The sequence below is a fragment of the Canis lupus genome, chromosome 30 (assembly GCF_011100685.1).
Source record: "Canis lupus familiaris isolate Mischka breed German Shepherd chromosome 30, alternate assembly UU_Cfam_GSD_1.0, whole genome shotgun sequence".
In the NCBI taxonomy this organism is placed as follows: domain Eukaryota; kingdom Metazoa; phylum Chordata; class Mammalia; order Carnivora; family Canidae; genus Canis; species Canis lupus.
Window position 1 is genome coordinate 34,935,240 of NC_049251.1, and position 253,947 is coordinate 35,189,186.

General features: G+C 39.8%; 3 protein-coding genes, 1 long non-coding RNA gene and 1 other non-coding gene across 12 annotated transcripts; 2 read left to right on the forward strand and 3 right to left on the reverse strand.

Moving 5' to 3' along the window:
• Window positions 1-24,151: 24,151 nt before the first annotated feature.
• Window positions 24,152-45,562, reverse strand: LARP6 (La ribonucleoprotein 6, translational regulator). The gene is made up of 3 exons (XM_038580853.1): window positions 45,357-45,562; window positions 30,203-30,413; window positions 24,152-25,676 (listed from the first exon to the last, which is right to left on the reverse strand). Exons 1-3 carry the CDS (start codon window positions 45,545-45,547, stop codon window positions 24,609-24,611), a joined length of 1,470 nt encoding a protein of 489 aa, XP_038436781.1. The 5' UTR covers window positions 45,548-45,562; the 3' UTR covers window positions 24,152-24,608.
• A 233-nt stretch (window positions 45,563-45,795) lies between these two features.
• Window positions 45,796-48,304, forward strand: LOC106558031. Its single transcript, XR_005381840.1, has 2 exons — window positions 45,796-45,943; window positions 47,738-48,304. It is a non-coding gene; the product is annotated as an uncharacterized LOC106558031 (long non-coding RNA).
• Window positions 48,305-73,418: 25,114 nt separating this feature from the next.
• On the reverse strand, window positions 73,419-83,199 carry THAP10 (THAP domain containing 10). Of its 2 annotated transcripts, none has more exons than XM_038580862.1 (3): window positions 82,755-83,199; window positions 74,674-74,816; window positions 73,419-74,578 (listed from the first exon to the last, which is right to left on the reverse strand). In XM_038580862.1, exons 1-3 carry the CDS (start codon window positions 83,166-83,168, stop codon window positions 74,362-74,364), a joined length of 774 nt encoding a protein of 257 aa, XP_038436790.1. In that variant the 5' UTR covers window positions 83,169-83,199; the 3' UTR covers window positions 73,419-74,361. The 2 variants fall into 2 exon arrangements, with proteins under 2 accessions (XP_038436790.1, XP_038436789.1); XM_038580861.1 differs by having other exon boundaries at window positions 73,419-74,558; window positions 74,668-74,816.
• A 186-nt stretch (window positions 83,200-83,385) lies between these two features.
• On the forward strand, window positions 83,386-242,348 carry LRRC49 (leucine rich repeat containing 49). 7 transcript variants are annotated; one of them, XM_038580856.1, is made up of 17 exons: window positions 83,386-83,788; window positions 84,556-84,612; window positions 87,273-87,360; window positions 91,795-91,992; window positions 92,335-92,437; window positions 96,694-96,897; window positions 104,815-104,881; window positions 113,436-113,579; window positions 138,334-138,395; window positions 184,683-184,830; window positions 195,704-195,787; window positions 200,522-200,685; window positions 215,186-215,423; window positions 223,702-223,887; window positions 227,272-227,381; window positions 232,773-232,926; window positions 237,970-238,196. In XM_038580856.1, the coding sequence occupies exons 1-17, from the start codon at window positions 83,741-83,743 to the stop codon at window positions 237,973-237,975; spliced, it is 2,061 nt and encodes a 686-aa protein (XP_038436784.1). In that variant the 5' UTR covers window positions 83,386-83,740; the 3' UTR covers window positions 237,976-238,196. The 7 variants fall into 7 exon arrangements, with proteins under 7 accessions (XP_038436784.1, XP_038436782.1, XP_038436783.1 ...); XM_038580854.1 differs by lacking the exon at window positions 237,970-238,196 and adding an exon at window positions 241,973-242,348 and having other exon boundaries at window positions 83,388-83,788; XM_038580855.1 differs by lacking the exons at window positions 91,795-91,992; window positions 237,970-238,196 and adding an exon at window positions 241,973-242,348 and having other exon boundaries at window positions 83,389-83,788.
• An 8,424-nt stretch (window positions 242,349-250,772) lies between these two features.
• LOC119866989 lies at window positions 250,773-250,927 on the reverse strand. The gene has a single exon (XR_005381934.1). It is a non-coding gene; the product is annotated as a small nucleolar RNA SNORA62/SNORA6 family (small nucleolar RNA).
• Window positions 250,928-253,947: the final 3,020 nt, after the last annotated feature.

The window sequence follows — 253,947 nt, forward strand, 5'->3', positions numbered from 1 at the left end:
ACTGTTTGTTTTCACAAGTGGAGTTGTCTCTTTGCCATCACCACTGGAGAGGCTGCTTAGGCCGTAAGTATTTGGCCTCTGAACTTTGCTCAGACTGGAGCAGCTGTGGGTGGCAGGAATGTGGGGAGGGAGGAAATATCAGAGTCAGCGAGCATGAGCCTCAGTCTCAGAGTTGGCCAGGTTTCTAGGGGGGAAAACAACCTCAAGTGGCTCTTTGTGGTCATGAAGAATACACTTATGTGATTGTCTTAAATGTTTCAGAGTCTGGGGAAAAAAAAAGCTGTAAGGGGCATATCACAATGGACAACAATAGAGCTACTCATTTAACCTAGGCTGCACAGATCCACATGAAACGGAGAATAGAAGAAGTTATCTAAATAATTCAATGCCCCTCTTCCGTCGAGCACACACTACAAACACGCACGCCCGCACACACATGGATTGTTGCACCCGCAGTGATTCAGATCATGGTTTTAATTCTTCCCTCTTTGCTTCTAGCCACAGCCTTTCCAGTCTTCAAAGTGCTTCCCAATCCTTTTGTCATTTTACCACAGTGCCAAACACTGTTGCTGGCTCATAGTAGGCACTCAGGAAGTTTCTGGTCAATGAAATGCCACCTAATCTGGAGTAGACTGTTAACAGAAATGGCCCCTCATGAATCATGCCTCCCTGAATCCAGGTCTTCATGGAGCCCTCTCCGCACTGACTCTGGGCTTCCTTTGCCTGCCTGGTGAGACCTTAGTAAATGTGATACAAACAGAACTTGTAAAGCACATTGGAGCATGCACACCATATGAGGAACCCTGGGCCAGTCTGCTGGGGCCACATGGCCCAGTCAACAGGCAGCTCCAACTATGAGTCACGTGAGCAAGGCTGTTTTCGACCCTCCAGTCCCCATCGAGCTACCTGCTGACTGCAGCCAGGTGAAGTCAGAACTGCCCAGTTGGGCTCAATTCAAGTGCTGGCCCAGAGAATCATGAGAACATATATTGTATTTGCAAGCCACTGAATTTTGGGTTGGTGTGTCATACAGTCATAGATAATTGAGATACTACTTCTTGAAAAAGTGCATAGACACCTTTGGAGCAGAAATGATAAACATGCTGCATCTCATCTAACAAATTTAATGGATTTGTCCTGTCTTCCTGGAAGGCCAAATTCTACCTCCATTTTGCTAGAAAAGAAAGCCATGATTCATTAGTAATGTGCGCAAAGAACGTGGGTGGGAGTAGTGGCGATATGTATGCCTTATATTTGCCATCTTTGTTCCATTTTATATAAATCAGGGGTCAATAAACAAGGAAAGAAGAAATATCAAGGTTAAATGTCAAGAGGGCCAATTGGTAAGGGGATTTTCCAATGATTTAACTCTCATTTCCTAAGCATGGTGATGGTGAAGATAGGACTCCTTGAGTGAACTCAACCAGACATTATGTCACTGGAGAACACAATTCTGTGACTGCAGAAACCAACAATTTGGGACTCAAGTTGGCTTCCCAGGTTTGCCTGGGACAGCGTACAAGTGACTTTACTCTGATTACAGATCTGGTCATCAGCCTCATAGGCACAGAAACTCAGTGTTGTTGGTGCATCCGGAGCTGATAGGGCTCTTGGGAACAATCTTATGAAAAAAATCACATTCATGAGATATTGTTAGCAAAATAAAATCCAAGGACTTTCCAAGGATACAACAATTCTTATCAGTTCCCCAGACTAAATTAGTCATCAGAAAAGCTCCACCCCACAAAGAGGATGGAATGAAAAGAAAGGAAGTGTCAAGGCTCAGAGGAATATTTCACACAAGTTAGGAAAATATCTGTCTGATGACAGTGCCCTCCTTCTAGTAGTGGGAAGCCCTGAACCTCAGGCCCAATGTCTCTCTCCCTTGAAAACAACTGGACACTGACCAATTGTAGATTTTATCTTCTGACGTCTCTACAGATCCCATTCCTTCTGGGGAGATACACTTCCTTGACACATTAACATCATTGATTAAGCCATTGCTATTTTTTGGTTCAGAAGCACCTTCCGGGGATCCCACCTTCCTTACAGTTTGCCTACCCATGTTCCTGACTGCCCATTACCACCTTGATTTACAAGGCATCTTTCCCCTTCAAAGATTTCTACATAATACATTGATTTTGTCCATCCACCCACCCATCCATCCATGCATCATTTGATCTATTTATCCTATAAATCATATGCACTCAGTTGGTGCCAGGGGACACACACACAAAAATAAAGCACAGACTCTGCCTTTAAGGAGGCACCTCGAAGGTGAGAAAGGAGACAGGAGTCTAGGTGAAGATCAGTCCTAGACAAGTCCAGGGAAGAAGTGAGGATACTCTAAGAGCAGAGGTGATTGGAAAGAAGGAGCAGATTTCAGAGAAAAGGAGTGTTACAGAGAGAAAAGGGACTGTGACTGGTGAGCGGGCATCAAGAGAGAAGGAAGAGACCAGAATAATAAAAATGATTGTTAACCACTAAGTATTTATTAGTGTCATCATTATTATCATCAATAACTGCCATTTATCAAGTACTTCCACCATGCCAAGTGCTACTCTATATATATATACTCTTATATGCACAAATTCATGTAATTCTCACAACCAAGTGAGGTAGGTACCATCATTGTGTCCATATTTCAGATGAGGAAGTGGAGGCACAGAGAGATCAGTAACTTGTCCAAGGTAACACAGCTAGCTCGGCAGGGACAGGATGGCCCTCAGGCATCCAGGTTGGTGTCCCAGTGGACACCTCCCACAAATGCAGCAACTAGAGGAGGAAGAGCCACAGAACAGTTTTGGAAACGTGTGACTTGGGATGCTCATCCCAACGGAGAGCTCCAGCAGGGAGTTTTAGGTAAGGGATGGAGGCCAATGAGAGCATCTGTGCTGGAAACATCGACTTAGACTCCATCCGTGTTTGTGTGCCATGGTGGGAGCCACAGGTCTGGTATGGCCTGCCAGGGCCATGGTCAGGACCTGGATGAAGATCCAAGGCCCCTCATTAACGGGCACTTGGAGGAAGAAGAGCTCGGTAGGGAGGTGGAAATGAATGATTACAAAGTTAGGATATGAACCAGGAATAGGAAGTGTCAGAGCAAGTGAGCCAGTCTAAAGTTTCAAAAAAGGAAGCTACATTCCAGTGACTCAAACGCCACCAAAGACAGGAGACAAATCCGGTCTGAAAAGCAACCACTCAGTTAGACATTCAGGCAGTTTGATGAGTGACCTTGACAAGCACAGTTTTAGAGGCATAAACACCAGCTCCCAGAGCACGCGGATCAGTGGTTCTCAAACTCTGGTGCAAAGAATCTCCTGGCAGTCGATTAAAATTCAGATTCCTGGGACAACCTCTAGAGATTTGAATTCATTTGAATTCATAAGGCTTGAGTCAGGGTCCAGGAACCTAAATGTTTATTTTATTTTATTTTTATTTATTTATTTTTAAAGATTTTATTTACTTACTCATGAGAAGCACACAGAGAGAGAGAGAGAGAGAGAGAGAAAATACATAGGCAGAGGGAGAAGCAGGGACCCCGCGAGGAGCCTGATGCAGGACTCGATCCCAGGACTCTGGGATCACAACCTGAGCCGAAGGCAGACACTCAACCACTGAGTCACTCAGGTGTCCCAGGAACCTAAATTTTTAAAAAGGCACTTTTCCCCCACCCCAAAGTGATTCTGATGCGGTTGTTTCCAAAACTCTATTTTTTTTTACAAGATTTTATTTACTTATTCATGAGAGACACAGAGAGAGGGGCAAGAGACACAGGCAGAGGGAGAAGCATGCTCCATGCAGGGAGCCTGACATGGGACCTGAACCCAGTACCCCAGGATCACACTGTGGGCCAAAGGCAGGCGCTAAACCGCTGAGCCACCCAGGGATCCCCTCAAAACTCTATTTTGATAAGCACTTCCTGAAGACATAAGCATTCCTTCTCCACTTGCCCCAGGTTCTGGCTTCCTGCGAAATGATCCACAAGCTCCCTGTGGCAGGTCAACACTGAGTGGCCAACCTTTTCGGATCGTGCCTTCCCACAGAGGCCTTGCTTCCCGGGCCCTAGTGGTGGAGTGATTCTCAACGGGACAGTTAGCCAAGCGTTCGTACGTCCCGCAGACACACATGCACACACTGTGCATATGCAGGATAGGAGAGAAGCCCATTCACCCCAGACATGAGCACTTGGAAGCAAACAGATATAAAGACGAGTGACTGATCCAATGAGAAAGAAGAGGAGACTGGAAAGGAAAGAAGACTTTCCTTTCCAGAAAAAATAGGGAGCTTGGCTGTGGCTGGAAGGGAGGAGGTGGGGAGGTGGGAGGGAGAAGCAGATGGAATAAGAGGGAAGGAGGTTTTGAAAAGCTGCTTCGGGCTCCCCTTTGAAGGGTCTTGGATGTGGTCTAAGGAATTCAGACTTGACCTTGGAGGAAGTGGGGAGCCTCTAAGTGGGGAGTCTCTAAGCAGAGACCGTATCTTCTGTTTTAGGGAGCTAACAACAACATGGGGGGGGGTGGATAGCTAGCAGATCCCTTCCCTTCTGCCCACAATGACAGCAAAAGAGAAATTTCTAGTACAGCCGGAATCCTGAATTCACACAGTCCTCGCAGGCACAGCTTCTGAGGCTGTTTCTTCTTTGCTGTGGGACCTGAAGACGCTCCTTTGGGAAATAAACCACAGGGAACGAGGAGGGAGAGAAAGCAGGCAGGGTGGGGGGGGGGGCCAGGCCCCGGCTCCAGTTCCTCAAATGGAAACAAGAAGGGGTAAAGTCTTCCTGTCTAAACATGGATTTAAAATAATCACAATAAAATGAAGTTTGGTTTTGCAGGGTGGGCTAGGGGAGGAGAACCAAAAGGGACCAAAGAACAACAAAGTAGAAAAAACAAGCAGAGGAGGAAAGAATATGAAAACAGGAAGTCAGGCAGCCGTTCCCCATGAGGTCCCTGGCAAAGGCCCCAGGGGCCGAATCTCTGCAGGTCGTGGGTCTGGGGAAGGGAAAAAGCCCTGTACAGGCCTTTTCTCATGGCCTTGGGCACTAGAACAGGCCAGAACATGGGGTCAGTGCCAGATGCACCCGGAAAATTTCAAAAAGTGCTTCTGTACAGGATGGGGGCAGGGTAGCCTCAAGGCTGCCTAGCTGAGCTCGGGGACAGGTGCGGGGGGCGGGGGGTGTAAATTGGGAGGCATCCTCTACATTGAAGTCAGAAACTGAGTCCTGGGTGTGGGCCTGTGTGACTTTGGGCAAGGCCATGTGCCTCTCTGGGCCTGCTTCCTCATCTGGGATCTAGCCTGGTTGGCCGGGCCTCCGGGCCTGGGCGGACAAGGGCACATTGAAATCCAGCTGTGCACTCTGGTGTGAGCTGTGACCAGGAAGAAGGAGTGTTTTCTTTTTCTAATTTACACCCAAACATGCTTCTGCCAGCCAACCCCAGAACCCACAGGGCTGTGACCACTTAGGTGCCTTTCTCTCACATCTGGGGGCCTCCTGGGCTAATGCGGGTCGTGAAGCAGGGGATGTGGGTACACTGGACTCGGTGGGGAAAGTCTACTGAGCCCTCACTTCCCTGCCGGCCGGGGAGTGTTGCGTGTCATGCTCAGGAGCTTGGACTTAAAACAAATAAATAAGTAAAAAATAAAAAAAAAAAAAATAGGGAGCTTGGACTTGAGCGTGCAGGAAATGGAAAGCCAGACTTGCTAGAGCCCACTTCGCCCTCCCCACACTCTTCTCCTGGTCCTGCTCAATGGGGAGCCCCTGCTGCCATGCCACCCACCTCCCAACACAGCAGGGGCTCTCGGCCACCCTGGGGGCGAACACCGGACTTGGGCATGACCCTTTCTGTCCCCATCCTGATAGCAGCTGAAACAGCTCCGGGATCCGCGTCCAGCCTGACCTGGACTCACTGAGGTTGGCCGCAGAGCTGCCCAGAGGGCCCAGGCACACAACCCAGAAGGATGGGGCTTTAGTTAGTGCCCCTCGGGGTGGATTTTGACCAGCGAGAGACCCGAGACACAGGGAGGAAGCGACAGAGACTTCCTCACTCTTCTCCCCAACAGGTGTGGCGGTTCTATGGCCTCCCCAGAGATGTCCAGCATGGCCACGCCATCCTTCTTAACCCACCCCAATGGTCTCAGAATAGACCATTTTGTGTTTGTTTGCTTATTCTCTGCTTTACCCCCTTTCTCTCCATGTCTCTGCCCTGGGATTACCTCCTCCTCCCCATAAAGCTTTAGCACAGCAGCTTCGCCTCTTGTTTTTATGAAAAAATGGGCTAGAGCCAAGGGCTCCTGGTGGCCGACAGTGGCCATCCTCCTGACGCTGGCCACACTAGCATGTGACTTTTCTCGCTTCTGAGTGTGTCGGAACAAAGCTGTGCTTGTTGCACACACTTGGGCCGCAGAATCAAGAGGGCATGGGGTCCACCAGACGGGGCCTTAAATCCTGGCTCTGTCGCACACCAGCTACGAGCATAAACTGCGATGACAGATGGCCTGACGTGGCCAAGTCTCAGTTTCCCCTTCTGCAAAGAAGATAGAGATACCTGACCTCACTTCGTGGAGCCGGTGCCGCTTAAATGACGACACGGTGTTTGCAGAAGAGTCGGCGGACGGCTGGACGCAGGGATGGGCTCAGACAATGCTGTTTTTGTGTAACGACGGGGAGAACTGAAGAGGAGGCATCCGGGAGGCCTCGGAGTCAGTCCTGCGACAGCACCTGCAGATGGGGACAGACGCGGCCTGCGGCAGGGCTGAGCCGTGGGGGCCACAGCCCCCCTGGGAGCCTGCCCGGCCCGACCTGGGTAGTGGGGATTGTCTGGCCGCGCAGCCAGGTTCCCCCCGCCCCCCGATCGTCCCCGGGCTGCACCTGCCCGTGGGTCACCGCTGGGCCCGGGCGCCCCCACCTCCAGGCTGCCCCTGCCCCCGGCTCACCCTCAGCAAGGACAGGCTCTTTGCGGTCCTCGTCCCGCGTGTCCACCCGGCCTTGGTCTTGGAGCCCGGAGGCGGGTCCAGCGGGAGGCCAGCGCCGGGGACAGGGGCAGCCTCGGTGTCGCGGGGCCCTGATGCCTGCTCCAGGGGTACGTGGGGGGCTTTGGGACGGTGCCACACGGCTCGGCGCGGCCCGTGCTGGGGCCCTGCTCCCCTTCCGCGGGTGACGGACCATGAAGGGCCTCTCCACCGCCCCCCGGCACCCCCAGCCTGGACGCCTGGCCCACATCAGAAGCCCAGCCCCTTGGCTTGAGGAAACTGAGGCAAGCTTGAGGACGTGCTACTCTGGGGCACCCACGGGCTTCCGGGAGGGGTTTGTTTCGCTTTTTGATGACAGAGGAGCATGCACGTGGGAAAAGCCCGAAGGAGCAACGGAAGCTGGTGGAGCGCCCAGCCTGGCCTCCCTTCCCCAGTGCCCGGGGCACACAGACGTCACCCAGCGCCTGGCCTCCCAGGAGAGAGGGGCCGTGGGCCTCGCTTTTTTTTTTTTTTTTAAACTCCCTTTAACAATCTGTTGATCCACCTCTATAAAAGGATAAAGGGCCGGGCGGCCCCGGGTGGCCCAGCAGTTGAGCGCCTGCCTTCAGCCCAGGGCGTGACCCTGGAGACCCGGGATCGAGTCCCGCGTTGGGCTCCCTGCATGGAGCCTGCTTCTCCCTTGGCCTGTGTCTCTGCCTCTGTCTCTCTCATGAAGAAATAAATAAAATCTTAAAAAAGGATAAAGAGCTGAAGCCAGAGGAACAGCCCCCCATCTGTGCTCCATCTCATGCCCCCAGGCTCAGGGATTCAGGGCTTTCATCTTGGCCTTTTTGTTGGGGGGGGTGCCCTCGGCCCTATTGTGGCATTTGTAATGTCGCCATCTGCTGGTGGCAGGGGGTCCCCGCCTACTCAGGCTCTGGTGCCGCGGTCCTGATTTCCTCAAGTTCTGTATTTAGTGGGAGAATCCACTCTGTGCCGCGCCCTGTGTCATCTCTTCACATTAAAAATCAGTGCTGGGAACCTGCCCAGGGATTGGGGGTAACCGCCATTCCACCACCTCCCCTAGTGGCCGCACCCTAGCACCTGCCACCCGGGACCCCCTTTACTTGAGGTCTCACCCAGAATCTGGGAGGCTGAAAGGAGTCTGTGAAAACAAGGTGCAGAATTCATTTCAGATGCAACAAAATGGGACCTTTTCCCCGTAGTCAGGCCTCATCCCCTCATCCCCACTCGCCGGTCGGTGGTCCTCAGCCCCGGCTGCCGGAGAGAATCACCTGCAGGCTTTTATTGTTTTTTTTTTTAAGATTTTATTTATTTCTTCATGAGAGAGAGAGAGAGAGAGAGGCAGAGACACAGGCAGAGGGATAAGCAGGCCCCATGCAGGGAGCCCGACATGGGACTCAATCCCGGGTCTCCAGAATCAGGCCCTGGGCCAAAGGCAAGTGCTAAACCACTGAGCCACCCGGGGGATCCCCCAGACATCACCTTTTTTATTGCTGTTCTAACCGGGAGAATTATCCCTGCACATACACATGGCACTCCCCACTCCACACACTCAGAGCTCAAGAGCAGCCTGGCCCCATCAGCTAAGAATTTCATCCGTCTCTCGTAGTACAAGGAAAAGCTGCTATCAAAAGGTGTATGGCCCATGGGCCCCTTTTTGTATTCTTGGCCAGACTAAGGGAGCGCTATTTGAAAGTAGAATGTTGGGGTGCCTGGGGGGGCTCAGCGGTTTAGTGCCACCTTCAGCCCAGGGCGTGATCCCCGAGTCCTGGAATCGAGTCCCACATCGGGCTCCCTGCATGGAGCCTGCTTCTCCCTCTGCCTGTGTCTCTGCCTCTCTCTCTCTGTGTCCTGAACATATAAATAAAATCTAAAAAAAAAAAAAAATGAAAGTAGAATGGTTGGGGAAGAGTTGAACATAGAAGCATATTCTGGTCACCAAAAGAATGTAAAGTAAAACCCCAAGGGGAAGTCTTGCAAAGGATGGGAAGTTGGGGAGGGAAAGTCTGTTTTGTTTTTTTTCCATAAGGGTCTAAAATTAGTCTGTGCTCTCTGGGAATTGTCATCGCAAGGGGCATGTGTGCACTGTTAGCACATGGATATTTGGAAGCATAAACAGGCCCATTTTCAATCCACATTGATGGGACACTTTTAAGAGGGCCAGATATACGGGGTTCCTCAGTTTACCTGACTCTGAGGGACTTGGAGAGCCCAAGGTCATCTTGGACTCTTGTACGGAGCCATTCTGGACAGAGTAACCAAGACTTAGTTAAATGAACTGGGAAAAAGGGTGAGGCTGGGAGATCGCTGCATGACAGGCCAGTCTCTAAAGATGGGAGGTGGGGCTTCCCGGGCATAAGAGGGATTGCACAGCCCAGAGTGGGGAGGTCCGAGGAGGAAGGCTGTCTCTCCAGAAGGAAGGCACAGAATAAGGTCACAGCAACAAGATTGGGTTCCAGAGAGCACCCACCTGAAGAGTTTCCTCCTGCGAAATGTTTCACTTCTTAGATGCTTGTCCAAGAAAAATGGGATTGGTGGCTGTTTAAAATCCTCCCTCTTCTACATTGTCACTTTAGCTTTTCCGATCTTTGGGAAAGTCTAATACACTTCTTCACGTTTGCGGGCTCATGTTGTGAAGAGAGGGAGAGGCCCGTGAGTCTGTCTTCCCCCTCCCGTAGGCCATGATTCAGGGGGGAGCAGGATGCTGGGGTGGCCTAGCCCCGTGCTGACCTGAGTTGGGCCCACACAGAACCCAGAGCCACCAGGAAGGGAAGAGGCCTCAGAGGGCCAGGGGTTGGGGAAACTCAGACGTGGGAGAAGGGAGATAATCCTCATTTCTCTCCCAGATATGGAGTGGGGGACGGGGGAGCATGACCTTTAATATAGAAGGGAAGCCATCACTTAGGTCACAGCCTAAAATTCCCCCATTGACTGAGGGAGAGGGGGGAAAGGAGCTCGCCTGAGTGGGCTGATCGAGGGAGGCAACTGTAGCTGAATTAGTTTGGGGTGGCACCAGGATATTCAAGCAGAGACTTGATATAAGTCTCCTGGTATAAGTTTTTGGAGACAAAGTCCTAGCCCTTTATTTTCCACACGAAGAAACCAAGACTCTGCAGGGGCCAGGGTCACTGGTGTCCTCACGGCTGCAGGACTATCTGGCCTAAGATCTGTGCCTTGATCTCACCTCTCCTGACTCCCAATTCAGCTCTTGTCTTGGTTCCCCGGTGTCATCGTGATCCCAGGAATTTCAACACTGACCGCGGTGAACACATGAAAGACAACGCGTGGGATGACCTGGGGAGCTCCACCAACCAAGACTCTTTCATTGGGGTTTCTGGTGCTGATTAAAGGTGAGTTTCATCTTCCATTCTTCAGAAATCTATTTTTGTTTTGTTTTTAGAGTAGCCTAACGACCAGTGTTTGTGTGGGCAGAGTTAAATATGAGTCAGGACTTCTCCCCTTTGCTTTTGGTGCAGTCTGAGACTTCAGGACGGCCCGGGCAAAGCGTATCAAATGGTTTCCATTTAAAAGGGAACTTGAAATTGAGCCACGGAGCTTGGCTGCAGTCCTCACGCTGTGATCCCAGTGGAGGCAGGCCTGACCCTTTGGTGGGGGAGACATTTGCCCCTGCCCAAGGTGACCAGGGTTGAGAAGAGGAGAAAAAAGCAGGAGAGAGGTGCAGAAACATCCAGGAAACAAATGAAATGTCCCCTTTGAATGAGAATTGGCTAGCCAGGGACCACGAAAAGGAGGGAGTCAAGGATTCTTAGAGCTCGGTCTCAAATCTCTCTCCCTCTCCCTGTCCCTCTACTACAGGCTGATGTCTGCATGGCCATGTTGTCAGCCTGGACTTGGGGGGTTTAGGTTGGTGGTTTTGCCGCCAGCCAGGGGGTCCAGCAAACAGACGCCACTGTTGGCACTTGAGAATCACCTCTTTTCTGGATTAAATGAGAAGCCACCTAAAGCGGTGACTCACGAGCCCTCCAACAGCCTTGACCACACTCATTTTCCAGAGCTTTCTGAGGTCAGAGGTGCCAGCCCTTCCCAGGGAGGGTAAGCCTCTCCTGTCCATGAGCAGCTGGGATAGCAGAGCACCTAGGTCTGGGGAGGTGCTCGAACTTGCCTAGTCCTCCTGAGTGGTGTGTTTATAGCAACAGGGCCCAAGCCGTGAGCTGGGAGAGGCTGGCAACGAAGCTTCTGTGGTCTGGGTCAGGTCACCCTGGACCTGGGACCCTCTGAAGGCCTGGAGACACCACGTTTGCTTGTTCGGGGCACAGAAGGCCAAGAAAACACATTGGAAGAAGCCCTGCCCCCGCGTCACCAGAGTTAGCCAGACAGGGAAATGCTGTCCAAACACAAGACAAAACAGCATTTTTTTTAAAAGACTTAATTTATTTGAGAGAGAGAGAGAGAGAGAGCACAAGTGAGGGCGGGGGGGAGTGGGATGGGAGGAGGAATGGGCCAGGGGAGAGGCAGCAGCAGACTCCCCCCTGAGTGGAGAGCCAGAGGTGGGGCTCGATCCCAGGACCCTGGAGCTCATGACCTGAGCCAAAGGCAGATGCTTAACTGACTGAGGCACCCAGGCGCCCGAAGCAGAGCAGCGTTCTAACAGCAAGCTCCCTTCTTCCCTTCCCAGGCCTTAGTCCCAGTCAAATGTTCCAATTACTAGGCCCTCTCCTCTCAAGGTAGGATTACTTTTCTTTCTAATTAAGCATTTTGAAAAACGAAAAAGCCCTTTTCCATAGCTCACTATCATGCACCCATTCTCCACATAGCAGCAAGGAAGAGCTTTAGGAAGCGGGACTCGATTCCAAGGGCTTCTGTGGCTCTGCCTGGGCTTGTGCGTCTGTCTCAGGTCGCTGATCACACTCTCCCCGGATCTTTGATCTCCGGCCACAATGGCCTTTGTTTCATTCCCCAAGCACTTCAGGCTTGTGCAGGAGGAGGAGTCAGCCACAACACACCTGAAACCACCCATCGGTCATTCTTACTGCTTTAAAAATTTAGCACACTAAGGGCACCCGGGTGGCTCAGTGGTTGAGCATCTGTCTTCAGCTCAGGGCGTGGTCCCGGGGTCCCAGGATCGAGTCCCACATCGGGCTGCCTGCATGGAGCCTGCTTCTCCCTCTGTCTGTGTCTCTGCCTGTCTCTGTGTTTCTCATGAATAAATAAATGAATTTTTTAAAAAAATTTACATACAACAGACTGTGCTTCTGTTGTACAGTTCTATGACTTTCACACATGTATAGATTCTTGGAATCACCACCACAAACAGGACACAAAACAATTCCAACACCCAAAAGAATTCCCTCATGCTACCCCTTTGTACTCAGTTCCTGCCCCCACCCCCTGGCAAACGCTGATCTATCTGGTCCTATAGCTCAGCCTGGTGCAGACCATCACATGAAGGCAATCATCCAACATGTAGTCTTCGGAGACTGGCTTCTTTCACTTGGCACAATGCATGAGATTTCTCCACACTGCTGTGTGTAGCATTAGGTTGTTCCTAATTTTTGCTGAGTGTATTTCCATTGTATGGGTGTATCATGGGAGTTTTTTGGGAGTTATTTTTTCCCATTTACTCAATGAAGAATACTTGAGTAGGTTCTAGTTGGGGGCGATTGTGAATAATGCTGCTGCTACACATTAGTGCACAGGTTGTGTGTATGTTTTCACTCCTCTGTAGTAAATACCTACAGATGAGATTGCTGGGTCAAACGGTTAAGTATATGTTTAACTCCATCAAGAAATGTCCAACTGTTCTCCAGAGCGTCTGTCCTACACTATACTGTTCTCCACCAACCATGCCTGAGAGTCTAGTTGCTCCACATCCTTGTCATCATTTCGTATTATCAGGGTTTTTGTCTTAGGCTTTCCAATATACATAATGATCACATAATGGCATCTCACTGTGGTTTTTAATTTGCATTTCCCTAAGAGCTGGTGATATGAAAGACTATTCATATGTTTATTTGCCATCCACATATTTTCTTTGCTGAGGTGCATGTTCGAATCATTTGGCCACTTAAAAAATTGGGGTTGTTCACTTTCTTATTGTTGAGGTTTCAGAGTTCTTTATATATTGTGGATACAAGTCCTCTGTAGGATATGTGATTTGCAGGTATTTCCTCTCACTCTGTGGCTTATCTTTTCATTCTCTCGACAGCGTCTTCCACAGAGCAAAGGTTTTTAATTCAGTGAGTTCCAATTTATAAGTTCTTTAGAGGATCTTGCTTTGTGATCCAAGAGCACAAAGATTTTCTTATTTTTTTTTAAATCTAAGACTGTTACAGTTTTTTAAAATTTGACATTTAGTTCCGTTATCCGCTTTCAGTTATTTCTTGTAAATGATGGGAGGTATAAGTTTTCCATGCGAATATCCAATTGTTTCCAGCTCCATCTGCTGAAAAGATAATTGAATTGCTTTCATACTTCTGTCAAAACTTCGAACAGACAGTTCACAAAAGAAAATATATGGATGACAAGCATGTGAAAAGATCTTCCACATTAGGAAAAGGATCTTCAGTGTTAGGAAAATGCAAATTAAAACCACAGTGAATAGAAAAAAAAAATAAAATAAAATAAAACCACAGTGAAAAAAAATAAGTAAAAAATAAAAAAAATTAAAAATTAAAAATAAAATTAAAACCACAATGAATTATCACCACACACCTTTTAGACCGGGTAAAATGAAGTGTTGAGGACAGTCCCGGTGGCTCAGAGATTTAGCGCCGCCTTCCACCCAGGGTGAGATCCTGGAGACCCGGGATCGAGTCCCACGTCGGGCTCCCTGCATGGAGCCTGCTTCTCCCTCTGCCTGTGTCTCTGCCTCTCTCTCTTTCTCTCTCTGTGTGTGTGTCTCTCATCAATCAATAAATAAAATCTTAAATAAATAAATAAATAAATAAATAAATAAATAAATAAAATGAAGTGTTGGCAAGAAGGTGACAGAGCTGGAATTCTCATACACTGCAGGTGGGAAGATAAAAGAGTACAGCCACTTTGGAAAACAGTTTACCAGTTTCTTTAAAAGTTAAACACATACTTACTATTATAATCAAACCATCCTACTCCTAGGTATTTACCCAAGAGAAATGAAAGCATATCCATACAAAGACTTGCTTGCGAGCGTTCCTAGCAGCTTTATGTGTAATAGTCAAAGCAAAATACACCCTGAATGTCCATCCACAAGGAGTGAGTAAGCCAAGTGTGGTACATGAATACAATAGGACCCTGCACGGCAATAGAAAAGAATGAACAATGGGTGGCTCTCAAAATAATTAGGTAGAGTTCAAGACGCAAGGTAAAAAGCACATTCTGTATGATTCCGTTGATATACAATGTCAGCAAATGTAAAGTAACAAAGAGGAGGAAGCAGATTAGTGATGATCAGGATATAAGGGAGAGAGGAGCTGGAAGGAAGGTTTACTGAAAGACACACGGAAACTTCTGGAGATAATGGATATGTTCGTTATCTTGATTGAGGTAATGTTTTCACAGATGCATATGTCAAAATTTATCAAATTGCACCCTTTGAACCATTTGTAACTTGTTATAAGTCACTTATAACTCAATGGAACTCTTTAACTGTATTTTATGAATATATCTTGGAGTCTCCATTTTGTTCTGTTCATCTATTTTTCAGTCCATACTATACTATTTTGATCACTGTCATGTTTCTTATATATTCAACTCACGTAGTGTGAGTCTTCTAACCTGTTCTTTTATTTTCAAAATTATTTCGTGTACTCTAACTCCATTACTTTTACATATAAATCCTATAATCAGCTTCTCTGAAAAAAAAATCAGCTTCTCTGTATCTACAGTAGGTGAGTTTGACATTTTAACTATAGTGATCTTTTCTTTTCTTTTTTTTTTAGAGAGGAAGAGGGCTAGTGTTAGCAGCAGGGCAGGGAGGGGCAGAGAGAGGGGGAGAGAGAGAATCTTAAGCAGGATCCACGCCCACTGTGGAGCCTGATGCAGGGCTCGATGTCACGACCCTGAGATCATGACCTGAACCAAAATCAAGAGTCAGACACTGGGTAGCCCAGGTGGCTCAGTGGTTTAGTGCCACCTTTGGTCCAGGGTCTGATCCTGGAGACCTGGGATCGAGTCCCATGTTGGGCTCCCTGCATGGAGCCTGCTTCTCCCTCTGCCTGTGTCTCTGCCTCTCTCTCTGTCTCTGTGTCTCTCATGAATAAATAAATAGAATCTTAAAAAAAAAAGTCAGACACTGACTGAGCCACTCAGGGTGTAATATAGTGAATCTTCTAACACATAAACAGAAGCTATCTCCCCATTTGTTTATTTATTTATTTATTTAAAAAGATTGCATTTATTTATTCATTATTCATTATTCATGAGAGACACAGAGAGAGGCAGAGACAGAGGCAGAGGGAAAAGCAGGCTCCCTGCAGGGAACCCAATATGGGACTCGATCCCAGGACTTCGGGATCATGCACTGAGCCAAAGGCAGCCGCTCAACCGCCAAGCCACCCAGGTGCCCCTCTCCCCATTTATTTAAATCTTTGGTTCTTTCATCTGTGTTTTATGGTTTTTACCATATAGATCCTGTACATGTTTTGTTACAGTTATAGCTGAGTATATCATATTCTTTTTGGAGCTATTCTAGATGGTAATGTTTTGGCATTTTTGAAAGCATTTTGAATGTTTTGAACTTTAATTTCTAATTGTTCATTTGTGAGTATAGAAAAGCATTGATTTTTGTATGTTGACCTAATCCATGACCTTGCTAAACACACTTAGTTCTTCTAGAACTAGATTCCTTGGGATTTTTTATTTAGACAATAATACCATCTGTGATGGGGGACAGTTTTATTTCTTCCATTCCATCTGAATGCTTTTTTTTTTTTTTTTTGTCTTGTCTTCTTACACTTGCTAGGATTTCCAGTACGATATGGAACAGTTATGGTCAGAGCTGACATCCTCTAATGATCATTCTTTTTTTTAAAAGATTTTTATTTATTTATTTATTCCTGAGAGACACAGAGAGAGAGAGAGAGAGAGAGAGGCAGAGACACAGGCAGAGGGAGAAGCAGGCTCCATGCAGGGAGCCCGACATGGGACTCTATCCCGGGTCTCCAGGGTCGCACCCTGGGCTGAAGGTGGTGCTAAACCGCTGAGCCACCCGGGCTGGCCCAATTATTCTTAAAGAAAAAAAAAAAAGATTGATTTATTAGAGAAAGAGTGCATGCATGTGAGAAGGGAGAGTGGCAGAGGGAGAGGGAGAGAATCTCAAGCAGGCTCCCTGCTGAGCATGGAGCCTGACACAGCTCAACCTCACGACCCTGAGATCATGACCCGAGCAGAAATCAAGAGTGAGACGCTTAACCAACTGAGTTATCCAGGTGCCTACAATAATCGCTGTTAATGTAACAAAGACAGCCAGAAAGCAAGTCTCTCTTAATATGATGCAAAAGGGATACACAGTCAGCTATGGAGTATTCTTGACAAAACTTGAACCCAAGACTGGTCAAGCCTCTAGCCAGAGCCAACACTAGGGGATGCCAAAGAACTCGGTGATCAAGATCAATAACATTAACGCAGTATTTTCAAAAATCAAAATCAAAATTAATGCAGAAAAGTTCATGATGAACAAAATATCAGAATTTTAAATACAGACAGAATCAGTATTACTGATTATTACTGGTTTTTCCTTTGCCTCAGTTTTCATTATGGCTCAACTCTATTACTGATCTCGATCCTGTCCTAGAGTCAAGATCCAATGATCATTTTTACTGAAAACATAGTGATAGAAGAAACACTGAGCAAATCCAGTATGTGGTAAACTAAGGTCGATGACCAGTTTCTTCAATAAATAAATTGCAAGGGAAAAAAACAAAGTTGGAGTCCCAGAGTGGTAGTTACACAGATGTGTTTACTTTATGGTGCTTCAGCGAGTCATCCTTATGGTATGTGTACTTTTCAACAGTATGTTATATTGTAATAAAATAAATAAAATGTTATTTAAAAGATGGAAGAAGCACCTAAATCCAAGTAGTTACTAAGTGCAGGTGACTGACTAGGTTATGGATATTTATAAAATTTTATTTTTAATGTTGTTTCAGAATGTCTGGTAATTATTTTATAATTTATAATTTTATAATTGTGTTATATAATTTGTGTAACTATAATTACTATAAAAGGTCTATGTCGTATTGTTACATAATTTACAATTTTATAATCTACACAATATAATGGTGAGTTATAAATTTATTTAAGCAAAAGGTTTAGAAAACCTTATCTGGCCCTTAATTATTAGAGATGGATACTGAAGTATGCTGGGGTGAACTGAAGGAAGACTGGAATTCATCTTTAAATATTTCAGCAATTAAAACCTGAAAACTAGAAAAAGGTAAAAAAGAAGAAGGGGGTGGGAGGAGGAGAAAGGAAGGAAGAAACAGGCCAAATGAAGTAGATGAGGGGAAAAAATGGTAATTTTTGGATCTGAGGAACATATTGGAGTTCCTTATACTCTCTACTTTTATGTTTGCTTGAAGGTTTTTCATTAGAACATTAAAAATAAATAAGAGAAGCTTTCGCACTCACCTGCTGTCATTTCCTATTGCACTATCTTATTTTATTTTTTCTAAACTATTTATTACCTGAAATTATCTTGCGTATTGGTATATTGCCTGCCTCCTCCAGAAGAATAGAAACACCACAAAAGTAGGGTGCATCTGAGTCTTGCACTCCTTTATTCCCAGCAACTGAAACAGTTTAAAATGATGAACTTTATCAGCACCCCATATCAAATATGATTTTTCAAACAGGTGAAGTGTTGTAATTGAGGGTATTTTATTTTTGGTATTATTTCAAGAATAAGATCTCACTACAGTCTTGCTTCTTCTGTCAGAGAGCATCAGCTCTTCACACAGGTGTCCCAGCTCATTTCTCTTTGGAGGGTTGGCCAGATTTTGAAGGATGCAGAACCAAAATCCCCTTAGGAGCTCTTTACAGTCATTTCCTGGCCCCCAAATCAGTTATTTCCAAACTGTAATGGCTACAAACCCCAGCACTTTATTTGACCTGCTGATGAATTCCCCTGTGAAGTTAATTTCAAAGAACTTTGAAAGACTCCATCTTCCTTAAATTATCTTATTTTTTTGTTTTTTAAAATATTTTATTTATTTATTTATTTATTTATTTATTTATTTATCTATTTATTTATTTTAGAGAGAGAGAAAGAGAGGGAGAAGGAGAGAGAGAATCTTAAACACAGAGCCTAGCACAGAGCCGGACTCTGGGGCTGGATCTCTGGACCCTGAGATCATAACCTGAGTCGAAAGCAAGAGTCGGCCACCTAACCGATTGTGCCACCCAGGTGCCCCTTCCTTAAAGTATTTTAAGACTATACTAGACAAAGAACAGATGATGCTGCAATCACCAGCTCTTGGTCAGTTCTCAATGTCAAAGTCATCTTCTCCATCTCATGAAGAGACCGTGCAAGTCAGAACAAGCAAGTTTCTCTTCCAAAATGTACCTCATTTAAAGTACACAGTTGAATTTTCTTATATTTTTTTGTGTTTAAGGACAGAACAAATCTGCTCGTCTCTCTCTTCATTTTCTTCTCTTGGCTGTGGGCTTGTGGACTTGTGGTATTAGAAGCATTATTTTCAGGTAAAGAAAATATTTATTAATGTTCATAATGGTTGATATATGTTCTTTTCTGAAGTCTGTCCAATGGCCCCTTGAGAGGACTTACAAGAGACTCAAGTGCATTTGTATAATTGAACTCATCTGGGCACTTGTTCACTGGGTTGGCCCTTCAGAGTGTAATCCAGGTGTTTTGGGATGGGACCAGCACCCTTATTTTACCCACAAGAGGGCAGCTTTGGTCCTGACTTCCAAAGATCCCCACTGGTTCTTAGCCTCCATCTCTAAACTCCTCCCCATTTTTCCTAGGAATTCATTCTCCTTTTTAGATTCCTTAGGGGTTCAGAGCTCGAGTCCCCATCCCTGACTTAATCAGTGTGCTTTTCCATCCTTTACGTTGAAATATACAGATACTCCAAAGGCCAGAGTGTTTCAGGACGAGTGGGATTGCCAAAGAGAGCTGAACTGTGGAGCCCTTGGAATCCATTTGGCCTATAAGAGGATTTGCTTGGATGTTTGGAAACACTATAAATTTATTATCACTTTCAGGCTGGGGGAAATCAGTTTTTATTCAGTATCCTTTCAACAACTATTTCCTGAGCTCCAGCCACAGGCCAGACACTATAAGATGATTTGAGATACACGCTTCCTACCTCACAGTTCATAATCCAGCAAAGAAACCGTGGATAGACGGTTTAAGTATTAAGTATAATGCAAAAATATTAGTGCTCTTGTAAGTTTTGCCCATGCTTCTTGGTTAGGATGCATTAACTGTCAAGAGTTTTAGTGGCAGTTTTTTTTTTTTTTTTTTGAGGCAATTTCTTTATTCTAGGATGGCGTGAGGTGATTTCCATATCTTCTCCCTTTCCAATCCTTCCAAGAGCACTAGTGTTGTAGGTATTATGATCTCCATCTTATAGGTAAGGGAACTGAAGCTTAAAGAGGTGAGATAGGCCTCATAGTTTGGCAAGTGGCAAGGCTGGGTCTTAAACTAGGGTCTTCCTTGTTGCCCAATCATGGGAACGTGAGCTGGACTCTACGCAGGTGCCAGGCTCTGAGGGTTATGTCTCACTGTGGACACCAGAGGGCGATGGGAGAGAGCAAAGCAGCAGAAGGAATTTGCCTCTACGGTCACCTCTGAACAGTCACAGCAAATTGAACTTCTCAAACTCATCTTTGTTTCTTTTTTGTTTTGCATTGTTTTTGTTTGTTTGTTTGTTTGGGTTTTTTTAGAGAGAGAGAGAGAGAGAGAGCGCACATGCACGTGCACGCGCACCTGGGGAGGGGCAGAGGCAGAAGGAGAATCCCAAGCAGGCTTCATGCCCAGCATGGAGCCCATCACAGGGCTCAATCTCATGACCCTGAGATCAGGACCTGAGTTGAAATCAAAAGTCAGACACTTAACTGAGCCAGCCAGGCACCCCTCAAACTCACCTTGGAAGATGCATTAACCGTAAGCGCAGTGCTGAGAAGGCAGGTCCGAACTTACCGCATGTTCCACTTACAGACAAGAGCGAGGATCACTTAAGAGTCATCTTTTGCTTAAAGCACGTCAGCTCATGGCTTCTTTTACCCATAGTATGGAATGTTTGTGGAATTTAATGGGATGTTTGTGTATAGTCACAAGACACATGTCTCGCTTGCTTCCGCTCATCCCATAGCTGATTCCAAATCAGGGGTGTTGTGCAAACAGCTGCTCAACCAGAAATTGCTCTAAGTGCAAGCAGCTCAGCTCAGTTCACCCATGGGCTGGATACACACTCCAGGCACATGCCCCACCACCCCATTTATTCCAACACCCAGAGTAACGTGTGGCTGGCACGACCACTGCTCCGTGCGCAGCATCCCAAAGGACAGATCCACCAACATGCCCATCATCCTGAGCGCTGCTCATGAGGCCGAGGTACTCAGGCTGTAGCCCACAGGGGTACTTTTCCATGGAGGGAATGAGCACTCACCAGGACAGAAGTCAGTGTCGGGAATAAGAAGTTGCCATTCTCTGTTTCCCTCCTGTCCTCCCATGAGCCAGGTCATTAGCTTGTTGGTAGCTTTTCCATCCTGTTTACAGCTCACAAGGAGTAGAACATGCAGCTGAAAACTACTGGAAAAAGCGAGTTCATTTTAAGGAAAGTATTTAAAAATAATGGATGACCAACGTGTCTTCAAAGAGCACTTTTTCATATGTTTCAGTCCCGTGTGGCTGAAACCAGAGCCCTTTTCAACCCAGCCACACCCTGGAGTGATGCAATAGTAAACGAATGAGAGAGCCACAGGCAAGGACACCTCTCTGGATGTGCAGCTGGCCTGCCAGCTCGGGGGTTACCCTCCAGGCCCATAGGCAGTGAGTCAACTGACTAACGTCCCGAGAGCCTTCGCCCCAAGATGCACAGCATCTTTGCCCCAAGATGCACAGCATGGCAAGGGGATGGGAGGCAGTCTGGCCCTTACTCAGTGTTTGGGGAAAAGGCAGCCAGTAATTCTTTATTATTATTATTATTTTTAACTGGGAAGGGATGTGAATAGGACTCTAGTTCAGAAAAATGGGTTTGGTGGCATCCTGGGGATAGGTTAAAGAAGAGGATTGGAGACAGGGAGACCTTGAGAGGAGGCGGATGAATGTAAATAAGCACCTGGGGACAGAGCATGCACGTAAGAAACATTTCAGGGCTGGAACTGACGGCTCTGAGTCACTGACTGAATGTGTTCAGTGGGGGTGGAGCAGGTATAAAGACGACAGCCTCACATTCTCTGAGCGTGCACCACGTGCAAGCATTTGACAGGTATTGGCTCATTTTGACAAATCACATGAGGTGGGAATGATTATCATCCACCTTTTGTGGGAAAAGAAACTGATGCTCAGACAGGCTAAGTCATTTGTCAAAGGTCACTAGGATTTGAACCCAGGCTGTTGAACTCCAAAATCTGCCTTCTTCACATATGCCACAAGTCTCTTCCCCAGTCTGGGGAACATGAAAGACGGTGACGTCCCTGGCTGAGATGGGAAGTCAGGGGGAGCAGATCTGCCTGCGGTGGGGGGTGGCGGGACGACAGACGAGGTGGTGTTTGGACACATGTAGGGCGTGGGTGTTCCGCCGGCACCTCAATGGGAGACGTCCAGCAGGCTTTGGGTCCCAGTGCGGACAAGGAGCTGGTTTTCATTAAAAATAACGAAACATCTGTAAAAATACTGTTGGCTGGGTTTCCCAGTCGAGCTATTCAAGAGAGGCCTGCTGTGCTAACAAACAGGAAGCCCGTGCCCCAGCTGAAGGTTTGACCCAAGACCTAGAGAGGTCAGGTTCATCAGCAGGTACTCAGGGGCTCCAGACCACTGTGAGTGGGGAAGGGTGACGTGTGCCTGCTGGCCTACCAAAGAGAGCAAGCCTCCGCCCGGAAAAAGGAGGAGAGGACGGATGTCTCTAAGCCTTACTGTTTACTCCATGTCCCCTCCTCATTCCAACGGACCAGGGTTTCCCAATGCTGCTTGCCCATTAGAATCACCCAGGGAGTTTCAAAACTGCTCCTCCCCAGGCCTCACCCCAGACCCAGTGAAACCAGACTGTCTTAGCGTGGACACAGGCAGCTTTGGAAAGCTCTCTAGGTCGTTCTAATGTGAGGCCAGGCCTAAGCACCAGCGCATCGGAAGAAGAGGTTGGACTTTGGGGATGACCAGAGAGCAGGGTGATTAATGACTTACACCTACAAGTACTTTTTGGTGCAGAAAGCACTTTTGCATACAGGCCTTATGTGAGGAGCAGCTACCGTCATCCACTGGGTGGATGGGGAAACCACAAATCAAAAAGATAATGGCTTGCTCGAGGTCAAATCATTATTTACCAGGAAAGCCAGGCCTACAACCCAGATCTGCTGACCACTAATTCAGGGTTCTTTCCTAAGGCCTACACAGGGTAATATTGCAGATGGAAGGCCAACTTCTTCTGTATTCACAGAAAAAGATGAGGGTGTTGGCATTTTTTAAAAGCAGTTATGGGGATCCCTGGGTGGCACAGCGGTTAAGCTCCTGCCTTTGGCCCAGGGCGCGATCCTGGAGACCCGGGATCGAATCCCAAATCGGGCTCCCGGTGCATGGAGCCTGCTTCTCCCTCTGCCTGTGTCTCTGCCTCTCTCTCTCTCTTTCTCTCTCTCTCTCTGTGACTATCATAAATAAATAAATAAATAAATAAATAAATAAATAAATAAATAAATAAATAAACAAACAGTTATGATCCATAGGAGTGAATCTAAAAATAGAGCTGCAGCTTGCATGCCGGAGCATGGAGGGATGGAACAGCCCGAAGGTAGCCAGGCCAGGAAGAGGGGGTGAGGCCCAGATGGCCCCGTGGCCCACGGGCAGGGGAACAGCTACGGGGAAGGATTGGCAAGGGTGAGTGGGAGCAGCGAGGGAGCAAGCACCAGGAGAGGCCTGGAGCTGGGCTGTGGCACTGCCCCGGGGGGAGGAGGCCTGGTGGCCCCGGGGCCCAGTGCAGGCTTTGGGGCCAATGGCTATCAGTGGTGGAAACGGCAGATCCAAATCATTCCTGGTGGCATTCACCAGTTAATAGAAATTCGGGGACTTACAGGGCGCTACCTTACTAACCAGATAGTGATCAGCTGCTGATTTTTCTAGAACTGCATCATTAAACATACACTCTCGTTTTTCCATTCTCGCAATGGCTTGAGGTATCACCCTACCTCAGCAGCTTCATGTGTAAAACTGGTATACTGTCTTACAGAGACACCGATAGAACAAATGGAAGAATGTGTCTAGCAAAATGCCTAGCACATAGGAGGTGCTGAATAAATATTAGCACCTTCTGTGGCTGTTTCTTTTTTGACTGTGGCTGGTGAGGTTCAGAGATGCTGCGTACCATCTGGTGGTTCAGAGTATGGGCTCCGGAGCCAGACTGCTAGGTTCAAGCCAGCTCCACTAATCTAACCGTTAGGCCCCGGACAGGCGAGTTAACCCACATAAAGTCTGTTTCTTCTGGTGTAAAATGGAGATAATATCTGGACCTTCCTGGGGCGGGGGAGGGAATTAAATGAGATAATGCACGGAGAACTCTAAGCATCGTCCCTGGCAGCTGATCGCTGTTCAGTAATGGTTAAGGAGACTGAATGGGATTGAGAATTCAATCAATTCAGTTATATGGGATGGAGACTGAATGTTGAATGAGAATTCAGCAGGACTTGTCTCAAATCCCCCAAACGGCGAGTGGGTGAGCCCGCACTGGATGCAGGCCCTTGCTCTTTGCACGACACCAGGGCAGCTTCCAGGGACAAGGGACATTAACCAAGGAAAAGGAGCCGGTCTGGGGACCACATCCGGAGAGCTTGGTCTCTACCAAGCAGCCTGGGCCCGGGTAGGATTCCTTGTGATGAGCCACATGGTCCTTTGACATCTGCACATGCTCTGCTGGCCTCTCAGGCTGCCGGAGCCCCCAGGGGAGCCCCAGGGCTGCCCGGGGCACGTTCAAGAGCTGTGTCTCTCTTCGGCCCCCCGCACCTCCCGACATACCACCCACAGCCTTCTCAGGCAGACACTGACTTTTGTCATGCACCACCCAGGACCTCAGAGCCAGCACTCCCAGGAGGGTGTTTTATTATTTATTCACTGGGCAGGGAATATACACTGGGTCCCAGAGGCCACCACGCTACCGGCTTACCAAGTTGCCATTACACGACACAACTCCGGGGGCTCTCAGGAAGCCCCTGGGGGCCCCGCCAAGGACAGCTCAGGGACCTCCGGGAGGAACTGGGCCCTGAAGAAGAGACCGGCGGCCTGCCCAGCCGTGGGGAACCTCTGTCCCACGGCCCTGCAGAGCCGGAACCTTCCAGACACAGCGGGCATCATCAAAATAATGGTCATGCTGGTTGTTCTAGATGTTCTCAAAACCACAGCGTACCAGACAACTTAGATACGTTACAAATATATAAATTAAGAGGTCTACATGTATACAAAATCTTTCGATGGGGACTTAATTGCATTCTATGCCATGCCAGGAGCTGGTATTAAAAATAGAAGGTATTTATATACAGGCCCTGCCTCTCTCGTGTCCACCATGGAAGCCTCTGGTGTTGTCAGGGCCTCTGGGCAGTCTCAGCACCCCCACAGGTAACCCATCTGCACTCTGCATCTTCCGGGGCAGCAGGGGGCTCACACCAGGGCTCTTCTCCTGTGTCCCCATCTCAGCCAGGCGGCGCCTCCGAACCCACGGGCTGCCGGAGGGGGTGATGCTACTGTCAGAGGAATAATCCATGCACTTGCGGACGATCTCGGGACTGGTGCTACAGTTCAGCCTCCCCTCCTCGGCCAGTGGGGATTTTCTGGAAACGCCTTTGCGTTGAGCCAAGGGGCTGCTCCAGGGACTGGAGCACGGGGAGGCGTTGGGGCTCAGAAAGAGATTCTGGTGGCCAGAAGGGCTGAGCTTGTTGGTGATCACATGCCGGCGGCCAGCCATGGGGGACGTGGGGTTGCTCTCGGGGTCGGAGGAGCTGTTGGCGGAAGACTCGTCACCCATGTACTGCAGCTCCTCAACTCTCTTATTGAGGGACTTGTTCAGGTGGATGCTTGCAGTGGGCTCCTCATCCTGGTTCTTGTCTTTGAGAGGTTTCTTTTTGGGTGGCTTCATGCCAATCAGGACAGCTTTCATGTTCTCCCTGCCCTGAGATTCTGTGCTCATAAACTCATGGGCTTTTATGGCCGCCTCCACCTCCTCAAACTCCACGATGGCACATTCCTGAGTCCCCACCTGGCTGTACCGGCTGCTGATCCTCCGGATATCAGGGGGCAGCTCCCTCCCGGGCTTGAGGATCCGTACTGACGAGATGACCCCAAAGGTCCTGAAGAGCTTGAGCAGGTGTTCCATTACCTTCTCCTGCACCCTTCCGTTCTTCGGAGGGGTGGCCAGGGCCCACAGCTTGGGGGACAGGTGGAGATCGTAGACCAGGAGCATCTTGCTCGGGAGGTTCTCGTTGGGGAAGAGCGGGACGGGGGTGGTCCGCCTCACCTTCCGGTGGTCTTCATTCAACTCGAGGGTCACCGAGTACTTCAAGGCATGCGCCGTGGTTCTCCAGTCCCGGGTAAGGTGTTTCACCTGAAGAAGACAGAGCACATCTGGAATGGTACCTATCGTCCTCACCCATCCTGCATCCTCTACAATCCCCCCCGCTCCTTTCCTCACCCCTCTGGAACATGCATAGCTAGAAGCACCGGCATTCGAAAGTCTAGTGAGTCAACGAACACGCTTCTGGCAATGTCAAGCAGTGCAGCGCAGTATAGACCAGCGCCGTCCGACAGAACTTTCTGCGGTGGTGGAGATTGGCTAGTCCACCCAAGTTAACAGTTAAAGCTGCAGGTCCTGCAACGAGGCTGTTAGATACGCGAGTGTAAGGCCCACCTCTGGCTGGCGGTTAAGACCTGACGTTTTTCAGCCTCCCACTGCCTCAACGCTCTCCTCAGCTGTCAAATGGAGACGCCAAGTGTGTCCACCTCACAGAGTCACCATGAGGATCAAATGAATAAATCAATAGATACAGATCGACCTCTGGACACACGTTATACAGACAGATGCAAAACTCGGTGTCTAGCTCATAGCGGGTACTGAGTATCATGTGCTACCATCCTGATGGGATTCAGAGATTGTAACACCCACATGCCTCTCTGAAGTCATGTTTCTCTGTTTACGCCATCTGATACACAGACAGTTCCAAAAGTTCTTTCATATTCCACTGCGGTATGTCCTGAAAACGATGTGGACTGTTTCGACTTGGAATAAAACCCAACTAGGGCCCCACGAAGAATGATGAAACAGTCCCTCCCTTCCTCGTCCTCCCAGAGTGGAAATTATGCATATCGACGTGCAGTATATGAAGGCTATATTTATATCGTAAAACAGTAATTTTCAAGAGGCCCACTTCCGCTGGAGGGAATGCCAGGGAAAATGAGTCATCCCATCCCACAGGAACAGTGGAGGTGGGTGGGGTGGGTAACCTGAGCCAGGAATGGCAAGATCACCCTGAGTGCTCTGAGGCCAGGCCAGTGCAGTCGCCGCAGAGGAGCCCTGAGACCAAACAGGAACTTCCCCAAACTCAAGAACAGAAGCTCGCTAACAGGGCGGCATGGGGGGAACCTGCAGAGCTACTGGTACCGGGCTCTAGCCTGTGGGCTGTGGGTGAAAAGGCCCAGATGTGGGCTTGGGTATGGGAACCACAAGTCACCTGCACAATCAATGGGCTGATCTCTGTGACACACACCAAGGACAGAGGGTCAGCAGAGGTCCCGGCAAAGGGCAGCTTTCAGGTGAACAGAGTCGATCAGGGATCCAGAAAGGGTGAAGATGAGGACCAAAGGTCACTGCCAGGTTGTAAGGAAGTCAGGCAGTAGCTCTCTGAGGGTGAAACAAGGGGGAACCTTCTCTAAAACTAGGCAAGAAGGGAGCAGTCAGGAGAGGAAGAAAAGCCACTGCCTAAGCCTGAAGCCTGAGCAAGGAATGCTCAGGGGAAGGCCGGCGCTGCCTTACTCCAAGGGCCAGAGAAGCTGACCGGAGACCACATCCAGTGGAGAGGGAAGTGAGCTCTGGCAAGGACCCAGCACCCCTCCAGAGCCAAAGTCTGCTGGGCCACGTCGGTTATGGCCTGAGCATCCTCAGCCTGCGTCCGCGAGCCTGTAGGAATGTCCAGGCACCATCTCGGACCAGGAGCCAGGGAGGCGCTGTCCTTGTGCGATTTACTAGAAGAACCTTGTAAGATTTTCAGAAACTGTCATTTCCCTGCTTGTCCTATGTGTCTCCTATTATGATTAGCAGGAAAAGTCCTTAGAATGAAAAGGGCCTTTGTTCTCATTTTGGAGGTGTTGGGGAGTCCATGTCTACTCTGGCCAGTTTTCAACAGAGCAGAGCCCTCCCAAGTACAGCCACAGTGGCAGCTTCAAAAGGAAGGAAAGGGCAGCCCGGGTGGCTCAGCGGCTTAGCGCCGCCTTCAGCCCAGGGCGTGATCCTGGAGACCCGGGATCGAGTCCCACGTCCGGCTCCCTGCAGGGAGCCTGCTTCTCCCTCTGTCTGTGTCCCTGCCTCTCTCTGTGTCTCTCATGAATAAATAAATAAAACCTTAAAAAAAAAAAACAAAAAAGGAAGGAAAGTCAGGCTGGCTCTAAGGGTCCCTGGGGAGGAATAAAGGAATGTGCACTGGCTGCTTTGTTTTGGAGTCTCACAAATACTTTTGTGTAAGGGTTGGCTCACTGTTCTCGGACACATGTGATACCCTGATGTATCATCTCGATGGGACTTGGGGATTTTAACGTTCAAATACTTCCCTGAAGTTGCGTTTCGGCATGTACCCACTTGATACATGCAAGGTTCCGGGAGATCTTTCATATTTCAATGAAGAAGCTCCTGAAACTGGTGGGGATGGTTTCAGCTTGGAATAAAACCCAACTTGGGGCCTTGTGGAGAATGATGAGACAGTCCCTCCCTATAATATACATACATTGGTCTTTATCCCCTTCTTGGCACTCAGCTGTTGGAATCCTGTCAATTCTTGGTGACAAGAACACTAGGAGTATCTTTTGTTCTTATGAAGCAATTGTTTGGGGGAGAGGGGGTCCAGTCCTGGATGGTTCTTGGTTGAGGGTCAGTCACCAAAAAGACCAAACCATGATTAGAAGCTTGGAATTTCCAGGTGAAGGGAGAGGGACAGGAAATTAATAGCTGACCATGCCTGCATGAGGAGGCCTCTGTAAAAACCCCAATACTGTGGGGCTCAGGGCACTTCCAGGTTGGTGAATACATCCAGATACTGTGAAGGTGACACACCCCAACTCCCCAGGGACAGCAGCTTCTGCACTCACGACCTTGCTCTGCACATCTCTTCAGCTGGCTGTCCATCTGTATCCTTTATCATATCTTTTATTAAACTGGTAAATCGAAGCAAGTGTTTCCCTGAGTTCTGTGAGCTGTGCTAGCAAATAATCAAATCCAAGGGGGAGGAGGTCATGGGAAGCTGTGATTTGCAGCCAAGCTGAACGGAAGCTCTGGGTGACCTGGGGGCCTGCCATTGCCTCCCAGAGTGAGGGCAGTCTTGTGGGATTAACCCTTAAACTGTAGGATGTGATGCTATCTCCGAGGAGATACAGAACTGCTCGGCGGGGAACCCCGTCCCCCAACATATACACCTAGGGTCAGCGTTAGGAGTGTGGTAGTGGCGGGAGAGCAAAGGAGACACACAGGAGGAAGTGGAGGCTGCTTCTTTACAACATCAAGTGCCCCTTCCCTCCTCCCATACCCTGAAAACTCCTATGCATCCGCCAAGACCCGATTTCAACGTCACCACTTCTAGGAAGACTTCACAATCACCCAGGCAGGGTTACTCACTCTGATGAACACTACTTGTACCCCTGTTCCTTTACTGCCTGTGATCACGGTGCAATCCTTCGCAGACCTCCCTCCTTCACTGGGCTTTGCAAGCGCAGGGGAAATGCCTGCATTCGGGTCGTACATCCTGTGCCTGCCACAGCGCGCAGGGTGCCCAATGGACATGTTTGGTGAGTGGAGACAGGACAGAGGACAAGAGGGCAGACTATATCAGGAGGTGAGGCAGAGAACAGCTTCAGGGACAAGGGCTCCCCGCCAGGGCTCTCCGGCGAGGCGCACAGGCAGCCTGGCTGGGCCCCAGCTCTGACTTAGCCCGTTATGCAACAGGCCATGCGGTGCTTTGCTACTCTAGTAAATACGCGGCCCCCACGGAAGGCACAGGGTTCTTACTCCAGCTAGGCTGTCCACACTTGGAGACACAGGGAACTCACACCACAGTCCAGCTGCCTACAGAGCAGCAATCATCAGATGCCCCACATCCCCATAGAGGTGAGGATGCTGGTGTCACATGGCAAAGGCTGCTGGAGTCTTAAAGAAGCCTCATTCCCCAGAGTTCTGGGTGCTCCTCCTTCTTATTTATCCAACTGGACAAGTGAAAAGCCTGAGTTTCACACGCTTCTAGGCCTACAAGGTGTCTCTCAAGGCCACTGGGTCCCTGTGTCCTGGCACAACATCCTCCTGGCTGCCCACTTGCCTGGCAAGACTGCCTGAACTTTACTCAGAACGAGCACTTTCGTTTCATAAACTGCCGCTCGCTGACATTTGTCCCAACACCCAGGCCTCTCTCTCCCCCTCCTTTTTAAAGATTTTATTTATTCATGAGAGACACAGAGAGAGAGGCAGAGACACAGGCAGAGGGAGAAGCAGGCTCCCTGCAGGGGAGCCCAATGTGGGACTCGATCCCGGGACCCCAGGGTCATGACCTGAACCAAAAGCAGAGGAAGAAGCAGGCTCCATGCGGGGAACCCGGTGTAGGACTCAATCCCAGGACCCCAGGATCACGATCTGAGCCAGAGGCAGACGCTCAACCACCGGGCCACCCAGGCGTCCCCCCAGGTCCCTTTCAACACTGTGGGGAGTTAAAGCGATCCTAAATCCCTGTTCTTGATCATTTTTCTCTATTTCATGCCCCGGGGGCCGGGGTGGGGTGGGAAAGGAATCGCTAGTCACCAAGGGTCAAGGGAGTAAAAGGTATTTAGGACTGCAGCCCAACACCCCTGACATCGAGTCCACCTGCGAGACGGAAGCCTTACCTTTTTGAAGGACGTGAGGAGCTTGACGCTCACGTAGCCCAGCTTGTTCCTCCTCACGTGCTTCAGTAGGAAGGCGTCCTTCTCCAGGTTTTCATCAGAAAAATAGAATTCGATCTGATCCACCAGCTTCCTGATTAACTCTTGGTCCGGGGGCTTCCACTCCTGCTCGCCATCGTCACGCTCGTTCTCGCCCCCGCTTGTCGTGGCACCCCTGGGAGCAGAAGGAGAGGCCGAGGGGTTACGGGATGAATCGTTGTCCCCCAACCCACCCCCCAGTTTCATATGCTGAAGTCCCAAAGCCCGGTATGTCAGAATGTGACCTCACTTGGAAGTAGGGCCTTGCAGACGTACTGAGTTTAAGATGAGGTCACACCACAGGGGGTGGCCCCTAATCCAACATGACTGGCGTCTTATAAAAAGGGAAAATTGGGGGCCATGAGCACATGGGAAGATGGAGGTAGAGGCCGGGGCGATGCAGCAGAAGCCCAGGAACATAGAAGGTTGCCAGCAAACCACCAGAAGCCAGGGGAGTGGCCTGGAACCAACCCATCCCGAGACCCTTGAAGGGGAGAGCTCCTCAGACCCCTTGATTTCTCACTTCTGGCCTCCAGAACCAGGAGGCAAAAAATTCTGCTGTGCTAAGCCACCCAGTGGGTGGTGCTTTGTTTCCTTAGCCCTAGGAAACCACACTGGGTCACACTTGAGCTTGGTTCCTCTGTGGCGGTGATCACCTGGCCACTCGGGGCTGGCTTTTGTCCAATCGGCTAAGAAATCGAGGGAATATAAGGGAAGGGAGAAGAACTGGGTAGGAAATATCAGAAAGGGAGACAGAACATGAAGACTCCTAACTCTGGGAAATGAACTAGGGGTGGTGGAAGGGGAGGAGGGTGGGGGGTGGGGGTGAATGGGTGACGGGCACTGAGGGGGACACTTGACAGGATGAGCACTGGGTGTTATTCTGTATGTTGGCAAATTGAACACCAATAAAAAATAAATTTATTATTAAAAAAATAAAATAAAATAAAAAGAAATCAAGCTTTTGTTTTTGACATGGACAGAGGGTCATTAAAATAACAACATCTTCTACTTACATTTACGTGCTGTTGTGCCATCGACAGGATGCTTTTCACATTCCCTTCTCATTCTTCCCTCCCCAGTCCACCCCCTAAATCCTGATTTCTAGAAGATAATTTAGCAGAGTAACTAAGAGTCCCAATCCTCGAGTTAGACCATGTAGGTTCGAGTCCTGCCATCACCATTTATTAGCTGAGTCAACTCAGGCGAGGACCTCCCCTGCCGCACCTCAGTCCCATTATCTGTACATTGGGAATCACAATAGTCATTGTCCCAACAGGACCGGCAGAAGATTAGTTAGACTAATACATAGAAATGCCCACATGAGCACCCGGCACACTCTCAGAACCCAGAGGTGACAGGTACATTCATTTGCCCCTCGGACCTAGGGTTGAAACTCAAATTTTCTGTCTCCAAAGCCAACACACATAATACTTTCCACGCTTTGTTGGGTTCCTGCCATGGAATCCGGAAACAATCTCATTCACCAGGGCCCTTCCAAATGAAACCCACACCCACCAGCAGCTCCAGTTGGACAGACTTTCTCCTCCTCTCCCCGAGAATATTAGGGTATGAGAACAAGCCGAAGAAATCCTGAGCAAAGCTTCTTTAGGGAGGCAAATCTTTCACTAAGGAATGACAAAAACTTCAAAGCCATAAACATTTAGGGGGTTTGTGATGATCTTGCATCACAGTTGACACCACTAATGAGAAGCTCCCAAAGTGAGCTCTCTCTGGCATATTTAATCAGCAAATAAAATTATGTGTTATACAATATCATATATATCTTATTTAATAAAAAAGATTGGTTAAAAATTACATCCAGAAATAAACATCACTGCTTTCCTATTTGGCAGTGAATTCTAATAACATGACTCTCAGACCCAGAGTCTCCATTAACGAGTTCTGAGTAGAGAGAGCATCTCCTGGGATGGATGCAAACATCCAGTCTACCTAAAGCATTCAGCGTGCTTCTCCTCTGTTGGGAGGACCTGCCCGGCTCCCCAGAGGGCTCAGAGAGTTCACGACAGCATATTTACACTAGCCAAGAGGTAGAGGTGTCTACTGATGGATGGACGGATGTGCAAAATGTGGTCTATCAATGCACAGGAGGGAATATTATTCAGCTTTGAAAAGGAAATTCTGTCTCATGTTGCACCATGGACGGACCTTGAGGACGTTGTGCTAAGTGAAATACCCAGTTCCCAAAAGACAAATATTGCTGATGCCACTCATTTCAAGTACCTAGAATTGTCCAATTCATAGAGACAGAAAATAGAATGGCAGTTACCAAGGGCTGGGGAGTTAATATTTAATGGGTATGGAGTTTCAGGTGAAAAAGACAAAAAAGTTCTAGAGGTGGAAGGTGGTGATGGTTGCACAACAATGTGAACGTACTTAACGCCACAGAACTGCACGCTTAATAATGGTTAAGACGGTGAGTTCTATGTTATGTGTATTTTGCCACAATTTAAAAAAATGTATAAAGGAGGGCTTCGGCACAAAAAAAAGTATGCATGTGAATACTATGTTTCCTCTATAAAGAAGCAAGCAGGGACACCTGCATCTGCTCAGGGTGTGATCCCGGGGTCCCGGGATCGAGTCCTGCAACGGGCTCCCGACAGGGAGCCTGCTTCTCCCTCTGCCTGTGTCTCTGCCTCTCTCTCTGTGTCTCTCATGAATAAATAAATAAAATCTTTAAACAAATAAGTAAATAAATAAATAAGCAAGCAGTTAACATTTCCCTTGGATTGGGATTAAGCTCTTAAGTAAAATAATCAACCAATACACAAAAAGGGGGGAGGGGGCTCAGAGTGTAAAAGTCAACTATCACTATGATAGTTCAAAGCTGGAAAAGGTACATACATGTATGTCCTTCAACTCAAGCAAAATTTTCACTGACTCTTAACCCCCCACAACAACAAAAAACAACTGTGGAAGAGTCGAGATGAGACTAAAAATGGAAATAAATCTGACTCCCAATTTTTCAAATTTGGAAATTATAATTAGCATAAAAAGTAGGCGTCAGTTGATTTTAAAATGAAGAGTTATTTGCCTGCAGATAGTCTGGAAATGGTTTTTGAAATACCACACCGGCGTCTGAAGACAAATGTGTACTGAAGAAAAAAAAATGGTCTGAGAGACTAACTTTAGAAGTATGTTTTTTAAAAAAAAAAGTCTTTTAAAAGTGAGATGACAGGGGGCACCTGGGTGGCTCAGTGGTTGAGCATCTGCTTTTGGCTCAGGTGGTGATCCCGTGGTCCTGGGATCGAGTTCTGCATTGGGATCCGTGCAGGGAGCCTGCTTCTGTCTCTGCGTCTTTCATGAATAAATAAATAAAATATTATTTTTTAAAACGTGGGATGGCAAACTAAGGGAATATATTAAGGCAGCCCATGAGCTAAAACAGGTCAAAGGCAACTTAGACATTAGACAAAGCTGAATAGTTTAGAAGTTTCTAGAAGCAAGCTATGGTAGACATTAGATTCATCCAATATCTAATAGCAAACTCTTTCTCACTTGCTTTCCTTTGTTAGGGAGGCTATTAAAAAAAAAAAAAAAAAAAACAACCTACTTTCTCAGCCTCTGTTACAGGTAGTAGCCATTTGTCATGGGAAGGCCAATAAAACACACCTGAAAATCTCTTGGCCCTGCCTCTTCCCTTTTTATCCGTTTTGAGTGTAGATGTGATGGTTGGAGCTGTAGGAGCTATTTTACTACTACAAGAAAAAGGCCAAGTGAATTCGCCGGCCTGATTTATCGACATTAATGGCTCTTATATTATTGAGTTGTTGAACCAATCCCTCCCTCTGCTAACCTACCCGCAGATTTCTCATTACATGAGGGAGATAAAATCCATTTGTTTAATTCACTTGTTAGCTGGGTTTTCTATTACTTACAGATAAATAGTAGGATGGTCATACTGCATTGAGAAAAGTAGTCCTTAAATTATGCCAAAGGAAGGGTCAGTAGAGCCATCAATGGAATGAAAAAGGAGAAGTAAGATGGACAAAACGGATTTTCACTTTATTAGAGAAAGTTTATCCCCTAACTAGTAGTTAAAATAGGCTGAATGTACCATAGACAGTAATTACAAATGCATTGGGAAGTCTGAGCCCCACCGACGAGGATGAGAATAGCTGGAGTCAGAGTGAAGTGTGGGATAATGCCCAGTGAAGAGTTTTGAGGGGACTCAGGTATTAGCAAAATGGTCTAACTTACTACAAACAGCAAGTAAATCAGAGGTGACCAGGCCATCAAAGGGACCCCCAGCCTAGTAAGTCCTACTCCCCAACTAAAATATGCTAACACAAAGAGTAAACTCATAAACAAAACATAATTGAAGGATGGGGACATAATTTCTCAATTTCTCCAGTGCCCCTTCTAGAGCCTTCTGATCTTCCCAAGGTGTGCCATGGGAAGCCTTTCCTCCCTGCAGGTGACTCTCTCAAACTTGATTGAGAAAACGAATCAGACCTGCCCAGAGCTCCCCTGTGCACCCCGCCGCCCCCCGTCCCCGCAAACTCATTCTGTTTGTCTGGGCATCTGCCAAAGCATCCATTTGCCGCATCCAGATGCCTTTTCTCCACCTTGGTCCTCTTGCCCCCACTGCAGGATGGGACTCAGCTGACCACCTTCTTTTCAGTACTCCTCTCCCCGGGCTTCTGTGACTTGCTTTCTGATTCTTCTCCCTATTTAACTGCCCTTCCAGACTATTCATTCTGCTCCCGTTTCTCCAAGGATCTATCCTTGACTCTTTATCCCCTGGTGGTCTCTACACTTCAGCCCCTGGAGAGCTCACCCATTTCAGATCTGCCTCCTCCCACCCCTCCATCCTTCTCTCGCCCTCAATTCCTAATGCCAGCCTGATGCCTGGAGAGCCTGTGAATACTTAGAATCCAATACGTCCAGCGTTGAGCTGCCACCTTCTGCAGAGCTCGACCTCGGGGAAGTACTGACGTCTAGACCTGACGAGGGACATTCCATCTGGGAAGCTCATCTTTCATGCAGTTTCATGGTAAACAATCCACATTGGGGGTTGGGAGAGGGGGGATGACTCTGTGTCAGTTATTTGCACTCACTTAGTAGACAGACAGGTAGCCAGGGATTCCAGAACAGGTGGGCAGCCCTGGGGAGGTGATAAAAACTCCTACACAAGTACAGGGGTGAACCTCTTGCACCCTAGGACTCCCTCTCTGCATGGGTGCTGTCAGCGGCAACTTGCATCTCCAAAGGGGACCTCAAAAGAGAGGCAAGGCCTGTTTGCATATCTGGGGGGCATGCTGCCTTGTTTCCCGGTTCATGCAACAGCCTTTGAATGAAAAAGACCCCGTATATCCTTTACGAACATCGAAGAAGTTTATATCCCTTAAATATGAACGTTGGTAATGTTTTGCAATTACAACTGTCCTGTAAAGACCATATATCTTCCCTCCCAAACTGCCCCATTAACTACTTTCCCCCATTCACTCTTCTCTGCATTTAGGCTCAAAATCCAAGATGCATCTTTTAGCCTTCTCTTTTGCCCCCACACTGAGCCAATTATAAAGTGTTGATATTATTCTGCAGTGTCTCACATCTGTTCTCTTTTCCATTCCAACTGTCCTCCTTACTTCTCCCCTGGACACTATTAATAGCTCATCAAAAATGAATCTTCAATAATAAAGCAATACATACACGTAGCAAAAAATAAAACAAAATAGTACATAACTTATAAGGAAGCAACGATTCCCCACTTCACCTCTCCTCCCTAGAGGCAACCTCTATTCAACTGTTTCTTTCTTAGAAGAGCTGCCCTGTGGTTCTATTTCTCACTTGCCAATTTTCGACATTCTCTATTCATGTCCTATTATATAACTTGAGGGTTTGGGGTCACTCATCTCCCAAAGCTTCTTCTTTTAATATTTAAATTTTTATATTATTTTTGAGCTTTTTATTAGCCTTCTAATTGTGTTGTAAAATAATACACTTAATAGGGCACCTGGGTAGCTCAGCTGGTTGAGTGTCTGCCTTCAGCTCAGATTGTGATCTTGGAGTCCTGAGATTGAGCCCTGGGTTGGGCTCCCTGCTCAGCGGCAGGGAGGGGGGTCTACTTCTCCCTTTCCCTTTGCCTTCCACCCCCCCCAAAATAAATATACAATCTTTAAAAATAAAAAATAAAATAATACACTTAAAATTCTGTTTCTTACTCCATCAACATTAAATGTATTTCTCACTTCCTCATTACACACGATGTATCTGTTATGACCCCATCTTCTTCTTTGCCTCTCCTTCCACTTCCAACCTTTCAAATTCTATCAGATGTACCTTTATTTTATTTTGTATGGTTCATTATGTTTACATTCTATTCTGTAACACATTCCATGTTTTGTCTATAGATTCTAAAGGTTGAAAGTCAATTGCTGTACTTATTTTTATGACTATACATATATTGCTCTGCAGGACAAAGGCATTTGCTAAGATTATATTTCTTTCTAAAGTCCTATTACTTGACTGACCACTTGGATTGATCCTCTATGGCTCCTATCCTTTCTTTCATGTGGTCTGTCTTTGTCTTTGTCTTTAATTTAAAGGGCAACAGATGTTCTGACATTACCTTTCAATCTTCCTTGATGAATTTTTTAATTTCAGGAATTATATAATCTCTAAGAACTCTTTTATGTCTTTAGATTGCTCCTTTTTAAAAGCATCCTGTTCTTGTTTTGCAGATGCAATATCTTAAATTCTCTCTCAGGTACTAACCAGAGTATATATATTTTTGTAGTCTCTTTGTTTCCAACATGTCACCTCTATATCTTCTGGGGTCAGTTTTTCATTTAATTTCATGTAACAGGTTTTCTTCATGTGACTGGTAATCAAATCATCCTTTCTCTATTAAATTTTTTAAGTTTTTTTAAGATTTAATTTATTAATTTGAGAGACAGTGTATCAGGGAGACAGAGCAAGCATAAATGAGGGAGCAGAAGAAGAGGGAGAAGCAGGCTCCCCATTGATTAGGGAGCCCAAAGTGCGGCTTGACCCCAGGACCCTGGGATCATGACCTGAGTGAAAGGCAGATGCTTAACCTACTGAGCCACCCAGGTGCCCCAATTAAACAATTTTTAAACAAACTTATATTGGAATAATTCCAGATTTACAGAAAAAATTGTGAAAATAGTACAAAGAGTTTCCATATAGCCCACATCAGGCTTCTTCTATTATTAATATTTTGCATTAGCACAGTACATTTAATGCACACGAACCACAATAATGTAAAAATAAATGTTTATTTTGTGTATACAGTTCTTAGACCCTGTAAACATTCCACATTATCTATTCCATTTAAAAACTGCTTTTAAAAAGCTGTCTAACCCATTGTGATTTTCTGAAAAGCCTGCTGCTAAAATCCTTGATTTTAATGATAAATACGGGCTGGGCAACAAACAATTCTATTTCTCCAAGTCAATACATTATTAGCTGAAGTCCATACTTTATTCAATTTCCTTAGTTTTTACCTAATGGTCTTTTTCTCTTGCAGGATCCCATCCAGGATACTATATATTACATTTGGTCACCACATCTCCCCGGGCTCCTCTTTGGACAGTTTCTCAGGCTTTCTTTGTTTTTAATGACCTTGACTGTGTTGAGGAGTACTGGTCAGATATACTGTAGACTGCCCTTTCCTTTGAGATTTATCTGATTTTTTTTTTATGATTAGATGGTATATATGGGTTTAAGGGAAGAGGAACACAGAGGTAAATTTCCATTCTCATCACATCATATCAGGGGGTCAATCAACATACCAGATCATTGTGGATTGTTGACCTGGCTGAAGTCATGTTATCTGGTGTCTCCACTGCGAAGTTACTATTTCCCCTCACTTTCTACATCATGCACTTCGGAAGGGAGTCACTGTATGCAGTCCACACTTCGGAAGTGGGGAGTTGTGCTCCATGACCATTTATTTTGAAAAATGAAGGTCTGGGTTGCTTTTTCATGGTGGGTTACGTAGGTTCCCTCCATAGTCCTATACTGTGACTGATTTTCTTCCTAGATGGTTCTATAGACGTGGGTGGGGGCATGCCAGCTGGCAGGCTTCACTGTAGGGCAGACAGGCAGGAAATTATTAAATATGAGCTTTATATGGAGAAGAACTTACTCTGGAGGTACCAGCTCTACCTTAGCAGCCCTAGCTCACCTGTTAGCTCATTCAATTCCTTTAGAAAATAATCTTATTTCTTCTTTTTCTCCTTGAAAAGTAAATAGTAGGTTGGTTGCTACTTTTCATGGTCAGGAGGAGAGGTAAGGCAATTGTTCTAAAGGCAGGCAGAATTTAAATTGCCTCTCAGATATCAGTATCCCTTTTAATTCCTGCATCCTTCACACATTTCCAGAATCTTTCCAGGGTTCTGTTTTCCGGCCTCCTCCCACCTCCCCCTACTCCACTCCTGTTGTATTTTGAGTTAAGCCTCTTCCACTCTGTGCCTTATTACATGTTTTAAAGAACAGATATGTCACTGCTCTACTTTAATACTAATACTAATGTTCTCTAGTCTGTTAAATAAAATCCTAAGTCGTTAGCTCTTTATTCAGATTCATTTCGAATATGGCTATCACCAGCTTCTACACATATTTCTGTCTATTTCCTTTCAGATCCGCTGTTCTAAAATAAAAGCAAATAAAAGACTAACAGGTCCCTATAAGTGTCACAAGGTTTCTGGACTCTATCCCTTTGATGCTGTTCCATCACCTTGAACATCCTGCCTCTATCTCTCAGGTCCAAATCCTAACCACACGTCAAGCTCCATCTCAACTGCAACTTCTCCTAGCACTTGCCTGTACTTGTATCAGAGCTACTCTGTGCATTATCTTATTAGTGCCCTGAGCCCTAAGCCTGAAGGATAGGATTCACATTGGTTTCTTTCATTCTGGCACCAACCCAGAGCCTTGCATATAGTAGGAATTTACAAAGCATCACCAATGTAAAGTGAATAGCTTCTGTAAGGGCAAATCACACCTATCAGGATTCTTGGAGACAGGAAGTATGGTTACTGGTAAATATGTCATTAGTGGCCTTTCAAGAGGACTTTGAAAAAATAATGTACATTTATGTTTACATTATTGTAAATTGGGGGTACTGATGTGTTCATTTAATAGCTGTAAACCTGCTAGAAATGAAAAACAAAGGGTAGAAATAAGAAGGCACATTTCAAAACACATGATTGGGCGGGCTCCAGAGATCAGTGTTGAAATATTTATCGTATTTTAACTAACCTAGAGAAATAAGTACAGCATAAAATCTCCATAGTTGCCTTTCTCATAAAAATCTCAAGATAGGGGCACCTGGGTGGCTCAGCGGTTGAGCATCTGCCTTCGGCTCAGGTCATGATCCCGGAATCCTGGGATCAAGTCCCATATCGGGCTCCCCACAGGGAGCCTGCTTCTTCCCTCTGCCTATGTCTCTGCCTCTCTCTGTGTGTCTGTCATGAATAAATAAAATCTTTTTAAAAAATCTCAAGATAATCTGGAGATATTAACTGAATGGTAAGCAAATGACACCTTATGAATAAAAATATTCAAAATAAAATGGTGGAATAATGAGCTCCTGACTGTGGCTTTCAACAAAGAAAAGCGCTCCTGGACTCATCATCTATCCTGCAGATGGTCTAATATGGTGCTTTGGCCACTGATGCCAGGAAAATGGTGGATAGAAACTAGGAGGACATGGACCAAAAAAGAGAAAGCATCACTTATGAAAAACACCAGGGTCCGGTACTATCTGTGTATATAGTTCCTGTTGATTTGCCTCTAGAAAAAGATAATCTGAAAAGGCTGTAAAAATAATACAAGGGCAGATTCAAAAGATACAGGTTTAGAGACAAGCTGGAAACGTATATGGGGACGTGTTCAACTTTGGATAAGGCATTATGGGAACAATTATATTTTGGATGCCAGTAGCAGGGGCCCCATGCTATGCCTGGTGGCCCCTGGGTTCTTGCAGACTTATTACAGACATCACGATCTTCCTCTCTAACCCCACCTTCTGTCGTGCTATTCTGGCCTAATTCCTTGGGCCTGCGAAAGGAGTACAGTTAGTGGATGTCTCTGCATGTCTAAACAGTATAGTTTGTGGTGTGAAGCAGGGATAATGTATGCAGAGCACTTAGTTCCACATCTGGTACATAATTGGCATTAATAAATGGAGCCTTTCACTATCGTCATCCAGAACAGAGAAAAGATAGCTTGTGCAACAACCCTGAAACATCCTGGAGAGAAAGGATCCTTGATGATTCTGTTTGTTAAATGAAGGTATGCTTCAGTGATTTTATTATTCACGATAATATCTGGTATGATGATTTTAAATCATTTTTACACATTGTGAGACAAAGCAAAAAAGTGAACACATTAATGTTATTAGTTTTCAGGATTGTCAGTGCAGAAAAATAAAAGAAGTAAAATAAAACCTATGTCAAATACAAATTGGAATTATCAACATAAACTTATTTTTTTTAACGTATTTCCTAGCTCTGTTGAAAGGGCCTAAAACCAATACTGCCCCAGTAGAAATTAGCACTCTTAATTCCAGGTCTTGGTTTCTAAACACCTTTCCACTAGTATTTGAAAAATACCAGCCACAGGGATACTTGTGGAAATGGCTAGATCCTATGTCTGGAGTAGGAAAAGTATAAGGCGAGCCCAGCCTATCTAGTATCACAAAACAAGAAAGTGCTCAAAGACTCAGCGGCATGTTCCAAAAGGCTACGCTGAAGCCAGTCTGAAGGGGCTCCCCTACTTAATCAGGGATAGTTTGAACATCAAAAAGAATTGTAACTAATTTTTAAAAAGTGAATAAAAAAAAAGTCCATGAATCAAGGAGGGCCAAAAGGCGGGCTCTGATTTAAATTATTTGATGTGACTATTATACCCATTCCTCTCTTTGAAAACTGGTCATTAAGCATTTAGGTTGCCTTGTTAGGAAGAACTCTTGTTCAATCCCGGATGACAAGGCAAAGCTCTCTTACATAGAAGAATACCAGCTAATAAATGCACAAAGGATAATAAAATTAGAAAATCACTAATTTGTAATTCCCGGAGGAACTGACTCAGGCAAGGATCATCAGCAGAGGCTAAAACCATAGGGCCTTGGTGAAAGAATAAGCACAGGAAGCTTACATATTACTTGTTAACTGCAAAGAGAGCGACACATCTTCACAATGAAGAGATCACCTTAGTCAAGTGGTCAAATTAGAGCATCACTTTGGTGAAAGCTGCCTGAGGTGATGCAACAAAAAGTCTGTGGCATCGCCTATGAGGTGTTCTTGCCAGAATGTTTAATCTGAATCGAATCAAGCCCTTAGCCTACCTTCTAATTTACAGGAAACACAGGGTACAAAGGAGCAAGTTACACTAGATGATCAGAACAAAATCAGACCAATTCAAACTGGGAAACATTCAACAAGACATCTGGCCTCTTATTTCAAAATAGCAACGCATCAAAGAAAAAAGTGTGAATGTTCTAGATTAAAAGATCCTAAAGAGACATAATAGGCAAATGCCACCACCTGGATTGGATTCTGGCTGGAGGAGAAAAAGAAAGATCAACAAAATACAACGTGGAACGATTAGGGGGAAACCTAAATATGAAACTCGGCTATGAGATCATTTTAGGGATTAAACCAAGGAATCATTATTAATTCTCTTAATTGCAGTAACAGTATTATGGTTGTACAGGACAGTGTCATTAGCAAGAACTCCCAAATAAAGTGCTTAGGGTACAGTAAGTCTCGTGTATATTTTCAAATGGTTCAGAGAAAACCACCCAGAAGTCCATCAAACAAATATGGCAAAATATTAACAACTGTTAAATCTAGATGGTGCGTGTATGAATGCTCACAATACTACTCCTTTACATGTTATGTTTGAAATTTTTATTTCAAAAAAGGTGAGAATAAAAAGAAAGACACCTTTTTGGTGAGAGAGGGGTGGGGAGAAGACTAAAGAACATTTTTCTTATTTCCATGTATTGCTCGTACCCCAGGGAAAAGCCAAGTACTTGGGCTGATACTGGCGGTATATACAGCGAGGACTAAGGCGAGGGCACTGCCTTCAAGGATCTCACTGCTTAGTGGTGGTGGAAAACCACACAAATACTTCAACCCAATGGCCTGATGCAATGACAGAGACATGCATTTATGCAATAACTATTTAGGGGCACCCACCGCATGCCGGGTGCTGGGGATACAATGAGAGCAAGGCAAGCATGGTTCCTGAATTCATGATGCTCATAGTCTTATGAGGGAGACAGAAATATATAGTCACAATTTAGGTAAATGTCAGGTATAACCTGTGCAGAGTACTACAGCAGCATGAAGGATAGGAAACAAACAGCTTTGGGGTGAGGGTTGGGGGCTGTGGAGATGAAGCGGTCAAGTGGGGTTTGGTTTTGGTTCTGGTTTTTTCAGTTTCAGAGGTAGAGTTTAGTGATTCATCAGTTGCATGAACACTCAATGCTCACTCCATCACGTGCCCTCCCTAATGGCCATCACCCAGTTACCCCATTCCCCACCCATTTCTCCTCCAGCAACCCTCAGTTTGTTTCCTAGAGTTTGGTATCTCTTGTGTTTGCCCCCCTCTCCGTTTTCATCTTATTTTATTTTTCCTTCCCTTCCCCTGTGTTCTTGTTTTGTTTCTTAAATTCCACATGAGTGAAATCATATGATCATTTTCTTTCTCTGATTGACTTATTTGACTCAGAATAATACCCTCTACCCTCTAGTTCCATTCATGTCATTGCAAAAGCCAAGATGTCATTCTTTTTGACGGCCGAGCAGTATTCCAATGCAACGGAATACTCTTCTTTATCCATTCATCTGTCGACAGACATCTGGGCTCTTTCTGTAGTTTGGCTCTTGTGGAAACTGCTGTCATAAACATTGGGGTGCAGGTGCCCCTTTGAATCGCTATGTCTGTATCCTTTGGATAAACACCCAGTAGAAGCAGTGAAGTTTGAAGGCTGACTAGGGATCAATCAATCGTTCAGACCCAGAGGAGGAAATGCAAAGGCATGTAGATGCAGAAATAGGTTCAGGAATCCGGAGAGGTTAGTGCTGTGGGTGCAGGAATTCTAAGGCAGACAGGGAAAGAAGCTATGGGCCCAGGGGATGACGTGGGTAGGTGCCACATCTCAACAAACAGCTTTAGGAACCTGGGCTTTCTCCTGAAGGCTCTGGAAGCTGAGAAGTGTCCCCACGGGGTGGAGGCTGCTGCTATGCCAGGCTGGCCCAAACAAGGGGGCAGCACGGGTCCTGTTCTTGGCTGTGTTCTCGTGCTCCGGATTTCTGCCTGCTGGGCTCTGCCAGCTGCACCGCCCTGAAGAGCCTCCAGGGATTTTCCAGGGTCAACTCTCTGCCAGTGGCAGCAGGAAATGCTTCAAACTGAACGCTCCAGGCGAGTCCAGTCCCTGGAGTTGGGAGTGACAGGTGGCTCCGGAGAGAGTGCAGGAGGCGGGGGCAAGAAGCCCACCCAAATGACGATCGCGTTCTCCTAGATCTCCACAGGGAGATCTTTCCAGGCCCAAGAAATAATACTTAGGGCTTGAATCCTTGCTAGCCGTGCAATCTCAAAACTTAGTCCCCGGTAGTGACTAAGGACTTCCCCACAGTCACAGGCAAAGGAAATCAGAAGGCTCAGCCACTCCGAGCTACTTTACATAACCTCTGAAATTATTTGAGTGGGTGGCCGCCTTCTCCTCAAGATTGAGATGTCAGTGACTATGAATCCATTATTTTTATCCTCAGCGCAGAGGTGAATGAATGAGTGAATGAATGAATCAGGCTTTACAGTATGCGCAGTGCTGATAAGGCTACTGGAGCTACTGTGTCACCTGCTACGACTCAGCTTTTCTGCTTTAAACTGTTGGCTTGGGCTTTCCTCCTCAAATACCTCTGTCTCCACGGAAATGCTCTGAACCTCTGGGTCCCTGCACCCAGACCTCTTCCACTGCAGAAGGACCGGCAGTGGCTCTGGGGACTCAGTATCCTCAGGCCTTCAGTTGAGCACTCTGCCCACGAAGGCTGGAGGGTCCTGACGTCTAAAAAGTAGGCGCACAGAAACCCTGAAGAAAGAGGGTTCTTCCTAAGTTCCCGTGGGCATTTCCCAGAATTTGCAAGATGTGCCATTGCTCTACTCTGCTGGCTCCGGAGACTCCATACCCTAGCTCCTTCCAACAGCAGGCACTAAACCACCCACCCGAAAGGCGCGGGCGTTGGTGGACGCAAGTCCGAGGTCTCCGGCTGATGACAGAGCCCAGGGCCCAAAGGCACGGTTAGTTAGACAGGTGCCTTCTGGTGCCATAACGGCTCCAGCCTGCCCATCACTCAGGGACCCAACAAGCAAGGCAGCAAGATGATGATGCAAGCACCCAAGTCAGCTGGCGGAGGCTGCGTGAAAATGGGAATCCCCGGCCCGCGAGGGCGCAAGCAACAAGCCTTGAGCTGATCCCAAATCAGAGCAGGGGACACCAGGAAATCACTCCTCGCAGCCCCCCCCCCCCCCCCCGCAGCAAGAGTCAGCCGGGCCTGGGCTGCCCGCATCCCGGTGGACTGAAGCTAGGTGGGGCCCGCGCGTGGGCAGGCGCCCGGTGGGGGGGGTCTCGCGGCGGGGAGGGTCCTTGGGAAGGTCCCGGGGGAGCGCGCGTGAGGAGAGCCTCCCCCGGGGCAGAGGATGGCGAGGATGGCCCAGGAAGGAATCCCTCCCCGTCCCGGCCCGGCCCACGTCTGGGCCCCTTAGAGCAACGCCGCCACCCCCCACCCCCGGGGCTCGGGCCCGCGACCCAGCGGCGGACTGCGGGTGCTGGGCCGGCGGGACAACCGCAGCCGCCCCCCTGCGCGCCCTGCGCTCCCTGCGCTCCCCCTCCCCGCCGGCCTGCCGGGCCCGGGGCGCTCCCCCCTCTCCCTCGCCGCGCCCCCCTGCGCTCCCCGCGCCCCCCGCGCCCCCGGCCCCCGCTGGCCCGGCCCCGGGGCGCTCCCCCCGCGCCCCCCTGCGCCCCCCGCGCCCCCGCCGGCCCGGCCCTTGGGCGCATCCCCCCACCCCCCGCGCCTACCCGTGCCCGCGGCTCGGCTCCTCCTCGCTGGCGCTGCCCCAGCCGGGGCTCAGGTACCGGGCCGGGTCCCCCGCGCCGCCCGCCGCCCCCTCCTCCTCGTCCTCCGGCCCCTCCACGTCCTCGGCCTCCTGAATGGCGACGCGGATCTGCACCGCGGGCCCGGGCGGCGCCTCCTCGCCGGCCTGGGCCATGGCTCCCGGCCGCGCGGGGACAGTCGGGCGGCGGGGCCCGCGGCGAGGGGCCGGGGGAGGGGCCGGGGTCGCGGCGCCCCGCCCCGCACCGCCGCCGCCGCCGCCGCCGCCCCCGCCCCCGCCCCGGCCGCCAGCCGCCGCCGCCAGCCGCGCGCCAGACCAGGCGGGGCGCCTCCTCCGCGCTCGCCGCGCCCCCGCCCGCCCCGACGCCGCCCGCCGCGCCCGCCCCGCCCGCCCGCGCTGACCCGCCGAGACCACCCGCGTCCCCACCTGGCTCTCGGGGCACAGCCGCCCCACACCGGGCGCCCGGGACGTCGGGGACTTGGTTCCCCCGCGCCCGGGGCCCGGGATTCCGAGTGCGCCCCGGAGCCGCCCCCGCTCCAGTTAGGGCACCAGGTAGGGCCCCCGAGCCGCAGCCGCTCCAGTTAGGGCACCAGGTAGGGACGGTGCGGGCCCCCGGAGCCGCCCCCGCTCCAGTTAGGGCACCAGGTAGGGACCGTGCGGGCCCCCGAAGCTGCACCCGCTCCAGTTAGGGCACCAGGTAGGGCCCCGGAGCCGCAGCCGCTCTAGTTAGGGCACCAGGTAGGGACCGTGCGGCCCTGGAGCTGGCCCCGCTCCAGTTAGGGCACCAGGTAGGGACCGTGCGGGCCCCGGAGTCTCACCCGCTCTAGTTAGGGCACCAGGTAGGGACCCTGCGGGCCCTGGAGCTGCACCCGCTCTAGTTAGGACACCAGGTAGGGACCATGCGGGCCCCCGAGCCGCCCCCGCTCCAGTTAGGGCACCAGGTAGGGACCGTGCGGGCCCCCGGAGCCGCCCCCGCTCCAGTTAGGGCACCAGGCAGGGACCGTGCAGCCCCGGAGCCACCCCCGCTCCAGTTAGGGCACCAGGTAGGGACCCTGCGGGCCCCCAGAGCCGCCCCCGCTCCAGTTAGGGCACCAGGTAGGGACGGTGCGGGCCCCCAGAGCCGCCCCCGCTCCAGTTAGGGCACCAGGTAGGGCCCCCGGAGCCGCCCCCGCTCCAGTTAGGGCACCAGGTAGGGACCCTGCGGGCCCCCAGAGCCGCCCCCGCTCCAGTTAGGGCACCAGGTAGGGCCCCGGAGCCGCAGCCGCTCTAGTTAGGGCACCAGGTAGGGACCGTGCGGGCCCCGGAGTCGCACCCGCTCTAGTTAGGGCACCAGGTAGGGACCCTGCGGGCCCTGGAGCTGCACCCACTCTAGTTAGGACACCAGGTAGGGACCATGCGGGCCCCCGAGCCGCCCCCGCTCCAGTTAGTGCACCAGGTAGGGACCGTGCGGGGCCCCGGAGCTGCACCCTCTCCAGTTAGGGCACCAGGTAGGGACCGTGCAGGGCCCCGGAGCTGCACCCGCTCTAGTTAGGGCACCAGGTAGGGACCGTGCGGGTCCCAGAGCCGCAGCCGCTCCAGTAAGGGCACCAGGTAGGAACGCACATTCCCGGGGCCCACCCGAGCTCCCGAAGTGGGATCTAGGACTGAATTCCGTGTTATCAACGGCTTGCCAAGCGATGCCCAAGTTCCCTAAACTTTGAAAGCCACTGCCCTGCGGCGCTTCTTAATGCGCCCTGTCCATCATATTGCTGAATGAATAAAGGGGGCTATGGAAATGCCAGTATGCTCGAAAATCCTGTTCCTAGTTAGCTTTAAATGGGTTCCATGGCAACCCTGTAAATGTGACCCAGAAACCAGGGACATAAACACGGACTTAAATAAAACCTGAATGTGCTTCCATGAAGCTCTTAATTTACCTTCTTAAACATAATTAATTATATTAATTTGCCCACCTAGTGCTCTAAAAGAACGGACCCCCTGGACCAATCAGTACATTTTGCTAGAGGAAAGCCAATCAGAGAGGCTCCAGAAATGGAGTCTCTTGGAAAACACTGACCTTGTAAAAGAACACCATGTGTGGCCCCCCTGAGTGTCTGGGCTGGGGTCAGGAGAGACCCAGGGGTGTAGCAAATCTTTTTAAGATTTGACTGGAGGAGCACCTAGGTGGTTCTGCGGTTGGGCGTGACCCCGGGGTCCTGGGATCGAGTCCCCCATCTGGCTCCCCACAGGGAGCCTGCTTCTCCCTCTGCCTGGGTCTCTGCCTCTCTCTCTGTGTCTCTCAAAAATAGATAAATGAAAATTTAAAAAAATAAATTTGACTGGAAGGTGCATCTCTTTCTTTGCCAGATCTCTTTTGATTGAAGGCGCCATAGAATGAGTAAGTGAAGGAAGAAAGAGACCCTTGGTGTCTGTGCCAGAACAGCTCACAGCCTGCGTCTGAGCTACAAGGAAGAAGAGGCAAGAAGCTCACAAGATCTGTTCCAAGCAAGCTGTGCCTCCCACCAGGATTTTAAGCTGCTATACACCTGGTCCACTGTGATGAGGATCAAGAGGAGAGAGATTTGCAGCCCTCTCCACACCTCCTGTTCTGATAACTTGAGCTCCTGATTTTCACAAAGCAATCCACATTATCTCATTTAAATCCTCTTGTATGGAAAAGACAGCAAAGGTTATTATCCTTATCCACACCAATGGCTCTTATTTGTACCAAGTCCTGTAGTTTATGAAGGATTCGTACATACAGACTATCTCAGAGTTCCCAATTGTCCAATAAGAGAGAACCCTGGAAAATGTTCTGAAAATTTGGACTCCTAGGCTCCCATAGTTTAAGAAATAGCAGTTGGCAGGTGTATCTGGCCTGCAGAAGTGTTTTATTTGGTGGAGTTTAGAAAAAAATAAATGAAATCAATATGGCCTTGTGTTCAAATATATTTGCCTAAGCTGTCTCTGATGTTATGTATTTCTGACTCCTCATAAAAGAATTTTGAATCTAGGGTGCCCAAGTGGCTCAGTCAGTTAAGCGTCTGCCTTTGACTTAGGTCAGGATCTCAGGGTCCTGGGATCAAGTGCCACATCAGGCTCCTTGCTCTTCTGGGAGCCTGCCTCTCCCTCTCCCTCTCCCTCTGCCTGTGATTTCTCTCTCTCTCACCCTCTCTCTCAGTCAAATAAATAAATGAAATCTTTTTTTAAAAAAAAGAATTTTGAGTCTAGAAAGAATGTCAGACATCATCCAGTCCTAAGCTTCTCCTTTTAGGGAATGAATGAGTATCCCCAAGAGTACAAATCTTTCTGCCAGGGCTCCACTGAAGGAAGAACCACACACACACACACACACACACACACACACACACACCTTGGAATATACTTGGACTTGAAAGCAAAACTTGCATAGAATTTTTAAAGCAGGGATGCCTGGGTGGCTCAGCGAACAGTGCCTGCCTACAGCCCAGGGCACGATCCTGGAGACCCGGGATCGAATCCCACGTCGGGCTCCCTCCATGGAGCCTGCTTCTCCCTCTGCCTGTGTCTCTGCCTCTCTCTCTCTGTCTCTCTGTGTCTCTGTGTCTCTCATGAATAAATAAATAAAATTTAAAAAAAAAAGAATTTTTAAAGCAACTCCACATAAGTTTCTCATTTGTGGTAGTTGGCTTAGTAGGATGCCTGGGGGAGGGAAGGACAGACCACCCCTCCATCTGCATTTCGAGTAGTGCTTCATGGGAGGAGTCCAACTCAGTCCCTCTCCAGATGAGAAAAGTGAGTTCAATGAGGCTCACTGGTATCTGTTGTATGCTTAAACCAATAATCAGTGGGTAAGTTTATTACTGAGAGAAGGACGTCTTTCACTTTGTTACAGCCCTATACTGTCTCACAGAAAAGCCAAGCATCTGAAATGTTTGTTGATTTGATTTGATTTGATTTGATTTGATTTGATTCTCCTACCCACACACCCATCATTTGTACCACTGGTGAAGGAACTTTTAAAGGGCCCCTCTCATTTCCAGCTCCTTCCTTCACAGAGCTGTGGCCAGAGAGCCAGGCCAGCCCCACCCAGGCCTATTGAGCATCGCTGCAGGATTTTGCATCGGTGTTGAGATGATTAGCAGAGACTCCAACAAAATCATGACCTCAGCATGGAATTGGCATCATTCCCTTTCCCTGGAATCCTGAGGGCTCATTTTAAAAGCAAACTCAAAGTGGGAAATCATACCCCCCCCCCACACACACAGCTTCTGAAGATGAAACAAAAAGGAAATACATTGACAAGTCATCAGGATGGACTAAGGTTAAGTTGAAGCAAAAATTCAACCCCGGGAGAACTTTTCTATGAAAAATTGTCTGGAAATCAACTGGAAATATTTGTGAGTGCCCTGGGCACCAGAGTTGCAAACCAAGGACTTAGAATAAGATATTGACATGGGGAAAGGGAGTGTGGGCTAAATATTGAAAGGGAAAATTGGTAATATAGGGGTGGGGGTTCAGCAAAAGGTCTGGTTTTAATGTAGGGGAAAGGAGGGTGGTTCATTCTCTCATGTAATCATTTGTTTCAGCGTGTAACACACACCAGGCCCTGTGCTAGCCTTAATCTGGTAAAATGACTAAGATGTGATCCATGAATACCAGGAGATGGAGGGAGCCTGGAAAAAACAAAAAATGGCCTTCAATAAAAGAACATGACTACTGCTCTAAATGCCACAGCAGACATCTGTACGGAGAGCACAGCCAGTGAAAACATCACCCAGGATGTCTTGAGGCTCCTACCAAGTGGTACCTTGCGGTGGAAAAGCCCTCGCTCTCGTATCAAATAGACCCGGATCCCCTCATCAGCCTTGCCACGCCTTAGGTGTTCAGTTTTCATACCTGTAAAATGCTCTGAATGATCCTTACCTCATTGAGTTGGGTCTGTAGATCAGATTAGATTGTGGGAGATGTCTGGCGCAGCACCTGGCCCAGGCTGGATGCTCAGTATCTGCTAGTAGACGCGGCGAAGTGGCCTTCTAAGAACCTCCATAGCAGGAAAATCTCAGCCTAGATGGGGAGCACAAACATTCTAGTTGCTGAGATGGATCTTCATCCATTGTCAATTAAGTAATCAGTGCTTTTTGGGGGGTCAGACGGCAAACTCTTATAAGCTGAAGTAGCCTTTCAGAGCCAACTTAATTCTGAATACACTGACAAAACAGAGGACCTCTCTGAGCAGGAAATCAGCACCTTCCCATAATCCATCTCTAACTTCAATAAGAACTAAGATACCCATCCACAAGGCATGAGGTGTTTTATGAGACGGGTCCATCAATATAGTTCTCCCTTGCTTAATAAAATCAATCCCCAGCTGTAGATGGATTCAGAGCCACCTAAGTAGAGATCACATTTCCCAGCATGCTTTGCATATCGCTATAATCATGCAACTAAATTCTGGCCAATAAGATGTGAGCAAAATGTTTGCTCCCACTTACAGGTTATGTTTCTAGAAATGCAGGTGTGCTTCCCTGGTCTTTTCCCCCCACCTATTAGCTGGAGCAGCCATGTGGGACCTGAGGATGAAAGCACAGGAACATGTTAAAGAGCACAACCTAGAAGACCTGGGTGGCTCAGTGGTTGAGCGTCTGCCTTAGGCTCAGGGTATGACCCCAGGGTCCTGGGATTGAGTCCCTCATGGGGCTCCCCACAGGGGGCCTCCTCTCCCTCTGCTATGTCTCTGCCTCTGTGTGTGTGTCTCTTATGAATAAATAAATAAAATCTTAAAGAGAGAGAGAGAGAGAGAGAGCAGAACCAACAACCAAGCCCTGGACTCAGTGGACCATAATCTGGACCATTCTTTGAGGAAAAGAAACTCATGCCCTGTTTGATCCTGTATTTTGAGATATTTTTGTCACGGCAGCTAAGCCTGTATCTTCACTAATACCTGAGGATTTACTAAGGTTGAATGAGATAACGAATGAAAGTACGAAGTGCGGGATCCAGGATATAGTAAACACTCAATAAATTGGTATTGGATTTGAATTTGAAAAATTTGACAACTCAGTAACATGTATTGCGTGACCAGAGTATGCACATTATGTGGTAAGAATGACGTAGAATTCAAAGAGGAATAGAATGCGGTCTCTTTTTCTAGGAGCTCATATTCTAATAGGAAAATTGGATTATTTATTCTTTTGTCTCATCCCTTTTTGAAAGTAGCAGGACCAGCATTAGTAGTGGAAGTCCGGCCACTGCCACAAGTGGGAAAAACAGTGGAGGCTTCCAAAAGGCTCTCAGCTACTGTCTCTCACTCCCTTAAGTTTGAGGTCCTTCCCCCCACAAAGCAACTGCATCTCAAGTTTGGGTCCCACCAACTAAACGCAACATCTTGCTGTTATGACATTATTGTCGTTGTGGCATATTATCCAATTGTGTTGGCACATACTTCAGAGAGAGTATTTAAGCTTTGCCTGCCATATATGCCTTGTGGAAGATTAGCTTGTGAAATGGATGGGGAATATGAAACCTTAAAAATAGAAGGGTTTGATGTAGCAGGAGGGAAGCGGGCGTGGGACTAGAAGAGTGCTCAGAAATGGCAGGGGTACAGGTCCCCGGCAGAGTTGCCAAGAAACACAAACAAAAGTGCTCATTATCTTATTGAGGAAAAGCCTGAAGAACTTACACAAAGCTGGACCACACAAAGCGAGAGGGCCAGCTGCATTCTTTCCGAAGTGTGAGCCCACCCCTGGTCCTCTGGTTCGTAGGAAGACATGCAGCAGCCAACGCATCTCTCTGATTGGGGTGAGGGCTCTATTAGCTCAGATCTCACATGTTAGAATCACTTGGGGAACTTTCAAACACTCTGATGCCCAGGCTGCACCCCTACTCAATTGGGTTCTGGGGGTGAAACCTGGGCATCAGGATCTTTCAAGGCTCCTGAAGTGATTCCAGTATGCAGCAAGGGCTGAAGAACCCCTGTGTTAGATCTTCTGAGCTCTGATTCTCCTGATCCCTCCCCTCAGTGGGTCTGGCTCACCTGACCTCCAGGATGAAGTAACCAGCACAGTTCAACCCCAGAATTTTCCTAGGGTTTACTGATATATTGGATGACTCAGATTAATTTGTTTGTTGTACCATTTCTTAGCTGGAACAGGCTTCAGACCAGGTCATTGCAAGCAGTGGCACATGTGCACAGCACAAGAATCCTTGGCAAAGCAAGTGTAGGGGCCGAGTTACAGCCTAAACCCTGCTCACCAAGTAGTGACCATGGCCTTGGACGTGGTGCAACTAGAAAGGGAAAAGGTACCTATTTCTAATTCCTCACAAAGGAGCTGAAGGGCTAGTACTGTTCCTGGTTCAAGCCTATCTGAGGGTCAAGGCAAAGAGAGATTTAAGACCATCTGCATCACTATTACCTGGGATCTTATTAAAACACAGGTTCCTGGGCCCCCGCCCCAGATCTAATGGATTAGGTATCTGGGGTTGGGTCCTAGAAATCTGTGTTTTAAACAATATCTGAAGTGGTTTCCATCTGAAGTTCAATGACTGCTGGGCTAGTATGGGATGGTCTTTCAATAAAACTTGACTACCTCTTACGTGCTAGGCCCATGCTGCCTTTAAGGGATTTTAGCGCAAATGAGATCCCATCTTTAACTCAAGCATCCCAATCCAATGGGGGACATGAACAGACCCGAGCTAGGGTTCAGATGGGTCTGGCCCATACAGAGAATCAGAGAGCAGACCCAGAAATCTCTACAGGAGGGACTGGAGCTCCTCCCAGGGAAGGGGGAGCCAGGCACCACAAGCCAGACCCACTAACAAAGCCTCTGTTGTCAGAAAGGAGGGGTGAGTTGGGGGACAGCTTAGTGCCTGACTTGTGTTTGCATGTGAGCCAAGGGCCCACTACCAACCCCTGTTTATGCCCCGTGGTTATATATCTGAGTGTGGATTGCAAGGGGGGGGGCTTGTACATTAAAACTGAAAGGGTTGAGGGGCTCTGGGGTGGCTCAGTTGGTTAAGCTCCTGACTTTATTTTGGCCCGGGGCATGATCTAGGGGTCCTGGGAGCAAGCCCTGAGACTGGATCTGCACTCAGGGGAGAGTCTGGCCCTCTCTCTCCCTCTACTCCTCCCTCCCCAATTCTCTCTCTCTCTCTCTCAAAATAAATATTTAAAAAAAAAAAACCCTGAAAGGGTTGTTTCCTTATAACTCATTTAATTATCTGGGCAGGAGGAATATGATTTTGGGATCTCACTAATTGAACATAGACACAAAGGGGGAGCCGTCTTTGCCACCGCATACAACATCTCACAGCTCTGGCACTTCCTGTGCCTCTCTTTGGCTGCAGGAGGAAGCCTGTGGCACCCGCTGGACACTGCTGTCCAGGGCAGAGGACATTGTTTAGCAGGAAAGTGCTGAGACGGTGGAAGAAGGATAATCTGTAGACACCAAGTGCTGCCTAGCTATACTTGTCCATTCAGATGTGTGAGCTACCCCAGGGAATGCTCACAGGTACTCGGGGAGTGTCTGGGGGACTAAGATCTTACTTATTTTTCAGATTTCCATTAAAATATCACTTACTTGGGTAGACTTTCCTTTTTGGAGTGAGCAGTTTAGTACACAAGACGACAAAGTCCATAAACTCAGCTGGGAGGAAATGTAGCTCTTTGGGGTGATAGAAAGTGAGTATCAATTTTAGGTCAGGCTCTTCCATAACATGGACTTGGATAAAGATTCCAGGCAACTGGTCACCAGTCATCTGTTGGCTCAGGAATCTGTCTGCTGAGATTTCGTGTCATCTGTCAGGGGCTTTCTTGGCTGAGTCAATGCCAAGTTTGGAGCATGTGGATCTTTGCTAGGCTCCCTATGATCCCCTGTGCCTAGAGTCAATACCACTGACATACAATTATTTTCCTCCTTTTTAGTCTTGCTTCCATTCTAGAGGAATGATTTTCTGATTCAAAGAGAAGTTGCTTCATCTCAAACCTTATTCAGCTCAATCATAGCTGATGTCTTTCCCAAAACTTTGTATTACTTTTATACAGAAAGGTTGAAAGAATAATAAGTACACATCCCTGAAAACTCTACTAAATTAATAGCCATTAAAGCTTTAGGACGCCTGGGTGGCTCAGTCGGTTAAGCATTTCACTCTTGGCTTCGGCTCAGATCAAGATCTCAGGGTTGTGAGATTGAACCTCAGGTTGGGCTCCGTGCTCAGCGGGGAGTCTGCTTGTGGATTCTCTCTCTTCCTCTCCCTCTACCCCCTCCCTTCTATAATAAATAAATTAATCTTTTAAAAATTGTTAAAATTTTGCCATCAGTGTTGCCTGACTCTGTGTACTCCAGCCTATGTCTTCTAAAAAGAAAGGCATTTGCCTACATAACAGCAATGCCATGACCACATCTAATAAAATTATCGATAGCTCCATAAAAATTATCTAATATCTAGTTCATATTCACATTTCCCCTAAATGTTCCATTCCAATAATTTTTATGCTTAAAAATAAACACCAAGATCCAGTGAAGAGTCACGTGTTACATTTTCCCTTTACATCCTTCTAGTCTATTTTGATCTAGAACAGTGCTAACAACTTTCTATGTTGTTGCTGTTGCTGCTTCACAGCTTTGACTTTTTGAAGGATTCGTGTCAGTTATCCTAAGGGACTCGGGCTTTTGGAAACAAAAGCTGGAGAACTCTGCTTCAAATTTTTTCGTGAGGCAAGAGGTGTCAGTAACCTATCCTGTTTTTCTTGCTCAGGACCAAGAGTTTTCTCTGACCATGAGAGTTTCAGTGTCTAAACCAAGAGAGTGCCACTCAAGCAAGGATGACTTGGTCACACTAGGAGTGAGGAGGCATGAAATTGGATATTTGCTTGAATGGTCGCAAGGCATAGGGTAAAACTCTAAAGGTAAGAACCCAATATGGTACAGCCACACTTGGTCAATAAATGCTTTCATAGTGTCCTGTGCTTCCGCATTCAGAGCACTCATAGATTTCCCTCCTGGTTTAGTGTCTAAACTTCCCAATAGATAGTAAACTCCATGAAGGTAGGGATATGTATGTCTTCCTCATGACTCTAATCCTACTGTGTCCCCATACTTCTGGTACATATTAGTGCTTGTTAAATATTTATCAAATGAAGGGATATTTGAATGATGTCCAAGAATTTCAGAAGTGAGTGTACAATACAAAATTCAACATCTTATTTTGGAATGACTAGCTATGAAATGTTTAAACAGTAAAACTGCAAGCCCTGGTTGGGAGTCTCCATACCTTAATGACTGAGTATTATAATTAGGATGGAAACCCGATGTGGGACTCGATCCCAGGTCTCCAGGATCAGGCCCTGGGCTGAAGGCAGCACTAAACCACTAAGCCACCTAGGCTGCCCTCTGTACACAGGTCTTAACAAGCATCCTGTGCAATTGTCTCAGTCTTGAGGGTGAGACTCCGAAAGTTTAAACCATCTTCAAGATCAAATTCAGACCTCCGCTTCTAAGTTCTCAGAGGCTTCATGCAATGAGGGGACAGATAAGGGGAGGGACACTGATCCATGTACCAGGGTCCTAAGGACATCAATCAAATTGTGAGGAATTTCCATTAAATCAGGTAGAAATGAAAACAATAATTCTTCTCAGTCTTTGTGTTGTTCTCCAGATTTCAGACCCTCAGCATCATTAAATGATTGGTCTCTGAGAGGCCAAGGAGGGGTTGGGGTTGGGAGGGCAGTTGACATACAGTGGCATTCTGGACATAGCCCGAGCTTTGGGTCAAGTGTGGCCTTGGAAAGACTCCTGGACTGGGGATTTTGAGACAGACTTGAAGTAGCATTGGGCACCTGTTGGTAAAGAACTCAGTTGGAGGCCGATCTGTGCTGCAATCTTGAAGGCCCAGTGGCTAGGACTGGCAAGGTCCAAGTGGATTACTCCACATCTCAATGCATACTCTCTTATCCCTTTCTCTCCCTCCCAGCAGACAGCTCTGGTTGAGACCCAGGCCAATTCATAAAGGGTTGGCTTTTTGCAGAATTGTTAGCTCAGATGCTCACCAGATAAAGAGACGTCGGGGTCACTGTGAAGTATCAAAGAGACCAATAGACAAGAGCATTTAGGGAAGAAAAGAACTTCCTCACTACAATGGGATTTTGATTTGCACAATGAGATTTTTTTTTTCTGAGTTTCAACAGAATATTTTGTATGTGTTCCTCCTACTAGGGTAGGGGTTGAGATAGTGAGGAGACAGCAAGCCCCATAAGGAGATAAAGAGAATGACCTTTCTTGAAGCAGTGACTATGGGCTATTCACATGACCTTGACTTGCCCTTGCTGCTGTTCCAGTGAGGTCCTGTTCAGAAACTGAGGTTTCACAAAATTAAGTGACTTGCTAAAGATTATGTGCGTGGGAGGTAGCAGAGCACGAAGACTAACACATGTGCTTGTCTGACTCCCGACCTACACTTTTCCTGCTCTACCACCTTGCCTTCTTCTAGAGGTATGATGCAGCTAAGCCTGAACAATCTCAGAAGTTGGCGGGGGAGACGGTTATCAAATCCAAGCAAAGAAGACAGCCGTGGCTGCCATGAATCTGAAGGGCATTGGAAAGACTGAGAATCCCCAACTTTTCCTGTCATGATTACCACACTGCCTTGAAATCCTGGCATGCATTGCTTTGAAATGAATACTGGGGGTCGTGCCTCCCAGGGCCATTCTAAATGAACGAGCTTGATTGCGAGGTGGTGGGGCGAGGTACTCTTTACTCCTCTCTGTCATTTCTATTCTGATACATTCCAGATGCTCCAGCAGCTCCATTTCTCAGTATTAGCCGTGAATTTGAGAGCATTGTGTTTTTCCTTCTCTTTGGCTTGATTGTCCTTTGCCCCTGGGGGAGGGGGAAGGGTAACTAATGGCCTGGAGGGTAGCCAGATTATTCCATTTTGCAATCTCCAGCCACAGCTGCTAAAGAAAACTTATATTGTGTTTTCATTCAGCAGGGAAAAACATGTTTTGTTTTGCACTCTTGCGTAACCATGAAACATCTGGGGTAACTTAGCTTAAAACTTCCCTCCAGTGTCTCATTTAGGCTAAGTGATATAGAAAAATGTTCACCTTGAAATGTAGGCTACAACAGTGCAATAAGTCATTATGACGTGTGTTTGGATGCATACAGTAGGGAGTCATACGGGACTTATAACTCGGGCCCTCTTCACTAAAACTACTGCCTTTCTCCTATATTACACTGTTCTTCTAATGGTCAGGGCCCAGAAAATGGCACTTAGAAGGAGAAAACACTTGGGAGGGCTTAGAAAGGACTCTTCAATCCCTTCAACTGGTGGTTCTCAATCTTAAGCAGGCATCAGAATCACCTATAGGACTTACTAAAATGCGGACTGTCTCCACCCCGGAGTTTCTGATTCAGTAGGTCTAGGGTAGACCTCAAGAATTTGCATCTGCAATCAATTCCAGGTGATGCAGATGCTACTGGCCTGGAGACCATGTTTTGAAAAGCTCAGCTTTAAACTTTGGTCAACCTTTGTGAGGAATTAAATACAATACATGGGATTGGCCAAACCTCTATACAGCGGCAATGTCCAATTTCATGCTTTTTAAAAAAATTATTATTCATGTATTTGAGAGAGAGAGCACAGCAGGGGGTGGGGGAGTTTGGGAAAGAGGAGCAGAGGGAGAGGGAAAGGGAGAAGCAGGCTCTTCATTGAGCAGGGAGCCTGATGCAGGGCCTGATCCCAGGATCCCAGGATCCCAGGATCCCAAGATCCCCAGACCCAGGGGTGTAGTCAGTCAAAGACAGCCACTGAACCAATCAAGCCACCAAGCACCCCTGTTTTGTTTTCCTAAATGGGTAGAAGCTGGTGCTAAAATGAGCTGACCACACAGCCATTGCTGAAGGGGAGACACATTGGTACAAACTTTCTAGAAAACTAATTGGCAGTAGAAAAATATTTATGGGCATTGACCTAGTAATCCCACTTCTAGGTATCTCTAAGGAAATAATCAGAAATATGAACAAAGACTAAGGTACAGGAACGTTTATTGAAGCTTTTGTTAAATAGTGGAGACTTGAAAGTCACATAACTATCTTATAGCTCATATACATACTAATATTCATACAATGGAGTATTAGGCAACCATCAAAGTACTTGGAGAACATTTTTATTTTATTTTATTTATTTATTTATTTATTTATTTATTTATTTATTTATTTATTTTTAACTATTGATAGGTTAGGGCTTGTTTTATTGATTTTTTTGTCTTCTATTTGTTCTGTTTTTTTTTTCTTGTATATTTTTTATTGGAGCTCGATTTGCCAACATATAGCATAACACCCAGTGCTCATCCCATCAAGTGCTCCCCTCAGTGCCCGTCACACAGTCACCCCAACCCCCTGCCCACCTCCCCTTCCACTACCCCTTGCTCGTTTCCCAGAGTTAGGAGTCTCTCATGTTCTGTCTCTCTTTCTGATATTTCCCACTCATTTTCTCTCCTTTCCCCTATGATCCCTTTCATTATTTTCTATATTCCCCATATGAATAAGACCATATAATGTTTGTCCTTCTCCAATTGACTTACTTCACTCAGCATAATACCCACCTGTTGGAGAACATTTTTAATGAGAGTAAATGCTTCTCGTATACAACTAAACAAAAAAACTCAAGGCACAGAGATGCATATGTAGTATGTGAAGCATATTAATACATGTATACTGCAGTGAACAGCATAGCAACGAACTAAAATGTTAATGGGATGGCAATATATTTGTGCTATGGATGTCAATCATTTCCTCCCTACCCTATCTTCTAAAATAGTATGTCCTATGCATAGCCCCACTCTTCTAAATCAAAAAAAAAAAAAAAGATTTTTAGGCTCCCTTCCTGTGATAGGTGAGAGGACCCTGTAAAAACACCTGACCTATCAGGTGAACCTATCAGGGACTCCCTCACAAAACTGGAGTATTAAACCCAGAAAGTGTCGATTGCTGTGGGATGGACATATGTAGACATAGGGCTGCGGCCACCTGGGATGGGATGCCAGCAGAGGAGACTGGCTAGTGCAGATCTGCAGCTCTGTTGGTTATGACCAATCTACAGTGTAGGTTCAGTAGCTAAGTAGCACATATGCACACACACAAATTCTCCCTTTAAAAAAAAAATTCGGGGATCCCTGGGTGGCTCGGCGGTTTGGCGCCTGCCTTTGGCCCAGGGTGCGATCCTGGAGTCCCGGGATAGAGTCCCACGTCGGGCTCCTGGCATGGAGCCTGTTTCTCCCTCTGCCTGTCTCTCTCTCTCTCTCTCTCTCTGTCTGTCATAAATAAGTAAAAAATCTTTAAAAAAAAATTCTCCTTAAAGAGCACAGTAGGGAAAGGTTGTAAATATTAAGCTGTAATACTTTTGTCCCTGCTATATATTGTCCCTTCCAATAAGCTCCCTTTTTTGCCTTGAGGTAAAACCCTCTAATTAGAGAGGGTTTCTCTTCCTTGCAGTTGCATCTGATTTTAACAGGTGACTTTTCTTTGTTTACTCACAAATAATTTGTTTTATGTTAATCTCCTCATTAATCTGACTGATCTAAACTCTGTCATTTCCCCCAGCAATTCCCTGAGGGTTCCAACAGCAAAGATTAATGTTGAATGAAAGGCGCAGAGCATGGTTCTCCCCGTTGCCTCAAAGATTGTAATGGGTGAGTCATCAGAAAAATTGAATTAGGAGGGGTTGCTGCAGAGCAGCCCACACTTTGTCATAAAAATTTTGCTGCAATATCACACGAGTTCAACTGTGGTTTTTCATTTTTAGAATATGAGTGAATGCCATTGAGTTGCTTACCACTGTTTTTTGACACGTCAGATTCATGTGAAATTGCATCAACCAACCCCAATGGTAACACAGTTCAGGACAGGACTATTTGGAATAAGCCTGTTAGGTAACTCCAATCCCTCTCAAGGTCATCATCTCTACCTTTCTTCCAACCGGGAATCAAATTCTAACTAATGCATGGCTGGAATTGGTTTTCAGAATTTGTAGATACGCTGTTAGATATTTAAGAGAAGGGCTGATTCTACTGTGCTTGTTGGTTGGGTGAGTGAGAGACCATACTATGCTGAGAGCTGAACTGAAGGGAGGAGTACTTGCAAGTCACATCCTGAGGAGTCCACTGTGGGGACCCAGACTGTGGATTGGTAGCCTGGAATGATGTTGGAGATAAAGTCGTGATACAACGTAGAGTTTCCAAAAGTGTGTGTTTTCCAAAAGGATGAGAGGACTGTCAAGAAGGAGAAACTTACTGGCACTTTAGTAAGAGAGGAAATTCAGGGTGCCTGGGTCGGTTTGAGCGCTTGACTCTTGGTTTTGGCTCAGATCGTGATCTCAGGGTCATGGGATCGAGCCCCACAGGGGGCTCCTGGCTCAGCAAGGAGTCTGCTTGTCTCTCTCTCCCTCTGCCCCTCTCCCCACGCTCTCTTTTTCTCTCTCTCTCTCAAATAAATAAATCTTTAAAAAAATAACAGAAGTTCAGGCAGAGAGATCAACTTCCATAGGCAGAATCTAAAAAGCTGTCATGTCCATGAAGAGAGTGGTCTGGATCTGAAACCATGCAGTGGATCTGATGAGGGAGCAGAAGGCAGGCTGAGCACAAAGCACAAGATGACACCCCACAAACCACCCCCACCCCACTCCCACTCCCAGGTGGGATCTGTATGACATTCCTCAGACACTCCTGGCGGCCCTAAAGCTAAGGGAAGGAAACACAAATGATTAACTTACAGAGATCACAGTCCTACAAAGGCCTGAGTCTCCCTCTGTTGATCAATGTCTTAGTGATTAACAAGGAAAAAGCATTCTTATCAATAACCTAACTTCCAGAAGGAAATGTAGATACAATCACCTGTCCTTACAACCTGCCGCCATTGGCCAATATTTGAGGCAGGCAGAGTATAAAGTTCCTCCAGAAAGCTCCTAGGTGTCTTAGTGTTAATGCCTTGCTAGAAGGGAAAACAACCTTAACTTGACAATGGCAAAGCCTCCGGTAACTTGTAAGTTCTCTTTAGCATATGAAAATTCTTTTGAAAAACCTTCCTTTTTCCTTACTGCTAGCTCCTAAGTATAATCAGCCACCCATCACCATCCCAGGGCGGCAGACCTTCCTGCTGATGAATCCTGTCTCCTGTCCCCGTGCTTTAGTAAAACCACCACTTTGCACCAAAGACGTCTCAAGAATTCTTTCTTGGCTGTTGGCTCTGGAGCCCACACACTCACCAACATTCCAAAAACGACATCAGATCTGTGCCTAGAGAGATAGGACCTTATTTCTCAAGACGTTCCTAACACCTGTGAAAGACACAACCTTTAATGATGGGTTGCCAAGCGGAGGACACCTAAGTCTAAACAGGCAGCTGACCCAGATTAGGAGCAGTCATACTCTGCTTGCTATTCCTTCATTAGGTAAAATATCACGTGTAGTGGGAATGGCTAACTAAATCGAGGATGATAGAAGGTAGGAGGATGAGGGTAAAGATAAGGCATGAGAGAACTAGAAAATACTGATTGCCATTTCTTTAGGGAGTCTTTACCACTACATATATATCAGGGAGTGTTTTCCTAAATACTACGCTACCCCACAATGTAATGACTTAAATAAAAAGCAACCATTGGGACGCCTGGGTGGCTCAGTGGTTGAGCGTCTGCCTTTGGCTCAGGTCGTGATCCCGGGGTCCTGGGATCGAGTCTCACATCGGGCTCCCTGCATGGAGCCTGCTTCTCCCTCTGCTTATGTCTTTGCCTCTCTCTGTGTCTCCCATGAATAGATAAATAAAATCCTAAAAAAAAAAAGAAAAAGAAAGATAGGAGGGTTGGTAAAGAAATAAACCAGTAAACTGAACTGTAAAGAAAGAGTTAAAAGGAGACAGTGTTTGGCTATAGAAATTCTTCATTTCCTGGTGTTAGCAAAACAGAACCTGAATGTCAGTCAGTGCAACCAGGGAACACTGTTTAGGGATTGCCCTGGGTTATGTTATCTCAGTGCCCAACACACTTTTGAGGCTCTAAATAGAATTGTAAACACCATCTTGGAACAATCCTGGAAGTGTCCTAGATGTCTGGGGTCCTTTATTCTAAACAAAAGATTCATGGCAGCTGTATTCTCCATTTAGAATGGGAAAAACACCCATTTGATTGATATGAAAATCAAATAGAAAGAAGAAATGGGAAATCTGCACCTAGATGAGGGCAATAGGAAGCAGTAAGGGAAAATAAGACAGAGTTACATCAAATTGAATACTTAGGACATCCAGCCTCATTAGCTGGGGAAGCCCTGTGGAGACAGCCAGGCTGGAGTCCCAATGGAGAGGCCCCGGGCGGAGCATCCTCCCTGCAGGTGACAATCCCTATAAGGGCCGCATATATAGGGCAAGTGGTGGGGTCTGAAGTTAAACATTTGTTTGCCCACCTGCAGTTTGGAGCGAACTACATTCCTCTGTTATCATGTCTTTACATATTCAAGGAGCCTGGGCTAGGTGTGTTTGCTTCCCCTCCTGGATTCCATTGAGGGGGTGGTGGGCAGCCCAGCCTGGAGCGGAGGGGAATGTAAGGCAAGATTTACAGCTCTTGGTGTCCAGACCAGAAGGGTCAATTCTGACCTGGAGGCCAGCTAATGTCAACTAATCAGACTCCCAAGGTCACTTATGCCCCATAAGTCTCACAAACAACGTTCTTTAGTCTGTGTGCGTACCTGCAGGCGGCATGATGGGTTATGCAGCACTAATCACAGAAACGTCCATCCATATGATGCACCCTTCGGTTTTGGAACTAACCAGGCAGGGACAACTTCCTTGGAATATCTGAAAACCCATCCTTGCTGGTTCAGATGGGAAAGAGGACCTACTTTTTCTTCTCAAGGTCAAGGATTAAGAACCAAGAGGGGCAAGTTGTAGATGGTGAGTAGCAATGATAAGGTAGGTTACTGTCCTAGAATCAGGAAAAAGAACGATATGAATGGTAAGCCTGCTGCTAGTGAGAATCAATCAAAATTAATAATAATCTGGAGAATATGACCTGGAGGAAAAGTTAGGGATCCTTTAAAGGACAGGTGGAAGAAGTGTGATAGTATCTTGAAGTAGACTGAATTTTTTTTTAAAGATGATAAGCTAAGGGAGAGTCTAATCTCAGCTTTGCCACTAAGCAGTTTGTTCTGTGGACCTAAATTAGTTTTTTTATTGACAAAACGAAAATTTTTGACTGGGTGACTTTTCCAAAATTCTCTCCAGCTTTAACTAACATCTTTGCAGAAAGTAGAAAAAGAAGAAAAGGATTGATCGACGTACACATGAAGGGAATGAGGCCGTGTTAGGAGTAATCCCCTTCAGAGAGCATTGGAACAAGTATTAAGGAAGATTTGAAATCTCTAGAACTTTGAAGATATGATAGATCCCTATCATGCATTCAAGGAGTGTTAATTGAGGCTGTACCATATGCCAGACAGAACAGTCAGTGAATGATGGCAGCTTGCTCCTGCTCCTGTGGAGCTTATAGGATCATTTGAGTTTGATCAAATGATTCTAGAAAAAAAAAACCAGAATGGGTAAGCACATCCGGCTTTATTATTCACTTGTTTCTGCTGAAGGGTGGGATTGGGTTTGCCAGAAACGGGGAGACTGGCTTGCTGAGACAACTGGAGGCAGGGATTACATCAGATAACTTCTCTGATCCTTAGTTTCTTCAACCACAAAATAAAAGGGGCAGACTAGAGCATTCCAAAAGTCTCATTCAGCTCCAAAAATGTAATGTGGCTGCCTAGCAGTTCTTAGGTGCTTTAACTCAGCAACCCCATCTAGTGTCACTGTGTGAACTCAGTAGAAACATCCACTAGTCATCCTACCACGGATGGAGGAGGGGCAGTGAAGAGACCAGACCTAACTGGAGATGGGCTTGAGAATCAAGATATTGGAGTAAGGAAGTGGCAGGAATCCTAACGAACACTGACGTGCTGTTTGCTCTGTGTCAGCCGGTGTTCGGGGGCCGGGGGGGGGGGGCGGGCTACTGTTCTTGGAGTTCTCATAGCAAAACCTGTGACAGCACCCCTACTTTCCAGGTGAGGAAACGGAGCACAGACACATAACTTGCCCAGTAAGTGGCAGAGCCAACCATTCAAGCCCAGGTCATGTGGCCAAGGGCCATCCTCTTTACCATACTCTCCTGGCGTGCTTCCCACCCACCAGGCACTCTTATTGGATTCATTTAATCCTCTCAGCAAAAATATGATATAGATATTAACATCGTGGTTTTGCAGATGAGAAGACATAAACCCAGAGAGGTGAAGTAATTTGTCTAAGCTCATACAGTCGATACATCGTAGAGCATCAGTACTCAACCGGGGTGAAAACCCAACACGCGGTCAGGCGGCTGCCACCCCCACCTCGAATTTTTCTCCCATTTTCTCAAATGTCACTGCTTCATTATTCTTGGTACAAATGGGAAGAGGCAAGCACCAAGTGCCAGGCAAAGCTTTGTGTGCGTGTGTGCCAATTATCTGAAGAGCAGGTTCCTGAATATTCAGAGGTTGTTGAATCGATTAATGGATAACGCAGGCTTGCATGCATTTTCTTGGTTCTCTCCTACTTCTCATTTTGGAGCAAATTTGCCAGGTAAGTAATGAAGACATTAAATGCCACAGGAGGTTTATAAGCTGTCGGTTAGGAATCTTATATCACGGTCTCAACCATCACTGTTATGTAACTACCTCCCCAGAATATATCTCCTAAACTCACCACTCTGATGGCCTGAGGGATGCATCCGCTATCCCGTTCCATTATGCTCTCAAACTCAACATTCAGTACGTATTTAGCAATACTTACAAGCACTCACCATGCGCCAAACTCCTATGCAAAACCCTTGGGCTCTCAGAGCGGTGCTTGGCACACGGGAATACTAAGGAAACATAGTCCTTACTTTCGTGTTTTATGGAGCCTCCCGGGGGGAGATTGGTAGACAGTCACAACACAACATGACAAATGTTGTAATGGCTTTGGTGTATGCAGTGGCAGTTCATCCAGTCTTAAGACAGGGGTAAGAAGTAGGGTCAGGGTAGGTTTCTCAGATGATTGACCCCCAATGTTGAAATCAACATCTTTCCCTCCAAGCTGGCTGCTTCTTACCTCCACTAATTGTACTGCCATTTTTGAGATTCTCTCTCTCCATCTCCCTTTGTCCCTCCTCCTGTGTGTTCTCTTCCTCTCTTTCTCAAATAAATAAATCAACAAAATCTTAAAATCATTTTATTCTTTAGGGGAAAAGTAAAATTTGAATGATTGATAGGCGCAAAAACCCCTCTACGTTAATGGTTTAGGTAACTACATCAGATAAATGCAATTTAATTATTTTAAATTGTAAGGGATGGGGTGGGGAGTAACCATTTTAGGGCTATAGTGTGAGATAAAACACTATTCTGAGCTAAGTATATTATAGCAGTGGGGCAGCGTGTGGGATCCCATCAACTTTACCAGAACAGATGATTAATGAAACTTTGGAGAAATGGGTGGAAGTCATATTTACAGAGGGCTTTGTATATTGCCAAAACCTTTTTACTCTCTGTCCTTGTTCACAAATCCAAAGTCTAACCCAATATTCGTGTCCAGTCAATTCTTCTTCTCTGTATCACCTTCGTTCTTTGCCTTCCACTCTAGTTCAATCTTCGATCTTCTCAAGCCAGACTACTGCAAGTCTGCCATCTGAACCCCAGCAAATATTTTTTAATTAATTTTTTTTAATTGGAGTTCAATTTGCCAACATAGAGCATAAGACCCAGTGCTCATCCCGCCAAGTGCCCCCCTCAGTGCCTGTCACCCAGTCACCCCAAGCCCCCGCCCACTTCCCTTTCCACTATTCCTTGTTCATTTCCCAGAGTTAGGGATCTCTCACGTTTGGTCACCCTCACTGATATTTTCACTCCTTTTCTCTCCTTTCCTCTTTATTCCCTTTCACTCTTTTTTATATTCCCCAAATGAATGAGACCATATAATGTTTGTCCTTCTCCAATTGACTTACTTCATTCAGCATCATACCCTCCAGTTCCATCCACGTTGAAGCAAATGGTGGGTATTTGTCGTTTCTAATGGCTGAGGAATATTCCATTGTGTATATAGACCACATCTCCTTTATCCATTCATCTGTCGGTGGACACCGAGGCTCCTTCCACAGTTTGGCTATTGTGGACATTGCTGCTATAAACATCGGGGTGCAGGTGTCCCAGTGTTTCACTGCATCTGTATCTTTGGGGTAAATCCCCAGCAGTGCAATTGCTGGGCCATAGGACATAGTTCTATTTTAACTCTTTGAGGAACCTCCACACAGTTTTCTAGAGCGGCTGTACCAGTTCACATTCCCACCAACAGTGCAAGAGGGTTCCCCTCTCTCCCTTTCTCCACATCCTCTCCAACATTTGTGGTTTCCTGTCTTGTTGATTTTCCCCATTCTTACTGGTGTGAGGTGGTATCTCATTGTGGTTTTGAATTGCAGTTCCCTGATGGCAAGTGATGCGGAGCATTTTCTCATGTGCGTGTTGGCCATGTCTATGTCTTCCTCTGTGAGATTTCTGTTCATGTCTTTGGCCCATTTCATGATTGGATTGTTTATTTCTTTGCTGTTGAGTTTAATAAGTTCTTTATAGATCTTGGATACTAGCCCTTTATCTGATGTGTCATTTGCAAATATCTTCTCCCATTCTAGGTTGTCTTTTAGTTTTGTTGACTGTTTCCTTTGCTCTGCAGAAGCTTTTTATCTTAAGTCCCAATAATTCATTTTTGCTTTTGTTTCCCTTGCCTTCATGGATGTATCTTGCAAGAAGTTGCTGTGGCCAAGTTCAAAAAGGGTGCTGCCTGGGTTCTCCTCTAGGATTTTGATGGAATGTTGTCTCACATTTAGATCTTTCATCCATTTTGAGTTTATCTTTGTGTCTGGTGTAAGAGAATGGTCTAGTTTCATTCTTTTGCACGTGGCTGTCCAATTTTCCCAGCACCATTTATTGAAGAGATGGTCTTTTTTCCAGTGGATGGTCTTTCCTGCTTTATCGAATATTAGTTGACCATAAAGTTGAGGGTCCACTTCTGGATTCTCTATTCTGTTCCATTGATCTATGTGTCTGTTTTTGTGCCAGTACCACACTGTCTTAATGACCACAGCTTTGTAGTACAACCTGAAATCTGGCATTGTGATGCCCCCAGCTATGGTTTTCTTTCTTAATATTCCCCTGGCTATTCGGGGTCTTCTCTGATTCCACAGAAATCTTAAGATGATTTGTTCCAACTCTCTGAAGAAAGTCCATGGTATTTTGATAGGGATTGCATTAAATGTGTAAATTGCCCTGGGTAGCATAGACATTTTCACAATATTAATTCTTCCAATCCATGAGCATGGAATATTTTTCCATCTCTTTGCGTCTTCCTCAATTTCTTTCAGAAGCTGAACTCCAGCAAATTCTCTCCTTGCTGATTGTTCCTGCACCACAATACAGGTTCATTTGCCGAACATACTTCCCTGCTCAAAAATCTGAAAAGGTCATTTGGTACCCAAAGGATAAAGATTGATCTTTTTGTTCTGGCAACATTCTGCCACTAACTTTCTCCTCCTTCCATCTGAATCTTCCACAATTCCCTGGAAAGAGCCTCTGCCTTCAGTCTAACGATAGCACCACCATCCCTGCACGCCACCTGCTCTGCTCCTCCTGCATTCATGCCTGTGTTGACTTTTTCTTTGCTCAGTTTTTTTTCTAATGTAGCATATTTATATTCTATTTCTCCCAAGAGGGCAATTCCAATTTTACCTCTTTTGGGAAGCGTCGCTTGAAAAACTATAGAACTAGGGACACCTGGGTGGCTCAGTGGTTGACCATTTGCCTTTAGCTCAGGTCATGATCCCAGCATCCTGGGATTGAGTCCCTCATCAAGGCTCCCTGCAGGGAGCCTGCTTCTGCCTCTGCCTATGTCTCTGTGTCTCTCATGAATAAATAAATCTTAAAAAAAAAACTATAGAACTTATTGTCTATACTAGTCATTTAGCAACTAGCATGTATTGGCCTTTTCTTTGGTCAACTTTATAAAGGTATAATGTACACGACTACAAGGCTATGTACCAATGTAACTATTGCTGCATCAGGATCTTATTTATTTATCTTTTTTAAGATTTTTATTTATTTATTCAGAGAGAGAGAGAGAGACAGAGGCAGAAACATAGGCAGAGGGAGAAGCAGGCTCCATGCAGGGAGCCTGATGTGGGACTCGATCTGGGGTCTCCAGGATCACACCCCAGGCTGCAGGTGGCACTAAACCGCTGCACCACTGGGGCTGCCCTGTGTCAGGATCTTAAACACTCATATTAGCCCAAACATTTCTTTCTCTCCTTTGTGGAGAGTGTCTTCACTGCTCCAGTCGTAGGCAACCACTGATTTTCTTTCTGTTACTATAGATTAGTTATCTCTCTTTTTAGAATTTCACGCAAATGGAAATATAGGGTATGTACTCTTATTTGAATCCAAATATTTTCACTCAGCATGATGTCTTCAAAATTCACCCATGTTTTTTACATACATGCTTGTTCTCTTTTATTGTTGAGAGAGTTCCATTATCTGGATATACTATAACTTGCTTATCCATTCACCTGTTAATGAACATATGGGTTGTTTTCAGGTTTTGGCTCTTATAAGCATTTGTGTGAAAGTATTGGTGTGGACATGCATTCTAATTTCTCTTGGATAAATACTAGAGTTGAAGCGCTTGGTTGAATGATATGGGTATTTCACCTTTATAAAAGTTTGCCAAGCTGTTTTCTAGAATGGTTTTTAACATTTCACATTCCCATCATGCATGTATGAGAGTTCCAGTAGCTCCTTCTCTATCCAGCAGTTGGTTATTCTAAACCTTTGTCTTTCTATATTGTAAATTATATTGATTTTTTATAAAGATTTTATTTATTTATTTGAGAGAGTGTGGGAGAGAGTATGAGCTGGGGGAGGGGCAGAGGGCGAGGACGCAGGTTCTCTGCTGAGCAGGGAGCCTGATGCATGACTTAATCCTGGGGCTCCAGGATCATGACCTGAGCCAAAGGCAGACATTTAACCAATTGAGCCACTCAGGTATCCCATATTTGATTTTTTATTTCACTTTGCTAGTACAGAGAAATACAGTTGGTTTGTATACATGGTTTTACTAAACTCACTTATTAATTCTATTAGCTTTTATGTAGATCCCATTGGCATTTCTATGTATATGATCTATATTGAGACAATTTTTTAAAAAGATTTTATTTATTCATGAGACAGAGAGAGAGAGAAGCAGAGACACACAGGCAGGGAGAGAAGCAGGCTCCCTGCAGGGAGCCCAACGTAGGGACTCAATCCCAGGACTCTAGGATCACACACTCCCTGGGCCCAAGGCAGACACTTAACCGCTGAGCCACCCAGGCATCCCACTATAACCAATTTTATATCTTTTTAAACTTCTATGCATTTTTTTGCCTTTATTGTAATAATTAGGATATTCAGTACAATGTTGACTAGGAATACTAAAGAATGGATGTCCCTGCCATGTTCCTGATACTTGTTCCTGATAAAGCTTTCAGCCCTTGAACATTAAGTATGATATTGATATATACATCCTGGCTGCCATTTATCAGACTGAGAAATTTCCCTTCTATTCCTAGTTTGCGGAGAGTTTTTAATCATAAATAGATTTTGATTTTTGTCAAATGCTCTTTCTAAATCTGAGATGATCATGTGATTTTTCTTTTAGTCTCTTAATTTGGTGATTGCATCAGTTGATTTTTTTTTTTTTTTTTGCATCGGTTGATTTTTGAATGTGAGGCTAACCTTGCAGTGTTGAGCTAAGTTATACTTGGACATGATGTACTATTTTTATAATATACTGCAGGATAGGTTTGCTAATAGGGATATTTGCATCTACATTCACATTAGGATATTGCTTTATAATTTCTTATAATGTCTTTACCTACTTTTGGTAAAAGGATAATGTTGAACTCATTAAGTCTAGAGAAGTATTCCCTAATTCTTTTCTCTTGAAAGGGTTTATGTAACATTTGCATTTTTTCCTTATGTATTTGATAGAAGTTATAAGTGAAGTCATCTGAGCATAAAATTTCTTGTGAAAGGATTATAATTCAATCCTTTGACAGATATAGAGCAATTTAGATTTTGTTTCATCTCTTGTGTTTTGATAGTTTGTCTCTTTCAACTCCAGAATTTCTATTTGGTTCTTTTTTATTGCTTTTCTTTTTTTTTTTTTTTTTTTTATTGCTTTTCTCTTCTGAGATCCCCACTTCTTCTTTCTTCAATATTGCTATACCTCCGTGTTTGAACACGTTTGTAATAGCTCTTCTGAAGTTCTTGTCGGCTAAATAAAATCTTTTTATAAAGGTGGGGGCACGTAGGTGGCTCAGTCAGTTAAGGGTCTGCCTTCGGCTCAGGTCATGACCCCAGGGTCCTGGGATCAAGCCCCACGTTGGGCTCCTTGCTCAGTGGGGGTCTGCGTCTCCCACTCTCTCTGGGCTCTCTCTTAAGTACATAAATATTTTTTAAAAATAAAAGCTTTTCTTTGCTAATTACAAGTTCTGGTCATCTGGGTGTTGCTTCCTTTTTGTCTTGATTATTGATCACACTTTCCAATTTCTCCACATGACTAGTAATTCTTAATATCGTACTGGGCATTTTAGATGATAAATTCTGTCATCTTATTCTCAAGCATGACGGATTTTGTTCTGACTGCCAGTTAACTGGGTAGGACTCAAACTCCAAACTCTGCTTCCTCTAGGACGATAAGCAGCTAAGCAGAGGTTTCCAACTGTTGCTTTCTGCTGGGACCCCTGAGGTCTCTCAAGGCAACAACACGTGTACTTCAGTGATCACTATAAGATTTGGGTGGTTTAGAAGCAGATTTGGGTCCTTCTCCCCTGTGGCTTCTACTTTTCCATGACTTGCCCCACTCCAGTAGCCCTTAATTTTCAACTCTTGATTCCTCAGGTGAGCAGGATGGCACCTTTCTGCTGGAGTGAGTGCATTCAGGTGAGAAGGCACACAAAAGACATCTCGCCCACCGTAGCTCACTTCTTTTAAGGCTGACTTGCTACTTCTATTTGCTTTTTTTTAAAATTTTTATTTATTTATGATAGTCACACACACAGAGAGGCAGAGACACAGGCAGAGGGAGAAGCAGGCTCCATGAATCGGGAGCCCGACGTGGGATTCGATCCCGGGTCTCCAGGATCGCACCCTGGGCCAAAGGCAGGCGCCAAAACGCTGCGCCACCCAGGGATCCCTTCTATTTGCTTTTGATGCTCTCCTGGTCTGTCAGTTATTGGTTTTCTATAAATGTTATGCAGGAAGGCTAATCTGATACAAGCTTCCTTGCCACTAACAGAATAATAAATGCTCTATTTGTTTCCATGGGGAAATTTGGGGAGATTTAAAAGAAAATGACATCATCACTACCATAATTTCTCCAGAATTCCCAGAGGAATATTTTTGACCAAACAAGCTTTATATTCACATACACTTGACATAGTTCTCTTCTCTTGCCTCAAGTCCAGTGATTTTATGTGTGAATCCCATTATGTTTTTTCAGTATAAGACATAAATACTGGCAGGTAAGCCAGCCATAAAACACATTTAAAATAGAATTTAAGCCTAGAACAAGATAAAAATTCTTGATAGTGACAGCAAATGCCTTACATGGTCTGGTCCTGTATACCACTCCAATCTCACCTAGTTCATTATCTCCAGCCACCTGAGCCTCGTTGTTCCTCAAATACCAGAGCGCCTGCTATTTCTATTACGTGGAATGCTGCTCTTTCTGATCATCTAGGTCTCTGGTCAATTATTGTATCTTCAGAGAGGGTTTTCCTGATTATCCTACCAAGAAGAGCCAACCCTCTTCCCAATCCCAATTATGTCCTAACATCTTACTCTGCCTTGTTTTCTTCATAGCACTAATCACTGTCTAAAATTATTCACTCATTTCCTTGTATATTGTCTGGCTCCCCTCCAAAGGTAACCACCAAGAGGGCAGGAGCTTTGTCTTGCTCACCAATGTATCCTTGGTGTCTAGAATAGTTATCTGGCACAGAGTAGGTTTAATAAACACTTATTAAATGAACAAATGAAAAATAATATGGTAGGTGTTGAGGTATATCACATTTTTTTCCCATTAAACTCATGTGGCAACAAAAGAAATGAAGATAACTGAAAATATGTAAAAAGTAATCAGTATCATATAAACTATAAGTCCCTCATATTTAACTTTTTAAAAAAGATTTATTTATTCATGAGAGACACACAGAGAGAGAGAGAGAGGCAGAGACACAGGTAGAGGGAAAAGCAGGCTCCATCCAGGAAGCCTGATGTGGGACTCGATCCCAGGACTCCAGGATCACGCCCTGGGCTGAAGGCGGCGCTAAACCACTGAGCCAGCCGGGCTGCCCCCTCATATTTAATTTTTTAAAAACCAGTATTTCATTTTACTTTAGGACAGTGAAACATTGTACATTATAAAATTATGTGAGTCAACAAACCAAACAAATTCTCAATCGGTAAGAGGAAAAAAACCCTAACTGAATAGAAAGAAACAGAGAGAAAAAAGTAAGGAAGGAAAGGAAGGGAAGAAGGGAAGGAAGAGAAGTTATGGCTGTCAAAGTTGTTTAACATATAGAAATGAAGTAAACTTATGGCAGTGAAATTTGGAGATAAAGGGCATATAACATTCATTATAACTTGAGTTAAGGCAATAGGCTGTTTAAGAACTCAAGAGACAATAGGTACTTACTGATAGTATTTAGCTTCAGAAGATTTATATACTTAAAAATACTGTTATGTGTTATGTGTTATGTGAACATAATCATTGTTCAGGCTCACACTTTTATTAATATTTTATTTTATTATTCTTTTTATTAAAATTACACTGTTCAAATTAAGTCACACATGAAATTAGGAAGAAAATCACTTTGGTATATTATTTAAACCTTCTAGAATAAAATGCATGCAAGTTCTTCCAATCATGCACAACTAACAAGATGAGGTACAAAATGGACATTTATTTTTATTCTCAATAGAAGATCAGAGTTATAATAAGTTTCTCAGAAACCATTGTAACAAATTACTTCATGGTACAGAGTTGCCATAGAAATTTTCCTGGTGAATGGCAGGTGGGACAGCTGTTTCACATGCTTATTTCCCAAATGTAGAATTCAACAGAAAGGTATTAATAGAGGAAAACTTAATTCTTGAAAAGGAATATGTTAGAAATATAATACTTTCTTTTTCCATGTCAAGAATTTCAATCTAAATTAATCAAGCTAATTGGTTTGTTGTAATAGGAACCAATGCAAATAGATTTCATTAATAATGCAATCCAAGTATATGAAACTCTATCTCTATTTAAATTAATTCCCTTTGAAAATTTTCTGTAAGAGCCATAACTTCACCAGAAATGCTCACAAGGACCGATTCACAGATCCAACAGTATTACAAATGGACAAACTAATAAATATACAACATAAAAAAGTAATAATCAAGGATGAGTCTCCTGGCTCCCAAATCATTTAATAGTATCAGACTTGGCTGTGATTACTATTATCTTCAAATTATTTAGGATAGTGACATTCTAACTTGTGAATGTCAAATAAGTCCCATATGAATGCTGCTTCTGCATTAAGCTTAAATATTCAGTGCTTAATCTTGATCTGGAAATGCTGCTACCGTGGTTTTGTTTTATAACTCGATATCCACCAAACGGATAAAAAGAAAAAAGAAACGAGGTGAAAGTGGGAGGTGGGGAGGTTTGTGGGCAGGATAATCTTCATGATCTTGGCAGGTGGGCATATTTTTGCCTTAGAGCTAAACACATTTTGCTGATATTCAAGTATCCCAAAGTGAAAGATTTACAAGGGCAAAGAAATAATTATGTGAGCGAAGATTTGAAAATCTATAGCACATCAAGTCATTTGATGTTGCATTTTTAGCAAGACTCTTCTTTCACTTGCACTGCTATGTAGGACAAATCACTCTGCTCACTCTTGACATCCCAATCTGCATCTGGGTCTGAGTCACTGGAGTAGATGTCAAAGAGAGAGCTCCTCCTAGGCTGCAATCCGTCAGTCTGAGTAGTGGCATTACACAGTTGTGTTCCAAACACTTTCACTTTGGCCTGAATACCTGAAAGAGAAAAAACACAACTGCCTGTGAATTACATTTTGCTTGTCATTTATCTTTCATGTACAAAAGACAAATTCAATTATCAATCAGTTGAAGAGTCAAAACATACCAACACTTCCGGTGAGGGGGCCTTTTCAGAGACAACTGTGTACTTTTATGCACTGGGCCTTCTTCACAGTGAGTAGGTACTGAAGTGACACTATAAGATAGATTATTAGCAGGGACTTGTGTTTGTTTAACTTCATTTTCACATGTAATCTAAAAATATAAACCAGAGGAGAACTATATTAAAGGCAAGTCCTGACTAGTGCGGTTTTATCTTTCAAAAGTGAGTTGTAAAAGAGTATAAACAATAGTTTTCAAGGTCACATATTAGGAAGACTGGAGTTTGGACCCAGGCAAGCTGGCTCCAAAGTCCAAGTTCTTAAGAACACTGCCATGCTGTTTTTTTTTTTTTTTTTACTATATGCAAATCACAAATTGCTAAGCATTCTGGTTAAAAGGAAATCTGTTATTATTTGCTTACAACTCATTATTTTCCCCTAAATCAATACTATTAGCATTAAGTTATTGGATATCATAGCAGTAGCATTATTCTAGAAAACCTAATATAGGCTACTAAGACCCAGCTTAAAGAAACTTTGTGAAAAACTTTTGTGAAGAGTCCCTTTGTAACAGGAATAATTATACCTAATCCTACTGAGGATTCGTGTTTATAAAATTATGACCTATTTCCACTGGCTGTAACTACTTCTAAGCCAAGCATTATGAAAGTCTAGAATAAGGACATATTTCTTTACAAAACAATTTATTCCTGAAAAAACAAATGGCATTTTAGAAATTGAATCAGGCTTTAAAAAATAACTTGTTTCCATTAGAACAAAGATACCTTTTATCACTAAGAAAAATTTGCATCATACAGAGAAGCAAAAATAAACTAAAATTTACCCATAATCTCTTTATTCATAGCTAATAACCTTGTATTTTGGAACTTTTTTGGTCTTTTCTATGTGTTTTGTTTTTTTATTGGGATCATCTGTTGTATAGTTTTGTTTTTTCTCTAATATATCATGTTTTGGGGCACCTGGGTGGCTCAGTTGGTTAGTCACCTGCCTTCAGCTCAGGTCATGACCTGGCTTTCTGCTCAGCCTACTTCTCCCTCTCCTCCAGATCCCCCTGCTTGTGCTCTCTTTCTCTCCATCAAATAAATAAATAAAATCTTAAAAATATATGTTTCTATGCTATTCAATATTCTACATAATTTTTATCGCTGCTTACAATCTTTTGTACAGATATACTGTAACTGATTAAAACAATCTATATTGGAAATCTTTAGACATAAATCTTTTGTGCACATATCTGATTATTACTTCTTTTTTTTTTTTTTTAAAGATTTATTTGAGAGAGCTAGATACAGCAAGCATGCAAGTGAGCACTGAGTGAGGGGAGCAACAGAGGGAAAGGGATAAGCAGACTCTCCACTGAGCAGGGAGCCTGATGTGGGGCTTGATCCTAGGACCCTGGGGGTCATGACCTGAGCCAAAAGCAGACACTTACCCAACTGAGCTACCTGGGTACCTCAATTATTACTTTGTCACATTAACAGAATTTCCAAAATGTATTTATCAACTGGAACATAAGCCAAAATAAAATATTTGAAATGAGGCAGAGAGAGACAAAAGTTTGGAAAATATAGAAAAGGTGACAAGACAAAGTAGGGAAGATGAAAAAGTATTATATATGATATTAATTGTAGTACCAGAAGAAAAGAGAGAAAATGAGATAGAAGCACTATCTGAATAATATCTGAAAACTCACCAAAATGGATAGAAGACATTAAGATATGGTTTCACAAAAGCACTATTTGTATTTATCAAAGTAAAAACAAAGGAAGCCATACCTATGCACTTTACAGTAAGACAGAGAAAAAATTAGAAGCAGTGGCAGGAAAAAGGTAACATTTTCTTCAAAGGGGCAACCATAGGAGGATAATGCCAAAACTCTAAGGATACAGAAAGACTGAAAATAAAAGGATATAAAAAGATGTACTATGCCAACACTAACCTAAAGAAAGCTGATGTTGCTATGTTAGCACTACATAATACAAAAATTGTTAGAAGATCAAATATGTAAACTCAAAATCAGAGTGGTAGATTTTTAACATGCCTCTCCCAGTATTACTTAATACAGTTAAGTAGACAAAATTCCATAAGGATAGAACATCTAAACATGATTTTTTTTTTAAACATGATTAATAGACACATATGGATCACTGTACTCAACTGCAGAACATTCACCTCAAGTGCATATGGAATATTTACAAAAACTGACCTATGTTTTGCCTAATACAAATTTCAATACATTTCAAAGGATTAAATTCATATGCTGTATATTCTCTGGCTAAAGTGTAAATGACCTAGAAATCTACAACAAAAATAGAACTACAAAATGCCTGTAGGTTTGGTAATTTAAAAATCTACTTCTAAATAACCCAAGATAAAAGAAATTTACAGTGAAAATAAAAAGGTATTTTAAGCTAAATAATAATATTCTGTATCAAAAACTTGTGCAACAGTTGATGCCATGCTTACAAGGGAATTTATAGTCTTATATACATAGAAGAGTATAAAAAATAAGGCTTAATTTAGATTGAGATTATTAACATCACATAAAAAACTATTCCACAAAATATTTCTAATATATTCTCATTTCAGGAGTCAATTTTTACTCTATTAATACCACTCTAGGGAATTCTACAATTAGGAAATAAGCATGTGAAACTCAGATGCCCCTTTGACCATTTATATGAAAATTATGAGCCCCATGATCCAATCTAACTTGTTAAGAAGTTAAAAGAGAACAGTAAATAAAAATTTTAAAAATAGAGGATCCAAGAGTGAATTGTAATGTAAACTATGGACTTTGGATGATAGTGATATGTCAGTGTAGGTTCGTCAGTTCCTTTTTTTTTTTTTTTTTTTTTTTCCGTCAGTTCTAACAAATGTACCACTCTGGTGGGGATCATGATATTGGAGGTACCTATGTATGTGTGGGGGCAGTAGGAATATGGGAAATTTCTCTATAGTCACCTCAATTTTGCTGTGAACCTAAAACTAAACAAAATGAAGTCTTACAAAAATAATTTGAAAATACTGGAAAAGTAAAAAAAAATTTAAGCAGCTGGGCAAAAATGGAAGTATTTGGTAATTTAATGTTTTGTCTTCACATAAGTAGGTTATTTTTAAGATTTTTTTGCATGAATATGTACAGATATCTTTGAGTGAAGTTTTTACTTTTTAACAAGTTTAATGGAAAAACAGATATGAAAAGATCTCTATTAATCACTTACCTCAGTAATATATAAATCTAACCTATCAACTAAAAAATCAAAGTTGAAGAAATAAGTACAGAGAAGGATGAATGATAGAAAATAATGGAAAAAAAATACCAGAGAGAAGACAACATGGCAGTTTATTCTTTGAAAAGACTAATAAAAATCGATAAACACCTAGTGAAGCAGATCCAAAACATAATAGAATGTTTTAAACATTAAACAGAAAGATACTGGTAAGTTGGTCTACATTTTTTTTTTTTTAAACAGGGATGGGCTTTTTTAAGATTTATTTATTCATTCAGAGAGAGTGAGAGAGAGGCAGAGACACAGGCAGAGGGAGAAGCAGGCTCTATGCAGGGAGCCCGATGTGGGACTTGATCCCAGGCCTCCAGGATCACTCCCCGGGCTGCAGGTGGCACTAAACCGCTGCGCCACCGGGGCTGCGCTAAGTTGGTCTACATTAAAATTAAGAATTTCAGTACATCAAAAGACACTATTAAGAGTGAAGAGGCAAGCCACACTGGGAGAAGAGATTTGAAACATATTTAACTGACCAATTTATTAAGAGCCCCAAATCGACAAGAGTAAGGTAATCTACTATAAGAAAGGGCATATCACCAAAGAGGCTATCCACATGTTCAATTAACATTTGAAAAAGTGTTCCCTTACTAATTTCATTTACAAAATGGGAAATGCAAAGTAAACCACCAGTACACCTTGCAGAAGGACTCGAATGTGAAAGTCTGAAAAACCAAGTGAAGGCAAGAATGAGGAAAAATGTAAACTCTCATATGCTGCTGATAAAGTGTGGATTGGTACCACTATTTTAAAAAAATACTTGGGAGTAATTTATTGAAGTTCAACAAAATACTATGTCCCAGCAATTCTAAGTATATACATCAGAAATGTGTGCACATATAAAAAAAAGTGCACATGTTCAAAAATGCTCATAGCAGCATTACTTATAGTTGCCCCCAAATGGTTACAACCCAAGTGTCCAAGTAGAGTAGAACAGATAAAAAATTTTTTTGGCATATTCATACAATGGACTGCTATATAATAATGAAAACAAATTACTGTTATATGCAACAATAGGGATGAATTCACACATATAATGTTGATCAAAGAAGCCAGATGCAAGAATGCCTACATAAGGATTCCAATTTATGAAGCTAAAAAAAAAAAAAAAAAAAAAAAAAGGCAAACTTGGTTTCTTTGAGGAGGAGAGAAGGCTGCACCTCAGGTGATATAGGGGCCTTTGGGTTGCTAGCAATGATCTATTTCTTTGAGTTATCTTAGTGGTTATACTTGTTCAGTCTGTGACAATGACAATATTTGTGCGCTTTCCTGCATATTTGTTACACTTCAGTTAAACAGCTTAAAAAATACATTTGGATTAAAAAAACAAGAATGCAAAATTAACACTTATGGAAAATAATAATCATAGTCTCATGAAGCAAAATATTGATAGTGTACAGTGCTCCTGAGAGCTCCCTTTCTCCTCAGAGAGAGTCCCTAATCTTTTCTCAAGCTCCATACAGATACAGAACATTCAGTTATATTTATCTACATATAGCATCAAATACCCAAAACAATACAATAATAGCTCCTCAATAACCTGGAAATTTGATTTTTAGTCAGCTGGTCCTGGAATTGGAAAAAGAGTGAATGGGGGAAGGAACCAGAGGTGGTGCAAACAAACTGTCTTAGCAATGTTACTAGGGTTCTCAATTCAGACCTGGCTAAAAGTGTACTGCTATCAACTCTAAACTCTTTTTAACCTTGTATATTTTTAAAGTAACTAGTAATAAAACTAACATGGTTTCCTAATAACTCTATCGTAATATGGATTATTAGAAATGATGGCTGGATATACATGCTAATTGGAAAACAGGTTTGGTGTGTACTCTGGATTTCCTCAACGCTAGCCTTTGCTACAAAATCTTTGTTTCACTAGCGTGGCTTTTCTTCTCCCAAGTTTTGGTTAGGTGGTATAATGTTGAGGAAGAGAAGCAGTGTAAGGGTGTGCATGGCATGTTTAATGTTCCTATCTTTTACTACATGTTTGCATCATGTATTTATAGATGTACCTATATGTGCTTAGGTAAGGGCTGGGTAAGCAGTGATAGTGGATAAAGTAAGATAAGAGGCAGATGTCTTGACTGGTTACAGCTTGGTGAGAAGGGTAACTGGCAGAGAACTGAAGACTATTACAGTGCAATAAAGTGTTCTTCAAATCACATAATCACTCCACAAATATTTAACGAATTCCTAAAGTTTGCAAAATATTGTCTAGATACTGCCAATACAATAATGAACATGTCAGACAGGATCCCTGCTCTCATGGAGCTTACATTCTAATGTGAAGACAAACATTAAGCAAACTACACAATTATTTCATGACAACTGTGCTGTTATTGAAGTATATGTGCTATCGAAGCATATGAAAAATATGAAGAATGGAAGTATTTATTTAGGGGATCAAAGGGGAAGGATGTTTGAATCGATTTTTAAATAATAAGACTTAATTGATGATGATAGGGTACGGGAGGGGCAGAATTCCAGGGTATTACATGAAACAAATGAAGTGAAGGCTTGTTGGTAGGAAGGAATACAGCATGTTCAAAAGCCACAAAGATCAGCATGACTGGGGTATGCCGAGCAACAAGGACAGCGGCCTTGGATAGGACTGGTATGGTAGGCAGGACAGAAAGCACCCAAGGACTTGCAGACTGTGTTAATAATTTTGCTCTTTATTCTAGTAACTTCAGGATGCCTTAGAACAGTCTTAAAACACCTACTCCATCCAATGTAGGAAGCAGGCTGGTATTGCAGAAAACGTTTTGGTCTGGCAATTGGACCTAGAGCAAATATTACAGGCTCGTGAAGGAAATTATTACTCTCTTGGATTGGCATCCCTGTCTATACAGTGAGTTTGGACTAGATGAGCCCTTAGTTTCCCTTCAGCTCTAAAATTCTACCAATGCATCTGAATATTTAAAGCAGTTACAGATCACTTGATTTCTTGGTGAACTCATCTCTAGGAATGAACATACTTTAGATCCAATTAAGAGTCATAATTTAATCGAGGTATTGGTGATAAGGCTGAAGTCTGATTATCTCAAAGAAGGCTGGGAAGTCTTAAGATGGGAAGTGGGGAAGAAGAGAACAGCGACCAGATGCAAAGTCTAGTCAATGGATTAGTAAAGTAGAAGAGGGCAAGGTGAGAAAATTCAGCTCACTGAGACGATTTAACTTAGAGAAAGCTAGTCAAGAGAAAGTTTAGGAGTGGGAAGGAACCGTTATCAGCAAGCTCCATCTTCATCCGGAGCTCGGCATCCTCCTTCCCTCACCATTTCCGCTTAGGTAACATATTATGCACAAACAGTTCCATCCAAGTACACCTTTCCCTGAGATTTGCTCAAATGGAACCCTTTCTATTTAAAAAGTCTGCAGCAGGGGCACCTGGGTGGCTCAGGTCGTGATCCCAGGGTCCTGGAATCGAGTCCTGCGTAGGGCTCCCTGTAGGGAGCCTACTTCTCCCTCTGCCTCTGTCTCTCTCTCCCTCCCTCTCTGTGTCTCTCATGAATAAATAGATAAAATTGTAAAAAAAAAAAAAAAAAAAAAAGTCTGCAGCAGACTGTGAAAGCGACTCTATAACCTAAAGGAGAGTGTGTGTTTGCCTGAGTTTGGGGGAGAAGGAGGTACAAGAAGTCTAATTCCACCGTGTTCTTGCTAAGTAGGGCCTGGGGATCCCCGCTACAGCACCCGCCTAGTCTCACGATGGGAGCAGAACGCTTGGAGGTAGGATGACCTTCCCCAGGTGACACGAGTGGCAGAGCCGAAACACAGTGTGGGGGGGCCCCTCACCTGTGCCAGCGCAGCCCTCCTCCGGGCCTGGGCACTGTGGGGTCCCCTCACCTGTGCGGGTGCAGCCCTCCTCCGGGCCTGGGCACCGCGGGCTCCCTCACCTGTGCGGGCGCAGCCCTCCTCCGGCCCCGGGCACCGCGGGCTCCCTCATCTGTGCGGGCGCAGCCCTCCTCCGGGCCTGGGCACTACGGGCTCCCTCACCTGTGCGGGCGCAGCCCTCCTTCGGCCCCGGGCACCGCGGGCTCCCTCACCTGTGCGGGCGCAGCCTTCCTCCGGGCCCGGGCACCGCGGGGTCCCTCACCTGTGCGGGCGCGGCCCTCCTCCGGGCCTGGGCACCGCGGGCTCCCTCACCTGTGCGGGCGCAGCCCTCCTCCGGGCCCGGGCACCGCGGGCTCCCTCATCTGTGCGGGCGCAGCCCTCCTCCGGGCCTGGGCACTACGGGCTCCCTCACCTGTGCGGGCGCAGCCCTCCTTCGGCCCCGGGCACCGCGGGCTCCCTCACCTGTGCGGGCGCGGCCCTCCTCCGGGCCCGGGCACCGCGGGGTCCCTCACCTGTGCGGGCGCAGCCCTCCTTCGGCCCCGGGCACCGCGGGCTCCCTCACCTGTGCGGGCGCAGCCCTCCTCCGGGCCCGGGCACCGCGGGGTCCCTCACCTGTGCGGGCGCGGCCCTCCTCCGGGCCCGGGAACCGCGGGCTCCCTCACCTGTGCGGGCGCAGCCCTCCTCCGGGCCTGGGCACCGTGGGGTCCCTCACCTGTGCGGGCGCAGCCCTCCTTCGGCCCCGGGCACCGCGGGCTCCCTCACCTGTGCAGGTGCAGCCCTCCTCCGGGCCTGGGCACCGCGGGCTCCCTCACCTGTGCAGGTGCAGCCCTCCTCCGGGCCTGGGCACCGCGGGCTCCCTCACCTGTGCGGGCGCAGCCCTCCTCCGGGCCTGGGAACCGTGGGGTCCCTCACCTGTGCGGGCGCGGCCCTCGTCCGGCCCCGGGGCCCCTCACCTGTGCGGGCGCGGCCCTCCTCCGGGCCCCGGGCCGCGCGCAGCGGGCTGGGCTCGGGGGCGGGGCGGGCTGGGCCGCGGGGTCCGCCGGGGGCCCCGCCCCCCCTCGGCCGCCGTCGCCCCGGGGCGCTGGGGCGGTCCCCCGGTGCAGGGTGGGCACGGCGCCCGCTACGAGCCTCAGGCGCTGGGAGAAGCGCAGGTTCTTCTGGAGGACCGAGGACACGTCAAAGCAGGCGGGGGCGAAGTGGTCGGAGCAGATGACCGAGCGGTCGTTGCCCCCGTACCAGTCGGCGCGGCGGCCCCGCACGAAGCGGTCCCACAGCAGCCGCACCGCCCGGTCCTTGGGGAAGCGGAACAGCGACTTCCCGCACTTGGTGGTGTTGCCGCAGTGGGCGGCCACGCAGCGGGCGGGCATGGCGGCGCCCCCGGCCCCCGCGTCCCCGCCGCCCCCGGCCCCCGCGTCCCCGCGTCCCCGCCTCCAGCTCCCGCCACCGGAAGTGCCGAGTCCGAGCCCCGCGGGCACCGCCCCCCGCGCGCCCGCGCTCCCCGAGCCCCGGCGGCGGCGGCGCGCACAGGGATCCAAATTTCGCGCGGGCGGAGCCGAGGCGGGCCGTAAAGGGGAACGGACCGGAAGTGGCGGTTGTCACGGCTACGGACGTGGCCGGCCTCTTCCCCCCATCCCGCCTGCTCCTCCCAGCACTCCCGCTCCGGTTTGTACGAGGCCAGCAAAAGGAGGACGAGGAAGCGCGGCCGCACGGGACACCCCGCGCGCCCCCCCCCTTGCCGGGCGGACAGCACCGGAGGCTCCAGCGAGGAGGAGCGAGGAGCCTCGGGCGCGGCGATTCGGGGAGAGGACCACACCGGAAGTGGCCGTCTCCATGGTAACCCCTGCGCGGTTGCCTGGGAGATGACCCCGGCCGGGGTCGGAGTCTCCGCGGTGTCGCGGCTGGGAGGGCGCATCTAACACATCCCGGGCTGTCTCCTGCCATGATTCCCGGCAAGTACCGCTCTGTCTCTGGCCGGGCTGCGAACAACGTAGGTTGAGCGTCCCGCTTTCCCGCTTTCCCTCCCCCATCCCCCCCCCCCCCCCCCCGTGTGGTCCTTTCCGAGGGGCGTCTTTGTCCTAGTGATGGGCTGCGTTCTGGGGACCAGGGCCGCTGGGGCTCCGCTCCCGCTATTGTCTGGCCGAGGCTGGACCAAGGCCCTGGGGGGGGGGGGGGAGCATGTCGTGTCGTGTGATGGGCACTCGAAGCCTCCTCCAGGGCCCTGGCTTCCCAGAAGGTGGAGCTGATGGTCTGCGAAAGGCTGAGAGGTTCATCTCAGTTCTTGTAAGAGGACAATCTCCCACCCCACCCCACCCCCCCTTTATTTATTTATTTTTTAATTAAGAAAAAACAATGTATTATTAATAGGCACTCCACCTCCTTCACCTGTGCCGTTGAGATACTTAGGTAGCCCTGCGATGGGCAAGTGTCAACGACCCCCAGGTGCCAAGGTCGAGGGTTAAGTCGCTCGCAGACATGTTTGGAAGATAAATCCCAGCAAAACCTTTTAGATTTCCTCGTCGTGGTTTCATTGTTTTCATCCGATCCTCAGAACAAGCTCCTTTACCACCAACACAGAGCAAGCCTTCTTCTGTGTGTTGGAAGCGTTTGTTGCATCCTCGTTGGTACTGGTTTGGCGCGGGGGGGGGGGGGGGGGGGGATGTGTGTGTAAGTCAAGAGCATGTTTTATACTTTGATTTTTTTTTTCTTTTCTTTTTCTTTTTCTTTTCTTTTTTTTTTTTTTTTTTTACATTGCAGGTGAACTGTGGGCTCCACCTGGTTATTCAGACATCATCGCTTCCTGAGAAAAGCAAAGTAAGATACGAGCAGATTCGCATTTAAATCTAAGATCTGTCATTTTATGAGCTACACAAATAGCGTGATGTAAAGAGTAGAGCTAGAACAAATCTTTATTTTCTTTTTTTTTATGAATTTATTTTTTATTGGCGTTCAGTTTGCCAACATATAGAATAACAACCCAGTGCTCATCCTGTCAAGTGCCCTCCTCAGAGCCTGCCACCCAGTCACCCCCACCCCCTGCCCACCTCCCTTTACACCACCCCTAGTTCGTTTCCCAGAGTTAGGAGTCTTCCATGTTCTGTCTCCCTTTCTGATGTTTCCCACTCATTTTTTCTCCTTTCCCCTTTATTCCCTTTCACTATTTTTTATTTTTATTTTTTTAAGTTTTTAAATTTATTTATGATAGTCATAGAGAGAGAGAGGCAGAGACACAGGCAGAGGGAGAAGCAGGCTCCATGCACCGGGAGCCCGATGTGGGACCCGATCCCGGGTCTCCAGGATCGCGCCCTGGGCCAAAGGCAGGCGCCAAACTGTTGCGCCACCCAGGGATCCCCTATTTTTTATATTCCCAAAATGAATGAGACCATATAATGTTTGTTCTTCTCCAGTTGACTTATTTCACTCAGCATAATACCCTCCAGGTCCATCCACGTTGAAGCAAATGGTGGGTATTTGTTGTTTCTAATGGAAATCTTTATTTTCTGACCGCATAAAGTGTAAAAGGCGCTTTTAGAAACTCATTCTTATGTCACCAGCTGAGGTTTTTTTAAAATTTTAATTAATTTATTTATTTTTCCATTTAAGCATTTCTTAAGTTAGAATTTTTTTTTTAAGATTTTACTTATTTATTCATGACAGACAGAGAGAGAGAGAGGCAGGGACACAGGCTGAGGGAGAAGCAGGCTCCATGCAGGGAGCCCGGCATGGGACTCCATCCTGGGTCACCAGGATCACACCCCGGGCTGAAGGTGGCGCTAAACAGCTGTGCCACTAGGGCTTCCCTAGAATTCTTTTTGAAATTGATGACACATCATTGTGGAATTAGGAAAGTTTTTTCTTTCTTAGTAGTGGGTGAAATGATGGTATGACTTCCTACTGATGGCATCTTATAATAGATTAAATGTGGTAATTTGGGGGGATGCATCTACACACTCCATTTAAAATCGGGAGAAAATAATAGATTAGCAGTGAAAGTATATTGGGCTCAATGCTATTTAGAAGTGAAGCTATGAACATAAAATTATTCTTTCCCAAATTTGCACACAGTATCCCCTGGCATTTCCATTATTTCTAGCGTTAGATTTGACTTTTGAGATACACGTGTTTTCCTTTCCCTCCTGTCTCAACATCAGCATTCAGACATACTCATCGACCTCTCACAGAACTGTCTGAAGACACAAAACAATTTTACCCACTCCAACCATAACAGTTCAGTTTTTTCCCTAAAAGATTGTTCAGTAGATGTCACTGGGGGAACTCTGAAGTGAAGGACAGAGTTTATCATCAACAGCATGAGGAGGGTAAGGAGGGGCATGAGGAGGACTGATGGAAGGACACCATTAATCAAGGAGGCAGCAGTTGATTACATTATGTATGAAAATAAACTCTTGAAAAATAGACCATTTGATCATCTTGAGTAGGTGGCAATTAGCTAGATTAATTGAAAATATTCTTTATTATAATTGGACATGGATCCCCTCTAGAGCTTTGCTAACTGATTTCACTGGAGAAATCCTGTTTTATCATTATAATGTATTTCTAGGGATTATACACCTTGTCTAAATTCTTTTCAAACCATTTGCTTTCTCTAGCGTGGACATACATTCTGAGAAAATACCATTAGCTCATATAACTCATAAAGGTATAATGCAAATGCAGCTATAATGTTTATAGTATGGAGGAATCAGAATCCTCACAACTCTTTTAAGATAAGTATTTAGGGTTTTTTTAGTGGCTAATCATGAGTGCCTGTTTTGGTTCTGTTTTTCTCAATCCTCCTATCAAGTAATTTAAAATCAATTTACAGAAAAACCCTTCTTAGAAGGTTTAGATATACAATTTTATTATAATTGGACTCTTAAATTCTGATGACAAAAACAGTGATTTTTCTTCAATGGAATTTACTTTTTGTATGGTTTTTGCTTTTGTTTTCTAGAAAATGGTTCTTTTAATCATGTATTTGTGGTGGGGTTGTGGAGGAATTGTAAGTGGTTTGAAGTGTGGTTTCATCTGACCTCATGAAATTGATTCGGTGTGTGTGTGTGTGTGTGTGTGTGTGTAAAAAACTCATGACATAAAATTTGCCATTTTAGCCATTTTATGTTGTACGAATTAGTGGTATTAAATACACTCACAAGAGTGTACAGCCATCATCTCTATGCAGTTCCAGAACTTTGTGTCCCTCAAAAGGAGTCCCTGTACACATTAAAGAATCACTCCCCATTCCCTCTTCCCACCTTCTTTGAAATTCACAAATCTGTTCTCTGTCTCTGTAGATTTTTTTTATTATCAGGTATTTCATAGAATCATACACAATGTGCCATTTTGTGTCTGGCTTCTTTCACTCAGCATGTTTTAAAGGTTCATTTCTTTTGTGGCTTGTGTCAGTATTGTACATAATTTTATAATTGTCTTCATTATTTGCTGTTAAATTTTTCCCCACATATGTTTTTTAGGTTGAATTCAAGCTAAATAAAGAAACGCCATCATTCTCTGGTCGACTCTTACAACATGATCTTGAAAGAAACTACTCAAGTAGGCAAGGTATTGTCAGCAAGTGGAGATCAGACTTATCTTCTTTCAGTAATATTGTTTAATAAGCTCAACTACCTAAATCCAAATAGACCTGAACTAAAAATGAGATGGTTCTTTATCCAATGGTTCATTAGTCAAATTGGTTTGATATTTATTTGGATCAGAATTGATTTTATATGTACAGCATAGTAGATTATTTCCAATACAGAAAAAGCAGTTGTACTGTAGTTTGAGGGTGGGCTATGTACAACAGAAAGGGAAAGAATCTTCCAAATACTGTCTTAGAACTAGGAAAAGTGGCTAATTAATGAGGGTAAGCCTATGGGAACATATATGTCTAGGAAATAAGGAAACCATGGAAAGAGTGAAAGTCAGGGGTAGAAAAGAAAATCTCTTTTCCTAACTAGTGCATATAACTATATTGTTTTATATCAAAGGCCTTATACTTTGGTGTGCATCACCTGAGATTTTGTTAGAAAGGCAGGTTCTTAGTATTCCCCTTCCTTTTTCTTCTTCCCCTTTTTGATTTTGTAGCTCTTTAGTGGTATTTGGAAATGTGCATTTTAATGCCTTGAGTGATTCTGATGGATGTGGTTTGTGGACCACCTTTTGAAAAACAATGCCTTATATTATCTGGTTGTATTTCTGAAATGTATTTTTCAGTTCAAGGAGAAATTTCCTTTAGCATATCTGAGTTGTCAGTTGGTTGCGAACAACTGCTAGCCATTTGTAATGAGCTAGTGTTAAAAGCACTACAGAATCCTTTTATACTGTACCATCCCTATCTCCTAGGAGTTTGTATGAGAGGGTTGATCTATATAGGTGTGCCCGGATTGTTCATCTCATTACTGCATGAGCATGTGGGCATCTGGAATATTTGGCTAGTTTTTTTGTTTGTTTTGTTACTGCTGGACTTTCCTCTTGGGCCCATCAAATCTGACATGACTTTTCTTTTTCTTATATCCTTCAGTCTCGTCTTAGCCAATTGCCAGATATGGCATCAACCTACCTGCAGTTCCACACTGCAGGAAGCATCTGCTTTGCTCTCTTTGGTTTAGTTCAGTAGATATTTATTGAGTGTGTACTATATGCTAGACACTGTATTAGGAACAGAGTTATAGATATGAACCTGAAAATTCTCAAGTAGGACTTTTTATGTTTGCACTGAAAATTTCCTTCACTTAAAAAAAAATATTCATTGGCAGAGAGAGAGCATAATCAGAGCAAGCAGCAGGCAAAGGGAGAGGGAGAAGCAGGCTCCCTGAGGAGCAGGGAGCATGATATGGGGCTTGATCCCAGGACCCTGGGATCACGACCCGAGCCATAGGCAGGCGCTCAACCAACTGAGCCACCCAGGCATCCCCTCCTTCACATTTTTAATAATAATATCTTGTATTTTGTTTTCTAAGTCATGAGTCAAATTTATATATTTTATGCTATTCTCAAGTTAGAAGAGGAAGTTCTTATACAGATTTCTGGATGACTGGCCAAGGATATTTTTTTAAGTGGTAAGGTATTAGTAGATAGACCATTTGGCGTGTAGTTGGAGTTTTTGTGACTTCTGTACTCATCATTCTATGTGCAAAGGCATAAACCTTTGTAGAAATTATGAGTAGAACTTTATCAGGAAAGTTTGGGAATCTTTATCTAATAAACTGCATTCTGATACCCAATTATTCTAATTAATTTCACCCCATTTCCCATTTTTTCAAAATTAATTAAACGTATACAATAGCTCATCAGCATAAATTAATCAATGGTACTGTCAGTCTAAAGGAAAGAAGCTCTGTTTTAGTCTGATAAGTCTAAAACTTGGCATGTAATTTCTTTTGGACTTCTTAGAATATTATTAACAGTTAATCCCTACCTATATCCTTGAGATTTTGTAAGAGTCAGATATTCCAGGGTTATAATAAAATCTCAGTTAATCAGAATTTAATTTATTAAATCCCTTAATTAAGAATTCTAAAATGTGTATGTAGAGGGGAAGAGGCAATGTTTCACTCTTAAGATCATGATAAATCAGCAGAAAATCTAGAATTAGTATCTCAAAGATAAGGCTGAGTAGACCATATATAAATGACCATGTTCTGTATCATCCATCCACCCATTTTTCCATCCATCCACTTATCCATCCATTCATCCACGTATCTAGGGTATAGTTCAGAAAGATTCTTCTTGAATATAGACATTATTGAAAGAATGGTCAGAGTTTTAAAAAAGATTTATTTATTTATTTGATAAATAAGGGGGAAGAGGGTGAGAAAATCTCAGGCAGACTCCATGCTGAGCACGGAGTGGGATGCTTAACTGCACCACCCAGGTGCCTCTGGTTAGCATTTTCATACTAAAATACAAGACTTTCGTGTTTTTTTTTTTTTAACAGAAATAGTATATGCAAAATAGATTTCCACTTAACCTTTAGTAAGTTGGAAAATCAATTAATTAATTTATTGATTTTGGATTCTGCCAGAAATATAGAGTCTAAAATGAGGTCTGGCTCCCAAAGAACTTATGCCTTTAATTGGGAAAACAGGGGCTTAATATCTAGTAAATTAAATAGTGACATATGAAATAACAGAAAATGTTTCAATTAAAATTTTGCCACATAGTAATATGGTTTATATGTAGGGCGAAGCATCCCACAAATATATATGGCAGTTTGATATATAAATATATGTGCATATATGTGGGTATTTATATATCCACATAAATATGTGGATATGTCAATTATAGATCAGTCTAGTTTCCAATCATTTAGAGGATCTTTTTTTGTGTGTTTTAAGGCCTTTCTCCATAGTCATTCTCATTCCTTGCTATTTGTTGTAAGACGTATATCACACTGATGGTGAAAGTAAACTCATCATGGGGATAGGGATTATGACTCTTGTGTATGATACGAGCTGAAAAATGTAAGGATAAAACTCCTTTAAGCATAGATGAAACTACTCTTTGATTTCCTCTATACCTCTATTTCCTCTATACCCCCCAGTCTTTTAAAGTTTAAATCTGCCTCTTAAATTGAGAATTAACATGAAGTTTTAACAAAATAATTTAAAAACCTAACTCTGATGCTAATGAGAGAAATCAAGGTGGTCTGTTGTTTGTGGAGTTTTACCTTTATCATCTTTAGCTGACCAGTTACACCTTAATCAGTTAATTCTTAGACTATTTTTGTTCCTTCCTGTTTTTTTTTTTTTTTTTTACCTATCTGAATTTTGATTTCTAAATCAGTTTACTGAATCATGATTGCCATGGTATCCTGCTAGGAGCTAAATCCTGTCACAAGAGCAGTTTACTGGCGAACATGTTGTCAGTTCTGAGTGACTATATTCTAGAACACTATTTTTTTTTTTTTGATGTTTCATGATACTTAGAAAAGTGGAGTATGAGCACTGATTATTTTGCACAAGAAGCTAGGTATGTGATACTTCGGTTTATACTTTGTAGACTCATAGAAGCTAGCAAATATCATTGCTTGACAGTTTTTTTTTTTAAAGATATTATTTGTTTATTTGAGAGAGAGAGAAAGAGAGAGAACACGAGTGGAGGGGAAGAGCAGAAGGAGAGGGTGAAGCCAACTCCTCGCTGAGCAGGGAGTCCCATATGCAGGGCTCAGTCCCAAAACCATGAGATTATGACCTGAGCCAAAGACAGATGCTTTACTGACTGAGCCATCTAGGACCCCTCTTGAAGCTTTTTAATAGTATCTATATAGAACTTGATTTTAAGTTGTCATTATACTGTCTGATGGTCTCCCAAGGAGTATGGTAGCTTCCTAGATTTGTGTTATTCTTTTCACCTTATTGGTTTGTTTAAGCAGAATAATTCTGTGGTAACCATCATTTCTATTTTACTGCTTATCCCTTCAACATCATTTGCTTCTTTTAGGAAATTTTCTCTTAATAGGAGAAAACAGTAGATTTCCTCTGATGTTCAGACTGACCCCTTTGACCCCACTACTCAAATCTTACTTCATTTCTGGAATTTCCCAGCGTCTCTTCTCGACCATCCTACATTCTTCTGGGTCTTTAAAATATACTTTAGTATTCACCTCCTCCCAAACCCATGTGTAACCATCTTCTTAAATGCCAAATAACTGTCACATTTATGTGTGAATATATAACAGATACTATTTCTTTTATTCTGCATTTCGTTTTACTAGTCTATTTCATATTGCTTGCCCGTTAGATTGAAAGCTACTTAATGGCAGTCAGGTGTATAGGACCAACAGCCTCTAAACCTCTTGGGAGGATCATATGCCCCGTGGACCCTAACTACAAATGTACAGCATTTATCCACATCCATTGGTCTCTGCAATATTCTCTACTAATGGTAGCTGAAGATACAAAGAATCTGCTATCCAAAACTACTTTCTCTGTATTTCCAGTAGCAAAGTTATGTATTGTGTAGCTTTGTGATAAACTTTTTGATATTTTGAAGGAGATGGAAGAGTAATAAGCCCTTCGCCTCGTAATAAATCATCATGCATCTCATCCACAACAAACGTGACAGAACTATGTGGGCTGGAAATGAAAACTACCATGAGCTCCTTATCAGCCTTTGGAGATTCTTCCATTCAGACACCTTCAAAGTCCAGAATCCGGCAGGGCTGTCATAGTGCTGGCCCAAATGTATCTGGTAATGAGGGACTATCATCTCAGTTTTAAGAGAGTTAAAATTTAGTACCAGGAGTCAGCATTATAAAGGGGTAAATATAGTGCTAGAGTAGCTCTATACTTTCAACCAATCTGTAAAGCAAGGGAAAGATTATTTGGTATATACAGAACATGTAGTTCAGGGCTGAGGAGGAAAGGAACAAACTCAGATGTAGTAATTAATTTTTTCCTTAGAGAGCTATGGAAACTGTACTTTCCAGAAAAGATATTTGTAGATGCTAAACTTCCCCAAATATAAGGTGACTTTAGTTTCAAGATTTTAAGGTTTTTCTTAATCAAGTAATTTGTATATCATTTTCAATAGGTGATCATATTAATCTGGCAAGCTCATCAATGCCGTCATTTCCCATTTTGCAACGTTCTTCTGAAGAGAAAATTCTGTACTCAGACAGGTTGACCCTAGAAAGGTAAGGACAATTTCTTTTCTTTTTTTGATGAGATAATACATAAACACGGTACAAGATTGGAAAGATAGAGAAGTGTCTCTCTCTTCTCTTGTTCTTTAGCTCTCCAGTTCTTCCACATAGGTATAATCACTGTTACCAATTTTTTATTCTTCCAGGGGTGGGAGGAGGGATTTTTATAGTTCTGTAACAGTGCTTACCTATACCCTGGAAGAGTAGTTTAGCAGTTCTAGACTATGACATTGATAAAAATGGATTTTAGGATAGAATAATTTATAATATAGTCCTCATATGGGCCCTTCTAGGCCCTATCCAGTTAAGTTCCTGTTACCTCACTGGCCTGACCTCCTAATTTCTCCTTCATCACTCTACTGAAATTACATTTGCCTCCTTGGTGCCCCTGAAATACACCAAGTGTGCTTATACCTCAGGACTTTTGCATTTGATCTTCCCTTTGCATAGAATACTGTGCCCCCACGTGTCTGTAGGCTCATTCCCTAACTTCTTTCAGGTCTTTACTCAAATGTCATTATGTCGGGGATGACCTTTCCCAGCCAACATCTCCAAAACTACTACTCCTTCCACCCTGACACTCCCTAAGCCCCTTCTCTGCCCTATCTTTCTTCTGAGCATTTATCACCCTCTAATGTATGAAGTATTTTACTTATCAAGTTTATTGTTTATCTCCTTCTACTAGAATATAAACTCCACAAACACGGGGAGTTTTATTCAGTTCTGTATCCCCAGCACCTAGAACAGAGCCTGGGACAAAATAGGCTAAAAATTTTTTGAATGAGTGAATATATTTAGGAATTGATCTTTAGTTTTAAATCTAGGAAGCCTTTGAATCCTCCTACACTGTGATGGGAATGCAAATTGGTACAGCCACTCTGGAAAACAGCATGGAGGTTCCTCAGAAAGTTAAAAATAGAGCTACCCTATGAGCTAACAATTGCACTACTAGGCATTTATCCAAAGGATACAAACATAGTGATTCAAAGGGGCACATGCACCCCAATGTTTTTAGCAGCAATGTCCACAATAGCCAAAATATGGAAAGAACCCAGATGTCCATCAATAGAGGAATAGATAAAGAAGAGGTATATTTACACACATATATGTATATATATTGTATGTGTATATATATATACTGTACATATACGTATGTACATACACATATATGAATATACATACAACGGAATATTACTCATCCATCAAAAATAATGAAATCTTGCCATTTGCAACATTGTGAATGGAACTAGAAGGCATTCTGCTAAGTGAAATAACTCATTCAGGGAGACAAATACCATATGATTAAACTCATGTGGAATTTTAGAAACAAAACAGATGAACATAGGGGAAGGGAAGGAAAAATAAAATAAGATGAAAACAGAGAGGGAGGGGATCCCTGGGTGGCACAGCGGTTTGGCGCCTGCCTTTGGCCCAGGGCGCGATCCTGGAGACCCGGGATCGAATCCCACGTCAGGCTCCCGGTGCATGGAGCCTGCTTCTCCCTCCTCCTGTGTCTCTGCCTCTTTCTCTCTCTCTATGTCTATCATGAATAAATAAATAAATCTTTAAAAAAAAAACAAAACAACAACAACAACAAAAAAAAACAGAGAGGGAGGCAAACCATAAGAGACTCTTAACTATAGAGAACAAACTGAGGGTTGTTGGACAGGAGCTGGGTGGGGGGACGGGGTAACTGGGTGATGGACATAAGGAGGGCACATGATGTAGTGAGCACTGGGTGTTATATGCAACTGATGGATCACTAAATTCTATCCCTGAAACTAATAATGCAGTATATGTTACGTAAATTGAATTTAAATAAAAAAAAAATAACTCTAGGAAGCCCTTATCAATACAATGGTAGATGAAGCACCACCATCCTACCTTAGTGCTATAACCAGCCTAGAGAAACTATTTCTGCTATACAGCATAGTAGTGCATTTCCAAGAGCAAATTGTTAAGCAGACTTCTTACTTGAGCAGTGCACACTTGACAGTGAACTGTCATAGACCATCTGTGTGTGTAGTTGGGGAAAAAGCTCTCTGGAGGGTGTGATGTGTTGTATTGTAGGCAGAGCACCACTTGAGGGCACCAGCTCTCATGACAGCTTTGCAGTATTGTTGATTTTGTGATCCTAATGCTACCTAATATTTGTAACTTTCCTGATAATCCTTTTAATGTTTTGAGGGATTTTATGGTAATTTTTAGCTTAGTCTTTTAAGTCCAAGAACAGTACCTCAGTCCTTCAGTTGTGTGTGCCTTGATATTAACAGGAGCCAATGTTTGTGAGATTGTCGCATAACAAGTTAGGAATTTGAGTGGTAGCTTGTGGTAATTCAGGCAGTTGTGAAGATGGTCCTTGTATCACGGACATCTAGGGTGAAGGTGCAGACTTTGGTTAGGTGGAGACTTGCTTACCGAGGAAAGGCAGGATCAGGGGAATTGACTCTGCCTCACAGGCTCGTTGTGAAATGGCAGGATGACAAAGATGCCAGAAGCTCAGGCATAATGTGAGCAGTACCAGAATGTGCAGTCAAGAGTTGGGTTAGCAGCAAAGCCCTTTGGAATCATTATTTGAGAGCCAGTGGTAACAGCAGTGGTTTCCAAAGGCAGATCTGCCATGCTGTACTACTTCTGTGCCAGGAGACTGAGGGATCCAGAGGAGACTCCAGACTGAGAAGAAGTGCTTAGAGAGTTAGACTCTGGCTGTCCTGGGAGTTAGGCGTACCAGCATCAAGTAGGAAATACAGAGGCAGAAATATAGTCTAATAAACACCTGGTGTTAGGGCAGGACGTATAACAAATCAGGGATTTTGTAGGCAGAACAATCCCCTCTGGAGAGCACTGGCTTATTATGTATGTGTGTTTGCTTGTTTTGCTGCATGGCAGGGACTTAGGGGGCCGAGGGGTGGACAAGTGAGCCTTGCAGTTGGGACTTAGTCACTGGATTTGGAATCTGAGAAAGTGACTTTACTTCAAGCTACAGCGGCTTGTGTAAGAGGGAGGCCAAGATTATTTCTTTTCCTTTCTCAGTGATGACTGACTCAGAAATTGGGTGAACTAGAAGCTGGGGGTATTGGTAAGTTTAACAGAGAAACAGAGGAAGACTGAAGCAGGAAAAAGGAGACAAAGTTTTTTGCTAAGTTGATAAGTAAAGATACAGATTTTAAACTAGAAAACTTGTCTTTTATTAATTTATACTTTACAAGGTAAGGAGCAAATGTGGTAGTATTGAATGCACGAATGAATTCTAAGTACTAAGCGCACATTAAAAGATTTCAACCACAATTTCACTCATGCTTGTAGCACTCTTATTTTTTTCAAAGGTTATATTCGCTTGATTTTTACTGAAAGGAAATAGTTCTAATAAGTCTCCACATTAGAGTTGTTCACACGCTGATCAGTACAGCTACATTTTCATGTTGAAAACCTCAGAGTGGAATCATTCCTCTGGCCATTTTATTAGAGTAGTAGAATTCTTAAAGGGCCCTGCACAGATTTACTTCACATGTAATACACAATAACTTTTCACATAATTGATGCTTTAGTGTTTCAAATACAGCTAAAAGCATGTATTAGTAAGGTTTCATCCTATCCTATAGCATTCTGAATGTTCTGCAAAGTCTAAAGTTAATGTTGAACATGTAAATACTCTTAAGATCTGTGCTTCTAAGGAAATGTGTAATAAGGACCACCTGCCCATTAATGGATTTCAGGATGAAACTGTATTCATGAAAGTGAACTGTAGATGGCTGAATTTCTTGCTCTTCCTAAGATGTCATCTAGCTCAGGAGTCTGTGATTCCATGAGAGACCTGTGTATGAGTTGTGGTTTTTTTCCCTTACGACTCAGTTGCCTGGGTATTCTTAGCATCAGTGGATTGATGGCAAGGGTATTTCTCTGGTTATGTGACATGGTTCTTTGAATCATTTGAATTTTCAGAAGGCAATTACATTGAGTGTTTTCTGATGTTATGTCAATTTTATGAGAAATAATCAATATTGGAGACTTTTCTTAATACGAGAGCTTAGACTTAATTTTAGTAATTGCCTGTCAAAGTGTATTGTCTTTTATAGAAATAATTTATAATTAGATCCAGGATATTCAGGTTCTGGAGGCAAGAAAGGATTCTGTTTATTTTTTTCTTCTCACAGTGTGGGAGCACAAAGATACTATTATATTTGTAATAATAAGAGGAGACAGGTTATCACATCGAAACTATATTAACTTTTTAAAATGTTTTCTAGGCAAAAGCTGACTGTATGTCCTATCATTGATGGAGAAGAACACCTTCGTTTATTGAACTTCCAACACAATTTTATAACTCGGATCCAAAATATTTCTAATCTACAGAGGCTAATATTCTTGGATTTATATGATAACCAAATTGAAGAAATCAGTGGGCTTTCTACTCTGAGATCCCTCCGTGTCCTTCTGCTGGGGAAAAACAGGTAATCTTTATAGAACAGATTTGTTTATTTACTTGGGGCTAATGTTGAGACTTCTGGTGTTTGAGAGCAATTCAGAATTGAAGAATCCTTAAGAAACTAATAGACTAAAAAAAAAAAAAAACAAAAAAAAAAACGAATAGACTAAAATTTGGTAAGATTATTTGAATGGATTAAGATTCTGTCATAATTTGTTTTATGAGATTCAATCTGACAGACCAAATAATATTTATGGAATGCATATTTTATTATTTCCATTACTTCCCAGTGCTCTATCTTACATGGAAGTAAATAGCAGACTTTGGCCTTAACTTTTTATTTTCTTGAGCTATCTTGTAAGCAACCGTGTATATTCACTTTCGTCTTGTGTGTTTCACTTATAATCCCTCTCTGTACTTGACTGTGGGTAGACATTTGATATTTCAGGTTTGTCAAATTACTGATTGATTCTTGTTCAGATGGTGTTCTCGGTATGCATTTAATATTACATCCTATATGAGCTTCCCCAGTTCCTTTTCTAAGCTCTGTTGAGTAGTGCAGTTACATAATTTCTGACCGATAGTTGTCTATGACTTTTCTCACCATTCTGTTTTACTGGATAGCTTTCGCAATGCCTACAAAGAAGGGCTGTTTAGCCAACTCCAAAAATGATTTTTATATGATCAAATGATGAATTTTAGTTACAGTATTACACCCAAGCTTGGTTCCCCTCCCCACCACTTTCTCCCTGACACCATGGATCTCCAATTACCTCTTTATTCTCACTGGTCAGTGGTAATATAAGGTATTTTTCCAATATCGTGCCCCAGAATCCTAGGCTCTTGTCTCTTCTCTGTGTTTACTACCAGTATAGTTCCTACCAAAGTAGTTTATTGTCTGTACTTGGTTCAAGTGTTATACTTTAAACTGAACATTATGGCAGCTGGAGGGAATTTGGGGAAATTAAAGGAGCATGGAGTATTAGAGCTTAAACTGACTCCAGAGATCAGCTCTCTTATTCACAGAAGAAGAAATGGAGATGTAAAGGGACTTTTGCAGGTTATATATGTATAAACTGTATGCAGGAGGAATATGCCAGCCAGAGTAGTTTATGGAGTAAAGTAAGAAGTCAACTTTTCATACATTTAAGGCATTCCCTTTAGGTGCTCCCTGTTCTCTCTCTCAGAGATTTCTTAACTAGTTTCTAATCTGTGGAGTTTTTGATTTGTTTGCATAGCTTCCATTTGTTTTTTAGCACCATTGCTTTATGGCCTCCTTTCAGTCCTGGAGTTTTTTCCTAGTGACATTTTTAATCTCCTTTGCTAGTTTTTTTTTTTTTTTAAAGATTTATTTATTTATGATAGACACAGAGAGAGAGAGAGAGAGGCAGAGACACAGGCAGAGAGAGAGGGAGAAGCAGGCTCTTATACAATAGCTCATCAGCATAAATTAATAAATGGTACTGTCTGTCTAAAGGAAAGAAGCTCTGTGTTTTAGTCTGATAAGTCTAAAACTTGGCATGTAATTTCTTTTGGACTTCTTTTGATTTGTTTGTTTGTTCTGATAAGTCTAAAACTTGGCATGTAATTTCTTTTGGACTTCTTTTGATTTGTTTCGAGCCCGATGCGGGACTCAATCCCGGGACTCCAGGATCGCGCCCTGGGCCAAAGGCAGGTGCCGAACCGCTGAGCCACCCAGGGATCCCCTCTCCTTTGCTAGTTTTAAACATAGTATCTAAGAGCCGCTCCTGGGTCCCAGTGTTTTAAATTATCTCTCAACTGACTTTTCTTCCTACTTCTCCCTTGCAGCTTCTCTGACTTCTCAGAAATAACCTTTTAAGTTTTTTTTAAAAATAACTTGTTGCTTGAAGACACCAGTCTATCTGACCTTCTTACCTCTCCAGAGGTCTCTTTGTTCTCCAATTCTAAGGGATTTAATGCCCTTTTCTGTATCCTTATCCTTGGTCAAATAAAACTAATCTGATTAAGTCACTTCCTCTTTCTACTCTATCTTTCTGCTTTGTTTGTGTTTGGTCATGTTTTACTTCATTTTTCACATAAAGAAAACAGCTATAAGGAATTTAGAGCATTAGTGTTCTCGAGTGAAAAAGAAAGTCAGAAAGACAACTTTCTGCATTCTCCCCAAATGCATATTTCTGAAGGTATCAGAACAAGGCAAATCTGCCTCATGTTTTCTAGTCAGCTATGTGAGCCTTGAAGATGCAAATCTATCCTGAGGCAGGATTTTAGTGAACTTTAGGCAAATCTGGCTAAGGAATGCTGGAGGAGAGAGCAGCTCATCAGCCACCCTGCCTCCCCAGGTTTGTCTTGGATGAACTGTTGCCCCCTGCTGGGCCAGTCCAGGATGGTTTCTCTCTTTGCAGAGCACTGCACCATCTTTTAGTCCAAGACAGTGGAACCAGCTGTTAAAATCCAGGGCAAACATATTTCTCTAAGTTCCAGCAGCTCCAACAAAGATTTCTGGCCAAAATCTAGAATGTGCTCAGATTCTGTATGTGAGGTTTGCATTGCTACCGAAGAACCCCCAGCCCCTCTGTACCACTGTGCCACTGAAGTTCTTGCCATCTAACTCTTCTACTTTCTGTGTTCTTGTTTATCCTTGTGAGATCTTCTCATGCTTGCATGATCACAGGCTAATGGGTAGAACTTCAGTGCGTTTTGTCTCGTCACCCAGGATTATAGATACAAAACTCAACAGGCTCAGGATTCCATATTCCTTTCCTATTGATTCCTGGAAGGTCTCCACTTAAGGATTTGTCTCTAACACCTGAAAAGCCTCGCCTTCATATGTATTTCTGTAGTGTGGTCCTTATGCAGGCATCAGTATCATAATATGGCTTGCAGAGATAGGCTCTGATGTACCCCTGGGGGTCTGTAGCTGCTGATGTGATGGGTAAGGCTTGTCTTCTCCTAGTTTCAGTCCATTTAATGGGAGAACTTCCTTTTAAAAAACATCTTTGGGTCGTATTGGGAGCTGACTACAATTCTGCAAATTCATGAGGTCAATACCTAATCTGAGCAGTGGTCTCCTGGTCAACTGATAACTTTATCTGCCTCTGAATTCTTTAGAATTGAATCTTTTTTTTTCTTTTTTTCTTTTTTCTTTTTTCTTTTTCTTTCTTTCTTTCTTTTTTTTTTTTTTTTTAGGTCATTTCAGGTGCTGGGGGTGGGGGAAAGAATCTATGATAAAGGTAGTTCATGAAGACAAGACACCAAGATGTTTGGTTGGTCTGGGTTTAACTGACAATGAATGACTTAATCTATTTCTTTCCCCTATTTCTCTGGGCAGTCCAAATCTGCAGTGAGAATAGTGAAGCCACCATGTGTCAAAGCTAAAAGAATGCCTGAAGTCACAGCATATAGGTGGTGTTTTACTGGATAGCTTAATGGTATGTGAGCCTCTGGTAGAATTCTGTGGGAAGGCTGACGACACAGGCTGGGCTCTGTGATTGGACCACCTTAAAACTGCCCAGAGTTTCTGATAAACACAGAAACAGAATACATTGATCCTCCAAATCTGAGAACTTTAGGCCGAAACAGTCTCTGTCCCTTGTGTGTAGTTTTCAAAATGTTAAAAATAGAATTCTCAGACAAATAGTAATTATAGGCCAATGCTTTAATTAACTCAATCATGAGGGAACCAGTCGGATAACAAAGCTGGTTCAAAAGGAGGATAAGAGAAACTGATATATAGTCAATGAAAAGCAAAGAATGTCAGAATATGAGTAAGTTATAAAATGGGTTCATGTCCTACAAAGCAGTAAGATTATAACCCTCTGAGTTATTTCTCTAACACACAGAAATAAATTACATTCCTACCTGGCAAAAATCATCATTATATTTTAATCAATTTTCTACAAGTTAGCATATAACTTTAAAGAGTTTGGGCTCTCATGAGTAGTAAATAGTCAGGTGGTCCTTAGATAGGCTTGTTCACAGTGCTCTGATATATTGAGAGGACATGCAGTCAGTCATTCTTTTGCCTTATTTCCAAATATTGGTTATCTACACTGAATAGCACTCTTTATTCTATACTTAACATATCACAGTTTACAAAATTAGTTTTTATACTATGTTTTTTCACTTCAATATATTAAATTATTTATATCTTCTCATATTAAATGTTCTTTGAGAAACATTTTTGAAAACACTTTTTAGAGCTGTGTAATATATAGATTTGTAGATACATAGATAGATGGATTCACTTAATATTTTCCACTTGTTAGACATTTACATTTGTAGATACATAGATGGATTCACTTAATATTTTCCACATGTTAGACATTTACATTGTATCCCTCATTTTTGCTATGATAATGCTGTGAAAAATATCCTTACCCATAAATCTTTGTCTGCCTCTCTTATTTCCTTGGAATATGCTTTAGTATTTTCTAAGTAGGTGAGTTCATCCTCATGAAACTCATATGAGAGGAAAGTTGAAATTTGATGAAGGAGATCTATATTTTAAGGTAATACTTCTCAAAATGTGAACTCTGGCCCAGCAGCATCAGCACCACCCAGGAATATGTTAGGCAAATGTTTGGACCCTGTCCCAGAAACTCTGGAGGTGAAGCTCAGCAGTCTATATTTTAGCAAGCCCTCCAGATGATTCTGATACTCACAGAAGTTTGAGAACTGCCATTTTAGGGAATGTGGACTTGGCAGGATCAAAGAGTTGCATAAAAGGCTTCTCTAATAGCTGGGAAGTCAGATTGCTGGAGAACATCACTCTGTCCTAGCCATATTATTAGGTTATTGTAATTTCCTCCAATTGTTCTAGGTATTTCAAAAGCAAAGCAGGCAGAAGAATAACTTTGTTGATAGTTTTGTCTGTTTTCCTATCTGATAGTGTCAGCTATAAGGTTGAGAAATTCTTTTAAAATACTAAGGAAAAATAGAGATAGGAAGAACAAAAGACAAAATGGGGGAGTAATGAGAGAGAGAGAGAGAAGGGAGAGAAGAATGCTGTCACATTGTGATGGGGCATAGTGGGTATATGACAGATATTTTTATATACCAAATTGGATTGAATTGGTTGTGGTGATGTAATTTTGGATTTGGCAATGATGTAGCTGAGTTCTTTGGCTGAGGTCACATGGAGATGGAAATTCTCAAAGTTTAAATTGGCATTATGTTTACATAGTGATCAGCATATAATGAAGTTTCAAGGGATGATCCAGATTCTGGAAACATTTAGGAAGGTAGAAATGGTTCTTTGAGGCCATAAGCAGTAGCAACAGAAATAGTGATAGGCAGGTGATGATCAAGATGGACTGCATGAACTTCATTTCTACCCTTTCTTTGCCACTGCTCCCTTCCCTCTACTAAATTATGGCAACAGGAGAAAGTAGGATCTGTAGGAGAGGAAAAAAAATAAGAGGGAAGTAGTTTTTGTTTTGTTTTGTTAGAACTGTCTAGTTGGAGGCAGTTAGACAGGTAAGGTAGCCAGAAAAGATAGAAATGAGGAAACAATGGATGGGCCCTATTCATTAAGGAATATAAGAAGGGACATTTTAATGCTCAGCATCATTTGGCATCAGGGGAATACAAATCAAAACCTGATACCTATCAGAATGGCTAAAATTAACAGATCAGGAAATGACAGATGTTGGCAAGGACATGGAGAAAGGGGAACCCTCTTACGCTGTTGTTTGGAATGCCAGCTAGAAAAGCCACTCTGGAAAACAGTATGGGCGTTCTTTAAAAAGTTGAAAATAGAGCTACCCTACGACCCAGCAATTGCACTACTAGGTATATAACTCCAAAGATACAGATGTAGTGATCTGAAGGCACCTGCACCCCAATGTTTATAACACCAATGTCCATAAGAGCCAAACTCTGGAAAGCATCCAGATATCCATCGACAGATAAACGGATAAAGAAGAGGTGGTATATATAAACAATGGAATATTACTCAGGCATTAAAAAAGAAATCTTGCCACTTGCAATGTTGTGGATGGAACTAGAAGGTGTTATGCTGAGCAAAATAAGGCCATCAGACAACATATGATTTCACTCATATGTAGAATTTAAGAAAACAGAGGAACATAGGGGATGGAAGGGAGAACTAAAACAAGATGAAATCAGAGAGGGAGACAAACCACAAGAGACTCTTAATCACAGGAAAGAAACTGAGGGTCACACTGGAGAGGAGTTGGGTGGGGGATGGGGTACCTGGGTGATGGACATTAAAGAAGACGTGATGGAATGAGGACTGGGTGTTATATACAACTGATAAATCACTGAGCTCTACTTTTGCAACTAATAATATACTATATGTTAATTGAGTTTAAATAAAAAGTAAAAAAGGATAAGGGGCATTTTATTTATTTATTTACTTATTTATAGATTTTATTTATTCGTGAGAGAGAGAGAGAGGCAGGCTCCATGCAGGGAGCCTGACGTGGGACTCGATCCCGGGTCTCCAGGATCAGGCCCTGGGCTGAAGGCAGCGCTAAACCGCTGAGCCACCTGGGCTGCCCGATAAAGGGCATTTTAGAGATAAAATGCTGTGTTTTAAAATTTATAGCAATCGGGGTGCCTGGGTGGCTCAGTCAATTAAGTGGTTGTCTTTGACTCAGGTCATGGTCCTGGAGTCCCTGGATTGAGCTCTGTGTCTGGCTCCCTGGTCAGCAGGAAATCTGCTTCTCCTTCTCCCTCTGTCTCTGCCCCTGCTTGTGCTCTCTCTCACTCACTTACTCTCTATCTCTGACATAAATAAAATCTTTTAAAAAATTAAAACAAAATAAAACTTAATAGCAATATTTTAGCTTTTCACAAGACGGCAAATAAAAAATTTCAAATATTCACAAACTGAGCAGGTCTTGTAGAAAACATTTAAGTGATGTCTAATGTGTCTCTGTGATAAATAATCCTGTTATGAATATCCTTGTACATCAAACTTATCCATTTAGTTAATAGATAGTTATTGGGTTCCTACTCAGTGCGAGCCCCTGTAATAAGTGCTGGGGATGGAGTAGAGAATATGTTGAAATTTCTGCCCTCTTGAAGCTCATGTTTTGGTTTGAGGAAGGAGGTCATGAGAACGTAAACACATAAATAATGTAATTTTAGGCAAGGATAGGTGCAATTAAGTCAATTAAAGCTGGGGAAGGAGAGAGGAGGATAGGAAGGGGGAGTGAACCATGCGAAGTTCTGACTGAAGAACACTGAGGAAGAAGGAGCAACAAAGGTAAACACCCCAAGGCAGAAATGAACTTGTCAGATTAGAGAGAGCAAGAAAGCCCCAAGATGGGAGCAGAGAGAGCCTGTGGTAGGAGCTGTGGTAGGAGATAAGGCCGGACAAGGACTCAGCAGCCATGAGAGTTAGGGCCTTGAGGACCGAGATGAGGAGTTTAGATCATATTCTGAAGGGAACTGTGCCTTGTCCTAAGGTTATTAGAAGTAGAATTGCTGGGCAGCCCCGGTGGTGCAGCGGTTTAGTGCTGCCTGCAGCCCGGGGCGTGATCCTGGAGACCTGGGATCGAGTCCCACATCGGGCTTCTGCATGGAGCCTGCTTCTCCTACCTCCTGTGTCTCTGCCTCTCTCTCTCTCTCTCTCTCTCTCTATGTCTATCATAAATAAATAAAAAAATCTTTAAAAAAAAAAAGAAGTAGAATTGCTTTTTCCTAAAGATCTGACTCTTAAGCTGTCTTTGGGACATTTCCCCCAGTGGGCATAATTAATTTTATAATTAAATCAATGGGAAATATGTTTTTGTCATATATATATATATGTAAAATTACATATAATCTCTGTAAATGTACATATTTACATAGATCTATTGCTGTTTCTGTATCTACTTACCTAAAGATAGAGTAAAATTAAAATTAAAAGAATAAATTAAAATACCTTAGCATGTTTTGATTTACAATTAATGTGATACATCCATATTTCTACTCTACTTATTCTGATTTTCAGAATCAAGAAAATTTCAAACCTGGAGAACCTCAAAAGCTTAGATGTCTTGGACCTTCACGGAAATCAGGTATTGTAAAGCCCTTTTGTTTCTTTCTTTTCTGAAAAGAAGTCTAGGAAATTTGGCATTTTAAAGGTTTTAACAATGATACTTGTGTTGAAGTATTTCAAGAGTTATTTTACTGCTTCACTGAAATTTCTAAGGTACTAAGCCTGTTTATTTAAGATATGGTAATTCCTTAGCAGTAAATGACAGATGAAACTTATAAAACCTTTGGAATCCATATAGTTAGGACAATTCTGTTTCTTATTTAGTCTTTTATTATTTTCGAAATACATATTTTCTAACCCTAGCCCAACAACTAGAATATTACTAATGATTTTCTTCTACTTAGATATTCTTCCTTTATTCTGAGGCCACCACCATCCAGGATTTCACATTTATTATTTCCTTGTGGATTTTTAAAAAAAATTTTTATTTATTTATTCATTCATGAGAGACACGGGGGTGGGGGGAGGGCAGAGATACAGGCCGAGGGAGAAGCAGCCTCCACGCAGGGAGCCCGATGTGGGACTCTATCCCGGGACTTGAGGATCAAGCCCTGGGCCAAAGGCAGGCACCAAACTGCTGAGCCACCCAGGGATTCCCCCCTTGTGAATTATTTTAAAGTTAGTTATATCACATATATATGTCTAAATTATACCTTGTTTAGCAGTATTGTGATGTATTGTCATCTAGTGTTTGCTTTTTGCATACATTAGTAGCTGACTGAGATGAATATATTTTGATTCAGTAACTGTAGTTTACTCCTTTTTGCTGTTTTAAGTTTCATGGATTAATTATATGAAAACTTTTTCTCCAGTTTATTATTGGTAGACATTTGTGTTATTTCCTTTTTTTTTTTTTTTTTTTTTTTTTGCTTGTTTGTTTCCTTTTAGGAATAGCACTTCTAAGAACATTCTTGTATGTGTTTCTTCCATGTACCATATGTATTCTAGGGTATACATCTAGGAGTGAAACTGATAGATCAGAGGTTAATTTAAATATCTAACTTTAAAAGATTATGTCAAATTGTTTTCCAAAGTGGTTGTACCAGTTTATACTCTCACCTGTAATGCAGGATAAGTCCAGTTGCTTCACATTCTTTTCAACATTGGAATTGTCATACTTCTTTTTTTTTTTTTTTTATGTCTCAGGGATTTATTAAGTCATACATGCAGAACATACTGCTAATTGCATTAGCAAAAGATCAATGTAAAAACACCCCATAATTCTACAACTATCAATTTAAAAAATGTTGTTTTAGTAGTTGAAAGGTCCAACCTTATATTCTTGCCAGTAAGTAAGTTGTATAGAACGTCATTAGCACGAGCACAGGCTTCTAGAACCTCATAGACCCAAAGGAACATGGTTAGGCGGAGCAACAGCAAGTGTGTGTCCAGGAGGGGTGAGGCAAAGAGGAAGGGTCAGCACTAGTCCAAGTACAGTGTTGGTGATCTGGCAAGATAGTGATTTAAGAAAGTTCATAGTTTAGGAATATCTAAAATTCAAAAACTGTAAAGCTGCAACATGTCATTTTTATAGCTAGTATACTGGAAAACTAAGGAAAGCACTTACTAGTTTTGAATAAAGTAATAAGGAAACAGGAATGTACTTTTACAAATCTACAAAAAAATTTTTAATGCATTATCAGAGATTTTACAAAACAGGGAGGCATGTTGCTCATTAAGAAGGGATTCTATACGAAAAGCACCAAGTTAGCAACTGTGGGAATGACCAGTTCAAAGATAAATTAAATGCCTAATTTCAGGAGGGATGGCAGCTCTAGGAAAAAGCTTAAAGCAGTGATAATACTGATCTTTCCTCATCATTTACTGCATTTGACAGAGATTAACTTTTTAAAATTTTACCTGTGACACTTTTACTCAGTTTAATTATGATGTGTACTATGTAATGTAAATTAACCCCCATATTTTGTCAAAATAACTGTCTCCATTCTTTAATCACCTCCCATATGCTGCACACACCCCACCCCAGTACACCCACACTAGAGTAGATTCTTCATCAGGGGGATGTGGGAGTAAGAGGTCTTTTCATAATCTCAGCAAAAGCAAATACACTGTGTTTTTTTTTTTTTTTTTTTTTTAAATCTACTACATGGGTGCAGGAGTGGGATAGTGAGTTGGGTGTCCAACTCTTGGTTTTGGCTCAGGCCATGATCTCAGGCTTGTAAGATTGAGCCCTGAGTGGGGCTCCATGTTCAGTGCAGATTATGGTTGGGATTCTCTTCTCCCCCTCTCCCTTCCCTACTCCCTAAAATAAGTAAATACATCTTTAAAATAGCTCACTACAAAATCAAAAAGATTGATCCAAATTGTTGAGTCCTTCCACTTATTCTATTATGACATAAAATCTAGCGTTAGGGAATGGATTCAGGCCAGTAAATTACTGGGATATTAGATGGCAACATTTTGTGAAGGTGGCTGTGCTTTCTTACCAGAAACTAGTTAGGAAGCATCTGCATTTTCAAACTTGAGACGCTGCAGTCTCTTCTTAAATCAAAGGTCTTGAATAGTTTAGTGCCTAGTGTTCTTAGCAGAACAATGCAACTTAGTTCACAATCTACTTTGGCAACTCTTAAGCTGAGCAAGAATAGGAGCTTTTGAAAAATAAGACTTTAAGAAAGCTTACCATTTGAGGACTAAATTTTAATATAATGTGAAAGTCTTAAGTCTTACAGTTTAAACAGATAAAAACTAAAAATGACTGGTTCAAAATGGTTTTATGGAAAAAGTAATGTGAAACAAAAACTTGGCATTGTGTGTGAAGGCTCCACCATTTTTGAGCAAAGTATAATAAAAGTTCTGAGATGGACAGTGCAGGAGAAGGGCCCAGACATTTACAGCAGCAGGCATTTTCTCTTCCTCTTCTTGCTGGCAGAAGCCAGAGAACCCTCGAATACAGTGTCTTAAGGCCTTGCTGTGTGAGATCCAGGCACTCCAGATAAATATTTAACAGTTCTGATCTCCTTAGGCATGGCCAAACCCTATGGGTAGGTGATGGCAATCAGCTTCCTCTCCTTCAGTTGCTCAATCACGTGTTTGTCGTCCCTGAGATCAAGTTTAGTCCCCATCAGGGTGATGGGGATGTTGGAACAGTGGTGTTGCACTTCCGGGCACCACTATGCTTGAACATTTTCAAATGATGCAGGACTCACAAGAGAAAAGCAAATTAAGACCACATCTGTTTGTGGATAGGATAAGGGATATATAATCTGTCATAATCTTGTCCAGCTGTATCCTATAAGCCCAGATTCACTGGTTTTCCATCAACCATAACATTGGCAGGGTAGTTGTCAAAGGCAGTGGGGATGTATTCTCCAAGGAATCATTGGTTTTACTGATCAGACAACTGCAGCTCCGTCTCCCGCCACCACACACTTGGTGGCCTGCATCTGGGTCACTTGCTGGCCTGTGGTGGCATCAGGGAGCTGAGGTGAAAAGTGGCAGGGCTCAGGGCAAGGAGTGCCAGGGCTGGTGTCCAAGCCACCTTGCCCTCCTCCAACAGGAAGCCAGAGCCCAGCAGTGGCCACCACCCAAAGCTCTGGAATTGTCATACCTCTTATTTGCCAGTTAAATTGATATAAAGTAGTGTCTCTTTGTAGTTTTTATTTCTTTTCCCTGATTACTACATAATCTGGGCTCTTTATTTCTGTTGGGTCAGTCAGTTTGTCTGCCTCTATGTCTGTCTGTCTGAATTTTTGTATCTAATTTGTTATGTTCCCCCTCCTCCCTCAGGGCATCTTGGCTGTTTTTTAGTACTTTGCTTTTCTATTGAAATTTTTGTCTTTGAAACATATTTATTTATGAACAGCCTCATGAGCTCCATACTCATGCAGAAGGCAGAGCCTCTCCTGAAGCGGTATAAGTGTACATTCTGGGATGATTCACGAGTTCCTGCCTGTTGATGAACAAGATCTGTCACTGCCACCTACAGTTGGTCAAGTGCAAACTCTAGTCTGATCTCTATAGGCTTTCTACCAGCTGCTAGCCCCAGTCGTTTTGGTGAAAAGCTGATGTAATAAGTGAAAACTTTGATAGATCTAGAAGACCACAGCTGCTAGTTTCTAATCTCACCCAGCCCCTCTGTGTGTCTGTCTGTGTGTGCACTGAATGGGAGGAATGTTGGTGGCCTGGGAACTGTCCAGCTCTGCAGGCTGGCTAGTGTCACTCTAGTGGAGAAGTTATCCAATTGGGTGGGTGTGGAAGGGGAAGAAGAATTAAAGAGTTCTGTCAGTAAAAGAATATCATATGCAAAAGTACTGAGGGTAAAAACAACATATTTTTTACTGCCTGAGAATTTAGCATGTATTGAAGAACAGTGAGAAGTTAGGTGAAAGAAGTAGGTAGAGGCTTGATTGTAAAGGGCTTTTTTTAAATAATAAATTTATTTTTTATTGGTGTTCAATTTACCAACTTACAGAATAATGTAGAGGGCTTTTGTATGCCACACCAAGGAATTGCTATTTTATCTTGTAGCCTGCTGTTTTTATTTTATTTTATTTACTTATTTTTATTTTTATTTTTTGTAGCCCATTATTTAAAAAACTATTCATAACTAATTTCAGTATTTTATGGTTAAAAGTTTATTTTAAAACTTATTTTAAAATGTATATATGATAATTAAACATATCTATGTAGTTTTCACCGTATAATATACCTTTAAGGATTCATTTAATTCTATTTTATTTTAAAGCAAGAGTTGAGGGGTGGGGCAGAGGCAGAAGGAGAAAAAGAGAAAGTCTTAAGCAGACTCCACACTCAGCCTGGAGCCTGACGTGGGGTTCGCTCTCACAACCCTGAGATCATGACCTGAGCTGAAATCAAGAGTTGGACACTTAACCAACTGAGCCACCCAGGTTCCCCTACCTTTAAGAATTCATTGGGCATTACCCAAGATCTTTGAGGGATCCTGATAAATGAATAGCATATCACTTGATCCAAATGTAATGTGTAGGAATCATTTGCCAACTGTTAAGATGGTGAAAAATGCTCTATTCCTTGTTAGTTGACCTGTATTATGTCATATAATTTCTGCACTGTGTATGTACTTATTCCATGTATAGAGAATAAATATTTGCACCACACAAATTATTTCTCAAGGCTCTATAAGAAGGAAGTTTTATTTTTTTAATTTATTTTATTTTTAAAAATATTTTATTTATTTATTCATGAGAGACCCACAGAGAGAGACAGATAGAGACAGAGAGAGAGGCAGAGACACAGGCAGAGGGAGAAGCAGGCTCCATGCAGGGAACCCAACATGGGACTCTGTCCCTGGTCTCCAGGATTACGCCCTGGGCCGAAGGCAGCGCTAAACTGCTGAGCCACCCAGGCTGCCCAAGAAGGAAGTTTTACATGAAAATCCAAGTCTTGTTTCAAAATACCTAAATCCACTAAGCAGAAATTTCGAATATTTCAAAGTAAAGACAGCCTAGGTGACCTTAAGCTTCTAAAAAGTCAGGAGATAAACTATTCAAGATGAAACAATGTCCAGTTCTTTAAAAAAGCATCGGGTAGTTTAAAATCTAAAAGAAGGGGATCCCTGGTCGCCCTGCTGTCTAAGGGCAGGTCTATTTTTAACTCTTTGAGGAACCTCCACACAGTTTTCCAGAGTGGCTGCACCAGTTCACATTCCCACCAACAGTGTATGAGGGTTCCCTTTTCTCCGCATCCCCTCCAACATTTGTGGTTTCCTGCCTTGTTAATTTGCCCCAATCACTGGTGTGAGGTGGTATCTCATTGTGGTTTTGATTTGTATTTCCCTGATGGCAAGTGATGCAGAGCATTTTCTCATATGCATGTTGGCCATGTCTATGTCTTCCTCTGTGAGATTTCTGTTCATGTCTTTTGCCCATTTCATGATTGGATTGTTTGTTTCTTTGCTGTTGAGTTTAATAAGTTCTTTATAGATCTTGGAAACTAGCCCTTTATCTGATACGTCAATTGCAAATATCTTCTCCCATTCTGTAGGTTGTCTTTTAGTTTTGTTGACTGTATCCTTTGCTGTGCAAAAGCTTCTTATCTTGATGAAGTCCCAATAGTTCATTTTTGCTTTTGTTTCTTTTGCCTTTGTGGATGTATCTTGTAAGAAGCTACTGTGGCCGAGTTCAAAAAGGGTGTTGCCTGTGTTCTTCTCTAGGATTTTGATGGAATCTTGTCTCACATTTAGATCTTCCAATTTCTTTTCTTTATGTGAAATTTTATCTATCTATCTATCTATCTATCTATCTATCTATCATTTAAATTCAATTTGCTAACATATGGCTCTCAATTTCTGATGTAGATTTTTTTTAGTCTTTCTAAATTTGTTCTCTGGGTAAAAGGTTGCTTTAATGTGGACACAAATGTGCTTCAGGAGGAATCTGTTCTTTCAAGGCCATGTTTCCTTTGGGGAGAGCTTGCCCTTTTTGTGACTGCTTGGCTGAAAGCAGACATTTGCTCTTTCAGCATTGCTGAGTCAGAAGGTTGTCCTTATCCAGACAGAGCAGTTTGGGTCACTCTTATACATAAAGATGAGACTGGAGTATCCAGCCTTCCTAGATGTATTACAAAGCCCTGCAGTCTATGGGAGACCCTCCCTCTCTGACTAGTAGGACCCATTATTGGGCTTTCTGACATTTCCATCATTTCTTCTTAGTGTGAAGTTTATTAACTAATGGAGAACTGTACCCTCACCCTATACCACCTTTTGCTTGAAATTTTTATCATTTACTGTAACCTTGTCCATGGCTGCAATGTGTAATACAATAGGCTCCATCAGAGATGTTGACACAATTCTGGCCTGATTGCAAACCAAGAATCCAAATAATATCCCCAGTGAGTTTTAAAAAAATACCTCTTGATACCTCTGTTTTAGAATTAATAATGTTTCCTTTTCAGAGTTACCACACTGAGTAAGAAATAACTCTGCAATGTACGCATTCTAATGATCAGTCTCACCAGGACCAAGAAAGTAGAGAAAGGTAGTTTTCTGAAAGAAATGCCCCAGGATCAGTAGCAGAAGGGAGAAGACACCTTATGCATTTCATATAACAATTGTGGCCCTTCATTCTATGTGTTTATATCTTTCCTATGCTCAAGAAAGTTTTATGTCTTTGAATATTGCTTTCCCTTTCATGTTGATTACCTCTATATTGTTTGTCTTCCATATTCCCATCTTAGCTTTTATTCTTCGTACCTCCATTTTTCCTTAGTATTTTAGGGGAATTTCTCAAACTTATAGATGACATTATTGATTTTCTACAGTGTCTATTTTGCTTTTCACTGATTCCATGCATTTTAAATTCTATCACTTACTTGTTTTTGAAATGCTTTTGTCCATGTCTCATTGTACAATTCACTGTTTCTTCTTTTACAATTTTTATTTATTTTCATTTTACATTAATTAGACCAAAAGTATTAGGACAAATTTTAAAGCACAGTCAAATGTCATCTTTCTATGTTACTGACTTTATAATAAACATAGGTTTCCCCTTTTGAACCCAGATGGAATCTGGATGGTATTTCTTGAATGTGAGAGAAAGTCCAATAGCAACATACAAACTGAATTATAAATCTAAGAAAAAGTTCTTTTTTAGCCAACATCTCCTTTGAAGTGTTAAATAAAAATTTTCAAATAATACTGGGATGACAGTACAGATGAGCAAATCTCTAGCAAGTATGGAAACATTTATTTTAATGTTTGGAAGAAAAGTGCTATATGTTTGACTTATTGTTAACTTAAGTAGTTAATTGATGAATTCCCCCCGCAAGGACCCCTACTTATGTGTCGTAGAGAACCATCATGCTGTTGCTTGCTCTGTTACACTAGTGAGGCTTAAAATCCTATTGTGCTCTCATCACTTCATGGGTGCAGCTTTTCTGTACTGTGAAACTCAGAGCTCCTCTGCCATAGGTCAGAGCTTGTGTGTATGTGCCTATTCCATTATGCAGTTCCTCTTGTTCTGACACTTAATGTCCACCATATTGTACTCTGTCTAAACGTTATTGGTCTCCTCTCGTAAGCACTTCCACTAATAAAGAATATCCACCCTCACTCTCCACTCGGGATCCTAGTTCCTTGTATCTTTTCCATTTAGATTCTTGATGGTTTTCAGGATCCTACAGTGTAAATGGAACAAACAAGGGTGGTGTGATAGTGTTCCGTTTCCTTGCTTTTTCTCTCAGGGGGCTATCTTGTTTGGTTAAAACATTGTGAGCTTCTGCCGTGAATCACAATAAGTTTTTATTTGGCAAGTAGTATGTATAGTTCTCGTCACCTTTATCTGGACCTGGCATAGTATTGGGCAATTAGAGATGCCCCAAAGATGAGTTGTTGATTATTTGATAAAGTTTACTTCAAATATTTACTATGGTGAAGTTATAAAATACATTCCTTTAGCTAATTTTCGCAAGTTAAATGACTTCTTTTTATTTACAACAGAGGAAATTAGAAATACATTTTTAAATATTTTCATGTAAACCTATCACTGAATCCAGTGACTATTTTATTTTTAGGGCTTTTATAACGTGCGTATCTGTGACTTATGCCTGCTAATCATCCCTTTCTCATTTTTTAACAGATTACCAAAATTGAAAATGTCAATCATCTGTGTGATTTGAGAGTTTTAAATCTTGCTAGGAACCTTTTAAGTCATGTGGATAATCTTAATGGGCTGGATTCACTAACTGAACTTAACCTGCGACACAATCAAATTACTTTTGTGGTGAGTATTAAAATGGAATCAATATGTGATTTCTGCCTTCTAAGTAGGTGAAATAAATGTTATGGCATTTCCTTATTGAAAGTAAGATCTATGGTAATTTAGTTTTTTTTTTTTTTAAGATTTTATTTATTTATTCATGAGAGACACAGAGAGAGAGAGAGAGAGAGGCAGAGACACAGGCAGAGGGAGAAGCAGGCTCCATGCAGGGAGCCTGATGCAGGACTTGATCCCCGGCTCCCAGGACTAGACCCCAGGCCGAAGGCGGCGCTAAACTGCCGAGCCACCTGGGCTACCTGGTAATTTACTTCTTTTCTGAATTTAATTGTGGATAAAATTGTTAAGCTTTATATTTTGATAAGGGAAGTGTTAGGTGTTTTCATTTTAAAAGATAAATGTAAAATTAGAAACAAGTATTATCAATAAATGAATTAGCTAATATAAATAAGTACTGAATGCTTTCCTGTTCTATCATGGGAATAGAATTAATAAGAAAGAAGGTTATTGGGGACTTAAAGTTAATAAGTTGTTGCACCAGGAGGGAAGAGGCACAGAAAGGAGAGGCTGAAGGCTGTGTAGACATGCATAAATATCATATCCTTTGCAGTGTTTCAAGAGGCAGGCTGGTATAGTGGAAAAAGCATTGTATAGGGCATCAGAGATCTCATTCTGGTCACAGCGTCATCTCTCATTAGCAGGGTGACCTTGAGTAAATCATTAACTCTATACGCCTCAGTTCACTTTTCTCTTAATGTGAGGGCCTTGCGCTACATTATTTCTCGGATCCTGCTTAGCTTGATGAATCTGGAGAAAGACATAAAGGTGCTCAAGAACTGGCATGTGAGCAGAAGGAAAAAAGTTAGCACTGTGGGTGCACACAGAAAGGCAGCTCTGGAGAACTTGAGGATGAACTTTGTTGTATTTATAGCTTTATTCAAGTTCAGCAATGAAATAACCTGATGCTCAGGTATTTTGTACTTGTGCACATGTGAGGAGCACTAGAAATAGGACTTTGCGCTGTATGACGGAATACAGGCCAAGAAGACTTCTAACGGTTTATTAGAACATTTGTTTTTTAAACAAGCTTCCTTTCTTTAAATGCAATAGAAAATACTAGGTTCTCTCTGGATATAAGTCAAGTACTTTTAAAGGTACAATCTAACTTTTAACTTTTTTTAGACATTAATTTCCTCATTGTTCAGTTTGGTTTCATTTTAAAGTTTTCCCAGAAAATCAGAGCTCAGTAATACTCACATCTTCTAAGAGGTTGGGATAATTTTTTTTTAAATTTATTTTTTATTGGTGTTCAATTTACTAACATACAGAATAACCCCCAGTGCCCGTCACCCATTCACTCCCACCCCCCGCCCTCCTCCCCTTCCAACACCCCTAGTTCGTTTCCCAGAGTTAGCAGTCTTTACGTTCTGTCTCCCTTTCTGATATTTCTCACACATTTCTTCCCCCTTCCCTTATATTCCCTTTCACTATTATTTATATTCCCCAAATGAATGAGAACATATAATGTTTGTCCTTCTCCGACTGGCTTACTTCACTCAGCATAATACCCTCCAGTTCCATCCACGTTGAAGCAAATGGTGGGTATTTGTCATTTCTAATAGCTGAGTAATATTCCATTGTATACATAAACCACATCTTCTTTATCCATTCATCTTTCGTTGGACACCGAGGCTCCTTCCACAGTTTGGCTATCGTGGCCATTGCTGCTATAAACATCGGGGTGCAGGTGTCCCGGCGTTTCACTGCATCTGTATCTTTGGGGTAAATCCCCAACAGTGCAATTGCTGGGTCGTAGGGCAGATATATTTTTAACTGTTTGAGGAACCTCCACACAGTTTTCCAGAGTGGCTGCACCAGTTCACATTCCCACCAACAGTGTATGAGGGTTCCCTTTTCTCCTCATCCTCTCCAACATTTATTGTTTCTTGCCTTGTTAATTTGCCCCATTCTCACTGGTGTGAGGTGGTATCTCATTGTGGTTTTGATTTGTATTTCCCTGATGGCAAGTGATGCAGAGCAATTTCTCATGTGCATGTTGGCCATGTCTATGTCTTCCTCTGTGAGATTTCTGTTCATGTCTTTTGCCCATTTCATGATTGGATTGTTTGTTTCTTTGGTGTTGAGTTTGATAAGTTCTTTATAGATCTTGGAAACTAGCCCTTTATCTGATATGTCATTTGCAAATATCTTCTCCCATTCTGTAGGTTGTCTTTGAGTTTTGTTGACTGTATCCTTTGCTGTGCAAAAGCTTCTTATCTTGATGAAGTCCCAATAGTTCATTTTTGCTTTTGTTTCTTTTGCCTTCGTGGATGTATCTTGCAAGAAGTTACTATGGCCGAGTTCAAAAAGGGTGTTGCCTGTGTTCTTCTCTAGGATTTTGATGGAATCTTGTCTCACATTTAGATCTTTCATCCATTTTGAGTTTATCTTTGTGTATGGTGAAAGAGAGTGGTCTAGTTTCATTCTTCTGCATGTGGATGTCCAATTTTCCCAGCACCATTTATTGAAGAGACTGTCTTTCTTCCAATGGATAGTCTTTCCTCCTTTATCGAATATTAGTTGCCCATAAAGTTCAGGGTCCACTTCTGGATTCTCTATTCTGTTCCACTGATCTATGTGTCTGTTTTTGTGCCAGTACCACACTGTCTTGATGACCACAGCTTTGTAGTACAACCTGAAATCTGGCATTGTGATGCCCCCAGATATGGTTTTCTTTTTTAAAATTCCCCTGGCTATTCGGGGTCTTTTCTGATTCCACACAAATCTTAAAATAATTTGTTCTAACTCTCTGAAGAAAGTCCATGGTATTTTGATAGGGATTGCATTAAACGTGTATATTGCCCTGGGTAACATTGACATTTTCACAATATTAATTCTGCCAATCCATGAGCATGGAATATTTTTCCATCTCTTTGTGTCTTCCTCAATTTCTTTCAGAAGTGTTCTATAGTTTTGAGGGTATAGATCCTTTACATCTTTGGTGAGGTTTATTCCTAGGTATCTTATGCTTTTGGGTGCAATTGTAAATGGGATTGACTCCTTAATTTCTCTTTCTTCAGTCTCATTGTTAGTGTATAGAAATGCCACTGACTTCTGGGCATTGATTTTGTATCCTGCCACGCTACCGAATTGCTGTATGAGTTCTAGCAATCTTGGGGTGGAGACTTTTGGGTTTTCTATGTAGAGTATCATGTCATCGGCGAAGAGGGAGAGTTTGACTTCTTCTTTGCCAATTTGAATGCCTTTAATGTCTTTTTGTTGTCTGATTGCTGAGGCTAGGACTTCCAGTACTATGTTGAACAGCAGTAGGTGAGAGTGGACATCCCTGTCTTGTTCCTGATCTTAGGGGAAAGGCTCCCAGTGCTTCCCCATTGAGAATGATATTTGCTGTGGGCTTTTCATAGATGGCTTTTAAGATGTCGAGGAATGTTCCCTCTATCCCTACACTCTGAAGAGTTTTGATCAGGAATAGGATGCTGTATTTTGTCAAATGCTTTCTCTGCATCCAATGAGAGGATCATATGGTTCTTGGTTTTTCTCTTGCTGATATGATGAATCACATTGATTGTTTTACGGGTGTTGAACCAGCCTTGTGTCCCAGGGATAAATCCTACTTGGTCATGGTGAATAATTTTTTTAATGTACTGTTGGATCCTATTGGCCAGTATCTTGTTGAGAATTTTTGCATCCATGTTCATCAGGGATATTGGTCTGTAATTCTCCTTTTTGGTGGGGTCTTTGTCTGGTTTTGGAATTAAGGTGATGCTGGCCTCATAGAACGAATTTGGAAGTACTCCATCTCTTTCTATCTTTCCAAACAGCTTTAGGAGAATAGGTATGGTTTCTTCTTTAAACGTTTGATAAAATTCCCCTGGGAAGCCATCTGGCCCTGGACTCTTGTGTCTTGGGAGGTTTTTGATGACTGCTTCAATTTCCTCCCTGGTTATTGGCCTGTTCAGGTTTTCTATTTCTTCCTGTTCCAGTTTTGGTAGTTTGTGGCTTTCCAGGAATGCGTCCATTTCTTCTAGATTGCCTAATTTATTGGCGTATAGCTGTTCATAATATGTTTTTAAAATCGTTTGTATTTCCTTGGTGTTGGTAGTGATCTCTCCTTTCTCATTCATGATTTTATTAATTTGAGTCTTCTCTCTCTTCTTTTTAATAAGGCTGGCTAATGGTTTTTCTATCTTATTAATTCTTTCAAAGAACCAACTCCTGGTTCTGTTGATCTGTTCCACAGTTCTTCTGGTCTCGATTTCGTTGAGTTCTGCTCGAATCTTTATTAACTCCCTTCTTCTCTTGGGTGTAGGATCTATTTGCTGTTTTTTCTCTAGCTCCTTTATGTGTAAGGTTAGCTTTTGTATTTGAGTTCTTTCCAGTTTTTGAATGGATGCTTGTATTGCGATGTATTTCCCCCTTAGGACTGCTTTTGCAGCATCCCAAAGATTTTGAACGGTTGTATCTTCATTCTCATTAGTTTCCATGAATCTTTTTAATTCTTCCTTAATTTCCTGGTTGACCCTTTTATCTTTTAGCAGGATGGTCCTTAACCTCCACGTGTTTGAGGTCCTTCCAAACTTCTTGTTGTGATTTAGTTCTAATTTCAAGGCATTATGGTCTGAGAATATGCAGGGGACAATCCCAATCTTTTGGTATCGGTTCAGACCCGATTTGTGACCCAATATGTGGTCTATTCTGGAGAAAGTTCCATGTGCGCTTGAGAAGAATGTGTATTCAGTTGAGTTTGGATGTAAAGTTCTGTAGATATCTGTGAAATCCATCTGGTCCAGTGTATCATTTAAAGCTCTCGTTTCTTTGGAGATGTTGTGCTTAGAAGACCTATCGAGTATAGAAAGAGCTAGATTGAAGTCACCAAGTATAAGTGTATTATTATCTAAGTATTTCTTCACTTTGGTTAATAATTGATTGATATATTTGGCAGCTCCCATATTCGGGGCATATATATTGAGGATTGTTAAGTCCTCTTGTTGAATAGATCCTTTAAGTATGATATAGTGTCCCTCTTCATCTCTCACTACAGTCTTTGGGGTAAATTTTAGTTTATCTGATATAAGGATGGCTACCCCTGCTTTCTTTTGAGGACCATTCGAATGGTAAATGGTTCTCCAACCTTTTATTTTCAGGCTGTAGGTGTCCTTCTGTCTAAAATGAGTCTCTTGTAGACAGCAAATAGATGGGTCCTGCTTTTTTATCCAGTCTGAAACCCTGCGCCTTTTGATGGGGTCATTAAGCCCGTTCACATTCAGAGTTACTATTGAGAGATATGAGTTTAGTGTCATCATGATATCTATTCAGTCCTTGTTTTTGTGGACTGTTCCACTGAACTTCTTCTTAAAGGGGAATTTTAAGAGTCCCCCTTAAAATTTCTTGCAGAGCTGGTTTGGAGGTCACATATTCTTTTAGTTGCTGCCTGTCTTGGAAGCTCTTTATCTCTCCTTCCATTTTGAATGAGAGCCTTGCTGGATAAAGTATTCTTGGTTGCATGTTCTTCTCATTTAGGACCCTGAATATATCCTGCCAGCCCTTTCTGGCCTGCCAGGTCTCTGTGGAGGGGTCTGCTGTTACCCTAATACTCCTCCCCATAAAAGTCAGGGATTTCTTGTCTCTTGCTGCTTTAAGGATCTTCTCTTTATCTTTGGAATTTGCAAGCTTCACTATTAAATGTCGAGGTGTTGAACGGTTTTTATTGATTTTAGGGGGGGATCTCTCTATTTCCTGGATCTGAATGCCTGTTTCCCTTCCCAAATTAGGAAAGTTTTCAGCTAGAATTTGTTCAAATACATATTCTGGCCCTCTGTCCCTTTCGGCGCCCTTGGGAACCCCAATTAAACGTAGGTTTTTCTTTCTCAGGCTGTCGTTTATTTCCCTTAATCTATCTTCATGGTCTTTTAATTGTTTGTCTCTTTTTTCCTCAGTTTCCCTCTTTGCTATCAACTTGTCTTCTATGTCACTCACTTGTTCTTCCACCTCGTTAACCCTCGTCGTTAGGACTTCTAGTTTAGATTGCATCTCATTCAATTGATTTTTAATTTCTGCCTGATTAGCTCTAAATTCTGCAGTCATGAAGTCTCTTGAGTCCTTTATACTTTTTTCTAGAGCCACCAGTAGCTGTATAATAGTGCTTCTGAATTGGCTTTCTGACATTGAATTGTAATCCAGATTTTGTAACTCTGTGGGAGAGAGGACTGTTTCTGATTCTTTCTTTTGAGGTGAGGTTTTCCTTCTAGTCATTTTGCTCAGTGCAGAGTGGCCAAAAGCAAGTTGTATTGGGAAAAAGAGAAAAAGAGAGGAGAGAAAGAAGGAAAGAAAAGAGAAAGAGAAAAAAAAAGGGAAGAAAAAAAAACGGGAAAAAAAAGAAGAAAAAGAGAAAGAAAAAGAAAGGAGAAAAAAAGGGGGTGGGGGAAGGAAACAAATCAAAAAGCAAAACAAAACAAAACAAAACAAACAAACAAAAAAAGAACCACGGGGGAGTATCTTCTGATTCTGTGTACTTTAAGTCCCTTGGCTTCTCCTGGAAGTTGTCCGTCTAGCTGGTGTTCTGGGGGAGGGCCTGTTGTGCTGATTTTCAGGTGTTAGCAGTTGGGGGAGCTGCTGTGCCCCTGCCTGGTGCAGGGCTCAGTGGGGGTTGTTTACCCCGTGAGGCCGCAGGAGGAACAGCCCCAGTGGCGGGGCAGCTCTGGAAACCTGGATTCAGCCCCGGCAGGAACTCCGGAGCTCTCGGTCTGCAGGGCCTGGAGTCTCCGGGCGGGGCCGCTGATGTGCTCAGCTGGGGCAGGAGCGTCCTCGCTGTCCTGGGCCCTCCCGGCCTCTGCCTGTCCCGGGGGAGGCGGGATCCTGGGCTGTGTCCCGGCGCCCTGTGCTCCGGAGCCTGCGCTGGTGGATTCGCTCTCCCGGGCCGCGCAACCCCCTCCGCGGAGCCGCCGCCCGAGCCCCTCCGAGCTGCTCCTGGAACCGCGCAGGCCTCTCTGTACGGAGCCTCTTCCTCTGCCCGAGCCCCTCCGAGCTGCTCCCGGGGCCGCGCAGCCCCCTCCGCGGAGCCGCCGCCCGAGCCCCTTCAGCTGCTCCGGGTCCCGCCGGGTCCCGCCGTGCGCGCTGCAGCCCTTAGGGAGCTCGGCGCACTCTCCTGGGCGCGCAGTTGCTGTTACTGTCCCCGGGAGCCCGAGGGCATCCCCGCCCTCCTGGGTCCTGCTCCAACTCCCTGCGAGCCCCTTTCCCCCGGGAAGGTCGGTGCAGCTCCTGCGTCTCCGGGACGGGGCTCTCCTGTCCTGGGGACACTCGCCCCGGCCTCAGCCCGGCTCCTCGCGGCCCCTCCCCCTTGGAGGCCTTTGTTTCTTTATTTCTTTTTCCCCGTCTTCCTACCTTGATAGAAGCGCGAACTCTTCTCACTGTTGCATTCCAGGTGTTCTCTCTTTAATTCTCAGGCTGAATTCATAGATTTTCAGGATGATTGGAAGGTTTTCTAGGTAATTTGGTGGAGACAGGTGATTTGGGGACCTACTCCTCCGCCATCTTGCTCCTCCCCCCGAGGTTGGGATAATTTCAGAATCTTTTTCCAAGACCTGGATTCATTCCAGAGCCCCTAAATTCTGTCAGGCCTTCCCCAGATTGGATTTACATATTGGAGATAGCTTGTTTATTTTAAAAGACATCCAGATTGAATTAATCTGTTATATCACTGAGTGTCTAGGAACTGCTCAGGCTAGCCGGACTTGATCTGTCCTCAGGACACTGGCTGTGGTAAGAATCCAAGAAGCCAGGGACAGCTGGGTGGCTCAGTGGTTGAGCGTCTGGCTTCAGCTCAGCTTGTGATCCCAGGGTCCTGGAATCGAGTCCCACATTGGGCTCCCTGCATGGAGCCTGCTTCTCCCTCTGCCTGTGTCTCTGCCTCTCTCTCTGTGTGTGTGTGTGTGTCTCTCATGAGTGAATAAGTAAAATCTTTAAAAAAAAAAAATCCAAAAAGCTTTGGTAGAGTGGGGCACAGAAATCTATTGACTTTTGCATATTCCTGTCTATATTCTTTCATTTGAAAAGTACATAATGTGTATCAAGGAAATTGCTTACTGAATTTCCCAGTGAGTATATCTGATCATTACTGTTATAGCTTAGGCAGCTGCCAACACCTATGAGAAAGGAAATTGTATTAACTTCTAAAAGGTAAAAAGATTTAATAAGTATGATGCATATGTTATCCTCATGATAATGAGCATGCATATTAATTTATAGGAAATTGTAAATGTACATAGAAGGATATATAAGACTGGATCCAACTTTTCTTTGTTTCTTTTTCAAAGCATCCTTTCCTAAAACAGCCAAGAGACTTTTAAATCTAAGGATTCATTTTTCTTTCCCTCAACATCTCTTCTCTTCTCTAGGACCAGTTATCACACAATTCTTTTGCTTTTTTTTTTTTTTTTCCTTTCATGGTTTTGATTTTCCCGAGGGCTGGTAATCCTTAAATGGAGGGCTGTGCTAAGTACTGGCTGGGTCTCCTCAGCTGAATAGGTCTTTTTAACTCCAAGCTCTCTCCCTAAAATGATCACTGAATTTGTGTAAGTTGTCGAATCCCACACATTGGCAGGTTTCCCTTTAGAGTGAGTGGAAAGGAAAAGGGATGCTTGCTTTGTAATTGCCTAAATAAAAGAACCAACTCTTTGGGGGGATAGAAGGACTTTACTATCTTCTGTGCTGGGTGCAACTGCCATTCCTTTCTTGCCTCTGGTGCTAATGTAGCAGCTATTAACTGTCTCCATGGACAAAACACCCATACTCTCAATCCTTCCTTGACAGATACTGTGTTTGTTTAGAAAACAGATCCTGAGACTCCAGCAGAGTGTTTCTCCATCCAGCTGCTCTGTACATTGCCTGTGCACAGGCATGGCGGGGGTGGGGGTGAGGGAGAGATGGGTTTGTTGCCGCTCTGGGAATAGCTGTTGAGTAGATAGACCTTTGATTATACATCTACTTGATTAGCCACAGTTAACCACTGTCCACACCTACTGTCTGTATGTACTGTGTCTGAGCACAGAGTAAAATGGCATTTTGTCAGAGAGGATTGCTATGGCTGTGTGTGGTACAGCGTGTCTCTTGCCAGTTCTGAGCCAGAGTTTTCTCTGGGCTTATCACTAATAAGATCCTATCTGCTTTTCAGTTTCCTGAAATTCATCAAAAATGTAGATCTCTTAATGATGACTCTCTTGTTTTTAGCATTTCCATCAATTTGCTCATTTTGTGTGTTTTTATTGCTTCACCCATTGAATCTTGTAGGAGAGATGAAACAAATGTGTTACCTACTTCACTGTCTTATCAGAAAATTTCTCTGAAGTTTTTGGGGTGCCTAGGTGGCTTAGTTGGTTAGACGTCTGCCTTCAGCTCAGGTCATGATCCTGGGTCCGGTCCTGGGATTGCGCCCTACGTCAGGCTCCCTGGTCAGCCAGGAGCCTGCTTATCCCTCTCGCTCTGCCCCTTCCCCTTCTTTGCTCTCTCATTCTCTCTCTCTCTCAAATCAATAAATAAAATCTTATTAAAAAAATTCTCTGATGTTTTTGATGTAGAAAAGTTTGTGTTTGTTTATTGTAGTTTAAAGTCACTGATCTTTTTCTGGGAGATTTTATAAATTTCAGACCAAACATCTTTTTTGTTTATATGGTAGTCCCTTTTAAACAACTGTGAAACATTTCAGGCATTCTGAAAAGAATGGGAAATAATATTACTACACACATCTGTGTATCTACCAATCAACTTAATAAATAAAAACCCTTCAAATATAGTTAAGGCCTAATGTGTAACCCTCCCCCATCACATTTCCTCCCTCCTTTGCAGATGTAAGCACAAATCTGAGTATGGTGTTTATTCCCATGGCTGTCTGTTTCCTTTTCCATGTATGTATGTGTCCCTCCTTAAACAATATCAAGTAATTGTTTGGCATGCTTTTAAATGTTCTATGAATAGTATCATCATATACATATTTTCTGTAAGTTGCTTTTATTAGCATGCTTTGAGATTTATCTGTGTTGTTATCTGTAGCTCTGGTTCACTAATTTTCAGTGTTATATAGCATTCCATTGTATAATTGTAATTAACTATTCCTTCTACTTATGGACAATAGTATTGTTTCCAATTTTTTATTGTTGAGAAGTGTCACAAATAACATTTTTGTGCATGTCTTTTTGTAAATATGTATAACAGTTTCTCTAGGACAGTGGCTTTCAGACCATAATCTATGATAATAAATAAAATTTCCGTTAAAATCCAGTTCTTAAATACACAGTTATTAAATATTTATATGGGTACATTACAAATAATAGAAGGAAGGATTTCATGAAGCTATACCTACCCTTGCTCTTCTTGCTATACCTACCCTTGCTCTCCAAAACTTGGTAACAAACCTTTGGTACAACCGAATTACATTTCCATCAGGGTTACCTGGGAGTTCCTTTAACTTCACGTCTTTGTTAATACTTGATATTGTCAGACCTTTTATTTTTGCCCATCTTTTAACTATGAAATTATATTGCATTAAGATTTTAATTTGAATTTCCAGTGAGGTTGAATGCCTTTCATCTTATTCTTCTGTGATAATTGCAATTGCTTCTTCTGTGAATAGTTTTATCTTTTGCCCATTTTAATGACAGGATTTTTTTTTCTTTTTCCTTTTGATTAGTGGTATTTCTTTTGCTCTGCTGCATTTTGAGGAACAGAAGTAAAATAGCTTTCTTTATTGTTTCTGGAGTTTTTTGTTTGTTTGAAAAATCCTTAAAGGTTGAGGATATAAAGATATTTTTCTGTTTTGTCTAAAAAAAGTTTTGAAGTTGCTCTTCACAGGTTTTATCTATTTGGAATTGATTTTTGCTCGTGGTATAAAATTGAAATCCAGTTTTGTTTTCTTTTTTTCTCATATGGATTGCTAATTGTCCCAGCACCATATGTTGAAAAGTAGACTCTTTCTGTCCTTCCTTCTCCCCTTGGCATTATCTCCCTCTAGCAAATTAAATGTCCACATATGCATGGGTGCCTGGCCTCTCTGGTCTGTTCAATTGATCCCTATCTATGTTCCTATATAACACTATCTTAATAACTGTAACCTCTATTGTGAACTGGGAATTAATAGCATGAGGTCCCCAATCTTTCTTCTTCTTCCTTTTGCTTTCTATCCTAGCCTCCCATTCTTCCTTTAAAAAAAAAAAAAAACATGTTATCTTTTTTTCTTTTTCTATATATATTCTAGAAATAGCATGTCAAATTTCATGAATAACCCTACTGGTCTGTTTGATTGGAGTATCTTTGGATTTGAAGACAATTGACATTTTTTATACTGAACCTTTAATATCATGATATGAACATGGCATATTAGTATGAAGGCATAATATGAATATAGCATCTTTCAATTCATATGTCACATTTAATGATTTTTATTCTTTTCCATAGATAGCTTGTTTGTTTTTTGTTAGGTTTCTTCCCAGATATTTTATACTTTTTTTGCTATTGTATATTATTTTGATCAGAAATAGATTTCTTACTATTGTTACTAGTATATGGAACCACAGTTGATTTTGGTTCATTATTCTTATATTTAGCAACCATGCTCTGACACTTAATAATTCTTTTTTTTTTTAAATTTTTTTTTAAATTTTTATTTATTTATGATAGTCACAGAGAGAGAGAGAGAGGCGCAGAGACACAGGCAGAGGGAGAAGCAGGCTCCATGCACTGGGAGCCCGATGTGGGATTCGATCCCGGGTCTCCAGGATCGTGCCCTGGGCCAAAGGCAGGCGCCAAACCGCTGCGCCACCCAGGGATCCCTAATAATTCTAATTATATATCTGTAGGTTACCTTAGATTTTCTATTTAGATAGTTTTAATTTTTTTGTGAACAATCATAGTTTTTCCTTAATCATTATATGTTTTATTTCTTTTTGTTTGAGCTAGACTGAGCTTCCAATTTGACCATACCTCTAGTACAAAGTTGAATAAAGAAGCAAAAGTGAGCATCCTTGCCTTATTCTTGATTTTAAAGGAAATATATCATTAGCTATGTTTGCTAAATGCCATTTATCAGTCTGAAGAAATTATCTTTTATTTTTAGTTTGCTTAAGCTTATATTATGAATCATTGTTGCATTTTATTAGGTGATTCTTCTACAGCTCTTAGATTGGTCATATGGATTTTTTCTTCTTTAATCTATTGATTTTGGAAATTATAAGATTTTTATAATGATAAGTCATTCTAGCATTTTTGGTCATTATGTATTTTATGGGCTATATTTCATATACATTCCTGGATTTTGTTTATTAATATTCACAATATTTACATCTATGTTAATAAGTAAGTTTTGTTTATAATTTCTCTTTTTTGTTCTTTTCTGATATCAAGGTCATACTGGCCTCATAAAATGACTTGATGAATACTTCCTATTTTAATATTCTTTGATTCCCTATTCTGGTTTCCTATTTGGTATAAATCTCATTTTATATGAGATTAAAGATGATCTGCTCCTTGTATACTCGGAGGAACTTGTCCGTATAATAGTTTGGGTAGTTTTAAACTATTGGGTCAGTAATAATAGTGAGTATCAGTTTTGATATGTTATAGTTTCCTTTTGTCTAAATTCATTTTTTTTCTAAGCTGCTTTCTCTGTAGTCATGTCCCTGTTGTCTCTTTTTATAATGCTTATTTATACTTTCTTATTTCTTGATTAGTATTGCTGAGGTTTGTTTATTTTACTAGTAGTTTCAAAGAACTGGATTTTAGCTTTGTTTGAACTTCTCTTATAGCTTTTAAAAAATTGCATTATTGATTTTTGTTCCTAGCTCTCGTATTTTCTCTATTTGCTTTTTCTTTCTAAAGTTTTATGTTGGATATTTGATACATTAGTTTTCAGTCCTTTTTAGTTTCTAATATAAGCACTTAAGGCTGTAAATTTCCATCTAAGAACCACTTCAGCTTCTTCCCACAAGTTTTGAAACTTAGTATTTTTTTCTAAATATTTTCTAAGTTCCATTATGATTTCTTCTTTGGTCCATGTGCTATTTAGAAGTGTGTTGAAAATTTTTGATACGTATGAGTTAATTATTCTTTTTCTGGTCATTCTTTTCTAATTTAGTTGCTTTGTGGCCAGTAAGTGTGGATTATATGTAATCTGTTCTGTGAAGTTTGTTGAGGTTCACTGTATTGCCGATTATGCAGTCAACCTTTACAGTCAATACGCACTATTAGTATGTTTCCCTAGTATGTGGTCAGTGTTTGAAGCCGGTTCTAGGTGCCCATAAGCTTAAAATTGATGTATCTTCCTGGTAAATTGTTCCTTTTATCATTGTGTATTAACTGTCTTTATTACGGACTCCTTCGCTGAGTAAGTCTATTATGAGCATGGGCTATCTGCCAGGCACTGTTCTAACTATGTAGTATAGGTAAGGAAGTTAATCATACTTTTTTGTCTTAACACTTATTTAGTCTAACGTTAATACCAGCTTTCTTTTGGTTATTTTTTTCCTGGCAGATCTTTATTATTCCTTAACCTTTTTTTTTTCCGTAACCTTTTTTAAAATTTTGGCATAATTTCAGAAAAGGATGCAACAGTAGTATAAGGATTGCTTAAATCTTTGCTTTATCCTTTCTCTCTCTTTTTTTTTTTTTTTAAATAATTTATTTATCTGAGAGAGTGAGAGTGCACAGATGTGTGGGAGGGGCAGAGAGAGAAGCAGACTCCCTGCTGCAGGGGACTTGATCCCGGGATTCGGGGATCATTACCCAAGCTGAAGGCAGACGCTAAACTGACTGAGCCACCCAGGCACCCTGCTTTATGCTCTCTTTTGATTATTGTCTCTGTCCTTTCTTCTTATCTAAAAGTCTCTCTCTTTTTTTCTGAACCATTTAAGAGTAAGGTGCAGGCATGATGCCTCTTGATGTCCACATACTTTGGAGTGTATTTTCTGAAAACAAGAATCCTCTTATATAACCACATTACAATAATCAAAATCAGGAAATTAACAGTGATAGAATACTATCGTCTGATCTGTAGATCCCATTCACGTTTTCTTGTCACTAGCGTCCTTTATATATAGCAAAAGAAAATCCAAGATCTTGCATTGCATTCCATAGTTGTCTCCCTAGTCTCCTTTAATCTGCAAGAGTACTTGCATCATTCTTTCTATGTCATGACATTGACATTTTTGAAAAATAGTAGTTTATTATTTTGTAGAATTTCCCTCAGTTTAGGCTTGTCTAATGATGCATCCTCATGATTAGTTCAGATTACGTATGTTTGGCAGGAGTAGCAGCAGAAGTGATGCTAAGTTCTCAGTGAGTCATATTATGTATTCTTTTATTTTCAACCTTTTTCTTATAAAGAGTACACAACTTATTAAATTTGTGATATGAAAATCTTTCTTCTGAATCGAGCCTTTAGCTTATTATACTAATAGGCTAATTGTGATTACTGATAAATACACCACTTTGCTATTATTTCATGCTATTTGTCCTGCATTTCCCGGGCATGTGTGTGTATGTGTGCACATGTGCATGTGTACCTTATTGAGGGTTGATGGAGTTTTCTCTGTTCTTTCTTATTCACTTTGATGGTTACTCTTAACATTTTAAAATACACACTTGACTTAAATTATAGAGTTAATATGCGTCCCTACCCTCTTCTTAAATAAGGACCCCTAACTAGAATCATTTAATCCACTAACCCTATGCCATTTTATATGTTTTTGTTTCCTAGGCTTGTCTTTTTATCTTTTTACTCCCAAAACTAGGTATTTTAATTGTTGGTGTTTTTAGTCAGTGCTTATTTGGATTCACCCACATGCTTGTTTGGTTTACCACTCTTCCAAAAATATATAATTTAGAAAAATTTCCTTTAAAATGATTCTGGTGTTAGTAAATTCTCTCAGTTTATGTTTATAAATGTGTTTATATGTGTATAAATGCATATATATGGTAATAATGTGTTTATTTTGTCCTTATTCATGATGGTTGGTCTGACTTGATTGACAGTTATTTTTCTCCCAGGTATTTGAAACTCATAGTTTGTTGTCTTTGAACTCTATTATTTTCATTAAACTGTCTACTGTCTTTTTTGTACATGGTCTTCTTTTTCTTTCTCTGGTTGCTTTTAAGATTATAAGATTTCTTTTTGAAGTTCTTCAGACGCACTAAGATGTGTATGGATGTGGAACTACCATATTTTACCAATTTAGGATGCACATTTTTCCATATTTAACCAACTTTGAAATCTGGATGTGTCTTATAATGCATGGCCTTTTAAAAATCACTATTGGATAGGCTTAGCAATTTCATTGCTAGATCTATGTGAACTTGGTTATAACTGTTTATACTATGCTCATTTCAGTTGGTACTACATGTTTTGAGGTTAAGTACTGTTCAAAATGTATTTAAAAAGGTTAAACCAATGGAGTGCCTCCATGGCTTAGTTAGTTAAGCATCTGATTTTTCAGCTCAGGTCATGATCTCGGGGTCTTGAGCTCCATGCTCAGTAAGAGAGTCAGCTTCTTCCTTTCCTCTGCCGCCCCACCTGCTTGTGCTCTCTCTCTCTCTCAAATAAAATAAAAATATTTTTTAAAAAAGATTATACCAAGTTTAGCATGGAAATGAAACATTTCTGTATTCAGAAAGGTATAAACAGCAAATACATAAATTCAATATTAGTGAAACATACTTTTCACTGGAAGAATGACTGTAATTCTCATTTTCTTGCTAATTTATAATCAAATACTTTAAAAGGAATAAAACCATGTTTGGCAAAGCTGTGTTACATTTTGTTACTGAGATAGATTCATAGAGTTTGCTTATCACATGCCAAGCAATGCACCTGAAGGCAGGAGAAACTGAGCAAACTCCTTGGAATAGATGAAAGCATTTCGAAGCAACAAAAAGCTGTGGTATAATTCACACTGGTGTCTTAGAGCATTTGGGCTGCTAGCTATCACAAAATACCACAGACTGCATAGCTTATAAACAAGAGAAGCTTATTTCTACAGTTCTAGAGGCTGGGAAGTCCAAGATCAAGGTGCCAGCATGGTTGCATTCTGGTAAGAGCCTTCTTTCTGGTCTATGGCTGGTACTTTTTCACTGTATCCTCACATGGTGAAGGAGGCTAGGTCTCTTTTATATAGCACTGATCCATTCATAAGAAGTCACCCTCATGGCTTAAGCACCTCCCAAAGGCCCCACCTCCTAATACCATTATCTTTGGAGTCAGGATTTCAACTTAAGAATTTGGGGAAGAGATAAACATTCAGTACTGGTATTTCTTTACTCTAACAATATAAAAATACACAGAATGGGTGTCACTAGTTTGGAAGAAAATTCCGTAGAAAATAATAGAGCACACTTTTAGGATATCCAGCATTACCAATGTTCTTGATGGCACAGAAGACAATATCATGTGAAAAACATGGACATTATTAGTTGAATAGTGCTTCAGAAGATGGACTCTAGGGGTGCCTAGGTGGCTCAGTTGGTTAAGCATCTGGCTTCGGTTCAGGTCATGATATCAGGGTTCTGGGATGGAGCCCCATATCAGGCTCCCTACTCAGTGGGGAGTCTGCTTTTCCCTCTCTGTCTGCCCCTCCCCCTGCTCATGTGCACACATGTGTTCTCTCTGTCTCAAAAAAATAATAATAATAAATAAAAAAAATCTTAAAAAAGAATTTGGACTCTAAAATGTGAAGACTTTTTCTCCATACTTCATGAGGTGTAATTTGGATATAGTAAAATGCACAAATCTTAACTGTACAGTTCAATGATTTTTTTTATATAAATGTATTTTCATTTGACCACAACTCAGATCAAGATAGAAAACATTTATTTTTCTCCAGAAAGTCCCCTTGTGCCCCTTTCCAGTCAGTGTTTTCCCTGCCCTAGTTTTCTGACTTTTATCCTCATAGATTAATTTTGCTGGTTTTTGAACTTCTCATGAAGTATGTACATATAAAATATGTACTTTTTGTGTACTAAACTTGTTTTGAGATTCATCCATTTTGTGGTGTGTATCAGTAATTTTTTTAACTGAGTTGCATTCACTTTTTAATTATAATTTGTGTTTTCATTCTTCTGTTCATAGGCATCTTGGTTATTTCCAACTTTTGGCCCTTACAAATAAAGCTGCTATGACTATTCTTTTAGTCTTTTACTCATACATTTATTTTGGTGGACATGTACCTCATTTCTCTTAGGTAAATACATAGGAGTGTTATTACTGAGCCATAAGGTAGATGGATGTCTAAATTTATTAGAAACTGCCAAATAGTTTTACAAAGTGATTATACCATTTTACATTCCAACAGCAATAAATGGGAGTCCTTTTTTTTTTTTTTAAGATTTATTTATTTATTTATTTATTTATGATAGAGAGAGAGAGAGGCAGAGAGACAGGAGGAGGGAGAAGCAGGCTCCATGCTGGGAGCCCAACATGGGACTCGATCCCGGGTCTCCAGGATCACGCCCTGGGTCAAAGGCAGGCGCTAAACCGCTGAGCCACCCAGGGATCCCCATAAATGGGAATTCTAATTGCTCCACATCCTTGCCAACATTTGATATTGACAGTCTTTTTAATTTTAGTGATTCTGTGATTCTCATTGTGGTTTTAATTTGCAGTTCCTTCATGAATGACTAGTGATGTTGAGCATCTTCTCAAGGACTTTTAGGCCATACTAGCATGTTTTTTTTTTTTAATTAATTTAATTTATTCATGAAAGACACACAGAGGCAGAGACACAGGTAGGGGGAGAAGCGGCCTCCCCACAGGGAGCGCATTGTGCGGCTCAATCCCAGGAGCCCAGGCTCATGAACCAAGCCAAAGGCAGACGCTTAACCACTGAGCCACCCAGGCATCCCTAGCATTTTTTTTTTTTTTTTAATGAAGTATCAGTTCAAATTTTTTTGCCCATTTAGGAAAAGGTTAAGTTATTTATATTTTTATCATTGAGTTGTGGTAGATCTATAGACTATATTCTAGCTTCAGGTGCTTTGTTTGGTATATGTATTGGGTGTATTTTCTGCAAGGCTTGCTTTTTTGCTTTCTTAATAATGTTTTTGATATGTAGAAGCTTTATATTTTAGTGAAGTACTAATTTTCATTTATCATTAGTATCCTTTTTGCTCAGAACAAGAAGTCTTTGCCTATCGCAATAAGTATGTTCTCCTCTGTTTTCTTTCAAAAGGCTCATAGTTTTACCTTTCATTTAGGGTCTTTGATCCATCTTTTATTTATTTAGATTTTTATTTATTTATTTATTCATGGAGAGAGAGAGAGAGAGAGACAGAGAGACAGAGAAACAGGCAGAGAAAGAAGCAGGCTCCATGCAGGGAGCGCAATGTGGGACTCGATCCCAGGACTCCAGGATCAAGCCCTGAGCCGAAGGCAGATACTTAACCGCTGGGCCACCCAGGCATCCCTGATCCATCTTTTAATTAAATTTTGTGTATGATATGAGGTAGGGATCATGGTTAATTTTTTCCATTCAGGGAGATCTATTTGCTCCACACCTTTTTTTGAGAAGATCTCTCTTTACTCATTGAATTGTTATCTTTGTTGAAATTGAGTTATAATCAAATGAGTCTTTTCTGAGTTGTAATCAAATGAGTCTTTTTGTGGACCTACTCTTCTATTCTGTTTATTTGTATATACCATTATGCCAGAACTACATGGTCTAACTTTATGGTAAATGGAGGTATTTTGGAGTTCATTTATTTAATAACTTTATTTTGCATAATTTTTGTGTATGCATAAGAATGATGTTTGGTTAAAAATATGGTTAAATAAATCTAATAGAGCTCTTTGAGTAAGAATGAAATAAAAATTTTAAGTGATATTTTATTATTGGTTAATCATAAGTTTATTTCACCAGATGTTACATAGAATAATTATAAGATGGTACCTTAGATTTGATCAAACATGGTAATTTTACTAGCGTACCTAATATTTGCCTTTTCTGAATTGCAGATTCTTATCTTTTATTAGTTATGGGAACATACTGAATCTTTATATTTTCAAATATTGCCTCCTTCCATTTTCTCTCTACTTCTTAAATACTTACTATATATAGTATGGACCTCCTATCCTTTTGATTTTAAAATTTCTGTCATTCTTTTTTCTCTCTCCTACATCTCTGCATTCTTTATACTTCGTTAGTGCTATCTGCCAGTTAACTGTCTCCTCAGTTTTGTCTAGTCAGATTTTCAGTCCATCTACCAACTTTTAATAATGACCATAATTTTTTGTTTCTAGAAGTTTTGCATGATTTTTTTTCATAAATGCCCAGATCTCCTTATTAATAGTATCTTATATTTTTCATGTTTTGATTTCTTTTATTTCTCTAATAATTTTAAACATAGGTCTTCCATAGTCTTTATCTAGTTACTATATTTTCTTAATTTCTGAGCAAGTTGTATGTTTGTTGCCTGAACTTTCTGTAGACTCTTGCTCATACTTATTTTTCCCCAGAAGTTAGTAATTTGGGATAGTTAGAATACTGTAAACCCCAGGTTGAGTTTTGTGTCTTTCTAGAGAGTATTATACCAGGAGTGTTAGGAGCATGAACACGAGGGATCATTTTTTGTGAGGAGTCTTGTTAGATCACGAATATGATGGAAATTTAAACTACAAATTCAAGTGAGGAAAGGCTTATGATTATGCAATTGAGGCTTTTTCTCTTTTTCCTCATAACTGTTAAATCTAGCTCTCCTAGATTATAAAGACTGGAATCCATAGTTAGAGAGTATCAGTGTCTACTTATTAGTCTGGTCTTTAGTTTCCCCCCTTTTTTCCCCTATGGGGATTAAATCATGTGTTGAAAAAAATCAGACCGGAAGACTAGCTTGCAACTAGTTTTGAAAAAAAAAATTATATATATAAATTTATATGCCTTTGGTAACAGGGCCAGAGAAAAGACTTTTTTATTTTTTTTAAGATTGATTTATTTATTTGAGAGAGTGAATGAGCATGTGGGGGGAAAGGGCAGAGAGAAGAGAATCTCAAGCAGACTCCTTGCTGAGTACAGGGCTGGATCTCCTGACCCTGAGTCCATGGACCTGAGCTAAAGTCAAGAGTTGGATGCTTAACTGACTGGGCCAACCTGGTGTCCCAAAAATAGACTTTTTAAAATCAGCATCTTATTGTATGATTGGACTTGTTGATATGATGGCTTACATATGTAATTTCTCATATAATAGGTGTCTGTGTTAAAAGTGATGGCAGTAGCTAGTAATTTTGGAATTAATTTAATACTTCTTTTTATAAAAAAGTACTTTTTTGCTTTTTTTCAGACTTATTCAGGGCTTTGTTAATAAATCTCTTCTCAGTTCTCAAAATTAAAAGAATTACCCTATATATTTATGTACTTATTTTTATTTATGACAGAATAGGTAACAAAATGAGAATAGCTGTGATTTTTTTTTAAGTCCTGTTTATCCTACTTGATGGATGACAAAGCCTCCATCTATTCACCTTTCTTCCTTATTCCTCTGCAAGAAGCTACTCCAAAAATAACTTCAGTAATAGATGTTCTACACATGGCCAGGTTGCTGAATCATTTAGTTCTTTTGTGAAGTTTAAGAATATGGAAAACAGGGTCTGAGCAGAGTAGGACAAGCATGCTTCTCAAGTGGCAAGTCACTGTTCTTTTGGATAAAGAATTGTAATTCTCTGAATAATCTGCAGTAGTTTTATTTAAGTCTAATTTTAAATGATTATATTTTTAAAATAAAATCATTTTGAATCTTCAAAAATGTTTTGAATGTAATCTTAGAATTATGTTTTGTTGGGCAGCCCCGGTGGCTTAGCGGTTTAGCACTGCCTTCGGCCCAGGGCGTGATCCTCGAGACTCGGGATCGAGTCCCACATTGGGCTCCCTGTGTGGAGCCTGCTTTTCCCTCTCTCTGTCTCTCTGTGTCTCTCATGAATAAATAAATAAAATCTTTAAAAAAAGAAATATGCTTTGTTAAATATAATTTGAGACAATGAGCAGATTAATAACACACAAAGTGTAAATATTCCCTTATGTGTAAATATTTTGTCTTCTTTTTCTCGTCTTAGGTATGTTAACATTGTTGGTTTTTTTTTTTTTTTTTTTGCAGTAGTTTCTCTGCCTGTGAAATAGTTACCTCCAGAAAAGATTTGTTGGAAGGGTTTAACAATTGACAAATAAATGTGCTGCATTTCCTTCAAGTTTTGAGGATTTAGCTTTCTTACATTATCCTTAGCCCTCCATTTCTTCTTTCTCCATCATTCCAAAAATAATTATATCTTTTGGATAAGTAGATTGTCAAATGCTGGCTCCCCAAAATATCACTGGAATAACATGTTGATAAAGAAAAGCTGAGATTATTACTTATTGACAAGAAGAGCACGCTGCCTTTGACATAGTGATGTCTTCAAGGAGAAAGCCAGGATATTTATTTATTTATAGAGATTTCTTGTGGGTGTCTGGTTTAGGGTAGGTCTTTCAGTGAAGAGGCTTGATTCATATTGATGAATTTATGATATAGTAGATTAGGATTGTTTAGCACAGTAAGATGAGCTTTGCAAAGTTATTATTGGACCATGATACTAAGCCATGAGATGACATCCTTGTATTTCTCTTTGTCTCCCTCCAGTGGTGAATCCCCTTTGTTTATCTTAAGTATATCCATCTTTGGTTTCCTCTCTCATACTAGAGATCATCTTTCAAGGAGTCTTTTTTTCCCCTGTATATAACTCACAGATAATTGATGTGATAAATATGTTTTCTTTTTGCCTAATGTAATGCTAGAAATTCACTACAATGCATATCTTAGAATCACTAGCAAAATTAAAGTTGTAATTTTCTTACAGAAATGGAATTTGGAACAACAGAAATGATTGTGGGTAATTTGTTTTTTGAAGTTCTGGAAGAGCTATCTACTTAACTAGCTATAGGGATATATGTAAATTCTGAGCTTTAGTTTTTGAATTTGTTGTAAATATTTGATGTGGGGTTCTATCTCATGACCCTGAAATCATGACCGGAGCCAAAATCAAGAGTCAGACATTTAACTGACTGAGCCATCCAGGAACCCCTGTTGTAGATATTTTTTATAGCTCTATCAAGTAATTATTTTGAATATTTGATAAAGACTTTTGGTAAAATTTTATTTTATAAGTGAAGATAAATATAAAATGTTATCATTTAATCAAATAAACTTTTAAAAACCTTATCTCACAAATTTAACCTGATGTAATTTGAGTTTATATTTCAGTAGCAAAAACCTAGGCCTTGAAAGGTGTCTGTAGTCTCTGAAAATGGTAGACTGGAGCTCAAAGAAGCAAATTATTATTTTTTTTTAGATGCCTTAATTTAAAGGAGATCCTGACTACTACTACTTACCTTCTCCCAGTCAGATATCAACAAATATTGCTTGTGCCTGGAACTATTTCAAGTAGAGTTCAGGAAGAATTTGGGAGAAGAAAAACCCAGGAGTACAGAGAGGGCTTTCAGTTTGGCTATGATCCATACATTTAGAGACCAGATAGGAAGCAAGCCATCATTTCTTTGGAAAGTAGGGCCCTCGGGCAGCCCAGGTGGCTCAGTGGTTCAGTGCCGCCTTCGGTCCAGAGCATGGTCCTGGAGACCCGGGATCGAGTTCCACGTTGGGCTCCCTGCATGGAGCTTGCTTCTCCCTCTGCCTGTGTCTCTCATGAATAAATAAATAAAATCTTAATTAAAAAAAAAGGAAAGTAGGGCCCTGGAATAAAACAAGACCTACCCCTGGTCCATCACTCCTCCACCCCACTTCCCTGTCATTTCTGGCAATATCAGAGAGAGGAAGCTGGTAGAGATGATTCAAGAAGTTGGCCAACATATAGAGCTTATCACCCACTGTGGGGAATTTGGCTGCCTTCCTGTTTTCTGCAGACTTATTCCTTGGTTGTAGTTGAAACTCTAAAAACCACTTACTCACATCTATGGAACAGGCTTTTCAGGGGTGGGCCTGAGAATGGTAATGCCAAATGAATGGTACACATAGCCTATGTTCTGATCACTGACAGTCGTATTCGTTTTATACTGTTTAGGGTCAGCAGGTTTGAGAAAGTATTGGAGAATGGTGTACAGGGAAACTCCATGGAAGAATGTCTTAAGCCAGAATCATTTCTCCTTTGCCCTCTCAAAAACCAGTGAAATGTGACTATGCCAAAATTCCATCACTTTTATATTTTCTTTGTATAACAAGCTTTCAAAAACAAATAAGTGGGCCATTTTTTGAAAACTCATGGTTGGCTATAATTTTAATGTACTTGCCTTAATTCTTACTGGGATCTTAGAAATCATAGTTGTAAAAAGGAAGAAGGAAAGGAGGGTGGAAGAAAGCAAATGATTTATAGAAACAGTCAAACAAGTCTTGATTTGGGTTTAAGTACTAGGCACAATAATATGTAAAATGTATATGCTTATATTACCATTATTCCAACTCATGTAGCTAGGAATTACTGTAAGTAATATTGCCCTCAAAAATGAAAAACATTTATTGTACATCTGAAACTAATATAACACTGTATGTTAATTATCCTTCAAAAAAGAATCAGTGCTAGACAAAAAAAAAAAAAAAAAGAAAAGAAAAGAAAAGAAAAGAAAGAAAAAGAAATGTCTCCTGACTTTTCATAATCTATATTAACAGCAGATATTTTAGCTGGGTCATCATCCAGCAAATTAAAGTGAGTCTTTAAAAAAAAAATTTTTAATGAAAAAAAAGAGACAAACATTTTATATGAGAAGTGCCAGTGTGTAGAATTTTAACAGAAGTCAAGAAAACAAATCTTGTCCTGTCTCAGCCTCTAGGGCGGTGTGTAATCCCGGGTCATCTTTCCACCACCTCACTCCCACCCTGCCTTTGCAACAACCTCAGCTGTTCACTTTCTCTCATGTGCATAATGAGGTTGTAGATTAGGTAATCACTAAGCTTCTTAAGATTCTGTTATTCCAGTGTATGGCAGACTTTTCATTTAATGAAGTGAGATAGCTTTGTATTTATTTTGTGATTAAAAAAAAATCTGAGCCAAAAAATTTCAATATTTGCTAAGGATAAAACTACATTTAAACAGCTGTGGTTTGCTTTGGGATGCTGTACCTAAACAGAACAGGGTTGATTTCCAATTCTGAGAATGTCTGCTGTTTGCTTAGATTGGAAATTGCCCTTCAGTGACCCTCACTAAGATCTGCTTTTCGCGTTATAGGGGGATTGTCAGCATATTGGTTCATCTGTAACGGGGTGGTGTGTTTTCCCTGGTTTGAGAATAGTGAGGGATATTGCTTTGAAATTCTCAGCACTATTGTGAAAGCTAATTGCATAAATTTAAAATTTAAACCATTTGAACAGCTTCCCTTTAAAAGTGATTTTTAACAAATGTTGGATCATAGTCTATTTGTGCTACACTTGAAATGCTGAAGTAGCATTTTGGCTTCTTTCCCAAAAGCCTGCTTAAAGAGGCTAGCGGCAGCATCTCTCCTTGTTCTCCTCAGTGCTTTTTACCTTGTGAGCGGTGCAGCTCATTCTGCGGATATAGTGCCACCCTCCCATTCAGTCTGCAGTGGAGAAGAATGGAGCTCAGTGTCCGGTAGAAATCAGTGCTCTAGCAAGGTTGCGGGAGACAGAAGTGAATATGTATTTCAACAGCTGAGCAAGAAAATATTTATGATTTTTTTTTCTTTCAGCTGATAAATTTTTGCTTTCTGTTTCCTTCTAGAGAGATGTGGATAATTTGCCCTGCCTCCAACGTCTGTTTCTCAGCTTCAACAATATCTCTACGTAAGTGGAAACTCCCAATTTGTCACTTATTAATAACCTGACTGTGTGGGGTCTAGTGCTTTAAATGAGGATTATAAGCACCTTGGAAAGCCTTATTGTCATTAAGATTTTAAATTTGAAAACAATAGGGCCATATGACAAAGTTCTTCATGGAAAAACAAAGCTCTGGTGCGGGTGAGAGACTAATGCTAAATGATGAAATTAGTATAGCATGTTCTTTTTATTTAATTATATTTTAGGGTTGCTCTTCTGGAAAATGTGTATGTGGAAATTTCAACATATATTTTGCTGTCCTTTGTTTGACACTTACTGCACCAGTCAGTTGAATTAGAATTTCTTCCATAAATTATCATCTACAATCTGTATAGCTACTAAGCAATTTTGATATAGCAGGCTATATTTGTCACTGAGCCTCTTGCTAATTGGGCTGTAACTTCTAACTTGCTATCCCTACTTAGAACTAATGCTGCTAAGAGACTGTATACCAGAGTATATGCATACATTTTTGTCTTCCAAAGATTTAAAGCATATCATCCTTTACATTGTGATGCTGCCTCATTCAGTGTCAATGTGCAAGATTTCAGAAGTGGAGCTGAGACAGGCAGTCAGACTTTTCAAAGCAGAAGGACCTCTACTCCTTCCCTCAGTCTTTGCTACTCCTCTTTCCCCCAGCCACTCAGTTTGAACTGTGCTTTGTAACTACCCCTCTTTAGTTTAACCTCAAGGCTATTCTTTGAACCAGCTTTTATAGAAGTATAAAAGAGTTCAGAATCAGTCTCTTCCCCAGCTCAAGATCTATACTTCTGATTATTAAGAACCAGTTTAGGGGCATGTGGCTGGCTAGGTCAGTAGAGCATGTGACTGTCAATCTCAGGATCATGAATTCAGGTCCCAAGTTGGGCACAGAGCTTACTTAAAATAAGTAAATAAAACTTAAAAAAAAAAAAAGTTTAGTTTCTGTGCATTTTTTGGTTTGCATATTTTTTCTTCCCATCAGATCTAAGTGCTAACCCCATTTCTCTGTGCTGTATCTCTAAAAGTAAGAGATTAAATCCAGATAGTGCACTTTGCATATAGACATTATTTCAAAGAAAATACCCTTATTCTGTCTCTCTTCTTCTCTTCTGTGGAAAAAATATTGAAGTTTTCTGAAAGATTTTTCATATTCTTTTCAGCTTATGCTGAATACTGTTCCAGGGGTCTTTCCAGTTTGTTGGGGAGGAAGGATTTCTTTTCAATGACAGTGAAAGGGATACTTAATTTTCTTTAGGGAATTTCTTCCTGAAGACCATTAACAATTATTTTGAGAAGATAGTGTCTCATTGTCACAAAATTCCCTATTTAAGGTGCTGGAAACCCTTAGATTCCCTCAAATTATGGTGGAATGCATTACTTTTGCTTCTTACCTCAATTATGGGGAGTACTTAAAAGAGAGATACAAATTTAGGTGTACAGGAGCTATGATGTTCCCAGGTCCCCAGGATACTTGAACTTCTGAGCTCCTGGCTCTGTAGGGAGTTGGTTTGAATTGCTTATATTTAAGAAATGTTCTTCTCAACCTGGAAAGGAGTTTTACCCACCCAGCAAGACAAAGATATGATTAGTGGGATTAGTATTGATAACTTTCTTTAAAAAAAAAAACAAAAACATTTTTAGTTTTATTTTAGCCACGGTAGGTGTTCCATGAGCTGTGAAAAGCTATACTGCTTGATAATAAACGTATTGATTCTATATTCTACTTTGTAAGTCGGACCTCTAGTTTTCATATACCCCAAGTCAATTATCTTTTGTGCCTTAAGGAGAAAAATTAGCAGAGAAAAATTGTATCCATCATATATATGAGATATCCTTTGGCTATTGTCACATTGTCATTAAGGAATATTTGCTTTGTAGAGGTGATTAAAGGTAATCAATGCCATATGCTTCACAGTCCTCCTCCATCTTTTATAACTTTCTTTAAAAAGCATGATTTCCCAAGAAATTGAGCTAGTGGTGAGTCGACAATTTTAATGGTTTCATTTTCTTACTAATTATTTTCTCTGTGTTTCTACATAGGCTTAGCTCACCTTACTTTTGTACTTGCAGCTCATCTGCTTTTGAGGATCGGGACATTTTCTGTTCTGTTCCTGTTGACACATGTGGTCCAGGAGATGGCATATAGATTAGATTTGATCTGCTGGGAAAAAAAATCGGAGAGTGCAAGCCTTGAAAACATTTGTTAGCTTTACTCAGGACACAAATATCTCAGATAGCTGGGCATCAGATGATTTGTAGTGATAACTATATTATCTTCCAGGGCCCCAGTGTCCTGCTAACAGTCCTGGCATAATAGAGTTGCCTGGTTTTACAGTTCTGTGGTCCAGGAGTAACAGAGGTCAAGAAGAGTAGAAACAGCAGCATAAAGCTGAAAGTACCTTTAAGACTCCCTCTGGAAAACTCACAGATAATATTCAGCAAATGAAAACATCCAATTAATTGTATATCCATTTCAAGGAGACAATAATATACTGACAGTTATATAGTTGGGCTTCCTAATTTTTGACTCAATTGTTGGATTCTTAGAGGTCCATTTGCATGAACTATTAGGTACCTGGTGGAAATTCAGAAAGTTCCAAAATGTGATGGCACCTTATTGAATACAGACTTCCAAAATGGGGCAAATAGGTGCCTATATTTAATGTCGCGTGTACAGAACCCTTTTTGTATGTTTTCCTGCAGCTATTAGATCAGTGCATTTAGCACTACCAGTAGGCATGCAAGATGTATTTAGAGAATGAATGACATATATCCATATCTCTGTAGCTGAATAGAACCAGTGTTTCTGGTTAAAATATTCCTCAAAGCTGAGAAGGCAGAGACACAAATAGATAATTATTATTTAGTGAGTTAAACTTAGTGGTGGTGATCTATGGGGATATTAGAAAATGTAAATAAGCCTGGGGAAGGGAAGTAAAGGAAGCTTTCCCACAGGGAAATGGTACCTGGACTTAATGCTAAGAGAAGAGTAGGCCTTAGTGGGGTTAAAGGTACTTGGATATTCCAGGTGGAGGGCATAAGCTGGGCAGAGTTGATGCAGAAGGCTCATGGTGGACTCACCTTGTCTACCCTCTCTGAACCTGCAGTGAGGTCCTGTCTCTCCCTCTCTCCCTCCCCACCGGGCCCTCTTCTAGCCCACAGTACATTTTAGGATGATCACTGTGAGAGTAATATTCTGTGGTTAACCAAGGGGATCCGTTCTATCTAATTCACTCTTCAGACATGATCATTCCATTATTTACCTCTTCTTCTGAGGTGCTGTCTATTTTGTTTTTCTTAGCTTTCATGATCTCAATTTCTGAGTAGTCTGATTACATTTGTTTATAATGGCTTATGTTAGTTTATGGATGAGAGAAAGTTTTCTTTGATTTCTAGAATTTACTTTTTTCCCCTCAGAGTTAATTGTTCTTCAAACAAAAACAAACAAAAATGCTCTTTTTTGGTTTCTTTATTTCTTTGATTTTTGGATGGTAGCTCATATTTACAAATGAGAGTCTAGATGGATTTGTTTTTCAGCAGTAATTTAAAAAAATCACCATGAATGTAAATTATGAGTATAGGATCTCTGTCTACAGAGGACGTAGAGTAGGGAGGAGGCAGGATATTGACCCAGTTGGATGTACAAGAAACTTACTTTCTGGGAATGGGGCCTCCAGAATTTACCTACAACAGTGCCTTTCCTCTCTCATCATGGTCAACCTTGGGACAATTCACAAGGCATCTACTCTCAGAGTGAGATGCTGGAAAACTGTTACCAAAGGCTTCAATAATTATCGGACAACTGACCCACATCTGCTGCCAACACTTGCTGCTTCTGATCTTGGGAATATTCTAAGGTTCTGCTGGCAACATTTACAATGTAAATGATTCTGTTCATTTTAGGCTTTTAGCAATTTGGGGTTTTACTGATTCCATCTGCTTTATATCTTCCAGAAATTCCTTAGTGTTCTGGTCTGCTGATGGAACTTCCTGGTTTTCTAGTACTGCTATGGATATTTTCATACTTTTATGTTCATTCATTTCAAAGAGATTTTGAGAGGGTGGAGAGAGGTAAGTGCATGTGCTTAGGCAGCCATTCTCATAACTGTCTTTTCTTTGAGTGATTTTCTCCAAATAGGCTACATGTAAAAATATCCTTGGAAGCTTTAAAAATACATAGTCACTGGTTCACTGCTGGATAATCTCCTCCAGTAGATTTGGAGTGGAGCCAGGGATCTGTAATTTTTTAAGGCTTCTCAAGGTATTCTGATGTACATCTCACTGCTAGATTTGGGAGCCAGTGAATTATGACACCCCAAAATGAGACTGTATTAACATAGGCATCATGCAAAATTTCCCTTCATGAGGAAAAGCTCTATAAACGAAAATATTTGTCAAGGATAAATAAATATTTGTGACCCTCAGGAGGTAGTTTATGATCTTTAGCCAAGAACTGTAGTGTTCCATCAGCTTCATCTCTTTGACTGAGATGGTTTCAGGGCACTGCTCTTCATTACAAGGTTAAGTTGGGATCGATTCTTCTCTCCAGTCTCTTTCCTTTCATTCTCCAATGTAGAAAGTTTTTACAAGCTTTAAAAAAAACAAAAACAAACAAAAAACAAAAGGAAGAAGAAGGGTTTATAATTCTAGTGTCTTGATTGCCTAAAAGGAAATGGTTGCTATTGCTCGTAGAACTGAGGGAGGACAGATTCAGTATCACTGGGAAATGAGTCAAATACTAGTGAGGATCAAATATCAGCTCAGGATTCTTGGTCTTATGTGTTCCTTTTTTAAAATTGTGGTGAAATACATATAAATGTACCATCTTAATCATTGTTAAAAATACAGTGCATTGGTGTTACATTCACATTGTTGTACAGCCCATCTCCAGAACTCTTTCATCTTGTAAAACTGAAACTCTGTACCCGTTAAACAATTCTCCTTTCTTCTCTTCCCCAGCCCTGGCAATCATCATTCAATTTTCTGTCTCTGTGAATGTGATTGCCCTAGATACCTCATATAAGTGGAATTATACAGTATTTGTCTGTTTGTGTCTGGCTCATTTCACTTAGCTTAGTGTCCTCAAAGTTCATTCATGCTGTAGCATTTGTCACAATTTTCTTCCTTTAAATTATTCTTGAGGTAGTATGGAACATACTAGAAGAGGGAACTTGCAGAATGAGCCATGCCTACCTCTCCACCTTCATTGCCTTCCCATAGTGCTCTGGACTCCTGTTCCACTGAACTTTCTTAAACATAGCATGCTCCCCCTTGCCCACTTGGTCTTTGTATATGCCATGGCTTCTGGCAATAACATTTTTCTACCTGCCTGGTACCTGAATAACTCTTGATCATCTTCCAGATTTGGGTTTAAATGGTACCAAGGGTTCTCAAACCTTAATTTGCTTAAGAATTATCTGGAGAGCCTGCTAAAGTGCAGCTTTCCTGGCCCATCATCCATGGATTCTAATTCAGTAGTTTTCAGTGGGGCTCAGGAATTTACATCTTGTAGCTCACTTAAAAATATCATAGGTCTGTATTTTTCAATCTTCGGGTCAAAACTCATACAGGGATCCTAAAATCAATCTTGTGGTTAAGTCTGGGAAAATAAAAATGAAATAGAAAATATCAGAGTTTGTTCCACATTTTTTGGGACAAATACTGTTTCATGAAAATTTTCCAGTTTTAATTATACATGGGTATGTTTATGCATGAGTTTGTGTGTATATATTATTTTACTATAAATATGTGGGGACTGGGTTGCGATGTATTTCTCAGTATGGATTGAGTTTACAAAGCTTGAACAATAACATGGGGTCTTGCTATGTGTTTTCCTCATAGCTTCCTATACTTCTATAATTATTGTAGTTCCATAGTTTATTGCATTTTTTATTTATTTTTTTAAAGATTTGTTTATTTATTTTAGAGGGAGAGAAAGAGAGCATGAAGGAGAGGGGCAGAGAGAGAGGGAGAGAGAATCTCAAGCAGACTCCACGCTAAGTCCAGAGCCCCACCCAGGACTCCATATCATGACCCTGAGATCATGACCTGAGCTGAAACCAAACTTTGAACACCCAACCAAATGTGCCACCGAGGCATGCCTGAACTTTCTTTTTAAATTGTTCTCCCTGCTAGACTATAAACTTGACAAAGGCAGAGAAACATATCATATAAGTGCCCATTGTATCCCTCCAGCATCTACTATGTAAATAATATTACTGTTGTATCAAAAATTTTTCAAGAGGGGTGCCTGGATGGCTTAGTTGGTTAAGCTTCTGCCTTTGTCTCAGGTCGTGATCCAAGGGTCCTGGGATTGAGCCCTACATGGGGCTCCCTGCTCAGAGGGGAGTCTGCTCCTCCCTCTCCCTCTGACCCTCCTCCCCTGCTCATGCTCTCTCTGTCAAATAAATAGAAAAAATCTTTTAAAATTTTTTTTCAAGAAGAATTAGTTTAATTCCTCAAGTAGAAATATTTCTCTCTGTGGTTTCAGAACTTGTTTTGATGGATCCTCTTTCATGCCATTACTAAGTCATTTCGACTATGTTTAATGCATGGACAGGTGAGATTTAAAGACTTAAGCGGTCAAGTCTCTTGGCGGTTGTTTCTGGCTTCTAGGTCAATCTATTGGTTTGTCAGTAAAGATCTTGTCCAGAACTTCTAGAATAGAGGAAAATCTGTAGAACTTTCCTGTTAGATGACTTGTCTCAAGTAGAGTCATGGGTGTGGTCAGCCCCAGGGTACAGGCAAGAAGGAGTTGCAGTATCTGTAGGGCATTTTAAAAAAATAATAAAACTGAAAAATAAAAAAACTGCCCAGTGTGGGCCTCTCCTACCTCCTTCCCCTCTCTTAGTAGGACAATGCCATTTGAACTGCTTTTTCTTTATGATGCCACTGAAAATTTTAAGCTAGGATTCCATTTTCTTTTGGGGGGCAAGAATACTGTTACAGGTTCTCTAATGATCTCTTTTAGTAATTGTAGTATGACTGAAGCTCACCAAACTGCAAGCTTTTGGATGTGACTTTTCCTTCATCATCATTCTTCAGGGCCAGAGTATCTTCCAGGCTATTTTCCAAATTTATGAGAAGTGGCTTATAATTTTACTTTTATCAAGGGAATCATTCTCTGCATTTTTTTCAAGCTCTATTTCAACTTGGTTAGGCATACCAAATTAATTCTATGTCTAGGAAGAAACCAAATGAGAGAAACTCAGATCATCCTGCAGTTGTCTCTTTCAGTACCAGTTGATATTTTCAGGAGGAAATTATTTAACTGACCTACAGAATGTATTGGAAGTTGCTATGAACTCAGGTTATTACTTAAAGTGATCCTGTAGTTGAGGCTTTGCTCTCATGCTTTTCAGGATTGGAGGTGCTGCTTATGTTGTTTCGGCTTAAGGAAATTAATTTTTGTTAGTTCTGGTATCCAGCGAACTGTTAGAATGCCTTCACTTTTTTTTTCCCTTTCTGGCTCAAGTTAATAGGTAACCAACAATAAGCCAGTCTTCTTACTAACTGAATAAAACAAATAAGTAGAATAACACAGAAACCAACTATTGACAGATCTTTTCTGACTGCCTCCTAAGAAAAGTTTTAAATTTAAGAAATGACTACATACTTGCCATGGAAATTTCCTATTTCAGTTCTCTATGAAGTGTTTGCCTGATGGTTGACATGTGATTCACCTTCACACAAACATTTAATTGCATTTTCTAAATGTGATAGGCATCATCTAAAGAGGACCTACAAAAAAGCTCTAAAGATAGGGACTCCCTCCCTCCCTCCCTCCCTCCCTCCCTCCCTCCCTCCCTCCTCCCTCCCTCCTCCTTCCTTCCTTCCTTCCTTCCTTCCTTCCTTCCTTCCTTCCTTCCTTCCTTCCTTCCTTCCTTCCTTCCTTCCTTCCCATTACTGTTTTACTCCTCTGCAATAAGGAAAACCTCTAGTGTATGCTAAGGCCCAGTCCCTTAGCATCTGATCCTCAGGCCTAGATGTAGCTTTTCACTTCTTTCAGAAAGAAATTAGATGAACAAAAGTCCACAACTAATAATAGATTCATTCCATCACTTCAGAAAAACAGACTTTAGGTAAGATAAATTTGTTTTATCATGTTTCGAGTTGACATAATATTGGATCTAAATTTATTTAGAGCATGGAACTTTTACTAAAATTGTATGTAATCTCCCATGCACAATTTATTTCAATATTGCCTTATTACAAGTGACTTTTCCATTTAGAAATTAAAAGTATAAATTATTCTAAAATACTATAAAATATAAAAATTTTAAAAATTAATTTATCACATTTTTTTCATTGCTTTTAGGACATTCAGCTTGTAGATGACCATGCTATTTGTAATACTCTGCATTCTACTATAAAGTCTTGTTGTATTTTTCTACCCTAAGTAAAGGATTACACAGTTTAGTTAGTTGATTTTCTCTATGGTTTTATTATTTTTTTTTGTTACAATCAAAATGACTTTTTCTTTATGTCTGTTTTAAGTATTGATCTCAGGCTAGGCAGATTAGTGCCTTACAGGTGGAATATTAACACCATGATACCATGTACTCTTGTCACGTGGCAATGTTATTGAACACATTGGAGATTTTTTTCTCATTTAAGGGAACTTAGTTACTGCCATTCATACATTGACATTATAAGATTATCCCATCAGTGTTCTATAGATAAGTGAGCGTTAGAAACCAATCTTTTTTCTATATGTCTTATATACCTTTATAGTATTTTATGTTGTAAATTCTATAAATTTTTCTTTAAGCAACATTTTTAAGTTAACAGTATATTTGCTTTATATCTCCTTTTTTTTAAATAAAGGGTTTTTTTTTTTAATTTATTTAAGTAATCTCTATACCCAACATGGGGCTCAAACTCACAATCCCAAGATCAAGAGTCACATGCTCTTCCAACTAAGCCCCTGCTTTATATCTTATAATTTTGCATTGCATATTGATTTTACTGCTAAGAGAAAATTACTTAAGTGACATGAATAGAGACTAAAGGCTTCATTCAGGGCAGCCTGGGTGGCTCAGCGGTTTAGCAACGCCTTCAGCCCAGGGCGTGATCCTGGAGACCCAGGATCGAGTACCATATCGGGCTCCCAGCATGGAGCCTGCTTGTCCCTCTGCTTGTGTCTCTGTCTCTCTCTCTCTCTCTGTCTTTCTCTCTTTCTCTCTCTCTCTCTGTCTTTCATGAATAAATAAATAAAATAAAAAAAAATAAAGCCTTCATTCAGATGTGTTGTCAGGGAACACCTGAAAACCAGGTGACTTTCCAACTGAAGCAGAATCAGAGGTTGTATAGCATATTGGAAAGGTGACTATGGGATCTTGCTGTTTAACCATAGGCAACAGTTTTCCACTTTACCCTCCACTAGTGCTTGGGGGTTATTCCTTTTTTCATGCCTCTTGCTTGAGGACTCCATAACAACGTATTTTTGTTCTTGTTTTGTTTTATTTTATTAAAGATTTTATTTATTCATTTGACAGAGAGAGCATAAACAGGGGGAGTGGTAGGCAGAGGGAGAGAGAGAAGTAGGCTCCCCACTGTCAGATGTAGGCCTGACATGGGGCTCGATCCCAGGACCCTAGGATCATGACCTGAGTCAAAGGCAGATTCTCAGCTAACCGAGGCACCCAGGTGCCCCTAGAATATATTTTCTGAGGACTGTTTTTGCAAACCTTGTGGTTTATTGAAGAGCCCGAGTTCATAGGGCAGGGGTGGTAGATACTAAAGAAGAAAGAAAAGGGGACAAAGGTACAAGGCAGTAGGGAAACTGGGGTCTCTCTATATGTTTGTGGTAATTATTTCTTTTGTCATACCTTTGAAGGAGGGAAAGGCAGAAAAGAATCAAGTGGTTAGCAGTTCCTTTTTATTATTATAACAGTCTTATGTTTCCCTATTTGTATCAGCACTCATAATCACGTAAAACATCAGTTCTGTGGTTCAAAAGTACATAGAAGTGCTGTCATGGATTTTATTTATAACATTATAAGGGAACTTCACTGGAAGTTTTCCAGATACTTACTGTCATCATAAAGTTTCATTTTTATTAGTGTGGAGGTAATATTTGTGTGTATATGTGTGAGTGTTATTCTCAGAGGAAGGATTCTTTTTTTTTTGTATATTTTTTTATTGGAGTTCAATTTGCCAACGTATAACACCCAGTGCTCGTCCTGTCAGGTGCCCCCCTCCCAGTCACCTCATCCCCCCACCCACTCCCTTCCACTACCCCTTGTTTGTTTCCCAGAGTTAGGAGTCTCCCATGTTCTGTCTCCCTCACTGATAATTTCCCACTCATTTTCTCTCCTTTCCCCTTTAATCCCTATCACTATTTTCTATATTCCCTGAATGAATGAGACATATAATGTTTATCCTTCTCTGATTGACTTACTTCACTCAGCATAATACCCTCCGGTTCCATCCACGTCATAGCAAATGGTGGGTATTTATCATTTCTAATGAGTAATATTCCATTGTATACATAGACCACATCTTCTTTATCCATTCATCTGCCGATGGACACCGAGGCTCCTTCAACAGTTTGGCTATTGTGGACATTGCTGCTATAAACATTAGAGTGCAGGTGTCCTGCCATTTCACTGCATCTGTATCTTTGGGGTAAATCCCCAGCAGTGCAATTGCTGGGCCATAGGGTAGTTCTATTTTAACTCTTTGAGGAACCTCCACACAGTTTTCCAGAGCAGCTGTACCAGTTCACATTCCCACCAACAGTGCAAGAAGGTTCCCCTTTCTCCACATCCTCTCCAACACTTGTGGTTTCCTGCCTTGTTAATTTTCCCCATTCTCACTGGTGTGAGGTGGGATCTCATTGTGGTTTTGATTTGTATTTCCCTGATGGCAAGTGATGTGGATCATTTTCTCATGTGCTTGTTGGCCATGTCTGTGTCTTCTTTGGTGAAATTTCTGTTCATGTCTTTTGCCCATTTCATGATTGGATTGCTTGTTTTTTGGGTGTTGAGTTTAATAAGTTCTTTATAGATCTTGAATACTAGCCCTTTATCTGATGTGTCATTTGCAAATATCTTCTCCCATTCTGTAGGTTGTCTTTTAGTTTTGTTGACTGTTTCTTTTGCTGTGCAGAAGCTTTCTTTCTTGATTAAGTCCCAATAATTCATTTTTGCTTTTGTTTCCCTTGCCTTCATGGATGTATCTTGCAAGAAGTTGCTGTGGCCAAGTTCAAGAAGGGTGTTGCCTGTGTTCTCCTCTAGGATTTTGATGGAATGTTGTCTCACATTTAGGTCTTTCATCCATTTTGAGTTTATCTTTGTGTCTGGTGTAAGAGAATGGTCTAGTTTCATTCTTCTGCATGTGAATGTCCAATTTTCCCAGCACCATTTATTGAAGAGACTGTCCTTTTTCCAGTGGATAGTCTTTCCTGCTTTGTTGAATATTAGTTGACCATAGAGTTGAGGGCCCATTTCTGGGTTCTCTATTTTGTTCCATTGATCTATGTGTCAGAGGAAGAATTCTTGAACTCACATTAAGCTAAGGACTTGTGAGCAGGCTGTTTACACACCTCATCTCAGTTGGGCTCACAAATACACAGTTGAGAAACTGATAGCTATTGGGGAAAGTGAATCAATATTTTTAAAAGCATTGATGTTTCAAAGGCCTTCTTGGGTTGTTCTTGTTGTTGTTGTTGTTAATGCAGTGGTTCTAGAGGTTGCAAGAAAAATTTTGGTACATATTGCAAAGGGGAATTTTGAGTCTTAAAATTACTTATGATTAAATATTATATTGGGTGGTTGTTTCTAGCTTCAGAAACAAACAACTATGATAAATAAGACCAAAATGTGTTTTGCAATTTCCTGTTTTGTTCTACAAATGTAGGGAAATACAAAGTATATTCAGAAACAAACTTAAGGTATAAATAGATTAAAGCCAAAATGCTTTTAGAAATAAATTTAAGGTATTTAAGTAGTTTCCTAGAGTGCTATTCCTTGTACTTGTCTTATAGAAAAACTTCCAAACGCGGTTTGAAATAGTTCATAATAAAAATCCCAAATATAGTGAACATCCACGTTTAAAACAAAGGTAAGTGGACAGATATTGAAAGGACTGAACAGGGACACCTGAGTGGCTCATTGGTTGAGTGTCTACCTTCATGAAGCTCAGGACGTAATCCTGGAGTCCTGGGATTAAGTTCCACATCGGGTTCCCTGCATGGAGTCTGCTTCTTCCTCTGCCTATTTCTCTGCCTCTCTCTCTCTGTCTCTCATGAATAAATAAATATTTTTTTTTAATTAAAAAAAAGGACTGAACACATTGATCGGTTTGCTTCAGGAAAAAATGAAGCTCAAAATTAATTATACCAGAACCCCAAATGCATACTTCTACCTGGAGGAGCTTCTCTTAATCCTTCATCATCCAGTCCACACCCAAACAAGAAGAATTGTTTCCTTTTTCTGGTACCTGTAATAGTTTTTTTATATGTATCCAGTTAGACAACATTTCACTTATCATTGTATTGGTCATATTTCGTACCTGCAGACATGTAATCGTTCTTGTTTTCATTAATGAATAAATAGAACCCAAGTCTGAAGCTGACGTTTTCCAATATTCATGGATAATTCTTTTTTATGAAAATTAGTGTTCTTTATTGAAGGCCAAAAATTACCATGACGTATTCACACCTTGATCATTTTGTGTCTATATCAGATATATATATATATATATATAGATATAGATATAGATATAGATATATAGATATATAGAGATATAGATAGATAGATTTTTTTTTTTTTTTTAGATTTTATTTATTCATTCATTCATGAGAGACACACACACACAGAGAGGCAGAGACACAGGCAGAGGGAGAAGCAGGCTCCACTCAGGGAGCCCGTCGTGGGACTCAATCCCAGGTCTCCAGGATCACGCCCCGGGCCGAAGGTGGCGCAAACTGCTGAGCCACCCAGGCGTCCCTATATCAGATATTTTTTAAGTTACATTTGATTGCTGCATTGACAAGTAAAGTATCACTTACTGGAGTATATCCATTTGTGCCCCAGCATCCTGGGCCACCTCCGCTTCAAGTGTCTGAGGCCAGATACTACTTCCCAAAAGCTGTAATCCCTTATCCTGTCTCCCTAACAGCAACGTAATTATATCCCCTATCTTTTCAGAGGCAAATGCATGGATAATTCTTGACAGCCATATTCAACATGTTTAGCTGTCTGAGGATTCATCATGGCTGTCCTCTTGGACAGAGATGGCTAAAAAGTAAATAAGACAAGGAAGACAGTTTAAGATTATTTTACACAGGAATAGGATTATTAGTAACACGTCACAAGATATTCCAACCCAAAGGCTGTCTTCGGTGACTTAAGATTCCAGTGAAATACTTTTTAAAAATTTAAGTAGATTCAAAGTTGCTTCTTGAAAAAGAACTGAGACTTTGCTTGAGGTAGTTTTTAAATCAACTGGTGCAAAAATAAGATAGGATTCTATCTTTCTAATCGAGCAGAAATATGCACCTGATTTTCATATATATGTGAATTACATTTATGAGATATAGAAAAATATAAAATATAGATAGAAATTAGATATGTGAGGGATGCTTGGGTGGCTCATTGGTTGAGCATCTGCCTTTGGCTCAGGGCATGATCCTAGATCCAGGAATCCAGTCCCACATTGGGCTCCCCGCAGGGAGCCTGCTTCTCCCTCTGCCGATGTCTCTGCCTCTCTCTGTATGTCTCTCATGAATAAATAAATAAAATATTTTTAAAAAGATATGTGAAATATATGGAATCTCTAGAAATATATAGAAATATACATTAAATATATGATATATATAAATACAGAAATACGTTATTATTAATCTTGGCTTGTATAGGAGCTGCTTTCACAGCTATGCTTCTTCTGTAGAGAAGGAGGGGGAGGAGGGAGGGAGAGAGAAAGAGATAAAGAAGGCTTCTTGGTCAGTTACCCTTTGAAATGTAAAGAAATGACTCCAGATATTATTAATTTTTGAAATATAAACACACAGCTCTGGGAGACAAATTTCTTTTTTTCCAGAGTTGTCTATCTACATAATCATCCTTAGATCCAGGTGCCAACATTCTATTCTCAGAAAATCCTGGTCATACAGAAACATGAACATCTTCACATTGTTTTTCCATGTAGAATAGCCATACACGTAAAGCATAGCCTTTCTGGGGCCTCAGCTACATACCCTGAGTGTTCAGTGAGGTCTTTCCACTGTGTCCGGTTGGAACCCCAGTGTCTTCCAGCTCCACATGGCCTCTAGGTACTCTTCATCTCACAGCCCTTCAATAGTTCTATTTCCCTGGGCTTCCAAGAGCCTAGTCCTGTGTCAGTGCATCCTGATATTCAGCCAAATATTTAAAAGACCCCTGTGCAGATTTCTAGAGTTTCTTTTCTATGTAGCTCCCTCTTTTCCCTGCAAATTCCAGCAGCCTCAACAGACCCAAACTCTGACCTCCATTTCATCCATCCAGTGAAATCGATGTTCTCTTTTTAACTACACTTCCCTGTGCTGTGATCTGGAAAGTGCCTCCAGGTGAATGTGGCTTTCTTGTGTCTCTCTTCTCCAAAGATCACAGCCCTATGCTGTCCTATGTTCAGTGCTTGCTTTGTATATTTTGTCCAGTTCCATAGTTGTTTACACTGGGAGAGTGAGTCTCATACTATCATTGCAAATTGCAAATATTTTCTATCAGATTTTCAGATTATCATCCTATATATCATCTTTGCCAGCTATCTATCTGGCTCTTAAAGGATATGAATTCCCTTTAAATTAACAATAGTATGTTCCTGTAGCTAGAAAACAATTATATAATCGAATCCTGAATTGGCAGGTGTATAGTTTCTCTAAAAAGACTTCCTGTATTTAAAATGAACAGTTTAGAAATGGGCTTAAAAATATGTTAGATTCTTAAAAAAAAAAAGTTAGATTCTTTAAACTCCTCTCCAGTATGATATTATTTGTTCAGAAAAGTTCATGCTCTCTCTTTATTACTTTATCTTCCTGTAGAAATAGTTTTAAAAACTTTGGATTAGCAGATTCTAATTTTTACTGAAGAGACTAAGAAAAGGACTAACTAAATCAGAAAACTCTAGCTGGTGAAATCTGCAGTTGAGCATAGATTTTATTATGGGTAAAAGTGAAAAGGAAACACTACAGATGTATGATTAAATTATTAGGATGTTTTTTTCAAAAGCACATGCAATAAATATGTTTACATTTAGTTCATTCTTGAGTCTTTATGTGAGATTTCAGGATCAATGTCACTTTCAAAAGAAAAATATTTCCCCTATTTGTGTTGGAAAAATACAAGTGATTTAAAAGCTGTGTTAAATTAGGGATAAATTTATAAGAATTGTGTAGTTCTTTGGAAGCTCCTTTTAATGTTTGAAGGGATAATTAATAATCATACTCTTTCTTCTGCTCTAAGTTTTGAACCAATTAAAAGATGTTTCAATTAAATCAGACAAATAGAGTACAAAATAACAGAATGTAGTTTAGATATACATATACAATCAGGCTTCCCAATACACCTGTCCTGAATTGGATGTTTGACTCATTGTGTCACTGGTAGAGAAATTGGAAAACAGAGCTACTCCTCTGAGAGGGGTGGAGCTGAAGAGAACGCTCCCATCCTGGAGACTGGGTAGCCTGAAAGAAAGAGAACCCATGATTATTGTGTTTGCACTTTTGGGAACTTACCTTTTAGAAAGTGTGTGTGTGTGTGGTGTGAATAGATTATTAAATGGATTGAATTAGTTGTTTTCTCCATATTAGTTTTTAGTATTAAAGATGAGTTTTATGAAGGGCTGAAATATAACTTGGTCAGGAAGGAAAATTATTGCTTGATCTTAAAAGTGTATTTATGTAAACAAGCCTTGGTTGAAAGAAGACCGTATTTAATCCTTTAAGAAAGCTTGTTTATAGCCAGGTAAGGAAGTTGCAAGTTGGGATTCCTTGTGAATAAGGAGGATACGTCTGGATTCTTGCCTTGGAGGGAAGTGAATCAGTTAGACTTGTTTGTCCTATGCACATAAAAAGGTATCACAGTGACTTAAGATACCTTAAAAGGGTAGTTCAAAACTGTCAGCTAATTTCTGAGAATTGTTTTTGGTAGAACTTCTTTTCATGGCTTAAAAAGAAATTGACAGTGTCACTTGTAGACCTTGTGTTAGAGACCATAGTTTTTAGGTTAGATATCTCTTAGAAAGCACTGCTCAAATCTGTGAGATTAATAATATTTTTTGCTAGTTCCTTTGATCTTATCTTTGGGACTTGCTTTTTTGCACTTACAGACTATCCCCTTTTAATTTTCCAAAATGATTGGCTAGAGGGGTTTTGAGAATGATGCCAATGTTTCATAGCTGTGTGGGTTCAGGATCTGGGGCTATCTTCAGGATATCCAGAGAATGGAAGCTAATAATTGGTCCTCCTCCTCCTTTACAATTTCATTAAAATATCTTCTTAATTTCTTTCATCTAAGAATTTAAAATTGGTTCCCAGTTGGTTGCTGAAGAACACTGATTATGCAGTTCTATATGTAAAACAGTAAAGGCATTGTGGGGAGTGACAAGACACATTTATGGCTTCTGTTTTCTATGAGTGTGAATATAATCTAATGACCAAGAACACACAAAGAACTGGATGATAGAAATGTAAAACAAACACATCCTGCGTTTTGTAGAAAAGCCAACAGGCCCAGAATCACAGTCCATCAGCTTTGCAGCTCTGGTATAAAGAATACTTCTTCCCTGATAACTCTGGGAGACGGTTTCTGAAGGGCCTTAATGTTCATAAGTATGACCCTGGACCAGCAGCATCAGCATTGCTGGGGAGCTTATTAGAAATCCAGACTCTCAAACCCTACCCTAAGCCTACTGGATCAGAACTGTCATTTTAAAAAGATTCAAATGAACGTTACAGCCTGGGAAGCCCTATTGCTGAGGACTCTGATGGTGCTTATTTAGGTCAAGGGCCCAGTCAGAACTCATCGCTCTGGCTAGGGGTATCTAGGGCACACTGAATGCTCAAGCCTGGGACATATGTTTCCTGTCTCCTAGGGCAGTGAGGGCGGTGGGATCAGTATGTGGATTGGGTTTACTACAGAACGGAGGTGTTCTGTTGCTAGGGTAAGGGAAGCACCTAATAATAGGTGCCCAATAAACTTATTTCTTCCTTTCATCCCTATGCTCACATTAATGTTGGGACTAGCTGTTCACTAGCTCTTTCATGTTGGGCTGTTTCATCTCATTTTGTCTGTCTGTGTGCACGTGCGTGCACGCTTCAGGGTTCTACTCCTAGCCTCACCTCACAATGCCATCTGTCTGCTTGACCTAGATATTAGGGATCTTTTATTCTTCCACAGCATGGTTCTGCTATCCCACCTCAAAAACATATGAACGCTGTAAGGATAAGCACGCACATACCTGAGCCTCAGTCCGACTTTTGCTTCCTTGCACTCTTGGTAAACATGTGTGCATCACTGCCTGCTTTGGTTCTGCTACTAGGTCATTAATCCTTGGAGTCATGCCTTTTCAAGTTGTGAACTGTTAAAATACATTTGTATTTACTAGGAGTCATACTCTTAGCCCTAAGGAATTATACTCCTAAGTGACTACCTTTTAGAAAATTTTTACATACAGGGAAAGACAAAGTTATAATCATTTACAATTATTACTCATTTTTTAAAAAAGATTTGTTTATTTATTTTGGAGAGAGAAAGAATGCACAGGAGCACAGGGGCTAGGGGCAGAGAGAGTGGGAGAGAGAGAATCTCAAGCAGACTCCCTGCTGAGTGTGGAGCCAGACCCAGGGCTCAGTTTCACAACCCTGAGATCATGACCTGAACCAAAATCAAGAGTCATTTGCTTAACTGACTAAGCCTCCCAGGTGCCCTTGTTATATTAATCATTTTGTTGCTCAGATTTTCCCAGATCCTAGATTTGTCAAGCTGGCTCCTGTCCTCTTTTGATATGTCCTCATCATTTTTTAAACTCTTCCTTACTTTCTAGCACATCAGGATATTCCAGGATCATCTTCTGCAGCCCTGGCTTTGGAATTAAGCAGTTTTCATTACTTTTAGTGGAAAATGGTATTTAGAAAGCAAGAGTTAAGTGCTAAGGATGTTCATGGTTACTGTGGTATCTTTGCTTCTAGGCTTTCTCAATGGATAGTATGTGTGCGAGCGTGCTATACATTTATTTATCTGTGTGTATTAAAAGCTGTGGCTTCATACTGACACTCTTCATGAATTTTATCATGAAACTTCCAGTTACAGTCCACTACCACTGGGCTTATTTTAGCAATCCACCATGTTTATAACTACTTCTTCTGACATTGACTCCCATTATATGTATTTATTTATTTGGTCAGTTTTTGAATGTATAGAAAATAGTTTCAGAATTGGTAACCCATACTTCTCTGGGAGGAGAAAGACTATTAACCAGGGTTCAATATTTATTTACACTGTTTTGTCTTTCACAGAAAATACAATCAAAGAAGTTCAGAAGTTGCTTGAGTTAGCTCTCCTCCACAGTTTTCAGGGTGATTATGTTATTCATTTGAACAGTAAAATTTATTTGTTTCATTTGTATCTATTTTTTGTTGTTTTTTCCCCCTCAACCCTCCTATAATTTGATAATGTTTATTTTTCTCTTCGTGTAATAATGACATGGTACCAAAGCTCAAACCATACAAAAAGGTATCTCTCAGAGATCCGTCACTTTCCTATTCTTTCTACCTCACACCCAACCCCATTCTTCTTTCTATTCTGTTTCAACACACACCTATAGGAAGCCAATTTCATAAGTTTCTGGGTGAGCCTTCTGTTGTTCCTTTTTGCAGAAATCAGCAGATAAGTGAGTACTAAAAAGGAATTTGCACAAGATTTTTTCTTGTGTGCTTTCCAATGTTTGTATTAGAGCCCTGATCCACTTGGAGATTATTCTTGCATAGTGTAGAGTTTGGAGCTAATTTAATTTTTTTTCACATGTCTATTCAGTTACGCCAGAGCCATTTATTAAAAAGTCCATGTCTGCCCCAGTGATTTGGGGTTCTCTATCTTTAGTGTCAACTTGTCTAACTCCATTAAGAAGCTTTGGTATTGGGCAGCCCTGATGGCTCAGCGGTTTAACGTTGCCTTCAGCCCAGAGCGTGATCCTGGAGACCCAGGATCGAGTCCCACGTCGGGCTCCCTTAATGGAGCCTGCTTCTCCCTCTGCCTGTGCCTCTGCCTCTCTCTCTGTGTGTCTCTCATGAATAAATAAATAAAATCTTTTTTTTTTTTAAAGAAGCTTTGGTATTTTTATTGGGATTGCAGTAAAATTATAAACTTGGGGAACTAATTTTTCATATTAAATCATTCTGTAGAAAAAGTGATGTATTTCCATTTATTTAAATTTGCTTATGTGTCTTTCAGGTGTGTTTGGGAAGTTTTCCTCATATAGGTTTTGCACATTTCTTGTTATATTTATTCATAAGTATTTTATCTTTCTTGTTGATACTATAAAAGGAGGTTGTCTGTACCATTATGTTTCCTAATGGGTCATTGTTTGCGTATATGAAGGCTATTAACACAGATTTCTCTGTGTTAATTTTACATTCTGCTACCTTACTGAATTCTTGTATTGTTTGGGCTAGTTTTATCATTGATTCCCTAGGGCAGCACAGTCTGATAAAACCTTCTGAACAGAATAGAAATATTCTATAACTGCTCAGTTGAGTATTTTGGTCATTAGTCACATGTCACTATTTAAGTGTAAAATAAAATTAATAAGTTAAATAAAAGTTAAATACAATTAAACAAAAAAAATTTTTTTAATGATTTTATTTATTTATTTATTTATGAGAGACACAGACAGCGAGAGGCAGAGACACAGGCTCTAGAGAAGCAGGCTCCATGCAGGGAGTCCAATGTGGGACTCGATCCTGGGACTCCAGGATCATGCTCTGGGCCAAAGGCAGATGCTCAACTGCTGAGCCACTCAGGGATCCCACAGTTAAACAAAGTTAATAAAAATAATTATTTAAATTCTCAGTCACATTAGCCACATTTTAAGTCTTCAGTAGCTGCATGTGTCTAAAGGCTACCATATCAGTTAGACAGCATAGTTCTTCCAGGTATGGTGTATGTCATCTGCAAATAAAGATAGTTTCACTTCTTCCCCAATTCTTATACTTTTGATCTTTTCTTTTCTTTTTCTTTTAAATTTTATTTATTCATGAGAGACATGGAGAAAAAGGCAGAGACATAGGCAGAGGGAGAAGCAGGGCTCTCTGTGGTGAGCCCAATGGTGGACTCGATCCCAGGACCCTGGGACACCAAGCCAAAGGCAGATGCTTAACCAGAGTCATCCAGGTGTCCCCATTTCTTTTATTTAATTATATTAGCTTTTATCTTCAGTAAAATATTGACTAGCAGTGAAATAGCGGGCAGACTGGCCTTACTTGTGATTTAGCCGAAATGCCTCAGATGTTTCCACATTAAGTAAAATATCCAGCTGTTTTTGTTTATATTTGTTTATATTTTATAACAAATATAAACAAATATATTTGTTTATATTTTTATTATGTTAAAAAAGAGTATCCATCAACTTCTATTTTCTGGAGTGTTTTCTTTAAAAAATAATTGTTGAAATTTTTCAAAGGCCCTTTTCAGTATCTGTGAAGATAGCCATATGATTTTATTCCCTGAGATCTATTAATATAGCATAATATAGTATAGTATATAGATGTCCCAATAGTGAGCAAATTGTACTTTTAGAATAGATAGCATTTGGTCAGGTTGTATAATTTTCTTAATGTGGTGTTAAATTTTGTTTCCTAAAATTTTAGTTAAAACTCTTGTAACAATACCCGCAGGTGATGTTGATTTATCATTTTCTTTTGTTTAAAAGTACTATTTTTACAGATGTAGGAGTCAATGTTATACTTGCTTCATAAAAAGAATTAGTAAGTTTTCCTTAATTTTCAGTGCTTTTGAACAATTTGTGAAGCACTGGTACTATCTAATCTTTGAAGTTTTGATAGAATTTCCCTGTGAACCTGTGTGTGTGTGTTCATTCAGAGAACCTAGGTTGGCATAATGTCCCTGATTCTTTGCAGGCCAGCTTGTCTCTGTTTCAACTACTTAACTTTGTTTTTGTGCTACATAAACAATACAAAATGGATGAGGAGCACTATGTTCCAATAAAACTTGATTTATGGGGGTACCTGGGTGGCTTAGGCAGTTAAGAGTCTGTTAAGCATCTGCCTTGGCTCAGGTCACAGTCCTGGGGTCCTGGGATCGAGCCCCCTGTTAGGCTCTCTGCTCAAAAAGAAATCTGCTTCTCCTTCTCCCTTTGCTCCTCCCCCTGCTCCTTCTCTCTCTCTCTCTCTCTTTCTCTCTTTCTCTCTCTCTCTGTCGCTCACACTCTCTCTCCTTCAAATAAATAAATAAAAAGCCAGAGCACCTAGGTGGCTCAGTCAGTTAAGTGTCTGCCTTCGGCTCAGGTTATGATCCCAGGGGTCTGGGATCCAGGCCCACCTCCCCCTCTACCCCCCATCCCAGGGTCAGGCTCCCTGCTCAGTGGGATGTCTGCTTCTCCCTCTACCTAGGTCTCTGCCTCTCTCTGTGTGTCTCTCATGAATAAATAAATAAATACAATCTTTAAAAATAATAAATAAGTATATAAATAAATAAAATCTTTAAAATAAACTTGATTTTTGTACACAGAGATTTGGATTTCATATAGTTTTCATGTCATGACATGTCATTCTTTTGAGTTTTTTACAGTCATTTAAATTTATATATATATATAGCTGTATTATTTCTTTGCATTGTAAGTTGTATTTAGGGCCTCCAAGGCCAATCTGAATTTCACTTTTGATCTTTGTGCCTAGAGGTCCTTACAGTTTTGTTCCTTTTATTTTTTTTTCTTTTATTTTTGAAGTCTAAGAATTTGTTAGGTTATGTTTTCAAATGCGTCATTCTGATTCATTTTTCCAAGGTACCTGTTGGACCTTTTCAATATGTATGTTTTGGTCTTATTTCCAGAAAATTTTCTTGGGTTATAGTTTTAAGTATTAGTTCTGTTCCATTGTTTTGTTTTTTTATTTAAGAGCTCGAGTTGCACATACTTGTTTTCTTCTTTGTTTTTCTTCTAGTTCAACTACTTTACTTCTGACTCATTTTATTTCTTTGCTTCATTTTCATTCTCTTGGGTTTTTTCTGGCTTTCTTCAGTGTCCCTTAGTAACATTTTATTTGTATCTACTCTCCCTTGGGGACTTTGTAATTTTTAACCTTTGCACAATGATTTTCTTTTCACTTTATTCCTAAGTCCAATCAACTGTCTTGTCACCTCTTCCTGTTTATTGTCCAATCTGCTTTAAAGTTTTGAATTTCTAATTTAAGGTAGATTTTCCCAGCTCCAGACACTTACTTGAAGATATGTGATAGTGTGGAATGTTGTGTTACATGTTTCTTTTTGGGGAAGGGCAGCAGATTTGATTTTTATTCTTAAAACGCTTTCTATATATTTATTCTGGTTTTCTCAATTCATTTTGTGGGTTTGGGTGATTTTTAAGAATCTTCCATGAAAGGATAGCTGGGTGGCTTTGTCAGTTAAGTGTCTGCCTTCGGCTCAGGGTCCTGGGATTGAGCCCCATAGGGCTCTGCACTCAGTGTGGAGTCTACTTTTCTCTTTCCCTCTAACTATCCCTCCTACTCATGTTCTCTGTCTCTGTCTCTCTCAAATAAATAAATAATTTTTTTTAAAGGAATCTTCCATCAAGGGTGTCTTCTGTCAGTGCAGCAAAGCACAGTTGAGGGGTGTTGTGTGTATGTGTGTGTATATAAAAGGGGTTGTATATCCTTTTAAATGTTTAAATTTTGACTCTCTTTTATCTTGCAAAGCTCTAAATTCCCCCTTTGCCCCTTTTCACTCTGACCATCCGGTCTCCAAAGAGCTCATCTACTTTCCTTTCTACCTTGTCAAAAGCAATGCCTTGTTGAAGACTGCCACCTTGAATCATGTGCTCCTTAAAGTCCCTTCCTTGTAGTACATGCTCAGATCTACTAGCGCTCTTCCCATCTTGTTGTGCCTACTGTGGGCTTCTGCTGGTGATTTTACATTGGTTTTAGACTTACCACTAGCTCCTCTTTTCTTTCTTCTACATAGTTTTTTTCTCATATTTGCCCTTGTATATTACCTGTTTACAGGTAACTTGATATTTGGGCCTTCTCTGTCTTTTAGTTATGTTAGGGGCATTGGTTTTCTGTAATTTGTTCTTAGTTGTTCTGTATTGGTATGGAACCAAACCAGAGAGGGTGGGTTTGGGACATTCATTTCGTCTCTTTGTCTACCTTGTGTGTGTGTGTGTGTGTGTGTGTGTGTGTGTGTGTATTTCTCTTAAGGAAACTACATTCTGGTAATATATATATTCCTTTAGAGTAGCAATTTAATCCTGTTCTATTATTCATCTTTTTGTTTTTAGCACCAATCTCCATGCCTATCATATAGTAGTCTTTAAATCTTCCTTTTTCCTATTAGTAATTAAAGTTGCAAATAAACTTACCTAGATCCCTTTTCCCAAGGGCTACAGCTAGCTAAAGGATTGTAACATGAAATTAAAACTCCCTTACCTATTCCCACATCAGCTAGGGGAGCAGCACTGGAGTTCTTACTTGAAAACCTGAATATATAGAAATTGCTATGTTGCTCATGAATGAAGGAATTTGATGCACAGGAGTCTCGTGAGATGATGCCATTCAGTTTAGAGGAAAACCCCATGGTTCCTGAATGAATACATCCTTCTTATTGTTATTCTTATGCTTGACTATGATATGAAATGAGGTGTCAGAAATCTGTTGTTCCAATATGAAGAGAAAACAGTGCTGCATTATGCTACTGCATTTAAAATTGGGAAGGTCAAAAGTGCTACGATGAATATTTAATGTTCTGATGAAATCTTAGGGGAAATGATGTTCTGTTCACCAATACCAGTTTCACACTGAAATCTTGACAGTCACTCAGTCTCATTTATATAGCAAATGAAATGTAATTTCGTTTCCCTAAAGCTACCATTTCTTTTTTTTAAGATTTTATTTATTTATTCATGACAGACACAGAGAGAGAGAGACAGAGAGACAGAGACACACAGACACACAGGCAGAGGGAGAAGCAGGCTCCATGCAGGGAGCCTGACGTGGGACTCGATCCTGGGTCTCCAGGATCACACCCTGGGCTGAAGGCAGTCGCTAAACCGCTGAGCCACCGGGGCTGCCCTGTAGCTATCATTTCTATAAGAGATAAAAATACCTTTGTCAGTTCATGATTCAGAAAGAGAAAGTGGTAGGTACAGATATGTGGATCAAACTGAAGAAAATACAGGAAGATTTATTTACAAGTGTTATGGACTGAGTTATGTCCCCCAAAATTCACATGTTAAAGTCCTAGCCCCCAGTACCTCAGTGTATGACTATATTTGGAGATAGGGCATTTAAAGAGGTAATTAAGGTTAAAAAAGAGGTCCTGTGCTGAGCACTAATCAATTTGATAGTGTCCTAAGAAGAAGAAATTAAGAATCCTACACATACAGAAGAAAAATTGTGTGAAGACTTGAGAGAGATGATGACTATCTTCAGTCCAAGGAGAGAGGCCTCAGAAGGAATCAACCCTACTGACACTTTGGTCTTGGACTTCTAACCTCTAGAACAGTGAGAAAATAAATTTCTGTTCTTTAAGCCACACAGTTTGTGGTACTTTGTTGACAGCCCTAGTAAACTAATACTACAAGGATATTCATCATAGAATTTTAGGATAACAGCTCAAAATGGAAACAACATAAGTGTCCAACAATGGAGGCATAAGTTATATAGATCTCTAAAACTACCTATCCTGCCTGCTCTGACATTCTCTTTGACGGCGGAAAAGTAGTCAAGGATGCAGGCTGCTGCCATTATAAGTAACCTGAGCCAAGTCATGAAAATTATTAATAGAATAAGCTCCACTGTCTTTCAGTTTATAGCTTCCTCTGTGCAATGAGTAGAATAGAAAGGCTCCACAGAATAAGACATTAGTTTTATTTGTCCTGGTCACAAACATGCCAGAGAGAAAAAAATTGTGCCTACAGATTTTAAACTGCATTGGCTCAAAATATCCCTTTTCCCCAAATGGTTTTATTCTCTGTTTTCTACACAAATTCCCTCCAAACTCTACCTCAGAGCCTTCTTTGAAATAAGATTTAAACTGTTTAGAATTCTTTTTTATCTTCTCTCCATTATTATCTCTAGTTACCATGCCAAAGCCAAGATATACTTAGTTATATCTGATAAGTAACTGTTTTTTGCCAACAAAACCTTACAATATAGTTCCCAAAATTCATTACAAGTTTACTTCTCATATATGTTATTTTTTATAATTTCTCTCCATTTCATTATAGTAGATTCCTCCCACAGATGAGTAGAATTCAGTAAGTAAATTAGAATATTCCCCAAATATTGAAATATTATGCATGTATTAAAAATAATATAGAAATAATTAGTAACATGAAAAGTGTTGGTAAAATGTAAAGAAAGCTGTATACAAAGCTATTTTATGTAACATGATCCATTTTGTTAAAAAATATATAAACAAGTCTACCTTTAGGAGAGATGTTACATGGTTTAATTTTAGTCTTACATTTTTCCAGAATCTCCTAATGATTATGTATTTTATAATAAAGAGGGGGAAAAAGAAGAAAGGAACCGCTAGGAAGAAGGCTGCTGATGTAATCTCGTTCCACAGTTAAGATTTTTGTTGCATAATTATGGGGTGAGGTAAGGTTTTTTTTTTTAAAAAAGAAACAACGCTATTATTATTATTTCATTCTATATTTGTTATAGCAAAGACAAACATTTACAATGTGGAAAGTGAGGGGACGCCTGGGTGGCTCAGCATCTGGTTGAGCGCCTGCTTTCAGAAGCCCAGGGCGTGATCCAGAGTCCATGATCGAGTCCCACGTCGGGCTCCCTGCATGGAGCCTGCTTCTCCCTCTGCCTGTGTCTCTGCCTCTCTCTCTCTCTCTCTCTCTCTCTCTCTCTCTCTCTGTGTCTCATGAATAAATAAATAAATAAAATCTTTAAAAAACGACAACAGAGTAGAGAGTGAGTGTGCCGTCCCACAACCCCCAGTCTCAGTTGCAGAAGTACGATTGTTAAGAGTCTGGTGAGAACCTATTAAGGAAGGATTCTAACAGATTTTTGTTCCTGTGCCAAGACCACTGATACACGAATAACATTTCTACAAATACAGAATCATGCTTTCTAGATTCTTTCTCAGCTTGTTCTTTTAGTTAGCAATGTATGTAGCAATTCTTCCATGTTAGTACTTGTAGGCCAGGGGATGATATAAAAAATGTCATAGGTATAGCATGTATATTATGGCAAGGATAGTGTACTAATTCAGAACTTTTAACCAAAAAAAAAAAAAAAAAAAGAACTTTTAACCAGTATAGCACAGGCACTGTCCAGTCAGAAGAGATGCTAAACTGGGTCTCAAGGGCCCTGCTGTGTCAAGGGTTAATCTTTTTGCTGCCAAAACAACAAAGGTTCAGGACACCTCACAGCTGGGACTGGGACAATGAGGAGGGGCACTTAGGTAACTTGAGGCCAGTGACCTTTACCGACTGGCATGGAAGTATTTCAGAATTTTAACTAATGCCATCAGTTATACAAGGTGCATATCAGCCGTATATGTATATCTCATTCTTTTTAATGGCTACTTTCAATTTCACTGTGTGGATTAATTTTAATTTATTTTCGGAGCCCCTTATTGATGGTTGTTTAGATAGCTTTTCATTTTTTGTTTACAAGCAATGTGGCCAATACACATTTTTGTACATATTATGTTTATGAACATGGACTAGTTTATCACAATGTGACTTTTGGAGAAAACATTTTTCTCCTTAGAACTGTGAATGTTAATATTTATTTCTTGATATTAGTGAAGAATTATAAAGCTCACATTAGAAATTTTTAACTTTAAGGGTATTTTACATTACATTAGTTTACATTAGTGAACTAATGTAAGCCTAACTTTGCCTTAGAATCGCTTATAGGACTATCAGAATAATATAACCATGACTCTACCCCTAGCAATTTTGATTCAGATATGGATGGGTTCTAGGTATTTGTGTTTTTTAAATAGCTCCACAAATGATTTTGATGCCCAGTCAGTAAAGAAACTACTGAAATGTGGAGGAGTTAATATTTTAAAATAGGACAAGGTGATACAACTTGGTGATGTGTAACACTTAGAAAAAAGTATTGGTGAAGATGTGAAGCTACTAGAGCTCCTGTACCTGCCAGTGAGAGCGTACAGCAATAAATCATTTCGTAAAGCTCTGGAAGTGTATTAAGTCCACTTACTACTATACTTTATGACTCAGCAATAACACTCTTAGGTATAAACTCCACAGAAATGCTTAACGTGTTCACCTGAATGTTCTTAGTTGCACTATTTAGAATAACTTCAAATACAAACAAGCTAAATTGTGCTCCAATAGTAGAATAGAGAAAGTGAGTTTAATGTAATACTATCCAGCAATGAGAGTCCTTAAACTACAGCTGCATGTAATATGGATGAGTTTCAAAACATATGTGAAACTTAAGAAGCCAGATTCAAATAATTGCATATGAATGATTTCATTTACACAAAGTTAATAGAGAGGCAAGTCTTATCTATAGTTAGACTCAAGAGAATGCTTACTTTGAGGAGTAATCGCTGTAAGGGGACATGGTAGCAGGGAGGCATCAAGGCGCGTAGGTTATGAGAGAGGAAGAATTTTCTTTCTGCTTTTCTAGTATCTTTGGCTTGTTTAATAATTACATTGACATAAGACAGATTAACAGGAGAAAAACAAATATAATTACATATGTACAGGAGCCCTATGAAAATATGAGACCCAAGGGCAAATTGATCAGTAGAGGCTTGTATGCCATCCTGAGCTAAGGAATGGGATAGTGGCATAGAGCTTCAAAGGGGAGGAGGATGATTCACAGCATGATAAGAAGAGCAGATGTTTGGTAAATAGATGTTTGCCCTGCCATACATATAGATCTTTCAGATAAAAAATTCTCTCTTTCTGAGCCAGGCCCCCTTTTTAAGTTCTTTTAAATAGTTAAGGAAAAGGGAAAAGTTTTCTTGGGTCTTAATTGCCTTCAGCTCAGAATAATTCACACACCAAAGTGGCATATTTTGGAGTCATGTATTCTGCTCCCCATCAGTCCCACTTTTGAAACTTCCCCAAGAAGTTTCACAGTGCCAAAATTGACTTGGTAGATTGGTCCATTTCACTGAACCAGTCCCTTAGTGCTGAGAGTAGGTCAATTTAGACAGTCGTGTCTCCGTTCAGTAGGCAGCTATGCATGTAGATTTCCAAAGTTAGGTCTGTGGCACAAGCCATCAGGTATTTAGTAAGAGACATTTCTATGGAAACAAAAGAAAAATAGTGATTAATGATTGGAGGAGATTGTAATCCCAGTTTCTGGGATTCTGAAGGCAGCTAGTCAAGAAGATATGTGAATGTTTGGCTCAAAGCAGCTTCAGATAGAGTAAGGGAAGGTGGTGGCAATCTGATAGATTTCCTGATTTGCAGTTGAATGTCCCGGGTGATCTTTCTGAATGGTCATAAGCAACAGGCAAGACTGTCCATTCTATTGGGGTTATTTCTCTAAAGTTTATATCAAATTGTCCAACTTTGTTTACATGGCTTCAGAAAAAGAGCAGTTTTAGTTATCAGTGATTCCAAGTCAGAAGGGTGGGAGAAAAGTCAGAAATGTTAGTTTGGAGAGTTGTAGTCAAATACTAAAGAAAACTAAAAATTCAGGTTCTAGTCAAGTTTACCAGTACAAACAAAACCTCAAAGACAATTAATAATATTAGAAACTAATATGCAGAAAAGCATATCACTGAAATTATTTGTCTCTTGATAGTCACACCCAGTTTTGTCAGAGAAAACTACAATAAGACTAATTTGTTTGCAAATTAAACCTAGTTTCAATAAACTTGACCTGATTCTTTATATATAAGTGCAGCAAGAATGATGACGGATCGTTTAGAATCTTTTAATCTGTTCTGTTGGAACTTTTATTTTTTTTAAGATTTTATTTATTTATTCATGAGAGACACAGAGAGAGAGGCAGAGACACAGGCAGAGGGAGAAGTAGGCTCCATGCAGGAAACCTGATATGGGACTCGATCCTGGGACTCTGGGATCACACTCTGAGCCAAAGGCAGATGCTTAACCACTGAGCCACCCAGGCATCCCAACTGTTGGAACTGGTTTTTTTTTTGTTGGAACTTTTTATAAGGAATCTCAGATTTGTCTTTTTAAAAGCTGTGTGAGAATAAGAAGCCAAACCAGGGTCTCACCATCAGACTTTGTATGTAATACCTATAGAATTGGTTGAGTTCCTTTCCTCTTGAGGTCCCCAAAATGTCCTGAGGTTTCTGAGTTTACTGGGAAGTGGCCTTCTTTACACACCTAGTGAGACTGCTGAGAACCCTGTAAGCAAGGTACCAGGCCAATTTTTCCAATGGGTTTTATTGGCTCCATAAAGTCAACTTTAGTTCCTTAAAGCTATCTGGCATATCTGATGCTTAGTACATTCTCAAAAATGACATTTCAGCCAAAGCCTTGGCAATATAACCAATATTTCCAGTTGTGTCCTATTACAAGGAGAATAGATTCTTACTGAATTTATGCAAATAACTGTATTGGTATGAAAATAAGAGTTCTAAGTTTCCCAATTTTGGAGTGATCAGTAGGGAGAAAAAGTAATTGTTTCATCTTTGTTCACAAAGATATATCTTACTGAAATTGTTGATAGCTTAAGAGAAAAGAGAAGTTTCCTTAAACCTGGAAAAACAGCATAAAAGAACCTTTTATGAACATTATGAACATTTCATAATGTCTCAATGAAAAAGTCATAAAAACTTTAGTCATTTTCATCATCTCATTCTGTCTCATGTTATTAATTCTACTTGAATGCAATTTTTCCATTAGTTCTGTAAATTGTTACCAAGTTCAGTTTTATGATCTTAAATTATTTGAAACCTGTACATATCAAAAGTCCTTTCCTCAAATCTCTTTGAAAATGAAGTACTTTTGAAGGAGCACTTTTGCAAAGCATCAGCGTAAGACAATAATTATCTGTAAATAACAAACCTTTAAAATGCCCATTGTTAAATATCTGATGAAATTCATTATAATGGAATTGATACAGAAATGTGTTTATTTTTGTGGCCCACAACATTTTGAGATTATAACTGGAATTATGATGATAACATAATCAGCGGTGCTCATACCAAATCTTTGCCAGAATTGCTGTTTCCAAGGAAGTAGTTCCACAAATGTTTTCTCTTGCTAATTTAGAAAATGGAAACGACTCTCACCACTCTCACTTCCATCAGATCTTGTAAGGAGAAATCCAGGAGACTGATATGGTAAGAATTCTAACCTTATGCTGGCTTTTGTCAGAGGTCCCAGCATCTCTCAGCTACAGTATCCATGTCCAGCCAGTGAAGATCCCTTTATGGTCACCAGCTGTAGGGAAGGAAAATTCCCCTTCTACCCTGCTAGGTTCTTTGGCTGATTTAATAATTAAATTGACAGATTACCAGGAGAAAAACAAATTTAATTACATATGTGCAGGAGCCCCATGAAAATATGAGGCCTAAGGCAAGTCAAAGTTGAGGCTTACTATGCTATCCTGAGCTAAGCAATGAGATGGGGCGTGAGACTTCAAAGAGAAGGAGAATAATTCAGAGGATGATGAGGAGAGCAGATGTTTGGTAATTAGATGTTTGTCCTGCCATAAAACGTTATCTCTGATAAAACTATCTTTCTGGGCCAGGCCTCCTATCTAAATTCTTTTAGGTAGCTAAGGGAAACAGTAAAAGTTTCTCTTAAATTTGCTGAGTTTGGTTGTCTTCAGCTCAAAATAATCCACACTCCAAAGGCCATGTATTTTGGAGTCACATATTCTACTCCTCATTAGGGTAATGTTTTGTTTCTTAATCTGGAGACTATTTACATGGTATGTTCAGTTTGTGCAAAGTCATGAAGCTGCATACTTAGGACTTTTCTGTATTTGTATTACGTCTGATGAAAAGTTCAAAAAATACTGTAAAATCATCAATAAAAGGAAGTTCCTCTATTCCTTTACTAATAATGCAATTATCTCATGATAGAATAATATCTATCCTTCAATTAATTGTAAAAGAGGAATTTGGTCTGCAGTGGTATACTGGAGCCAATTTATGTTGGCTCACTAGACTAACTTATATGCATCTTTTCAATTCAGCATCATCTTGGTAGCTTGAAGTTGGCCATGTTGGGAATATTTACACCATGGAAATTGGCAAATTCTACATCAGTCTGTTATTTTCCCAGAGAGCTGTTTACCTACACAGTGCAGAACTTAGATCTCTTTGCATACAGGAATATTATTTGGCTTGCTTTATAGACAGTGTAATTTTTAAACAATTAATATAAATGTTGAAAGTGGCTAAAATGAACATGCTCTTTAGAATTGTTGTCACACTTTGAGACTGCAAAGAATCCTTCTCTTTTTCTTCTGTAAATTCGTGGAGACTTATTTGCATTCACATGTCACTTTGTAAGAGGAAATAGATCGTGAAGAGCTTTCTTGTCACTTTAAATTTGGGTTCAGTGTCACAAATTAGCATTACAAGAATATTACTATGACGTGAAATCTACTCTTGGTAATTAGAGACATTGTGAATCTCCTGAGACTGAAGTTATGTTGCTTTTTTCTTTTTGCTGCTAGAAAATGAGTAAGCTAATACTGAAAGGTAATAAAATTGTCACCTGCAATTCTGAGACCCTCAGTTCTGTGCTGGTGTCTTTTGTTAGCCAGATTCGTACAGACATAATAGATACTCTCCTTGTTGAATTGTCAATGGCATTGTTGCAGCAAAAGATGCCTAAAGAGACAGTTTAACATTTTCCTCTATTCTGTTTAATTCTTTACATCTCTACCTCCTCCTTTTCACTTCCCTTTTGTTTCTGTCTATAGCCATACTGTTCTATTTATTTTTCTCTGGTGTCCCTTTAGCCTCTCAAATATTAAATTCTTTTAAATACTGTGAAAAGGGCAGCCCCGGTGGCTCAGCGGTTTAGAGCTGCCTTTGGCCTAGGGTGTGACCCTGGAGACCGAGGATCGAGTCCCATGTCAGGCTCCCTGCGAGGAGCCTCCTTCTCCCTCTGCCTGTGTCTCTGCCTCTCTCTCTCTCTTATGAATAAATAAATAAAATCTTTAAAAAAAATAAAATTAAATAAATACATACATATACATACATACCGTGATAAGCAGGTTAAACTACTTTAATAGTTTCCCCAGGGGAAATTTGGAGATCTTCTTCATGTATGTAAAAAAAATTTGTTTCAACTATATTTTTGCTTCATGACAAAAAAAAATAATGGTTTATTATTAGGTGTCTTTTTTGGATTCTTTAGAACCATTTTGTTTCTAAGAACCCCTTCTACCATTATGCACTAAAAATAATTTTAGTGACTAACATTACTTAAAAAGGTTCAAAATAGATGATTATTTGTTAAGGAGCATCAAACAAGAAAAACAAAAAAGTGAAAGAAATGTAAAGGGAAGAAAAAAAATGTGTTCTAGTTTTGCTTACTGTAATGTCAAAACTAATTATTGGGTTCAGCTGTTGTTCACCTATTCCATTTTTAATAAAAAACAAAACAAAACAAAAAAAAAACAAAAAAAGTCCCCCATCTTTTCAGTATTTTATTTTATTTTATTTATTTTTTTCTAATTTATTTTTTATTGGTGTTCAATTTACTAACATACAGAATAACCCCCAGTGCCCGTCACCCATTCACTCCCACCCCCTGCCCTCCTCCCCTTCCACCACCCCTAGTTCTTTTCCCAGAGTTAGCAGTCTTTACGTTCTGTCTCCCTTTCTGATATTTCCCACACATTTCTTCCCCCTTCCTGTATATTCCCTTTCACTATTATTTATATTCCCCAAATGAATGAGAACATATAATGTTTGTCCTTCTCCGACTGGCTTACTTCACTCAGCATAATACCCTCCAGTTCCATCCACGTTGAAGCAAATGGTGGGTATTTGTCATTTCTAATAGCTTAGTAATATTCCATTGTATACATAAACCACATCTTCTTTATCCATTCATCTTTCGTTGGACACCGAGGCTCCTTCCACAGTTTGGCTATCGTGGCCATTGCTGTTATAAACATCGGGGTGCAGGTGTCCCGGCGTTTCATTGCATTTGTATCTTTGGGGTAAATCCCCAACAGTGCAATTGCTGGGTCGTAGGGCAGGTATATTTTTAACTGTTTGAGGAACCTCCACACAGTTTTCCAGAGTGGCTGCACCAGTTCACATTCCCACCAACAGTGTATGAGGGTTCCCTTTTCTCCTCACCCTCTCCAACATTTGTTGTTTCCTGCCTTGTTAATTTTCCCCATTCTCACTGGTGTGAGGTGGTATCTCATTGTAGTTTTGATTTGTATTTCCCTGATGGCAAGTGATGCAGAGCATTTTTTCATGTGCATGTTGGCCATGTCTATGTCTTCCTCTGTGAGATTTCTGTTCATGTCTTTTGCCCATTTCATGATTGGATTGTTTGTTTCTTTGGTGTTGAGTTTAAGAAGTTCTTTATAGATCTTGGAAACTAGCCCTTTATCTGATATGTCATTTGCAAATATCTTCTCCCATTCTGTAGGTTGTCTTTTAGTTTTGTTGACTGTATCCTTTGCTGTGCAAAAGCTTCTTATCTTGATGAAGTCCCAATAGTTCATTTTTGCTTTTGTTTCTTTTGCCTTCGTGGATGTATCTTGCAAGAAGTTACTATGGCCGAGTTCAAAAAGGGTGTTGCCTGTGTTCTTCTCTAGGATTTTGATGGAATCTTGTCTCACATTTAGATCTTTCATCCATTTTGAGTTTATCTTTGTGTATGGTGAAAGAGAGTGGTCTAGTTTCATTCTTCTGCATGTGGATGTCCAATTTTCCCAGCACCATTTATTGAAGAGACTGTCTTTCTTCCAATGGATAGTCTTTCCTCCTTTATCGAATATTAGTTGCCCATAAAGTTCAGGGTCCACTTCTGGATTCTCTATTCTGTTCCACTGATCTATGTGTCTGTTTTTGTGCCAGTACCACACTGTCTTGATGACCACAGCTTGGCCAATAGGATCCAACAGTACATTAAAAAAAAATTATTCACCATGACCAAGTAGGATTTATCCCTGGGACACAAGGCTGGTTCAACACCCGTAAAACAATCAATGTGATTCATCATATCAGCAAGAGAAAAACCAAGAACCATATGATCCTCTCATTGGATGCAGAGAAAGCATTTGACAAAATACAGCATCCATTCCTGATCAAAACTCTTCAGAGTGTAGGGATAGAGGGAACATTCCTCGACATCTTAAAAGCCATCTATGAAAAGCTCACAGCAAATATCATTCTCAATGGGGAAGCACTGGGAGCCTTTCCCCTAAGATCAGGAACAAGACAGGGATGTCCACTCTCACCACTGCTGTTCAACATAGTACTGGAAGTCCTAGCCTCAGTAATCAGACAACAAAAAGACATTAAAGGCATTCAAATTGGCAAAGAAGAAGTCAAACTCTCCCTCTTCGCCGATGACATGATACTCTACATAGAAAACCCAAAAGTCTCCACCCCAAGATTGCTAGAACTCATACAGCAATTCGGTAGCGTGGCAGGATACAAAATCAATGCCCAGAAGTCAGTGGCATTTCTATACACTAACAATGAGACTGAAGAAAGAGAAATTAAGGAGTCAATCCCATTTACAATTGCACCCAAAAGCATAAGATACCTAGGAATAAACCTAACCAAAGATGTAAAGGATCTATACCCTCAAAACTATAGAACACTTCTGAAAGAAATTGAGGAAGACACAAAGAGATGGAAAAATATTCCATGCTCATGGATTGGCAGAATTAATATTGTGAAAATGTCAATGTTACCCAGGGCAATATACACGTTTAATGCAATCCCTATCAAAATACCATGGACTTTCTTCAGAGAGTTAGAACAAATTATTTTAAGATTTGTGTGGAATCAGAAAAGACCCCGAATAGCCAGGGGAATTTTAAAAAAGAAAACCATATCTGGAGGCATCACAATGCCAGATTTCAGGTTGTCTTTTCAGTATTTTAGCAATCATTGCTGATCATTGTCTGGATCCATTATTTCCTTAGGAATTACAAAATAGTGATATTCCATTATTCCTCACCTTTTTAAGCTGTATTTCTTCTATAGATAAAAGTTTTATTAACTTTTTGATTACCCCAAGGAACAGTTTATGCAGGAAAGGCATGTAAATGCTTAATTCCCTTTATTTCCATCCACTAATTTTGTATTTTTTTTACTTTAATTTTTAAAATATTTTCCTACTCTGTGGAAGTTCTGTGTCTCTTCATATCTTCTTGGAGTTTACTTGTGTTTCCAAGCCTGTTTTTCTTTCTTTCTTTCTTTTTTTTTTTTATTTAAAGAGAGAGAGAGTGCTAATAGGGGAAAGGCAGAAAGAGAGGGAGAAAGAGAACCTCAAGCAGACTGTTCTGAATGCAGAGCTCCACTTGGGCTGAATCTCCTGACCCTGAGATTAGTTTTGCTTACTGTAATGTCAAAACTAATTATTGGATTATGACCTGAGCTGAAATCAAGTCAGAAGCTTAATTCACTGAGGCATCCAGCGGTGGCTGTTTCTAATTCTTGAAATATAATGTTTTTATATCCTGTTTCATAATCCAGTTATGTGAAAAAAAAGTCGTAGCCAATGTATGTCACCTGTTGTTTCTACTGGCTGTCAGACTGTTTTCTTTCCTTTTGAACTATGAGCTGTATATTTTTTGGTATCCTATCTTTAGGAATTCTTTGGGGTCTTATATGAAGGTAGGTTCCTCCATTGAGGAGTTTCATTTGTTTCTGTCAGATGCCTAGGCATAACCAGCCTTAGATGTCCTCAAAATATCAGTTCTCTTAAAATACTTTAGACCACCCATTTAGTGTGGATTCAGGTTGCAAATTGTGGTTTGTGGTTACATGTAATCGGGGAAGAATTTTTCTTCCTCTTCCTAGCCCCAGGTTTTGAGATGGGCTATATATTTTGGGTAGTGGGTAGGAAAGTTTATATCTAATGAACTCTATGTTAAAAGTCTAGTCTTTGGGTCTCAGACTTATGGATGTCTCCAGTTAGGCTCTCCAACTTGAGTAGCCCCTGGGATTCATCTTCTGTCCCTCAGCTTTGAAGATCGTTATGAACCAAAGTTCAAGTTCATTGGATTCAGTAAATTCTCTTATAGCAAAAAGGTCAGTTTCAACATTTTGGTTATCCCTCAGGGGTCCTACTTTTACTTTTTTTTTTTAACCTGTATATTTCTCATTTTTTAGCAGGTTATGGATGCACTTGAGAATTTTAAAATATATCTTATGTAGCATTTTTAGTTGTTTTTAGCAAGAGGCTCAGTCCACAAACTTCATTCTATTAGGCATACAGATACCTTCATTATCTGCTCTTTTCTTTAACTGTGCTTCAGTCTTTAATCCTTAATTATATGTTATTGTACATATTTGTCTAGATATTTTATATATGTCAGTTGTGTATATTTCATTTCTTGTGAGAACAGGTGATTTATTCTACTGTTCCATTTCATTTCAACCTACTAGTTACATAGTAACTATCCAGTAAAATTTTCACTGATCAATATAAAATAAGTAGGCTTTCTTTAAGATTATTTCAGAGGATATGGTACTTCAATGGTCTAAAAGAATAAAACCCCTTTTTCTAAAGTACCTAACTTATTTTTGGGAGAATTTTCTAATTGGAGAATTTGACTGATATTTGGGGTTTATTAGTTAAATATCTACGTGGTAAATATACATGCATATATGGGAATTTTATTTTTTCCTCTGCATTTCATTAAGTAAGCATAAAATGGACTGAAATATGTTCTTTTCCTTTTGAAATGTGAATTTTGGTCAGTAGGGACACATTGTTCCTGTAGGTTCTTTAGCAGATAAGAAGCAGATGTGGCATTGGGAGGAGACCACTAGGGGAAGAACAAACGTATGAGTAATCTGGAAAAAGATTAAAGTCAAATTATGAATTAAATGTCAGCCTTTAGACCCAAGCTTTTCTATTCTTGGTACTCAGAAGAGACAAGCAACTGAGTATTCTTAAAAAGAGAGAGACTGTTCTTAGAAGCCAGTAGTACTTCACTGTACTTACTGTCCTATTTCCAGGTGTTTTTATTTTACAATCTGATTTTGATTTTCTTTGGTTAGGTAGGATGTAACTCTTCATTAGCCTGGATTTGTACTTAACAGTCTTCTTTCATTTTATTAGAGAATGTCTTTAAAATCATATGTACTTTGTCAGTGCATTTCTAGGAATGTATGGCATGTTTATCGGTCAAATGCCTTGCAGATGGAAATGAAATTTTGTGAGGAATCTTATGGATCAAATATGGATTTATTTTTACTTTAATAAAACTATTCAAACCATACAGGTTCATTCTGAGTATCAGTGCTAGCAGCCAATCTGGAAAGGGTTGCCAGGACTGTACCTGCTAAAGATAGCCATGATTTCCCCACTCCTGGTGTCCCTTTGGTTATGTTTGAATTATAAGCAGACCAGATAGACATCAGCAGGTCTTCTAGATCTCTGAAAGAGTGCTTCATAATGACTACATTCACTGGACATATTTCCTTCTATATTCACTAATGTGCTTTATATATACATTTTTTTGTGCTTTATATTTTAATTCAGTGAAGATGCTGTGTAGTTTTGTGTTTAACACCACCCATTTGGTAATTATTGGACTAGTTACATTCCCCAAAGGAATACTTGAGTGTTAGGGCTAGAAACAATTACAGTCATTTTAGTTTAAAATTATACTTGCAATAAGAAATAAATCATAGGGACGTCTGGATGGTGCAGTTGGTTAAATATCTAACTCTTGGTTTGGGCTCAGGTCATGATCTCGGGGTTGTGGGATTGAGCCTCATGTTGGGATCTGTGCTCAGCTTGGAGTCTGTTCAGGATTCTCTCTCTCTTTAAAATAAGTAAATAAATCTTTAAAAAAGAAATCATAGACTCTTTGCAATCCAACTTATAAATAAATACTAAATAACAATAAAATCAGAAATTATCTACAATAAAATGAAGTTTTCCAGCTTCTCTATGTTTGTGGACATATTGTTTCCACTTTTCAGTGAACATACCTGATTAGTGACAGATATCAGATCATAATGACTCCATTTTGTTTTGTTTTATTTTAGCACAAAGTGAATTTATTAGTGGATGTATAAAAACTCACAGGAATGAAAGAAAAGGAGAACATTGGGAATAACAGGAACTAGTAGTAGTAAGTTTAGGGAATTAGAAATCATCTGACATTAGGGCTCTAATGCCTTCACTGGAGGAATCAACTCCCTTTATTTCTTCAATGCTTAATTTAAAAAAATTTTAAAAGGAACATATATTTATTTTATTTTTAAAATTAAATTCAATTAATTAACGTATAGTGTATTACTAGTTTCAGAAGTAGAGTTCAGTGATTCATTAGTCTTAAATAATATCCATTGCTCATTACCTCATGTGCCCACATTTAAGAAATGTCCATCACCCAGCATCCCCCCACCTTCCTCCCCTCCAGCAACCCTCAGTTTATTTCCTATGATTAAGAGTCTCATGGTTTGTCTCCCTCTCTGATTTCATCTTATTTTTATTTTTCTCTCCTTTTCCCTATGCTTCTCAGTTTTGTTTCTTAAATTCCACATATGAGTGAAATCACATATGATAATTGTCTTTCTCCAACTGGCTTATTTCTCTTAGCATAACACTCTCTAGGTTCATCCATGTCATTGCAAATAGCAAGATTTCATTTTTTATGGCTGAATAGTATTCCATTGTATATATATACCACACCTTCTTTATTCATTCATCTGCCATTGGACATCTGGGCTCTTTCCATTGACTGTTGTGGATATTGCTGCTATAAACATTGGGGTGTAGGTGCCCCTCAGATCACTACATTTGTATCTTTGGGGTAAATATTTGGTAGTGCAAATACTGGGTCACAGGATAGCTCTGTTTTCAACTTTTTGAGGAACCACCATACTGTTTTCCAGAGTGGCTGAATCAGCTTGCATTCCCACCAACAGTGTAAGAGAGTTCCCCTTTTCCACATCTTTGCCAACATATGTCGTTTCCTGACTTGTTAGTTTTAGCCATTCTAGCCCATGTGAGGGGGTATCTCATTGTGGTTTTGATTTGTATTTCCCTGATGCCAAGTGATGTTAAGCATTTTTTCATGTGTCTGTTGGTCCTTTGTATACCTTCTTTGGAGAAATGTCTGTTCAAGATTGTAATGATTCCTAAAAGCATGATATCTTTTACATAATTCTAAGACTAATTTAAGAAAAATTATTTATTAATGTTTACATCGAGGATAAGCCTTTTTTGAAATTATACAAATTCATCATATTCTTTCATTCACCAGAACTTTTCTGCATACTTGCTAGATGCTAGACACTATGTTAGGTTAGGTTTTGAGACAGTGGTCACAGCACATTTCTAGCTATCAAGAACCTTACAGTTTAATTCTGTTTAGATATATATGCTGGGCCATTGAAGAAAAATGCTCCTCAGCATAGAAGAGTTCTCTTGCCTCTACTGGCTCTGTTGCCTCTGCTTCTCACATTACTTAATTTCTTAAAGGTTGAAATTAGTATCCTATCCTGTGGTAGTTGGAGGAAAACTTAATGAAAGGCTTTTTGAAATATGTCCTAATAGCCATGGATCACCATGGAACAGTATTATAACATACTGTTCCAGATAAAGGAGACCTGATAGATGAAAAGATGATCTGTCAAATGTATTTTTTGGTATATTTAAATTTTTGTATTTTTTGATTGGTAAATCAATACATTGATATATGATTTACATGTAATAAATAGCAGCCATGTTAAGTGCAGACTTCAAGGAATTTTGACAAAGTAACCACTACCCAATCATTAACTGACAAAAGAAACCTGGGCATTATTCTAGATTTCTCTTCCTCACATACAAATAAGTACTAGTTTCTTTACATGCTATCCCCTGACTTCCATAGAACTTATCCCCTCCTCTTTACTCTCATGGCTTCTACCTTAGTTTTTGATATGTTAAACTCTTCTCCTTTTACCTCTAGTTATTGCAGTCTCTAATTAATTTTTTTGCTCTTAACTCATTTATTTCCCTTATACTTTCCATAATGTTACTAATTATTCTCATAACTACTAATTATTTTAATCCTATTAGCACCCCTCTCCCTTGCTTAAAATCCCTTGATGAATCTTCACAGTTCTCATTCTCAGTCACTAACTTCTGAGTAAGAGATTATTTCCCAGCAACTGACTTGGTGACATTAACAGAATAGGAATACACATAGAGAAGCAGATTTGTGGATGGAAGATGACTTCTGACTTAACAGTGTAGGAGAAAGACAAATTTGTCTTGTGTTTCAGTTTTGAAATTATCAGAAACATTTTTATTTGATTTTAACTATGGAATCAACTGTGAGGAAAGAATAGTATTTTTAAAAGATCCTTTAAGCACCAGACATTTTTCTGAAATATTTTATGTTGATGGGGAAAAATAACTTTGTTAATGCTATATGGGAAAAATTACAATGTTTTTTTTTAAGATTTTATTTTTTTATTCATGAGAGACACAGAGAGAGAGAGGCAGAGACACAGGCAGAGGGAGAAGCAGGCTCTATGCAGGGAGCCCGATGTGGGACTCCATCCATCCCAGGTCTCCAGGATCACGCCCTGGGCTGAAGGCAAGTGCTACACTGCTGAGCCATCCAGGCATCCCAAAAAATTACAGTGTTTATTCAAGTTTATTTATACTTGTAATGATTAAGTTAATGAACTCTCATTTTCACTTGTATATACTAGCCTTTTAAAAAAATGTCTTCCCATTTGATACTGTTCAAATGTCAGTACTACCAAAAGCCATATATAGATTCAATGCATTCCCTATCAATATTCCAGTAGCATTTTTTACAGGAAAAACACTCCTAAAGTTTATTAGAATCATAAAAGACCCTGAAATAGCCAAAGAAATCTTGAGAAAGAATAACAAAAAAGGAGGCATCACATTTCCTGATTTCAAACTATAGTATAAAGCCATAGTCATTAAAACAGTATGTTACTGGAATAATAAACAGACAAATAGACCAATGAAATGAAATTAAGAGCTCAGAAATAAACCTAAGTATAACAGGTCAACTTATATTTGACAAGGGAGCCAGTACTCCTCAATGGAGAAAAGACAACCTCTTTGATAAATGTTGCTAGGATAATTGGATTCCCACATGTAAAAGAATGAACCTAGACTCTTACCTTACACCACTCACAAAAATGAACTCAAAATGGATTAACGACTTAAATGTAAGCCTAGATGGCTCAGTTGGTTAAGCATCTGACTCTTGATCTTAGCTCAAGTCTTGATCTCAGTGTTGTGAGTTTAAGCCCTACATTGGGCTCCATGCTGGGTGGGCCCAAAAAATAAATGTAAGATCTAAAACCCTGAAACTCATAGAAGAATACATAGAAGTAAAGCTCTGGACATGTGTCTTGGTAATGATTTTTAAAAATATGACACATAAAGCACAAGCAACAAATAAAACAAATAGTACTGCATCAAACTAAAAGCTTCTGTACTGCAAAAGAAATCATCAACAAAGTGAAAAGACAACGTATGCAATGCAGTGAGAAAAATATTTGCAAACCATGTATCTGATAAGGTATTAATATCCCAAATACATAAAGAACTCATATAATTCAATAGCAAAAAACAAATAACCCGATTAAAAAATGGGCAAAGGACTTGAATAGACATTTCTTCAAAGAAGATACACACAAGGCCAACAGGTACATGAAAAGATGCTCAACATCACTAGTCATTAGGGAAATGCAAATTAAAACCATAATGAGTTATCACCTCATGCCTGTTAGAATGACTGTCATCAAAAAAACAAGAAATAACAAGTGCTATATGGATGTGGAAAAAAGGGAACCCTGTGCACTGTTAGTGGGATTATAAATTCGTATGACCACTATGGATAAACAGTATGGAGGATCTTCAGAAAATTAAAAACAGAGCTACAATAATATCCAGCAATTTCACTTCTTGGAATATACTCAAAGGAAATGAAAACTCTAACTTGAAAAGATATCTGTACCATCCTGTTCAGAACAACATTATTACAATAACCAAGCCATGGAAATAAGTGTCCATTATGGATGAATGGACAAAGTTATGTTATATACATGCATGAATATATACACAGGAATATTATTCAGCCATAAGAAGTAAGGAAATCCTACCATTTGTGACAACATGGATGCAGCCTGAGGCATTGCACAGTGAAATAAGTCAGAGAAAAATAGATATTTTATGATCTCACTTATATGTGGAATCTAAAAACAAAACTAAGCTCATAGAAAAAGAGATCAGACTTGTGGTTACCGAAGGTAGAAGATGAGGGGAGGGGGAATTGGAAGAAAGTTGTCAAAAAGTTCAAACTTCTAGTTATAAGATAAATAAGTACTGGAGCACCTGAGAGGCTAATTTCATTAAGCATCTGACTCTTGGTTCTGCTCAGGTCGTAATCTCATGGGTCATGGGACTGAGCTTGTGTCAGGCTCCATGCTTAGCACAAAGTCGGCTTGAAAATTCTCTCTCTCAGCTCTTCCTCTGATTCCCACATGCTCTCTGTCTTCCTCGCTCTAAAATATATAAATCTTTTTTAAAAAAGATAAATAGACATAAAGTACTATATGATGACCACAGTTAACACTGCTATGTGATATATAGGGAAAGTTGTTAAGAAGGTAAATGCTATGGGGCACCTGGGAGCTCATTTGGTTAAACGTCTAACTCTTGATCTCAGCTCAGGTCTTGATCTCAGGGTCGTGAGTTCAAGCCCCACATAGGGCTCCATGCTAGATGTGGGGCCTACTTAAAAAAAAAAAAGAAAGAAAGTGCTATGAGTCCTCATCACCAGGAGGAAATTTTTTTCTTCTCTCTTTCATTCTTTCTTTCTTTTGTATTGTATTTATATGAGAAAATGGATGTTAGCTGAGCCTCTTATGGTCATCATTTATATAACCATTCACCTTCAGTAGGTTATGTATATATATATATAACCATTATGCTCTTTGCCTTAGATTTATATAATGATGTATGTCAATTATTTCTCAATAAAAGTGGGGGAAAATATCTTCCCATAATTATCTAATAAACATGTCTCAAAAACTATAATGAACTTATGAATTCTGAGATGGTTAAAATAATTTGTAAGGTAAAATAATTGATACGAAAGGATCTTTTTACCTTGAATGGGAGGAAACAATGGAAGAAATATTTAAATATGACAGTAGAGAAATAATGAACTTTATTCTTGCTGTAGACCTTGCCTTGACCTTAATTGTCAATATATTATTTATTTCCTATGCCATAAATATTCTATATCCTATAGCTTTTCTTAACACAGGAAGAAGGGGGGATATTCAATATAGTACCTGAATAAAGGAAATACTTTTAGGTCTAAATGTTTACATTAGCTATTTGAATAGTCATTGAATGAGAATGATGTAAATGATTTTTACTAACTTACTTTGGGGTATATTTAGAAAAGTGAGTGTTCCCTTTAAAAATTGAAGGTCCAAAAAAAAATTAAAAATAGAAGGGCCTAAAAAAATTAAAAATAGAACTAAAATTAGTTGAGCAATTCAACTTTTGGGTATTTATCCAAAGAAAATTTTAAAAAAATAACTTGAAAAGATATCTGCATATTCATAGCAGCATTATTTACAGTAGCCACACAATGGATTAGCCATAAAAAAGAAGGAAATCTTGCTATTTGTAATGACATGGATGGAGGTAGAAAAATAATGCTAAATAAAATAAGTCAGAGAAAGACAAATACCATATGATTTCACTTACATGTGGAATTTAAGAAACAAATGAGTAAAGGGAAAAAAGAGAGAGTCAAACCAAGAAATAGACTCTTAATTATAGAGAACAAACTGATGGTTTCTAAAAGGGAAGGAGAGCAGTTAATAGATGATGGGGATTAAGGAGAGAACTTGTCATGATGAGCACAAGGTGATGTATGGAAGTTTTAAATCACTATATTATACACCTGAAACTAATGCAACACTGTATATTAACTAACTGGAATTAAAATAAAAACTTAACCACTCCACCAAGGTCTTAAAACTTAGGAAACGACTCAATTATAAAATGAACATAAGCTAAAGATGCAAAGAAGGTATACAGATGGCAAATATACATATGAAAAAATGTTCAGCATCCTTTGATAGTAGGGAATTGCACATTAAAACAATAAGAGACCACTATGTACCTATTGGAATGACTAATATAAAAAAAAGCTGGCAAATACCAAATGCTTATGAGACTGTGAAGCTGGTAGGGAATGCAAGAGGTTAGTTACAGCCACTTTGGAAGACAGTTCGGCAAGTTTCTCACAAAGCTAAACATAGTCTTACCATATAATCTAGTAATTGCACTCTTAAGTATTTACCCAATTGAATTTGAAAACATGTTCACACAGAAACCTGCAGACAAATATTTATAGCAGCATTATTCATCATCACTAAACTCTGGAAGTAACCAAGATGTCTTCAGTAGGTGAATGGATAAAGAAACTGAGGGACATCCAGACAATGGAATATCACTCAATGATAAAAGAGAGCATGTATGCTTGAAGACACAGAAAAGACATGAAAGAACCTTAAATGCATATTTCTAAGTGTCAGAAGTCAGTGTGAAAAGGCTATATTCTGTATGATTCCAACTATATGGCATTCTGGAAGAGGCAAAAATATAAAGCCCACAAAAAGATGAGTGGTTGCCAGAGATTGAAGGGGAGAGGGGAGGGTTGAATAGGATTTCTTAGGGTCATGGAGCTCTTCTATATGATACTTATGCATTTGTCAAGACCCACAGAATTTTACAGCACAGAGTGAACCTTAATGTATGCAAATTAAAATATTTAGGAGTTTAGAGGATCCCAGGAAGGAATGAATATAGACTATGACAAGAGAAGCTAACTTTCAGTTATATGAAACAACCCCCTGAAGGGGTGGGGGGAGGGGAGATACTGACCTAAGTAACTTTGAAACGAGTATGTAAGACTAAATGCTAAAGGAATTACACATGATGGTTGTATTTAATAAAGTTGTTACCCATGGGGATTTAGGTTGAAAATTCTGATACCACTATGCATATATTCTGGAATTGAATAATTCAGTAAATGGATGAGAGCTGGTATGAGTCAGATTTCTCCTTGTTGGAGTAGGAATTTACAGATAAGCAAGGGAAAGAGACTAGAATGATCCTTTTGATAATAGATTAGAGTTGGAGAGCATCAAAAAAAAAATTGGAGAACATCAGTGTAAACTCATGTTTAGCTTAATATAGACATAGATGGTTAAATGTTATAGGTAGGGCAACCCGGGTGGCTCAGCGGTTTGGCGCCTGCCTTCAGCCCAGGGTGTGATCCTGGAAACCCAGGATCGAGTCCCACATCGGGCTTCCTGCGTGGAGCCTGCTTCTCCCTCTGCCTGTGTCTGTGCCTCTGTCTCTCTCTCTGTGTCTCTTTCATGAATAAATAAAGAAAATCTTTAAAAAAAAAATAAATGTTATAGGTAATATGTATACACACAGGTTAGTATACAAACATACACTTCCTTGTTCTATGAGTAGAGGACATGAAAAAAATAACGCCCCAGTGGCAAACAGTATGCCTAGCCACCAGACCTTTGGTTCCACTGCCATTCTCCAATAAAAGGAACCATGGCTCCTTGGAGGAAGTGGCTGATTCTAGGACTGGGGTAGGAAATATATGATATGAGTCTTGAGAATCTTAAAGTGCCAGAAAGTAAGGAATGAATGAATTGTAAATAATTATATATTAATTGTAAAAAAAATGTACTCTACTACTACTAGATGTTTATAATAGAGGAAACTGGGTGCAGAGTATATGGGAACTCTATATTCTCAATTTTTCTATAAATCTAAAACTATTCTAAAATAATAATGTATATTAAATAAATGAAAGTACTATTGGAAGGTCTCACAGTAATCCAGTGGTTTCCGTCTCTCCTGCAGTTTTGAAAGTGTTTGCTGCCTTGCTGACTCTTCTTCTCTCTCAGACATCACTTTTGATGGCAATCCAATAGCTCAAGAGTCATGGTACAAACACACTATCCTTCAGAATATGATGCAGCTGCGCCAGCTAGATATGAAGAGAGTCACGGTGAGCGCTCTTATGAAGTACTTATTATATTGTCTTCCTTACTGTGGGTTAGGAGGTTGGGGTGCATATTCTTTGCATGAAATCCTTCTTAGTTTTAATAAACTGTGGCGTATCATTGCTATATAATTCATAATTATAATTACAGATTTTTTTTACCACCTGTGCCTCATTCCCAATGTTAGATAACAAAAAATTGAACTGAGTAAATTTAAAAGATCAAATTGGCTTTATTAATTCATAAATTGAGCAGCATCTCATCTAGCAAGTAGAGGGGACTTCCCAATGACTACAGAAAAGGAATGGTTTTTAAAGGTAGGGAGTGGAAAAAGGGAAATTATAAGCAAAGGATCCATTGTTTTAGGTAAGGTCATCCTTCTGAAGGGAAGAGAAGAGGTCTATCAGTAAATTTTCTAGTTCTGACCAGGAAAATCCCAGGTTGACTGGTTACAGATTACATTTCTGGGGAAGGGAGGGTTTCTAAACTACAGTTAGGTTAAGTAGTAAGTCTTGGTTTACTGGCTTGTGGCCTTAACATAAGTGATGCCATTTTGGGTCTGTGGTTTCCTTTTTAGCAGGCTTAAAAAAATAATAATTAAAAGTAAGCATCATGATTATCTAAATTAATCATCATGATTATTTTTCATTCTGGCTTGATACCCAGCTAAAAATTTACTTTGGAATGGATGAGTAAGAGTGTCATTCATAAGTTACATAATGTAATGTTTCAGAACATGGGAGCCAAAGCCAGAGTGCTTGCGTCTGAATCCTGACTTGACCATTTTTTAGCAAAATGACCTTTGGCAATTTACTTGACCTTTTTATATCTCCTTTTTCTCAAAGTAAAATGGGAGGATCATGATGTCATAGGATTGTTGTTAAGATAAAATAAAGCACTGAATCTTAGAACAGTGTGAGGTTCAAAGTAAGCATCACATGGAACTGTTGTGCTTGCTGTTGATGCCATACCTTTCAAAATAGCTTTTTTTTTATTCATTATATCTCCATGTTAGATATTTTCTATATTTCAATTTTTTTTTTAAGATTTTATTTAGGGGCACCTGGGTGACTTAGTTGGTTAAGCATTTGCCTTTGGCTCAGGTCATGATCCCAGGGTGTTGGGATCGAGCCCTACGTTGGTCTCCCTGCTGGGCTGGGAGCCTGCTTCTCCTTCTCCCTCTGCCTACTGCTCCTCCTGTTTGTGTGTGCTCTCTCTCTGTTGAATAAATAAAATCTCTAAAAAAATAAATAAATAGTTTATTTATTTGAGAGAGAGATAGCACAAACAAGGAGTTTCCTATATGTGTTTATTTCCTTTCCTTCTCTATCTCACACAGTGCCTGAGAATGTAGTAATATTCAATGAAGTCTTGATTGAGTGAAATTGATCTACTTTCATGCCAGAAATAAAGTAGAATGACGCTATATATAATCATTGTCTTCGTACATTCTATGAGTTGTGTTTGCCTGATGAGGAAATGAGAGAAAATCACCTGGCATGGGAGCAGGGCTAGCTTTTCTGCTAAACACAGAGCAGCAGTCCTTGTACATCTGCTCCTTTACTGTTTAATTTGAGAAATTTAAAAAAATGTCTTAGTAAAAGCTTTATTTGAGGTATAATGGGCATAAAATTAATTGTACATGTTAAGTGTACAAGTTGATAAATTTTGACATGTATATCACCTGTGAAACATCACCACAGTCAAGCTTATTAATAATTCCCTACCCAACAGATTTTCTTCATGCTCCTTTGTTACTCCTCCTTTCCACCTCTCCCCACCTAACCTCCATCCCCAGGCAACTACTGATATACTTCTTGACATTATAGGTTAGTTTCCATTTTCCAGAATTAATGAAAACAATTTTAAAGTTACAGAAAAGTTGTAAATACAGTAGAAAAAACTTTTTTTTCTTTTTCTTTTTTTTTTTTTAAACTATTTGAGAGTAAGCTGCTGACTGGGTCACCCAGTAGTCCTGAACACTATAAAGTGTATTTTCTCAAAGCAAAGACATTTCTCCTACATAAATGCAGTTTAACCAACGAAATTAGGAGGTAAACACTGAATAATTACAATGTCTAATTCTCTCACACTACTCTCAAATTTTACCAATTATGTCAATAATTTCTATATAGTGAAATGACCTAGTTTGGAATTATATATTACATATAGGTGCATTTGGTTGTCATGTCTCTCTCATCACTATTTTTTAGGAGCAGTTTCTCAGTTTTTCCTTGACTTTCATGACTAACATTTATGAAGATTATAGGTCAGTTTGTAGAATGACCCTTAATTCAGGCTATTTAATTTTTTCTCACCATCACTTTTTATAGATTTTTGCCTAAATATCATAGAAATGATTTTGATTTTTCTCATTGCATCCTATCAAGTGGTATATAATTTCTGTTTATCCATTTATTGATATTGGCCACTTTAATTAAGATGATGTCTGTCAGCCTTCTCCGGTGAAGTTACTCTCTTTCCCTTTATAATTTTAGTCCTCATAAGATCCCTCCTTATTTGTTTATTCATATCAGTATGGACTGAGTATTTAGTCTTACCTTTTGTTTATGACTTTTTAGTAACTTCAGTGTAGAAACAGCATACCTTTTTAAAGATTTTATTTATTTATTTATTTATTTATTTATTTATTTATTTATTTAATTTATTTATTTAATTTATTTAATTTATTTAGAGAGAGAAAGGGGGCAGCCCGGGTGGCCCAGCAGTTTGGCACCGCCTTCGGCCCGGGGTGTGATCTGGGAGACCCAGGATCAAGTCCCACATCGGGCTCCCTGCATGGACCCTGCTTCTCCCTCTGCCTGTGTCTCTGCACCACCCCTCTCTGTGTCATGAAGAAATAAATAAAAGCTTTAAAAATTTTTTTGAAAAATGAAAGAAAGAAAGGTTGAGAGAGAGCATGTGCAAGTAGGAGGGAGAGAGACAAGCATACTCTGTGCTGAGCACAGAGCCCAACATGGGGCTTGATCCCAGGATCCTGAGATCATGACCTGAGCCAAAATCCAGAGTCAGATACTTAACTAACTGAGCCACCCAAGGGCCAGGAAAGAGTCTATCTTTTAATAGACTTTCTGTTAACAGAGTTGGCAAACAATGGCACCTGTTTTTGTAAACAAAGTTGTATTGGAACACAGTTGTGTCCATGAATATATTATCTATATATGCTTTGATGCTACAATGACAGATGACAGAATTCAGTAGTTGCTAAAGAAATTATATGGCCTGTAAGTCTAAAATATTTACCATCTGGCTAGAAAAGTTTGCTGACACCAGTTCTATACCATTTTTTTCTCTTTGAAAATGATATCTTCATTAACTTTTATGTAATTTACCATGTAAACATTCCAGCCCATGTGGATTATACAAATATTCAATGAACCTCTGTGCACTAGAGCTGTGTGCTGAGGACGCAGTGAACTCGGGAACTCTAGAATATTTATAATTTTCAAGGGAAACACAGTGATTTTGAGATCTGTGAGACACTGAGAAGACTACTAGCTCAAGGTCCTTTGCCATTTCAATATGAGATCACACTATATTTACCTCCATGGTATCATCTCTTTGTAAAGCTGAGCTTTTCAGTGGTCGTTTTGATAAAACCACCATAATACCATGCCCAAATCAGTATGGAACAGAAAATGAGGTTCCCAGTGTCCAGTCTAAATACATTTGAGAAGTTGTGTAATGCCCTACAGATACACAGATTTCATTGGTAAGTAATTGTGGTTCTTTAAGAATGGTATTAAAAAAAAAAAAAAAAGAATGGTATATATTTTCTTTCAATTTACGTGTATTATTATTTTTTCAAATGGCTACTAAGTTGCTAGAACATGAATACTTGATAAGTTTTTTACTAACTACCTAGTAAACAGAGCTATTAACACATTTCTTTTGACTTAGAGGCACCATGAAAAAATTCTTGAGCATTCTTAGGTGCATTGAACTGAAAAGTTCCTGCACTAGGATCTGTATTAGACACTAGAGATGACAAGATCAGAATCATAATCCATGCCCTCAAGTTACTCACTGTCTAGTGCAGACAGATTATAATTCAAAATGCCAAGCTAGAAAAGATAGCTCGATAGATGTATTTATGTATGTACACACACTCACACCCACATGCGCCTGCACACGCACACAGCATGGTAACGCTGAAGGGTAAAGCACCCCTACATCTACCAGAGAAATAGGAGAAGTTCCAAAGGAGAAAATACTTGACTTGGGCTTGAAGAGTGGTTAAAAAGGAGGAGGATATATCTGTGGAGAGTGTCCCAGGGAGAATGGAGGCATGCAAAATGCAGAGAGATGTGAGAGAATATAGCAAATGGATAGCAAATGTACTCAGTTTACACAGAGGACAGGAGTGGGAGCAGAAGGTGTCTGACAGTCAGGCCTAGGCCATGAAGGGCATTTTGTGTCCTAATGAAGAGTTGAGCTTTTCATCTAAGAATAGAAAGCCCTAGGAGAGTTGAAGGCAGTTAAATTACATTTGCCTGTCAAAAATTTGTTTTTCTGGGCAGCCCGGGTGGCTCAGCAGTTTCGCGCCAGCTTCAGCCCAGGGCGTGATCCAGAGGACCCAGGATCGAGTCCCACATCGGGCTCCCTGCATGGAGCCTGCTTCTCCCTCTGCCTGTGTCTCTGCCTCTCTCTTCCTGTGTCTCCATGAATAAATAAATAAAATCTTTAAAAAATATTTGTCTTTCTGGATAGCAGCCCAGGGGATGGATTGGGGAGGATAGGATGGATGAGATGAGAAGCAGGAAGATTAGTTAGGGTGAGAGCTTCTGGGTGGTTGTGGGGGGAATCTGATCCAGAGGAACGGCAAAAGGTAATATGAGGGCAAAAGAGAATATAAATTGATGGCCTCAGTTCTGATTTTGCTTTTGTTATCTCTGTTAAGAAGAATGACTTTTAGTCAGTAAAGAGTAGAAATAAATATTACTAAGAAGAAAATGAAGCCTACGCTAGGTGAATAGATAAGTGTGATCTAGAGCAGGGGCTGGCAAACCTTATCTATAAAGGGTCTGATAGTAAATATTTTAGGCTTTGACAACTATACAGTCTGTTAAAAACTACTGAACTCATTATAGTCTGACAGGAGGCATAGACAGTACGTAAATGAATGAGCATGCCTCTGTGCCAATAAACCTTTACAAAAACAGGTGACAGACTGTGTTTGCTATGCTTGATCTAGAGCACTGAATAAACGTAGCAAATAAATTGCTAGACCTTTGAAAGTTATATCGGAGAAACAGTGTAGAACAGTAGAGTAGCTGCAGCTGCAAGGTAAGATGAACTAGTTGGTCTTTTTATCATAGAAGGAAAGAATATAAATTTCATAAATTATGATAGTAAACTTAATGTTTAGTAGGAAAGAAATATAAATTGGATTATTAGAGTTGTGAGTACTAAGGGAATTGGTCACTAGGAGGCAGCAGTAATTCACTAACAACAATTCATGCCAGACAAGAAAATTAATTTTCTAGTTTGGACATTGTAAATAGGCCCTCTCAAGAGTAGCGTTGGAGATAGTGTTTTGGTATTTAAGCAAAGCTTTTGACAAAGTCTTTTGTGATACTGCTTTGAGTAAGTTGTATGACAACATAGTTAAGTGAATTTATGATTCTAATGTTTCACGGCACAGGAAGCAATGAATTAATGCCAGCCTGTAGAAAATTCTCTACTGGCATGCCTTGAGGCTTTTTCCTTGGGCCCCTTTGATTAAGCATTTTTGTTAATGACTAAATGAGAATATTTCTGTTATTCTGATATAGGATGTGATTGACAGAAACTGGAGAACTTGGAGATCCTGATATACTGGTTAATCAAAACAGAATACCAAAGTAGCTCAATAATCTCAGAACAGGGTTTGGCAAACTGTAGCCTGGGGGCCAGATCCATTCTGCATGCTGGTTTTGAGCAGCTCTCAAGAGAAGAATGGTTTATATATTTTAAAAGCATCGTATTAAAAAAGAAAAGAAAAACAACATGTGATAGAGATCTTTGTGGGTCACACAGCCTAAAATATTTACTATCTGGACCTTTACAGAAAAATATTGCTGACCTCTAGTGTAGAAAAACAAGCAAAATTTAGCAAGATAAAAATAGATATATTGAAAATCCCGGACTTTACTCCCTGACAACAAACAGTTCTCAGCAGAAACACAGATTTATGTGAGATGAGACTTAGCAAATTAAGTTCAAGTTGAGTTAATTGTGAGATGCGATCATTAGAGGTTATAGAAATAGAGAATTCAGAAAAATAGAGAGAGTAGCCCCCATTTTTTTCTTCGATGCTCAGATTACACCTGAACTATTAGTTTTAGAGGGGTGACAATAAACTAGAGTGTTTCCAGAAAACCCGGCACAAATTGGAGAAGACATAAGGAAGATACTATAGTGGTATGCAAATATATTCACAACTGTTGGTAAAAAAATAGACACATTTTGGGGGCTAGAACAAGGACAACTATATAGACAATTCTAGGATATGCAGAATTCTCTCCTTTTTAATTTCTAAGGCAGTACTTTACTAACATAGGCACTATTCTCAGAATTCTGAAAAAGACACAGTTTCACAATTTCCAAAGTTTTCACTTCAGATGCACATTTAGTTGGCTTAATATGGCCTTGTTACAGTTTGCCCTCCAAAAATTGGAACAGCCTGAGACACGAGTTTGTTGTGGCAGCGTTACTAACGCTCACTGACATGTTCTGATTTTCCTCCTCTCTTTGGCAGGTGGGAGGATTATATTTCCCTTCCTCTTTGAACTTAAGTGTAGTTGTGCAGTTTGCTTTGGCCAATGAAATGTGAGCAGAAGTGATATATGTAACTTTCAGACAGAAACGCTTAAAAGCCATTGTGTGATATTCACTTTTCTCCTGTGCGGTGGCTGTCATGGGAGCATATGTGGAGTTGAAGATGCCGTTGAATCCGGCACTCTGGAATACTTAGGCACTACAAAGAGGACAGTTCAGGATGCTTTGCGTGATCAAGAAGTAAATTTTTGTTCTAACCAATATAAGTTTTTTTTTTTTTTAAATTTTTATTTATTTATGATAGTCACAGAGAGAGAGAGAGAGAGGCAGAGACACAGGCAGAGGGAGAAGCAGGCTCCATGCACCGGGAGCCTGATGTGGGATTCGATCCTGGGTCTCCAGGATCGCGCCCTGGGCCAAAGGCAGGCGCCAAACCGCTGCGCCACCCAGGGATCCCGCCAATATAAGTTTTGAAGTTGTTATGACAGCATAGCCTAGCCTGTTCGAGCTTTTTGCCTCCCCTAGTATTTAACAGCTAATATTCCTGAGCCAAGAGAGTCAGGTGATACAACTTCCACTTTCACTCTGACATTAACTAGGACCTAGAAAGATCAGTTTTCTCTGCTAAAAAAATTGTTTGAATGAAAAATATGGACTGTCTCTTCTAGATAAAAGTCTGTTTTAATTTTAAAGTCTGTTTTAATATTTGTTGTACTCAAGGAAAATAGTGTCTTTTATAACTATCCTAAAGTATCTGGTTAAAAACCCACATTGCCGTTTATTTTTTTTTAATCCCACATAATAAATTACTGCTGTCTATATTAGAACTGCTATTATTTATTTGGAGCAGAACGTCTTCTCATATAAAATACACATTGTTTTAGAGCCTAAATAGTCTGCTAACAGAGTATAATCTAATTTATCAAACACCTATTAAGTCACTGTACTTCTTAATTACTTTGAAATCATTTCTCTATTTCATCTTCATAACTGACTGAAGTAAGGAAAAATAATTTGTTGGTCCTAGATAGATCCTTTTCCTTTGCTGTATAAAGGCTATGGCTTTTATTCCAGAAATTGAACTATTATCATGAAAATGCCAGAATTTTACAGGTTTTTTTCTTCTTACCAACAGATTTATAGCTTATCTTTACAATTAAAGGTTTATTTTTGTTTCCCAGTTGAGTTACTCTATAATTATTTAGGCTGAAATGTAATCATCAGATATAAAAAATTCCTTAAAACACTCAATATTTGAGTTGATTTGGCATGCATCCAGTTTTCGTAGGTTTAGTCTTCCTTTTAAAGTCCTACTGCTTTTAATAGAAGCTCAATTTTTTCTGAAAATCTGATGAAATCATCTCTTAAGTATGTGTAGGACGTGATCCATACAGTTTCCAGGACTGTTTGAAATTGGCTCCTTGAATAACCAGTCTGTTTCTCGTTCACATTTTATAGACGAGTCAACAATTGAACATCAGTATATCTTGCTCTTTTAAAATGTTTGTTCTGAAATAGGCTATACTTAATAGTACCAAATCAATACTTACTGAACGAAAGCATTTAATATAGTTATTAGTCCAGCTGTGTTGTGAAGCTAGGAATCAAGCTTCCGAATGTCTTACTGAGTTCTCCTCAGAAGCTCTACTCAGCCTTCAAACACTAGGAAAAGCTATTTTCCATATCGTAAAAGATTTTAAATTCACCACAAGTCACATTCAATTTCCACTCCCTTTAACACAATGAAATCATAGAGCAGATTACTATTGAATTTTAACCTTACCTTTTATATCTTTCTAAAATCAGTAAAATACATTTAAATATGTCCTTCTTATAAAAAATACTACCAATTCCATTTCTCATAAGCCATGGCTCCTCTTCCTGATCCTGGCTTTATCACTAGCTGTGTGTCTGTGTATAAATTACTAACCTTCTCAGAGTATTCATTACCTTATTTCTACAATTAGAGTCTTTCAGTAGACGCATTTCTGGTTTTCTTTTTAACTCTGGGGTAATTTTTCTTTGTGTATTTCTTATGTCCTTTTTTAGTCTAGGTCTTTTCTTTGTTTTCAGAAGCATTTATAATGGTTAACCCCTAGAATATATTTTCATGGCCTCTTGGACCTTCCTTAATTCTAACATGATATATATACTGGTTAGGATAGGCTGGATTATACTGTAGTAACAACTTCTCTGACCTCAGTGGACTAAAGCAACAAAGTTTATTTCATGTTCATAGTGGGAACTTTGCTCTGTGTTATCCTCATTCCAGAACTGAGGCCTTCAAAGTACTCACCATGTGGAGCTTTGCAGATTCTATAGCAGAGAGAAAGAGAATAACTAACTATACATTGTCTTTGAAAACTTCCTCCCGAATAAACTTCCTCCAGAAGTAAACACATGTCACTTTTGTTCATATGACATTGGTCAAAGAAAGTCACATGACGGCACCTAACTGATAAGGGGCAAGAATTGCTATCTTACAATGAGGGCCTGGATGTGGGAAGACATAGGAATATTTGGTGAACAGCTCTTATGACCATCTACCATGTTTTAAATCAAATGCTGACTTCTGGTAGGGGTAGAAATCAGTACTATACTTATGGAGGGCAATTTGTAAACATGTCAAAAGCACTAGAAATATGTCTTCCATTTGATTTAGTGGTTCCAGTTTTAGGAAATTATTGAACAGATATATGAAGATGTATATTTAATAATCAATTCTTCAAATATATATCTATTGACTATGTACATTATGCCAGGAGCTGACATGGTCCATACCTTCAAAGAGCAGTTGGGGTAGCAGAGGGGAAAGAGAGTAGCAGAGATTGTTAAAAAGAAACAGGGTAAGTGCTTTAGTGGAGAGTATAGCATGCTATGAAGGCATATGGGAAAATTTCTTCTGACCTATTTTCCAGTTGCCTGATTCTCTCTTCGGCTCCCTTCCATTGGATTTTTCATTTCAGTTTCCATAATTTTTCATTACTGTAAGAGTTCTCTGTCAAATGTGCTAAATTACTTGTTATAGTTTCCCATTTCTTAAGATATTTTCAAGCTCATCTTTTAGGAAGGTATTGTTTTCTCAAATTGTGACATCATTTTGAATACCTACAAATTTTTTGATAATAAAATTTAAAATTATGTGTTTGTACTTTACTAAAATTTGACAATCTTTAGGGGAAAAAGACATAATCCACGTTGTGTATACAGATTGCAACTTGAAAAAATGTGTTTCGTGGGAATACTATAAGGTAATACAGGAATGATAGTATGAGTTAGCATGTTGGAATTATGGCTGGTTTTTAATTTTTTCCAAAGTATAATGTTATTTTATGGTTTTTAGAATTTAAGAAATTAGACTGGCCAAATCAACTTAAAAACAAAGTAAAGGTAGTAATAATATTAATGGAGAATAATTGTTAAACATCAATGGAGAGTTTCATACTCTCCATACAAAAGGCTTTCATTCTTTAGTATTTTAAAAGCTCTGATTTACATCCATGGGTCAAATGAAAGTTGTGAGAAGTGTAATTCTTGTTGTTTTTATCATCATAGTAGAAAGTTTTTAAGTCTTTGTATGTGGAACTGTAGTGCATGGCCTACAAGGAAAACCTATATAAACCTGCTCCCCGACCTTTCTTCCTGCTCTTCTCATTCTGGTTTCTTTCTTGTATCAGCTAAGTTCAGCTCACATCAAGAATTGGGAGTAGATTTAAGAACACACATCTTCTTAGAATTGGGGAGGAAGAACACATTAAAGAGAAAAAGACTAGCTTTTTTTTTTTTAAGATTGTATTTATATATTCATGAGACACACAGAGAAAGAGACAGAGATATAGTCAGAGGGAGAAGCAGGCTCCATGCAGGGAGCCCAATGCAGGACTCGATCCCAGGACCCAGAGATCACACCCTGAGCCGGAAGGCAGATGCTTAACCATTGAGCCACTCAGCCATCCCAAGACTAGCTTTCTATGAGGGCATATTTTCTGTTAGCAAGTAGTATGTTTCTCACAAAGAAAGCTAGACTTGCAGAACCAAAGAAATAGCACAGAAGAGGTTAAATGCTTAATAACACTTGGAAACATTTTTTGCTTTTAGGAAGAAGAAAGGCGTATGGCATCTATTGTAGCCAAAAAGGAGGAAGAGAAGAAGCGGGAAAGTCATAAACAGTCCTTGCTTAAGGTACCTTCCCTAACGGGGTGTGCGCGGGTGTGCGCACGTGTGCACATGCTCACTGCTCCGACACTCGCTAGTCAGCCAGAAAAGCACTTTCCAGACCTCATAAAGCTTGCATTCCTATCGGTAGAATTTTTTTATAAATAAACACCCTTATAACTTTTATAAGTTACCTATAAATAAACCTGTACTTGTGAAATGCGATATAATGTACATTATAAAACACATGTGAAAGCTACAGATTTTAAAAAGAAGGGATAAAAAAATAAAGAGAACACAAGTTACAGTTTTTTTTTCCCCCACATCAGTGCATCACTTTGTGCCATGTACCTTTGTTTTGGAAACTACCATAATAGACCATTATACTTATGGAGATATTTTAATTAGCTCTGACACATGGGTTTCTTTTTAAATAATTGCTTTGTAATTTTAAAATTTTTATAAAGCTTCTCTTATATAGAGGTGGTAGGGATTTTGAGGATTTAGGAATTAAAATTTGTTTTAAACTAGTTTTAAATGATTTAGCATAGCAGTTATTACTTTCCTTAAATATTTTCTTTAAAAAATGAAAAATATTTTCTTTTAAAATATTTTATATGGACATCACAGAACTATAATAAATGAAGACAGCGTAAAGTTTATAGCTTGTAGTATGCTCATACTATGTTCTAAAACTAAGGATATCATGCTGGTTTTATCACTCATTCTTATCTTATGTAGGTGCTTTCCTTTAAAATGAAAATGCCATTTAGAATTCAAAAGGTGACTAGTAGGGATATGAAGTTGTACAAAACAAACTTAGGAAACAAGGGAACTTGTTAAGGCAATGGAAATGTGTATCTTGATAGGGGTATGGGTTACACAGGTGTATGCATTTGTCAAAATTGATCAAAGCTTGAATCTGTGTGTTTTATTCTATGAAAACTACTCTTAAATTAACAAAAAAGAAAAACAACCCTCTCAGCTCAGGACTACTGCTTCAAAGAGTATTTAGAACTCTTATCCATCATGCTACAATTTTCTCATTTGCTGTTATTTCTAACCTCCTGAACTTTATCTGTTTTCCCTCATCTCATTAATTAGATGTGCCTAGGCCCCCTTTTGATATCTCTATCTTTTTATTGATTTAACTGATAGAATTTTAGTCTTTTCTATATTGGAATATTTCTAAGGGTTGGCCAAAAACACACTTTGGTTTATAGGAAATATAAACCAATATAGGCAAAATTTTTTAAATGTATAGGTAGGAGCAAGATTTATCATTGCCAGATAATACTATTGCTAAGCTTTGTAATGGTTCATTTGGAAAAAAGTAGTAGAGTTGACTCTTGTACAATATGAATTTGAACTGCGCAGTTCCACTTATTACATGGATTTTTTCAATATATACAGTACACTACTGTAAATGTATTTTCTCTTCCTTATAATTTTGTTAATATTTTATTTTCTCTAGCTTATTTTATTATATGAATACGATATATAATGCATATCATATTAAAAATATGTGATCAACTATTTATATTATTAGTAAGGCTTCCAGTTGACAGTAGGCTATCAGTAGGTAAGTTTTTAAGGAGTCCAAAGTTTTACACAGATTTTCAGCACCCCTGGCCCAATCCCCATGTTATTCAAGGGTCAACTATGTTTCCCATTGTACAGCTGCTGTACATAAGCTGCATAAGTGAATAAAGGAATAAAAATATGTAAATAGTAAGTAATAAGTAATGTAAATAAGTAAATAGACTAAAACTCTGGGACCTAAAGAACACATTTGTATGTGTTGTAGAATATGGAAAGGAAGAATAAACAGAGAGATGATTTATCTTTAAAGCTACCAGTATAAGTTGAGCCTGCTATAGGTAACAAATTGCTCTGGACTCTGCCTTTGCACTGAATTTTTTTTCCTATATACCCAATTCAGATGCTGTTTACTATCAACATTTTTGGAAATGTGCCATTAAACATTTAGCCAACTTGGTTTTTATACTTTGGAAAATTTTTATGAAAACTTCAAAAAATAGTGAATGCTTCTCTTGAAGCCACTAAATAGAATTCTTCAATTATGAAGATTATTTAATGTCTAAATTTTTTAATTAGATTGAGGAGAAGCATGGGAAATCAAGAGACCTGGATTCTAGCCCTAGCCCAGATTTGAAATCATGATACTGAAGATCCTCAGCATTTACTGGCTATTATTTCATGTGACAACATGAATTGATTTCATCATTAAATGAATTGATCATTAAGAAAAGTGGGTGGGTGCTTATGAAGGGACCAGAAGAGTGCATTGACACATATCTTCTGTTGCTTTTCTATCTTTCTGTTTTCCTTGAAACCTTGGAAATGAATGAAAGTGATAGTTACAGAATATACTGGTGCGGTATTGCTTGGACTATGAAGAGTAGACTCAAGTGGCAAAAGCTGAAATTTTGAATCTTCTAAAATATTTGTCACCTTAACACAGGCTTGGCGTTGTATTTTATCTAGCTTTAGAAACATGACTATAACTGATACGCTGAATGCATCCATGATTGAACAGAAGATGTTCTTTGGATACCCCTCTTATGCCTTGTAGAATCTTTAACCTTCTTCTTGCTTCTTTTTTTTCTTGTACCACAGATACCTAGAGTCCTTATGAGGCCCCTGGCCAGCCAGTGACCCCCACCTGACCCCAGGCTGCACTCCTATTTTAAAATATGTCTTTTCCCTCTTCCTGGCCCCGATAAAAAATAACCATTCTCTTAGTCAACCTGGTGTTGATCTAATTTCAGTAAATAAAGGAAACTTAACTATGGGGTAGGTATAGGAAAGTGTATTTTCAGGTTATCTTATAAATGTGCTAACATACTCAGTGTATAAAGATATTGTGTATCTTTTTTCTAAACACAGCTATATCTGCCTCATTAAGAATATTCCTTTCTGCCAACTCCCAGTCAGCTAGGAAACCAAATGCATGGAGCCAGCATGAGAACCATCTGTTGTTAGCTCACTTGCCCTTGCCTCTTTAAAACTGGCCTGGTGGTGGGTAAAAATGATAATACTTAGGTTAAGAATTGGGTTGTACCAGTTATCTATGAATAACTGTAATAGAATTCCTTAAGGTAAATTTTTTTAAATATAGATTTGGGGGAAAAAAACGTTTTTATAGTAGAATAGCAGATTCTTATTTGCTTTAGATGAAGAGGACATACAAAAATATCCAAAAGTCACAGAAGCATATATGTGTGTGTGTGTGTGTGTATATATATATATGTGTGTGTATGTATATATATACATACACACACACATATATATACACACATATAAATATAATCCACTTAACGATACAAATTTGAAATACCAAGCAATAGAAAAAGAACAGAAATTTTAAAAAGTTTAATTTTTTAAAAGATTTATTTATTTATTCATGAGAGACACAAAGAGAGAGGCAGAGACATAGGCAGAGGGAGAAGCAGGCCTCCCGCAGGGAGCCCCATACAGGACTCGATCCTTTATCCCATGAGCCGAAGGCAGACGCTCAACTGCTGAGCCACCCAGGCGTCCCCTAAAAAAGTTTACTTTTAATTAAGGTACTCAATACCATTTTTCAATGCTAAAATTTTAGATATCCCAATATAGGCAAAGAGATGGAACTAAAAGTTTATTATTCTGCATATATGCACTGAGGAAATGGGCAAAGAATTTTCCTAGCAGCCCTTCCTGACTCTGAAAGCAGCAGTAGGAGAGGTCAATATCACCCAGCTGATCGGTCATTGGATGAGTTCTCTCAGTAAAGAGGAAAGAGAAAGTGTCTATTTTCAGCACTTTGACCACATTGACATGCCATTTAAAGATGATAACTTTTGATAATGGACACTTTACTAGAATATTATTTTCCTTATCAATTTATATAAGCTGAGTAGAAACATTTCAGTCAGGCACATTTTCTTTCAGTAGTCTAGCTGCTTTTTTCAACAGATTTCTGTGAGAGAATGGAGCCCCAATACCCCAAGTCAGTGGTTCTCACAGTGAGGTCCATGCAGCAGTAACCTTAACAGCAGCTGGGAGCTTTTAGAAATGCAAATTCTCAAGCCCACCTCAAACACATTAAATCAGAATGAGATGAGAACCAGCAATTGGTGTTTTATTATTTGGGCACCCTAAAGTTTGAAAACCATTGTAAGGCATCCACTGCATATAATGAATTAACTTCTTTCCTATTCATCTAGGATGTACTAGTTGCCTAGAAATATTTCAACTTAGTACAGTTTCTTTTAGTAGTCTTATGTAATTATTAATTTTCAGACATTGTAAGTCATCCTGTGAAGCTCGGAACATTGATCAACCCTTCTTCTTCTCCCCACCTCTCAATGGAGATTGTTCCATCATATTAGTATGAATAACTGGGTAGGAAAATTAAAAAATTGTTAGTTTTCTTCCTGCTAGTTCAAACACAAAAGCTTATAAATTTCTGTCAAATTGAACTTTCAGATAGTAAATTTTCATATCTTTAATGGGAGTAATTATTGTTTGTGTGTAATTTTTTTCTCTTTCAGGGTGATAGACCATTTATTGAGATGATTAAGTGCACAGGGTAAATAAAGGCCACTTGTACTTTTAGGGTACCTATTTGTAGCTACTTTTAAGGAATGGGCTCATTTTAAAAGTATGATAAGTAGTATAAACAATGTGCTTTGGGGATATTCTCCTGCTACAAAAAATTGCTTTATGTAATTCTTGTCACAATAAACTTTTTCATAGGAGAAGAAAAGGTTAACAATTAACAACGTAGCTCGAAAGTGGGACTTGCAACAACATCGAATACCCAATATTGCTCCAAATCAAGATAGAAAAGTTTCTGACTCTCCTCAGGACCCCTCTCAGCTCCATGGAAGCACCATTTCTGCATTTCCAGAGGAAACAGGGTATGCAATGGTATTCTTTCCGGGTACTAATGTCTTTGGAGAACTGAATTTGGAGCAAAAATGGGAAACCACTTAACATACAATTATTTAAAAATGGTTTTCTTAAGAAAACCTACTCAAATTAGAAGTTTAAATTTAAAAGGGAAGATGGAAATACTGAAAATATAAACTGACCCGTAATTAAAACACCCTTCAGTGGTTTCCTATTTTTCATAAGAAAAAAGAACAATCTAGATTACTTAGTGTAATGTAGCCTAGGAGACCCTCTACCTGTTTCACTTACTTCATCCCATACCATCAGCCACTGTTGTGATGCTGCATCAGTGGCTTGCAGTTGTTACTCCCTACCTCAGAGCCTTTCTCCTACAACAGTTGTATTGTCCCCTGACTCTACTTCTTGCCTTACTTCCCTACCCCACCCTAGTTAACGCCAGATGAAGATTTTAAAGTTAAACCTCACATCTCCTGGAAAGCCTTCCCCAGCTGCGTACTGGAGACTAGACTCATTCAGATACCCCTCATCTCTCAGTACTGTGTACTTCTCCTTCTCAGCTCTTACCATAACCATAATTAAGTAACTAGTGGGTGATTAGTTGTTTCATATCTATCTTCCCTACTAGAGTGTAAGCTTGAAGAGGAAAAGAATCCTGATTCTGATTCCTGATTATCTTGACCTCTTTTGTGTCCCCAGCAGCCAGCACAAAACCTTACTCCTAACTGGTAGTAATTAAGCAATTTTGGCATAAAACCTGAATAATTACTCCAGCTGTGTTGTATATCTGTTATTCCTGTGGGCTTATGACCTCTTTTCTTCTGTAACATATGTGTCACATAATATATATCTCCTGTTTTATGAGCAAATCTGAGTGCACTATGTAGATTTTACATATTTCTTTTCCTCTTTAGAAGGCATATTTAAGGGCAGCCTGGTGGCTCAGTGGTTTGGTGCCGTCTTCAGTCCAGGCCCTGATCCTGGAGACCGGGGAACTAGTCCTGCATCGGGCTCCCTGCATAGAGCCTGCTTTTCCCTCTGCCTGTGTCTCTGCCTCTGTGTGTGTGTGTCTCTCTCTCATGAATAAATAAATAAAATCTTAAAAAAAATTTAAAAAAGCATATTCAAATCAAATAAATGAGAGAGATATAAAGCATATATATCTCTATAGTTTATTTATAATTTAAAAAATCATTTATATATTTATATAAATTTAAAACAAAGCCTAAAAATCAAAGATAGAATGCATTTCAATTTTGTTTCACTTGATGAAACACCATTATTTAAAGACCTTAAACCAAATTCTGAAGAACACTTCATACTAAATATAATGTAGCTTTTCTTCCAAGTTTTCAGATCGTATTCTTTAAACTTTTCATATGCAAAAAATGACATGAAGAAAATAATTTAAGAGGCATCACACTAATATTTTGGAAGTTTTCTTGGAGTTGAAGGATGTGACATATATTTAGACAAATATACTTCAAAAATTTTAGTTATAGGATTAATTTATATTTCTATTAATTTATATTGTACTTTCTTCAGCTCACCTGGGTATCATAGCTATATGTAGAACTTCTCAGCTTTTTCAGCTAGCAACATAAAGCAACAAGAATAGAAATTTTAATTCAGTGATAATTTATAATTTATATAATAAATATATATCATTCTTATATCAACCTAGAGCTTTCTTTAATATCATTTTACTTAGTCAGAACTATAACACTTTATAAAGTTAAAACTTTATAGTCCTATGCTTTAGATTTATGAAATACCACATGAGTCAGTTTATTTCTGATTGCTGTTTTCTAAAAAACATTTTTTCCTACCTTCCTTAAGTTTTCTTAGATCTGGGGGATCCCTGGGTGGCTCAGTGGTTGAGCGCCTGCCTTCGGCCCAGGGCGTGATCCTGGAGTCCCGGGATCAAGTCCCATATCGGGCTCCCTGCATGGAGCCTGCTTCTCCCTCTGCCTGTGTCTCTGCCTCTCTCTCTTTCTCATGAATAAATAAATAAAATCTTTAAAAAAATTTTAAAAAAGTTTTCTTAGATCCAAGTTTATCCAAATAATCTTATACATTATATCCTAAAATTTTAATAAGGTTTTAAAAGTTAGTTCTTTCTACTCCAACTTTATTTTTATGTATAATGTTAGGTAAGAATCTAACTTGATTTTATTTCATTTGGTCAATTTGATAATGGCATTTATTATTAAGGTATTCTCTTTTTAATGGGGATGCCATTTTCATATTATGTTAAGTTCCCGTAAATATTTGTATATATTTCTGGACTTTCTTTTTTTTTAAAGATTTATTTGAGAGAGAGAGAGAGAGCACAATCTGGAGGGGCAGAGAGGGGGGGGGGATCTCAAGCAGACTCCACACTAAGTGCAGAGCCAGACATGGGGCTCGATCTCAGGACCCTGAGATCATGACCTGGGCTGAAATAAGAGCCAGATGCTCAGTTGATTGTGCTACCCAGGTGCCCCTATTTCTGGACTTTCCATTCCATTTCACTAATCTATTTATCTGTTTTAATGCCAATACCAAAGCTATTTCATTATAGTAGTTTCATAGTAAGTTTTAATATCTTTGTAGGAGAAATCTGCTTTCACTATTCAAAGTTGTAATTCTCACACACTTGTTCTTCCATATGAACTTTATTTTTTTTAAGATTTTATTTTTATTTATTCATAAGAGACACACAGAATTCATATTCAAGAGACACAGAGAGAGAGAGAGAGAGAGGCAGAGACACAGGCAGAGGGAGAAGCAGACTCCATGTAGAGAGCCTGATGTGGGACTCGATCCTGGGACTCCAGGATCACGCCCTGGGTCAAAGGCAGGCACTAAACTGCTGAGCCACCCAGGGATCCCACCCCCTTTTTTTTAAAGATCCATATGAACTTTAAAATGACTTAATCTACTGATATAACATTGTATGTTAATTACACTTCAATGAAAAGTTATTTAATCTAAATGGAAATGTTAAGAATTGTATTCAAGTGACATTTAAGTTATATATTTCAGAAGTATTGACATTCTTAAGATAATAAACCATCACTTTAGAAATCATGGTATACCTCCATTTTTTTCAGGTTTGTTTGGTATCCAGAGGGAGCTCATTAGGAAAGCATTGAAAGATTGAAGGAAAATTCTGAGGAATTAAATGAGGTTAGAGACCATGAAAATGTAGCAACTATAGTCAGAATTGTTGAATGAGTCTTCCAGGAGCACAGTGTAGGTAGGTGTAAGAGTAGAGAAGCTATGTATTTGATAAAGAGTAAGGAGATAAAGGATCAAAGATAAAGAATAAAAAATTCAAGTATAATGATAAAAAAATGATTGGTAATATGGTCTGGGGTAGATTTTTAAAGTATTAAAAAATACAAGGTTACCAACAGATTAGGAGAAAATTTAGTATTTCTGAAGTTGGAAATCTAAATGAAGTTGAAGATGAGAAGCTTATGAAGTAAGAGGGTGAGTAGTGAGTTGAAATAGTCAGAATTTATGGTCAGAGTTAAGTAAGTTTTTGAAGTGGAAGATTTTGAAGGTGCAGCATATCTGAGAGCAACTTGGAGGCCATTGTTGTGGCCATGGGAGTGGGTTGTTAGAGAAGAGTAGAAGTGAGGGTCATCAGAGAGAGAGATCAACTGAAGCTATTATTGTAGATACTGAAATTACTGATAGTAGAGCTAGGTGTGGCACCAGGGGCCAGTGTATTCAAGAGTGATCAGCCTATCTCCTTCCAGTCTGTCATGCATCCTGTGCTCTTGATGCAGGGCTGTTCACTGTTCACGTTTTACTAGGTTGGCAGAATGTCTTTGTTTATTAATCGGCTCTTTTACCTGGCAAAAGATCTCTAATAGATAGGAATTGCAGACTATTAATATGACTTTCCCAACACTTTGAACTTTTTAGGCAGCTATGACCAAAAATTCTGTGACCCTCTAAAATAATTTAAACTTACAGAGTCTTCTCTTTTATGGTCTCAAAAATAAGCATTCAGTTCCAAGACAAAGAGGAAGTATCTGTTAGTGAAAATTGTTATGCCTTATAGTTACTGCCAAGAGTTTCAGAATTTTTATTAGAAGTTCCACAAAGTCAGAGGCCTTTTAAGCAAGAAGCACAAAAGAGGAGTTTGGGAGAGATGGGAAAAGTGATGTATGGGTTCAGTGGAGAGTAGTAATGAATCACTGGAAAGGGATCCACAATTTCTGGCAGAAGATTTATTTTTTAGTAATGTAAGTTCAAAGTGCCATGGAGACATCATTACATTATCTTGGTCTGACCTCTTAATTACTTAAAAACTATGAAGTCAAGGAGACATAGATGATATTTGAAGTTAGAAAAGTAAACTGTAAAAAAAAAAAAAAAAAAGAAAAGTAAACTGTAAAGATAGTGAATTATTGGCAAATTTTAATGCAAAATTACTTATAACTTCTAGTGGTTATAAATAATTTCTGCAATTTAGTTGTGCTTGTTTGATTCATGTAAAATCTCTTACATCAGAAAGACAGAGCTATTTCTAAAAGAGCTGATTATACCTTGTATGGGTATGCACCAGGGGTTCTTACTGGAGTATACAGATAGACTTTTTGAATTTGAAATCCTTATTTTATACTTGAACTCTCCACACCATTTGACATAAGTTAACACTCTTCATCTTGAAAAGCTATTTGCATTGATTTTTCTGATGGCACAGTCACCTGATTTTCCTTTTACCTGGGTGGCTGCTGTTTTTGTTTTTTAAAAATAATATCTTGCTAATTCCTTTTCTTTAAATTTTATTCATTTATTTATTTTTAAGATTGATTGATTATTTATTTATTTATTTATTTATTTATTTATTTATTCATGAGATACACAGAGACAGGGAGAGAGAGGCAGAGACACAGGCAGAGGGAGAAGCAGGCTCCACGCAGGCAGCCCGACGCGGGACTCGATCCCGGGACTCTGGGATCATGCCCTGGGCCAAAGGCAGGTGCTAAACCACTGAGCCACTCAGGGATTCCCTAAATTTTATTTAAATTCAATTTGCCAGCATATAGTATAATACCCAGTGCTCATTTCATTATGTGTTCTCCTTAAGCTAACTCCTTTTCTACCAAATCTCTAAATGTATATTATACTTTCTCAACTTATGAGGTTTAGATAGATTTTTTGTTATAATAGACAAGGATTCACTCACTCGTTAGCTCCCCAACACTATATACCTAGAGTTCCTTTATTAATAACTCCTGTAATTTACTATAACTAAACCTCTATTTTGTGTTTCATCTGCTATAGATAGTAGCTTTCAAGTTTTCATTATGCAAGACGAGTCTACCCTTTACTTCTCCCACTATTTTACATTGCAACTTTTTATGAGCTATACTTTTCTAGTTTCCCTTGTGATTTCATCATTGACCCATTGTTTAAGAGTTTAATTTCCATACATTTGTGGATTTTCCAGATTTCTCTCTGTTACTGAATTCTAGTTTTATTCCATTGTTTTCAGAGATGTTCTGTGTGAGACTTGTTTTGTGGCTTAACATATGTCTATTCTGAAGAATGGTCCATGCACACTTGAGAAGAACATACATTCAAATGTTGTTGGGTAGAGTTTTCTATGTATGTTAAATCTAGTTGACTTATAGTACTCTTGAAGTCCTCCATTTCCTTATTATTTTTTCTGTCTAGTTATTCTGTTATTACAAGTAGGGTATTGAAATCTCCCAGTATTATTGCTGAACTATTACTCCCTTCAATTCTGCCAGTTCTTTATATATTTTGGACATGAAATGCAACATGTTTATAAATGTCACACTATCCTGGTGGATTGACCCTTTTATCGATATAAAATGTCCTATGGACACTTACTGACACAATATCTATTTTGTCTGATATTAGCAGCCACTTTGGCTCTCTGTTGGTTATCATTTGCATGGAATATCTTTCCATCCTTCCAATTTCATCTGTTTGTGTCTTTTAATCTTGTAGAGAGCATATGGTTGAGTTTTGTTTTTTTAATCCATTCTGCTAAAAACTACCTTTTAGTTGGAAAGTTTAATCTATCAAATCCTAATGAGAAAGCACTTAATTCTGTCATTTTGCTCTTTGATTTCTATCATGTGGATTTTCTGTTCCTCAGTTCCTCCATTACGATTTTTGTGTTCAAGTGACTATTTAGTGTGCCATTGTGATTCTCTTCCCATTCCTTTTACTGTATGTATTTCTTAGCTACTGTCTCAGTTGTCACCCTGGGGATTACATTTAACATCTTAATAACAAATTAGTTTGCATTAATACCAACTTAGTTGCAATCATATATAAAAACTTTGCTTCTATATAGTTTCACTCTGTTTATGTCGTTATTGTCACAAATTTCGTCTTTATACATTATGTGCACATTAACATAGATTTATTACTATTATTTTATGCATTTGTCTATTAAATCATATAGAGAAAAAGAAGACTTACCAGTCAAAAATACAGTTATACTGGCTTTTCTCTTTACCTATGTAATTACTTTTCCTGGTATTCTTTGTTTTTTCATATGGCTTTGACTTACTATCTAATGTCCTTTTATTTCAGTCTAAGTGACTACTTTAGCATTTCTTGTAGGGCAAGTGTACTAGCAATGAACTCTCACAGCTTTTGCTTATCTGGGAATTTCTTAATTTCTTAATTTCAAAGTGCTGCTTTGCTGGATATAGAATTCTTGGTTGAAAGTTTTTTCTTTCAGCACCGTAAATACAGCATCCCACTGCCTTCTGCCCTCCATGATTTCTGATGAGAAATTGGCTGTTAATCTTGAGAGTCCCTCAGACGTGATCAGTCACTTCTCCCTTTCTATTTCAAGATTCTTCCCCTTGTCTTTGCTTTTCAACAATTAGAGATGACTGCTTAGGATCTTCTTAAGTCTTTTCTGAGCTGTGTCCAACCCTGGACATGAATGTTGCCTTCTGGATTCCCTGGAATACACAAGAACTTAACAAAGACCGTATTCCCCCAATTCTCTCCTTCCCCAGCCTCAAATTTTTTGCTGTCTTGTTTGCCGCATGTGGTGCACCTAGTATACTTTTGTGTTTAAATGCTTTCGACAAATACCATGCAGGAAGCCACCCAGGCTAGGGAAAGCTCTGAGGCAGGTAAAACAAAGGCAGGCTCTTCAGTTGATCCTTCAGAGAACCAGCAGACATGTCAAAACACAACCCCAATTTTTTGAGAGTAAAGTATGTATTGTTCTTTTACACAAAGAATATGGGCTGCCATCTTCAATATCACCACTGAGCTGGGGAATAGGAGATGTTCACCAGGTAAGTTAAAGTGCACAGAACTCTCCTCTTGAAATTCAGCATGTTTTCCCTCATTACACATTTCCCTGGTGATTGTAAATTTCTTGTTAGATTCCAGAGCTCTGAAAAAGTGGATTCTGACAGCTTTTGCTAGCATATTTGTTGCTTTTGTGGAGTTTGGGGGTTGCTCATTCTACCATTTTCTCTCATTTGGAACCCCAATTTTGCTATATTCTATGAGCTATACTTTCACTTATTTCAACATTAATGTGATTTATATCTGCTCTGTAACCATAACATTGTCAATTGGTAGCTTCTAAAGACTGAAAACCAGTAACACTGTTTAAGTTTCTGTGATTATGTAACTATCTTTTACTTGAGCATTAAGTAGCATACTGTGATTGTATCTCCTTTTCTGCTTCCTAAACCATTCAAGGAAAATACTCTTAGCATCAAATTCAAATGGCCCCCTCTTCATCACACTTCAAAACATCTTCAAAATCATACCAGACTTTAGTTTACTTCGCATTTGAGCCATAGTTTTCTTATGTACTTTGTTTTTATCTGATTTCTGATGGCCTGTCTTTTACTATTATTGTTATTATTATTATTATTATTATTATTTATTAAACAAAGAAATTTGTGCCGCCTTTACTACATTCCAGTTTCTTTGAACTTCTTGTTTATCTATTGAATGGAACTTACTCTTCCTGAAGCCTGCTATCTCCCTGATGTAATTTAGTCTCATGGTTTCCTTTTGGGCCATTGTTCACAGTTTATTATTTTATAGCATATTCCTAGTAGCCTTTTCTTGCCTTATGTATCTTTCTAATATCCTCAAGTACTTCTATTCTCTCAACCTCTAGGTGGTAGGATTACTCAGATTTTAGTTCCAGGCCTTCTTTTTGCTCTCTACTTTCCCCCATGCAATCTCATATATGTCTTTGCCTTTAAATAACATTTGTGGGGGATCCCTGGGTGGCTCAGCAGTTCAGCGCCTACCTTTGGTCCAGGGCATGATTCTGGAGTCCCGGGATCAAGTCCCGCATCAGGCTCCCTGCATGGAGCCTGCTTCTCCCTCTGCCTGTGTCTCTGCCTCTCTCTCTCTGTCTCTCTCTCTCTGTCTCTCAGTCTCTGTCTATCATGAATAAATAAATAAAAATCTTTAAAATATATATATTTTTTAAAAAATAAATAAATAACATTTGTGTTTTGAAGATAACCAATATATATACCTTTCCTTTTATGGTTTACCCATTTGGATTGTATTTAAGAAAAAAAATCCTTTACCACATCGAGATTGTAAAAATATTCTCCCAGTTTGTCTTCCTAAAGTTTTAAAATTTGGCCTTTCATATTTTAGTTTTTATTATATTTGGAATTGGTCTTTAAGTTTGAGATTGACGTCTGATTGTGTTTTTCTCATATAGGAGGAATTAATTGCCCTAATGATATATTGAGTATTCTTTCCTTCTCCCACTGATCTGCAATGCCACTTGGCCTGTTTTACTGACAGTGGGAGAAGTAGATGATAGGTCCTTATATAGATCTTCAATTAATGCCCCTATATTAAGTCTTATTTCTACTCCCATCTTCTATCATATCTATTGTTCTTTCCTTTCCAAAAGTCCTACTGGGCAATTTGCCTGTCATCTTTGTTTTTGTCCCCAGTGCATATTCCAAGCAACAACTTCCTTTGTTTTTCTTCATCATTCAAAATTATTTTACTTTCTAGCTTCCAGACATTTTCTGAATCTTCTTATGGCAGGTTGTCCCTCCCTCACCCCCAACTGTTGTACTTCTTGTTGTGGGTTTGCACTAGTTCAATTACTTTAATGGCATTTAGAGGGAGATTTCAAACTCATGTGTTCAGTCTTTGTGCTAGTTTATCTGAAAGTACACAGTGGAAAGTTTTAAATTTTGGAAGTTATGTTACTATATTCTCTGTAAGTCTTTTAAAATATAATTAAATTTCATCTTTCTGGAATGATATAAACCTGGCTCTTTCTGAAGGTAGAATGTCAGAGGGTCACAAAGTCCCTTCCTTAGGGTTCCAATTTGTTTCTTAATACTACATAAGTTTTTCCATTTTTAACAATCCCATTTATAGTCTTTAGCATTTCATAATGCCAAAAAAGTGGCTAATTCTTGTGTTAGAGTGTCTGTGACCTTTGGCTTATGGGTGTGTAACTAAATGCCTGGAAACAAGTATCCATGAAAAAATTATAGGCACATAAAGAGAAGAAATTCTGTAAAACTTTGGTATATCCCATTAATGATTTCACTGTTCACTGTACTTGGGACAGCTCTACAGTAAAATGACATATTGCAGGTTTCTTTTCCCTGCCAGAAATGGGAAAGTACTTGGTGTAATGTTTTCTTTGCTTACATTGGATGCATGCAGTGAAGCTGGTTTATTTTTGGTCATTTCCTGTCTATGAAGACTGTGGTACTTTAGCCAACACTACCATAATAAAATATAATGCATAAAATGAATTTCCACACCTACGAATGTTGTAATAGAAATTCATAAAATACGTTATTATAGGAATCAGCACCACTTATTCATTGGGAAAAGAATCTTCCGAAATATTTTAAGTCTTTCTGTTCTAGCCTGTTATAGAAAACCTAAAGATTTTTAAAAACACACCAAAAAAACCCATAATCCTCTGAAATATTGTCTTTTTTTTCCAGTTAGGCATTTAAGAGTATATTCTTTATTTAGCCTGGCTTTCAAGAACTTGTTACTTTATTGCATTAAATTAATTACTTTGTCTTTTCTTGGAGTCTTATACTAATCAAGAAGGCATAGAATATTTTTCTGATTCCTATATTAAGATCAGGTTGATTAAATGAACATTTGTACTTGTAATTAGCCACTTGATTGTGAGGATCTTGGAGAGAATTCCTATTTGATGGCAGGCTGCCTACTGTTCTATAAATATTTGAAGTAGGAAATATACATGGAAACGTATTAGGCTTCATGGGAAAACAAATTTTAAAACATGGATTCTCCATAGGAATGCCACATTTCTCAGTGTGTTAATTTAGACTAGACAGGGGTAGAAAACTAGACCACTTGACCCAGTCACCTACTCTACAATTTTGAGCCACATTTGACTCTTTCCTTTCCTTTATTCTCCAATTTCAGTCACTAAGTTCTGCTTTTATTTTTTCTTAAACATGTTGTATCTATGTTCTCTTCTTTTATTGATAATAATCACTAAAATGTATTGAGCTGAGCATGAGATATGGCTTAGAATATTTCTAATCTATGACAACTTTGAAAAAATATGTATTATAATTACCATTTATGTACAAGAAACTGAAACTATAAAGAAATTAAATAACTTGCTCCCAACGTCCTCTGTTTATCAATGACAGGTCTGGGATTTGAACTAAGGTCTGTCTGGTTTTCTTGCCAATTCCATTTCCACTATACCATGACTTCCTTTTTCTTATGCCCTTATATGATCCAGTTGATGCTATAGCACTGGTTTTCCTACTAATCTGTCTTCATCCAGCCTTTCCCTGCTACGTCTTCCACAAAGATGACCAACTTATCTGTCTGAGGTAGATCCTTGAGGATCAAGAAATGTCGTGTTCATCTTTATATTGAGCTCCATGCATGGCACATTGGAGGTGCTTAAAAATGTGCATCAAATATGGTCCTGTTACCTTTTAGTTTGCTCTTTTATTACTTTTTTCTACTCCTCAACCTTACGGGATAAAATCTGACTTTTCATCTTCATTTTCACCTACAACTCTTCCAGTTGTTTCAGTGTTCTAGCCATATGGGAATTGTTCTTACCTGAATATGTTATATATAATTAGGATTCTATACCTTTCTTCATTTAGTTTTTCTTACCTGAAGTGTGCTTCCTCCTATTTCTGGTGAAATTTTACTGTGCATCTTTCAAGGACCAGTTCAAATGCTACCTCCTTTTGAAAACTGACTTATCCCTACTGGAAGAATTCCTTCCTCTGTATTCTCACAGCATATCATTTAAATATTCATTATATGAAAATGAGCACATTATATTACTATATATATTATATATATAATCCCAAATATATATATTTTATTATATATAATCCCAAATATATATGTATTTTATTATATATTATATATATATATATATTTGTCTTGTTCTTTACCCTTCATCCATATTGGGAGCTCTTTAAGGGCAAGTAAATTTTAATTTATCTTTATATTCCCAGTGCCAAACATAATACCTGATACATAGTAAGCTCTACAGATAAACCTACTTGTTTAAGAGAGGTTGAGGTCATTTCAATTTAATTATATTTCATGTATTAAATTGATTGCAGAGTATGATTAGAGCTGTTATATTTCTTAGACTATAGCCCTATGAAAGTGAAGAAAAGTTCTGATACACTCAGCACTTGTACATGATCTCTATACTGACTGTCCTTATCAATACAGATGATTTAGTTGCCTATGCCAGAATCCTTAGCAGTGCCCTGTATATAATGGGCTTTCAGCAAATGTTTGCTGAATAAATGAATGAATGAACATATGAAATAATATGTAGTATGTATGACTGCAAAGATGTGGACATATCTACCAAGCACACAAGGAAAACTGGAAGGACAATCCCCAACATATAAACATTTTTGGAAAACTTCCCAAGTAATTTTTTATGCAAATTAGAGCACAGCTTCCCTGAAGAATAGGTTCCTCTACTCTATATTGGCCAGAGTTTGAGGCTAAATTCAAGCCTCATTCAGAAAATAACTAAAATGAGTTAGCAACAGTGTGACCTAATTTAACAGGTGCTACATTTCCTGTTGCCCAGAAAACTCACCTTTGTTTTTTACAAAATGTCCATGTGAGATTTATATAAGTTAGAGATTACTTCTGCTTTCTTTTGTAACCATATTACTATTTTCCTGAGTTTAGGCTTATTATTTCACTTATTTTCCCAACAGACTGCTTGACAAACCTTTCTACAAAATAAATAATCCCTTTCTGATGAAAGACTTTTATCTTGGAGTTTATATTCTTTTATTTTTAATCACATGGAAAAGAAAAAGAAAGGTAACATACTTCCAAAAATGTGATATAGTACAATACCCTTCTCAAAGTATTTACTCGTATTTTTGATACATAGCTCTGATTCTCCATCATTTTTACATTAAAATGAACTTGGTTTGCTGGGTATCATGGCCATTAGGCAACTAGCTAGGTTTTTTTTTCTTGCCTTGACCTTATGTCTTCCTTATTTGCCTTTGCCTTACCTGAGAGCACCCTTGCTAACCCTTTTGTATCTGGATCACTGATTCTGCCCCTTTGTTCAAACCATAGCTTACAATCAGAACATCCTTCTTAAGACTCAGTAGACAATCATTAAAAACATCATAATTGTCTCACTTGATTAATTCATTCAAGAAATATTTATTGAATATAAAATATGCTAGGAGCAATGCTAGATGGTGGATCTACTAAATGTGACAAAGTTGGAGCCCTCAAAGATCACTGTGAGAGAGACAGACAAGTAAGCAGGTAATTGCCATGTAGTATGTTAAGTGTTGTAACAGGGGTATGCACTCTTTTCAGCAAGACGTCTATATTTTAGTAGCAGTGAAATATAACTTCTATCCTTTATCTTATTCCAGAAATAATTATATGTTTACATAGCTCAACACAAAGGTATCACACAAAGTACAATATAAGGAACTCCTAGTTCTATCTTTTTAAATTCTGTTATCAGCCTTTACCTTTATAGGATTATAGGTTATTCAAATACTACTGCTCATTAAATGTCTAACTACTGCCATATAATAATCATTGTCCTAAGCCCTAGCCTGGCAGAAATCAAGCTTCTTTGTATTTTCTTGGTTGCATATTCACTTCAAATTGACTGATATTATTACCCAGCTTATTATTGTATGCACGGGTGTGTTACGGGCTGATGCCTCCAAAATAAATACACATAAGTCCAGTAAAACATAGTAAAAACAAGGTAATGGTTTGTCAGTCTTCTCCTCCAATATCAGCATTATAAAAAATTTGAAGATCCTTAATAATCCATTTATTTAACATACATTGTGAAAATATATTACTAGGCTTCAGTGCCCCAAAGATGAGGAAATATAGTCTTTAGCCTCCAGGAATTAACTGATAGAGAAGGCAAATTATAAACATATACGTATGATACACTAAGAGAAATGATATATTGGAGAAGTATATTAAAATTCACAGAAGCACAAAGCAAGGCAAAGTACTAATATTAGTAAGGGTAAATAAATACTCTTGGAAAGTAAAGATAGCTGAATGAAAGCATATAGAACAAAAGTAAAATGTTGTTTGAGATTTGAAACTGGGTAAGTAAATAGTTATGTCTCTGTTCACAAATCAGAAAATTTGAGTTGGGTTGAGCTATTTCTTTTCTTCTTTGTCTATCATTTGGGTACCTTTTGCAAAAAAAAAAAATGTGGCTTCTACTTTGGAAATAGTAACAATTATTTTCAGTAGAGTATGTGATTTTGTGTATATTATATATATGTGTGTGTCTTTATATATGTATATATAGAGAGAGAGACAGATATTAAATAGTGGATAATTTTTCATTTTTAATTTCAAAATGGGGAAGAAATCTTCATTAATTTTACTACTTATAACTGTAGTATACAATTGCAAAATGTCAACCCACATTGAGGTACTCAAAAATAGAAAGTCAAAGTTACCCCTTAATCTAGCTTCTGAGAGGTAAACTATTGTTAACAGTATTTATGTGTCTTCCCAACTGTTTTATAGATATATTTTCATATGGTTCTTAATATAGAAATAGTGTTCTGTAAAGTGCGTTTTTTTTCCTGCTAGACAGCAGAATACTTTATAGATTAGGAAAACATATTTGTACTATCATGAAAAGAATCAGAAAAAGAGAAAAGATATCCATGATATACTAAGTTGATTGTTTTAAAACTAAATAGGATATCAGTACCTTTAATTGATATAAATAATTTGGGTTTAAAGTGGTATTTTGTTGTTGTTGTTCACTGTGCCTTTTTTTGAATTAAAATGTATAACTAGAAGAATACACAAGTTCCCAATATTCTATTGAAATTTAGTCTTTGATGCTCTGGGTTTAATTATTGAAACCAAAAAATGAATTTAAAATTTCAAATACCTTTGCCAACAAGCTTTTATTGTCTATTATTTATTTTTCATGATAAGAGTTTCATTGTATGCTGCATTTTCCAGGTCTCTGGACTCAGGACTCACCAGTGCTTTACAAGGTTTATCTGTCACAGACACACACCTTGTTGAAGTGGATGGGGACACACTTTCTCTATATGGCTCAGGAGCACTGGAATCTCTAGATCGGAATTGGAGTGTTCAGACAGCAGGAATGGTGACAACAGTGTCCTTCACTTTCATAGAATTTGATGAAATTGTCCAAGTGCTTCCCAAATTGAAGATTAAATTTCCTAATTCTCTGGTAAACATTTCCTTTTGGTAGTATATTTGAATTATTCTCAGTCATGACTTGTGTGTTCAGGCCAAAGACCTGTTTTAACTTTTATTTATGCAGTTTCTATCTGGCAGGGAGACTAAGCTTTTGTGTTGATTTTCTGGATCTGGGATTTAAATTAGTATTCATAAGTGGCCTTGAAATTATCTCTCTATATAATAATTCTTTATGGAATATAAAGGACTAATATAATTTCATTCAAATTATGTATTTCTATTTATAAAGCACTCTTCAGGACTTCACCTAATCTTATACTATGTATCCATTTATTCTACCCAGTATTAATGGGACATATACATTTGTATATAATTTTTATAGTAGTCTCCTAACAACATTTAAAATAATTTTGGTAGCTCATTTAGAATTAGTTCGAGAAGGAGAAAATGGTGGAGTAGGAAGATCCTAAGTTCACCTCATCCTGTGGATACAAGTAGATAACACCCACATTTGTGTAAAAACCCAGAAAATGACCTGAAGACTGGCAGAACAGACTCTCCAAAGCTAAATGTAACAAAGGGGCCACATCGAAGAGGGTAGGGAGGGCAGAGACAGCTCAAAAGGTAAACCGACTTGTGGGACTGTCCAGGGAGGGAGGGAAGACAAATTCCTCGAACATTTGGCTTTGAAAACCAGAGGGGCCTAACTCCATGAGTTCTTACAATCAGTGGGGATTAACCCCTGGAAATTTAAAAATAAGCAAACACGGCTCTAGGAGAGCCAGTGGGCAAGAGGAAACTAAATCTTTATCTTTAAAGATATGACACAACAAACTGCCCCACTGACATATAGTATAGAAGCAGCAGTTTGAAAAATACCTGGGATTTATGGGAAGGAGATTTATTTACTGGCCTCAGAGCATGTGCTGGAGGGGCAGGGATCTTGTGGAGACTTTTTCCAAGAACAGAAATGCTGGCAGGTGCCATCTCCCTCCCACTCCAAGCCTAGATACACAGACACATGTAGGAACTAGCACAACACCAGCACTCTCCACCTAGCTTGTGAACAGCATGCACCATCCTCACATGCTTCTGTGAACATGCCCCCTCCATCCTGACCTGGGCAGGAGGTTTCCTGAGTGGCTGCAGGTCCCTCCCTGCAGTGGATGGATGCAGACCTTGGTGGCACCATGTACCCTGCAGCTGTACCCTCCTATGGGACCTGTCCCCTCTAATATGCTCTTGACCAGAGTCATTCCAAAGTGGTGCCACAAACCTGACACTGTGAAGCAGCCCCAAAAGGGGCTAACACTACTCCAAAGGGACTCTTGCCCTGGTCAGAGAGGAAGATAACAACACACACCAGTCTGACTGTGGCACCAGCAATGGGCTGGGGGCAGATATTGGGTCTGAGTGCAGGCCTTGCCCACCAGTGAATGCTTCTCAGGGGACAACAATGAGAAAGAGCCCTGCTCTGGCAAACACCTGGCCTGACTCAACTCAAGCCAAGACAGCCCCCCTAACTGGTCCACTAACAACATAGGGACCATTTCCCTCTCCCACAACAGGCCAAGAGCCATTGCAAGTGACTGGACTTAAGGGAAACACAGCTCAGCCACAACAGGGCACATGCAACACACACAGGAGATACTACTGAAGTGTACCAGGTTCTGGTGAATAGGGGATATTGCTCTGCAAGGGCACTACAGGACTCTTTATTATAAGGCTGCTACTTTCAAAAGCAGGAGATGAGCTGACATTTTCAACACAGAGAAACAGACAAAGAGAGTTAGACAAAATAGGAAACAGAAATATTCCCAAATGAAAGAACAGGACAAAAATCACAAGAGAGCTAAATGGAATGGAGATAAGTAATGTACCTGATAGAGGATTTAAAGTAATGATTATAAAGATACTCACTTGAAAAAAGAGTGGAGGACTTCAGTGAGACCCTCTGAAGAGATTTAAAAAAACATAAAAAAGAACCAATCAGAGATGAAGAACTCAGTAGTTGAAATTAAAAATACACTAAATGGAATAAATAGTAGACTAGAAGAAGCAGAAGAACAGATCAGCAATCTGGAGGACAGAGTAATGGAGAGCAATCAAGCTGAACAGGGGAGAGAAAAGTAACAATAAAAAATGAAAATAGACTTATGGAACTCAGCAACACCATACGTGTAATAACCTTCACAGAATCAGGACCTCAGAAGAGGAGGACAGAGAAAAGGGGGCAGCAAATTTATTTGAGGAAATAGTAGCTGAAACTTCCCAAAGCTGGGGAAACAGAAATCCAGATTCAGGAGGCATAGAGAGCCCACAACAAAATGAACCCAAGGGGGTCCACACCAAGACACATAGTAATTAAAATGGCAAAAAGTAGTGATAAAAGAATTTTGAAAGCAGCAAAGGAAGAGAAAATAGTTACATACAGGGATAACAGCTGATTTTTTTCAGCAGAAACTTCACAGGGCAGAAAGGAATGGCATGATATATTTGAACTGCTGAAAGAAAGAAATCTGCAACTGAGAATAATCTATTCAACAAGGCTATCATTCAGAATAGGAGAAGAGATAAAGAAATACCCACACAAGGGTCATCTGGGGCTCAGTGGTTGAGTATCTGCCTTTGGCTCAGGTCATCATCCTGGGGTCCTGGGATAGAGTCCCACATCAGGCTCCCCATGGAGCCTCTGCCTATGTCTTCTCCCTCTGCCTATGTCTCTGCCTCTCTGTATGTGTGTCTCACAAATAAATTAATTAAATTTAAAAAAAAAGAAATTCCCAGACAAACAAAAATTAAAAGTATTCATCAGCACTAAACCAGCCCTACAAGAAATGTTAAAAGGGACTCTGAGTGGAAAGGAAAGACTCTAAGGAGTAAGAAAAGTAGGAAGCACAAAAGCAGTAAAATTAAGTATATCCATAAAAATCACTCAAAGTCTCCAGAAAAAGATGTAAAGAATGACACAATATATCTAAAATGTGGAGGAGAGAGGGATAAAAACTTAGTGCTTTTAGAATGGGTTCAAACTTTAGCAACTATCAACTTAATACAGACTGCTATATGCATAAGATGTTATATATAAACCTTATGGTAACCACAAATCAAAAACCAGTAATTGGCAAAAAATAAAGAGAAAGAAGTCAGCAAACCATGAGAGAGAGCAAGAGAAGAAAGAAACAGGGAAGAACTACTAAAACAAATATAAAATATACAACAAAATAGCAATAAGTACATACCCATCAATAATTACTTTGAATGGAAATGGACTATGCTCCAATCAAAAGACATAGAATGATGGAATGAATAAAAAAGCAAGGCCCACCTATATGCTGCCTACAAGAGACTCTTTTCAGACCTAAAGACACCTGCAGATTGAAAGTGAAGGAATGGAAAAGTATTTATCATATGAATGAAAGTGAAAAGAAAGCTGTGGTAGCCATACTTATACCAGACAAAATAGATGTTAAAACAAAGACTGTAACAAAAGACAAAGACACTATATAATAAAGGAAACAATCCAACAAGAAGTTGTAATAGTTGCAAATACTTATGCACCCAACATGGAAGCACCCAAATACATTAGGCAGCTAAAAACATAACACCCCATTTATATCAATGGATACATCTTCCAAATTGATAATCAGCAAGGAGAAAGAGGCTTTGAAGGATGCATTGGACCAGGTTGATCTAACATATATTCAGAACATTCCATCCTAAACAGCAGAATACATGTTCTTTTCAAGTGCACATGAAACATTTTCTGGAATACATCACATATTAGGCCACAAACTAAGTCTCTGCAAATTAAAAGACTGAAGTCATATCACGCATCTTTTCTGACCACAACACTGTGAAACTAGAAATCAACTACAAAAAAAAAAAAAAAAATCAGGAAAGAACACAATGGATGAATACATGGAGGTTAAATAACATGCTACTCAACAATGAATGGGTCAACCAAGAAATCAAAGAGGAAATAAAAAATACATAGAGACATGAAAATGAAAACACAATGATCCAAAATCATTAGGATGCAGTAAAAAGTGTTCTAGGAGGGAAGTTTAGAGCAGTACAGGCCTACCCTAGGAAGTGAAAAAAATCTCAAAGCAACCTAATCTTACACCTAAAGAAGCTAGAAAAAGAAGAACAAACAAAACCCAAAATGAGTAGAAGGAAGGAAATAAAAAAAGAGCAGAAATAAGTGAAATAGAATCTAAAAATAATAGATCAATGAAACCAGGAGCTGGTTCTTTGAAGAGAGCAACAAAATTAATAAACCTTTAAGCCAGATTCATGTGAGAGAGAGAGAGAAAGAGGGCTCAAATGAAAAGTAAAAGAAATAACAACCAAAACCACAGAAATATAAAGGATACAAGAAAATATTATGAAAAATATAAGCCAACAAACTGGATAACCTAGGAGTAATTTATAAATTCCTAGAAACATATAAACTACCAAAAATGAATCAGGAAAAGAAAATTTGAATAGATTGATTACCAGCAATGAAACTGAATCGGAATCAAAACCTTCCAACAAACAAGTCAGGATCAGACAGTTTCACAGGTGAATTCTACCAAACATTTAAAGACAAGTTAATACCTATTCTCAAACTATTTCAAAAAATAGAAGAGGAGGAAAAGCTTCCAAATTCATTCTATGAGGCCACCATTACCCTGATACCAAAACCAGAGAAAGACGTACAATAAAAGAGAGCTACAGACCAATAACTTTGATGAACATAGATGGAAAAGTTATCAACAGAATGCTAGCAAACCAAATCCAACAATACATTTTTTAAAAATTCACCATGATCAAGTGGGATTTAATCCCTGTATTGCAAGGGTAGTTCAGTATTCACAAATCAATCAACGTGATACATCACATCAATAAGAGAATAAAAAATCATACAATCATTTCAACAGATACAGTAAAGCATTTGACAAAGCACAACATCCATTCATGATAAAAACCCTCAACAAAGTAGTTTTAGAGGGAACACACCTCAACATAATAAAGGCCATATACAAAAACTCATAGCTAACATCCTACTCAATGGTGGAAGACTGAGAGATTTGTCCTGGGATCAGAAACAAGACCACGATATCTACTCACCATTTTTATTCAGAATAGTACTGAAAGTCCTAGCCATGGCAATCAGACAAGAAAAGATAAAAAAGCCATCCAAATTGGTAAGGAAGAAGTAAAACTGTTTGCAGACAACATGATACTATACATAGAAAACTAACAGACTCCACCAAAAACTACTAGAACTGATAATTTAGTAGGTTCACAGGATACAAAATCAATATACAGAAGTTCACTGCATTTCTATACACTAATAATAAAGTCACAGAAAGAGAAATTAAACAGTACTATTTACAATGGCACCAAAAATAATATCTAGGAATAAATTTAACCAAGGAGGTGAAAGACCCATACTCTGAAAACTATAAAACATTCATGAAAGAAATTTAAGGTGACACAAAGAAATGCAAAGGTATTCTATGCTCATGGAATGAAAGAAAAAATATTGTTAAAATGTCCATACTACCAAAGGCAATCTACGGATTTAATGCAATCCCTATCAAAATACCACCAGCATTTTTCAGAGCTAGAACAAACAATCCTAAAATTTGTATGAACCACAAAAATACCAAATAGCTAAAGCAATCTTGAAAAAGAAGAACAAAAGTGAAGGTATCATAATCCCAGATTTCAAAGTATACTACAAAGCTAGTAGTATACTAGTAGTGTACTAGTAGTAATCCAAACAGTATTGTACTGGCAGAAAAATAGACACATAGATCAATGCAACAGAATAGAGAGCATAGAAATAAACCCATGATTATATAGTCAATTAATCTTTGACAAAGGAGGCAAGAATATGCAACGGGAAAAAAAAAAAACCTGTCTTTTCAACAATATTGTTGGGCAGCTACATGCAAAGGAATGAAACTGGACCACTTTCTTACACCATAAACAAAAATAAACTCAAAATGGATTAAGGATCTGAATGTGAGACCTGAAACCATAAAAATCATAGAAAAGAACAAAGGAACTTAATTCACATGGGCCAAAGCAGCTTCTTTCTAGATAGGTCTCCTGAGACCAGGCAAACAAAAATAGAAATAACCTATTGGGAATACATAAAAAATTTCTGCACAACAAAGGAAACAGTCCATAAAACTAAAAGGCAGCCTATTAAATGGGAGAAGATATTTGCAAATGACATATCCAATAAAGGATCAGTATCTAAAATGTATAAAGAACTTATACAACTCAACCACAAATACACAAATAATCTTTTTTTTTAAAGATTTTATTTATTTGTTTATGAAAGACAGAGAGAGAGAGGCAGAAATACAGGCAGAGGGAGAAGCAGGCTCCATGCAGGGAGCCCAACGTGGGACTCCATCCCAGGTGTCCAGGATCACACCCTGAGCCGAAGGCATCGCTAAACCACTGAGCCACCCGGGCAGCCCATACACAAATAATCTAATTTAAAAATGGGCAGAAGACATGAACAGACATTTCTCCAAAGAAGACAAACAGATAACCAACAGACACACGAAAAGATGTTCAGCATCACTCATCATCAGGGAAATGCAATAAAAAACAATGAAATATCACTTCACACCTGTCAGAATGGCTAAAACCCAAAAGACAAGAAACAACAGGTGTTGGCTAGGATGTGGAGAAAAAGGAACTTTTATGTACTGTTGGTGGGAATGCAAACTGGTGCAGCCACTGCGGATGAAGTATGGAGGTTCCTCCAAAAATTAAAAATAGAACTACTCGGGATCCCTGGGTGGCGCAGCGGTTTGGCGCCTGCCTTTGGCCCAGGGCGCGATCCTGGAGACCCGGGATCGAATCCCACGTCGGGCTCCCGGTGCATGGAGCCTGCTTCTCCCTCTGCCTGTGTCTCTGCCTCTCTCTCTCTCTCTGTGACTATGACTATCATAAATAAATTTAAAAAAAATTTAAAAAAAAAAAAAAAAAAAAAAAAAAAAAAATAAAAATAGAACTACTCTACCATTCAGTAATTGCACTACTAGGTATTTACCCAAAGAGTATGAAAACACAAATTTGAAGAGTTATGTGCACCCTTATAGCCAAACTATGGAACTATGATGAATGGATGGACACTTGGGTGATATTTGGCAAGATTTTATTCTTTTTTAATGGCTGAATAATATTCCATTGTATGTAGTATGAATGTATATGTATATAAGGATATATGCAATAAACATATATATTTTATATATATATGTATATATATGAAAAAAGAGAAAGATCAAAAAACAGACTCAACTACAGAGATCAAACTGATGGTCACCAGAGGGGAGGTGGGTGGGAGGATGGGCGAAATAGGTGAAGAGAATTAAGAGTACACCATTGTGATGAGCACTGAGTAATGTGTAGAATTGTTGAATCACTATAATGTACACCCGAAACTAATAGAACACTGTGTGTTAACTGTACTGGAATTAAAATTATTTTAAAAATAAGGTTGAGAAATTAGCTTTTTCCAGTTTTTCCAATTAGCTTTTTGTGGTACTCTTATATTACTTATTAGTATGTATTTGTATTTGTAGAAACTGTGAGTTCTCCCTTGAGTTATTATTGTGTTTTTCTCTGTTAGCCATATAATTTTCTTCACCTGCCCTCTCATAGTTCTTTTTCTTTTGCCACACCATCCTTCGTAAAGAAGATAGATAGAAGTGGAGACAATATGTTCAGAAAAGAGCATCCAATTTCACAGAAAGAACACTTACATTAGCATTTCAGTTTTAATGATTTTCCTTTCCCATGGCCAGTTTAACTAGCCTGTGTAGTAATTGGCAAGATACAGGTAATAATGACTAATGCTTCTCAGAAGCATTGTGAGTCCTGTATTTATAAAGTTCTGGATATTTTATTTCTAATCTTTCCTTTGTAGATTTAATTTCACTGTAAAGCATATAAAATCACTGTAATGAAAAAAAAATCACTGTAATGCCTAAAAATCTGAATTATTGAACATTTATTTAATTTTAAGGATCCTAGTTTGCTAGTAAATGGAGTGCATCCTTTGCAGATGGTAAATCACTTTGAATTCAATACTGGGTAGATTAATGGATTCCATCAATGATGCATCAGATGGATTACAATTACATAAATTTAGTAGATTCAGTTGATTTAATGTAATTGAAAATGTATTAGTCAAGCCTAAATTACAGATTTCTTGGGCAGTGATCAGTGAAACTTTAATTTTTAAGATGGTAATTCAGTGTTTAACTCTTTTTTGTGTTTTATCATTGCAGCACCTTAAATTCAAGGAAACAAATCTTGTAATGCTGCAACAATTTAATGCACTTGCTCAACTCCGTCGTGTCGACCAGTTGACAATTGATCCTCAAGGAAATCCAGTTGTCAATTTTACACTCTGGAAATACTATGTACTGTTTAGGCTGAGCCATTTTAGCATGCAGAAAATAAATGGGACCGAGGTAAGCTAAACACCAAGTCAACTGTAGAATGAAAATATTCCATTTTAGGGGAAATAGTAAAAAAATGGCCAGGAATTTCAGGAACCATGATAGAAATTTTGAGAAATATTGTGGGCCTTTCCCAAATCTTGACATTTACAACATTAAAAAGCTAAAAATCTATAAAAAAAAAAAAAAAACTTCTAAAGCACTAGGCAGCCTTTAAAAATAGCAGCCAAATCATGGTGAATAGCAGATACTTTTACTGTTGTTTGTAAATGTTCAGAAAAGTAAAATGTTGGTAGGGTGACAGTTTTTTAAAAAAACCCACTTAGGTAGGTACTGTGATCTTTGTATGTTTCAAAGTGTTTTGCAGACTGCCGGGCACATGAGAAGGATGGGGAAGTAATACCCAAAGGTCAGCTGACAAGGGTCATGGTAGAGGAAAGGAGGAATAAAGTGAGAAAAAAGGAGAATGTACACAGGGAAAGAAGAATGATTTAAAAAAAAAGATAAGAAATAAGGAAGAAAGGTAAAAGAAGAGAAAGTAAAAATGAGGAAAAAAGGAAATAAAACAAGCATATGTAAATGTCTGGACTGCTTTAATAATATGTAACAGCTGCCTGTGGATTACCTGCACTGTATAACTCAGGCCCCGAATATTATTAGTGAAGGGTTATTTTTCAGATTGATTCTGCTAAGTTTGTCACAAGGGTAATCTTCTTGCTATCCAAAGACCATGTTCTCTAAATACTGTTTTGGAAGAAAAGAGAAACTATGCTTCTTCCACTCCTGTGGAATTCCTGCACTGAATTTGAATCATCCTCCAAAGAAAGAAAATCTCTAATATGCTGCCAGTATTATTACAATTATCTCTTAAAATTCAGAAGACCTCCTTATTGTAAAATGAGCTGTAATGAAATTTGCCAGTATAGTGGTAATAGCAACTGTATTTCTCTGCAGCTGATGCACTACAAGTACCTCTGGCCTAGCACTCCAAAAATCTTAGAGCGTTAAGAGACTGGAGAGCTTTGGGTCAGTGTACAACAGCGAAGTGAAATTTGCATCAACCATGGTAGGCTCATAACCACAGTATCAGCCGTCTGTCGAAGATGTAGGATAAATCTGGAACCTTTAGACTACTGATTTCTCCAGCTAGTTCCCTAGAGATTAGAGATTAGATTCAGTCTTGTGTACTCTTGTATACTCCCTTAATACTTTCCCAGAGAGGTTGTGAGTCATTGGTCAGACCTAATAATTACTCCCAAAGTTTTCCAAAGCTACCCTGGACTGGAAGTAGAATAGTTGTTTTGGCTCTCGATGAGTAGTCTCCTTCATTAATGGCCAAACTGTTGACTCCATTAACCTAAGTAGTATGTTAGGTTAGGAGTCCCGCGTCGGGCTGAAGCAGCTGAAGCCTGCTTCTTCCTCTGCTTGTGTCTCTGCCTCTCTCTCTGTAGTAAGTAGTATATTTACCCAGACATGGATCACTAATAGAGGTGTACCAATCTTTGTAAAACCTTGAAATAGGAAGGAATGGTACAATATAATTACATAAAATAGAGAATTATAAAGAACCAATATAACTTACTCTGATTTAAAGTTTCTAAAATGTCAGTGCCAGGGATATTTGACTCTTTATTAACAGCCAAAATAAAGCTGCTTATCTCAACCTTGGCAATGCATAGTAATATTATCCTATGTACCTACTTTTCTTTGTATGTGAGAGAGAGTAATATTGCTTGAGGTAGAATTAAATTTGAATTGTGAGATCAAGAAAAGATGGAGTAGTGGCTTGCACTGGCCACTAGGTGACTATGTTAGACCAAACAATCTTAGTTGTCAGCTAAAGTAAAGATTTGAGAACTGTGAACTCTGAAGGTCTTAGGGAAAGTGTGAGTCTTCAGTGAGTCATGTATATAAGATGCTTGTGAATTATGGGTTTATTTTTTGAAAAATGACTGTGGAGTATCTTACAGCTAGTATTAATGAATTTTGGTAAGTTCCAAAATTTAACTATATCCAGGTTTCTCAGCCTGGGTATAGTTCTCTGTGACATTTTGGCCAGGTAATCCTTTGTTGTGGGAGCTGCCCTGTGCAATATAGAATGTTTGGCAGCATCCCTGGCTTCAACCCACTAGATTCTAGTGGCAGCTCTCTGCTAGTTGTGATAACCAAAAATGTCTCCAGACGTCAAATGTTCCCTAGGGGCCAAAATGGCCCTTGGTTGGGAATCATTGAATTATTTAGACAAACAGATAGTATTTAAAATACAAGCAACTGGAGCAGCCTGGGTGGCTCAGTGGTTTAGCACCGCCTTCGGCCCAGGGTATGATCCTGGAGACCCGGGATTGAGTCCCGCGTCGGGCTCCCTGCATGGAGCCTGCTTCTCCCTCTGCTTGTGTCTCTGCCTCTCTCTCTGTCTCTGTGTCTCTCATGGATAAATAAATAAAATCTTAAAAAAAAAATACAAGCAACCTTACTTTATATTAAAGAAAATGTGCCCAGATATTAATCCAAGTCCCACTTTCAGCTTTTATTTTTAAAATTTTTTAAGAGATTTTTTTTAATTTGAGAGAGAGCACACAAGTGTGGGTGGGAAGGGGGAGGGGCAGTGAGAGAGGCAGAAGCAGACTCCTCACTGAGCAGGGATCCTGACAGGGGGCTCAATCCCAGGACCCCAGGATGTTAACCTGAGCCAAAGGCACACTCTTAATCTCCCAGAACCCTGAGATCTTGACCTGAGCTGAAGGCAGACTCGTAACTGACTGAGCCACCCAGGCACCCCCCACTTTTAGTTTTTAGTACTTTCTTGGTTAACACAAGAATAAGCCCTCACAGAGAATACCTGTTAAGTTAATCCTTACACCTGGCAAGTTAATCCTTGTGGAGAGAAAGGTGGACATAATATTAGACTGAACAAGAGTATCCTTGTTTATCTAATGTTCCATCTCTAAGAAAGGGACAAAATTATTCTTACAGAAGCAAAGTATGAGCAATACCTTGCTTTACCTTTGACATATTATTAAAATGAGTCTATTCCATTGATACTTGAGAATTTTCACCCTAAATCATTTTACTCCAAGAACTATAGGATTTCTGAAAAAAAATTCATTCAGAATTTAAGTTGCCTCAAGTATAATTCTCAAGGAACACTGCTTTCAGACAGAGCTAACTTATCAACTCTATTGTCCTCTATCACCATGAGCCACATTTATACATCTTCATTCCAATTAAGTTAGGGAAGAAAGTGATGTCAGTGAGAACTCTCCTCTCACAGCCCAGGAGGAGGTACTTTCCTGAACTAAAAGAAAATATTCATGCTACAAATTTCTTTGCAATTGCGCTAATTGTGCCAAGCTAGAGACAGTGTCATTTTGTCCCCTCTCCGTTGTATCTCTTCAGGTGACGCAGAATGATATGATAATGGCTGAAAGGCTCTTTGGAATCCTAGCACACGTCGCATCTTCCGAGCTACCCCAGTACCGTCTGATTTCAATTCTGGGTGATGCTAGGTAATCTTTAATTTTTATCATTTTTATAGAATTAATGTTGTAGGGCAGCTCTGGTGGCTCAGCGGTTTAGCGCCTCCTTCAGCCCAGGGCATGATCCTGGAGACCCGGGATCAAGTCCCACATCAGGCTCCCTGCATGGAGCCTGCTTCTTCCTCTCCCTGTGTCTCTGCCTCTCTCTCTGTGTCTCTCATGAATAAATAAATAAAATCTTTAAAAAAAAAAAAAAGAATTAATGTTGTACTAGGAAAAAGGAATCAATTTCACACATCTCTTAATTACCATTTATGCATCCCACAAACATTAATCCTGTTTGTCTGTGATTGGCCCTCTTCAAAGTGTTGGGGTATAAAGATGAATAAGACAAAATTCTTGCTCTTGTGTGGCTTATAAGGTAATAATTTAAAGATATATGTAAGCAGTTAGAATGTAAATGTTTCAGATTTCAGAGAGGGCCATAGGAGTATAAGAGAAACCAAGTGCTGTTTGGAAGAACATAAGGGAAAGCTTCACAGAGGAGGTAACGTTTTATCAAGCTCTTTAGGAATGAGTAGGAGTTTTTCAGGTACAGGGTATAGGGGAAAGAGTTCTGCAAAGGTACAAGGAATTGTAAAAAGTTTAGGATAATTGGAGCATGGGATAATTGTAAATAGTGACAGGAAATGAAGATAGATTTTGATCTGATTTTTTTTAAAGAGTTTTGTAGTCCATTCAAAGCAAAAATAAATACTTGTGCTTTGTAATTAAGTACAATGATCATGCAATTAGATGTATATTCTGGAAAGGCTGCTATTTAAGCAGACAGAGATGGAAGAACTGGTGACTAACCAAGAGGCTCATCATGATAGTCCAAGAGGGAGATTCTGAAGGCATGAACTAAGACAGCGAGAAGACGTATACCTGACACACACTGAGAAATTGTGCATGGATGGAAGGAGAAAGGTCAAGGATGGTATGTCAGTCATGATTCAGCTATAGATAAGAGAATTCATTCTGGCTAGAATTAGCAGAAAATGACTGATAGACAAAGAATAAGTTGTCTATACAATCATTGGAAGGGGCGGGGAAGCAGTCTGAGGACTCCCAGACTAGTAAAACAGAGCCAGCCCACCAAGCAAACTGCCACTATTGCTCAGGGCGCTAGCTGATAAGGAGACTATCGTCTCAGTTGCAACCTTCAGGATCCACTTGGAACCGCACTTTAACTACATTGAGGATCAGGAAATTCCCCACTCCTGTGCCCAGAACTTGGTTGCAGAACCATGTTTCCCTAATGGAATTTGTACCCAGAAAATGGGTAACTGTGTGCTACCTCTACTCTCCACTGAGCTCAGTTCTGGTTTCAGGTCTTACCCAAGTGTATCTGATTGGGAAAATCCTAATCCCATTAAAAAAACCTGTAGAGGGATCCCTGGGTGGCGCAGCGGTTTGGCGCCTGCCTTTGGCCCAGGGCGCGATCCTGGAGACCCGGGATCGAATCCCACATCAGGCTCCCGGTGCATGGAGCCTGCTTCTCCCTCTGCCTGTGTCTCTGCCTCTCTCTCTCTCTCTCTCTCTCTATCATAAATAAAAAATAAAAAATAAAAAAATAAATAAAAAAAAAAAACCTGTAGAATTACTTGAAAAAAAGTTCCAAAGGAGAGAATGCTACAAAATGCACAGTGAATGCAAGAAATAGGAAGCATTGAATTAAAAAAAAAACTAGTGGTGTGGAAATAAATAAATAAAAATTATAGTTATCAAAAAAAATATAGTTATCAAAAAAATTAACGTATTAGGAAAAATAATTTAGTCACCTGAAAATAAAAATCCCAGAAAGTCCTAAGGATAAGAAAGTTAAATTTGCTAAGTTTTTTTTCCCCTTAGGAGTAATAATAGGTACTAATTAGCACCAGAAGTTGGTGGAAAAATACATGTTTAACTATGTATATTAAAATTTTAAGGGCTGCCATTAGGAAGAAAGACTAGATGTATAGATTCCAAACCACTAAAAGGAAAAATCAACAAAAAGCTGGAAGGGAAGAAAAAAATAAACACTAGTTATAATAATATTAATGAATAAAATTCCCCTATTAATAGATAGTAGTCATCAATAGCATTAAAAATTGAGTTACATGTTATATTTGAGAAATAACCCTGAAGAAAACAATATATAAAGTTTGAAAATAATAGAATGAAAATATGTAACAGGGAAATGCCAACAACAGCAACAAATAAATCTATGAATATTAATATTAGTGATACTAGAATTGATGACACCAAAAGCTATAATCTACAAAAAAAGATGATAATCATGAAACTTAATGTAACTAAGCTCCTAAAGTTATCAACAAGTACAAGTATACATTAACAAATTCATGTTATGATAGATACTTATCTAATGGATCAGTAGATCAAATAAACCAAAATAAAAAAGAATATGAAGCATATGAATAACACAGTTAATGCACTTTATCAAATAATTGTATTTATGATTTTATTTCCAGACTCTTATTCCCAATTCAGAAACAAATTCTGTTCAAATACCTGTGAAATGTTTGCGAAAATTGGACATATATTAAATTCAAAGAAAGTCTCCATGTTTTCCAAAAAACAAACAGATCACTTTTTTCTAATCATATCATAAAATTAGAAAATAATGAGCCAAAAATTTACCCAGTTCATAGAAACAACAAAGAAACAGGAGAAGCAGCTTGGTTTCCCAGAAAACAAAATACAACGCCTTTAAACTTAAAAAAGATGTTTAACCTCAAAGTCATAGACATGAAAATTTTAAAACAATAAGACAACTTTGTTGGGGAAAGACTACAAGTTTGATGGTATACAGCATGTTGAAACAGAATTCTTTTACAGCTGGTGGCGTAAGTTGAGGCAATTCTTAGCAATACCTAACAAATGTTACATTTATGTTCCCTTTGGCTGAGTAATTTCACTTAACGGAATTTTTTTCAGATAGTGTTTTACATGAGCACAAGGATTTTCACTGCAGCCAGTGTTTATAATAGCAAAAATATGAAAACTCACTAGATTTCCACTAATAAAGTACCAATGACTTGCAACTCAAAAAATAGAGGTTCTGATGTGAAACAGTCTTTAAGATGTCTTAGAAAATAAAAATGCAAGTTATAGAGCAGTTTTATAGCGTATTGCAGTTTATAAGAAATGGGGCAGACATTTCAAAGATGTCCTTGTGTAATTTTTAACTATTTGATTTTTTAAAAATGTCTCCCCACATCGGGCTCCACTCAGCAGGGAGTCTGCTGAAAGATTCTCCTCCCCCACGTCCTACCCCTCCCCCCTGCTCATTCTCTTTGTCTCTCTCAAATAAATAAATCTTAAAAAAAAATTAGTGAAAAATTGATTATTTGAAAAGACTAATGTAAGTGATATAAAATTTATAAATGCATAGCTTTGGTAATTAAAAAGTCAAGAAAATGCAGGTTAAGATCTATATGTTACTCACCTTCTTCTTTATAAAAATGAGAAAATTATACTACCTAAATATCCAAAACAAGGGCCTCATTAGGTAAATTTATTAATATTACAATTGAATTTTATTCATTCATTTCATTCTAATGACATAGAAAATGTTTATAGCATTGAATGGAAACAGGTATACAACACTGAATGTTTAGTATGATCTTAACTTTTTACAAAAATTCATAGGAAGAGCCTGCAAAAAAATATATTGAAAGTGAACAGTGTTATAGATTTATAGAGACTTATGAGCTATAGATTTATGAATGATTTTTATCTGTTTCTTTATACTTTTCAAAATGTGTGCTCCTTAAAATTTCTAAAATTGCTCTTACGCTTTTAAATTGGAAAAGGGAAAAAAAGTTTTTTTTTTTAATTTATTTTTTATTGGTGTTCAATTTACTAACATACAGAATAACCCCCAGTGCCCGTCACCCATTCACTCCCACCCCCCTCCCTCCTCCCCTTCTACCACCCCTAGTTCGTTTCCCAGAGTTAGCAGTCTTTACGTTCTGTCTCCCTTTCTGATATTTCCCACACATTTCTTCTCCCTTCTCTTATATTCCCTTTCACTATTATTTATATTCCCCAAATGAATGAGAACATATAATGTTTGTCCTTCTCCGACTGACTTACTTCACTCAGCATAATACCCTCCAGTTCCATCCACGTTGAAGCAAATGGTGGGTATTTGTCATTTCTAATAGCTGAGTAATATTCCATTGTATACATAAACCACATCTTCTTTATCCATTCATCTTTCGTTGGACACCGAGGCTCCTTCCACACACAGTTTGGCTATCGTGGCCATTGCTGCTATAAACATCGGGGTGCAGGTGTCCCGGCGTTTCATTGCATTTGTATCTTTGGGGTAAATCCCCAACAGTGCAATTGCTGGGTCGTAGGGCAGGTATATTTTTAACTGTTTGAGGAACCTCCACACAGTTTTCCAGAGTGGCTGCACCAGTTCACATTCCCACCAACAGTGTATGAGGGTTCCCTTTTCTCCGCATCCTCTCCAACATTTGTTGTTTCCTGCCTTGTTAATTTTCCCCATTCTCACTGGTGTGAGGTGGTATCTCATTGTGGTTTTGATTTGTATTTCCCTGATGGCAAGTGATGCAGAGCATTTTCTCATATGCATGTTGGCCATGTCTATGTCTCGTTTTAAAAGATCTATTCCTCTTCTCTTCCCAATCTGTAGTTCAGTTTACAGTAAAGTAGTAATACCCCTTCACTTAGAGACACCCTATGTCTGGTGGACAGAAATCAACCTGCATGAGAGATGAGTTGCAATTCTCTGTCTAGGCTAATGGGTGTGCCAGTGATGCTCTGAGCACTATTTATGTTTTTCATAATCAAATGAAGTTTCCAGTTTCATTATTTACCTCCTAGTAGGATTTTGCCCCATTATGCTAACACTTGGAGGTTTGGGGTTTTGTTTATTTGGGTTTTGCCTAAAAGTTAAACCAGTATACCATTCCATTTTCTAGCTATGAGTAATACTACTGAGCTGCATAATGAAATTACATACTATTTGTGTGATTTATAAGAGGTAATATATGTTTTACAAAAGATAATGACTTAGAAAATTTGGCCTACTTCACCTTTAATTGGGTTGTTTTGTGTTCTGTGATTATTTAAATTTTGTATTGATTTCTTTGGGGTAGAGTTTGTTCCCTTTAGAAATGGTTGAGACATGTTTATGTTGATGATTGGTAGTTATGAAACAAAAGAATTTGGGTTGACAAGCTTAATTAGTAGAAAGATTGGGATATTGAACTGAGTTCAAATAAATAACTCAACCTCATAAAACAGACATTCCAAAAAGCATATGCTTCCCTCGAAAGTCAACAAAAAATAGACACATTTTAATAAATCCTTTGGTAACTCTCTGTATCTCCTGTCTTTCTACAGAAAGAAGCAATTCCGGTATCTGCTAGAAACCAAAGGGAAAAAACCTGGGCTTGTCAATGAAGAAAACAGCGACAGCAAAAGACTTGTAGGAGAAAACACAAACCGTGCTACGCTAAATTATACAACAAGAGACTTTTATAACGAAAGGCTGGAGGTAAAACCACCATCAGTCTTTGGGATCTGGTGCCTGGATATCTCCCACCAAATGTACAGTCTTGGCGGCTGTACCTTCCCCCCCTTTAATCAGTGGCAGAGATAGCATGTCTGTGTCCTGGAAAGTTAGCCAGCCTTACATTGTGTACAGCTGGAGACAGTAGGCACAGTGGCGTTAGGAAGAAGTAGAGCCCATAGTTCCAGTATCTTTATTTCAGTAGGAAAAAAGAGCATTCCAAAGAAATCTCTACCAAAAATCTAGACCAAAGTGGACCAAGGGTTCTGATCTGTCTGAATTAAGGCAAGAGATACGGGCTTGCCGTGAGTACTTCACTGGCCCATGTCAGGTTGCATCCTTGGTGTTCTCATTCACTGCTTTTCATTCTCCTACCCCATTGACTTCTGCATCCTTAATTGCAGGATATCATTTTAACCTTTTCTGTCTCCACTAGAAAAGCTGGAACTAATCCTTACTTGTGTTCAGAGGTTTGTTTGAGGAATATAATGTTAGGGTGCTGCAAGGAAGCTACATAGGAGCTACAAAGAAGAAAAGTATGAAGGGCCTGCGTTGTTGGAACTCATAAGAAAGCTGAAGAAACAAATCCTCAAAGTAACAATAGAATGTGAAGTTTCTGCAAGAGATTTTGAGGGGACTGAGGGCAAAAGCAAGACAGAGAGCAGGAAGCACTGATTGAGCATCTTTAATGTGCAGGGCACCATAAGTTATATTTATAGAACTCACACAGCTTTTATATATGTAATATATAATTATAACATATATATATACACACACACATATTTATATGGCAGAGAAATGGCCAGGCAAGTGGTTTTCAGATGGTTTTTTAACAGCCATGGGACTCTTTATTCAAACCATATTGTAACTAAAAGCCAGTGTGTCAAAACAGCAGAGCAGCTGTTGTTGTCCAGGGAAAAGGGGGGCTTCAGAGCTTCATTTGATTGGATCATCTACTCTTTTCCTTTCCCCTCATCTTACCCTCAATCCTGAAGCATCTCTTCGGAACCCATAGGGCTCTAAGGATTACAGCTTAAAAATAAATGCTTGAAAACTCAGTGCCATTGATATTTTTATAGCATTCTAAAAGGTGTTCAGATTCTGCTTTAAATTCCTCTAGACCAAAAAAGATGACTGCTTCATGAGGTTTTGCTTTTTATCTGAACAGCTCCATTGCTGAAGAAATTCTTATCCATGTGAGGCTGAAATCTGCCTCCTAATAACTTTGAATTCATGATCCTAGAACCGTATTTTGTAAAAAAGACAATTAGTCCCTTTCTCATGAAAACTCTTTAAATACTTAAAGTTAATACCTTGAAGTCCCCAATCCCACCCTGCCCACCACATTCATGCTTTCACTCATTCAAAAATGATGGTTAAGCACCTCTCACACACACTATTGGAGCTATAAGAAGTCACTGTCCTTATCCTCACAGATTTCACATCCTAATGGAGGAGATAGACATATACAGGGATGGGTATAAATCAGTATATCAAGAGAGTAGAGGAAAGATATCTTACCTAGATCAAGCGAGGCTTTCTAGAGAAGAAGCTTCCTGATTCCAGTCTTAAATGATAAAATGTAGCTATATGCAAAGGGAAAAGGACAATTCTGAGAAATAGCAAAGTATGAATAAAAGGCATAGAAGCATAAAATAGACAATCACAGAACCAGGAAGTTTGAGCAGTTCAGTCTTCAGAAGCACAGAGATTGAGATAGTGTATGATAAGAGACTAGAAGGATAGTAAGATGGCTATGTGAGAGAATTGAATATAATCTTTGGCCCGTGGGAGCTTCCTGATGTGGTCAAAACAGGAAAATGAAAGCCAAACTGACAAGATTACAAGTCCTTGTCTTCTAGAAGGCACTCGGTTCCATGAGCCAAAAATTAATACTAATTTCAATAAATGACATTTAGAAAAATATCAAAGAACTGCATGCAAGACAAGAACAATTTCATAGAGAAATCAACCAACTCTTTAAAGACAGACAATTCCAGTGATTTTTAAATTGTTCAAGAGTATTGAAAAAGAAGGAAAACTTCTCTGTTTTTCTTTTAAGGCAGACAGTATAACATTGAATCTAAAACCTGCGAGGATTGGCACAGAAAAAGAAAAGCCAGACCCAAAACCTAACAATATTGGTGATGCAAAAATCCTTTTAAAAAAGAGGGGAAGTATCAAAACTATAGCAGAACATTAAATGAATAAAAAAACATTACAGCCAAGTGTAGTTTCTTCTAGGAATACAAGGAAGATTCCTATCAGTAGATTGATCTAAGGTGAGAAGCTGTGGTTATTTCTGTAGACATTGAAAAGCCATTTCACACAATTCAACATCCATCCTAAATTTTTTTAAATCAGCAAATAGGATAAATAGAAATTGGATCATGCTTCATGAGGAAACTCCAGAAACATTAGCATTAATTAATGGTAGGTAGAATTTTGAGTAAGATACTCTCCATGATTCCCACACCCTGGTATCCACACTCTTGTATCATCCCCCTCGTAAATGCAGGTAAAAGGTGTGACTTGCTTTTCACCAATGGAATATGGCAAGGGTAAAGGGATTTTGCTGATATAATTAAGGTCTCTGATCAGTTGACTTTGAATTAATGGAAAGGGAGATTATCCTGCGTAAGCTTGACCTAATCAGGCAGGTCCTTTAAAAGAGGATTCCAGCTACTGCTGGCCACCATGCGAGAGGGTCACATAGCCAAGAACTGCAAGAAGCTCCTAGGAGCTGATAGCAGCAAGAAAAATGGGGCTTCAGTTCTACAACTGTAAGGAACTGAGTCCTGCCAACCAATAGCACCTGGGTTTGTAAGATGACCCAAGCTTTAGAAAGGAACACAGTCTGACTAACATCTAGACTACAGCTTTGTGATGTCCTGAGCAGAGCACCGGGCTCGGCTGTGCCTGGATTTCTGATGCATGGAAACTGTGAGATGATAGATAGCTGTTGTTTTAAGCCACTGAGTTTGAGGTAATGTGCTGCACGACAGTAGAACCCTAATGCATCACTGAAGTCAGCTTCAAGACAAGGATGTCCCATCTCGCCATATTATTCATCGATACAGACCATGCGAAGAGGCAAGAGAAAGAAATTAGTGGTAACTTGAAAGAAAGGAAGTGAACTTACTATTTGCATACAATAGTATTGAATCTCTGGAAATCCCAAGATAGTTGAGAAACTATAAAAAGCTGTAAGAAAATTCACTAATGAAGAGAAATCAACAGCTTCGATGTAAGTAAATAACAACTAGGAAGAAAAGACCCAGATGACAGCAGCAACACAAAAAGTTAAAATATCTAGTAATTAACTAATAAATATGCATGATTTCTGTGAAGAATTTAAAACATTAATGAAGCACAACAAAGATTTATACAAATGGAAAAACCTTACCATGTTTTGGATAAGAAGGATCTAAAGCAAAATGTCAGTTTTCCTTAAGTTAATTTTAAAATTTAATATGATCTCAGTAAAAATGCCAAAAATTTTCATTGAGGTTTTTAAAGACAAGTTGATCCTATGGTACATGTGGGGAAAAGCATAAAAACTCTGAAAAAGAATATTAGAATACTAATATTGAGAATATTGAGAATACTACTAGGTGTTAAGTTATAAAGTCATATCAGGGCAGCCCGGGTGGCTCAGTGGTTTAGCACTGCCTTCAGCCCAGGGCGTGATCCTGGAGACCTGGGATCGAGTCCTACGTCAGGCTCCCTGCATGGAGCCTGCTTCTCCCTCTGCCTGTGTCTCTGCCTCTCTCTCTGTGTGTGTCTCTCATGAATAAATAAATTAAAAAAAAAAAACAATAAAGTCATATCAGTTAAAATAGCATGGTCATAAAAAGATAATCTAATGGGACAGAATAGAAAATTCAAGTATAAATTCAAATACAAAAGAAAATTTATTATAAAGAATAATCTCAAGTCATGTGGACTATCTAATAAATGACTTAGGAATAATTAGGGAATTAAGGGAAACAAGCTAGATTCAAATATTATATCAGCATAAATTCTAAATGGGTCAGAGATTTTAAAGTTTATAATAAAAATATAAAAGTTCTTCAAGAAACTCTAGAAAATTTATGTGTGGCATTGGCATGAAAAAAACCTTTAAGTGGGGAGAATAAGCAAAGACAAAAAAGAAATGAAAAAAAATTATTTGCAACTAATCTTCCTAAATGATAAAGAACTTTTAGAAATCAGTAAGAAAAGGGGCCAACAACCAAATACAGGCTATGTTACCTATTTAAAAAATAAACTTAAAGTAATATACCATATACCATAACAATAAATACAGTAGGAATGAGGAATAAAATATGTATAAGCCCTCCATGGAGAATATTATGAAATTTTATTGAAAAACATGGAAGGATAACTAAACTAAATTTCTGTTCAAGGACAGAAATTTTCTACATGGGAAAGATTCTTCCTAAATCCATCCATAAATATAATGCAATCCTAATCAAAATCTGGACAGGGATATTGTAGAATGTCACCAGTTGATCCAAAAGGTATCTGATAGAGCAAAGAACTTAAAATACATAAGAGTAAAAGTGGGGAAAACTCGCCTCACCAGATATCAAGGATTATTGTAAAACTATAGTAATTGAGGCAGCAAAGGAATAAATAAATAGGCCTGGGAACAAAATAGAGAGCCAGAGCTATCCCATGTATATGAAATACATATATCCCACATATATGGGGATATAGATAGGTATTGTAGATAGTAAAGACAATTTAATAAATGGTCCTGAGGAAATTGCATATCAAATGAGAAATGCAAATGAGAAATGCATGTTGAACCCTTACTTCACACCATGCAACAAAAATGAACTTCAGGTCAAATGGAAACCCAAGTATGAAAAGCAAAACTTTAAAGTTTTCATTGAAAATGTAGGTGAAAATCTTTATGACCTTGATTAAATAGACTGATTTTCTAACACCTGAAGGGTACAAAACTAGAAGAAAAAAATGTCATAAATTTGAGAAGATCATTGTTTTGTTTTTTTAACAAAGGAGTAGTTTCCGTGGAGTGGATGCAGAGTCTCCGTTGAAGTGGTTTGAGCAGAAAATAAGCAATCAGAAAGTAAGGACAGGGAATGTTGACTGCCATTTTGAGAAATGTCAAAGGGAGAAGGAATCTGAAGCCACATCATTTTGGAAAGAATACTTGGCCGGTAGGAGACGGGGATGTGAGCCACTGATTCTACCACTTACTACCTGAAAGACCTTGCCCTGGTCCCTTAATCACACCCTTGACTTACAGTCTAGCATTCCTACATGTAGACCCTGCTCCTCACCTATTGAAAAATATTTAGATCATGGCAGCATAGAGTGCTTAGTCAGTCTCTCTCTCTCTCCGGTGTATCCTGAGTTGTTGAGGGAATTTAATTATAGTGAGTTCCTCACAAATCAGGCTAAGCAGACCTTCCCATTAAAAATATGATGTGTATAATTATACATACGACATGTATAATTCTGTTGCTTGATAGCTGCCCCATCCATGCTCCTGACTCATTTTTATAAAGACCTAAGATGGATGTAGAGTTGGAGAGCTGACAGGGACTAGTGATTCCAGTCCCGTTCTTAGACAGATGAGGAAGACTGGAGACTCAGATGAACTACTCTGGATCGCATGGTGAGTTACGGACGGGGCTGCCTCTAGAACTCAGACCTGCTGATTACTGACTGTGGACTCTCACGGTATATCATGCCGTTTTCTGAAGTCTTCCTCACCACAAAAGGCGCTCTCTTCTCTGAACACTGATTAGATTTGCTGTCTAACCATCTCATTCAGCACTTAGTTACTGTTTAATATTTTTTACTTAATATTTCGTATGTGTAGGCCATACACATACATACACTAGTCTCTCCAGCTAGTCTGTAGGTCCTTCAAAGACTAGAGTTTTCCCTGGGTAAGGATTTAGTAGATGATGTGTAATCCTCAGTGAGTCAACTTGTGTTGACCTTAGTTTCCCATTTACGAGATGGAGATGTGAATTCTATCCCAGTACGAGTACCATTATAGCTAAACTTGCTCCACAACAAATCTCATCTCTGGCCTGCTTTTTTTCCAAACCATCTTCATGACAACAAAGTAGTTTTAGTTTAATGAAATAAATAATTCTATGCAGAGTTCATCTCATCAGGATTGAACTTGTACAATACTTGCTTTATGAACCCCACTGGGATACCATGGGATAGGAAAAAAAATACGTATATGAAAGCATTTGAGAATGGAAAAAGCATTATTCAAAGAGCAATAACTCCTTGACGGGTCAGGGCAAGAGAGGTATCTCTAATGTGCTTTTAACAGGATCGTTCTGGACAGGCAGAGTGAGTCGTCCTGGCAGATACCTGATGAGTTTAGAGTATACTTCATGGAGATGGGAGTAATTGGCTTGGAGGAGAGAGGAAATGATGAAGTAAAACTGCTTTCAAACACAGTTACTGAATTAAGGGTTATTATGGCAGATGCAATTCTGTAGCAACATGTTTATAAAGAAGTGATAGAAGGAGCCTATAGCAAGAAATTTTAAAGCACCAAAAATTTCACTATGCCAATTACAAAAAGTTTAATTTGTATCATGTATAAATTATTTAACAAAATACATCATTTAAAAATTCTTCACATTTGTGTTATTACTAAACTTACTGTAAAAATTTTTTAGTATTACTGCTAGGACTTTCTTTTTTAAAAAGCTCAAAATTTGGGGGTGCCTGGGTGGCTCAGTTGGGTAAGCGACCGACTGTTGATATCAGCTCAGGTCACGATCTCGGGGTTGTGGGATGAAGCCCCTCATTGGGCTTGGCTGGGCATGGAGCCTGCTTAAGATCTCTCTCCCTTTGCCCTTTCCCCCATAAATAAATACATACATACATACATACATACATACATACCTCAAATTGTGTTTTAAGAAACTCAGCAATGTGTAAAAGAGTCGTTCATTAAATATGCTGTATGCCTTCTATTTGTGTAAATGTATTGCACATTGTAAAATATTGCTTGTTTCAGCTATTGATCAATCTCTGGTGATTCACACTTGTCTTTCTCCCTGGTAGCCCCTGCGTAACCCAGATTTACTGAGTGTTAAAAGGGAACAGCTCAATGCTGTTCTCATCAACAAGCTAACTTAGTGCAGGTGACTAAGTCCCAGGCCATATTTCAGAGTTAAAGAAAGTTAGGTTCATCGGAGAAGTAGCCAGCTGGAACCATTTGTTATTTATCGCTCATCACAATCTGTACATATTTTTATACGAGGTCAACTCATGACCAGTTGTTTTTAGCACATGATCTAAATCAGGTCGGCATGTTGACCCCTGAATGGTGAGTGATTATTTAGAGAAATCTTATATGTCATAAAAAAATTTCCAAAAAATACGCCTTTGTTAGGGAAAGTTAGCGACAATTGGGGCTCATCATTAAGTTATGTTAATTAGTCAAGAATCTAAAACATGTTTAGTTGCTTTAAAAATTGTAAAAATGTGGAAAGGGAAGAGAAATAAAAAAAGGGAAGAAAAAACACTCATGGCCTCACAACCCAAAGGCAATCTTAATGATACTTCAATATAATTTCTTTCAATAATTTTTATACCTTTCCTAACTTTTTTATGAAAATTTCAAACATACAGCAAAGTTAAAAGAATTTTACAGTAAATACCCATACACTCAAACCTAGATTCTGCTATTAATACTGTACTATAGTGTCCTTGCTTTGTTACATAGCTATACATTGACCTGTCCTCTCTTCATCATCAATCCACCTTATATTTTTTAATTCACTTCAAAGTAATTGCAGACATTAGCATGCCTAAGTAATTCAGCATGCATATGATTAATCAGAGTTCAGTATTTGATATAGTTTCTTCTTTTGGGGTAAAATTTATATACATGTGTGTAACCCAATCTCTATCAAAATTTTATTTTGTATTTTTTTCCATTTAACATTATAATGTATTTCCCTTGTTATTACAAGTCTTTGTAAGTATACTTTTATGACAATATCTGTTGATACTTTAACTCTTCAATACATCTTGAAATTATTTTGGTATTTTGAGTTGGAGGTTTCAATATATTTTTTTTTCCAAATTAAACGTATTGTCTCATTGACATTTATTATTTATTTCCTCCTTCACTGATGTGAATTGCTTTCCTCTAATTCCGATTGTCTGATCTATTCCATTAATTTTTCCGTATATATTATGGCACTTTCCATCATCATGCCTTAATACTCCTCACAAGTATGAATAGCCAAAATAAATGTTGAATTCTTATGTTGAACATATGGCTTCATTTCAGCTGCTAGGGTGAAATTGAGGCCCAATGCCTGCCTGAATAGCTTTAGGCCCCAAATTCCCCTGTTGTGTTTCAGACCCAGATTTTTCATTTGCAGACTTCCAGACCCATAGGTTGAGCAGGAGCACCGTTTCTCTCAAGGCCAAGTTCTGGGTCTCAGACTTATGTATATTTCCTCTTACTCCTTGTACATTTTTCCCCAACCTTGTCCAAATGGTCTAGGCTACTGAATCAAGTGCAGTGCCACTACACAATTTCCTAAAATATAGACCGAATTCAGAGTATGGTGTTTCAGGTATGCATATGGATATTAACTGGCCCTATACCAATTAAGATTGTCAGTATCAGTGCCCTGATAGACTTACCACTAGAAGCCATGAATCTGTGCATTCATCTGTCTTGTGTGAGGTAAACTCCCTTAACTGAGAAGGGAGAAAGTCTACCAACAGAGAAATGGTAGTTACGATCCAGGTGATTCCAGTAAAGAAACATACCTTCTAGCAGAGCTAACACAGGTAGGAGTGGACTGAGAAGTAGAGAGCTCCTTGTTGCTGTCTTTACTCAAGCGGAGCTCTGTGTTAAGAGTTTCTAGAAAGTACTCCTGCTCTGAAGGGTGAGGCTCAGAACACATTATTTCCTGTTACTCTGGTTCAGCTAATTATTCTTTTGACTGTTTGATTAATTATGATTTGATGCAAAATTTTCTCTCTTTTTTTTTAACAGGAAATAAAGGAAAAAAAGAAATTCTGCAAGATGTATATGGAGGACCTTGTGAAGGAAGCCACGGAAATCAATATGAAAAATGAGGCTCTGCAGAAGCTTTGGCCGCAGATGTTCATTGAGCTTGTTAGGGACGCAGTCATAGAAATCCGCAATAAAAGTTCCTACATGAAGCTTTGCCTACAGCAGATAACTGACCAAAAATAGAAATGGCTTTTAGTTACAGTTGATTTTAGTGGTTTTGTGTTTTTGAAGGTTAAAAACAAGTAGGTTAAACATGTTGAAACAACACTATCCTACAAACTAGAAAGCCTAGCATCAAAGCACCACTGCCCACTATTCCTGTAGTTAAAGGGTAGGAAGGAAGGAAGGAAAGAGAGAGAGAGAGAGAGAGAGAGAGAAGGGAGGATTGACTTCCTCTGGAAGCTGACCAAACAACCCTTGGTGACTAAGCGATCTTGAGAACTAGCTGGGCCTTGCACCGCGTCTCCGGCTCTTGCTTCGTCTGGCGCCCCTGCTGTAGCCCAAAGCACGTAGTGCTTGCTCATGTTTTAGCATGAGTTGCTTCTACCTACTTGCACCTGATAATTTCCAGTTATTTGCTTTTTATTTCATGTCATGATTTCAAAGCCAAAAATACATTCTTTTTTATGAGTGAGGAATAAACTTATTAATAAATTAGTAAAAAAAAAAAAGTGTTTGCCTCCTTCATCCACTCAGAAGTGTCATATTTCTTATATGTTCCTCTTTAGCTGAGTGGGAGCCCTTCTTTCACATACATAGGAAGAGGTTTCATTCTTCCAGGGATGCATCCACAGGGTTCGCGGGGTCAGTGTGGGCAGAAAATATGGAAATGAGTTCAGTGGAAGCAGGAAGAAAATGCTTTGTCTGAAGGGACCCCCAAGTGAGTGTGAAATGCAGTTATAAATCAGCAAATCTTCTCTGAAAAGGTTCTTTTTTCAGGTGTACCTGTACCTCAGAACTACTAGGGATTTGTGGGTGAAAGGTTCTAAGTTTTTCAATTCTGTTCGAAGATCAAACAGGTAAATATGACGTAAGCGGGGGTTTGTCTTCGTTCATGCTGGTGACAGGTCAATAAATAGGAATCCTCCAGTTTGCTCAGATTTTACCTGGCAGCTCTTAGGGCAGCAGGACCCCCAGGAGGTGCGACAGTGAGAGTGGCAGTTTCAGGACAACAAAGTCATACAGAAATGCTTGGAAGGTAAGCTTCCTGTGCGGTTCTAATGAGCTTAGTGCTCAAGCTTAGATGGTTAACAGTGTTTCAGAACGCGACCTTTTAAATCATACTGTCCTGGGTTTGTATGTATCTTGGTGCTTAAGCTACCAGTTTACTAGCTTGTGACCCATGTGAACCACACCTGCCACCTGCCACACCTACCTTCTGTGGTGTTGTGAGAAGCAATGAGAGCATGCATTGAAAGCATTCATCATGCCTGGCACACAGCGAACACCAGTGAATGAAGCTATTCTTCTAGAAACACGTTGAACCACAGAATTGGTGCGCCTGGACAGGCTGAACTATTACGGTTTCTTGATGGTCCTTCAGCCTTTCAAAATTAAAACAGATGAGCCATCTCATCTGGCTGGTAAAGGGTGATTTTTCTCAGGGTTTCTATCTTGTTTGATATGGAAGTGAGATCCCATTGAGAGGAGAGACAAAGATGTCTTATTCGTGGGCTTCAAGTAAAAGGACAAAACTTGTGATGCCTTGGGCATGATGTGGAGAACTTGCCCACTCGGGGCTCTGCAGGTGAATGGTCTGGCTGTTTAGTAAGTCTTGTCTCCAGCTTCCCGAATGCTGCCTCTTCTCCCCTAGCCCTCCCATCCCTGATGCTAAAGACCTCTGACCCGCATATTCACGGCATTCTTGGCTCTCCCCACTTATTCTGGGAATTCGAGGAACCTTGGGTCAGCACTCAATGACTTGGCAGCAAGCCTACAGGCACTGATGGCTCTACCCAGACCTAGTAATAGGGTTTCTGTTTTATTCCTGAAACCAAATCTTTTTATGCCCCAGTTCTAGTCATTTGGTTTCTCATCCCTTTGTACCTGAGCTCTCTCTTGCCTGCCCACACTATAGTCGATTGATTTCTGCTTCTTCAATCCTTATTTTGCCCGGTCCCAAACTCCCAACGGTTATGTCCTCCCATATAATTCCTATCCCCTGAAGCTCAACTTTCCCCCCAACCCATTTTGCTTGCTTGAGTTCCTAGGTATAGATAATCCCCAGATGAAAGGACAAGGGGACCTGAGTCTACTGGGTCTGGAATCCATTGAGGATCCTATGCTGTTAGTGGTGATTTCCTGGAACAAGGTGTCCTCTCTACTTGAGGTTTTCCAGGGTCTGTAGGAAAGAAGAGATGCACACCCCACAGTCTGAGACTCTCTAGGTCGGCATGCGCTGAGGGATTGCTTTTTTTTCCAAAAGGAATCTCAAGCAGAAACAGAATATTATGGTTGCTTCAAAATCAGAAATGTCTAGTATCCCCCATTTGGGGAGACACTGTCCCCCACGTTCTGCTTCAGCAGTTAAATGGTTAAATATGCCACTAGCTCTGAGGATGGTTGCTAAGGTTGCCATTGGATCTGAGGCTCCCTAGCTGTGCTACTGTCTGAGGACGTGCTGGTATCAGCCTCCCCCTTCCTAAGCTTCACTCCACTGAAGGCCTGGAACATGCGACAGCAAAGCCTTACCCTGCTCCCGATCTATTCCTGACCAGGGCAGGGAATCTACTGGGATTCACGTTCTCCTCCACTGATTAATAATAATAACAACAACTAAGATTGATTACTGTCTTGTATTATTATAAGCTCTTTACATGCTTTGTCTCATTTGATTTCCCAATGGGAGTTACCCCCATTTGAACATTTGAAAACTAAAGCCAGAGAGGTGAAAATCTCACCTAAGGGTATTTCAACCAATAAATAATAGATAGGACCTGTATTCATAGTAGCTGCTAGTCTTTTTTTTTTTTTTTTTTAATTTTATTTGTTTATTTGAGAGCACAAGCAGAGGGAGGGGCAGAGGGAGAGGGAGAAGCAAGCTCCCCTCTGAGCAGGGAGCCCAGGTTGGGGCTCCATCCCAGGATCCTGGGACCATGACCTGAGCTTAACCAACTGAGCCACCCAGGCACCCCAGCCGCTGTTAGTCTTAAAAGATCTGGCATCTGAGTAAAATAAATGAAAGAGTGAAAAGAAAGGAAGAAAAGGAGAGAGGGTGGGAGGCAGGAAAGAAGGACAAAAGAACAAATGAAAGAACAGGCTAGTCAGCAAGGCAAAATGCAAAATAGAGCACAGAGAGACTGCTCAGGGAAAAAATGAAGTTTAAACCTTGAAGAACAAAGGTTAGTTTTTGTAACCCGCTTTTCTGGGTCAGCTGGAGATGAAATGGGTGCTATTGCCAAGAAGCCCAGAGCCAAGCTTGAAACTTGATCACAGCAACTGTGGTTAACCAGTATCGATGGAATATTTGTTATCTTTGATCCTGATTTTCTACTTATGTTTATGTGTTTTCCGGCTCATTGTATGTGTCTTTTGTTGCAAGCTACCTTGAATCCTTTGTGGAAAGAGGGTAAGGATATATGACTGAGCTAAAGTATACTCAAAGCTGCAAAGCTCCTATATTTCTTGGGCAATGGGATAGTTTACAGTTTCTCTTCAGGGGACAATGAAACTATTTACCCATCCCTCTACCAGTCTCTCTAAGCTTGAATTGGAGAGTTGGCTTCTCTTTGTTTATCTTGACATATTTCAACATGCAGAGGTGCGTGTAGGGTAGTAGTATCTCAAGTAAATACCCTGTATCCACCACCAGGCACAACAGATATTAATATTTTTCCATGTTTGCTTCAGATTTAAAAAATAAAACATTGGACATAAAGATGGAGCCCCTGTGTACCTCATTCCTTTCCTAGAGGTAACCACTATTCTGTTCTTGAAGCTCATTATTCGTTCATACTTTCACACCATTTGTATTTATGCACTTAGGCATTGGGAGTTGAGTGGATTTTTAAATATTTTTAAATTTTATAGAAATGGTATCATGCAGTGTGTATTTTTCTGTGCCTTCTTTCTTCCCCTACTCAGTTTTCTGTTTCTGGGTAGAGCTCCTCAGAAACATAACTGATAGACATAAGCCTACTTTTTTTTTTTAATTACTGTTTGATATATTCAGTTGTTTGGCCAATAAGGGATTTACATATCCATTTTCCTATTGGTGAGTATTGAGTGATTTCTAGCTTATAATTATTACATGCTGCCTTGAATGTACTTGAATATATATGATTTGAATATACATGTGAGTTTGGGGTGGTACATAATTACCAGTGGAATTTCTGGGTCATATGCACACATTCAATTGTATTAAATATTGTTAAACTGCTCTCTGAAGTGATTTGTATCAGTTGACATTCCCACAGAAGAGAATACAAGTTCCAGTTGTTCCACATACACATGACAATTAGATTTTCACATTTGCCATCTGATATATTATGCGAAGGATGTGTGTCCTTGATGGTGGCACTGTGTACAGAAGAGATTGCTCAAGGGCCTTTTCAAAAGATGAAATTTATGTACAGTGAAATGCACTTAAGAGTATAATTTGATTAATTTTGAAACTATAATCAACATCCCAATTAGGATACAAAACATTTTCATCATTTCAGAAAAATTCTCCTAGTCAGCCCTTGCCCTTCGCCCCAAACAGCTGTTTTTCCTAATTTATTTCACTATTGATTAATTTTGTCTACTCAAGAACTTCTATAAATATAACCATACAGTATTTACTTTTTTGTGTTTGGCTGGTTTTACCCAACATAGTATTTTTGAGAATGGCCCATATTGTTTTATGTATCTGTAATTGATTATTTTCTCTTGCATAGTATGAAGATACCACAATGAGTTTATTGATTCTATAGGGCTATTATGAATAAAGACATTTTTATGCACATTTTTTTTGTTCAGTGTACCCGAACATTTTTAAGGTCAACTTTATAAGAAACATCTATACATTTTTATAAAAGAATGGTATAATTTTATACTCACTCTAGCAATGCACAGAGAGTTTCAGTAACTCCTTGTATTTGCTAACATTTGTTGTTGTGAAGCTTATTTTTTTTTATTTTTAGCTATTCTAGTGTGGTTTCTGGGTCATCTTTATTTTATTTTATGTTTACTGATGTCGATCACATTCACATTTGTGTGTGTTTTTAGTCATTTATATTTCTTTTATGAAGTAAATGTTTAAGTCTGGTACCCATTTTGAGAATTTGAATTGTATTTTTATTATTGAGTTATATGAGTTATTTATATGTTCTAGATATATTACTTTTGTTTTGAACCATGATAAAGTTCGACCTATCAACTTTTTTTTTATGGCAAGTGCTTTTTTTTTAAGATTTTATTTATTTATGCATGAGACACACACACACACACACACACACACACACACAGAAGAGAGAGAAGCAGGCTCCATGCAAGGAGCTCGATGCAAAACTCGATCCCGGGTCTCCAGGATCAGGTGCTGGGCTGAAGGCGGCACTAAACCGCTGAGCCACCTGGGCTGCCCTGGCAAGTGCTTTTTAATGTTCTTTCGAAATAGTTTGCCTGCCCCAAATTTGCAAAGATATTCTTCTCTGCTTTTTTCTAGAAGCCTTATAGTTTTAGCTACTACATTTAGAAATATGACCCTTCTTGAATTAACTCTTGTGAATGCTGTAAAGGAGTGGTCAAATTTCATTTTCTTTTCCGTACAAGAACCCAGTTGTTCCAGCACAATATGGGGCAAAGAATGACTTTCTTCCATTGAATTGTCTTGGCAATTTGTTTTTGAGAATCAGTTGACCTACATATATGTGAGTCTCTTTCTAAACTTATATTCTTTTTCATTTTTCTTTTTTTACATAAACACCACACTGTCATGATTACCATAGCTCTGTAAAGTCTTGAAATAAGGTAACAAAGCTCCTTAAACTTTGGCCTTTCCAAAATTCTTTTGGCTACTCTAGCCCTTTGCATCGCCATATAAATTTTAGAATCAACTTGCCAATTTCTATAAAGAAAATGACTTTAGGGATTATTATTGAGATTGTATTGAATCAATAAATGAATTGGGGGAGGTGGACATCTTAATAATATTGAATCTTCCAATTCATAAATATGAGATATCTCTTCATTTATTTAGATCATTTTTCAGCAAAATTTTGTGGGTTTCAGTTTAAATTTTATTCTGAAATTTCTTTCTAAGCATTTCATTTTTTATATCTTAAAGATATTTTAAATTTTCATTTCTAATTTTTTGCTAATATATAGTAATATAATTTATTTACAGTTGATCCTTATTATTTGCAGATTTCTGTATTTGCAAATTCATCTCCTTGATGAATTACAAAATTTATTTGTAATTCCACCCAAAATCAATACTCAAAGTGCTTTCATGTTCATTCACAGACATGATCAGAATGATGAAAAATTTGAGCCACTCAAAATGAGCATGTTTCCAGCTGAGGTCAAGGAAGACAACATTCTTTTTTCAGTTGTCATAATGTAAACGAAGTGCCCTTTTTGTGGTATATGGAGTGTCACCTTCGTTGCATTATTATGTTTTTTGAGGATGACTTGTTTAAAAAGTGCCACCACCACCCCCACCCAACCCCCGCGCAGGATAGGCTGAACTGCTTTCTCATGTTCCTAAGCACAAGAAAGTTGTGATGTGCCTTATAGGGAAAATACATGTATTAGACAAGCTTTGTTCAGGCACGAGTTATAATCTGTTGGCCATGTGTTCAATGTTAATAAATCAATAACATATATTTTAAGAGATGTCTGTAAAAAAAACATATGTAAACAAGGTTACATATTGATTGATTGATAAAAATGTGTTAAGAGTCTCACAGGAATCTAACCCTCTAGTTTCTTTAGGAAAATGTCCAGCATTCACTAATTCATTGTTCGCAACTACTTAATAGAATATAGCTACAGTGAATAATGAGAATACACTATATTGACCTCATATCTATGTTCTATGTTCTATTAATCCTGGCAGTTTCTTTTGTGGATTCCTTAGGATTTTCCATATGAAAAAGCAGTAAGTCTACAAACACAATGTTACAACTTCCTTTCTCGTCTTTACACCCTTTATTTCTTTTTCTTTATTTATTGCATAGGTGAAGACTATGAAGACTAAGAGTGTTCGTCATTGTTCCTAATCTTACAATAAAAGTGTTCAATATTTTACCATTATAAGGTTAACTATGGGTTTACATAGACAGCCTTTGTTATGCTAAGGTAATTTCCCCTTAATTCTTAGTTTTCTGAAACACTTTAGCATGAATAAATATTGACTTTTATCAAATATTGTTCGACATCCATTAAAATAATCATATGACTCCTTTCCTTCATTCTATTAATGCCATTGATTACATTGATCAATTCCTAATGTTAAACCTACCTTGCATTACTAGAATAATAGAATGATATTCTTTAACATATTAGATTTTATTTACTGGTATTTGCTTAAAGGTATTTGTGTCTATGTTTATTAAGGATATTGGTCTGTAATATTTTTTCCGTTGCATCTTTTTCAGGTTTGGTATTAAAATTAAGCTGGCCTCATAGAACAATAGGAAAGTGTTCCCCTCTATTTTCTGAAAGAAGAACCATATCCTTTGAAATATATTCTAAATTTCCATATGATTCATTCTTTGACTCAGAGATTATTTAGAATTGTTTCAATCAGTTTCCAAGTATTTAGCCCCATTATGTGAGTAATACACCTTTTCATGTCCTGTTAGTATGTATGTGATGTCACCAGTATTAACATCTGAACCAAAGTTTGGCTTAAAGCTCCATCTTATTTCTGAAAGGTGACTATAACATCTGTATATATCATCTTAGGTCAAAATTCTTAAGCATGTTATTCAAACCATCTATCTTTTTCTTTTTTTCCCTGAGTTTGGTGCATCAATTATTGGAAGATTCAAAACCTACCAGTAAGATTGTGGATTTGTCTATTTCTCTTTGTGTTCTATTACTTTTTGCTGTATGCATTTAAGGGCATGCTTTTAGGTGCATATAAATTAAAAACTGACACATCTTACTGGTGAGATGATGTTTTTGAAATTATGAGGTAATTCTCTTTCATATCTAGAAATTTTTTTGCCTCAAAGTCTATTTTGTTCAATATTAATGTAGCTAAACTAGCTTGCTTTTCATTAAGATTTGAATGAGATTTTTTATGCTTTAATTTCAATGTTTTTATATCTTTATGTTTTAGGTGGTATGTTTCTTTTACACAGCATGTAATTTATATTTCTATCCAATCCAACAATATAGCATTTTAAAAGGTAAATTTTGTTCATTTATAATTGCTATAATTATAAAATTGAGTTTAATCACTTCAATTTTTGCTTTTACTTATTTCACCTATTCTGTTTTGCAATTTTTTTCCTTTTCAATTGCTTCCCTTTGAATTACTGGGCATTGTTTAACTGTAAATTTTCCCTGTATGGATTTAGAAGTTATACACTCTGTTTCTATTTTTTGAGTGATTTCCATAAACCTTACAATATATATATATAATATAAATATATTTTATATTTACATAATAGACAATGAACTGAATGCTAAGGGTAAAATCATCACCAATTCAATAATTTTATATAGACTTACTAATGTATACACCTAATATTCACACTTTTATTTCTCATCTATTCATGTCAAATCATTTTACATGATTCCATTTACCCAGCATATTTATTTTCTTTTTCTTTTTTTTTTTAATTCTACTTGTAGCAAGAATTACTATCAAACTCCACTCATTGGGCCAGAGACCCTTGTGGTGTTAGCGAAAAGACTTGCCCCTCATGTAGCACACTACCTACACTTGTGAGTTCATCGGCCAGCCAGTGGCCTCAACTCCAAGCTCTAACAATGTGCAGCATATTTATTTTCTTATCCTTTATTTGCACTGAAATCAGCTCACTATTTAAGTTTATGTTATTTGCATTAATTTAATATGTTCATCATTATTCTTGAACTTCAATAAGCCATTTTTGTGATTTGAGGCTAAACGCATTATAATAGAAATGATGAATACAAATTAAGAAAACTCACTCATTCAATAGGTATAGAGTACTTATGAGTATATGCCAGGCACTGTGCTGTGGCTAGGGATTTAAAGTAAGCAATATTTGTAGTCATATGGACAATAGAATGTGAATGATAAGAAGCTATATTCACAGGACACTTGGGTGATTCAGAAGTTGAGCATCTGCCTTTGGCTCAGGGTGTGATCCCGGGTTCCTCTGCCCCTCTCTGTGTGTGTCTCCCATGAATAAATAAATAAAATCTTTAATTAAAAAAAAGAAGCTATATTCACTCAGAGGAATTATATCGACTCAGTCTCAGCAGAAAACAACTGATTGGAACATAGATAATCTTTAAGAATATAAAAAGGAGAACATTTCTATACTTCTATGAAAATAATTAATTTTTTGTTCCAAATTTGTGAATATATATATATAAAACAAGTTTTAAAGTGTTTTGACCTCTCTGAAACTACCAAACTATCTGCAGGCCACTCCTTCAGACTGCTAGGATCCACCAGTAGTCTAGAGAAAAGGGTTTGAGAAATAAACATAGCTGTGTTTTTTAAAATATTCCTTTCCAGCAGAATTTTGGCTGGTGGGATTGACTTCACTTCCTTGCTCTAGGATGGGCCTTGTTTGGCATAAACTGGTTAACACGGTTGCGTGCCTCTTGCTACAATCATTGTGTACTGAGTGAGACCTAAGCTGACCAACATACGGAATTTCTATAGCAGCAGTAACTGGCTTAGGCAGGTCCAATCAGAGAGAAGTACAGTTTTTGTTTTGTTTTGTTGATTTGTTTTGTTTTGAATGGTTAGGAGTAAGACAGCTCTCTCTCTTTTGCTCTGAATACAAGAGGTACAAATGTGAAGCCTGGAGCTTTTACAACAAATTAATACCATAAGAGAAACCAGCCACACCCAGGAGAGGAAAGCTCAGAAATTAAAGAGAAATGGAAACGGAGTCCTATTCAAACCATGCTTGAAGCTTCCTCTACAGCTGAACTTTTACATTGTTGGGTGGCATCTGGGGCCTGAGCCAGGAGGATGCTAAGGCTGGAATCTGGTATAATCTCCAGGTTATTCACTCATGTGTCTGGTGGTTGATCCTGGCTACTGACCAGGACATCCACTGGGTGTTACCTAGATACCCACTTATGGCCTCTGCAAGTGGTTGACTGGGCTTCCTCATAGTATGTGGGCTGGGTTCCAGGAGCAAGCATCTCAAACTCTATCATCTTTTCTGACCTTGCTTTAGAAACCACATAGCAGGACTTGCAGATCTGAGATCACATAGATTCAGCTCTGGACTGGTGGAGTATCAAAGTCATATCGTCAGAAAAGCATACAGAATGGGAAATCATGTTCCCACCATTTTGAAAACTATCATTTGCCACATACATCATCTTGTCTCTAAAGTCTTGGATGTTTTGTAACATTTCCTTCTACCTTTTTCATCTGGCTAAACCATACTCTTCTGGGTAAGTTGTCCCTAGCAACATGCACACAGCACCCTTATATTTCTGTAATAGAGTTTACTTATCACTTACCTGCTTATGTCTTCCATCAGTCTGTGCGTTCCCTGACCATGTTGTCTTCGTTGCTGTATCTCTAGCACATATAGCAAAAGATATAGATGAGTAGCAAAGCTTTATCCAGGGCTTCATGTAGTAAACTAGTTCATTTAAATTGGATCCTAATTTTAGCAACAACCCTCCATTTTTGCCTTTTAATATCCTCACATCCTGCAGTTTTAAGCACTTTGTGCTGACACCACCAGGTGCACCTTCCAGATGCAAAGTTCAGACTTTTATAAGCCAAGCAGCAAAGAACATTCTGAGCTACCTCATGGTGGCTGCTTGGCAGCCAACTGTTCAGTCTTGTAAGCATCACCATGTGTGCACAGCAGAGTGAGTGTAGAAAGGAAAAATATGTAACTCTAATACTAGTGATAAGTGAAACCCCACAGCTACCACAATAAAGATGGAAATCATTAAGGATGTTGAAAATGTCATAAAGAACAAGAAAAGGACAACATGTAAAGAACATATACAAAATGCTGAAAATACATTATCAAAGATGAAATCTAAAAGACAGGGCATTACAATGGATTTCATAATTTTTTAAAGCTTTCTGGGAATGGAAGCCCCTCATAATACATAAATTCTCCTGTTGAACTTTTGCTTTTCTAGCAGACATATAGGGACATATTCTACCTTAAAAGAGTGGACCACCTATCCTAAATAATATGCGAAGCTCTTAATTTGATTACCAACCTTGGAGGTCAAGTTTAGCAGTGTATCTAGGCTGAGATCTGATGTTGAATATGGTGACAGCAGGATATGTAATATGGAGGAGGAAGACCTGAAGACTTGGTGTATCTGTGCCTGACATAAACAGTCAAAGTATCTTCTAAAACATAAGCAAAAACCTACTGACAGGGGCAGCCGGGGTGGCTCAGTGGTTTAGCTTCGCTGTCAGCCCAGACCTGATCCTGGAGACCCGGAATCGAGTCCCATGTCAGGCTCCCTGCATGGAGTCTGCTTCTCCCTCTGTCCTGTGTCTCTGCCTCTCCCTCTTTCTCTCTCTCTGTCTCTCACGAATAAATAAATAAAATCTTAAAAAAAAAAAAGAAAAAAGACCTACTGACATGACTCAGGGGAACATTTCCCAAAGAACTGCCTGAGGTTGCCCATATCAGAATCGCATGTGGGAATCTTACAATCAGATGCCTACCCCCATCCCCTTTATTTGGACCAAATCCCTGCAGGTGGATCCCAGCATTTTTAACAGGCTCCAAGACTACTCTTGTTCATACCAAATTTTGAGACTAATGCTTTGGTAGATGGTGACATTGGAGCCATGAGTCCTC

What these genes read in the sequence shown, in the direction of transcription:
- THAP10 (XM_038580862.1), bottom strand. Translation starts at nt 83,168, where the DNA reads ATGCCCGCCCGCTGCGTGGCCGCCCACTGCGGCAACACCACCAAGTGC. An exon ending in GGAGGGCCGCGCCCGCACAG is followed by an intron (nt 74,817 to 82,754) that starts GTGAGGGGCCCC and finishes TTATATTTTTAG; the next exon opens with ATTACATGTGAAAATGAAGT. An exon ending in AAAAGGCCCCCTCACCGGAA is followed by an intron (nt 74,579 to 74,673) that starts GTGTTGGTATGT and finishes ATTCACAGGCAG; the next exon opens with TTGTGTTTTTTCTCTTTCAG.
- LARP6 (XM_038580853.1), bottom strand. Translation starts at nt 45,547, where the DNA reads ATGGCCCAGGCCGGCGAGGAGGCGCCGCCCGGGCCCGCGGTGCAGATC. An exon ending in GAGCCGAGCCGCGGGCACGG is followed by an intron (nt 30,414 to 45,356) that starts GTAGGCGCGGGG and finishes TTCTGCTCCCAG; the next exon opens with GGGTGCCACGACAAGCGGGG. An exon ending in TCCTCACGTCCTTCAAAAAG is followed by an intron (nt 25,677 to 30,202) that starts GTAAGGCTTCCG and finishes TGTCTTCTTCAG; the next exon opens with GTGAAACACCTTACCCGGGA.
- LRRC49 (XM_038580854.1), top strand. Translation starts at nt 83,741, where the DNA reads ATGATTCCCGGCAAGTACCGCTCTGTCTCTGGCCGGGCTGCGAACAAC. An exon ending in AAACTACTCAAGTAGGCAAG is followed by an intron (nt 87,361 to 91,794) that starts GTATTGTCAGCA and finishes GATATTTTGAAG; the next exon opens with GAGATGGAAGAGTAATAAGC. An exon ending in TTAAATTTCCTAATTCTCTG is followed by an intron (nt 215,424 to 223,701) that starts GTAAACATTTCC and finishes TTATCATTGCAG; the next exon opens with CACCTTAAATTCAAGGAAAC.